Below are 241,402 nucleotides of genomic sequence, written 5' to 3'. Positions count from 1 at the left end.
TTTTGTAATTGCCTGTTTATGTATCTATCATCCCCACCAGTCTATAAGCTCTTTGAAAGCAGGAACAGTGTCTTCACAACACTTCTCAACAGTGAGCACAGAGCCTAGCACAAGTCAGACACATAAGATAAATTATTAGCTGGCTGGTTGAATGAATACATGGATGAGTAATGATATGAAAGAAAGAAAGGGATAATCTATCTCAGGGAGAAGTTTAGTGTCAGGCAGAGGGGTCAAGGTCAGCACCAGAGGCTGGGTTATGGCCCTGGAGATAAATGTCAGTGTCACACAAATGGGTGTTAGCATCACATAGATGGGAGGGGCCAGTATCCTGGCTGCAGTTCAGAGTTTGACAAAGGCAGGACCGGAGAGGAGGAGACTGTGGAAACACTGTGAGCTTCAATGTCTCTTGGATTAGATACTTTCTTCCCTGAAGAGGGAGAGCAAAACACTTAATTCCAGATCTATGCTCTACAGTGTCAGAGACCAAGTCACCTGATCTCTCTTCTTGGACCTCTGACAGCCGGCACCATCCCCTACTCTGACTGATGCCACCTCTTCTGGTACTGAATCCTGCCACTGAAAGAGTTCAGATGATAAATCTGCCAAATCTAGAATCCTTTCTTGCTTTTTCTTGCTTAGTCCTTTCCCCTCCCTCCTCTCCATCCTTTCCAGAGACCCTAAGTTGAACCTCATCCTTTGAAAAGGCATTTGACATCATTATGAAGTTTATCCTCTTCTGGGCTCTCTTGAACCTGCCTGGTAAGTGTCTGCACATTTTTATCTTTACTCGCCAAAGAGAAATCCTGGGGGAATCTTGAAAGATGGATAAAGACAGAGGCAACATTTCAGACTACAAGTGTAGGATTGATTCTCTATCTCTTACCACTGCCACCATCCCCATGGGTTTCCTCCTGTGACATTGCCTGCCTGCCTCACCCCTAGTTAATTGCTTGTATGCTTTTTGAGGAGGCGTGGACATTGAAACCCCAATACCAGACCCACTCCTAAGGAAGACTGTGACCTAACTCTGGGCCTGTCTAGAACAGGACTGATGTTGGCATGAGAGAATGAGAAGTGGAAGCCAGGGTTGAAAGCAGGGGCCCAACTAATTGACACAGCGGAGCGTTCAAGGGTTTTGGTCTTGTTCGAAGATGATTCCAGTTACTCAGGCAAAAACTTTGGAGATATTCATAAACCTTCTTTCTCTCATACCCCATATTCAATCTGTTTGTAAAATTATGTTGGCTGTGTCTTCTAAACATATCCCAAATCCAATCACATCTCGCCACCTCCACTGCTCACTATGGTCCAAGTCGCCATCTCTTGGCCTAGATGATCAGATTATTCCCCAACAGGCCTCTCTGCTTTATACTCCCACACTCAAGTTCTACACTCTCCATAAAGAAATTGTCATCACTCCTTTACACGAAACCCTGAAGTGGTCCACATTTCACTCAGAAGACGAATCCACATCCTTACACCACTCCACAAAACCTACATCACTTCTTAGGCCTCCCTCCTCTCTGACTCTTTTCCCCTCACTGACCCTGCCAGCCCCGCTGGCCTCTGTGATGTTCCTTAAACAGGCCTTAGGACGCTTGCTCTAGCTGTTTCCTCTGCCTGGAATCCCGTTCCCCAGATATCTGGTTATCTAACTCCTCCATCCTCATTTTACTGTTCATCTCTCACATCGCCCATGAAGTCCACTCTGATTGCTGATATAACACACATGCACACACTCACACAGGCGCACTCGCACACTCCTGGTATGACCTTTCCCTCTTTCTCTGTTCTACCTTTTTTTCCATAGTACTAATCACCATATAACATACTGTATCATTTACTTACGTATTGTGTTTATTTTTATTGAATGTCTCCACTCATTAGAATGCACAAGAGTCGGGATATTTCTCTGTTTTGTTTACTATGTTTACTAAGTACCTAAAACAGAGCCTGGCATATACCAGGAACTCAATGTTTACTTGTTGAATGAATGAATTATTTCCTCCCTCCTTAGGCTCTGTTAGCATTTGGTCTGTTCTTTTAATGGAATTTACAGCATTCTGCCTTGCATTGTTGTTGGGAGAAAGGGATAAGACTGGTCAAAGCATTTTACAAATGGTAAAAATAATAAGTGCTCCATGAGTTGACTGAATATATGACCACTGAATTGTGGAAGGTATTTAAGAAAGCTTGTATTTTAATTTGAAGAATATTATTGATAAAAGGGAAAACCCCTTTTGTCCTTTGAAATAGATATGTTGCTATCATTTTCTTCATGTTTTAGAACAAACTAAGCCAGATTACAAATTCAGTTTACAAATAAAGATACTAGAGAGAAGGGTAGGGGAACTTGAGCCAGGTAAGCAATTTTCCTTTGTTTTTTTCTAATGATTGCTAAAAGAATCTGAATTTCCTCTCTACATTTCTCTTTCCAGTTGCTTTGGCCTTTGATCCAGATTACACAGATTTCATCACTCCCCACTACTTAGTCTACTTGAAATCCGATTACTTGCCCTGTGTTGGAGTCTTGATCCACCCACTTTGGGTGATCACAGCTGCACACTGCAACCTACCGTGAGTAATAAGCCCCCAACACTATTCTATGTTTTGGGTTCTCAGGTTGGGCACAGACCCAGACCCCTGCCTCAGACCACTGCCCAATTAAATGGGATTAAGGAAGCCTTCTGAGGATGCTCAGTAGTAGAGACAGAGGTCTGTGGGGAGGATCTAATGAAGGCCCATGAGGATGGATAAGCCATCTCTGTTAAGTCATCTCATGAGCATCCATGTCGTTCCAGGAGGCTTCAGGTGATATTGGGGGTTACAAACCCATCAAACCACAAGGAAAAAAATACACAAGTGATTGGCTACAAGAAGATGATTTATCATCCATACTTCTCAGTCACTTCTATTGAACACAACCTCATGTTAATAAAGCTGAAAACAAATATTCAACTCAATGACTATGTGAATTTGGTCAGCCTGCCCACTGAACCTATCTCTGCAAAAACCATGTGCACTGTCTCCACCTGGGCCTACAACATATGTGACTACTGTGAGTGACTTCAAGATAATATTCTTCTTCTCTTAGAATTGGACATGCTTCTATCCCTTCTCTGCTCTTGGTTTCTGCAATTCTTCCCAATGAGGCTTTCTTCTCACCTCTTTATTCATCTTTTTCATCTCTTTTCCCTTTCCCTGTACGTCACTGAAGGAGTCCTTCACGCTTTTGTTCCTGCTGTATCTTTCTATCACCTTTGCTTTCATATACGATAGAACTGGTGTTAGTGGAAAGAACATTTGTATTCTAGCCCTAATTTGCTATGTGACAACAGGCCACTTTACCTTTTCTCAGTTTTCTTAACTCTAGAATGTGGCACAAATGATATCAGATGTTTTCAAACTATTCCAGGCAATAAAGAAACTTAAAGTCTTACAATATCATAAAATAATGTGTTAAAGATAAGATAAATACACAATACCTTGTTAGATCAGGCAGACCTTCCTTATGCAAGATTGTTGTACAGATAAATAATAAATAACTATTATCATTAAATAATAATAATAATGATAATATCCTGAACATTCACTCATTTCTTCAGAAAATTGAAATTATTATTATTTTTATTGGTGGAAGTCTATGTATAATTTGAAACTACTGAACTACATGTTCTACCTAAGCTTTCTTCTGTTACATGTTTCAGATTCCATGAAAAAACTTTGAACAAATTAAGACAATTTTCTCTTTTCTAAGTTTTATGCCTGTCTGCCCACTATCCCATTCCAAAATGTTCATGCAAACTCTAATCAACTGTCTGTAGCTATTAATCAAGATACTAGTGAGTACTGGAGAAGCGGAGGAGGTTGATGAACTATAAGATACATAAAACTATGATATAGTCCCTTAGGAAGAGTTATCAATACAATTTTACTCATGAGTAAGTTTATTTGAGTATATTTAATATATGTCATGCACTAGACCAGTATATTTAATATATATCATATGATTTAATACACATCATATACAAACATATGATGTAATTTATACATCATATATAGACATTGAGTATATTTAATATACATCATACATTAGACATAGTATGGAAAGGAGATTCATTTTAAACAAGCCTGTCCCATTACATTCATCCATCCACTTCTACTTTTTTTTTTATAGAAACCAAGAGGCAGCTATACACTTATCCTAACAATGCTGCCATTACTTAAACCTTTTTAAACTGCTCTTTGGTAAATACGTTCAGACCTTAGGATATATTTTCTTGAATATGTCAAAAAGTGAAATTGTTTTTTTCCCCAGCTTTACTGAGGTATGATTGACAAATAAACATTGTATATATTCAAGGTGTATAACGTCATGTTTTGATATATGTATAAATTGTGAAATGATACCCCAATCAAGCTAATTATTGATCACCTCACATATTTACCTTTTGTGCATGTGTGATGAGAAGATTTACAATCTACTGTCTTAGAAAATTTCAAGGAAACAATACAATATTATTAACTATAGTCACCATGCTTTACATTAAATCTCCAGAATTTATTCATCTTATAACTGAAAGTTTGTACCCTTTAATCAACATACCCCCATATCCCCCACCCTTCAGCCCCTGGTAATTACCATTCTACTCTCTGTTTCTACGAGTCAGGCTTTTTTAGATTCCACACTTAAGTGAGATCATACAGTGTTTGTCTTTCTGTGTCTGGCTTATTTTGCTTAGCCATAATATCCCTTAGACATGTAGAAATTCTTAGTCCTTTAGGGGTCAAATGTCCCTCTAGTGAGCAAGTATGTTTGATTCATCAGGGTTATGCCACTTGAGTCAAAAAGAGATGTGACTTACAAAAAAATGCAGTTTATTTTGATCTGGTTCATGAAGTAAAGTAAACATTTCCTAAAAAGGTATTCCTAAAAGAAATATTGAACCGTACAATTATTGCTAGACTGGAAAATAAAGCAAAGAATGTCAAACGTTTCCTTTTCAAGAATTAATATAATATTTTCAAATAAAGACATTCAAATGAACACACTCCCCCTACGAAAACAAAATCCCAAAATAAAATACTTTTTCCCAAAGATGAATCCTTGGCAAGAACACTTAAGATATGTATAGATACTGCTTTGTTCTCATTTTTCCTGTTTTGTTGCAGATTGGAAAAACTTTGTTATGAGTCTACACAGTTCATAGTATTTGTGAACCACTGATATAAAGGAAATAACTTGAATTAGGAATCAAGAGACCCAGTTTTAAATCGTACTTTGATGGGTTTAAGAAAATCACTTTTTGAGTGGGTTTTTTTTTGAGCAGATACTGGATTTTTTTTGATCTGACAAATTAAAAACTAGGCTTAGAGCTCTAAATTCCATCAAACTCTGAAAATAGGAGAGATGTTGTTTAAGGGTACAAACTTGCAACTAGTAGATAAATAAGTCCTGGATCTAATGCACGGTATCATGAATATAAGCAACAATATTGTATTATAATCAAACTCACTAAGAGACTAGATCTTAATGATTCCCACCACAAAAAAAGAAATGATAATTATGTGACACGATAGAGGTGCTAACTATTGCTACAATGGCAATCATATTACAATATACAAATGTATCAAATCAACATGCTGCACACTTTAAATGTACACATGTTACATGTCAAATATAGTTAAAAAAATTTAAAAAGAAGTCAGTGATGAATTTAAAATGTGGGACAAATAAACATTAAAACTCAAAAAAAAATTAAATTAAATAAAAATTCCGTCTCAAAGGACACTCCTTAAACGTTTAAATTTCCAGAAAATTTTAAAGTAATTTGTTTCTTTTCATTGCAGAGATGTCTCACATTTATATGTAACTTCCAAGAATTTAATCTTTTTTTATAAGGAGATAAACACTTGTATCATGATAAATTGTTAATTTGATAATTTCCTGTTGTCCTAGCTGCCACAGTTCTGATTTCTCTCAGCGTTTGATCTCGTTTCCTTTCTGCCAGGTTAAGAAGAAATATGTCGAAAAAGAGAGAAAGGAAAAAACAAAGGTTTGGTATCTAATAACTCTTAAGGAAGTTCTATTTCTCTCTTTCCTATAGCCAATGACCCCAACTCACTGCAGAATGTGAACATCTCTGTAATCTCCAATAGTCAATGCCGCAGCGCCTACAAAACTTACAACATCAAAGAAGGGATGCTGTGCGTTGGCATTGTGCCAGGAAGGAGGCAGCCCTGCAAGGTGAGGTACCCTCAAAGCCTTAATTTTCCCATTTTCTTCCTTGTATCTTTTGCTAAAGAGATAACCTGGTTTCCTTTTTCCTGGCAGGAAGTCACAGCTGCCCCAGCAGTCTGCAATGGGATACTTCAAGGAATTCTGACTTTCGCAGATGGATGTGTTTTGAGAGCTGATGTTGGCATCTATACCAAAATCTTTAACTACATGCCCTGGATTGAAAATACAATCCAAAACAACTGAGCTCCTATGCCTGGAATTCTGGACCATGTGACATAGCCTGTCCCCACGTCCAGTCTAAGAATTAAATCTAAACAGACTCCTTGAGTTGCATCGTGCATACCTGTCTCACCTCTGCCCAACAGAGTGGGTGACTTGTACATACCTGTACTGTGACTACACATGACCACTCTTCTTTCCCTATCGATGAAGATGGCAAACTCAATACCACTTAGGCAGTTGAAGCTTATGAAGTGAGGATTGTGTTCTCTCTAATAAATTAATCATTAATATATTGAAAAAAAGGCCACCCAATAGCCATTTTGGGTGACAAAAACCCTACTATTTGCACTGAATTAAACCACATGTGCTTTTGGTGAATTACATATGCCAATTGGATAAAGGAAGTCTGTCAAGAAGTGAGCTCAACAGACGTATAGTTGAGGGGAAAAGGTTTAAGGAGGGAGAGAGTGGGAGATATTACACTTGGTTTCTCCTGCCTAAGCAACTCTCAACACCAGGCATAGATTCTGGTCATTTTGTAAGATTTTGTAAGATTCTGGGTAGGGACTTAAGCCATGAGACGTGAATACAAAAGTTAACTGGGGCTCATGACATAGCAGATAAACAAGGAGTCCAGGACAGACTTTCCCAGTACATGTTTGCCCTTTCTGTTATGCCAGCTGCCCCGGGAACTCCATTCTCTCCCAGTTGTCACTCTTGCATTTTTCTTCCTCCCTTCTCTTTTCACCTCACCTCTGCAGCTGCAGTTCCCACCTGAGAGTTTTAACTAATAGTTTTCCATGGGGAGTTGCCTTTGGCCAGTTGACTGAGGATCAAAAGCATAAAAACAAACATGCGTTTTAGAAAGTTCTGCCTGTAGTTGCTACAAGTAGACTACTGAAGTCTTACAGTCCAGCGAGGGGAGAAGAAAGCTCCTCTCAGGAAGCAAAAGTTCTAGCAGTAAATCATGTGCTCTCTAGGGTTCCAGAACCTCTAAATCTATAAAGCCTAGCTCGTACTGTTGAAAAGCAACATTTTAGATGTAGGTTATTAAGTGTAATTGTAAGAGCTTCACCTTCATGTATGTTATTAACTGAAATTTAGGTATGGGAAAAATAGACGGTTTTTGCAGGAGAAGATCTCACCCTCTGGAAACGTTTCCCGGCTTGAAATGGTGCTAAGATTTCAGTAGGTCATACTGATACCTTATAGGCCGTTTGATTCTAGGTGATGAAGCATATGTTAAGGTCACTGAATTCCATGGGTATCAGTCTACTGTCCCATCATCATCACTGTCAGGTGACTTCCTTGGTTGGAAAATACATTCTTTTCTTGTGGAATACAGAAGGCATTCAGTTAATTCAAGGATGGTGGAGCCAGGAGTGATGATGGCAAGGGAAAGAAAATCCAAATCTAGAATGTCATTTTCAGTGAGGACAAATAGCTACCCCCTCATGATGGAAGGGGGCCACCTACCACCAGTGGCTGGTGGGATACCTGGGGTACAGTTATATCACTACCATATCAGCACTGAGATTGGCCACTGACATTGGCAAACTGGGTCTTCAGTAGTGATGGTAGCCAGGTGAGAATTGCAAGAAGTCCCTGCATATGCCCCATTTGGCCCCACTGTTCACTTTGTTTATAAAGCCATTTAAAAAACACTTGGAAGAATGAAGGACTTCAGAACAGACCAGCTTGTCCATTCGACTATTAAAGTCTTCTGAATTTAGAGCCTTCTGGTGAGAATTCTCATGGGATGCAATATTCTCCTGCTTCAAGCTGACCCTGAAAAAACCCTACTACATAATTCTTCCTCAAACATCTTATCCCCTTCCCCCCATCTTGCTCCTTCTGAGTGCCTATCAGGGCAGACCACTAGCTACTCCCAAGAAATTCATATAGATCTTGACCTCAGGAAAGAAAACAGATAGATGTTGATTGAAATTTTATGTCTTGAGAAAAATCCTATTCTCTTCGTCCTTTCAGGACATCTGTCTGAAAGTTTTTAATATCACAGTAATACATATGCAATTGGTACCAATACATCAAACAGAGCCATTCATAAATGAGGTGAAGTCTTTTCACCCTTAGCAAACTGTTCTTGGAGAAATCTCTTTGAGATCATAGTTGGGCTGAGAAAAGATTGCTTAGGGCAATTGCTTATGTAACTTATTTGGACCTTCAGGGTCTAATTTACCTCTATTTCATTTATGTTTCTAGTTGAAGACAGAATGCTGCTGAGTATAGTCAAGTTAATGACAAAAAGATTCAGCCCCACCTAGAGCAAGTTTCATGGTCAACTGGGGATCTGGAGTCAGACATTTAGTCCCCACCAGACCCTAGTAACAAACCAGAAGCTATTTCCCAAAAAGGAAAAAGGAGCATGACTTTGCTACCATGTTTAGGGATCTCTCTTGATTTTCTGGTTAGCCTTTGACATAAGCATTTAGTACACTAAAGATACTTTTAGCACCATTGGATCTATGGAGTTTTAACGCAAGAAACAGAGCAAATTAATTGCACTTCAACCTGTACTGGCTGGATAGTCTTTTCTGACTTAGTCTCACTCTAAACTAGCAACTTTCTAGATCACTCATTAAATGGTTCAGAGCATGATATCCTAATGAGATGTATGTTGCTTATAAAATTTAGAGGCCTTCAGCTATCATTCTTTTTTTTTTTAATTCAGCTGTCATTCTTAATAGTACGGAGCACAAGGTACAACAATGAGTTCATTTCAGTGGAGGAACTCAACGTACACCCGCAAGTTTCACTGCAGAAGCAAGTGATTATTTTTACTTGTTATATCACCTATTCATTACCACATATCTGTCTTTCTAGGACATCCAGGATACTTGCTACTTCCTGTTATCTAGTCCTATCAACAAATCATCAATATAGCAGACCAGTAAGATACCCTTTGAGATTGTCAAGTTCCCTAGACTATATTGAGATGCAGAACTAGAGCAATGACAATTGCCTGAACATGAGGTAAAAATATCCTGCTGTATCTGCCAAATGAAAGCTAATTAATTCTGAACTTCTCAAAGATAATGTACAAAAATGCACTTGCTAGATGAATAGTTGCATACTAAGTGTGAAGGATTGTATTTATTTGCTCTTAGAGGGAGGCTACATATAGAATAGCAACTATAATTGATGTTACCACCTGATTATGAAATAATCAAACTATCATTTCCCACCACTCTTCGACTTGGCTAAGTTGAAGAACTGAATGGGATTATAATAGAAATGGTGACTCACATATTTCAAGTCTGTATTGGTAGTACTGATCTCTGCAATGTGCTAATGTTTTAGATTTACTAAAGGGAAGTTCCATCAACTTTCTCTTAGCCCTTTCTACAACAAAAGCCCTCACCTCACCGGCCAGGATAGATTGTAATAGTTGTAGAGATTCTACCAATTGTAGAAAAAAGTGTCCTCCCTAGTGCACATAGAAAATAGGGAAATAAATTCTAGAGGATTTCAGAGCCGCATTGAATTACTCTAGGGAAGACTTAGGTAAAAAGTCTATTATTCCCTCAATTTTCATAAGCCCCACTCGATCAGAGGAGAGTAAATCTTCCCCACCACCACCAATACCACCACAAGTTAGTACTAATTCAGATCCGGGATCTCTCAAAAAACTTAGCTATGTTCTTGTCCCTAGAGCACAAGTCGCCAAGTAAATAGACTCAGATCACCTTTGCATAGGCTAGAGAGAAGACTTTCAGTGTCAGAACAGAGTCCCTTCTCTAGGGTACACAGGCTCTCCTCCATTCAAGGGGCATTGAATTAGTTAATGTAACTAACTGAGGTTTGTGACCTAGGGAGCAGGCCATATTACTTTAGCATGCTGACTCACGTCAGCCCGCTATTACCAAACCTGCCAGGTGTTTTTTGGTCTGTTTTATGGTTATATAAATCAAACAAAAACTTAAAATTCCTGTCAATTTCATTCTTGGGGATCCCATTTTTATGGAGAACCCTCGAGAAAATTCTGTTAATGGCCCAAAAACATCACCATATAACATTATTTGTTTGTTTCCACTTTAAGAGTAAGAGAAGTAGATGAAATTAATAACTTGACATTTGTCTATTTTCCTTAAACAAGTTACACCAAAATCTAAGAAGCCCTTTAGCAGGAGATAAACTCCACTGAAGGAGGAGAAAATATGACACTTGTAAAGTTCTTCTTAAAGGTCTCTTTGCTCATTTGCATTTTATGTTTTTAGCAGAAAATATGACAGAATCTACCACTCAGTATCCTGAATGGTAGGAAAAGTCTTTCTAATTTTAAGTTGCAGCATTGGGAATCACGCTGTTGCCACATAGCTAAGCCATATTCTCTATCAGCTCTATAAAAAACCTTGCTAGAAATTTCCCTCTCCATCTGCCTTATTCCTTTATCTCTCTCAATTTGCTCAGAATTTATATGGAGAAAATAGAGATGCCATTCATTAGCCTCCTCAAATTCTAACAATATGTTAGAATTTTAAGAGCAAGTTGTTCCATTGAGTAAGGGGATACTCCCTTAACCACCACTCTCAAGGCTGAATAGCCAAAAACTAAATGTGAATGGATAGGCCTGGATCTTACAAAAACAAGATGAAGATGAGATTAGAGCTTATTCTTGTGCATGGAAGTGAACATCAGGTACCGCAAAGATGAGACTTGCCAAACTTGGAAATTGCAACTCTTCTTTTGTGTATTCACTTCAATGACAGGGAGATTTGAGAGACCACAAAATGACTTTTGTTCAGTAGGAAATCAGGGTGGAAAAAACCTCTGGTTTGAAGTCATCGGCTGTATCAATTGGAATAGAATCAAATTGCCCACTGGAAGCTGAAGATGGGGCTTAGAGAAGACGGACCATGGGTTGACACTGGCAGGGAATCCCAAAGCCATTGCTTCCAGGCCCTTTGAAAACTCATGCAGTACTAGGCACCTTGATTATCTTATTTTGAGGTTTCTGGCAGCTACTCTGACCAAAACCAAACCAATATTCTATAGAGACAAATGCCTTTTCATTGTCTTTCTTTCCTAGTCTACGATTTTGTTTTGTTTTGTTTTCAAGAGCTTATTAAGTGTTGGTAAATCACATGTAGGATTTGCTTCAACTATAAAATATGTATCCAAACTTGCTTTTGTCTGGCTCTCTGTTGCCCCAAACCCATACCTTGATCCATTCAGATGGCACATCTATAACCTCTAGAGCCCCATCTACAATAGCAGCCCAAGACGTGGTCCAATGCTATCCTTAGTTGAGAGGATTTTAAAGACCCTCCTTACTCTAGTGACTCGTCACCAAGCCAGACTTGCTGTTACACTTTTCTATCTAATGGCCCACTCCTAATAACTAGGCTTCTTTTCTATTCCTGCAAGGAAGTCCCCTTTTTTATCGCAGTTCCACTAAAGCTATCTTTGTCTTGACAACCTTGTCTGATTCCTCAGCTCCTATAAGCCTAGGACTCTGTCTTACTCTTCCCAGATGTTGCTGGAAACTCATAGGAGGCCAGCTTCTTGCTGTCAGAACTTCCCACTGCTCATTGCCTGCTGCTCCTCTACTGGCCACCTGGCCTGAACAGCCTGCCTGACCGCCCTTCTACCCTCACCTCAATATGCTTTGGTGTCTGGCTTCTATTAGCTTAACTGACTCCCTCCTGTTATTGCCATCCCCCCACTCTTTGACTCCTACCGTCTGGCCCTCCACTGTGAGCTTATCTAATTAGATTCCCAAAAGAATGATCTCAGGCTTAGCATAGTTGAAAGAGCGTGGATTTGGGATCCCATTTGGTTTTTAATCCCAACTTCAATAGCTACTAGCTGTATGTCCTTGGGCAAGTAATTAAACTCCTCTCATCTTAGTTTATCTCTAAAATGGGACCAATACTACTTTTCTAGATTGTTGGGAATAAATAAGGTAACTGATGTAAAGCATGCAGCATAACACTTAGCACATAGCAGTCACTCAATCAACGACAATTCCACTTAAGTCTTTGCCAAGGGATGACTGGGAATCTGTCACAATTTCTTTATATCTGTGTTTATCTTTCTTCCATGAGAATGGAAACTATTTTCATGTCCACACTCAAAAATAGATAAATAAATCAGAAGTTAGAGAACCAAAGAAGATTCTGATAGAATTTACCTGAATATGTTCCCTTTCCTCAGGTTTCAGGCACCTATGTCTTTCCCAGCCTGTATGGAAAAAGCCCTCAGGAGTAAAATATAGAAAAGATGTTTTACAATGTTATTGTATTTATTTGGGTAGGCATCTAAAAATATAACTGCAAGACAAATACATTTTAACATCATTTAGATAGGCAATTGCTAGATAGGGTTGATTTGCTTTTGAAGTATTTCCCTGATTTCAGAAATCATAAACACTCATTGTACATAATTAAGAAAACGCACAAAAGTAAAAAATAACTTTAAATTCACTCATAATCCTAACTAATTGTATTAAGTTATTTTTCAAAGTTTTCTAATATTCTATACTTTCTCCTCAGCTTAGCTAACTGTTAATCCATGTCAGGATTCATTGTCTCCTAAACCTAGTTTATGCAGTCTATCCCAGTTCATCTTTAAGAAGCCCCTACCAGGGTGCTATGGATGTGTGCCTAAGCTCAAGGGACTTGCATGGATTCTGAAACCCTAGTAATTAGTAACCCATTACCAACTCCCCTCTCCCCAAGCCCACCTGTATCTGAACCCCTGCCTTCACGTGAGACCCACTCTTGCCCTCTAGCTCAGGGGCCCTAACATGATGGCATATGGGCCATAAATACAGGCTGTGTTTCTACTCGGAGCTCAGGAATCTCAATTACAACAAAGATGTTCATCCTCCTTTTACTGCCTCTCAGAACAGGGAGTGAAATTTTGAGTTCATGATTTCTGCTCTCTGAGGACCTTCTAAATGAAAGAATAAGGAAGGAAAGAAGAGAGGTAAAATTTAGAGGAAGTAAAAAGGAAATATGTCTCATATTTATTGAAAGTTACACCACGTCTAGTGAAACACTGAAAACCAAGTAGGTCTTCTATACATTAATTGATTAATTGAGAGGATGCCTGAGACAAAGGAGAATAGAAGCTATCTTAACTGGCTATATTCACCTGCCAGTCCTAGAATTCCACAATCTTTTTTCTTTTAAGATTTCAGTACTTTTTTTTTTTTCGAGGAAGATTGGTCTTTTGCTAACATCTGTCGCCAATCTCCTCTTGTTCTTTTTTCTCCCCAAAGCCCCAGTACATAGTTGTATATCATAATTGTAGAGTTGGGACACCGCCTCAGCATGGCTTGATAAGCGGTGAGTAGGTCCGTGCCCAGGATCCGAACCAGCTAACCCTGGGCAGCCGAAGCGAAACTCACAAACTTAATCACTGGGCCAGCCCCTCCACAATCTTAAGACCACTTCAAACTATGGAGATAACTATGGAGCAGAATCTGATTTACACAATCAGAAAATATATTACTCTTCCCCTCAAATGATTAGATTTAATTAGTATAATTCTGTCTATTCCCATCTGGTCCTGTTGAATCCAAGGATAAGTGTGCAGGGTCCCTTCCTCCCTCTTTGCAGGACACTCACCTGACCTGCTGTCATGTAATGTGTGGACTTCCGTGTGCTCTCTGACCACATCTGCCAAACAGCCTCTCCTGATAGCATCACCAGCAACGTGATATGCTATGTGCTGGCTTTCTGGAAGGGGGTAAAGACGCCTGCCAGGTAACACCTCCCTCATCCAGTAGTAGTGTATTCATTATGCAAAGAAACAGCATAATGAGGTGTTGAGAGTCCTAGATTTAAAATCAGAATTCCTGTATTTGAGATCTGGTTCTACCACTACTGTTACCTATATGACATCAGGAGGCCATCCAAGCTCTTGAGCATCCATTTCTGTATTTAAACAAACAAACAAGCAAAAATTGGTGGTGCTTACCTAATAGGGCACTTGAAAGTATTCGATGAGAAAATAAAACTAAATATATTTTGTAAAGACATGGACACATCACACGTATCCGTCTGAAGACAGGAGGCTCACATCACATAAATCGGCACTTCCTATCTCAATGATGATAGATAACATAATCCATTCAATCAAAAAGCATTGTTTGAACCCATACCATCTGCCAGTCGAGGAGGGCTAGTTTAATCACCATGGAATCAGTGATGTAGGCAATGGTATTAAGGCATAGTTCATGGTCCAAATGAGCAGAGTTGCATCTGGGAAGTCTCCAGGGAGCTCGCAGGGACTGAGGTGGAAGGGAACCCATCAGAGCAATGGTGCCTTCCATCACTCCAGCCAGATGCTTGGCTGTAGTTATTTCAAGAGCTGCCAACAGAGGGCCTCAGCTTTCCTTTAAGAGCAGGTGGTCCAGGGCCTCTCTGCCCTGCCATCTCCTCTCTATGTATTTAGCAGGCTCTGGGTGGCCTCTAACCAAGGACCTCCCACTGATGGTGTTCTCAAACAAAGGTACCCTTCCTGGAGGAATGAGAGAACACAGGTATCCAAATGTCCCCAGGGCTCTGGGCCAAGCTGTAGACCTCCTCCCCACCACTGTTCTTGTCCTCTACAGCTGTGCAAGTGTTCACCACAACACCTGTGTGGGGGCTGAGAGAAGATCAACATCTGTGACTGATGTCATGCCCCTCCCCCACCAGTCTGTACAGATCATGGAGAACTGTGGGCAGATGGCACCCCCTGATGGAAAAAACTCACTCTTCACAGGCAGTGAGGAAGGATCGCATGCCAGCAGCTCTGTGCCACAACCACCCACACCACTATTAGAGACTGAGGTGCCTTCTCATTTACTCACTCCCACCTTGCACCACAATGACCTGCTCATTTGATCTACACACTCTGGGATAGAGAAGCTCCGAGCTAGAAGCAGAGCAGCTTAGCAACAGTCACCTTGTTTGTCTCCCATCTCTGCAGGGGTCTCAGGATCTGGGCGTCTCTCCCATAATGCACTTCCCTGCTGGTTCCCGCCATTTGCCTGGGATCTGAGCCTCCTTGTTCTGCCCTCACTCCACATACAGCCTAACTCAGGTTGCAGATGCAGTTCCTAGCCATGGCTTTTTAAGTCAATATTTGCTAAACCCTCCACCATGTATTCCAGACCCCGGTCCTTTCTAGGCCAGGCCTTCTCTGAGGATCTTACTTTTAAAAAGATCAACTTGAGATTTGGTTGTGAGAAGTTTAGGTGGTGGTGAGTACTGAGAATGGGGATCTAATTGGAAAAGTGCGTGTTTTGTTCAGGAGTGAGAGTGGGGGCCACACAATGAGATATTCATTCTACCACTTTTCTGAGCTTCCAGCATGTCTCCAGGTTTCTTCTCAGCACCCCTCTGGGGATTGATACTGGTATTAAAATGCAATATGCCTTTTACACGTGCACATTGTGTAGAAAATAGCTAACACCGATTAAGTGCTTGCAGTGTTACCTCTGTGTTATCCTAAAGACTTCACCTGAATTGTATTGTTTAATCCTCACAGCAAGCCTCTGATCTGGGTAGAGTTAGTATCTGTACTTTACAGACACACAAACTAAGTTTCAGGAAGATTAATTCTTCCCCAAGGCTCACAGCACCTGAGCCCTCCAGAGCCTGTGGTTAAGCCATTGTGCTATTCAGGCGGTGTTCTCTGAAGGGCGATGGGAAAGCAGCAGAGAGAGTCTCCTTGTCATAAGCAGGGAAGAAGGGAGGCTCTGGGGTGGGGAGGAAGTAGGCTTGGGAGGGCTGTCAGGGCAGAGGAGGAGATTGGGTCTGTGGCTGGGAACAAGGTATGGTTTTTAGTCAGTTGTCCAAGGAGGGTTTCTCACTGTGTCTTCACTACAGGTGCAGTACAGGGTTCTTCCCTGGGTCACATTGGCCACGTGCAGCCTCAGCTCGGTGTTATCCACCCGTGTGACCCGGTAATCCACTCCAGGACGGGATACAACCTCCTCATCCCTAGAATTCCTCAGAGTGGCCAGAACCTGTAGTTGTCCCTGGAGATCCTGTTCATACCAGCTCATCCAGGGATACTGGGAATCTCTCAGGAGGCAGCTCAGGGTTTCAGCCTGTCCGCGAGGTACCAGGACCCACCTGGGCCTTTGCTCCACCAAGCTTGCAGTGGCATCTGAAATACACAAGCAGGCCAGGCTAAAAGTGCTGAGGATAGTGGTCACCCCCAGAAATAACTAGCTGCAGCCAAATCCTGAAGAGGAGGTGCCATGAGTAATGCAGATAGGAGACCACTGGGAACAGAAGGGATACTTTCTCAGGGCGAGGGGCTATGCCTAGGAGGATCTTGGCAAAGCTGGGATCAAGGAGCAAAACTTTCTGTGCCTACTGGTGCCCCAGTGACCCAGTCCCTCCTTCCCTCCCTCAACCCACCAGGTGGCTTTCTCTGCCTGGCATCTGACCTGTACTCACAGCAGCCACGAGCACCCAGCCCCACAGAACAGGAAACGGTACCATCCCCTGGCCCCACAGGCCCTCTCCAGGAGGACAGTGAGACAGGGGGCCAAGGGACAGGGCCAGCCAGGCAGGAGAACAAGATCCTGGCCTGTAAGGCAGCAGTTAGTGGCTGACACTCTCTTGGCCTGAAACCCAAAAGGAGTGGCTTTTCCAGGAAACTCAATATCTTGTCTCATCTTCTCATTGAAGCTCAAACCTCAAACTGCAGAACACTTTCCTGTTTCCTGCGTGCCAACACTCACTCACACATATGTATATGCACTCCCCATGTTCACTGAGTACCTTAATGAAGGTACTTGGCCCTGCACCCTCTCCACTGTGTCCCAGAGAGTCCAAGAACAGTGGTTCTGAATCTCAAATCTTAGCAAGGGATTAAAATATCTCAATGCAACCAAGAGATTCTTGTAGATTGAATGAAGACACCTTCCCATAGGTACAGAGGCTTCTGCAAGGCTACACTGGGCAGTGGACAACGGACGCTCATCTCCACTTACCTATGCTTTCCTCTGTAAGGGCAAATACAAATTAAACATAAGAGGCTTAATTCTCCCTGTTGAAAATAAGGGAAGAGACTTTCCTCCTCTCCATTTTCTTAGAGCATTTACTTAAGAAAACCTGTAATTATAAGTTCTTTTGCTGTCTCTTTGAAATGTACGTATAACTTTTTAAAAGCTAAATAACCTCTCGCCAGCCTTCAGCCCCGGGAGGGTCTTTCTCAAGGACCTGCAACAATCTCTTTGAAATATAAATATCAAGGAAGATGTTTAACTTAATTTAGAGAAGATGCCTCACCCCGAGTTGTAAAACGATTTCGTCATAAAGATATGACGAGTTTATTTTTCCTTTGGATAAAGCCAATTAGCAAACACAGATGGAAACTCCAATGGACTTTATGATGAACTATGGATTAACAAAAGGTGATGTCAAGTCCTCTCATTTGAGGACCAGTGATGGCTTATCTTGAGAACACATGTGGGATGGGTTGTATCTGCTGGCTTGTATAAAAGGCCAAGATTTCCTTCTGTCTTTGCCATCTCTTAACCAAATGCTTGTGATTTTATCACATTCTGATTTAATGCTTATTCAATAATAAAACTGTTCTCTTTCTCATCTACCTTTGTGGAGAGATTTTCTGTGGTGGGAAGAGATTCTGTTTTCAGTTATATTTTCCCACAACTCATAGTGCTGCCACTACCTAGCAGTGTGAACTTGGGCCTCAGTTTCTTCATCTGTGAGATGGAGATAATAATGAAAGCTATTCCATAGGAGTAAATGGATTAATACATGAAAATTTCTTAGACTAGAGCTTGGCACAGCCTAAGTACTTACTAAGAGTTGACTTCTATTGTTGGCAATGGTAAATTTCAAATTCAATTAAAATATGATGGAATTAATAGTAGCTTTTATCTTTCTTTAATCACCTCTCACTTAGCAATCAACTGAGATTAAAATCACAAGTTCTCGTAACTTTTTTACATTAGGAGGCCTCATTTTTCAGAAAGTTTGGAAACCAATGATCTGGGAAATTCGATCTAAAAGGCCCTGTATCTACCATCTCTGCAACCTCAGAATTTTACAGACAAAAATATGAAGACACAGAGTTCAGCACTCAAACTTTACTCTATCAAGACCTGGGAGGGCACTACATTCCAGTGGGTGTTCCGAGGGTGGTGTCTGCCCCGTCACAAACAATGGATAAATGAGAGGGGGGTTGGAGCAGGGCAAGACCGCAGACCCCTCTCCCTGGAGAGTCCACACCACATGGCGGGGCACAACAGGCACCTGGCATCTGGGGGTTGGCACCGCCCAGATTCACTTTGTTTTTTAATCTGCTGCAGTTTTAATACTTACAACAATGTGGTTCACATGACTCTGGCAAACAATGACAGTTTTGGATGCCATTTGGTGACAGCATAATATAACTCACTTGGCTTGCTAAAACTTTGAAATCGTGTGGTTCTTGATTTAAAAAAAGAAATACACATATGCCTTCCAGGTGTGTGGTGATGGATTATAATTAGTATTTGGTTGGTGAACATGACATAATCTATGCAGAAATAGAAGTATAATGATGTACACCTGAAATTTATACAATGTTAGAAACTAATGTTACCACAATAAAAATAAAATAAAATAAGTAAATTTAAAAAGAAGAATATACATTCAATTCATATTTTTAAGAGTTCTGAAATGTAATTTATACATGCTTTTGAATGTCTGACTACCGAATGTTTGTTCTTAACTATCATTGCTGTTTAATGTAGCTCCAAGACAAAATTTTACACAAAATAGATAGTTGCTACTTTACAAAAAAAAAATACAGATTTTCATTATGTACAATTTGTATATAGAGTGACTTCATTAATATTTTCTAAATCACACTCTTCCAAATTTTCGTAATCGAATTGTGCACAAAATGGCAGTTGCACCGTGTTCTAAGTAGCACGTGCTGATTCACTTTGGCCTTTTGCCACTTGATCCCCCCCAACCTCGTCACTCCAGAGAGGGAGAGAGATGAAGCTCTGGGAAGCATTGTTCAGATCACACATCTTCAATATCAGAAAAATGTACAGGCCAGGATAGCCGTGTCCTCATCCCAGCGAGCCATGTGCGTTTAATTCTGGGTTGTGCTGTGGACACAGACACTCTGGGGATGAGACCGTGAAAGGAAAACAGGCTGGGAGAGGGGAGAAAACTGTGGCTGGGGAAAAAGGGAGAAAAGGGAGAGAAGAAGGAGCCAGGCGGGGCCAAGGTCAGAGCTTCCCTGAGCTGCAGTGCTGGCTCCCAGCTCTTTCTCATGCCCCTGCCTCTCCCTGAGGCCATTGCTCTGGCTGGTGACAGATTGCAGGATAAAGGATCCTGGGCCCATCTCAGTTTACAGGGCTGGCTGTCCTGTCTCCCTGCCACCCCTCCCTTAGCCTTAATCCCAAATGCGATTAGCATCAGAGTGTCGCTGACACTCCTGTTATCTCCTCCCTGGATTCCTGCTCCTCAAGATCAGTGCCTCCCCAGGCTCCTCCTCCTCTAGTGTTGGCCCAGCTCCCGCCCTGGGCCAAGGTAAGCCTCTTCCTTCCAGATGGCTGCCTAGCTGCCTATCTTCTCTGCCATGCCCAGAGTTGGGCATTATGGTTGCCCCCTTAGGAAATGTGTTTTCTCCCCCTACCCCGGCACCCCGATTACTACTCAGGTGCTCACAGCAGCTGCAAACAACCTCAACTGGGTCCTTACCAGCTTTAATGAACTCAGTAGGTAAAAAGAAGAATATGCACACCCTGAATGGAGGCATAAACAGACGCTCCAGCTTTTGAGCATCTATCCACCCCCATTTGAGTTGTATTCCTGCGTGGAGATGTGTGGTCCAGTTTCTGTGCTGGATGAGGCCCTCAGGCACATGTCTTTGTTAATTTTTCAGAGCGTCTCCATTGTCTAATGGAGGAAGGACACCGGGGGTTAAATGAGATGATTTCCAGCTCCGAATCAGCTGTACCAGTCCCTGGTCCGAAAGAAATCTGGAGTTAAGGTGAGACTTTGGGCCTCTCCCTATCAGCAAATGACATCAACTCTGTCCACCAGGATAAGCCATGGTGGAAATGCATGGCAGGGGGCTGGGTGCCTTGTGGGTGTTGGTGACCTAAGGAAACAATGGACAGAGCACTGGCCTGGGGCCAGGCCACTGTGTGCTTATGTTCGCTCTTCCATCCACTGGACGGGTCATCAGGCACTACTCATGTTACCCCTTGGTGTTTTGTTTCCTTGCCTAAAAACTAAGTAGATTGGAATTTTTGGAAAATTAAGTAGATCTGAAGTTTCTTTTTACTCTGGTGTTCTAATATTCTAACATTCCTCTGTGCTCTGATCGTTTGCATAGTACCGAAGTGCTTGCTAGTGGGGAAGTTGGGCCAGGCCTCCAGTGGAGAGTCACTAAATGTGACTTCTCTGAAAGGTCATTTGTGGGAGGAAGGGTAAAGCGCAAAACATCCCAAAGATAAATTCACGTTTGTTCCCTGCTTTCTCCGTCTTCTCCCCCTCGCCTCCTCCTCCTCCTTGCTCCTCCCGGGAATGTGCAGAAACTCAAAGCTGCCCCAGACTTGCCCATCTGGAAAGCTGATTATGGCTCCTTCCCCTCTACATGCCCTTCCAGAGATTAGTAGCAGAGACTCCTCCAGGCGATGGCAATCATAGCCTTCTCCTCACCCCCCTCCCAACAACTTCTCTCCTTCCTACACTGGAAAGGCATGTTCACATGCAGTCCCACCCACCCCCTGCTAGGGCCTCAGTTCTATATGTAGACAAAACAGAAAATGTCCGTTAAAACTGGGATGGGAGATGGGTGCCAGAGGGCAGAGTGCTTAGTAAGGACATCCATGGATACAGAGATTGAGGGGCAGGAAAGGAGAGAGGGGAGAGAGAGAGAGAGAGAGAGAAAGAGAGAGAGGGAAGGAGAGGCAGGAGAAATTCAACCTCCTTGATTTTGTGGGGTACCCATTGGCAGGACACTGGGGACTGAGGTGGAAGAGTCTGCATGATTTACTCCCAAAAATTTCTTGCCAAGTCCCTGCTCCAGGGCAAGAGCAATCTGCGCTGTACCCACTCTGGACACCTCACACCTCCAGAGTTATGTAAGTGGCACCAGTCCGAACCCAGAGGATAATCATATCAGAAGAGCCCCAGACTGTCCCTCCCCCATGGCACAGTGCCTGGCACAGGTAGAGGCAAATATAAGTCCAAGTTCTTGAGGGTTCATCTGCAGGAGAGATGCTCCAGATGCCAGGAGCCATGGCCTGTGCCCTTCTCTTCAGGCTTCTCCTACTTATGGCCTTGGGAGCCCCCTCCCAAGGCAACGGCCTCAGCCCCACATCTCACCTTCGTTATTCCAGGTTCCTGGATCCTTCCAATATCATTTTCCTGCGCTGGGACTTTGACCTTGAGGCTGAGATCATCATTTTTGAGCTCCAGGTCCGGACGGCTGGCTGGGTAGGCTTGGGTGTCACAAATCGCTACACCAACGTGGGGAGCGATCTGGTTGTTGGAGGAGTCCTGCCTGACGGCAATGTCTATTTCTCGGTAAGTCTGGAGGTGACTCCCTTCCAAGCCTGAGGGTCTCTTGCTGGGTTGAGGATGGCTCTGAGTCCAGGAAGGATCCACATTTTCCAAGCATATCCAGGCACAGGCCCAGAACACCAGCTGACAGCTGATCTCTCCCTACAGAAATGGTCCATTGGAGAGGTGCAATCTAGATCTTCCAGACTGCATGTCCCTGAAGTCCTAAGAGAATGGAGCCATTGCACTGAGAGAGAGAGAGAGAGAGAGAGAGTCCTGGACCACATACTTGCTAATAGCCCACTAAATGCAGGTCACTGGGGGAGAGTCAAAGCTGTCTGGGACATAGTCCTGATCCTCAATTTCCTTTAAGTTCAATCAGGTGGACCACAGCATAAAACAGCCTAATAACAACAGTAGCAGTTGCAATAATAATAGCTTAAGTTGTCATATACTTTTGATTAACCAGGCATTGTTCCAAATTCTTTGCATGTTAAACTTCACAGCATCACTATAAGTTGGATGATTGTTACCCCCGTTTTGTAGATGAAGAAGCAGCTCACCTGTCTCCCATTCTCACTCATTCTGAACTGCATTTATATAAGGAAGTGTCAATGTGAAGAGCCACAGGAGAGGATGAATAGCATAGAGTGTTCAGAGAATAAGTGAACTTTCAAGGGCTAGGGATTCAGGAATATTAGGATTTATGGAGATGAGATTTGAAACGAGAGATGTCCAGCAAAGTCAGGTGGTGAAACTCCATCAGACACTGTCCATCCCTCTTCCCCGTGAATCCACCATTGATGCCATGCTCTGCCCTAGGAGCACACTACGTAATAAAGAAGACCCAGGTTCTGCTAATTTAGTACCTTGAGGGAGCTAAAGGGACCCCAAGTGCTTCAAAGTTGTGACCACTTGGGGCTCCTGGTTCTTACTCCTTGACCTTTACTGGACCCCAGGACCGGCACCTGGTAGATGAAGACACACTGGAGGAGGACGGGAGCCAGGATGCTGAGCTGCGGGGGCTAACAGAAGATGCTGTCTACACAACAATGCGCTTCTCCAGGCCCTTCCGCTCCTGCGACCCTCATGACCAAGACATTACGGTAAAATAGGGAGGGGAGAAGTGCATTTGATCACAAGCAGCTTCTACTTCTGGGGATGTGTAATCACTCCCAATCTGCAATGTCCATGCTCTCAGGAAGGCAACTACAGTTCTGTGGGCTTCTTTCTCTCTCAGCCTTCACAGTACTGCCTCAATTGAGCCCCTTCTTGAAATCCACAAGTCCTCAACAGAGCGACTTCCCACTGATTCAGTGCCCACTCCACCCTCCTCAGGGTTCCCCTTTTGGAGAACCTTGTCTGATTTCACATAACCTTTGTTCAGTGTCATTTACTCAATGTGGACACAGGCATAGAGAAAGAATGCGAGGGGAAGTGACTTCTCAACCTTTCCATCAAGTTAGCCTCCGTGGCAGAATTAGAACCCGACTAGTTCTGACCTCCAGTCTGAAGCTCCTTCCATTGCACTGTGTAGACGTGAGCAAGTGGCTTGTGTCAGTCCTTGGCTGTGGGTATGTGCAAAGTGCTGCTCATGGCAGCAGCACCTCAATGCCTATGACACCCCTAGAGTGACACCATGAGAGTGCTGGCTGCCTACGGCCTAGATGACACTCTGAAGCTGGATCGGGAGCGTACTTTTGTCAAGTCCATCTTCCTGCTACAAATAGTCCACCCTGATGATCTTGATGTCCCTGAAGACACCATCATCCATGATTTGGAGATCACTAATGTAAGACCCCTCTGCCCCACCCAGCTGCCTCCAGCCCCCTTCCCACCTTCCCGCTCAATCCAGACCCTACTCTTGCACCCAACATTCAGTACATTCCTTGAATTGAAGTTACTCTGACTTCCCTCAGTCCTCTGAGGACTGCCAAACCAGCCCTAATGGGGATACCTTTCCCTGGCCTGTCCCTTCAACTGCTTCTCTGGGAGCCTCACTCCCACCCCAGCTCAGCCACTGTGTGTCCTTCTCCAGTTCCTCATTCCAGAGGATGATACCACATATGCCTGCACCTTCCTCCCTCTCCCCATCGTTAGCAAGAAACATCACATCTACAAGGTACAGTGAACCAGACAGCGGGACATTGCTAAGGCAATTCAATGGAGCAGTAGGCATGGTTGACTCTGACGGGATGGGGTTCAGAAAATTGCCATCAAGAAGCAGGAAGGAAGTAGCTGGGAGAACAATGGGGACCAGGCCAGGTTTGGTGGACGTGATAGTCTTGTGATTTCCTGAGCCCAGAACTATAGCTCCCAGCACTGTTTTATTTGAGCCCCACAGTGCAGGAGATATTTTGATGAGGGTCATTAATTAACAAGTGTTTGCAAAGAACAAAGTGTAAGCCCTACCCTGGCCTCAGAATTGTGCTCTCTTAGCCCAGGAGGAGGTATAGGCTGGGAGGAAAATGACAAAGGGCTGTCAGGTCCGTGAAGTCTGGGTGGAGGGAACTCAATTTTGTCACCTGATTTCACACTTGAGTGATTTCAATTTTGATCAAACAAATAAAAGTATGATCTTACAATTTGTGGCAAATGTGTGGGAGCCATTTTTTTTCTTTAGAGAGAGAATCCAACAAGGCATAGTTACATGCTCAGGTATAGTGAACTGATGGGGTTATTAAGGGAAAGTCAGAAGTCTTGGGATGTTCCCGGCTAGATTTAGTGTGCTGTGCTCTCAGAGAAAGGGTTTACTAGGGTGGGGGCTGAGAGAGGAGTCAGATACAATGGGGGGAAATGATAGGTCAGGAAGAAAAACAGAGGAAAAGGGGAAGAGAGAGAAGTGGGAAATGGGTGTAGTTTTATTTGAGGAAAAGGAATGGGGGAATAGGACCTGACATAGAAGATCTTGATGATGCTCCACCCTCCGTTCCTGCCCAGTTTGAGCCCAAGATGGTCCAGCACAATGAGACGATGGTGCATCACATCCTGGTGTATGCCTGTGGCAATGCCAGTGCACTCCCCACCGGCATCAGCGACTGCTATGGGGCTGACCCTGCCTTCTCCCTCTGCTCGCAGGTCATCATGGGCTGGGCTGTCGGGGGCACAGTGAGTCCTGGGATGAGGGAAATAGGTGGCTAAGGGGGTGCATGTTGTTGGGCAACCAGGATTGTGGACTGACGGAACACTGGGAGACAGGGGAGGTCTGGGCTAAGGACCAGAAAACAAGCGCAGTCCCTAGGTCCCTGCCCCTTATTCCCAGCCATTTTTGCTGCCAAAGCTCCCTCCATCCAACAGAGTTACCAGTTTCCAGATGACGTGGGCATCTCTCTTGGGACGCCCTTGGACCCCCAGTGGATCCGACTAGAGATTCATTACAGCAATTTTCATAACCTTCCTGGTGAGCATCTAGAGCATTTGGGAAAGAACAGGTGATGAGGCTGGCTGATTCCTTTAGGAGCTGGGAAGGTGTTGCAGGATGCATGCTGACCCCTTTTGCTCACTTCGCTGGGCCTCTTTCTCCTCACGTTGTGACCTGCTCTCCTGCCTCCTGTGATTATTCCTTCCTGCACCAGGTGTGTATGATTCCTCAGGGATTCGAGTGTACTACACTGCAGAGCTGCGCAAATACGACATGGGAGTCCTCCAGCTGGGCTTCTTCACTTTCCCCATCCACTTCATACCCCCGGGTGCTGAATCCTTCATGTCCTATGGGCTGTGTAAGACTGAGAAGTTTGAAGAGGTGATGCTGGGAGGCACACCCTCCCTAAGTTCCTTGCTCCCCATCACAGATCTGGTCTGATCACCAACACGCACAGGCTGAGCCCCAGACTTGGAGAATGACTACCGCCTGCTGCTCAGGAAAATCGCTAACCTGGATGTGCAAGGGAGGGAAGGAGTCAGGGTATTGGGGGCAAGGAGAGTGGGGCAGGGAAAGGGGCCAGGAGGGACCAGTAAGAACTACAGGCGTTTGAGTCAGTCATAAAGGAAAGTGTCAGATATTGAGGGAGGAAAATCAAGGAGCAGGGCAAGAGGAGAGTTCTTAACAAACCAGATGCGTCTCCTCCCTGTCACAGATGAATAGGGCCCCAGTGCCTGACATACAGGTGTATGGCTACCTGCTCCACACGCACTTGGCTGGCCGGGCTCTGCAGGCCGTGCAATACAGGTAAGGGAAGATGTGGATTTGCAGCTTTCCCTTCTGCACGTGGGAATAAATTTTAGGAATAGTTATTTATTCTGCAGCATAAGGTTGTGCTTGGTTGGTAGAAAGGAGGAGCTAGAATTATGCTCATCATAGAGGTGACTGGAACAAGACTGTGGAAGGAGGAGTTTTTTTGTTTTGTGGGCAATCTGTGCCCACAGAATGACCCCACATACTGCTTCTTTGTTGATAGCCCCTCCCCACTTCATCCTCTTCTTATTCCTGTCTTCTCCCCTTCTATCCCTCTAGAAATGGAACACAACTCCGAACAATCTGTAAAGATGACTCCTACGACTTCAATCTACAGGAGACTCGAGATTTACCTCATCGAGTGGAGATTAAGCCAGTGAGAGCCTGGGGGAGGCACGGTTGGGGTTGGGGGAAAGGCAGGACCAGGACTCATTATTGTTGGCCAAGAGAGTTTTCAGACTGTACCAGTCCCTCTGTGTCTTACTTTCAGCTTTCGTGTCTCATTCTGAATAGGGAGATGAGTTGCTGGTTGAGTGTCACTACCAGACGCTGGACCGCGACTCCTTGACTTTTGTAAGTACCTCTCTCCCCACCATGGTCAGTGATAATAGCCTTAGAATAAAGCGCCATCCCTGGCCTTGACTATCAGGTGACTCCGATTATTCTAGCTGAAGCCCTTTCCTTGGTGTTACCATTCACCTGGGGCTTTTCCTGTTCTCATATCTCCACGTTTATAAGATGGGTACAAGAATTCCCCACTTTCTCTGCCAATGATCCACTAAGACCATGGAAAGATAGCGTGTTACAGTGACTAAGAGCGTGGACTCTGGGCCTCATCACCTGGGTTGAATGTCAACATAATCATTACCAGCTTTCTAACCTTAGACAAGTTATTCAACTTCTTTGTGTCACAGTTTCTTAATTCTTAAAGGAATCAATATTACTATCTATCTCATAAGATTGTTGTGAGCGTTGATTAACACATGTAAAACATCCGGATCATTGCCTGACTTGTAATAAATGCTCAATTAGAGTTAGCTATTGTTATTATGGTCACAAGGAACCCCACCCATTATGTTTATTAGGAATGTTTCAGTGCTTGTAAGATTCAAAAGGGGTTGCGTGCTATTGAGGAAGAAAATACAGCCACACATAAATGATTATAATACAAGGTAGAAAGTGATATATACCACAAGGGAAGAATGGGGATAATATGCTAGAGGAATTCACAGGTAAAAATCATAAGGTCCCACTACAGTGACCTGAGCATGCGACATATTTGCTTGGGTCTTGCTTTACACAAGTAGGGTTGGGGAATTCCAGAGAACCTCTAAAGGGAGTGGCTTTTTCAGGAAACTCAATATCTTGTTTCTTCTTCTCAAACCAGGGCAGTGGCAGTGGAAATATAGAGGACAGGGCAGATATGTGGGCTATTTCTTTGAAAATAATATCAATAATTGTCCATCAATTAGAAATAGAGGAGGAGAAAGGAAGAGGTGTGATAAGGATTAGCAAATAACCATCAGTGAGCTGACTCTAGGTTAAGGGAAAAGGAAGGCAGCATCATTGATAGAAGGACCACCTAAACTATTTTCTGGCTACCTTATTTCCCTCTCTCTGAATGTCTTTGTATCTTTGTCTCTCCATCTCTGTCTCTTCTTCTCCAGGGGGGTCCCAGCACCATTAATGAGATGTGCCTCATCTTCCTCTTCTACTATCCCCGAAACAACATCTCCAGCTGCATGGGGTTCCCTGACATCATCTACGTGGCCCAGGAGCTGGGGGAGGAGGCATCAGAGTGAGTCATCCTGGAAGATAAGACCCTCAAGCATGACCTCTAGAAGTTAGATCACTTATGTACAAATTCTTTGTCTGCCTTTTTCTTGCACACTACCTGATTCAGTTAAAGACTGCGTTTACTTTCAAGTAGTGACCCTTAATTATTTGGGGCTAAGGGTCCTGTCTGAGATTCTGATGAAAGCGTGGAAACTACTTTCCAAGAAAAATGCACAACTGTGCAGACACACTTCATTTCACACACAATTTCAGGGCATTTTCAGGTTGCCTGAAGTCACTCTATCAACTTTCTTGGACTTCATGGCCCCCAGATTAAGAACCACTTCTTTAAAGAGTGGACGACTCTGACTTAAAGAGTCAGAAGATTCTCTTTTTCACTTTAAAAAATTCTCACCTCTGAGTTCTGATGATATTTCTCCTCTTGCCAAACTCACAATTGTCTCATTGAGTTGTAAGACATTCCTATGGTTTGTGTCAACATGGAAATGATGCTAACCAAAGTCAGGGTATTTTACACATGTTTTGTCAAAGCTTTAAGTCAACCCTAAATTATTGTCTGTTCCCCCCACCTACGGCAGTTCCTTGGAGGCCATGATGGCCATGAACAATGTTGAGTGGACCCCAGAGAGCATTAAGAAGGCTGAGAAAGCCTGCAAGGAAGCCCAGCAGACAGTGATAATAAAGACCATTGACGTGAGTGTTCCAGGAGACACCACCCTCTCAGGGTTAGGGAGGGAGGGGTGTGCGATGATGTTGGCCAAAGACAGGAACAGAAGAATGAGGGGAGTGAATGACAATGGCAGGAACACTGGGTCTGGGAAAGAAGGGCTGGGGAAGCAGAAAGATGGGCTGATGCTGCTCTGGGCTGTAGGGGTGACTGGAGTCTCCCAGTTATCCTGGGAGGCTGCAAGGACTGGGGCTAACCAAGTAAGGTCAGAGGAGAGGAAAGGAGGTGAGGATGCTCCCACGTTCACCCCTTGTCTTCCTTCTCCTGCAGGAGATAGTGGAAAACACAACAGGCTGGATTTCGGAAATCATCCGTGCTCCTCGGGGGCCCTGCTTGGAGTCCTCGGGAGGCAAAGTGGAGCCCCAGGACAAAATCCCTGAAGGCTTCAGGGCTGCACCAATGGCCGTCTCAGGTTCTAACACTGCTACCTGGAGGCGCCTCCCCCTGGCTGCCCTCCTGTTTGGGCAGGGAGTCCTGTCTTTGCTCCTTACCGCTCTGCAGGCTGGAGTCTGATACTGTCTCCTCATGTCACATACCCAGGCCCCTCTCTGCTCAGGCATCCCCTTATCATCAAACACAGAAACTCCCCTCTGCTTTGGACCCCAAAAATTCCCCACCTTGCCTCTTCCCATGACCCAGGCCATGACACTGCAGGTCTAGGCATTTTATATGTTCCATAAAGGTTCTTCTATGATGAGCTATGCAAGTCATCCTTTAAAGCTTTAGAAGCACTGATGGGACCACATATTTTCTGACAAAATCTGGATTCAAGGCAGAGTGTGAGACTTCTTACTCTCTGAGAAGTCTGTTGCTCCAGCTCACTTAAGGATGCTACATTGGGAGCATCTTGAATGCATCTTGAATGCAAAGAGCAAGCCCTGCAAACCCTCCTTGGCCCATGTTGACCTTGGAGGGGCCTTCTGTTTTTCTTTCCTTCTGACATTTTTGCCCAACCCTCCCTGTGAGACAGAGGCAGCAAGCTGCATGTGTGATTTGTGGTTAACGGAGGGGCTCTGTTTATAAAGGACAAAGTTCAAGACATCATATTAAATAGAACTCGACTCGCTTCTTGTTGCCATCTCTTTCTTTTGGTTCAGGAGAGGCAGCTGGGAGGTCTCTTGAATGGCTCAGTGTGAGGTATCCAGAGGGCATTGAGGAACTGATTGCCCAAAATGCAACATCTAATACAGCCCTCGCTCTCCTCACTTGTGCCTCTATACTGTCAGATGATCTTTATCTATCTCACCAAGTGTCACATTCTCAACACTCAGGTCACCAGGTGTTGAGAACCTAATTGGCGAGACAGGCTGAACTGGGATCTGAGAACAGGTCAAGGGCAAAGTGGAGAGAGACAGTCCTTAGCCCCGGAGCCCAGGGCATGTCAAGGAGGTCCACGTGGACAGAGCAGGGACTAGGTGCAAATGGTTTGTGAAGTCAAGCTGCAGTTTGCAACCACAGTTGACAGAAAAGTCCAATGGTGGTGGCTGCTCTGAGAGCTTCTGAAGGCATTCTGTCTTCTAAGCTTGAGAAGCTCTGCACTACCTTGTCCTTTGAGATGTAAAGTCAGCACGCTAGTCTATGAGTTGCCTTTCTCAATGTTCATGTCCTCAGGAAGGGACCCCTCCTCTGGCTATCCCAAGATGTTTAGAGGGATCTTAGTTCCCTGGAAACCGGGGATCTGGCCTCAGCAAACTCCTTGCCACTGCTTGAGGGGCCAATTGGTTTAACACCATAGCCCTCTTTCTGGCAGAGCAACACCCCTCCTCTGGAATTGGTGAGATGCATGGGAGGTAATGAGCCCACTACTTTTACTGTCATTCTCCTTGAAGAATTCGAGACACTCCATTCTGAGATTCTACAGAACGCTCAGTGTTCACATTCAGCTCCTACAGTCTCAGTGCTAGATCTTTTCAGCGTTTGTGGTCACTTCTGGGCCTTACAATGTGTGAGCAGAGGGACTTGCTGTCCTTAAATCAAAGCTCATGTTTACAAAAAAAACTAGGCTTACCTGAAGCCAGAGGATTGACTGTGTTCACTGTTGGGTGTCTCTGTTGTCACCATTCAGGGAAGTGGAGGCTTTCCTTTTACGTAATAATCCTAAAATGTGATTGACGCCATTTGGCAGCTGCTTGAGGTGCCCAAATTACTCTCTATAGCATGAGGAAATACAGGTAAAGACGAGATCTAGACAGACAATTAAAACAACCAGAACAGACAAGTTCTCTCTATTTGCCCAATTAACCAACAAATCTGACATTTCTATTTCAATCTATATTACTCAAGGCCCCCCAAGCAAATTCTTCCAACCCCAGTCTTTCAAGTTAATAACAACAACAAAAAAAACACTTTCTAGCTGGTTTTAGATGCCAACCCTTGGTTTGTGCTGCAGCCTTAGTCTCAGGCCTGCCCTGACAGGTTCCAGCCAGCTAGGCAACTTCCCCAAGGTTCTGCAACCAGAATCTTCCAATGGCTCCCTTTGCCCAGCTCATGGCCCTGTGCCACTCCCAGGCACTGCTGCTCTCTCCTTTGTCCTCCTTCAATTTCTTGTTCTTATTTAGCCTTCCTTCTTTCATTTTATTTTCTCTCCATCTGCTGACCTCAGCGTTTAGTGATCATGCACATATTCACTGAACACCATCTACATGCTAAATATTAGGTCAGAATAGAAGCTACAAAAAAGAACAGGAAATGGGACCATCCCCTACCCACCCCCACCCCACACACACACACACCCTTGTGGAGCTCTGGTCAAGCTTCTATAAGCCCCTGGGGGGCCATTTTCTCCTTGGGCTCTGACCCTGTCCCAGTGCCACCTATCATTTTCTCCTGACTGCCTCGAGAGAGGAACCATATTTATATCAACCTATAGAGAATGACATGTGTCTATAGTTAAAAGGGATGCGTTTATACTATACACATATTGGACAGGGAGCTCAGACAAACACTGCTGGGGAAATGTTTTAAAACATTCCTGCATGGGGTAAAAGCCTTAATTAGATGACCCCAAGGTTTTTTCTAATTTATGTGCTTTGTGATTGCAGTTTCCTGATGGCCTAATGATACACTGTAAGGGGAAGGTACTGAGAGTTGAGGTGGAAAGGGATGACCCCAACTTCCACCTAGAACATTCTGTCACTTGGGCCTCTCTGTCATCCCTCATCTCTCAGGAGTCTTTAAGGTCAGGTCAGCTCTGAGTGACCTGAGACTATAACCTCTTTTCCACCTCATTTCCTCTACTCAAAAACTCCATATTAAATGTGGAGGGTAAATAAAGGGTTTATTCCCTCATTACTTTTTTCTGTGGTTCTGTGAGGACAAGAGGAACCACAGGCTAATGTTTACAATGAGTCTAGTCTGTCCTGTGGAATAAGAATATTTTGATACATTTCAAATTTATAGAAAAATTGCAAGAATTCCCACACACCGTTTACCTAGCCTTATCCATTGTGCATATTTTGCCCCATTTCTCTCTCTCTTTCTCTCCTTCCTTCCCTTTCCTTCTCCTCTGTTTTCTTCTCCTTCTCTTTCTCCTTCTTCTTCTTCCTTCTTCTTCCTCTTCTTTCTTCTTTCTTTTTTTTTCCTCCTTTCTCTCTGCCTCTCTCTCTCCCTCTCACTCTCTCTCCTTCATGAAGCTGATAACTCTGCAAACTCTGTTTGCTAGAATTCTCATCAAAGTCTAAATTCCTGCTACTAAGTAATCAGTTGAAACTGAGCGGGAAAGCTTCCCAACCCCACTGCTCCGCTGACATAGTGGCTCTTAACCTTGACTGCGTATTAGAATCACCAGGATGATGGGCGCAGAGCCCAGGCATTAGTAAATTACTAAAGTGTCCAGGTGTTTCCAATATGCATCAAAGATTGAGGACCACTGAACTAGAAGTTCAATTGCTCTTGACTAGTCTATTTCCTGGACAGGCAGGAGTCACATTCTGACTTCACACATTTAAGCCACGGCACAGGCACTGACCAATCAGAGTGGACACCAGTGAAGAAGGGACCTGGAAGTCCCTTGATTTCCAGGAGTTAGAATTTTAGTTGCTGAATTGTGAGGATATGTGGGGATCTCAGAGAAGGGGCCCCTTTTGGGGGGCTCAAGGAATTGGCTATTTACCAAGCTTTACTCAAAAGAGAAATAGCAAATAAAAAAGAGCCTTTAAAATGCCAAGTGATGAATGTAGAAAGAATGCGAAGTTAGAAAATCACCCTTTGACAAAGTCATAGTAATAATTGATTCAGGCAAAAATCATCAATGGATAACAAAAGAAATAGGAGAGGAATCAGATAGTTCATAGTCTCAAAGTGTCTCCTCACAATACGTTTATTAATTACTCTGAGAAAAAAATGGTAACTTTACTGTGGAGAAACCTGGCAGACACCACCTCAACCAAAGTTAACATCACCAATAATGGACAAATAGCCAGTATGTGCCTCCTGTTATGATACAACAAGAAGAACACAGTATCAATTCTGTGTTATTCCAGCCAAAAATGTATAGCCTCAATGAAATATTAGATAAACCCAAAACCAGGGATATTCTACAAATAGCTGGCTTGTAATCCTCAAAATGTCAAAATCAAGAAAGAAAAAGAGGGACTGAGGAATAGTTCTGGAGTAGGGGAGTCTAAAAGACTAACCAAAATCCAATTAAACAATTAAATGCAACATGCAACATGTGCTCCTGGGCCAAATTCTTTTTTGTTGCTGTTGTCATTATTGTTCTTTTGTTTTTTCTATAAAGAACATTATTGAGATGATTGGTAAAATTTGACCGATGTCTGTGCATTAGACGGTGGTATCGTATAAACATCAATTTCCTGATTTGGCTGGTTATATTGTAGTTATATAGGAATACATTCTTGTGTTTTAGGAAATACACACCAAACCATTTTGTGATATTGAGATATCTTCTTTACAAACTCTCAAATTACATGTGTGTGTGAGAGAGAGAGAGAGAAAGGAAAGAGAGAGAAGGTGAATATCATGAATAATGTATAATTTATAGATAATATTTGGGAAGTCTAGGTAAAGAGTATGCTGGAGCTCTCTATACTATTCTTACAACTTTTCTCCAAGCTTATTTCGAAATAAAAATGTTAATTTTAAAAAGAAACCAGCACAAGATCTATACAGACAGTATAAAAAATGGAGTAAATATTTTTTTAAAGGCACATAAAGAGTAACCTAGGAAAAAAAAAAAAACAATTTAGATAAGTGTTAGCTTTTCCAAGCAAGAGTTTTTGACCACTCTCAGCAGAGAACTTCCAGTCTGCAAGCTACAGTATACCCTTGGCTTCATTTTAGCTATCAGGCATAACAAGTGAGTAATAACAAGTATTTCTTAGAGCTACAAATCACTAGAATTATATAATTATTTAAATAGCTACAAGACAGCAACATTTAAATAAAGGTAAACAAGCCTTTTTTAAAAACTACATGTCATGAGAGGGATGTTTGAGAAACGGAGCTTTAATCTCCATGATTACTAGGAAAATAGCAGCCGCCATCAAAAAGCTGAAAGGTATCAGAGAGATGGTTTAAGATGTGAAACTAAAGCACATGAGTAGATAGACCCCTGAGGAGCCAAAATTTATCTCTGTACCAGGAAAAATGTTTTAAAAATTAATACTGCCCAACAATTCAGTAGGCAACCTTTTGAGGAAGTATTTAACCATATGCTGATAAGCACTGGAAAGATATGGGTTAGAGGCAACTGTTTTATGAGGTGGAAATTTTAAACTACATAGTCCCTAAAGTCTGTTGCAATTTGGGTGTGTTTTTATCTGGGCATCTATTTAAATAATTCAATAAAAGACTAAATTTTTCTCAAGCTGGAATTAGAAATATATATCTTTATAAAGGTCATAAGAATTGTTATAATCATAAATTATACTTGCCAGGAAGAAAAATACAATCTCCAGTCTAATTTGAAATTAGAATACCTTGTATTACTCTTGTAATTATCATGTGATAAAACTTTTAGCCTTGGGCAAAAGCGGTTTCCCAAAGATCTTGAAACATCTTGTGCCCAAATGAGTCAGCCCCTGCCTGGGTTGAGATAAACTTTTCTGAGGTTTTTCCATCACCCTGTGCCATCAAAATGCCTCCAGCCATGGGGGATTGCTGCTTGCTCCTCCCAGGACAGTAGCAACTCCATCTCACTTCACACCCCATTCACTATGACGTGATTGTAAAATGTGTATGGCTTATTTCAATAAATATTTCAACATTTTTATCCTATTTGGACAAAACTTAAATAAATAGAAGTATAATCATGTGCAGATAAGTTGAGGAACAACGATCATCCCGTCCACACCTCAGTGCGGAGACTGGACAGAAGTCACCTTTGGGAGAACATCGTGAAACTCAACGTCTCACTGTTAGAGCAGGAGATAAGCCAAGGCCTCTCCAAGCTATAGTGCTCACATTTATTCAGTGAATCACCATCAAATAACAGTGCTCTCTGAAGAATGTGATGAAACACTATTGTGTTTAATTTCAGCATACAAACCAAAGAAAATTTTACTGGCAGAAAATATGATGTTTGTCACATAAAATAATTTTCATGAACTCACACACACACACTGTCCATACGAACTCTATTGGCTATTTCAAAATTTTTTTTGTCTGCTATTTGTTCATACATTTTGTTCTCAGCTAAAGCAACATAGGAATAGCAGCGCTTATAAAAGTTTAAGAAACAACATAGAAACATAACACAAAATTGGGATAATTATATCCATTAACTTAACTATTCTGTAAAGTGAGGAAAGAGGGGCATTATTTAATTTCACAGTGAAACATTTTGTTCCTGCTCAGGAAAATAAGAAAAACTTTTCCCCAGAAGCACAGCTTGAGACACGCTAGAGACACCTCTGGAGCACAGTTTTCTTTACAAAACTTCAGTTTGAAAAAAGAGACTCAGAGTAGCCTTATTATAAAGTACCAGCAGCAAGGGGAAACTGCTCTATTACCAGGAAACCCAAGGAGAAGAAGAAGGAAAAAGTTTAAATAGACATAAGAACACTCGTGGAATTATATAATAATAATAATAATAATAAACCTTTGTATAGCATTTAGCAGACTGAAAATGAACTTTCGTGTACATTGCAGTTCCAATGGTTACCCCACCTTATAGATGAGGAAACTGAGGCAACGAAAGGAAAGGAGCGTCCACCTGAATCGATAGTCCCTGCGCCATCTGGTCGCAGGTGGTGCTCTTAGACCTGGTCCCACAGAGTTTCCTTCTGTATTCGCGTCTGATGTAAGCACCAAAGCCAGCTAAGCTCAAGACGGTGGAGAAAGCTGATATTTGCTTTGACATCTTCCCTCCCCAAGTTGTCTGAACCTGGTTCCAGTACCACATCTTGTGCATAGACTCTCAAGTTTCAATTCTCAAGTTTTTCCAAATGTCTTCAGTAAGTCCAGGTTTTCTTTTTTTCTGTTTTGTTGTTGTTGTTCTTTTTTTCAAGAGCACTTACCTTTTTAAAACTCGGTACTTTCGATTATGGTTTATTTGTACATACAAAGGGATTGAATTTCAGTTACTACAGAACTATGAGTCTTGGAACAAATTCATCCTCAGTTTTCCAACTCCCATGCGCTTTAAGCTAAGCCTTTGGCCAACTAATCTGCCCTGGTGTGGTGGGCTGGCAGCAGGATCCCATGTGCCTTGGGACACAGAGCACTTTGTCCCATATCAGGGTTAGTGATGCCAACAAGACAGGGGCACTGGGGATCCCTCAGTAAAGACACCAATAAGGGAGTCTGTGACCAGGTCCACTGGTACAGTTTAGAATTAGGAGTTTTGTTTAGTTTTGAGTTTGAAGGTCAAGGTTAAGATATAAGGTCTATCAACTTTGTTAAGAGAACTGTAGCTTGTGGGCAGATTCCAAAAGGCAACTGAAACTAACTGATGAATCTGGCCCCCTCATGTGGAACACCATAAAGCCATCCAGACAATAATACAGCTGTGGTGGTGGGTCAGAAGACTGTGCAAATGTGTTCACAGTAGGTGATAGACTTTCGTGTGGAGTTAAGAACCTTAAGCCACAGATGCTGGAGTTCCTACATGCTGCGGTAGTTCACAGTACAGTTGTCGCTCAGTATCCAGGGGGGGGTTGGTTCCAAAACCCTGCATGAATACCAAAATCCACCAATGCTCAAGTCCCTTCTGTGAAATGGCATAGTATTTGCATATCTTCCCGTATACTTTAAATCATCTCTAGATTTCATATAATACCTAAAACAATGTAAATGATATGTAAATAATTGCTATATTGTACTGTTTAGGGAATAACGACAGGAAAAAAAAATCTATACTTGTTCAGTGCAAGCACAACCATTGTAGGCCTTTCGATCCACGATTGGTAACAGATTCTGAAAGCTGACTGTATAGTATTTCACCAGGACGTGAGAGTGGAACTAGGACGTTGTTGCCTTAGGAAAATGATCCTCAAACTTTTTGGTCTCAGGACCCCTTTACATTCAAATTTAGCGAAGACTTTGTGTTTTGTTTAGGTGGGTTATATCTATTAATATTTACTTCATTAAAAATTAAAATTGAGTCTTTGTAAAATATTTATTTTTTAACTCATGAAAAATAATATATCAGCTACATGTTAACATAAATAATACACTTTTATGGAAAAACAATTCTATTTTCCAGAGCAAAAAGAAATTAGTGAAAAGAATGACATTATTTTATGTTTTGTAAGTCTGTTTAATGTCTGGCTTAATAGAAGATAGCTAGATTCTTGTATCTGACTCTACAGTCATCTATTGTGACATCACACAGCACAGACTCTCTGGAAAATGCCACTCTAGACTAATGAGAGTGAAAAAAGCAAATAACAACACAGTAGTAGTATGAAAACAGAATTGACCTTATGGACCCCAGAGAGAGTTTTGGGGCCTCCCATGGGTCCCCAAACTACATTTTGAGAATACTATCCTAGGGTTAATCCTTGAGTAGCACCCAATTGGCTATATTTGGTTATGACCACGAGTCTATTCATGGAGGTCTGGGTGACCTAAGAAAGTAATAGATCAAGGATAAATGTTGAATTTGAATATGAAAGACCAAGAACATACTGAGAGTCCTAGCACACTAAAGGAGAATGTGGACAGTAATACAATAAGGGAAGATCTGGGAGAGAAAAGAAAAAGCAAATAAAATTATGAACTCTGATCCCAGAGTAAAGACTGTCTTTCCTATGCCATATCTTTACACACTCATCTCCACCTGGGTGATTTCTGGTCTATAGAAGATTTAGAGCATTGTAAGTGAATCCAGGCATTATTGGTAACAGCCAGGGCCTAAGATTATCTCATAAGTAAGATTAATTGTAATTTCCTGGAAGTACTTTGAATGTCTATAAACAGAAGTACTTATCAAATCTATAGTAAGAGTGTCAGTACCTATGGAAGTAATGGTTGCAAAGTTTGGGAAGTTATGTTTTTAACATCTATAATCATATTTTTATCTTCTATAATAGTAAAAGTAACATAAAATATTCCTAATTTAATTATTTCAGTTCCTGGAGTCAAAGTATATACAAGATCTACAGCGGTAGCATTTTCCATATCTATAGCTAGAGCTAGATCTCTTTAGAAGCAATAATACTTTCAGTATGTGTAATAGCAAATTACTATATTGGTAGCCACAGTATTTGGAAAAGTCTATAGGAAAATAAAGTGTGCTTTTTAGCATTACTAGTTAAATAGTCTACTATGATATTAATAACTGTTGCTATAGTGGTCCTTTGAGTGCCAGGTATCACCAGCGCTCTCAGTTACAATATTATGTCCTGTAACTCAAGAACAAGTTGAGTTATTTTAATAACTACATCTAAAGCAATAGTATTTACAGAGCCTAATGTGGTATTATTTGAGATGACAAAATCATCTTTGAAGTCTGTAGCAAGGATATATAAAATATCTACACTTTAATTGATGGAGCTTCAGGGCTTAGAATTATAAATAAAAAAAATATATTCCACAGCTTCTTTTATCACACCTATAAAGTTAGTAATGGATGCATCTTTAGACATGTCTGTAATGTTTACAGTGCTTTGAGTAGCCATTTCTATAAAAGCTGGTGCTAATATTTGTGAAAACTTGCATAGCTAAAATCATTATCTGTTCATTGATTTTCTATATCTGTAATAGCTGTTTTAAAGAGATATTTATAGTAGTTATCCTGCCTTGAGTACTAATCATGGGACTAGAGTAGCATTTATGGCATTTGCAATATAAGCAGATGCAGTAGCAGAAACATCTATTGTTGTTCTATCAGGAGTGGTAGTATTTACAGCATATATGGTAATATTTGTAATATCTGTGGTTGCATTAGTTACAACAATAGGTAAATTACTAGCTGCAGAATTTGTTGTTACCAGATAGTCAGATGCTGTATCTAGAAGAGCAGTCATTGATGTGTCAGAGGCTGTGGTATTTGGAATAGAAACATATGTAGCGTTACCTGAAACTTTGTTGAAGTTATCTGCATCAGTAATATTTACCTCATTCCTTGTACTGTTTATAGTGTTGGTGGAAGAAACAGGAGTGGTACGTGGAATGTAAGTGTTTGTAAGGACTGTGTCAGCAGTAGTCATTGAGTTTGTAGTTTTTGTGCTGAAAATATTTCTAATGATGGTGGTAGTATATGCTGTAATGGCATTTCCAGTTGCTCTTGTAGTAGATTCAATATCTGTAGTGTTTATATGTGAGGAAGTGGCAAAGTCTTGAGTACTAGCAATTATGGAGTCTGGAGTAGTAGAAAAACTATTCACTATAGGAATAGTTGTGATGCTACCATCAACAGTAGTTGGGCTATCTCTAGTGGGAGTGCTTATAATGTTAGTAACACCCGTTATATTGGTAATGTTTGGATTGGTGGTGCTTGGTATAGTGGTATTTCCAGTGCCCATGGATGTGGTATTTAAAGCATGAGTAGGGATATCTGGGGGATAAGTAGTGGTAATGATTCTGGTAAGTGCCATTGAAGATGCATTTTCTGTGGTGGTGGTACCAGAGGTGCGTAGAGGAGGTAGAGATGGAATGACTTGAGTGGTAGTTTCTACAGAAGTAGCATTTGTAATCATAGTAACTGTGGTGATGCCTATAGTTGTGTTTGTATTTCCTGTAGTGGTAATATCTGAAATATCTGTAGGAACTGAATCCATAGTTATGGATGTAGTACTTGTGGTAGTAGTGTTGATGGTAGCTGGGTTAGAAAAATTTGTGGAAATTAACATTGTGTGGCTTAAAGCCTGTGTTGTAGTAGTAGGAGAACGGGGAGTAGTGAGCTGTGTGATGTCTGTGGTGGCAGTTTTAACATCTTCAGTGGGAGGGGGAAAGGAAATAACATCTTGGGGAGTAGACACTAGGGTTTCTGTAGCAGTTGTCACAGCAAAGGTAGTATCTGTGAAGTTAAGTGCACTGGCTATTGTACTGTTTGTAGTGAGGCTATTTATTGAATTTGTTATGATGGGAGAGGTCCTATCGCCCAGATTTGTAGAAGTTAATATTTCAGTATTAATAGTGTTAAGGGAGGCAGCAGTTATTTCTTCTGGAGAGAAAGTGCTTATAAAATCTGTTGTAGCAGGTTTGGTATGTGCAGTGAATTTGTCTGTGGAAGTAACTGTTGTATCTGTAGTGCTGGTAGTAGCAACTGTGGCATCTATCATTACGGTACTTTGTGTATCTGTGGTGTTGAAGAGAGTGGTGTTTGCATTAGAAGCTGTAGAAAAATTAGTGACTGTATCAGTAGTAAATGTACTATTAGTTGGAAATGTGTTCAAACTAGAAGTAGTAGAGTTAGAAGTAGAAGTAAGAGTATGGATAGGAGTGGTGGGAGGAGTTTGGAAAGAAGTGGTCACGACAGAAACAGTATTACTAGTACTATTACCACTAGACATTGTAAGGGAAGGAGAGTTTGTAATAGGAGCATCATTACTAGTGCTGGCAACATTAGTACCTGTAGGAGAAGTGGTCACCATAGCAACAGTAGTGTTCACAGCATGAGTACTTTCAGAGAAAGTAGTCATAACAGGAAAACTATTGCTAGTAATATCAGCACTAGTATTTGCAGGAAAAGGAGTTGTTGTAATTGGAATGTGATTGGAATTGTAATTAATGCTAGTAGCATCAGTATTTTTGAGGGGAAGAGTAGTGGTAATAGGAATAGTAATACCATTTGTCACTTCAATAGCACTTGTTGAGAAAGGAGTGGTTGTGATAGGAAGACTAACACTAGTGATAGCAGTAGAAGTATTTGTAGGGGAAGGCATAGTGGTATTGTAAACAGTAGTACTAGTTGTAACTTCAGTAGCACTTGTTGGAATAGGAGTGGTTGTGATAGGAAGAGTAGCACCAGTATTAGCAGTAGAAGTATTTGTAGGGGAAGGCATACTGGTATTGGGAACAGTAGTACTACTTGTAAATTCAATAGCACTTGTTGGGAAAGGGGTGGCTGTGATAGGAAGAGTAGCAGTAGTCCTAGCAGTAGTAGTACTTGTACTAGCAGAACTAGTGATAGTAACCTCAGAAGTGGTAGCCTTAGTAATAGATGCAGAAGGATGTAGAGAACTCATTGGGAAGGTACTTGTCATGGGTGTAGTAGAAACGATAGGACCACCATAAATCCAAGTAACTTCAGTTAACTTTTCCAAGCTGATATCCTTGTCAGTCAATTGAATAGTTAGTGTCTGCCAGAAAAGAAGAGAGAAAATTGGTATTTTAGAACTTAAACATCACATTTAAGTCATACCTCAAATTACAGTTTAACAAAAAATGCTGTATTCATTCTTTTCCCAGAGAGTAATAGAAGGATATGAAGTTTCCTTTTCAGGTCACACTGATTCCAGACAGATAAATGTGGAAGGCTGTGCTGTTTGCATAATCCCTGTGCTGGAAATCTCTTTCTTTCCACTTCATTTTGTCAGAACCGTAATACTCACAAGTATTTGCAGCTTTGATTAAAAACAATGTTTATAAAAATCTCTTGGCTTTGCCGCTCGATTTAAACCTTGCAGAGGGCAGGCTGGTTTCATGTTTTCACCGTCCCCACACCTAGTATAGCGCCTGGCTCATAATAGACATCTGATACACTACAAAGCTTCTCAAAAGGCGGTGTTCAGACATTTTCTGCATTAGTCTTAACTGAAAGTAATTACTGTAAAGGGTGGTTTTGAACTCAATAGTCCAGGGAAACTGCTTTGAAGTACAGAACTAGAAGAAACTATAATCTGAGTGTTCAGAGGGTCATTTTCCAAAATCCAAATACCAGCAAGGCACTCTTCTTACCTTTTAGAAAACAGGAACTATACTCACCTATTTTTACTTTTCTAAACCACCCCCTATGCGTCACAGGATCCACATTTATGATAGGTCTGGTGTTCTAAAGTGGGATACTTTTCCCTTTGTAGTTACTCTTGATACCTCATTGATAATTTGTCTTCCAATTAATTAAATAATTGGCTCTCCTACTAGAGGGTCTACTAGAGTCTGCTAATTACGTCACTCTGTTTTGTTAACCAAATGATTTTTCTCACACCACAGGTGGGACATATTCATTTTAATGATTGCCGAAGTTTACTGCCAATTTTCACCAACCTCTAAGATCTATCAATTTGACCAGGGATATGAGCAATTTCAGGAAAGAGGGGAAAAGTCTCCAACAATTTCAGGGGATCATTCCCTGTTTTAGCCTCTGCCACAGAAGTAAAGTTTTGTTATGCTAGCCTGGGAGACCAACCTTGACATATAGTACAATTTCTTTGGGAAACACATGGAAAGGATTTCATCAGATCATTGATCATTGATCCCTGGACTACACTGGGAAGACTGCTAATATGCATTTTACGATATGATTCAACAACTGTTCAAGAACATACCTATTGCACATATCTGTAACCTTTCTAATATAAGTAAATATAACAATAACAATAATAGTGGGGATAATTTTTCAGAATAATAAAACTAACTTATGAAATGATAACATTCATTTGAGACATACCTGATTGTAAGGGTCACTCTGGAAATTTGTCTCCACGAACTGCTGGTTGTCATAGGTGAAAGTGACTTGTGTCACAAACATAGAGTTTATCCCCCAGATTCGAATATATCCAACTTTCAGTGGATTCAAGTCACTCAAATACATATTGTGTATAATCTGAATTTGCAATATGTTCTATAGAGAATGTATAAAGAGAAAAAAATACATAATACATCTGTTGATAGACTGTGTTCCACATTAAAATGTTAAGAAACCTCAAATTACTGTTGTACTGGTTTGCTGTTTTTATTCTTAATTAAATACTTCATGAAGATGTAATTCCTGAGTACCTGCTACAATAAATTTGATGATGCCAAAAATATGCTTATGTATCAGTATTATGAAAGTTATTTTACCTATATTATTAGTAACTCTTACAATGATTTTTAAAAGAAAGCAGCATTATCTCTGTTTTATAGGTGAGGAAACTGAGGCTCTGGGAGATGAAGTGAGTAGTTCAAGACCATGTAACCATGGTAGACGTGGTTGGAATCATGATGGGCCTATGTGAATGGTACTGTATGAGTTAACACAGCATGAAGAAAGAATTATGGCAAACAGTACCTAAACTAAGGACAGTTTGAAATAAATATAGGAATTATCTAAATCATGAACTGTTTAAATATCAATATAAGAGTTAAAATAATGTGAGATAAGTCATGAGGCAGTACATGATTAAGGCCCAAATGAAAATCATAGTGAATGTTTGTTATGAGTGTTAATAGAAAGGAAAAATCACTATTGGGATAGGGTAGTCAAGAAAGGACTTAAGAAGGACATGGAACTTCAGAAGGCCTGGAAGGATGGATAGCATTTATAAAATGAAATGAATGGGAAAGAGAACGGGAGGCAGGGACGCACTGAACAAAGCCACGCTCGTTGAATGCAAGGGCTACTGCTGCTGGTGCTGAGAAAACGGAAAGGAGACTGGTTAAGTGTGAAAAGTAAGACGATGAAGATTTTATACAATAAATCAAGGAGATACTTGCAGTAGAATGAAGCTATAAACTCCTCGACTCTGGTGGCAAAAGTAGAAAGAAAAAGAAATATGTTCAACTGGCATTGTGGAGAATTAACAAATCTTTAGTGACTGATTGGGAAAATAGAATCAAGGGAAAATGAAGAAAAAGGAACAGAACTTGAAGTAAATGTGCTGGAGCTACTTCTTATTGATTTGGGAGAACCTGTTGTTAAATTGCCTAGAACTTTGCAAGCTAGTTGGTAGCTTGAAATTGGCTAAAATGATGAGACTCCTTACACCACAGAAATTAGCATGTGCTACAAATCAGCCCCCACACCCCCATAACCCCATGCCAGCCAGCACAGCATTGATAATAATTACCCCAGGGAAACTTGGAAACTTTCTTTCATTTCAAGCTACTGATCCCTAGGAAAAATTCCATCCAATATCACATAGAAATAAGAATCCATTTATCACTACTTTGGAATAACAGAAGAATGGAATTTTAGAGTTAGAAGCTATTTAAGGGAAATCTAATGTTTTATAATAAAGAAACAGATAAAACGGGGAAGTGTCTTCCCTAGGTTGAATAACTAGTTAGCAGTAGAAATAAAACTAAAATCCAAGACTTCTAGATCAACAGCTTCAATAAAAAACAAAATTTTGAGAGAAAAAAAATGTAGTCTTAAACTCAACTTTTCTTAAATTAATAACAGAGAATTTACACATTTAATTAGTATACAAAGTCTTGCTTTTAGTTTCAAAAAGTCAAATGCAGGATGGAGACAGCATGATCTGATAATCATGTCTATGAAAATAATTTGAGGGATTTAGTTGATCATGAGATTTATATGTGCCAAACATCTGATACATGTGTTTAAAAAAATTAACCCCATGTGTGACAATAACAGTAAGAAAATATAGTCTAGCTACAAAGAGGTAATAGGCAACGAACTAAATAAGTGTTACTGCTACATGCCATTGACGTTTTGAGGTTGTCTGCTTTACAATAGAAGTCCATGCTGTCCTACAGAAGTGTAATGCAAACCATTATATGTAATTTTAAATTTTCTCAAAGCCACATTTTTAAAAACAGGAGAAGTTGACTTGAAAATATATTTTATTTAACCCAATATATCCAAATTATTATTTTAACATGTATTCAATGCAAAAATATTGTTGAGATATTTTATAATCTTTCAAATATTTTAAATTAGGCTAGTCACATATCAAGTTCTCAATAGCCACATGTGGCTAGTGGCTATCATACTGGATAGCACAGCTCTAAAATATTCTCTCAACCCTGGGCATCATGTTTTAAGAGAAATCTAGACTAATTATAGTCCAAATGGAGCAATCAGATCTGGAAACCAATATTACCACAAAGCAGAGAACGTGTAAAGTTAACCTGGAGATGTATAATTCCAAGAAGAAAAGACAGAGGGGATATTTAACAAACATCTTCAAAGACTTGAAGCACTGTTTTGTAGAAAACACACAATAGATTTGTGCTATACTATTCCTTAGTTCAAATCAATAGGTAAAAATTATAGAAAAGCAAATTCCACGTTTGACACAGAATGATTCTCCTACTCTAATTAGAATTATATATGTTATCCATGGAATTATTTAACATGTCTGGTAGATTGATTGTATCATTGTCTCCAATTATTCACTCTCCCTATCCATACCCTTTTCCATGAAGTTTTGCAATGCCCTCCCTCTCTGAATGGGACATTCCATCTCACCTTTGTCTCTGGGCTTGGCCATGTGACTTTGCCTTGCTCATGGGATATTAGTCAACTTGATGCACAAATGGAGATTTTAAAAGTGCTCAGGCATTTCCACCTCTATTTTTGCCTTCTTCCACAATCATGATAAAGTCATGCCCAGACCTGCCCATAAGGCCATCTTAGATCACCCAAGAGCCAGCTGACCTCCCAGATATGTGAGTGAGTACACCCAGGATCATCCAAGCAGCCTAACAGTCCCATGACTGATTGCAGATGTATGTGAGCCAGCCAAGATCAGCCAAGTCCAGCCCAGATCATCTGAACACCGTAGACTCATGAGCTAAATAAGTATTTATTGTTACATGCTGCTGAAGTTTTGAGGTTATTTGTTATGCACCATTGTTGTGCAATAGATAGCTGAACTAGCATTTATCCCTCAAAATTTCATCAGCCAGAAAATGCTATCTCATCCCTGGAAAACATGTTATACATTTAAGGACTCATTTTTTCCCCCCAGCATTATATGAATAACAAGTTTCTTTTTATAGAGTGATGGTATACTGGATAATTGCCAAAATAAGGACTATTTCTTCGTTATTTTCATGTCAACAGACCTGATTTATAAACATAAGAGCAGGAAGGTCCTCCTATTAAGATGTGGGGTATTATATTTACACAGTTAACAGATGATGTTTAATCTGTAGCCAACTGGGAAAGGATTTATAAAACTCATTAAAATAGTCTTACCTGAGCTGCTGTAAAGTTTGCCAAGAAATAGTTTCCATTTTCATAGGTATCTGCAAGCAAGAAAAAAAAAATAAGCAACTACTCATTGCTTCAACTGTAGCAGATAATCTTTCATACAGTCAGAAAATATTTCAGTGGGATCACAATTACCGATCAGGATAATCATGAAGTCTGAGGTGCATTAAAGATAGTAGCTGAGGGAATATTTTGCCCCAGGTTGTGTGCATATGGAAGAAGGTGCTTTGAGGTGAGGGTCATGAGGTTGCAAAAACAAGAGAATCTGGGTTGAATTAAGAGTAGATACCATAGGTGAAGAAATATGGAGGCTACTGATTGGTTTTTTCTGTGCCAAAACAGCAAGCACGTAGCCATGAGAGTTCACGTGGCTGTGATGATGAAGACTCAAAACAGAAGAGAGCGGCTAGGAATTCAGGCTCTCAAGTCAGACCGACATGGATTCAAATTTCTGCTCTTGTACTTAGTAGTTGTGCAAACTCAGGCAAGTTACTGAACATTTTATCATCTATAAAACAGAGACAACAATAGTACCCAGCTCATGGCAATAAGATACTTAAAATGTTGCTTGTATAGAATACGTGCTCAAAATTTGTTATTCATTACCATCAACAAAGTCATCATCATCTTCATCTTCATTATTCTTCTTTCCTTACTCTTGGCTCATCCTTTCACAGTGCTCTAGATTCCAGGCCCTCCTGTCTCTACACGACTTACTTCATCAATTCTTCCCCATACCCTTTCTGCTCCTCTAGGCTCCAATTATGCTCAGAGCACTCCATTCCGACAAATCCTTTACTTGATTATCTCTATATCAAGCTACCATCATATCTCCTTTTTAGTGCCGTATGTCTCAAAAAAGGTGGCCTTTGCTTGTTATGCCTGTGTACTCAATTCATAATTCAATCCTACCTTTCCTACACTTCAGTTCCTGTGTTTCCTTTTTTTGCTGAATCTGATCCTTTCAAAGTCACCAGCAACATAGTAAATTACGTCTAAATGTCTCTTCATGAGGTTCAGTAATTTTAGACCTTTGTGCCCACACATCTCCTCCCTGAAATACTCCTTGGTTGATGTCTACTTAACTCATTCTCTTCGTGTGGCTTTTATAACTCCTATTAAAAGTCAGTTTCATTTCATGTTCTATTCTTGGCCCTTGTCAACATTCCATCTCTTACCAAAATTCCAACACATCCTCTCTTAATGCTCTTCTTTGTTTTCTAAATTACCTCCACTCTTATGGAAACAAACAACTATAAAATCCATGTTTTCAAATTTAGCCTTGGCTAGAAAACGTAACCTAAGCAAACACTATAGCCTCTTTTAGCAGTTTTAATAAAGAATCCTTAAAGAATGGAATTCTGTTAATATAGATGATTTAAGATTATCCTTGAACTAGCTATTAAATCTCGTTATATAAGTAAGGAAAAGGTTAACAAATAGTCACAAACATGTTAACAGAAAATTTAAATTAAATCTATACTTACACTGTACCTTGGTATTTTAAATTTGAATTTCTAAGTCTGTTTGGTGAAAAAGGGCAAAGAGCTTCTCTATGAAAGTTAAAAGTGTAAAATGTTTAAAATTTTTAGAGACTATTGATTTTTAAGCTTTGAACTAAAATATATTTATTGTAAGAACCTAAAATTTTATAGAAAATTGTTTTTTCCCTTAAATTTTTGAAATATATTGCTCATAGGGGGCCAATTTTACACACTAACTGTGGTGTTATTTACCCACTATGATAATAATCATCTAGCCCTAGCTAGGTCATGTTGTGTAAAAGGACTCTAGATTCTCTTGAAATATTGGTTCTGAACCAGCAGTGATTTTGCAGGGTGAAATATTTTGCCATATGTAGAGACACATTTTATTGTTATATCTTGGGATTGAGAGGAGTGCTTTTGGCATCTAGTGAGTAGAGGGCAGGGGTGCTGCTAAACATCTTATAATCAACAGCCCACCCACCACCACCAATAAAGTATTGTCTAGCCTAAAATGTCAATACTATCAAGATTGAGAAAACCTGCTTTAGAAAAAGTATTTTCTTGAAAAAAAAGAAGAAAGTTAGAGGACTCTTGCTTTCTGATTTCAAAACTTACTTCAAAGCAACTGTAATCAAGACAGTGTAGTACTGGCATAAAAATGAATATATAAATATATATTAAATATATGCATATCTCATGATGGCCACCAACTCCTTTGGCTGTAATCTCTTCCTCATCGAACAATTTAATATATTACTATTACATATGTATATACATAATGTGAAGGTTTATTTATGTGTCCACAATTCTATTATACACACACTTTCACATTTAAAGTTAATTGATTTTCAATAAGGATGCCAAAACAATTAAATGCTGAAAGAAGAGTCTTTTCATAAATTGTGCTGAGACAACTAGATATCCACATGCAAAAGGATATAGTTGGACCCCTACCTCACACCAAATGCAAAAATGAACACAAAATAGATCAAAGACCTAAATGTAAGAGCTTAAACTATGAAACTCTTAGAAGAAAACAAGGGTAAATCTTTGCGACCTTAGATTTGGCAATGGTTTTTTAGTATAACACAAAAAGCACAAGCAATGAAAGAAAAAAGATAAATTTGACTTCATCAAAATGAAAAACTTTTGTGCTTCAAATAGACTCTATTAATAATATGAAAAGGCAACGCACTGAATGGAAGAAAATATTTGCAAATCTATATCTGATAAGGGACTTGTATCTAGAATATATAAAAAAACACTTACAATTCAATAATAAAAAGACAACCTAATTTAAAAATTGACCCAGGATATAAATAGACATTTCTCTAAAGAAGATATATAAATGGCCAGTAAGTACATGAAAAGATGCTCAATGTCATTAGTTATCAGAGAAATGCAAATCAATTGAAACCACAGTGAGATTTTACTTCATACCCACTAGGATGACTACCCTAAAAAAGACAGATAATAACAAGCTTTGACAAGGATGTGGAGAAACCGGACCCCTCATATACTGCCGGTAGAATGTACAATGGTGTGGCCTCTTTGTAAAAGAATTTGGAAGTCCTCCAAAACGTTAAATACAGAGTTACCGTATAACCCAGAAATTCCACTCTTAGGTATATACCCAAGAGAATTGAAAAAATACGTTTATACAAAAACTTGTACACAGATATTCATAGCAGCATTGTTCATAATAGTGAAAAACTAGAAACAACCCAAACATCCATCAACTGATGAATAGATATATAAAAGTGGTATATCCATACAATGGAATATTATTCAGCCATATAAAAGGAATGAAGTACAGATACATGCTATGACATGGTTGAACTTCAAAAACATTATGCTAAATAAAAGAAGCCAGTCATAAAAGCCACATTTATTCCATTTATATGACTCCACATGATTCTATTTATATGTGTCCAGCATACACAGATGTATAGTGACAGAAAGTAGATTAGTAGATGCCTAGGGTTACATTTCCCAGGGCTGGAGAGAATGAGGGAGGAGGAAGCAATTGAAGGGTGATATCTAAAAGGTATAGGACTTATTTTCGGGGTGAAGAAATGGTTCTAAAATTTACTGTGTAGTGGTTGCACAACACAGTGAATAAACTAAAACCATTGAATTGTACACTTTAAATGGATGCATTCATGGTTTGTGAATTATATCTCAACAAAGTTGTTACAAAAAAAAAGTTAAAGTCAAGCCCAAGAACTAAAAAAAGGCATTTCCTTTTTTGTAAAAATGTATTTTTCAAAAAAAATTTCTAACTGATTAATCTTTAAATCCATTGTATGATTTCTATTTGTCATAATACTCCCAGGTTTACCACTTTGCTCCTCATCAGTCTTTCAATCATCACATCCATATTTCCAAACTCTGTACTGTCCATCTCCACCAGGAGATTCCACAGGCATCCCAAACCCAAAGTGTGCAAAACTAATTTCATTATCTCTCATCATTCTATAGACTGGCTTTATCACCCATGTTCCATACCAGGATAATGGAATTACTTCCTGCCTAATCATGCAACTATACACTTGGCATGATCTGACAATGCAAACAGTCTGCAGTCACCTTAGCAAACGTGTCACTGTAGCAATACAGTGTTACATGTCTCATCATGGCTACCAACTCCTTTGGCTGTAATTTCTTGCTCACTGAACAAACTCTTGATTAAAATGTCATGTTTCACATGGACTTAATTTAAGGAGAAATATGTATGTCCCAATAGATGGCAACATTCTAGCCCATTAATAAATACAGTTCTTAAATTTAAAAATTGGCATTGTGGCATATTATGCTCTTATAAGGTTCAAGTCCTGCCACTCCCTTAAAACCTGATTTGAGTGGCTGGTTAATCTCCTTTCTCTGACTTCTGGACTTTTCGTTGTCATATTAACTACACTAATTTAAATGTAAAATATCTAATCTTAAAAGCTTATAATGGAGTTTTATTTATCTTGCATATTAATGATATGTTTTATTCAGCATCCATGTGTGTATCCATCTCTATACATTAAATCATTTTATCTGCATGAAAATAATCTACATGATAAGTAGTATCTTGTAGATGTTAAAGACGAGAAAATGCAGGCAAAGAGATGTAAAGCAACTTTCCAAAAGATGTACAACTAGTAAATGACTGAAATGGTATTTGAATCCAGATCTATTGAGTTCCAACATGTCACATGCCTCTCCATGGAGTTGACTTATTAGCTTCATTTTTATTTAAGTTCAAAGACTGATTTGAACTTTGAAAATAGAAGTAATCTAATTCCTTCATATCCCTCCCTTTGGCCAGCTTCTACCTATAAACGAGCAACCAAATCATTTGAAAAGTATCTCTCGTATACTATATTTAATGAATATAGGGTTATAATGTATTATCCATACGCTGAGAAAAGAAATTTAAGGTACCATATGAAATATCATCAAAAACTTAGAAATACTTAGGATACATTTAACAAAATATGTGCAAGACCCAAGCACTGAAAATTACAAAATATTGCTAAGAGTAATTAAAGAAGACCTAGGTAATTGAAGATGATGATAAATAGATACAGATAGATAAATGTCCTAAAATTGATCTACAGAATCAATACAATTCCCATCAAAATTCTAGCAAGTTTTTTTGTTAAATAATGACAAGCTGATTTTAAAAATCTATATGAAATTCAAAGGAGTTAGAATAGCCAAAGCAATTTTGAAGCTACATCAGTCAAGATGATATGGTATTGTCATAGAGATAAACGTATAGATCAAGGAACAAAACAAATAATCCAAAAATAGATTCTCAGCCGCATATGACCTACTGATAGCTAATAAAAGTGTCAAGATAATACAACAAGAAAAAAGGTTCTGCTTTTAAGAAAGTGGTGCTGGATCAATTGGATCAATATATGGGGAAAAAATGAACTTTGACCATTACATACATACAAAATTTAATACAAAATAGGTGATGGTCCTAAGTGTAAAAGCTAAAACTGTAAAACTTCCAAAAATAGAAGAGAAAATCTCTGTAACCTTGGGTGTGATGAAGCCATGTGATGCTATGATTTATGATAAGAAATATATATTTGGTCTTCATCCTCATTTCTGGCACAGAGTTCCTAAAACCCTTGGAATTTCCTAAATGATGAGAGCAATCAAGGTGTCTTTTGTTATGTTAATGACATGGCATTTTCTTCAACGATGATGAAACATGTATTTATCATATGACCCAGCCTAGCAATTCCATTTCCAGGTTTTTACCCAAGAGAAATGAAAACATATGATCACAAAATGACTTATACTCAAATAATCATGGCAGATTTATGCATATGGTAAAAAATATGAAAATAATTAAATATTCATCAACAAGTAAATGGATAAACAAATTGTGGTATACCCACTTAACAGAATGTAATCCAGGAGTCAAAAGTAATTAACTATTTTTACATGCAACAATATAAGTGAATTAAAAAAAAATTCTGCTAGGGCCGGCCCCATGGCTTAGTGGTTAAGTGCGTGCGCTCCCCTGCTGGCAGTCCAGGTTCGGATCCCGGGCGCGCACAGATGCACTGCTTCTCCGGCCATGCTGAGGCGATGTCCCATATACCGAAACTAGAAGGATGTGCAGCTATGACATACAACTATCTACTGGGGCTTTGGGGGAAAAAATAAATAAATAAAATTACTAAAAAAAAAATTCTGCTAAATGAAAGAAGATAAACACAAAAAGAGTACACTCTATATGATTCTATTTACATAAAACCTAGAAAAGACAAATCTACTCTGTAGTGACAGAAAGCAGGTCAGTGGTTAGCAGGGCCTGGAAATGGGAGTGGAGGTGTCGAGGGGGGCAATTCACTGAAAATAAGTAAAAGTGGAACTTTTGGGGTTACGAAAGTATTTTATATCTTTTTTGTGTGTGTGAGGAAGATCAGCCCTGAGCTAACATCCATGCCAATCCTCCTCTTTTTGCTGAGGAAGACCGGCCCTGAGCTAACATCCATGCCCATCTTCCTCCACTTTTTATGTGGGACGCCACCAGAGCATGACAAGCAGTGCGTCAGTGTACGCCGGGGATCCGAACCAGGGCCGCCAGCAACGGAGTGCCGCGCACTTAACCACTATGCCACCGGGCCGGCCCCAAAAATGTTTTATATCTTGATGGTAGTGGTGGCTATACAACTGTATACATTTGTCAAAACTTATAGAACAGTATACTTAAAATGGATACATTTTATTTATGTAAATACATCTCAATCGAGTTGATTAAAAAACAATAATTTTACTTCTAGGAATCTACCTTATGGAAATAATCTGAAATAGAACAAAGGTTAATACTCAAAGATATTGTTTACAACAATAAAAACTGAAAGTATCCTATATCCTGTATAGAGAGTAATTATAGAAAGTTAGAAACATGATGGGAAAGCTTCTCAGTGGAATATGGTAATCATAATGCTTTATAAGATGTTAATAACATCTAGACACATTTCTGTCATTAAGTGCAAAAAAAAGGATTCTCAAATTAAATATGCAGTATGTTTCTCAGCAATATAAAAAATTAAGCATTCTCTTAAGTAATATGAAAGCAAAAGGCAATAGAGCAAACATACTAAAAGTGGTTATGCTTTTTTTCTAATTTTCTGTCTTTAAAATATTTTCCTTATTGAGAATATATTTACCCTCATAATAAAGAATACTAAAAGAAGGAACCCTTTAGAAATATTACTAGTGAAAAATAAGCTACAATTTCAATAACCGTGACATGTTACAAGATTAGAATGTTCTGGTCCACAGTAATAAGTATTGGAAAATGGGTGTTGCTTGGTAACAATGTGTCAGTATTTTTATAGAAATATCTGAGGAAGAGGATGTTCTTATTAAAGTAACAAACACCAATTATCTAGCAAGATTATATCCCTAGATGCGGAAAGAAAGCATATGCAGTAATATTTCATTGACATAAGTATCCTTTTGACAATATTTAATTCCCAATTTCTGAGACACCAAGAAATTTTTTAAGCTCTAATTTGTCTCCTGAGTGGGTCTACTTAGGAGGGAAAGGGTGCATGCTTAGAGATGGCTGGCCCAAATAATAGAGCCAGGTCTATGAACCACTGAGAATGAATGGTTGGCCTGATATTTGCACCCACACTCTTATCAGAGCGAGACAGTTACATAGAAATAAATCACTGCTGGCTGAATCCACAACATCAAGTTGCTGAAACTACCATGCTGGGGACCATATACTGTTCTATAACAATTACAGTGTAATATAAATGAACAGGCAAAAGTCACAAAAATTCTCCCAACATCATTGCTTTATTAATAGTAGCAGAAATAGAGATAGGTTTTCAGTTCATGCCAATTATATCCTGAACCTCTATGGGATAGTTTTTCTGAATCTGTGTGGGGACCCTGGAAAGTTCATACTCACCAATGCTTTGTCCATCATCCCAGAACATCTCACCTTCGGCTTTCCCATTGTCATCCAAAGCAACAATCAATCCCATAAAATTTTGTCGACTATGAAAAAAAAAGAGTTATTTTTCTCTAGATTGTAGGTTGTAAGAATGAAGGACAGCTTCTGTTGAAAATATTACTCATCCAGAAAAAAAAAAGGTAATGCATTAAAAATGCACATAAGGTTTTAGAACAGGTAAAATGAGACAAAATGTGAGATACTTAAAAGCTAATAGAATAAAGCATTTAAAATTGAATGAAACATTTGGTATAACTTCAACCTTCAAAAATCAAATACACATAGGGTACTTATATACATATTATAAGTAGTATAAGAAGCTCCTTCTTTAGGAAGAAGATCCAATTTAAAAAACAGCAACAACACTCTTTAGTAGTTTCCAGATTGATACACAATAAAATGCAACATACTTATCCTGGCATTCACAGCCCTCCATGACCTGATCCTAACCTGCCTGAATTTTATAATTATTTATTGTATCCCTCTCCAGTTAAACTGAATGGTTTACTATTCCCCAAATCCAACTCATTTTTCACCTTTAGTTCTTTAATTCTCCCAGAATTTCTCTTTCCCTTGTCTTCACATATTCAAATTCTATTTATTATTCAAGACTCAACTCAAAGCTGTCTTTCATATGAAACCATGCTCTACACCACAAGGCTGAAAGTTAACGTCTCTCCTTTTGAGTTGTTATTGTTCTTTTTACGTGTGTCTCTCTTGATATAGCATGTTCTTCTTAATGTAATGTTTATGTATGTGTATATACACATATAAAGAATCTCTCCTTGGATTGCCCAAAGTAGACCTGGGAATGAGCACTAAATCCTTGGGTAGCCATCACCAATCAAAGAGTTCATTAATATTCCTAATTTTCTTTTTCTGAGGCAGATTCACCCTGAGCTAAGATCCATTGCCAATCCCCCACTACTTTTTTGTATGTGGGACACCTCCACAGCATGCTGGTGCGTGGTGTAAGTCCGCACCTGGGATCCGAGCCTACAAACCCAGGGCGCCGAAGCAGAGCACGTGGAACTTTACCCACTCAGCCATGGGCTGGGTCCCCCAATTTTTTTTAGTAGTGTAAGAGGTACACGCTGCTGCCCTCAGGGAAATTTTTGCCCCGGATCTTTGACACAGACCTACAAATAGAAGATCCCCCCAAGACTGACTTCATAAACTCATCCTCCCCCAGATCCCACTCAGAAGGCACTCACAGAATCAAATCAATGAAACTGTCTGTAATTTGGTTTATTTATCCACAGAGCCCTGGTCGAGGCGGGCAGCGACCTGTAAGGCTGCCTCTTTATGGCAAAGTGGCCTTCAAATTCCACCTCTCATCCTACCTGTAATAAGTGTTCATTGCAGGCTCTTGCCAAGGCAGGATGTAGCCTCCTCTGATGTGAAGGTTGATGTGGTCAAGGGGAGCCTGCAGGGTTTTCCATTCACCTGTCGATGCATTGCCAGATTCCTTGAAGGGAGAATATAGGCAAGAAATGATGACCAAAAAATAGATGAAATGAACGCATACTTTATTACAAGTCCTTCCTTTCCAAGGAAGTGTGTCTGAAAGTCAGCAAAATATTACAAATCTGAGGAGAAAATCTTTAATTTTCAGCTTTGCTAAAAACTCTGAAAATCTAGTCTTTTCTCCGTATTCCCTAGAGAAAGTGGGGGTGGCGGAGGAGTCAACATGACATGGGTCTAAGATTTTACCTATTTATGCTTTTATGAATACTTTTATTTAAGCAAACCTTGTGTGGCCAAAAAGTTGAAAATTATTGCCTTAGAAAATATGTGCCTGGAAGTCAAGAGAAAGCTCCAGTCACCTGGCTAACCTGCATGGACCAGTCTGGTTCCTCACAAAGTATGTTGGTTCTTACCGTGCTATAGTCGTACCAACGGGCTCTGGGAAAATAAGCACGGATCTCAAAAGTGCTCTGAAACATAAAATCCACATATCATTATAAATATTCCAATAATTTAATTTTAATTTTTAAAATTCTTTCTATAGAATTAAGATAAAAATGGGAATTTTATTAATGATTTTAAGAGTTTCAGAGGTTTTATTGAGAAAGATCCTGGGAAATTCTTCTTCGAGCACACAGAAAAATAAATTTTTTAAAAAAGGTAAATTATATAAAGCCAGGTCTGCTGGTCTAGTGGGTTCGTTTCCTGGTCAGGGAACCACACCACCCATCTGTCTGTTGTTACACTGTGATGGCTGCACGTTGCTGTGATGCTGAAAGCTATGTCACTGGTATTTCAAATACCAGCAGAGTCACCCATGGTGGACAGGTTTCAGCAGAGCTTCCAGACTAAGACAGACTAGGAAGAAGGACCTGCCCACTCATTTCCAAAAACCTTGGCCATGAAAACCCTATGAATAGCAGTGGAGCATTGTCTGATAGAGCACCGGAAGATGAGAGGATGGCACAAAAAGACCAGGCTGGGTTCCATTCTGCTGCACACAGGGTCGCTAGGAGTCAGAATCAACTCGACAGCACCAAAAACAAAAATTTTATAAGGATGCAAGGCGACAAGACACTAAAATGAGCTATCAACTGAAGTTGTAAAGTTTTCATTAACGGAGACCTTGAAAAAAGAAAAAGATCCCCCTTAGATGTTCTGGAAATGTATTTGCCTGAAAATAGTGAGTTGGACAAGTCAACCTTCAAAATGCTCTTCCTGTACTTTAAGCAATTGGAGAGTTTCAGGTCTATGATGGAAAACTCACACTTTCCAGCACAGGGCTGATTAAGATGGCGGGGCCCAACATGAACTGACCGTCTATTTCCCACGTTTCGTTGTCAGCTGTAAACCTTAAAAAATAAGCAAGAAAAATCCACCCTGTTATGACTGTTGCAGAGGGTTATTCACAAGACATGCAGAGACCTGCCGCTTGGGAAACAGGCTCTACTCACTCATGGAGAAGGGGTCGGACAACAGTGCTGCCCTCAACATGAGCTTTATGCATCAGAGAATAGAGGTAAGGCAGCAGGGTGTATCTGGTCTGGAGGACTTTTCTTGAGATCATCTCAAAGGTTGAATTCCAGGCCACAGGATCTTGTCTCTAAATGGATAAAAGAGCATATGACAGATTGCTCCTCTTTATTTCTCCTAGTGGTATCAGAAAAGGACCAGCAGGCACATATCCTGTATGTAGGTTACACATCTCTTCTACCTTCATTTCTAGCCTACTCTCTCCCCCACCCCTGCCATCTTACTAAACTAGAGCTTCTTCCTTCCACCTCTTTATCGTAGATTCATAAGTCCCTACACAAGTCTAGCCTTGGCCCTGCACCTGTGTGGAGAGATGGGTTTCTATGCAGCACTGACATATCTTGGATGGATTTGAGTTAAATACAAATTCACTATTCTTAAAAGCAAAGGGAGTTCCTTTTATCTTAGCCCCATAGGAAGCCATAAACACTTCTCTCCTCATAGGCACTAATCCCCCAAGAGATGAGAAAAAGTATATTCTTTAAAATTGTTGGTAATTCTAGGATTTTGAACTCTGTGTTTTCCAAGAAAGGGAGGTTCTGGTGATTTCTATGATTTTTCTCAAGAAATAAATATGATTATTTTGAGGATTAAAAGGAAGTTGTGATGTGAGGACACAAACACTGCAACATAAACAGCCACTCACCCTTGTCCCAAATGTGTTGTGGTTCCTGGAAAATGGATAAAAGGCCCCCAGTTGCATCCAGCGAACACACATCTCATATTCAGCATCTCCAAAGAACCCGCAAATATCTGCTCCTGTCTGAGAAGATGTAAAATCAGAGCATGAGGTGAGACTTCTGTGGGTTGCAGACACACTGAAATCTGACCGGGTTATTTGTAATGGCCCCAATATGACTTACATAAGATATCCCAAAGAGACTGAACTCCATCATGCCTGCAATGAGAAGATACAGCTGTGTTGGACAAAGCAGCCCTCTGGGAGGGTCAAACCTACCCCATTAAGCCCTGAGCCACTCATGATGAAAATATCAAAAAATGGGTGTGGATTTAAACTCACACCCATGGAGAACTCAGCTCCTGTTGATTTCACCAACCACATGGATGATGATTAGACATAACCAATGCAGCTAAAAAGCACACACTCCAGTCCCCTCCCCACCAGTAGAGGCCTCTGGGAATAATCCCACACACCAATGATAGACTTCTTCAGCTGGTCCCACTCGGCCGTGTTGTCTCCCAGCCAGTGTCCTCCCCAGCGGCCAGAAGAGGGGAAAGTAGAGCGGGTGATGATGATCCCTCGCTGTCCTGTCACCTCCTGCACAGCTCTGGTTGGAGGGGAACAAGGAGGTGAACTGAAGGTGAATTTGAGAGTGGACAGCCATGGAACTTCATCACAGACAGTAGCTTCAGCCTGGAGCATGAGGTGGCAGTGGTGCTCCATTTTGAGCCAGAGAGCTTCTTCCCTGAAAGCATCTGCTATTTAGAAGTGATGCTAAGGGCCCCAATGATCGTCACAGCAGGACAACTGGAGATATAGCATCACCTAAAGTGTGGATTTCCTTTATTTTAAAAAAGTCTAATTAACTAGCTGTCTATACAGAGATAGGAGGAGGGGGTGGGTTGAGGTGTAGGACAGATATTTATGAAACAATTACTCAATCCCAGGAATTATACTGATCACTTTCATGTGTACTGTCTCACAACCTCGCGTGGAAGGTTTCCTTGGCCTCCTTTAGGAAACTGACTCTCAAAGAAGTTAGATAATTTGTTAAAGCCCATTTAAAGAGCAAGAAGGCAGACCTGGGATTCAAATAAAAGCATATGTGACTACAGATTTTTGATAATATTCACTCTACAGTGCTCCTGCTCGAAAAAGCAGGATAAGTTTTGCACACAGGGGCAAATATATATAAAAGATGTTTGAATAACTCTCCACGGAAGGTGATTCTTCTGCACTCAGCCTCAGGCAGAAAATAAAAACAATTGTGTTAAAGAAAAATCAATGGAGCAAAAGAGAAAGTCTGTTAACAGATGTTAGTATATAATGCAATCCAAATATTTGCTAAGGAAAGCATCACAAATCAATAGACACAGATGAATTATTCAATAAATGATGTCAGAAAAAGAAGATAGCTACTGTAATGGAAACTAACTTATTTAGGTCACTTCCAATATTTCACATCAAAATAAATCCGAAAATGGATGGAGATGTGTGTGTGCGCACGCGCGCGCGCACACACACACACACACACACACACACGCGTGCTAGTCTGAGTGACAGATAATGAAGGCCTGATATAAGGCAGGGATGTGAAGAGTAAGGGTGCATGTAAGTGAAGCAAAGAACTTTGTCACTGACCATTTCAGAACTCTAGAAATTCACCAGCCATAGAGAAAATGAAAACTGTCTATCCAAGAAAAACTACTAATCCTAGCAAGATAGTGAAGTCTCTGGGACCTCAACTTGGGGCTAGTCTCAGCCCACCACATTCCTAGCTCATTGGCACCAAAAGCCAGCAGCCTTGCAGCAGACTGAGAGGTTTGACTTCTTCTGGAGATCTGTTAAAATCATCATTCCCAGAGAGCAATAAATATTTTTTTCTAACTTCCAGTCCCCTGAAAAACCTCTATTTCCAGGGTGTTGTGGCCATTTGATTGGACTCAGAGTTAACTCAAGAGGGAGAAAAAGATCCCCCCAGGGAATTACCGAAACCATAACAATTTTCTGGCAACATCACAGGTGCTCAGGCTGTGGTCGCCGTTGAGGCAAACAAAAGCATAGCTGGGAATTTAAAAGTAAATCCTGGAGAATTAGAACCATAGAGAACTTTGTAGGCTCCTACATATTGCTGGAGACTTACAGACTGCACATGCATGCACAAGACTCTTGCATGCCCAGGAAAGAACTATGAAAGGAGAAGGTTCCCATGATTCACTTCTGGCTGAACTTGAGGTCCTGAGCAAGCAGGAAGTGAAAGGGAGGGCTGTCTTACAAGCTGCCTAAAGTTTGAAGGTGTGCCTTCTCTTACTGATCCCCTTGGTAATGGGAAAAAGACATAGAGGCAAGGCGTTTACTGTGCCCTGGATGGTCTAATGTTCCCCTCAGTTTGACTAAACTTTAGGCTAGCTTCTTCTTGACTCTAGGACCCTGACCTCCCATTTCTTAGAGCATTTACTTTAGAAACATTTTAACTATAAATTCTTTCTCTGCCCCCTTGAGATATAAATCTTTTTAAAAGCCTCTTGCCATTTATACCCAGAAATGTCTTTGTCATGGACCTGGTAGCCATCCTTTGAAATGTAATCAGCAAGGAAGACAATGCTCTTGTCTGAAGCGTCTGTAGGAGGCTAGGAGCCTAACTTCAGCAGGGCCTCTGCTCCAAGTTGTAACACTACCTCCCATCACAAAGATATGAAAGTTTACTTTTTCTTTGACTGAGGCCAATTAGCAAACACACTTGAGGCCTATGAACACCCCACTCCAGCTCTCAAAATCTCTCCAGACCTTTCTTTCAATGGAGTTGACTTCAAATTGAGTTCTGGTCTCTCTCTCTTATTGCAATAGCCTTGAATAAAGTCTTTCTTGTCTGGCTAACTTGTGTCCAGCGTAAATTTTGCCTCAACAACGGAAATATTCTGACCAACCATTGGCTGACCACTGAAATGGACTGATCCAGGAGTATCCTCAAGGAAGTCAGGCTTAAAAATGAAAAAAGAATTACAAAGGGGCAGGGGTATCAAAGAACTCAATGGCCACACACTGCAAGAGAACGTAGAATCTACAGAATGAAACAGAAAAGTTGCTAAACAAATAAAACAACCACAAGTAAAACAACAAAAACAGCAACAATAAAAACCCAGCAACAACAACAAACCCTACAGGGGGTGGGGGAGGGATTTTATGCCAAAGTCGTTACAATTTATTATCTGAAATGCCCAGTTTCCAACAAAAAATTGTCATGCAAAGAAATAGGAAAGTATGCCATATGCACAGGAAAAAACACATCCAACAGAAAATGTTGCTGAGAGGACTTAGTAGACAAGGACTTTAAATTAACTACTATAAATATGTTCAAAGAACTAAAGGAAAGCATATCTAAATAATTAATGGAAGGTATGACAATGATGTCTTACTAAATAGAGAATATCAATAAAGAGACAGAACTTAAAAAAAGAATCAAATAGAAATTCTGGAGTTGCAAAATACAATAACTAAAATTAAAAATTCACTAGAGGGACCAGGCTCAAAATCAGACTTGAGCTAGCAGATGAAAGAGTCAGCAAATTTGAAGATAGGTCAATAGATATGATCCAGTCTGAACAGCAGAAAGGAAAAATAATGAAGAAAAGTGATCAGAACCTCAGAGATCTGTAGGACACCATCAAATGTGCCAATATACATGTAAGTAGAATCTCAAAAGGAGAAAAGAAAGGGAAAGGGGCATAAAAATGTTTGAAAAATTAATTACTAAAAACTTATACACTGACAACTATAAAACATTGCTGAAAGAAATTAAAGGAGATCCAAAGAAATGGAAGGACATCCCATGTTCATGGATCAAAAGACTTAACATTGTTAAAATGGCAATACTCCCCAAACTGCTCTACAGATTTAATGCAATCTCTACCAAAATCCCTGTTACGTTGTTGCAGAAATTGACAAGATGATCCTAAAATTCTTATCAAATTCAAGGGACCCAGAATAGCCAAAACAATCTTGAAAAAGAAGAACACAAAATACCACATATTGTATGATGTCATTTATATAAAATGTCCAGATTAGGCAATCCATATAGACAGAAAGTAAATGAGCAGTTGCTGGGGCTCAGGAGGTGGGGACAGGGGTAAGGAATGATTGCCAATGGGTATAAGGTTGTCTTTTGGGGCAATGAAAATGTTCTATAATTTGTAGTGATTGCTGTACAACTCTATGAATATAGTAAACACAACCTAACTGCTCACTTTATTTTTTTATTGAAGTATATTTGATATATAACATTGTGTAAATTTACACAAGGTGTTCAACATGTTAATATACAACGTTTATATATTGTACTACGAGTGCCATTGTAGGAATAATTAGCACCTGCTTGCTTCAAACAGGGGAATTTAGCAACCAACTTGATTAATACACTCACAGGGGTTGTTGCTGCTTGGGCAACCATGCCTGATATTTTGACATTCATCCACTTAGCTTGCATCGTGTAGATACAAGCACAATACATATATGACAAGACAAAAGCAACAATGTGGAAAATGGTCCTTGCCACCGGGGACAAAAACACACTCACTCGTATGTGGGTCTGGTCTGCGACCACCCGTACAGGCTGTGCACGTCGTAGTGCCGCACTACAGAGCCATCTGGCAGGACCTGCTCACTCTCCATGCACAGGGTCTTGTTGCTCAGACCGCTGTCCCTGGACTCCAGATCTGAGAGGAAATGCTGAGTTATTTCTCGAACAACGTGATTTGCACATTCACTAGAATTGCCCCTCATCTTGGCATTTCTCTATTTCAATCAACAACCTTCTTACCAGTAACAGCTCCAATTGCAAGAATTTTTTTTGTTTACAAAATCAATGTCCTGTGACTTTATATCTAGTGGAGAGTAAGGACAGGGTATGGAGCTGAGAAAGGCACCCTTCTTTTTGCACCCGCTCTAACATTTATAGAGAGCTATCATAGCCCATCTGTGAACATAACTCCATTGTTGTCATGACTGTTTCTTCCACTAGATGGTAATGTTCTCAAGGGAATCGTTCATGTTTCACTCAACTTTGTGTTAATGTTGCTAAATTTTTCTGATTTGTCAGCACTTGCCTGATACACAAATATTAAATTAAGGGAGGAAGGAGAGGAAGGAAGGAAGGGAGGAAGGGAGGAAGGGAGGAAGGAAGGGATTTAGTGAGCAATAAGAAGGATAGCAGTGACCTAGACACAAAGAAACTTGGATTCCACCTTCATCCCACAAATTACTGGTATAGTGCTTTTAAGAAGGTGAGAGAGTTTCTGTAAAGTTTCTGTAAAATGAGAGAGTTAAACTATCTGAGATGCCTTTGAACCCAAGGTCCTATGATTCTCTATTTCTGTTTGCATCACAGGACAACCAGGGAGTGTCCATGAAGTGTCTGTGACCGTGGGCAGTAAGAGTGCAGGGACTAGATTTTCATTCTCTAATCAAAAGAGCATGTGTGTGTGGTGTGTGTGTGGTGTGTAGGGGGTTATTTAAAATTTTAGCAATTAGCTCATAGTTATCAGTGTAATCAGATGCACCATGCGTTCCTTGTTTTGTTTTTTCATACCATATCATGTAGTTATTTCTATGCTTGATTAGTAATTTATTTATTTGCACTATTCAAGGTCATTCTATCTGGGACTTTATGTCATATTTAAGAGTATTTTCTCTCTCCAAAATTAGGCTTCACTTTGACAATACAAGGAAAACCTTCAGAGTTTTTGAGCAGGGAAGTAATTTGATGAAATAATCATTTTACATACATGGCATATACGGTGGATTATTAAGAGTTTCATCTCTGCAGCCCCAGACAGATCCATCCACAAAGTTTGATGGTTCATTCATATCCTGCAATGAGTTAGCAAAAAAGATTCCGTGATGTCAGAGGCAGTATGGCCCTTGCTATGGAGGACACTGACCTCACGGAGATGCGTGTATCTTATGGAAGCCCTCGCATCAGCTGGTCGCTTCATTGTTTAATCTCAGGCATCGACTTGAATGGACTCTAAGAATTCATGTTCATTTAAGGAGACTGTTCAAGTCCTAGTTTACTTGGCATTTTTAAACTCATGAGGATTGTTTCGTTTGGCAAAAATATTGAGATTATGCTAGCCTCATGGACTAAGGAAATGTCCTCTTGATTCATCTCCCCCATACGAGAAGCTTATCTTGTTTTTTTGTTTTTTTGGTTCTTTTTGTGAGGAAGATTAACCCTGAGCTAACATCTGTCGCCAATCCTCCTCTTTTTGCTAAGGAAGATTGGCCCTGAGCTAACATCCGTGCCCATCTTCCTCTACTTTATATGTGGGACACCTGCCACAGCATGGCTTGATGAGCGATGCACAGGTCTGCACCTGGGATCTGAACCTGCAAACCCTGGGCCGCCAAAGCAGAGCCCTCAAACCTAACCACTACACCACCAGGCTGGCCCTTCATCTTCTATGCGTGGATTACTCACTTTTTTCTGTGGCCAATGCTTACTGTTATCTTTCCCTACTCTTTCTTAGTCCCATAGCTTAGACTAATTCTGACGTCAGCATAGACCAAGCACAAGGAGGAGCGTCTCACTTTCTGCAGTAGATGCAGTCCTGAAAAGTTGTAGGTAACTCAGAAACAAATCTGGAAATCAAATAATACTTTCAGGGATTTATTACTTAAATGCAAAAAATAGCGATTCCTGAGGTAAATATTCACTGCCTATTTTACCAATGGTGTTAAAATTTTGTATATCGGACTGTCTTAAATAGGACATAGAAAGCCAAAGGTAAGCATTTTGGGAACTACTGACTATTTGCCTCCAGTGGAACAAATGTCCCAAAGGTATCAGGATCTCTATTCCTCAGAGCGACCCACGTCTCTTCATGGCTTGAGTGAATCGGTGCCCTTCCACACGTCTGCTCTGTGCCCATCTATCCTCAGGGTGTGAGTGGCCAGGGAAGCCCCAAGGCTGCCAGTGGGCTTAGACGTTCGTCTCTGGGTGGATCACAGGCTTCTTTCAGCCTGGCCCAGACCCGAGAAGCTCTGCAGAGCTGGCTATGAATATGCTCAGGATTTCAGGCCACTGGACAGTAGGGAAAGGAATTAGGACACTGATGTGCTTCTCATCCCCAGAAAAACACAAATAAAAGAGCCTTAGGACACATGTCCCAGAGACATCTCAGGAAGCCCTGCTCTTAAGCCCAACTGACACAAGTAACAAACATCTGAACAGGCCTTTGAAGCCATTCTCTCTGAGGACTTTGTACCAGCACTACACTGAACATCTATTTTCTCTCATATTCATGACTTGCCCACCCCCAGTTCTGCCCTGTATCACAGGATGGACTCTCAGGCTCCCTTAGCTTTGGCTCCTGGGTAGGTTTGGCCAATGGGAGGCACTGGCAAGAGATTAGAGGGTGGGAGATAAGAGAAGCCAAGGTATTTGTCCCTCTTTCTCTGACAGCATCTCCAGTGGTGGCACCTTTTCCATGGCCTCCAACTTCCACCAGACAATATGCCCCTGGGTAGACCTGCAATTATCTCTGCTTCTCCTGGTGGTCCCAGCATCTCAATTCTGTAACAACATCTCTCTCTTTCATTCCTCCAGCCCCAGCTCCCTGCATTGCTAGTCTCCGAATGGTCTCCCCATGTTCTGACTGCTAACATTTCAAACCCACTAAGAGTGCACTTACAATCCACAGTCCATCAAACTTCAAGCTCTTCTCTGGTTCTCGAGGGTTTGTATAGAGCTCTTCTATTTCCTTCTTCCACCATATGGCTGTGTTATTACACAAGAAGTCAGGAAAAGCAACGTAGGCTCTGTACAGCTGTAAGATTAACACATACTCTCATGTTGGGTGTCAGCCTGCCCAGGAAGGGGAGTCTGGGGATCAGGAAGGGGAGATGAGCAGGTACTTGTGCAAGGCACTGCCCCACTCAGTGTGTGACCTAACCTCAGGTCTGCTGCTGCTCTGTGCAAAGTTTACTGAGGACACAAGAAACCAGGGTAGGTTGATTTTGTTCTTTATTTTCCTGGAAGGTTGGATAGTCTTAAGTCCCTTTTAAACATGGGATTTGTTTTATGACTGGGTGTTTAATCATACGAACTGGAAAATTAACTGTCAATGTCTAAACAATCAAACTTTAGAGATACAAATGCTTTTCCTACACTGGCCAAATGAAGGAGACCAGTCATCCAGGGAAAAGCCATTGTAGACTAGTCACCCAGGAACGGGATGCCAGATGCCCAGGCTGATGTGGCATCAACTGCTGAGATCAAGGACATTACTTTTTTTTTTATTTTAAGACACTTTCAAAGTGCTAGGATTTTATGATTCTTTTTTTTTTTTCCCCCTGGGAAAGATTCGCCTGAGCTAACATCTGTTGCCAATCTTCCTCTTTTTTTTGTTTCCCTCCCCAAAGCCCCAGTACATAGTGTATATTCCTATTGTAAGTCCTTCCAGTTCCTCTATGTGAGCTGCCACCACAGCATGGCTACTGACAGATGCACAGTGTGGTTCTGCAACTGGGAACTGACCTCAGGCCACCAACGCAGTGAGAGAGCTAAAATTTAACCACTAGGCCATCAGGGCTGGCTCAGGACATTACCTCTATTAACTGGCTTACATTTTCTTTTATATGCAGACAATTCATTAAAGCCCAGTCTGTTTGTAACCTCCCCAGTGAAAATATTCTACACTTTGTTTCATTATTTTTCAAGCAACAGTATATTCAAACAAAACACAACACATTAAAGGCACACATGTGAAGATATGTCATTCGTTATTTCCTTCTACACATTTCCTGTTTAGTTGTATGTTGAGTTTTCCATTTGAGGATCTTTTTCTGCCAAGAAATTACCAGTTGACAAGCACTCTCAACTTACAGCTACTTAACCAAACATCAGGATAAAACTCATAAGAAGCCAGAAGTTTAGGGCAATGTAGACAAAAATGTGTGTGTAACTATACCTCAACCTGAGTTTCATCGTCAAGGGATCCATCCACAATCACATTGGGCAGATCTGGCCAAACCTAGAGAAAAAGAAAAAAAATTAAAACCTTTAAAAGGTATTGCATACAGACCATGAGATGTTTCACATGTTAGACTCTAATGACATGCATCTCCGTAAAATTCATGGGGATCTTTGCCACTAATTAAATTGTAAAGTCTGAATATATGAAATTCTGTTAGGTGAAAATAGGATGGGGTCTCTTTACTCATTCTATAAATTTTCAAAATTTCATTTTTGAACATAATGATTAACTAAATCGGTTTTAAACATATCCTCTGAACAACCACCTTTCAAATAATTACTCAGCTCTCTGAGACACCTATCACAGACCTATAACAAAATTCCCTTTATAAATAGCAAATGTGAAGTGTGACTCTAAAGAAATAAGATTGATTTCCACCCACAATCCATAAACTTAGCCTCCATACTTTAAGCAGCATCATGATATATTGGGGACCCCAAGTATATGAAGCATTAAAAAATCCATAATGTCAACCAACTTCATCAATAATTAGGAGGACATTAACTATACACTGTACACTGATTAATTCATTCATTCAGCAAACACTTATTGAGCACTTACTGTATGCTGGACACTCTTTTACAATCTATATCTACTGAGATTTAAGTAAGAAATAGTCCTTGTTTTCTAAGAGTTCACAGATGGAACAGAAATGCTCAGTTGTATGTTATACTCTCTGAATATGTAGGACAATATAGAAAAGGGAGAAATAGGGAGAGATAAACTAGTCATTGAATGCTTCATAAGAGGGAATATTTGAGTTGGTCTTGAAGTGCAGATATTATTTGGGTAAGCTGAGAAGGCAACATTCAAAGGCACAGTGAGCATAGCTGTACCCAGAGCAATAGGAAGCAGCATAGTATAATTAGAGATCAGAGTTTGAATCTTGGCTCAGAGCTACTGTCATCTGGAGTCAGGAAGTTCACTTAATATCCTGTTCCTATAAAATAAACAATGAGGATGAAGGCACAAGAAGGAATTAAAGAGGATAAGAGAAGAAGGATAATGTATAGTATTTAATGATTTATTTAGATATGGAGGCTGAGTCAGCATCATAGGTCCAAGATGAGTACAAGTTTTGAGTGTGAGTGACTGGGAGACATACATTTCAGAGCCATTCTCAAAGGGATGCTTTATGTTTGTTAAATCCAGCTGATATACATAAGGCGTGGGGCATCAGAATATTTCCAAACAATAAAACAAAGCTCACTGATATTTTAGAGGATTAGATATGTAAATTCGGTCTTAATGTTTATTGAGCTAATCAGTATCAGAACAATTTCTACTCATCCATAATTTATAAATTACCCAATATAAATATATTATTTATATATTTTGCCAAGATTTATTAAGAGCCTATTTTAATCAAGACATTGTGATGCTCATTATTTATAGACATCTTCTCCAAAGCCATACCTTTCCCCAGACAATATCACTGGTGTCAGGCCATTTGATGAATACGTTGTTTTCCAGCCCTCTGGTGAATGTGAGATACTGGGTCTCATTGCCAGAAATGGCTGGGTCCTGCAATGAGAGGGTTCAAAACTCAAACACGAGAAAAACGTATCCAAGAAAATTCCTCTCCAAAGTTTTAACAATTCACAGTGCAGAAAGAAATAGTGAACCTCAATACCAAGCAAAAACAAAAACAAAAAAGCACAACTCATGGATAATTTGTTGTATGTCTACTGGGTAAATGAGAAGTAAAAGAATATATTGATGTTTCTCTATAAAATTCTTGAGGAAAAAAGCATGCTAACGTATGAAAACAATTCCAGGAGACAAACCAGGTTAATAAGACATTACCCTCAAGTGGACAAAACCAATTTATTGTGTTTCCACCGGGTAATAGCAATATTCTTTAAGAACATGAAACTTCTTTCTTCTGTTCTGTGGCCCAATTTGTCTGCCTAAAGTGGCCTTCCCGTTCACCCCATCCCATACCTGCCCCAATTACTCTCTATAATAGTACCCTATCTCACAATGGTCATATAAATCATCACTATCTGAAATTATCTTTTTATAATGTTTGTTTATTTGCTGTTTTCCTCCAATAGAATAAAATCCCTATAAGAAACAGAACATAAAACAGTCAGCAAATAATGTTTTAATTTTTGAAAGCTATGAGGGAGGACCATTTCCGGGTAACTACTTCTGTGTTTAACAGGATATAGGTTCCAATGTAAAATAATTAAATTGGTATCCTGGATCTTAACACAGTCATTTGTGAGTTTAATTAACAAGAAATAAGTCCCCTAAGCCTCACCTTTGCTGAGTAATGGTAACGATAATAGTAACTTAAAGAGGTTTTTGAACCCCCCAAGGTAAAGATGAGACTAAGATAGAGCTATACCCTCTGAGGCATAGCCAGAAATACTGAGACTTTTTTTTTCTATATTCAATGTTTCAGCCCACTGTTCTTCTAACTCTACCAAGAGAACAGTAATAATAAATTATATCCCAGTGACACTCAGTTATGAAAAATAAACATTGCAGCGTATCAATTTTTAAAAGCCATTTTTTCATTTGTTTTTCCCTCCACTGTTTGTTTGCATTTTCATACTTTTTCCCAAGATTATAGATTCACAGAAAGCTGCAAAAAAGGTTCAGGGAGGTCTCCTACACTCTTGATACAGTTTCCCTCAATGGTACTATTTTTGAACCATGAACATAGAAACAGAAAACGGGATCTAATCTTTCTAAGTACCTACCAGAATGAGAATAAATCTCATGCCATCACTCTTCATCTGCTCAATCAGGAGACCAAGGTTTTGAAAGCTAGGGCTGAGGGTGAAGTCCAGCTTCCGGTCCATGTAATCGATGTCTACATGCTGGACATCCTACAGGGAGGAACATGCAAGATGCTTGGGATCAGGCAGCAGGTACTCCTCAGGGCACACAAGCTGTTCTGTAGGCTCCAGGTCCTGTGCTTACTGACCCCAACCCGGTCCCTCATAATTTCTTGTCTCAGTACTCCCCTAGACTGACTTTTCAATTCTCTAATTAAAATTGCTTTCTGATCCCTGCATCCAGCTCACCTGTCCCCACTCCTTCTGCTTCTGTTCCCCCAAGTGGAATTCTCTCCCCTTTCTTTCCTTCAATTCATGTCTTTTCCACTCTTCTATCTCAAATTCGGTGCACTTATCAAAGTGCTAGGTGAATGTTCAAGGGTAAAAGCAGGACTTCCCCCCGAGAAACAGAAAAGATTGTGTATCTGTTTCTTTTTAGTCCTCCAGTAAACCTGACTGAATTTATTCACATTTAGAACTACATTATTTTATAGCTTTCTAGAATGTATATATTTCCACCATCTCCATTTGACTGGATGGTCCTCAAGATGAGAACCTTATCTTCCCTTTTCTCTGCACATGAAAGTCATTCAATCAATGTTGAATGATGGCCAAAGTGGTTAATATTCGGTTGAAAAAAGAGATGCTTCGTTTTAGTCGGAAGGTGATAATCATGTATATTGCCGTAAGACTCTAGGAAAAACTTGTTTACAGGAGCAGAGACCTGTGCATAAGCCAAAGCTTAGAAAAGAATGAACCAACATATTATTAACACTGATTGTCTTGGTGAAGTATATTTATGGACTTTTTCATCTTTTAACTTTCCAATCTTTTCTAATTTATGTTTAATAAGTATCCAGTATAGTAGTATATAAAAAGAAAAAAATTAAGCCTGGATGAATGTTTCAAATTATCTTTGATAAGAACATCATAACATTTTATTTTATTCTCATCTTCCAATCATTAATTACCCTCCAAAATCTCAGGAGGTGATTTGAAAGCAGAGAAAAAGAATGTGTGATGAGAAACTGATCATTATAAGAGGACAAAGAACACACTATTTGTGGAATTCTGCTTGTTGACTGCAACTGACTGCACTTCTATGGACTTATCTAGGAGATAGGTTGTCAATGTAGGATATGCTTGTGTTTAAGAGAAAACAAAGGCTTGATTTTAACTGATTTTTTTCATATTGTCACTTTATATTCATCCTCTCCAAAAATAGTCACAATATGATTCTCCTAAAATTGACATAATCTTGACATGATTCTTACTTAGAAGTCTCCATAGTCATGGTTTAAACCCAGCCATGGCTACTGTAGGATATTCCTGGCAAGAGGCAGTGAGTAACAATATCCTCCAGTCACACGGCTAACTGCTGAAGGATTTATGCAACTTTCAATTTTGAACCCTTGATTTAAAAGGGTGGCATGAAATAAATTTAAAAAGCAATGTTTCCACACAGGACTAGTTCCACAGCTACTGTTTCTTTATACTGAAGTAGTCATCCATAATTTCTATGAAGATATTTCAATCTATAATTAGCCACAAATTCCCATAACTAATTAAACCTCAGGCTGAGTGAGGGTGTCATACATAGGGAATCTGGGCTGCCATCATTGCATCATACAAGTCGGAGATTTCAGTATCATTCTGGTATCCATAGCGACTCAGCTGGAATCCCAAGGCCCAGTAGGGAGTCATTGCTGGCCGACCGATCAACTAGAAAAAAAAAAAAAAGTGGATCCAAGTAGACTTCTCAGGAAATAAAAGATGGGCGGCTTATACTTGAAGAAACTTGAGCACTTCTACTGAGTACTGTCTGATCTCAGAGGCCTTACTCAAGAAAAATAAGAAAGTCAAAGAAAAGTGGAACAACAATGGGGACGTAGATTGATAGAAAATCTCCCTATATTCTAGAGCTTTCCACCCTAGGAACCCTGAGAACTCAGTTGTTATTACTGATTAGAGATTCTTATAAAGGCTATTTAGCAAATAATAAGAGACATATGGGATATCAATATGCCTTGATAGCCCCTTTACACTAAAACCTGACTTTCAGAAAAGACAGCAATAATGTAGGCAGGACACCCAAGAGCCTTAAGAAAAATAATTGTCTTTTCCCAGTGCTAAGAACATGGTAATACCCAATAAACATTTGGTAGTTTATCAATGGATAGAATGACTTCCGACCTCAGTGTATTGCTGAGTTACAAGCTCGGGGGTTGGTCCCAAAACCATATAAAAGTCCAAAATCCCTCCTGTGGTGCGATATGTCAGGGCAGGAGTAGGCTGGAATGTCACATCTGTTAAAAAAAAAAAAAGACGAGGAGGACCATCCTTGGAACTATAAATCACCCTATCCGGGAATCTGCCCTAAAGTTTGCTGTTTTCACTCTTTCTTTAATGCCCACCTCCTCTAGAAAGTCTTCTCTCATGCAGTGGAATCAGAGATGAATTTGCAGGTACTCCAAACATAATCTTAATGTCAACATCTTAAATCTTTCTGTGAAAGGGAGTTAAATTGTCACAGTAAAATACGGTCATACAAGACTAGGGACCATGTTTAGTCAAAATTTTACCCCTAATACCTGGCCTAGAGCTCTTAAGAAATCTTAAATGAATGAATGGAAGGTCAGTTTATTTGTCCCATTTCCTTTGCCCTTGAACTTCTTTACTTCTATTGATATTCCAGATCCTAATAAAGTGGTCACAGCTATTTATGGTGGTATATGGGGAATGTGCCTCTGTCTTACCCATGGCATTGCTGTTTAGCAGGAGCACTCCATGGGCACTGCCGTCCTCCTCCAGTGCCATATAGTAGGGGTGGATGCCATAGGAATTCTTCTTGTACTAGGAGAGTCATGGGGGAGAGCAGGTGGGTAATCAAAAAGAGAAAATCCAAGAAATTGTCTCCACCTCATAACCCAGACAGCAAACTCCTACTCGACGCTGAAGATTCAGTACAATGTCATGTCTTTTGTAAAGCCTTCCTTAACCCTCCCTTCCATCCCAAGTAAAGAGCTAAGTGCCCTCCCTGCTCCATACCCTCTTTGTTTATCATTACGTAATTCTACTATAGTACTGTTTACACTGTTACCATTATTTCTGCATCTCTCTCTCTCTTACTAGCCTATAAGCTTCTGGAGAACAAAGACAATGTTTTATTAAATTAGACAGTGTCTTATTCTATGTGTGTCTGACACATAGAATATATTAAATAAAAGTTTATGAAATAAATAAAATCCATAGTCCACAGGAAATATATATATATATATGTTTGCATAACATTTGGCTTATTTCACCTGAGAGCACAATTTATCAATATAAGGTGAAGCTTATTAGTAGGGTACTGTACATGGGCATATGGAGTGAAATAAATTCATGTAGAGAGAAAGTGATTGATAATCTTATTCTTCTGCCCTTACCGCTGGTGGCTCATCTCGAGCAAACATTCCCCACGTGTGCCAGCTCATGTTTCTTTTGAAAGCTGTGTGCTCAGTTTCCCCAAAGCCGTAGATGTACTCAGAGGGGAGGCGGGTAGAAATGGAAAGGAACATGTCGTTGAAGGTGAAGCCAGGGAGCTGAGAATCCCAGCTGCAGCACAAAGGCACAAACCAGACCAAACAAGAGATACATTAGGATGCCTAGTTGCTTCAGAAGCCTCTTGAATGACTGCACATCTGGCTCCAGGTTCAGATACTGTGAGATGACCCAGGTCGCAACAACAGCCGTGACTCACTACCATGGTTCTGTGTTTGCATTTCTATTCTGTAGTATGGAAGACTGAGACTCCTTTTCTGGGTCATGAGCTCCTGGAGGGCAAGGACCATGTCTCATTCATCTCTTTATTCTAGTGCTCATTGCCTGGCATATCAGCACGAATAAATGTCTGAATAAATGAATAAGGTCTAACCAAATTTTCTGGCAGAAAAGTGTGAAACTCTTATAACAACTTTTCTGGATTGGCCAAAGAACTTCTCATCAAAGAGGGCAATAGACAGAAAATCAGACACACAGTCAAAGAGAGCTGAAGGCTGTCCACATGTGCACACACAGGTGACAGTTTCTACTAGTATGGGGCACGTAAGCCACAGGCAAAATCCAGACCTTTACTTCATTCCATTCAGCAGCAGGACAAGGGATAAGAAATGACAGCTCCTTTCACGCTTAACATTGTGAAAAGGCTTTAAGTCTATGGTGTCAACAGAAGCACAGACCGCAAGAAGTCATTTTGCTCTTGTTAGTAAACTTTGCCCCTCTCTCCTGACTCTTCTGTCATTGTTTTTAATGAAGTGTATATAGAACTGATTTTTATCTTAGGTTATCTGTTGTACTTATTAAATAGAGTTTATTGTTCCACCTAACAAGAACAATAAGTATAACATGTATTTTTCTTTCTCTGAAATCAAACACTTAGTTTTTTTAAACCTCTGATTGATTAATTTTTCTTGTTGAGTTAATGACTAATAGAAAACGAAATCCCCATTAAAGTAGGGAAATAGATATACTGTCTGTTGAACAAACACACACACACATATTTACCTAGAGTCTCTAAGATTAATATTTCACTCGCATTAATTAGAACCACTGTAACTAGATCTAGAACCACTCTAATTAGAACCAAACAAATAGTGCTTACATCACAGTGTTGGAGCTTTTTCGTCTAATCTGGATCCCGAAAGGATTGCTCTGAATCCTGACATCGTACAGGCAGTTTTCAGGGGAGCCAACTGGAGAGGGAGGGGTGTTCAGAGGCACTGGGACCTCATACCTTTTATTAGTGGGATCATAGATCTGACAAGGAGAGAGAAGGAAACTTTCTGATGGAATCTCAGACCTAAAACCCCCCATGCCAGCTCATATAATTCAGTTTCCATGTTTTCTGGCCAGTTTGAATCACATCAGGAGGCATCAAATACCCGAAAGCAAATAACTGTGAGGTCTACCCACCCACGGTGCCTGATACAGATCCCGAACTCCAAAAATGCCTCAGTAATACCCAGTCAAAGCCAGGGAGGGAACTTCCTCTAAAGAATTTGTGATTTAAGAGTATAGAATCTTGTGGATAGAATGTGTGGGTGTGTTTATGAGTGGGTGGTATGTGAACATGTATGTGCATGTAACTGTGTAAGATTATGCGTGAGCACGTGCATGTGTGTTGGAAATTAGAGAACTGAGTTTTCATATGGACTCTGAGGTCTACTTCCTGGTTGAGCTTCCAGATGTCGCACAGCTTTGCCATTCCTAAGATTGCTCTGTGGTACCGACCACTTGTTCCTACTGACCTAACAGGACTGATGTGTGGGGAAGAGCGAGAGAAGTGATCTGTGCCATGCAAGATCAGGGAGTATTACACTATGAGCAATCTTCCTCTTCTTCGTAATATTATTAGCCCACATATTACGATTAGGACAAGTTTTGTCTAAAGCCTCACTTCTCAAAATAGTGTTTCTCAGACCAAAAGCAGCAGTATTACCTGGGAGCTTGTTAGAAATGCAGAATCTCAGGCCCCACCCCAGACCTTCTGAATCTGAGTCTTCGTTTTTACAAGATCCATATGGTGATTCATCCAACACTAAATTGTGAAAAGCAATGTCTAGCTCTGAGCTGTCCAAGGCAGTATCCACTAGCCACATGTGGCCATTAAGTACTTCAAATGTACTAGCCTGAACTGAGACTCACTATAAGTGCAAAATACACCCCAGATTTTTTTTTGTGTGTGAGGAAGATAGGCCCTGAGCTAACATCTATTGCCAATCCTCCTCCTTTTTTTTTTTCCCCAAAGCCCCAGTAGATAGTTGTATGTTATAGTTGCACATCCTGCTAGTTGCTGTATGTGGGACACCGCCACAGCATGGCCGGACAAGCAGTGCGTCCGTGCGCGTCCGGGATTCCAACCCAGACTCCCAGTAGCGGAGCACGCACACTTAACCGCTAAGCCACGGGGCCGGCCCCTACACTCCAGATTTTGAAGACTTAGCATGATTAAAAGATTCTAAAGTATCTCAAAAATTGTTTTTGGATTACAGGGTGAAATGATATTATTTTAGCACATTGGTTAAATAAAACGGTAATAAAATGTTAAATAAAATTAAAATTAATTTTGCTTGATTTTTTCAAATACATTTTTTAAAATATGGCTATTAGAAAACATGTAGTTCACATTGTATTTCTATTAGAACAGAGCAGTAGGTATCAAAGTGTGGCCCCTTACCTTGCAGCATCAGCATCATCTGGAAACTTGTTAGCAATGCAAAGTCTTGGGCTGAAAACCCTGGGGGTGAGGTCCAGGAATCTGAGTTTTAACAAGATCTGCAGGTGATTCTGATGCATGCTCCAGTTTGAGAACCACGGCTAGAGAAATAACTCTAATGTTGGAAGTGAGTTAATGCCACTCATATGAGATTACCACAGAGCAGACACATTTTTCTCAGGGCTAATGGATGATTCTTTGAGGATGTTTATGACTTAAGAGAACTCATCATTATAGGAAATTCACAATCCTGATGGATCTAAGGTGGCATCCTGGCTCTAATATTTCCTAACTTTCTGACTTCTACATCTCTGGACCTCAGCACTCTCATCTGCAAAATGGATGTTTCGATGACTTCCATCTGCGCGGAGCTGTAAATTAGGAACTCCGTGTTGAGGACCAGAATCTGCAACACGGGATTACCTTGAACTGCAGCATGTTTTCTGTGTGGTAGATGACACTCAGTTGGAGGAAGCTGATCTTTGCAGAGAGAGATTCAGAGGCGGCAGCTGCTGCTGCTGCGGGTTGGGATGGCACACCCCGTGATGATGGTGGTGGTGGTGCCGCTGCTCGTGCTGACTCAGGGGCTGTCAGGAGGGCAAGGTCTGTGGTGATGCCCGTGGGCAGGTACTGAATATTGCTAGCAGCATAATTAGGGATAGTGTCATAGTAACAGGTGGGCACGCCAGGAACAGTTGTGTGCTGGAAGAAGAGGAGGAATTCAGTCAGCCTCTGACACCACATTCTGAGGCTCTAACTACTGATGTTGGTTAACACAGACTAAGTCTCTGATGCCGTGCCCATTATTATAGGTTAAATTATATGTTCCCCAAAAAGGGTGCTAAGTCCTAACGCCTCATACCTATGAATGTGACCTTATTTGAAAACAAAGATTTTGCAAATGATCAAGTTAAATGAGGTCATTAGGGTGGGCCTAATCCAGTATGACTGGTGTCCTTACTAAAAGGGGAAATTTGGACACAGAGACAGATATGCACCTGGGAGAATGCTAAGTGAAAATGGAGGCAGAGATCAGGGTGATATTTCTGCAAACCAAGAAACACCAAAGATTGCCAGAAAACCACCAGAAGCTATGAGAGAGAAATGGAACAGATTCTCCCTCACAGCCCTCAGAAGGAACCAACCCTGTTGACATGCTGATCTCAGACTTCTAGCTCCCAGAATTCTGAGATAATAAATTTATGTTGTTTTAAGTCACCCAATCTGTGGTACTTTGCTCTGGCAGCCCTGGCAAATGAATATATTCATTTAAAACACACACACACATTGGCCTCCTGTAATGGATGAGTGGTGAACGGCCAGCAGGAAGCCTCAACTGGAGACGGGGACCCTGAGGCAGGGCTCTGCTCCCAGGGTGCTTATTGCCCCCATTGTAATCTGGAGGAAGTCACTTATTTTCTCTGGCTTTCTTTCTCTCTATTTTTCAAGTGGATAGAAACCGCTGTATCTTACCTTCCTGCTTGGACTCTCCAACAGATGAAAAAAAAAAAATTAGAGTACTCAATGCACAATGCATACCCAATGCATTATTGCTACGCTAAAGAAAAAATGGGAGTTTAAATGCTGTGGTTGGAGGAAAGAGAGAGCCAGAGTGACAATGAGTTTCTTCTGAATCAGGATATCTGAGGAAAACACTGATCACCTATCACACGGAGTTGACAAAATAAAATTCCTCCGTTGGCACAGTATCATTTTTTTCCTGAAGAATGATTACTCTCTGAAGAATTGTCGATGGATTCAACCCATCAACACTTGGAAAGTGTTTCCTAGGTGCCTAATTACTCACAGGACAGTTTTTACAACTTCCTGCTCACTGTGGTAATCTGCTTCCAATTGTTACCTCCCAAAGGCACCCCCGCTGACTGCAGCTCTCCTCGGAGGCAGTGGGATCCTCAGGGTAGCAGTTGAACTTCTCCAGGTCACTGACTGGAAGATTCCACTCGATGGAGAATTCTTGTCCTAGTACCAGTCCCTCGAGATCAGTGATGTTCACCACCTGAAAGAAAAAGGAGGCCCTGGTGACAAACGAGGTGAAGTAGAGGCACCTGGATAACGTTCTTTCCTGATAGTCTGGAAGTCAGGACTAGGGAAGCTAGACCTTCGTCCAATACTACCTTGCCATGGGTTATTTGGAATATTATTTTTTCTCCTCTGGGGCTTTTGACTTTCCTGTCAGGAAAATGAACTTGGCTTATTCCTGACCTTTCTCACCTCAAGGAGTGACTGTGGAATATTGAATGGGAAGGGCTTTGATCATGGTAAGGAGTAGAGATCACAGGCAGGGCTGTCATTTTCAGATTATTGTCCTCTAAGTGGGATGCTCACGCATTTTAATAATGGTGGCAGTAATATCAATAGCATAATCCTATGCTGTGAATAGTATGGCTATCTCCATTTTACGAGATAGAAAACTGAGGTTCAGAGAGGTTTAATGCTTTGCCCATGATCTCTCAGCTAGGGGATGGTAAAGCCAGGACTGGAACCTCATTCATTCTGCCTAACTCTGGAAATCAAGCTTTTATTCTTTGCTATATGAGTTGTCAAAATGGAATGGGCTGCTGCTCTAAGAAATAGTGAATTTCCCAGCGCTTGAAATAGTCAACTAACAAATGGAATCTTTCATCAGAGATTATCACCTAAGGAAATCAATCCAATAAGACTAAAACCAGATTATCCCTTGTGTTTTATCCAACTCTCATGTTCTGTAATGGTATAAAAATAGTTTAAAACACTAAGGCAAAATATCAACTGTGTCTCAAAGAGAGTCTTTAACTTAAATGAAAGGACAATTGTGTAAATACTCTCCAGAATTAGGCCAATGTATTGAATAATATTTTCACTATATCACATCTGGGATCAGCATGTCTAGTTTTAAACTTGCCCAGAAAAGAACTTCCTTCTTTCAAGGTCCCAACTCCCACTGTCTTCTTTGGAGTTCCAACGCAAACAAAACCCAGGGGTCCACATTGAGCACGCACATGTTTCTCCCTCTTCATCACCCCTGTGAAATGGTAGATTTCCCGCAATCCAGTTGTCTTTGTGACTGCCCAAAGTCAAAAGATCAAGGGAGAGCTGGCTGTCAGAATCTCAGGCCAGGGCTTTCAGCAAGGGCCCTGCAGGATGGAACAATCTCCCACCTTTGTTGAAGCACTGTAGACAACGTTTGAAATGGAGGTGGCAGCATTATTAAATAAGACAGTAAAATTAGTAGGTTCCTTGTCCATTCCCAAGATTGTGATATCTGTAAACATGAGGTTGTCAGGGTCCGTATAATTATTATTTGTAATTTTTGCCTGTAGACGGTTCTGGAAAAAAAGAAAGTCAATTCAGAGACCTGGTACATCACACTCTAATTGTGCCCAAATTCCACTTAACATCTTTCTCTCTGAGATCTAAGGCACGTCCTTTATCTCTGGGGTTCTAAATGCTGTCAGGTGACCATCCCTAGGGTATTTTTTAACTCACACTCTTAACAGTCCTAAATATTTTAGTAATAATTCCTGCTCTCTTTGGTTCACTGGTTATTTATTGATTCTATCACTCAGAAAATATGTTCCTGACATCATGGCATTGTTAAGAGGACAAGATGGGTACTCAAAAAGAAAGCAAAAGGACACAAGCACAGAGGCCCATTGGCACACCAAGGTATGGACATACACAAACACACAAAATCGTGCCCAAATAATTTTTTCTTTTTATTTCAATGATAATGATGACAAGAGCTAAAATTTATGAATGCTTACTATGTGCCAGGCACAAAGTATTTTACATGTATTATCTCATTCGATTCTCACAGCAAACTATGAAGTTGAAGCTATAATAATCCCCATTCTTCAGATGAGGAGTCTGAGGTTTAGAGAAATTAAACAACTTATTCAGGGAACCACAGTTCAAAAGTGACAAAATTGAGCTATGACAAAGAAGGTGGAACTGAAGACTGAAGAGAAAAAGGACACTTTGATGTTTAAAAAGACTAGATGTCCCATAAACATGCCCAACTAATTTTTTGCAAAGGTGCCGAAGCGATGGAATAGAGAAAGAGTAGCCTTTTCAACAAATGGCGCTGGAGCAATTGGACATACTTAGGCAAAAAGTTGAAGCTCAACCTAAATCTCACATCTTATATAAAAATTAACTCAAAATAGATTATAGACTTAAATGTAAAAGGCAAACTATAAAAGTTTCAGGAGAAAATATTCAAGATCTAGGGCTAGAAAGAGTTCTTATACCAGACACCCAAAAACATCATCCAAAAAAGAAAAAAAGGTAAATTAGATCCATCAAAATTAAAAATTTCTGGGCTAGCCCTGTGGTCTAGTGGTTAAGTTTGGCAGGCTATGCTTCGGTGGCCTGGGTTCGGTTCCCGGGAGCAGACCTACACTACTTGTTGGTGGCCATGCTGTGGCAGCAACCCACATGCAAAATAGAGGAAGACTGGCACAGAAATTAGCTCAGGGCAAATCTTCTTTAGCAAAAAAAATTAAAAACTTTTGCCCTGTGAAAGACTGTTAAGAGGATAAAAAGAGACACTTACAGACCAAAAGGAAATAGTTACAAACCGTATATCTAACAAAAGACTGGTTTCTCGAATATCTAAAGAACTCTCAAAACTGAGCAGAAAAACAAGTCAAAAAATCCAATTAGAAAAATGGGCAAAAGAACTGGATAGACATTCCACCCCAGAGAATAAGAGAATACACAGATGGCAGATAAGCACATGCAAAGAAGGTCAACATCATTACACATCAAAGAAATACAAATTATAACCACAATGAGATATCACTACACCCTTAACAGAATGTCTCAAATAAAAAAATAGTGACAACGTCAAATGCTGGTTATGATGCAGAGAAACTGGGTAACTCACATGAATGTTCATAGCAGCTTCATTTATAATAGCCCAAGACTGGAATAGCCTAAATGTTCTTCATTAAGTGAATGGTTAAATAAAATGTGGACATCTATATCTTGGAATGCTACTCAGTAATAAAAAGGAACATTAGTTTTTACACAATAACTTGAATGAATTTTGAGGGAATTATGCTGAGTGCAAAAAGCCAGTCCCCAAGGAGACACGCTACATGGTTCCATTTACATAACATTCTTAAAAGGACACAATTATGGAAATGGACAACAGATTAGTGGTTGCCGGGGGCTAAGGCAGGGGTCAGGGGAGGAAGCAAGAAGGTGCGGCTATAAAAGGGCAGCACGGGGGATGGTTGTGGTGATGGAAATGTTCTATATCTTGGTAGTATCAATGTCAATATCCACATTGTAAAATTGAGCTATAGTTTTATAAGATTTTGCACCAGGGGAAACTGAGTAAAGAGTATAAGGAAATTCTCTGTATTATTTATTACAACTGCATGGGGCTTCGTAATTATCTCAAAATAAAAAGTATAATTTAAAAAGCAATATGAATTTCAAATAAAGGAGAGAAATCCCCACAAAAGAAATCTCTGCCCATGCACAACCAGACTTCCAAGAAAACCAAATTAGACTTTTCCCATCCTCTACAAGCCTCTGCCTTTCTTCCTCTTATTCCCCTTGGGAAATAGAGATAAGGCAAGTGATGTTCTGTATCTTCCAATCTCTCAAAACTGCCACTCAATACCTGTGCCCTAGGCCAAGTTTTAGGTGCTGGAAAGGAAGGCCATTATGGAAGAACCTCAAAAAGGCACCATACTACTCATCACCCCCACACACCACACCCCACATGCCACACACACCTGCGTCCCCTCAAATGAGGACGCATCTTAGAAGCCAGGACTCATTACATAAAACTTAAAGGCGGTAATTTTCTTTCCAGAAAAAAACAAATTCTTCACTGATCTCATACTGATTTTTTATATGCTTATGTATCTAACACAGATTAAAAACTTCCATTTTAACTTTAATTCTTTCTGAGACCATCATAGTCAGGCACTGTCCCGATTCCATATGACTGAGCATCTATAGAAAACAAGAAACTCGAAATGCAATCACAGAAAAGAACGTACACTGTGTGTTGCTCAAAAACAGTACTTACAGAGGTGACAGAAAAGTCATAGAGAATATAATTCTTTTTAGTTACAGCATCTAAAAGAGAAAGATAGAGGAGCGCCCATTACTATAGGAAGCAGAGGAGCCGTGCAGTCATGCCTTCTCTTCCTTTGGAATGCCTCTGCCACCTAAATTTGCTCTCCCAAGTTCTAACCCCCATTTTTGTCAAACCTCCACAGAAGTTTCCTGGACCACTTCAACCCACAGTAACTGCTTCCTCCTCTGAATTCCCATGGCACTTTGTGGTACCATTTTGCGGGCATCTGAAACATTTTGACTTGCATTTGTAGTTATCCACATGCACACTGCATCTATCTTGCTGGACCAGGAGTTCCTCAAAGGCAATGTCTATGTCTCATTCACCTTTATATCCCCTGCATACAGTGCAATAATAAATAGCCAATAAATATTAATAAATGCTAACTCTAGGCAGGGCAGGATTTTTATATAATTACAGATCACAAGCTGACGTGAGGTACTTATATGCAAATCTTACAGTGGAAAAACCCACTACACAAATCTGATACCTCTCCCTCAATAGTAATCAAAGCAGTATTTCACAAATCTAGTAATAAAATGTATTGTTTGGTATGAATAATGATACCCAGAGAAGAGAATAATTAAACTAAATCCAATAACGTCTGTTGCTGTGATACAGTCAATAACATGAAGTTGCTCATTTGAAGTCTATTTTAATGCATTGTGCTTGGCTAACCAAACTTTAAGAATAAACTGATTCTAAGCCTCAGTAATAATATGGTTAGTGCCATATCGGGCAACATGTAATGACTAATTTTTACAGAATATCGCAGGGATGGTACCATAAGGAAGCCTACCTTTAGATACCCCATCATCCCAGTACAGTTCCCCCGTTGCTTCTCTCTTATAGTCCAAGGCAATAATGAGTCCCAGGGAATTCTTCCGACTGTAAAAGAGCAATTCTCAGTTTCAGAGAATGGGGAAGAGATAGAACTATGTTAAACCGGCCCCTTGCATGCCCCAGGGACAGATCATCTCAGAGTCTATCCAAGAAACTGTGTAGATATTGACCTTGCATGGAACCATGGAAGCTGGGTGCGGGACGACAGCAGAGGTTAGTAGTGAATGAGCATAGAGGAATAGTCAAGGAAGCAGTTCCTGTTGAAAAGAGGGTTTGTGATAACACTAATAATTAGCCCTGGTACTATGTACCAGGCATTCTTCTCAGGGCTCTATATACATTAAATCACTTATATTATTTCCTTTTACCCTCATAATAACTCTAAAAAGTCGAACTACCATCATCCCCAGTTTACAAATGATTAGCAGAAAGACAGATTGTAAATTGCCCATGGTACACATCTGGTAACACATCAAGTTTAGGGCTTCAACCTAAACTTTCTGGCTCTTGACCTTGAAGCTATGTTGACTTTCACGTGATAATCCTTATCTCCAATTTAACTTGAATTCTCTCATGCCTAAGGGAATCTACTTAAGGACAACTTTTGGCCATAAGGAAATTCTCAGGAGTGATTAGTTTGACTATTTTTATAATCTGATTCAATTCAAAGTGCAAGACTATGGAAATGGAAATGAATTCACTTACCCCCAGCTGAATGAGGGCTAAAATGCCAATTTAGGGCTGACCTTGAAAGGAGGGGAGGAAGATTACTGACTGGAGATGTTTTCCCTTTGCTTATCTACTTTTAGTCCCTATTTGCCTCTCCCATAATGCCCTGCCCTTTAGAGGACCAAAGCAGTCAAACCTTGAAGAGTGAGGAGCTTACCTGGTCTCTGTGGTTGTGTTTGGCTGCTGGGTAGGAAATATGTAGCCCCCTCGAAGGTGAAGTCCTATCTTTTCATCTGGGAGGAGCATCTCCACCAATTGTTTCCTCCATTGGATGGCTACTCCCTAACCAACAAAGGAAAACAGATCAGATAATAGGCTGTTCGGGATGGGAGGGATCTCGGAGATCATCTAGTTCACTTGCCTCATTTTAAAGACAAGAGAAATAGAGCCCTCCAGAAGTGAAGCGACTTGCCCAAGGCATATAGGTAGTAGACAGCAGGACCGAGACCCCAACCCGCCCTATTTCTTTATCTTACACCGTTCTGTGATTCCACAGCTGGACTTTAGTTCTCTAAGTTATCACAGCCTAAGGCTAATTACTAGTCCGACAGCTGCATAGCAGCCAGGTTGATATAATGAAAATTCCCATAACCCTACCCCAGTTATTCAAATTATTTCATTGTACATTTGTAAAGGCCTTCCTCACAGAAAAGCACCCGCAATCAACTAAATGTAAAACCTTGTACTATCATCCTACCCCAAGCTCCCAACGCTGCTGCCTTAGAATTGCCCTCTGCTAGAGGCAGGTCTCTGAGCCAAGCGGGGCTGCCTCACTTACTGTCTCATAGTCATACCAGATGGCATCAGGTATGTATGCCTGCACTTGGGTCACACCCTAGGGAAATAACAAAAATGAGCAATATTAGCATATCCCTTTACAGTTTACAAAACACCTAATGTGTGGTTGCATGAGCTTGTCTGAACACTCCTGAGAGATAGTTGGGATCATCCCATTCTGCAAGTAAAATACAAATACAATACTCAGAAAGGCTGGGAAGTTTACCCAAGCAGAGCTGTACCTAGAAATTACTTGTTTTGCTTCAAGGCTCCTGAACTTCCTAAGAGAAGCAGAGAAAAGTCATTCACTGAGTTACTCATGTAATCTGACAGGTGCGAGGAGATCCGGCCAGCCAGGACCTCAGGAGAGCCGTCCAGGAGGACCACTTGCTGGTTAGCAGGACTTGCCATGAGATGGTGTAGCTAAAACACCAGCTCCAAGTCCCTTTGACATGAGTACATTTGCCATCTTTCATGTTTACACACTGATCAGCATAATCCTGATTTCTCCCCCACACTTCTCCATTCACCCCTGCTCCAAATCACACTTAGGTAGAGTATGTGTGGTCCTTCATACATGACCTCCAGAGAAACACCCTCCCCTTGCCCAGCATTCCTCTCTCCCTCCCTGTTCTCCTCCCCACCTCTTCTCTTTTCCCAACCCAACCCCAAGAGCACATACCCTCTGGTCAAAGGGAAACACAGACAGATGGCCAGCCCAAACTCACCAAGACATTTAAAGCCACTGTCAATGCCATGGCCATATGCCTAAGGACACAGGATTTAAGGTAATTTTGCAAAATGGAAATTGGTTTGCTTGGTGGGGCAGTGGGACCAAGAATTACTATTTTTCTAATTTCCAAACTTTCATGACCTCTTTCTCATTTGTATTCATATTTATATTTAAATGCAGCCAAAGACACTCAGGATCCAGCTTATTCAGCCACAGAGCCATGAGGTCAAGTGTGATATTCCACCCCATTGTTCAGATTATAAACCCACTTCGTATAAAACAGGCGTGATGAGAAGTCCAGGCCCCCATAAGAACTGCTCGTACACCTCCCATGTAGCTGGGTCCTGGTAAAACCTGGAAAACAGAGACGGCAGGTAAAGCCTCCAATATAGGACAACAGCACCTTATGTGGCAACAAGGTCCTAACTAACCTTGTTAGTACTAACAAGGTAAATGAAATTACAATCTGAAAGGGAGTCTTTGAGGGTCAGGAAACTCACTCATGGACGAGGGGCCTTGCTACAGTCTCCCCCATGGTATGAGCGCGGTAGAAAAGACTGTACAGATAAGGCAGGAGGGTGTAGCGGATGTTCAGATAATGTCTGGAGGAATTCAACAGCTGAGAGTTTTCACCAAAGGCAGCAGGATCCTGGTCCTAGAAGGAAATCACTAAATATTTCCATCATATTTTTAAAGTTTCTTTATGATAAGAAGCTTTCTCAGATGAAAGTAGCCATGTTCTGCAACTTGAAGATGTCAAAGCATTTCCAGAACTGAAAGGATCTTGGTCTTGCTCCTTCATTTTATAGATGAGAAAGCAATATCAAATTACAGATTACCTGACTTTCCCAATGCAAAATTGCAAGCAAGTGGCAGAGTTTAAATTTGGCATGTCTTCTGACGCCCAGTCTATGGCAGCCTCAGGGTGATAAAGAAGCCCACAGAGGTTACTATGGAGATAAAGGGGCTATAGTGGGCCTTGCTCCCTCCAGAGCTGCTCCAATTTGTTTTATATAGAGAGGTTTCTCATAATACTTCATTTGGAAAATAGTCATAATAATAAGTCGTACTACTACTAAAAAAGAATTTGAAACCCATTGCCTTAAGCCACATTGCCTACCACCATGATCTGCAATCCATCATTTCCTTTCCATGCACTTTTATGGATTCATAATTTTAAAATTTATGTCTAGTTTTGTCTTCAATGTTTTCACCATCAAAATTTGTTTTATTTTCTCTACCTCAAAGACAGTGACCTCTAGTTGTTCTTCAATATACAATGTGCAAAGAAATCATGAAAACAATTTTTAGCAGATTTTATCCAAGAGCAAAGAAAAAAACCCTTTTCAAGGGAAATCTAATTTTCTTAGGACTCAGAAACAAAAATTTTCCGTCAACGATGGGCACTCATTTTGTTCATTTTCCTTGTAATTTGAAAGATGTCTAAGATACACATGCCATATTTAGACTTGTATTACTGGACTGAATTTTAGAGAAAATTATCTGAATTTATTCCTTTCTTTTGTTCCCTAAGATGCCCATTCCCCTCCTCCAAATAGAACTACTCCAAGAGACCACTCCATGCACTCAACGTAGGGCTCATGAAAACCCTGAGGCCAAATACCAAAGAAAATAACACTCCACAGCCTCCATCACTCTGGTCTCCAACTGAGAAAGTCTAGAGTTACACTATCCACTATGGTGGCCACGCTTCACAGGGGGCTATTAAACACTTGAGACGTGGTTAGGAAGACTGAGGAACTGAATTTTTCATTTTATTTGATTTTAGTTAATTTAATTATAAACCTAAAAACTGAATCAATGTAAAACATTTTTTCCCTTAAACATAACTTTACTGTTTTGGTAGGATTACATTTCACTTCAACCGCTGAAAATCTAGTATCCAAATTAAAATATACTGTGAGTGTAAAATGCACACTGAATTTTGAAGACTTAGTAGAAAGAGAAGAACATAAAATATCTCATTAATAATATTTTGTGTTAAACACAGGTTGAAATGATAATGTCATGGATATTCTGAGTTACATAAAATATATTAAATAATCGCTCTTCTTTCTTTTCACTTTTTAAATTCATTTAAGCTTACATGTGTGGCTCTCATTCTCATTCTGTTGACGGCACTGGTTGAGAGGAAAGGAAAACAAGCACTGTATCCTAGCAGCCTGAGCGATGTGAATGCTGTCATCTGTAGAAGCCCTTCCAGGCCATCTCTTCTGGAAGAGCACCCGCCCTACCTCCTCCCAGCCACCTGCTTAAAGGTTCAGAAATAGTGCATCTCTCTTTAGATCACAAATGGCTAGGAGAGCACAGGAAAAAAAATACTTTGAAGATTTGGCTGTGAATCTTTCCCAAGTTAGAGACATGTCATTGGTCAAAGTCAAGAGCTGGAGCTAAAATGATCATCAGTAAGTTACTTTAATGAGCCTATTAGGAGCTAAACCACTTGATTTGAAACATTTACTTGCAGATAACTTCATCAAAAAAAAGGCATCCTATGCTATGTACTCCTGCCATGACCAAATATCCCCTTAAGAGGGACTTGGAACCCACTTCTATATACTTGTCCATTAAAAATGTGATTTTGCATAAAAGAGGATAAAGGCAGGATGAGTCATGAGAAGCAGTGGGGTGTTCTCCTAAACCATTCATAGAATGCTAGAATGTTGTAACAAGGGGAAAAAATGTTCAGATCGCTGACATACACCTCCCTAAATCCTTCCTCCTTGCTCTCCCATATCTAGGAGTGGTTTCCCTTGTATTAATTGAAGCAAAATACCAGTGGACTCCAATTGTCCCATTTAATAAAAGGTGAAAACAGAAGTGATAGAAGCACCATAGACACTTTAACAATCCTTCTCCACTTTGTTGGTGAGTTTCCAACAATAACACCATTCAATAATATACTTACTCCTTCCCACAAACCCTCACCCCAACACCCTGCATTTTAGGCCTATCACCCAAGATTTATCTATTCTGCTCCTGCACTTAGGGCCAACCTGTGGGATTTTCTTCAACCCCTCTTTGAGACTAAGTATATTAGGTAAGCCAAAAAGTTTCCATCACGTCTCTTGGGGACCTTACCCTGAACCCAGGCCCATTATGATTCCTTGATAGTGGATAAAATGCTCCAAGCTGCATCCACCTTCTGCAGAGTTCTTCTGTGACATCTTCTCTATAACCACAGATGTTGGCACCTACCTGGAGAACCAGCACACATATAAGCACAGTGGTCAGTGAGAGAGGAGAAAGCACTGACTGTGTACCTATATGATAAGGGAAAAGAGAATCTCTTATTCCCATTATCCCATGCTTAAAGAGGTCCCAGGCTTTCAGGGCAAGCCCCTAGTCAAATAGAAGAAGGAAGCAAGTGTGCATCATGCGTCAACTGATGAGAGGAAAAGTGATTGTTGTATCAAGGGCTCTTCCTCAATATTCAGTTCCCAATTTTATACCTCGCTATTCACTGATGTTCTGTTGAGGGAATTTTTCTGTGATACTAATACATTTTACTCATTGTATCTCCTTCCTAACTTCAGAGATTCCATAGATGACAATCCAATGATAAGATTTTACCATCCTATCTTCAGAAGGCAGCTCATGTTACACATAAAAATTGGTTTTTCCAATACCCGTCACAGTGAGACATATGCTCCTTGGTTTTCCGGCACCCTCAAAGTCTGGTGATAGAAAGAATGTCAAAGGACAAAGGGTAAAAGTTCCTTGGTTGAGAGTGAAACTCACCAGGGGGATGCCAAACAGGTTAAACTCAAGGATACTAGGGATGGACCATCGGAGATCATCCCATGTGGCCGCATTGTCCCCCAACCAATGAGCAACAAATTTGCCAGATCCAGCAAAAGTAGACCTGGATAAGATGAAGTTCCTTTTATTGGGGAAGACATTCTCCATGGCCCTGAAAAGGAATACAGTCAATTGAATGCGAAGTGAGCTGTGAATGTCTAGGACTCACTATACCAAGGGCAGCAATGGGCTTTCCAACCAAACTCAGAAAAAACATGAAGATATCATGAATCAGGGGAGCAAATTAGTTCAGTATTTTTTTTAAACTGTTTTTTTGTGTGTGTGTGTGAGGAAAATCAGCCCTGAGCTAACATCTGCCAATCCTCCTCTTTTTGCTGAGGAAGACTGGCCCTGGGCTAACATCCATGCCCATCTTCCTCCACTTTATGTGGGACGCTGCCACAGTATGGCCTGACAAGCGGTGCATAGGTGCGCGCCCGGGATCTGAACCGGTGAACCCCGGGCCGCCACAGCAGAGCACGCGCACTTAACCCCTTGCGCCACCCGGCAGGCCCCAATATTTTTTTTTTTCTTTTTTTTTTTTGTGTGTGAGGAAGATCAGCCCTGAGCTAACATCCATGCTGAATCCTCCTCTTTTTGCTGAGGAAGACCAGCTCTGAGGTTTAACATTTTTAAGAGCGTCTTTCTCACTTCCGGATAAAGTTTCAGACCTCACATAAGAGAGTACAAACCTCTACAGTCCAGTCCCCCAAGGAATTTCTCTAGGCCCCTGTCCTCTTGATTATGTTTTCTCCATCTTATTGGATCTGGTTGTGCTCTGGCCCTTTGGGTGGACAATACATTGGAATCATGCTTGGGGTTCTTGGCCCCATCTTCTTGTCTACACAAAGCTTTTCCAGTGTCCCTTGGTTCCATGCCTTGCTGTCTATTCATTATCTCATTTAGCACAACATTAACTCAGGTTGGAGCCCTGTGCCTGCTGCCTGCCTAAGAAGAGACTTTGTACACCAGCTGGGCTCCAGGCACCTGGGTTCCTCTGAGGCTTCAGAATTTATTAGCAGCAATTCCCAATGTTAGGAAATCTTATTCTATGCAAAATAATATTAATTGAAATGAGTAAGTCTCAAAAGATGACATATGATACTTTTTATAAAGTTAAAAACAACTAAAATATTATTTTCATTGTATTATACATAAAATATTACATATCAAATGAAACTATATAGAAAGGAAAGCAAAGGAATTAAAAACACAGAATTCAGAATGATAACTACTTCAGGAACAGGGGGACATGGGGTGGGATAACATATAGTTAGATGTAGGCTATTTCTAGCTTTCATTCTGAGCATTCTTTTCCATAAGCACTTTACTGAAATGCCTCTTCCTCCCTTCTCTTTCCATGCTGAACAGTTCACGTCTTCCTTTAGTGTTGCAACACTGAACAATAAAACAACTACAGGTTGGTAATACCTGAGCCACAATTGCTGCTAGCTCTTTGCAGGCAAGCTCTCCTGTCTTTCCTTTCAATACATGGTCTGAGGCATGTGTATCACCAGGCACCAGGCAATTCCTCACACATACTATCACAACCACCACTGCTTCCCCACTTCATAGGCCTAAGGATGTATGGGGAGTCTATAAATGCAGAATGACTTATAATGGCAAAAGGGAGAAAATTCTGAAATAGAAGACTGGTTTAAGGAAATGAATTGCTCCATTCTCACAATATAATGACCAAAAAATGGGGATAGGTTGGAGGAGAGGACTCACTCTGCAACTTCTATCTTCATTTCTCCTTTGATATAGACTAGTGAATACCTTGCCTTTATTATCACTGGCTAGAGGTTTTATCGCAGTCTGCAATCACCAGTCACGAAAGAAACACATTCAGGTTATACAGAGTGAAACTGAAACAGGGATCAAGCTATCTGGGGTTACAGTTTATCCAGAGTCAGGCCATTTTGGTAACATAGATTAGATAACAGTCTGTTTTTTTTTCCAGCTTAGTGGTAAAATCTTATTCAGAGATCCTTAAGTTTCCCCATCTCTCAGGTTCGTCCTATCTATGGTCAGGTCCTGATCTCTGAGAGGATCTAGTCTCCTGCTTTCAGCCTAGAGGGAGGTGAATTTAATTCTCTGAGTAGACCAGTAACCACTGACCCCAAACTATACTTCCAGCTAAGGTTGAAACAAACATTCATTGGATCTATGACTTAAGTTCCCCTGATGCCCAAATCCCATTGCATGAAAATCTTATCTGGTTTTTTTAACCAATGCTGCCTCATGCCCAAAGGCCAAGTTCCAGCTATCTCCACTGTTCTCTGGGAACATAGGCCATTCTGTCTGACCCAGGGAGGTTAGAAGGGCACCTACTTTCTCAGTCGCAGTTACCTTTTAACTATTAACCATAGCTATTAGAATATATTAACTAACCCCATCTTGGTTTTATAGTGCCTTTATCACATGGAGACACTAGCAGTAAAGCAATTTAAAACTCTCTTTCCCTCCCCCTGCCTTTCCATACTCCTTCATTCTCATCCTGGTCATTTATCCACTCTCCCTCCCACCTTCCATTCTTAGCTTGAAGAATCTATGAGTCTAAATAGATCAGAACAGTAAGGAACCTGAAACATCTACCCACTTCTCTTATTTCAAAGATGAGGAAACTGACTCTTATTCATCTTGTTTATTTCCTAGGAAAGTAGAGTGAGAAAGAAGTCAGAAAAGGGAAGATAAAATCATAAATATATATACATCCTTCTTCTTGAAGCTTTTCTTTTATTGAAATAAAAACTTTGGCACTTACTGGACAAGGACTCTCTCTCACCTGGACAATCCAGCACAATACAAAGTCGTGAGAGCAAAATGGTGCTGGAGAACAAAGTTGGCACAGTCTCTGCCTCTGATTCACCAGGTCCTCTGTGGGCCCACCCTGCCCTTCTCTTTCTCAGGCCAGACATTTATTCAACAAACACGTCTTTAGTAAACACTAAAGCTATTCCTCAGGCTAAGGATACAGGGGTGACTTTACCCTCAAGGAACTTACAGTCCAGCAAGAAAAAAAAAATTACTATTTAGAAATTACAACACAAAATGCCTACATATTAAGAATATTGCAATATGAAGAAAGGTAGCACAAAAAAGAGGGGGAAATAATCTTTTCCTAGAACTGTCAGGAAGTTTTCCAGAATCAACATCTGAGGTGAGGTTTTAAAGATAAGTTTATGTTTGCAACATGGACGGGGCAGGGAAGGCCACTTAATGCAGGCAGAACAGCACATGCAAAGACATGGAAGAATGAATGGTATTTTGATTTGGGAACAACGAGCAGTTATGCATTACCAGAGCATAAAATATGAAGAGCGGCAAAGATAAAAGAAAAATACTAAGAAAGGGTTAGGTTACGAAGTACCTTGTAGGTTTTGCTAAGGTGATTGGATTTTATTATATATAAAATACCAAGCAATAAATAATTTTACACTGGAGAGAAATGAGCAGACTTGTGATTCAGAAAGATCACTTTGACAACAATGTAAAGCAGTGCTTTTTAAAATTTAACATACATTCAGTACACCTGGAGATCTTGTTAAAATGCAGATTCTGATCCCCAAGATCTGAGGTGAGGCCCAAGATGCCGCATTTTTGATATGTTTCTGAGTGAAGCTAATGTTGTGGGTCTTTGGACCACACTTTGGGTAGCAAGGGTACAGGATAGATTAGTGGGAGATAAAGCTAAACTCAGGGAGACTAGTCGTGGGACTAGCATAATATTTTAAGTCAGCAATGATGATGACCTTAATTAAGAACTGTCAGTGAAGAAAAAAAAGGAAATGGTTATAGAAATGTTTAAAATCAAAAGGATCAAAGACTGACTGCGTGTGAGGGTGTGATAAAAAGAAAGAACTCAAGGATGATACCAAGTTTCTCACTTGGGAGTCTGGGAGATAGGGATGGGGTTGCTACCAACCAAGATAGGGAATTTAACAGTTCCAAAGATGATTAGCCAGGGTGTGGAGACTGGGCAGAAACACATAACAGAGCAAGGTGAGTGAAATTGGATATGCTATAAAATATCAAGACCTAAGCTAGATTTTAAAATCGTTAAAACAATGACAGAGAATAAATTCCCTATGTGTTGGCATAGAATGAAAAGAGAAGGAGCCTGAGGGTTGACCCCCTATGGCGTATCACTAGCGAGAGAGTAGATGAAAAAGATTTAGATACAGAGGTTGAGAAGCGACAATTGGGCAGAGCAGGACAGAGTGGTATCTCGAGAACTAAAAGGGCCGAGTTTCAAAGGAGTGGGCGATGATGTCAAGTAGAGAAGTCAGGTAAGAGTAGGACTGAGAAACGTCCCATAAGCACATCAAAGTCTCCCTGCCCCTGATCACCACCATGGAGTTGTAGAAAAACCAAAACAAAAGTAAATACACAGAGAAAGACTAAAACATTCTTTCCTAATCCACTGGAAGATCCCCAACAACTCTCTGAATACTTTAGTTTCCCCATCTGTCTTGCAAATCTAAAACTAAAATCTTCTTAAGCTTAGCCCCAAATTTCTTGCTCTCTTAGGTTTAATGATTGTATTTTGCCACCTTCCAAGGAAGGAATTTGGCAAGGGGAGTTTGCAGAGAGCTATCCCTCAATTTATGAAGTCATCAGCAAAAATCCACGTGACAAGTTATGAAAAAGATTGAATGCTTTGCAGGAGGCATATGTCCCTTCGTCAGATTTTCATAATGAGTGGTGGTGATGGTGGTGTGTGTGTGTCTTAGGGCAGGGGGGAGAACCGAAAGGGAAACTGGGGCAGGCAGTGGGGAGGGAAGCCAGGAAGGTGTGGTGTAGCATTGCCAGATAAATACAGGACACTCGGGGAAAATTGAATTTCATATAAAAAATGGATAATTTTTAGTATAAGTGTGTCCAGTGCAAATTTAACTGGGTATCCTGTATTTTTATTTGCTAAATCAGGCAACCCTAGCATGATGACCATAATACGTTCAGTAATAGGATCCAAGTAAGGTCTGACTTCCAACTGGGGGCTCTAAATACCTTACACATTATTGCCTATTAGCATCCTTGAAATAATGAAGTCCCTAGTCACAAGCCAATAAAAAATAATTCTGCACAGAAACCAAAAGGTTATATGAGAAGGCCTCTTAAATAGCTTGTAAGATCTGAGTTTCTAGATCCCTATAACCACAGAAAATATTTGAAAAATATACTTATGGAAAACAAGAGAAGCCGCCCACCTCCCATCTCCCCAAATCTAGAATTAGGAGGAAAACCAAGTGCTTACGAGGCTGTAGCTCTTGCCATGGAGTAGCCATACAAGCTATGGACATCATAGTGAAGGCCCCAGTAAAACTCCACATCCATGCAGAGGGTTCCTTCAAAAAGCAAGCGGTCCAGAACTCCTGCAGGGAAATAACCCATCAGTGGGGCACTTTCCTATCAACCAACTCTAAGAAAATAACCACCCATCATTCGCTTCCTGGTTATTGTACCTTCCCTACCAGTCTCTACCTGACAAAATCCTTTCCAGATTTTAAATTCTATCCTAAACGCTACTTCCTACCTGGGACCTACACTAAGCATCTCACTGAGATAGATCATTAAAATTAATTTGCATTCCCTTGAGCTCAGGAAGAATGGGGCTGAGTGAAGGCAACTGAGAAACAAGCTCAGAGCAATGAGAAGTTGATCTGAGATGAAATATAAATAAAGCACACACATTTACCTACGTATATTTAATTAAGAGGAATTGAGTATATAAGGAAAAGATATGAGGGCAGTGAAAGGGGAACACTTTCACTCTTATATTACAGTCATTCACACCCCAGTCACACTTTTAAAAAAAATGAGATATGATATTTGGATGGTTTCATGAATAAGAACTCAGATCCTGCTTCTAGAAATCACTATAGTTACCTTATTTTTCCTTTCTCATGCCTGAAATGCTCAACATATTTTCCACCTTGGCCTGCAAGCTCCTTCTTTACCTTCTTCTCCTTGTAAAGCAACAACTGGGGGCTATATCTGCCCTCCTTCATGAAGTCTTGCCTGTACATAGGACCTCAGTATGAGGCACAATTCCAGAGAGTGGTGAAACCAGGAAACACTGAGGTTGGGCTGGTGGGAAAAACCAGCCCAACAGAATCAGGGTCTGGTGTCAGAAATTAGGTTGAATTATAAAACATAAAGAAAATTATATTTCTGGCACAGCTCAGTTTGTGGCATGAGATTCACAGCCACTTCAATTATAAGAAAAGACACTAACATTTTCCCTGGGTCAAAGGTAATTTATCTAAATCTTTATCACGCTAACGTGTACTGTCCAGTCCTGTAAAGGTGAGAAGCAGACCAGCTATGAGGCACAGCAACTAGTCATAAGCAGGTAGACATAATTCTGGGAGGTAGGGAGCAGGATGCTTGCCAGAAGCGGGCAGAAGGTGATTGGATTGCAGTTTTCTGTCGGGAAGAAAAAAAAAAACAAACTTGGTTTTGGCTAAGAAGAAGATTAAGAGATTAAAAGGGAAACATGATAAATTGATCCATAGTGAAAAAAATTAGGAGAATATAGACTGAGCAGAGAAGAGTGAAGAATAAACAGGGGAAGCAAATAGCAGATTTTGCAAGAAGTTAAATGGCTTGAAGTCAAGATTCCTCCTAAAAACATTCCCTGCTCCTTCAATGACCAAAAGGGGCTAAAGAAACAGCTAAACCTTGGTCCAAGGGTGCAAGTGAAGTGGACAAACCAAAATAAACTGGCCAGCTGAGACTGGCCGGATGCTCACCAAACCTGTGTTCTCTTCCTGGGAGTATAAGATTATATTCCACATTTTCACATGAAGTTAAGCTGAGACAATGTGATTAGATTCTGGCCAAAGGAATGTGAGCAAATCGAATACACCCCACTTCCAGACCTGTTCGGAAAACTCCCTCTATCCTCTCTCTCCTGTGCTTAGGAAACTGGAAACAAGACTCTGCAGTGGGAGAACCAGGCAATGGAAGTAACTAGATCCCTGAGTCACTGTTTGGTTGAGAGCCATACATCCCACACTAGAGTACTATATGCACAAAAAAATAAACTTTTATTATGTTAATTTACTGAGATTTTGGGGCTCATTTCTTTCCACAGTATAATCTATTCTATACTGTTGCTCGCGCGTGAGCACGCACGCACACACACACACACACACACATTCTTTCAAGATCAGGAATTGGAGAATTGACTTTGTGTAGAAATGAGGCTTAAAAACAGAAAGGACCTAAAAGGAACCATTGATGCTTTAAACTGTTGCCAATGAGCTAAAAAAAAAAAAAAAAGTTAACGTTATAGATTTATTTCAATGGAAGGTAGTTTGTATCTTAAAGTATACCTATATTCTCATAAAGTTTAAAACTCAACCACTTGTAGGAGGGATTTGGAAGTAGTGAACAGGACGGAAGAATGCAGAAGTCTACAGAGGTGGCACAGTCACAGGAGGCACACTTTCACCACATGCTTGCTCTTGGATTATGGCAGCAAAAGGTATCAGAGACCAAACAATGCAGCAAGGTCTCCAGTAGAGGAGTGGTCAGGGTGTTTGATGGGGAGACGTCCCTTCAACTGTGAAGTGAAATTGTTCTTGGACACATTGAGTACTACTGAGGTTGTTTTAGACACGTCCATTGCCTATATCATTAGTAAACAGGAGAAAACTTACGAGGAGTGAAAGGAGGAAGGTTCAAGTTGTTTGATTCACACCCCTGATCAGAACTTTGGAGAAAACTAGATACTTCATCCATTTCCTTCAAAGACACAAAATACACAAAATGGAAAACGTCGCTGACCTATAGTTAGTTGTTGAGGAATGTTTACTGAGCAAGAAGCCCGATATCTGGGGTCTCTTATTAACTGATTTTGGGATCTTGAGTAATCTTCGTAAATGTTCTTGACCTCTGTTTCATCTTTTGGATTAGATTGTGTCTAAGGTGGCTTCCAACTCCAAAATGATATGGGGCACATTTTACCTTTTATACATTGATTTCAATCAGTTAACTAAGAAATACCATTCCAGAGGCTGAGTCTTACCTATGTAAATATTGTGATTTTTATTGTTGCTGTTATTATTTCAGTATTGTTTTAAAGAATCTAAGACAGGGTAATATTTCTATTTTATAATTTCCCTGTCCTTGATTCCACTCAGTGCAGGCCAAGAAGAAGGTATAATTGAGATCAAATCTACTTCTTCCAAATGGATTAAACATAGGTGATGCCTAATCCTGCTAACAAACAGAGAGAATCTTTCAAATTTCAAAGAAATATCACCACCTAAAAAATAATAGAGGCTTAGTAAATTAATCTCTAATGATTAACTTTAAATTTTAATGAATCAGTGCAAGAAATAGTAGCAATTATAGCTTTTAATAAAACAGTATTTTTAAGTTGAAAGACAGTCAATGGAGGAAAAAGCTGAGGCCATGAGAAAGTAAAGAACTTACTCAATAAGAACTAACCAGTTGGTGGTAGATCCAGAATTAAAATCCAGAGTTTTGAGGGGTCTAATTTACTCCATATAAGCTCAGCATTAGGTAAAAAGGTTTTAAATACCACGATGTCAAGCAAATCATTTTATTACAGATCAGGGTCAAAGTTCATCTCAAAACTTGGAATATCTCTTTCCAAAAGAAGTTTGATCCTGGAATAACAACTTACAATCCACACTCCATCAAACTCCAGAGTTTCATGAAATTCATTGAACTGCTCTATCCACCACTGAGTACAAGCTGGATTACTATAATCGGGAAAGACTGTCCATCCGGGATATCCCTGGAGAACAAAGGAGAAGGCTGTGAATTCGTTTGATGGTTCACTTATGCATTTATTGCTGGCTACTATTTCTTCGACTAGAAGCCTCATGCATCTCATCATTTTTGAATCGAAATTTGTGACCCTACCCCAAAAATTAAGTAGTAAAATAGATGCAAGGAATCAAAGGAAGAAAAAAGAAAAGGAAAACAACTGATTAAATAGATAAGAAACCATCAAATGTCTTTTTTCTATTAAAAAAAGATGGTAGTAAAATTCCATTATGTCAGGCCAATTGGGGGAAGAACTATTTAATATACTGGGAAGTCTAACAAGATAATATTTTAGAAGAGAATGATTGAATTCATTTAATGTGTTGTTAACCAAACGTCATCTAAAACCTGCTTTGAATCATGACGTTTATAAATAATACATTGGTTTTTTGCATATAAATAACCATTTTTAAATGGTTAAATAAATTTTGTGTATATTACTCAGGTCAAATATTTCTTATCCTATCTCCTCTTCCTATCTATTCTTATCGAAAAGTAGCTTTTAAAGTTTTCCGAAAATAGCACAAAGATATAGCCATAGCCGAATTATTGAAAATTTTGACTTGATAGGTATAAGCTTTTGTGCATACATTCTTGCTAATTTTCCTAACAAATTTATATGTTGTCATTTAGGGACAAATTTAAGCTCAAGTAATATAATGAATATATATATATTTAAAAATGCAGAGACTTCTTAAAACTCAAGATGGGAGCTTGAAATTCCCACTTTAAGGGGATTGAACTCTTGGTCCTTTGGTTTAGGTGATGGCGTACCAAAGAATAATTAAAGGTAATTTGGGACCTCAGGAAACAGGCAATGTGGCAAAGGAGTCACCTACAGCAACATTCTACCTAGAATAAGCCCAGCAAACTTCATTGTAACCAAATACCTTTACAATAAACCCTCACCTGCCTCCACTACTACTACATCTGCCAACATCTTAAATCAAATCACTTATGTTATTTTTTGGTCAATGAAGGGAACCATTTAATTAAATTCTTGTAATTATATGCAAATTCCTAATTCTATGCCACTCAAATATGAGTACTATGGAAATGAGTCACAGGTCTAGATAACCTACTTTTTAGATAACCAAAATAATTTTTATGTGACCATGGCCTCTAATTTTGTACTTATATATGAATATCAGTCTATCTGATATTTTAGTAGTTCACTTCAAACAAAACAGTAAAAGCAAAGAATTGGTTTGTAGAAAGAAGGAAACTTCTCAACTGTTTCATGAAAAGTTAGACTCAATGAAAAAGAAAGTAAATAGAATTAAGTATCGTAAATAAAGTCAATGACAGGAATTAAGTGAGCAGTTAGGTAAGGGGACATTGATAACACTGAAAAGACAGTTTTACAGAGTAAACTGCCCAAGAACAACAAGAATTGCAGCCACAGGAACTTTCAGATTAAGTACTGGTTTCAGTAAATCTCACATAATCCAATCATGTAGGGCTGACTCTATGCATAACTAGAATAGAAGGTTGACTTGGTGATTTGATTGAAAATACTCTAAAACGCTCAGCTGCCCTAAAAATAGGTTTCTGAGCAGCCTACTCCAATGCCTGAAATTGCTACCCTAGAATAAAGACTAGGCTTTATCTATAAGTCTCATGTAAATTAAACATATATTAGCTGAGATAGGTTTAAAAGTAGCCTATGAGCATCTTGTTGTATTATCATAGTTGAATTTATTGTCTTGAGAAAGAGAAAGAAATTGGGAGGCATTAGGACTTTAAGAATAAATGAATTTTCTTCTATGAACATATTGCTTCTCAATTATGCATAGTATTAAAGGGATGGGGCCAGCATTTTAGAGACTAGATCTTAATTATTCCCATCACAAAAAAAGAAATGATAATTATGTGACATGATAGAGGTGCTACCTATTGCTACAATGGCAATCATATTGCAACATACAAATATATCAAATCAACATGTTGCACACCTTAAATTTACACAACGTTATATGTCAAATATATTTCAATTAAGAAATAAATCCTTCAGAATTTTAATCTTTCTGCTATTACATCTACTGGTTTGAAAATAATAATAAAAGAAACCTCTAAAGCCATGAAAACAGTAATGATACTATAATTTGCCTTCCACTCATCTTCATACCAGAAGTATAAACTTCCCAAAATGTAATTTACTCTGATTTTCTTGAGAAATTACCTGCCCAACGACAGCGCCATTGTTCCCCAAGATCCATACTCTCTTTTTTCTTCCATTCACATAGGGCTGGTAGTCAGAGTCATTTGAGATGCCAGGATTCTAATAAATAAATACGATAATAAATACGAATTTTGTAAATGTCTTTTGCACTTTGAAAGGAAAAACTAGACAAGAGAATTAAGTGTTTGAACATACCATAATAATTACATATTTCATTCCATAGCTATGTAACTCCTCGGTAAAATTTGAGAGACCAGGGAAAGCCTCTTCATCAACAGTGAAATCTTTATTTCCATCCATGTAGTCTATGTCAGAATACTGGACATCCTGAAAGATAGTGCTGGTCAGTTAGAACCCAGGAAATATCACCATGCTGATGGTAAGTATTATACCTCTAGTTCTTAATCATTAAAGCTGAAGCTATGTTTCTTAATCATCCTGGAACTTCCAGGACTTGGCTATCTCCTAGGAGTAAATAAGCCCTTTCTGAAAGATGCAGTGCTCTTAGGATGCAGTTTTATCTCTTCATCCTGACAGTTGCATGTCACAAGGTATCGGGAGGAGCTTGAGGATAGGGACTGTGTCTTGTTCATCCCTGTTAACTTCAGAGCTTGGACACTTGATATAAAACATATGCTCTTTAAATATTTGTTTGAATGAGTATATTAATAATGTTATAATCATGAACTAACTTGGACTCTAAACTTCAAGCTAGAATATATCATAAGAGAAGAAAACGGTCTTCTTGCCCTATAAAACTGCTGGAGTAATAATTAACAAAGATAAATGAGAAAGGGATAGAGCTTTAGTTAACCAAACTCTCATACATACATTATTTTTGTGTTTGCACACCAACCTGTGAGGAGCAGGTGTTGTTCTTAGTGAGAAGATTGAAACGTGAAGGGGTTGTGACAAATCCCTAGGTCATGTGCATGGGCGAGTGGGCCTTGACTGGGGCTTTGGTGATAGGCCCTTTGACTCCAGATGCTCTTTTTTTCCCAACATGCCACATAGCTCAAAGATAAATGAAAATATTCTACGTAAGTGTTCCCTATGTAGCCATGCATTAGAAGACTCTAGCTTACAGACCTGAAGGATAATGCGACTTGCGGCCTGTTGCCAATGCAACATCATCTGTTCTAACACTGGGCAGTCATTTAAGACCCACATGTCCTCCACAGCCACATGGCGAGAAAGATCCCATCAATGGAAGAAAAGCTCATTTGTTGCTGAATCAGCAACACCTCAAAAAAGCCCTTCCCATCAGAGGCATGGGGATAGACTGAAACCAAAGCCACATGCAGTCAAAAGAGCTACTTTTGAAACCTGGTCCAGCTACTTAGCTAGCTGCAGTGACTTTAGAAAAGTTATTAACTGTGCAGTGTCTCCATTTCCTCACTTACAAAATACCAATAAGTGTGAGTTAACCATGAATGTAAAAGCACTTTGTAAAACAATAAAGGTATGGCAAGATTTGGCCTGATTCCTCCTAGAATTGGATGTCTGCAGACGGCAAATAAGGGAGAAGTAAAATGAAACACGTAATTGATTCCCCTTGACACCAAAACAACACAGTGGGCATGTTTTCTCACAGGAAGAGTTCACCTCCCTGCCTGCCCTCATTGCTACTCTAAGAGGGGATTGAAAAATCCTGAGATCAAGCCAAAGTCATTTCCATCTGCACAATCTTCCTTCCAATGCTCACCAAATATGTGCTTGTACCTCAGTTCCAAAGATCTAGCCCAAAATACACAGTTTTTATAACTTCATTAACCACAAGTTATGCATCTCTGGAAGGACTTATCAAACATTGTACAGTTAATAATTATCTTTTAATTTACTAGTGGATATTGAACATCATAAATACTTTGTAACCATAGAACTTTCAAAATTAGTCCGCTAGTTCTGGAAGGAGTATACAAGGTCACTACGAGAAACTCGCTTCCTGTAAGTCATAATTATAATCATCAGCCCTCATTAACCATGTCATCCCAGGTGCTGCTTTCTTTTATAAAATAACAGCTAACTTGGACAGCATTCATCCTCTGTGCTACATGCTTTAAATGCATAATATAAGGCATTCCTCACTACCAGCCCACCAGACTTAGTTTTACTTCTCATTTTATAAAGGAGGAAACTAAGACACAGAGATATTAATTAAGTAGCCCAACATTGATAGAGCTAGGAAGAAGTAAAGCTAAAATTCAAAACCATATCTATCTGATCATAAACTGTGCTCTTTCCCTCATGAGATAGGTAATTTAGCATGTAAATTTCTGACAGTAGGTATATCTATCTATCTATCCATCCACCTATCAATATATCTTTATTTTTTCCTAATAAATTGAATTAAATGCAAAAAATAAAAGATAGGAAATGGTGCCTTATGCGTGATAAGAGAAGTTCCAGCTTACATATGGGATCCCAGCTGCACGATTTCGATCTACAACCTCTTCCAATCCCTCGATGCCGCCATAATTCCTGCGACTAAGCTGGAACCCAAGACTCCAGTAGGATGGCAAGAATGGTCGTCCAACAAGCTGAAAAAATAAAGAAGTGTCTAAGAATTTGAAATAAACATTGTTTGTAGCACTATGTCTGACACAGAAAACACTGTCTCCGTTTCATTTTCCATAAAGTCCCCAGATCTAAAAATGTCAGAGCCAGGAGTAATCTCCTAGGGTAATTTGCAAAATTCTACAACTCACATCTTTCTTTACTAAGTACCTAAATGTATTATAGACAACTGCAACATCAGAAGAGAATGATTTGCAGAAGATTCGTGAATAATGTCATTTGAGGGGGAAAGAAGTAACATTCCTTCACTCAATAAATATTTTCTGAGTGTTTATGTTGTGGCAAGGACTGATGTGGCCACTTGGGATATAGTGGCATAAAGCAAACAGAAGTTTTTGCTCTTATAGAGCATAAAGGCAATAAATAAAGGTCTAATATAACCTCAGATAGTGGTATGTGTTAAGGATAAAGGAATAAGGACCAATAAGATTAAGAGTGGGATGGGTGAAAAAATACTGGACTGTGTTTAAAACCCAAGTCTACAATTGCTCAAGCCAACATTCTGAGAAGATTACCCAGACAGAGCCCTGTCTCACATTGTTCCCTAAGAGCGCCTGCTCTCCAATATGTGAGTCCCCTCAGCACGGTGCCTTCTCTCATGCCTCTGAATCCCCATACAGTTTATTTGCACATCATTAATGACATTTATTATATGGCATTTCCTAATACAATTATTTCAGGCTGTGTCATATTTCTCCTGATTGATTATAAATCCACTGGCATCTAGGATTATAGTTCATATGCCTTTATGTTCATCTTGAATGAATCACTTCATCTTTCTGTACCTGAGTTTTTTCATCTGTAAAGTAGGAAGTTTAGGCTAAATGATGTCTTAAGGTCCTTCCTGTCCTACAGTTTGAATCAAAAATAAACAGCACAATTCCTTTTACATGGTTTCTTTTCACTAAATTTCTACTTATTGAATAAACAAATAAACTTTGCTGATTTGTGGCCTTGGATCTTTGGAATGAGTGATCACACATGGATGGACTATGAGTACCAGCAGGTAACTGACTTATTTTTGCATTTCTCAAGCCTTGCACAGTGCCTCTTTAGCATGCAGAAGGCACCCAATAAATGTGCATCAAAATAAACATACATGAATAAATATGAATGAAAGACCCTCAACCCCAACATTTATAATCCATAGTTTACCCATAAGTTTTATTTTTCTCTTGTTAATTTATAATGAGTGTATGAGATAATAACAATAAATAATGACTACCTAAACGCAAAGCCATACCTCCAGGTATTCCTGAACCACTTGTTCTGGAGTGTCTCCCAGGAACACATAAAAGTCAAGAATGCCCCCGATGGTGCGGTAAGTGATTGCAGGAGCGGGCTGAAGGGTGACCTCTGAAAGGATTAAACCTAGAGTTAGAATTTTATAGCTGAAATATACTCTTCTGAGGTATCCAAAACAGTCTCAGGCTCATTTGAAAGAGATGAAAATCACACATGTCCTTTTTTCAGATAATTGCTGAAGTTAATCAAAATATTAAATGAGCAAAACACCAATGAAGAATTGATTTTTTTAAGAGCAAGAAAAAATTCTACTTTAATCTGGCCATATAAAAATACAAACATCTGGGATTTGCAAGTGATTTAACCTAAAGTAAAAGTTTTTAAAACCTTAATAGATGGGTTTAATGACAACAAAGAATAAAAATAAACTCTTAGTAGAGCATCATTAGTCCAGAAGCTGGAGAAGGAAGATTCTAGAGGGATGGGAAGGGATGGGCTATGACCAACAGTCTACAAAACACAGCTTGTTGTCTAAAGATGGACAGCATGGTTTACATGTTGAAATCTACAGCTATCTTTGAAACGTGTCTATCAATTGATTCTATCTACAGAATATTCTGGGAAACATTACATCAAAAGAGAACGCTGAAGCAGTTTACAATGAAAATAGCTTTCAGTATGAACTGGATTTGTAGACAGGTTAACCTATTTTCGGGTTCCAGTTTCTACAGAAACATTCTAGGTCCAATATGCCTTCTGTTAAACAGTGATCTCACCATGAAAGTCATTTTTATAGAAGCAGCGTCCCAAAACTTATTCCTGAAAAGATAAAAAGATGCTTCCTACCCATAGCATTACTGTTCAACAGAAAAACCCCGAAAGAGGAGCCACTGGTGTCTTCAAGGCACAAGAAGAATGTATGAGCTCCATATAGATTAATCATGCCCTGCCAAAAAAATGAAAAGAAATAATTGCAGTTTATGTTGAACATGTTTTTATTCACCCTAAAACAAAATCAAAAACCATACACAACACGTACTTGGTCAACACTTGACATAGTTTAGTATTGTACCAAAAAGGTATTGAAATGGTAACATCAACTGGTAAATGGATCAACAAAATATGGTACATCCATACAACGGAATACTATTAGTAGTAATAAGAAATGGGATATTGAAACACGCTTTAACATGACTAAACCTCATAAATGTTATGCTAAGTGAAAGAAATAGGCACAAAAAAGATATATATATATATATATTGCATGATTACATTTATATGAAATTTCCAGTAAAGCTCCCTGAGTGACGTCGCAAACTTAGACCCTAGCGTAGGGCAAAAGTACTGATAATGGTAAACTCCAGGAAAGGAGCAAAAAGAGATATGTTACTTTGCAGCATGATATAAATTAGAGAAGACAAGCAGGCCTATGCAAAATAAGCTAGATTTAAAATTATAGCCAGGAAGACTCATGGCATCAACACTTGGATAGAATACAGACTAAATTAAAAATATTGAAAAGAAAGAAGAAAGTGGAGGTAGGGAGAGAAAGAAAAGAAAGAAAGGAAAAGAAAAGAAAAGAAAAAACTTGAATCTAATCTGTAACTATATAACTCAAGAATTTCAGCTGTGGAAAGCTAAGCTTAGTATGATGCTTAGCATTCCACGTTTGCCAGGGTCCTTGACGAAGGATTTTAGAGATTGTGCTGGCCATTGTTCTTTGTTTTGTTTGGTTCAATAAGTGTGCTCCCTTCACTGCATCAGATACTGATGGGTGAGCCAGTTAATGTGCTACTTGCTTTGTTCTTCTCCTGTGGAATATGAATGCAAAATTTCAGTTCCTTTGCAACATACATCAACCTGCAACTCTTGTACAGATCTAAGAAACATCATCAGCACGAGGGAGGCTTCAGGACATGCTCTACAAAGCCATGCTACGTGTTGTCCATGGACTGGTACCTCCCCCAAACTTTTTGCTTTAAGTTAGCAACAAGGTAAGTACAAAAATCAAGAGAAAGAGTTTAGAAACTCTTTTATAGTAATTTAAAAGAGTAATTTTATGCCTGTTCAATCTAAAATTCAGACTTGTATTTTGTATGTCTTTGAGTATTTTTATTTCATTTTCTCAGTAATATATTTTAATTATATTTTACAAAATTACTGCCCATGCTGGACTGAAAGAAAGAGAAAGGAGGTGGGGGTGTGAGAGAGAGAGATAAGGAGAGAGAGAAAGAAAGAAACAAGCAAAGAGAAAGAAAGAAAAAGAAACTAATCTTTTACTACAGATAAACTCTTCTCCCACTTTAACATGCAGGTGATTCATTTGTGGATCTTGTTAAAATGCAGACTCTGATTCAGTAGGCCTGGGCCACAGCCTGAAATTCTGCATTTCTAACAACCTCCCAGGTGATGCCAACTCTGCTCTTTCTGGAAGGTACTTCAATTAGCAGAGACCTAGAACAATATTGAAGCTGCGAAAAGAGGCATTTTTTTATCTACAAAGTTCTACTGAGAAAGGCTCCTGGTGAAGCTCTCCCCTAGATAACTACTCAGTTATTAAAGACAGATATAGTTATTTTGCAGAAGTATTTTATAATATATATTAGGCTAAAATATAGTCATTAAATTATAAATTTAAATTTCTTTTAACAGGGAGATGTTTTTAAAGATCAATATATTACTAATTGTAAGTTTATAAACCTCAAGAACAAGTACATATTCTCCAACTCAAACAGATCTACATTGGGCAAAATAATATATAGATATAACTCTGTACGTTACTTTCTGGAAAGGAGGGAAGATATTCCTCACTGTGAGCAATACGCAGGAGGAAAGGCGCCTCACCTCAGTGGGGGTGGCGTCCCGGGTGAAGATGGGCCAGGTCTTCCAGGTCATGTTGTGGCGGTACTGCTGGTGCACGTGTTCCCCGAGCCCATACACGTTGGCGCTGGGCAGTCGGAGAGACAGCTGCAGGTACTGCTGGGCGAACTGGAGGGGCCCGATGCTAGTGTCCAACCTGGGCATGGAGGAAGAGCGAGAGTCATCCAACAGCTCCCTCTGCCAGGAAACTGCTCCTTTCCCTGTACACTTTGAGAAGAGTCGCTTCAGGTGTTATCATCCACTTTCATGCTACCTTTGAAGGCCTTCCTAGGGTGTCCCTGGTTCTTTATTTCTAGAGGAGCATAGCACTGGAGATGTGATACCAGAAACTTGCGTTGGATGACTGGGAGAAGAGAGTAATGCAGCTTTGCATTTGCTGTGCATCTACTTCATGCCAAGCACTACTCTGGGTACTTTATAAATGTCATCTCAGTACATGTAGCAACAGTGGATATTTTGATTCCCTTCCTATGGGCAAGGTCTCTGAGGCTGATGAGGCGAGGTACTGTGCCCAATATGACAGAGCTACCTGGTGATTTGCTGGTGCCAGGATCTGAATACAGGTTTTACTGACATTAATCCCTTTATTTTCTCCAGTACAATTTATGGTTTAAGCTCCAGTGGTTGTTAGGTGCTTGATAATAGATTTCTCAGGAAACAATAATTTGGAATGACAAACAGTGAAGTTGAGTTCTGTGTGAATGATAATTCAAAATAACAAAATTCTCTATTTCGTAATATCCATGAACAATAAGTGTATTTATATAACTTAGCAAACTAGCACATGACATTTTAGTATTCTTTGCTCTGCAATCACGACAGATTAATGTTGTTAATGATTTACAGTAATAGCTTTGACATTTTTCTGAGGTTCAAACATTTTCCCAAGTCATACTTATCTCATTGCCCACCCACAGTAAGTCAGAATAAATGTCATTGGCACTGTATATTCAGAAATACAAATAGTACTGAAAAGCTCACAAGACTCTTCCATTGCTCATCCTCATTATTTTGATGCTGAAGGGTTTATCAATGACCTCTATGCGATAGCTCAAATTGGAGGTGCCAGCAGTCCCATTAAACAGCTTAATATTTTCATGCGGGACTTCATAGCGTATGTTATTGAAATCAGTGATCTGTCAGAAGAAAAACAGAAGGAACAACTCCAGATAAGACACTTTCTTGTAGAGCAACAAACGGTTTTCACTCTCAAACAGCCCCCAATGAGAATATTTTCTATGTCTTGACCCTGTGTTTCCTGATTTGTGAGAAGAAATCATCCAATCATGTATTCCCCATCAAATAAAAATTAGCCTTCCCATCCCATTAGAAGATTCCTGCAGAGAGGAACAGCGGCATCTCTGCCTCCACATCTCTATGCAGTGCATACAGGAGAATGATCCGAACCCAGTGTAGGGGCACTGATTTCTTCAGAGATATATTCAATGATAACTACGAAACCAACCTTAAAATGAAAACGATTGGATGTCTGATATTCAGCTGTGAAGAGGGTGTCGTCAACATCATATCCAAACAGAGATGGGGATGACAACCTTTTCAACTGGGCAGTAAATCCTAGGGGTGGGTGGAGGAGAAAGAGAGAGAGAAAAAAGCTTACAGCCTTTATTTTGCAGTTAACTTATCTGAGCCATAAAGAATTGTTCCCTGGGGCAACATTAGGCCAGTGCTCACCTGTGGTTGTATTTTTGTAGCCATTGTTGACTTCATAGCCCCAGTTCCTGGGGAAGAAGCATGAAGGGACATCAGTATCTGGCCCAGGATTCCAACAGCATTTATGTTGCCACTTGCAGACAGCCTGTAACAATGGCAGAGTTAGCATTATAGGAAATGAAGGAAGGAAAGTATTATTTGTCTATTTATCTATAAACAATTTTATCCCAAGAAGAATTTAAGATAGGTCATAAGTACATTCAATCATTTATTTATTCTTCTTTTATTTATACATTTGTCCAGCCATCCAATATGCATTTATTACTTACCAGACAAGTAACTAATAATACAGATAAATAAGACACAGTTCTTGCCTTCAGCAAACTTATAGTCTAGTAGCAAATACAGACAATTACAGTATGATGAAATGAGTTCTCCAATAGAGTGTGCCCAGGGGCAAAGGGAACACACATCCCCAGCCTAGAAGGCTGCAAGTGGGGTAGGGAGGGCTTCCAGGTATGTGAAAGGTAAGCCCAGTCCTAAAGCACCAGGAGGGGTTAGACAGGTGAACAGCAGAGCAGTATTTCAAGCTGAGAAAGCAGCAAGCACGATAGACTCAGAAAAATCACAAGTTCCTTGTGCCAAGAACACTGAGTAAAAGAAATGAGGCTGGAGGCACACAATAGCCACACTATGAGTGAGCTGGATGCCAGACCAAGCAGTTGTGACTTTCTCATAAGGAAGAGTCGTGGAAATGGCTACCAATACAGCATGAAGAAATGCATTTCTAAAAAGTAAGGAAAGTAAAGCAAAGGAAAATAGATAAAATTAAGATAGAACTAAGACAGACAGTGACATAAAAAAATTCACAGTGTCCACAAGGTTTTTAAAATAAACCACAGGTGTTTTCTCAGAGTGGTTTGATTATAGATTTACAAAATTATTTTTATTTGTTGAGATGTGTTTTCTAAAGGTCCTACAATTTTCAGATTAACTGATATAAAAAAATTATTTTGTTATAACGAATAAAATAGGTGGCAAATTGAATCAAAATGTTGAAATAAACACAGGCTTCCACCTTTCTACCCAACTAAATTTACATGAAGTGACAGAAGCGTCACTAAGGAAAAAATTACAAATCCATGATAAAACAGCTAAATATAATGCAATAGGGCAGACCAGAAATGTTATGAAATTCCTGAAACATAGAAAATTGACTTTATCAAGCACTAGGGAAAAATATGTTCATAGTGTAAGACACAAGAGGAGGGAAAAAATTGCTCCAAGCCAAGTCAGTGCTGAGCAGTGGAAGAGAACCTGGGGCATAGTTTTGGATGATTAATTGGGAAGCTTTAGTATAAACATTAAGCTGCCCAATCTGACATTCCTTACAGCTGTCGGTAAGCTCTTGCTAACCGGTAGGCATCCCAAAGTATACGTTCATGGACTAAGGGGGTGAGGAGAGATGCTGGGGGCCAGAAGGCATGCAATGCACCAGCTGATAAACCACCCACTACCCCCAAACAGTCCCCATATTCTCTCCATCAGTCCTTCCCTCCCCTCCTAAATGCTCAGTGTGAACCAAGGTAAATAGGACCAGCAGTCATAGATAATTACAATCAAGAACCACCAAACATTTGAGAGAAACCAACACCATGATAGAAATGAATCAAACTTAATAAACGGAAGAAAGGAATTAGAGGAAAAAATTAATAGGAAAAATACTACAAGCCTTCAAAATAAATATAATTATTATCTTTAGAGAGAGGTACACAGATGTTGCTTCCATTTAAAAAACAATGGGAAAGTTAAGGTATTGAACAACAATATTTAAAACTCCTTAATATTTGGACCAAATAACAAAAAGGAAACAGTGAAAGAGAAAAGTGTCAAGACAAAAAAAATTGCTTTTAAATCAAGTTTAGGATTATCCCAGAACATGATGCACAAAGATAAAGCAAGGGAAAGTATGAGAGGAAGAGTAAGTAAAGTGACCAATGGACTCAGACAACAACACTCAAGTAGAAGATTCCAAAAGGAGTGAAAGAGAACATGGGTGAGGGAAGGGGAGATCAAGAAAGAGAGAAAGTGATGTTATCTATAATGAAAAACTCAATGTACAACCCAAAAAACTACAAAAGGACAAAATAAACCCACAAAAACTACATGAAAATTTAGGAAGAGTAAAAGAAACAATTAATGAAAGAGAAAAGAAGCAAATATCTACAGTCATCAACTCAAAATGTGAAATGAGTGCCTACTGTGTTCCATGTATTCACCTAAGTCCACATTGACATAGTGCTGTCAGCAAGTGAGGCAGACACCACCAGTAATTAAACAGACCTTGTTTCCACTACTGATTTGAAATGCCATTTTTATTTTAAACTAAATTTAAGTGCACGTCTGAGAATATGAACACGTGTTTTGGGACTTCCCATTAAATTCCAATGGCGTGTGTATCAATTGCTGCTATGATTCCACGCTGATAATTACTATAGTGGGAGGATATGTTTTGTTATTAGTTTGGCAGATCATGAAATCTAAAGGAGACTCTTTGAAAAGATCAAAGAAATATGAATACCTTATAAGTCCTATTTTGACAGAAAAGGAGGGAGACAAACAAGATTAGAAACAAAAATGGAGAATGACAACAGATATATAGGATTTTTTGACATAAATAAGAATTATGAGAAAACTATACAAATATTTGCCAATGAATGTGAAACTGTAATTTGAATCTTTAAATAGTAAAATATTAAATAATCAAAATTAGATAAGAAGAGAGAGAAAACCTGAAATGACCAGTGGCCATGGGAAATTATAAGAAGTAGTCAAAGACTTTTCCCTAAAAAAATTATACCTTTCCCAGATGATTTGGAGAATAGAATATTCTCATTTCATATATATATATTTTTCAGAACATAGAAAAAATGGAAAGTTTTCTGATTCATTTTATTAAACTGGAATAATTCTGGCAAAAAACTGGACAAGGAAAGTCCAGAAAACAACCAAACAAAAATATATAAGCCAATTTCACTTAAAAAAAATAGATGTGTGGGGCCGGCCTAGTGGCATAGTAGCTAAGTTCACGCGCTCCACTTCGGTGGCCCGGGGTCCATGGGTTCAGATCCTGGGCGTGGACCTATGCATGGCTCATCAAGACATGCTGTGACAGGTGTCCCACATAAAGTAGAGTAAGATGGGCATGGATGTTAGCCCAGCACCCATCTTCCTCAGCAAAAGGGGGAGGATTGGCAATGGATGTTAGCTCAGGGCTAATCTTCCTCACCAAGAAAAAAAATAGATGTGTAAAATTTTAGTAAAATGTTAGCAATTTAAATTCATTAGTGTATTAAAAGAATTAATGCATAATAGCCAAGTAAGGGTTATCAAGCAAAAGGTAAAATAGTTCAAAATTAAGAAATCTTTTAATATAATTCACAACATTGACAAAAGAAAATCTTATGATCATCTCAACATCAACAAAGTATTTTTAAAATGTAATAATGTGGTAAATTTAAATGCCTTCAATTTAAAAATCAAGATATAAAATAATAAATAGTATAATCAAATTTGCATTAAAACAAAGCAAAAAATATATAAATATGTGCAATATATACAAATATATACAAAAGAATAGAAAGATTAAGAGAAGGATACGCATAAAGCTATTGACTTGACTCTGGGAAGCGGATTTGGAAATAGAGAGGAAGCATTATGAATAGGGACTTTCCCACTTTATTCTGTACATAACTATAATGTCTGAATCACTCTTATTAAACGAATGTACTCAGTATAGATTTTGTTACTAAAAAGAAATAACACATCACAAAACTACCCATTTGGAAAAGGTACTATAGTACTGAGAAATATTTTAGATGTTAACATCTGATGTAATTGCTCTGAAAAACCACAATATGGATATAACTTAAATCAATGTTTCATGCCTATTATAAACAAAGCAATCACATTATAACAATAAAATCTTCTTAAATGCACTCATTAGTTCTCAAAATATATAGTTAATATTCCCGCCTCATCCTCTTCGGATGACAGAAAAGTCTGGAGGGGATGAGTGGAGAAAGAGTTGGGGGTTCTAGGTAACCTCTGGATGACTGATTTTCCTAAATCTGAAGCAAACATTAAGTACCTCTGCTACCTCTGAAACTGAGGTCTGTAAAGTCCAAAAGGTCAGTTTCATTGTCATAAATTGTTCCAAAGTCTATAGACCTCTATAAAAAGCGGTAGGACAAGAAATCCAGTACATTCAGATAAACACAATATTTTTGCATGCAGTTTGCCCTAACATTCCCATTGCAGTTTTAAGTCATTACCAGCATCCAAGACATCAAAGGTTAAACCTTTGAGACATATATATCTCCTTCTTCTTTTCCGTTTCCACTGTCACCACAATAACATAGACCCTCATAAACTCATGCCTGGATTATAGCAGTTGACTCATAAGTCTACTTATCTCTATTCTTTCCTTAACATCAAATTTTTCTAAAGAATATTTTCCAGTTATCTTCCAAATAGATTTTTATGTCATTTCCCACTCAGAAATTATTAACTAATAGAACTTGAGAATTGAAAATTGACTTGGAAATTATCTAATCCAACTTCCGTTTGATGCAAGGACTTTTTCAGCAAAGTCTCTGATAGATGCTTAAATTCTGTGAATATTGTGTAGCCAACTTTTCAGCAGAGTCTCTGATAGATGCTTAAATTCTGTGAATAATGTGTAGCCAACTTCTTCCAAAATCAGAAATTCCACTTTCATAATTCTTACTGCAAAGTTATGTTTTATGTTTAAATTCAGTCTCCAGAAAGTTCCTACTACATAGTAAGAACTACTACTATAGTTGCATATTGCCTTTTAGAGAAAATATACCAAACTATATTTAAAAATTAGAAAGAAAAAGGATTCTGAGTGTTACAAGACAGGGAAAAAAAAGAAAGCATATTGGAAAAAAATTTTAATGGTTCATGTTAGCAGGTAACATTATTGCATAAGAAAAATCCAAAAGAGTTTATAGACAAACTGGGAGAATTAATTAGCAAATATCAGAAGATTTCTGGTCACAAGATCAATATTTAAAAAAAAAATTTTAAATGTATATGCCAATAGCAGTCAAATTAAAATTTAAAAATAATACTTAAGTAAAATCAAACATCAAATAGAAAAAATTTGGAAAATATTTTCAAGATCTCTATACCTAAAACTTCAAAAATAAAAATCTCAAAAAATAGGGGGATATATCATGTTCTTGCATTAGAATATTCACTCTTGTAAAGATGATATCTCCAAAAATTAATCTGTAAATTTTATGTGATCACAACCAAATTTCCTGTAGGTTTTGTGAGGAAACTGATAGGCTGATTCTAAAATTTATTCAGAAATCTAAAGGATCAGAACAGGTTAGGCAATCTTGAAGAAAAATAGGAATGATTTGGAGGACTTACATAACCACATATCAAGACCTATTGTAAAGCTGTAGTAATTAAGGCAGTGTGATATTGGCAAAAGTACAGACATACTAACAATGGAACAAAATAGAGATTCCAGCAACAGACCCACACAGATAAAGATGTATGATTTACAGTAAAGGTGTCATTACAATGCAGAGGTAAAAAGATGGTTATTTCAGTTAGTGGTGATGGGTCTATTAGAAATTCAAGAAAAAAATGTTTGGACTCCTGCCTGATACCATACACAGAAACCAATCCTAGATTCATTAAAGATCTAAATTTGAAAGATAAAACAACAATGCTTTTAGAAGAAAATATAGGAATATATTTTTCTAGCCTTGGAGTAGGCAAGAATTTTTAAATAGAATACAAAATGCACCACTAAAAATTGATAAAGTGGATTTTATTAAAATTAAGAACCATTTTTCATCAAAAGTCACGATTAAGAGAGTTATAAGTCAAACCACCGAAAAAGAAGATACTTAAAATTTATATATGTAACAAGAGATTTGTATCCAGAATATATAATCAATTGCTACAAAGCTATAAAATATCAACAGCCCAACAGAAAAAACTGGGCAAAAAAAACTTTGAAAAGACACTTCACAAATATGATTATCCATCTAACCAATAAGTATATGAAAAGGTGTTTAACTTTATTTGTCATGAGGGACATACAAATTAAAACCACAAAATAGTTATATTTAAAAAGGAGAAAACACCAAGAGTAGGTTAGGGTGTAGAACAACTGAACTCTTGTATACTGCTAGGGGGAGTGTAATTGGTACAAATACTTTGAAAAACTATTTTGCAATACCGGCTAAAGACAAACATTTACATATTCTTTGATTTGGAAATTCCATTCTTATGTATCATTATTTTCCTAGGATATAATTATATACTTAATAACTCAAGGAAAAGAACTATAAAAACCATTTTAGAAACAATAGGAAATTTAAGTTGAATAATTAATATAATATATATAAATATAATAAATATAAAATATTCACTAGCAATAAAAGAAGCATTGTGTAAAAAAAGCACTCGCTAGAAAATGTAATAGATTATATCTACAATAGAAACTACGTATACGAAATATCTAGAAAAAAACTTCATAATGCACATGTAATAAAATGTATGTTAAGAGAAACATAAAACTCAGTTGGGAAATATACATATACAAAAAAAGAGCTGAGGGGCCAGCCCAGTGGCATAGTGGTTAAGTTCGCATGCTCCACTTCAGCGGCCTGCAGTTTGCAGGTTCAAGATCCCAGGTGTGGACCTACACACCACTCATCAAGCCATGCTATGGCAGTGTCTCGTATACAAAATAGAGGAAGATGGGCACAGATGTTAGCTCAGGGACAATCCTCCTCAAGCAAAAAGAGGAAGATTTGCAACAGATGTTAGCTCAGGACTAATCTTCCTCACCAAAAAAAAAATAATAATAATAAAAAAATTTTTTTAAAGAGTTGAAATGAGGAGACATTCTATGTTTTTAAAATGGAAGATTCAAAATTATTGAACTGTCAGTATTGCCTAAATTCAACCTAAAATTTAATGCAGTCCTAATTAATATCCCAAAATGTTATTAAGGGATATAGAATATAGAACGTGGCATAAAATAATAAAATCTAAATATATACAACCTTTAAGATAAAGTCGTAAGTCACAACTAAGCAGGGTTCAAATAGTTGATATTGTCATGGAAGCTACTCAAGGAGAAAGTCTATGTTCTTTAGCCAATCTTCATTGGGATCTCTTGCCAGTAACATGATTCCAGAAGGCCTTGTTATAACAAGTCACTTGAGCTCTACAAGTGGGTCAGTCATCACTATGTGCTAAATGGTTTCTATCCTCAAGGAAAAGCCCACATTTAACCTTTCCATGGCTATCCTTGGAATCAGACTCATGACACATTTAGCAGCACTGGGACCTCTCCCTGCACTCTGGACTTTGGACCCCATGAGCCAACACTCTTGTTAGTTCCTCCTCCTCTTCCCTTTACCCTCCCCTGCTTCCCTCACTTCCTTGGTGTTGCTGTTTATTTCAATAAGCCATGGAAGAAATAACTCCAAACAAATCGGAGGCCCATAATCCACTCCACCACTACACTCTTCCCACTTCACACACTCATTTATTTTAAATAAAACCCAGCAGGCCAACAGCAGGGAGCCCATTTCTCTGACCTCTGTCACCACCTGGCCAGGCGCGCAGTCTATCCTTTCTGATTCAGGGATCTCCGGGCACTCTGGAGTAAATGAAGTATCTGCGTAGGAATTAAAGGACAAAGTTGAAAATCTGTAGTGTAATCACTGTTCCAGGAAAGAAGAAGGCAAAGGTAGAGACTTCCAGCCAATCTCCAGTCAATCATCACCAATAGTTGGCATCTACATTTGCATCTGACGTTTAACACTTCTCCAAGTGTTAAACACATTTGCTTTTTGTTTGGTTGGCTTTTATTGAGATATACTTCATATACCATAAAATTCACCCTTGTAAACTGTACAATCCAATCGTTTTTCGTATTTTACGAATTTACACAACTAATCACCACTATCAAATTCCAGAACGTTTTCATCACACCAAAAAGAAATCACACACCCGTTGGTGGTCACTTCCCATTCCCCTCTTCTCCCAGTCCCTGGTAAACACTAATCTACTTTCTGTCTCTATGGATTTGCCTATTCTAAACGTTTCACATAACAGAAATCATAAAATATGCGACCTTTGGTGTCTGGTTTCTTTCACTTGGCATAATGGTTTCAAGGTTCATCCGCATTGCAGCTTGTAACAGTACTTCATTCCTCTTTATGGCTGAATCATATTCCATTGTATGGATATAACACTTTTTTAAATCTATTCATCAGTTGATGTACATTCGAGTTGTTTCCATTTTGTGACTATTATACAGAATTCTGCTATGAACGTTCACATACAAGTTTTTGTGTGAACATGTTTTAATTCTCTTGGTTATATACCTAGAAGTGGAATTGCTAACTAATATGGTTAACTCCTATCTTCAACTTTTTGAGGAACAGCCAAACTCTTTTTCAAAGTGGCTGTACCATTTTACATTCCCACTAGCAATGTATGAGGGTTCCAGTTTCTCCACCTCCTTGACAACACTTGTGATTGTCTGTATTTTATTATAGACATTTTAGTGTATGTGAAGGGTATTTCATTTTGATTGTCATCTCCCAAATCACTGATGGTATTAAATGTCTTTTCATGGCTTATTGGCTATTTGTACCTCTTCAATGAAGAAATGTCCGTTCAAACCCTTTGCTCATTTTAAAAATTGGATTCTTTTTCTTTTTCTTTTTGAATTGTAAGATTTCATTGTGTATTCTGGATACTAGACCATTATCAGATGTGTTATTTGCAAATATGTTCTTCCACTCAGTGGGCTGTCTTTTGACTTCATTAATAGTGTCCTTTGAAGCACAAAATTTTTCTTTTTTTTTTTTTTGTGAGGAGCACCAGCCCTGAGCTAACGTCTGATGCCAATCCTCCTCTTTTTTGCTGAGGAAGACTGGCCCTGGGCTAACATCCTTGCCCATCTTCCTCCACCCTACATGGGATGCCACCACAGCTTGGCCTAGCAAGCGGTGCGTCGGTGCGTGCCTGGGATCCGAACCTGAGAACCCCGGGCAGCGGCAGCGGAGTGCAAGCACCTAACTGCTTGCGCCACTGGGCTGGCCCCCAAAGTTTTTCAATTTTGAAGTCCAATTTGCCTATTTTTCCTTTGGTTGCTACCTTTTGAGTGTCATATGCAAGAAATTGTTGTTTAATCTAAGGTCACAAATATTTATGCCTATGTTTTCTTCTTAGAGTTTTACAGTTTTGGCTCTTATATTTCGATCATTTATCTATTTTGAGTTAATTTTCATATACGATGTCAAGTAGGGATCCAGCATCATTCTTTTACATGCAGATATCCAGCTGTCCCACACATTTGTTTTTGTTTGTTTGTTTATTTCTTGCTCTTTTTCTACTCGCTTTCAACAAACTATGAGGTAAACTGGAAAGATATTATTGTCCCCATTTGAAATAAAGACCATCACTCAACATTGACTATTCTTACTTTAGCTTTTATCACCTTTGTGACACCACGTCCCCCCAATATAACAACATCAGAAGTAGGATCTGGTTCAGGGGGCTCCATGAGCCACCCAAAACCCAGAATTCTCTCTGAAGCTTGAGGCAACAGTTACTGTGTGTATAATAGGTGCCCTTCTCTGTCTTTGTTTCTATCCAAAAAATACCTCAAAATATCTCCACTATCTTTATGTCTCTATACTTATTTGTGTATACATAAATGAAATTTTGTTTTAAAATTTGATTAAAGACTCAAGCATAAGACTCCTGAAACTGTGAAACTTCTACAAGAAAATATAGGGGAAATGCTTCAAGAGATTGGTCTTGGCAATGATTTCATAGATGTGACACCAAAAGCACAGGTAACAAAAGTCAAAATAAACACGTGGGACTACATCAAACTAAAAAGCTTCTGCACACCGAAGCTAACAATCAATACAATGAAAATGCAACCTAAGGATTTGGAGAAAATATTTGCAAATCGTATACCTGAAAAGGGACTAATTTCTAAAATATATAAGGAACTCCTACAACTCAATAGCAAAAACAAACAAAAAACAAATAACCTGATTAAAAAATAAATACACATTTTTCTAAAGAAGACATACAAATGGCCAAAACAGGTATAAGAAAAGATGCTCAATATCGCTAATTATCAGGGAAATGCACATCAAAACTACAATGAGATATCACCTCACATCTGTTAGGACGGCTGTTATAAAGGAAACAAAAGAGAACAAGTATTGGTGAGTATGTGGAAAAGTTGGATTTGTTGTATACTAGGGGTGGGAATGATACAAATTGGTGCAGCCACTATGGAAAACAGTATGGAAGTTCCTCAAAAAATTAAAAATAAAACTACTCTATGATCCAGCAATCCCACTTCTGGGTATTTATCCGAAAGAATAGAAATCAAGATCTCAAAGAGATATTAGCATTCCCATGTTCATTGCAACACTATTCACAATAGCTAAGATGTGAAAACAACCCAAGTATCCCTTGACAGATGAATGGATAACGAAAATGTGGTATATACATATGATGGAATATTATGCAGCCTTAAAAAGAAGAAAATTTGGTCATTTGCAACAACATGAATGAACGTTGAGGACATTATGCTAAGGGAAATAAGCCAGTCACGGACAAATACTGCATGATTCCACTTATATGAGGTATCTAATACAGTCAATCTCATAGAAGCAGAGAATAGAATGATGATTGCCAGGGGCTGGGGGGAGGGGGAACTGGTGTGTTGCTAATGAACACATATAAAATTTCAATTATGCAAGATGAATAAATTCTATATATCTGACATACAACATTGTGCCTATAGATAACAACACTGTGTGGTACACTCAAAAATCTGTTAAGAGGGTGGGTCCTGTGTTAAGTGTTCCTAGTACAATAAAAAATTTAAATAAAAAAATTCCTTTCCAATTCATGGAAACACATCTTCAAAAAACATCTCGAGAAAAGTCCCATATGTTAAACAGTTAAAAATGAAACTACTCTGCATTAACTAGAGTATGTTTTAGGATGAATGCAGGTGTGAAGATCTAGTTTTATGCTAATAAAAGAAACTACGTATTCATATACACTGGATAGTAATCTCATGCGACTTATTACCCAAAAAAGGCTTTATAGGGAAAAAGTAGTAATAGACTAAACACAGCTTATACCACTGGTTTTCAAATCATCTTTCAAAGTGATAATTGTTTCTAGAAAGTGCCTTAATGTTTGCTGTGGAGAGTGGTGAAAAGAGATTGAGTAGGTAGGGCTCTGATGTCAGTATGATTTCTTTTCACCACGTGCTTAACCTACAAAGCATTTATAGACTTATAAAATGAGCTTTATCAAGCAGAATAAACCTCAAATTCGTTCTAATTAAGAATAGATTTTTGTATTAAACATATTATTTAGAGTATAATGTGTGCATGGAGGAGAAGGCATTCTGTTTGATGCTTCTATGAGAGAGAAAAGTTTCAAAGTTATCTATGAAGAAATCATAGATATTTCAATCAGAATACCGGCTGGAGGCTAACTGTAGTTGACATATTTAGGCCAAGGCAATCAGCCCTCAACTCCCTGTAACCTAATTTCCTTTTCCATAACGTAATGGGATTGGGCACTGTTACCTCAACTGTTCTTTCTCCTTGAAGGCTCTATTACTTTCATGACTCTGAATTGAAGGATAGGCATCTAGTGAGCCTAATTTTGCATCTTGTTAAAATTGCATCAAATGGCACCTAGAAGACTTTGAATATCATGAGCATTCAAGGTTTAGTTGCAGAAAAAGAACACATCTTTTGGAGATGGCCTTAAATTAGTTATAGATGTGCATTTTGAATAACGCAATGTGGTGGGATGTTGAAGTTTGAAGGAATAAAATGATCTCTTTGGCGTCTAGAGGGGACTTCCTTTACCAATCCTTCCATCCCAGCAGCCACAAGCATCTCCCTTACCTGAAGGATTCTGCAAGATGAGAATCAGCAAGAAGATATCGAAGGCTGATATTATTGTGATGAAGATGATCAGAATGACTTCCAAAACAGTACACCTACTCGCCATCTAGATGGACACAGATAATGGGATTAAAGCAAACCACAAAGCCCCATTAATCCAAAAGGATAGGCATCATGATTAGCATGTAAACCCCTTTTCAAGATGACTTGATTATCAGCGTTCCTCTTCACATAATGCAGAGAATATTAGTTTCTTCTCATCACAGTGTCTCCAATTAACCCTAAACTGTGCATCCAACACCTCTAGGGCTCTTGCCTTTTTTTGTCTGCAGAGGGGTTGATATTGTCCAAGAAAAAATATATCAGACATAAAGAATCAGAGGGAGAGAGAGAGGAGTGGAATGGAGTACAGGAGAAAGAAAGATAGGGGGTTGAGATGGCTGACAAAGCCCTTTTAGATGACACTTTGATCTTCACACCCACTGTGGGGTGGAGCGGAGGTTATACAGAGGGAGGGAAAAAGTAGCAAAACCTGAATCCAAGTCTTCTATTCCAGTACCCATGCCATTATGCCGAGGTGCTTGACTGTTTAGAGGTCACTAATCTTTTTAAGAATCTGGTAACAAAAGTGAACCTAATCCTGATCTCCAACATAACGCTTGTTTGTATGTTCACAGCACACAAACCCATGTCAATCTGATGGCTCACAGTAGCCCCAAAGATCATGCATAGACCCAAGTTTTAAAACATATGGTCTATTATAGGTCGTACTGAACTGGGAGTCAAAGAACTTCAATTCTTGTCCTGGTTTTCATAATAACAAATGGGCATTTGGACATGCATTTCTTCATCTACGAAATGAGGTCAGATTCTGGATATATTCTCACTCTTGTTATAGTAAATCTAACATTATATATATATGCCTCGTGATTTCATGACAGCCCTCAAATTCAGTGACTCTCATCATCACTCCATTCCCATCATCCCCATATGTTGGCTATACCCTGAAATTTATCACCCTCCAGAATTGTTCCATTTCTGAGCTCTTAACCTCAACTTCCTGTCTACTGGTCAGAAGTTTATGTCCATGTCCTTTTACTCTCTCATTGAATTTTTTCCTTATTCATCGACAACTTTGAGGCTTCTGCTCTCTTTCATTTCCTTTTAATCTCTTAGCCCCTCCTGATTTTTATCCCAAACTGACATAAGCCTCACTGTCTATTTTTGCTCTCATCTTCCTTGCTCCCTCATCTGCTAACTGAATCTATATGATGAAACTATAAGTCCAAACATCTGCCTTCTGAGCTTATGTACTTGGCCCAATGTAGATGCCACTGGGTTCATAATCTCCCAAATACACTGGGGCTGCAGACTGACTGACAAGCCTGCCAGCTTCTCTCATTTTGACAGCAGAAATTTCAAACACTGATCCTTATTTTCAAGCCCCAACCTCTGTCACCTACGCTCTTACTCTCAGCCAATATCATCTCCCATGTCACAGACAAAATAACTATTTTGAAGAAAATATTTCATCTCCCTGCTTCTCAACCCAAGCTTTTCTATAAAAGTTATCCATGTCTAGGTAAATTCTTATCTTTTCCCTTCTCTTCTCAATGGAAGAGTTTTCCCTCCTCTTGTCTAAGCATAATCCTTGGATCTATTCTCTAAATCTCACAGGCTTTGAATTTCTCAAAAATCTATATTCACCAATTGTCTTTCTAAAATTCTGAATTCATGAAAATTCAGATTTTCATGGTGAAAAACCCATTTCACCAATTATCCTTCTTCTTTCTTGCATTATCAACCTCTTCCTCTGAACTTGCTCTTTCCCTCATAAATAGATCCCAAGTCACCCTGAACTCTGTTGATAACTCTGTGTTCTTCTCTAGGTACCATTATAACTTTCTTTTTCCTATCATGGGTAACTTTCCAAAAAGATAATTCCACACCGTCTGCATTACCTTCCTCATTTATTACTGGCATAGTTTCTGTTTCTTGCATTCCACTGAAACTGCTCTTGCCAAGGTCACCAGTGACTTAGCTGCTGAATACAATGGACACTGTCTTAATCATCTAGCACTATCAACTACTTCCTCCTTTTTGAAATTCTCCACATTTGGATTCTTTGATATCATTCAATATTGGTTTTCCACCTACTTTTCAGGATCCTCTTCAATGTTCTTTGTAGTTCCCTATTTCATTAAATATTGATATTCCTTATATTTTCATTATAGGTCCATTACTCACTCTCCTTGAGCAAGCTCATATGACTTCATATAACATCTGAGGACAATCCAACCTGTATTTCTAGCCCAGAAATTTAGATTCATTATATTCAACTGCTTATTAGATGTTTCACTTAGACGTCTCATAGACTTAACCAAATTCAACATGTTTAAACATGAAATCATCTCTCCCCACAACCTAAACCCAACTTCTGCCAATTCTACCAGATTGGCTGCTCCTCAAATAATTAATACCTTGAGGAACAGAATCACAATTTCTTTTAAAACTGAGGTATCTTCTTTGACTCCTCTCTTTCTGTTAGTTCTCACAGCCAGTTACCAGTTCAGTCAGACTACTTTCCCAGCATGTTGCAAATCTGTTCCTTCCTCTCCGTCCCTTCTGGAAATGCTTTAGTCAGGCCATCATTTCTGGCCTGAACTGTGGCCACAGCTTCCCCAATGGCTCCCTGATCCTGCTCGTTCTGCTCCTGAAGTCCATTAGACACACTGCAGCTGGACTGATCTTCCTACAGCATAAACAGGATCATTTCATTCTCCTACAGTCAAGTCTTCAATAGTACTCCAAATAAAATATAAATTCTTTAGCATTGTAATCAAAGATCTTCATGACACCGCCTATGCCCAGCTGCCCAGTCTTTTCTCTCCCCTGTGTTCCAGCCACACCAAACCAACATTTATACAGTAAAAATCTATTAATTGATGTGGACAAAGAATTTTCTCTCTCTCTCTCTCCTTTTTTCTTCTCCTATCTTTTAGCTTTCCATTTCCCTGCATCCCTGCTCTTCTCAACCCAGCCCAATGCCGCAACCATTTCTACAAGTATTTTCATATGTGTGTAGCTTCACCTTTTAATTGAGGTAGCCTTTAGGTTAATGTTTAATAAGCCAAGAAAAGAAGCACCTTAATGGTGAAATGGGGGTGAGGAGCCAGATCTACAGACAATTTGCCAAGAGGTAGTTTAGGATTGGAGTTTGGGATTGAAGTTGAAGTTTATTAACTATTCTTTCCTATTACCCTAGATCTATCAGGTGTCCCTCCACTGATTTAAATTATTCAAGGGTTTACTCTAATCCCCAAAAGGTACATGTCATATTATTATGTTCCCATAAAATTTCTACATCAAAGTTTATCAAGTAGGCATCACGATCCCATTTTATAAATGAATGTTAAGGAATTTTGTCTAACCATGGTTAGTGGTGGAACTGAGGCAAAAACTGAGATGCCCTGCTTCTTAAACTAGTACTTGAGTACTCTCACTCTCTCCACAATGTCTCCTACACTGCGGAGCTCCAAGGTCTAGAGGCTAAATCTCCAGTGGTGCAATTTCAGGCAGTGAAAGAAGTCTGAGGGACCCACCCCGTATGCTCGCAACCCGTGACTTAGTTTCTTACACATACAGCCCGTGACTCACTACCACAGCAAATACATTGTCCATTAATTAGCCTCCTTCTCCCCGTGTTGTTTCTCTCCATGGGGAGACTTTTCTTTTCAGCATCTACGAACCAGAAGCATGCACCTCTTCCACAGCTCCTTAATCCTCCATGGGGAGCAGGTTCAGCACCTGTGGCTCAAAAGTTCAGGACACTCTGGGGAAAACCCCAGGCATTTTCCTGCCTATCCAGGCAGAGGGTAGGAGTGGGGATTCCTAAAGGTAGAAATTTATCCCCACTTAGAAACCCTCCTTGCCGAAAGTCACTTTTCTGTATCAAACAAAATTTAGAATAATTAAATCTAGGTTATTAATATACACCTCAATTATTGTATAACCATTTCCCTCTCTGCTGGAAGAGATGTTTTCACCTTCCTTCCAATCCATGCCACTTTCTGCTAGCTACTGGAAGGATACCATCTGTTTATTCTTTTCTTGGTTTCTCTCAGTGAAAGAGGATCATCTCAGAAAAGACTCACCCCATCTGTCCCCCAAACACTCTCTCTCTCTCTCTCTCTCTCACACACACACACACACACACACACACGCATCTCTGCTCTCCAGTCAGCTCATGACTCCATGCACTATCTCATCCCAACTCCTCATCATCTATGGAAAAGGAAGAAAATATCAGGTCCAGAAGAAAAGTAGGTGTTGCCCAGATCACTTAGAAGAGAAAAAGAGACAGGATATTTCACAAGAAGAGAGGGACACTGCTTGTTCCAAGCACCATCTGCATCGGAAAAGTACGCACCTCATAGCCGTATCTTTTTATTTGCTGTGTGAGTCCCTTGGTGGTTCTTGAGGAACACTGATCAAAGGTGACTGGGCTGATGTAGACAGCTTCTGCCAGGATCAATTTATTACCCTGTAATGCTGACTGCAATTGGAGGAGAAGAGTGCATTTTCCAACAGACCATAAAAGGGCCCTTGCTTTGCTGTGATATGGAGAAAGCTCCATTTGTTAAGAAAAGAGGAAGGCGGGTTTATTCTAATAGTTATGCCTCCTCTGTGTTCCTGTTCATATCCAATTACTTTACTTGTCACATTATATTATACTTGCTTGTCTGTCCATGTAGCTTAAAGAGCTCAAGAGCCAGGGTCTTACCCATCTTGTTTACTGTCGTATCTCCTGTGCTTAGCACTCTGCCCAACACCCATAGATATTTCTTAGTATAGAGCTATTTGTTGAATAAGTGAAAAAATGAATAGCTCTTGTTTCATCACATTGTTCCTTTCCCCATTTTTGTCTCCCAAAGTTCTCATGGTATAACTCAGATTTTCATTAATTTAAATAAGATTTCCCACCAATTATTTTAAATAAAAGAAACACCATTAAAATAGAAATTATATCATCTCAAAGTGGGAAGACACCTCTACTGGATATTTGTCATGCTCTTTGACTGCTCAGCACCTTTAAAAAACTCTTCCAATACTTAAGAAACTTCCCTCCTTGAGAATTCTGCCTCCCCAAGGAAGAGCCTAGAAATTCTCTTTCACAGTCTCTTTCAGTCGAGGTAGAGGCAAGTGGTCTGTGCTTGGCCAATGAGATGTGCCTGTGATCCAGAAGAAAGTGGAGAGAAGAAGGAGGTGCCATGTGGAATCTAGGATGGTGGAGAGACATCGGTTCAGAGGTGGCAGGGACAGGGGACCTAGTGGCGTCCCATGTTCAGCATTGGGGCTGCAAGTTGCCAGACATGTGCTAAGGGCAGTGGCAGTAGAATCTCCCACACGGTAATTGGGCTGTTGTCTCTAGCCACATAGCCTGCCAACTTGATGCTCTAGTCTTCCTGGAGTTTCGATGAGTCACTAATATCTTTTAAAATATTCTTTTCTTCTTAAGCTAGCTTAAGTGTTTTTTTATTGAAATATAATTTGCATATGATGACATTCACCCTTTCAAAGTGTTCAATTCAGTGGCTTTTAGTTGTGCAACCATCATCACTATCTAATTCCAGAACATTTTCATCATCCCAGAAAGAAGCCATATTAGGTCATTAATCATTAGATCATTAATCATTAATTATTAAGCCATGACTCACTAGTGGTCATTTCTCATTCCCCCTCTTCCATCCCTGCAACCACTAATCTATTTTCTGTCTTTATGGATTTGCTTATTCTGAACATTTTGTGTAAACAGAATTATACAATATGACAATGTGTGCCCATTTGTGTCTGGCTTTTTTCACTTGACATGTTTTCAAGGTTCATCCATGTTGTTGCAGTTATCAGGCACCTGCAGGTATCAGTACTTTATTCAATATTATGGTTTTATTCTTTACTCTTGTTTATGGCTGGCTCATATTCATTACATTGATATATCACATTTTGCTCATCCATTCATCAGTTGGTGTACCTGTGGGTTGTTTCCACTTTTAGGCTATTATGAGCAATGTTGCTATGAACATCCATGTGCAAGGTTTGGTGTGGACATCTATTTTCAATTGGGAATATACCCAGGAATGGAATTTCTTGATCACATGCTAACTCTATCTTTAACTTTTTGAAGAACTGCAGAACTGTTTTCCAAAGTGGTAGCAACATTTACATTTACATGAGGGTATATAGTATATGAGGATATATAGTATACACAGGATAATGCATATTCTACATATAGCAATGTATATGGATATGCCATCTTTTGATGTCATCTAAGATCCATAAGTAATATAGTACCCACAGTAGTCCATGTTTGCTTCAAATGCTCAGTGTATGGCAAGTACGCATGCACACACACACACACACACACACACACACACACACACACACAGAAACTTGGTTTCTGCCCTTATGAACTTCTGGAATGACATCCAACTTATCTTTTGCTCTAGTACAAGAGAATCTTTGTTAGAGGGAAAATGTACCTGGATCTCATTTCAAATTGGGACGATATCTTGGCAGAAGATCAAGAAAGCAGATTTCTGTTACACAAAATCTTTCTATTCTTTGTGGGATACTTTGCTCCTAACTCTCCGCATCCCGTGCTCATTTGTGACATCATTCACAATGCAATGCTAACCGACAATCCCAGCTATAACCTTCCTACAGTGCAGAAAATAGCTAACTATGCCATCCCCTCTTGCTAACTAGCAATTGGAAGACATTGGTCACATGTTTGTGTGGGCTAATGAAAAAGTAACAGAGACATTTTAAAAGAGACAAGCATGTGACCCAGTGTCTTCCAGTAGTTTATTAGAAGGCATGGTGAAGTTAGCTATTGGCAGAACTCAAAAAGTAATCAAAGTAAGTAAACGGTTGGATTCATTAGGTCAGAAACCAACAATATATATGACCCTTAACTTGCAGAGCACCACCCTCCAAGGCCAGATGCAAAACTCTCAATGATGTTGCTTCAATGACAAGAAGGGAATGTTGGTGACACCTGGACCATATCTGCCAAGGCCAACATGACCTTGTCTTTGTAGGCACCTATGATAATTAATGTTATGACAAGGATGCTTTTAATAAGAAAAGAGATGAATTTCTTCCTCTTTAAGTGAAAGGATTTGGGATTGTTATTTTTTATTTTGGCACACCTATGAAGAAATAAAGTGGATTATATGATCTGGAGAAGACAGAATATGTCAAAAGGACACCAGCCTTTTCTCTAATAGCTGGACAGGAGTTATAAATGTAGGTCCATGTTGCAGGGGCTGCTCTGGTATAGCCACAAATGGATATGGCTCCAGAGTAGTGGTTCTCAAAGCGTGCTGGGGACCAACCTCTGGGACGTCCTTGAGACCTTTTCAGGAGGTTTGTGAAGTAAAATTATTTTCATAAAAACATTAAGAAGGTATTTACCTTTCTAAGTCTCTTTCTCTCATGAGTGTACAGTGGAGTTTTCCAGAGGCTACATAACAGGAAGTATGACAAAAGATTGAATGTAGAAGCAGATATGAGGATTCAGGTTTTCTTCTATTAAGCCAGATTTTAAAGAGATTTGCAAAAAATGTAAAATAATGTAACTCTTCTGACTAACTTTTTTCTTTTGGAAATTATAGCTATTTTAAGTTTTAATGTGATAAATATCCATGAATATAACCCCATAAACAAAAACTCTTGGTATCCTAAGTAATTTTCAAGAGTGTAAAGAGGTCCTGGGACCAAAACACTTGAAGATTGCTGATCTAATGCATTGATTTTTAAACTTTTTACATATATATAATATATGTAGTGTATATGAGGATGTATATATATATACGTGTGTGTGTGTGTGTATATATATATATAAATCCTTTATTCAAATAGAATTCCAGTATGTAAATAAGTGAATGACTGAAGCCAGGGTGTGGTGCTCCAAACCCTGCCAATCCACTTTCTCCCCACTCCTAGAGAACAACAAAGAGTTCTGGGGCTCTGCACACCTCCGTAGTTTGGAAATCACAGCTTTAGTCTGCGAAATCCAGCATTTTGCAAATGAGGAAACATGATCCCAGAGAGACAATGTGACTTGACAAAATCTCCTGACCCTAAAGATTGCTTCTGAGTTTTTCTCACTCAAACAAAAGCTGCATAAAATGCCCTGACCAATAGACCTAACACCTGTGATGGGGCGAGGCAGGATGCAACCATATACTTAGAGATGGACAGCTCTGCTCCAGAAAGAGAAACTAAGAGAGCCACAGACCCAACTCCTCCACTGAACCATTTTCCCAGAGCTGCTAAGAATCTTTTTAATTCTAAACTAACAGTCTTCATGTCCATATGGAACTGGCTGCTTAAAAGCAAAAAGGAGGAACGAATTCAAGAGACAGGTGACAGACTGAGGCTTGGGAAGTTCTGCAACTCTCACAGCTACATAGGGTCTGAATTGCTAAACTGAAGTCTGGGAAGCAGACATGCCTTCACCTAGGAGTTCTTGAACTGGGGTCCTCAGACCTCCAAGGGGTATAACGTGGGGAATCTGTGAACATAGATGGGAAAAATCATCATTTTTCACTCACTTCTAACTGAAATTTAGCATTTCTTTGAATTATGAATGTAGATAACAGAGCACAGTTGTTTTAGCAATACACATGAGTTTTTAAAAAATAGAATCAGATATTTTCATATCACATTATGAAATTGCAATAGACATCTCAAAATGTTGTTTATCAATATCATCACATTGAAATTATGACATTATCAGTCCCACTGATAGATATTGTTATTTAATATGATAACTAAAAACCACCTCATGTATTACTCTATTACATTTTTTAATATTTGGATAAGTGTATTTTCATATATAATAGAAAATTCCTTTTAAATAGTATGCCCTGTACTTTATGCATTTAAGAACATCATTTTTGGGGGGCGGGGTTCCCTAAGTCCACCAGGCTGTCTCTGGGGTCCATGACACTACAAACACTGCAAACTCCTTCATGCCTCACTCAGGGCCTTGGCGATCAGGATTCTCTAATAACAAAAGCCTCTCCTTGAGCATTTTGTGGCAGCCAGAGCCAATTTCCACCAGTATGTCTTTGATGATAAAATATTTCTCAAATATATAAATAATGCTTGCCTTCTGGTAGCCTTCCTGGGTTGATTAGAGGAAAGCTGACAAGCTTTCTATCTCTTTGATCAAGGGATTCCACGATTACTTTTCCATGTTTCACTAGTTGCATAGTTAGCTCAGGCCCTCATCCAAAAGCCCCTTATTTTGACAGTTAGAACATTAACCCAATTTAACAATGTTGTTTGTCTAGCCTTACGTGGCTGACACATGAGTACACAAGCAGAGTCTGGTTTCCTGGTATTAAAAAAAAGAAAAAGACATGCGGAAGTAAACACATGCATTTCTAACACACTCATTTTCAAGTAATACTAAAAGTAAATATCCTTGTTTAACATTAATATATAATTTCTTTATCCACAATTTTAACCATCAGTGTTTTGTTTTATTTATTTATTTATTTATTTATGAGGAAGATCAGCCCTGAGCTAACATCCATGCCAATCCTCCTCTTTTTGCTGAGGAAGACTGGCCCTGGGCTAACATCCATGCTGATCTTCCTGCACTTCATATGGGACACTGCCACAGCATAGCCTGACAAGCGCTGCGTGGGTGCGCGCCCGAGATCCGAACCCAGGCCGCCAGCAGTGGAGCATGTGCACTTAACCACTACGCCAGGGGGCCGGCCCCACCATCCAGTGTTTTAAACAACAGTGCTGCAAATTCTATTTTTGCCAGATGGCATTTTACCTAATGAAGCAACTGCTATGATGATTAAAACATCAACAATCTAAGTACACACTTCCACAAACCTAACCCGCCAAAGGTGTAAGGAAAGGGCGGACAGTTATAAACCTGATCATTCCATTGGTGGTTTAGACTGCAGGGACTCTGATGCCAAAGAGAACAAGACCAGCTTACAAAGGTTTGCTGAACAAAAAGCAGCCTTCATCCCAAAGGGAGAGCCAAAATATCACAAGATTCAAAATCACTGATAAATTTGCTTGTTTTATTTTTCTCTGGCTTATAAATTTCATGCATTTGTGTGAACAGTGGTTATGTACATTAGGTAGAGTAGAGAAATAAAACTGACAGATTTCAAAACACACCACTGCAAAAAGAAGTTATATTTTTATATTCAAACTCCTTCCTTCAGTTTTACCTGCTTAAATCTCATCCTCCCCCCATTCCCATACGCTAAGCATTTCTGCAACCCCTCCTCTTACTTTCAAGTGAGTTGGCTCTTCCTTTCTCCTCCCCATGAGGCTACTACTCCTGATATTTTCACGTTGTCTCTTACTTGTCATTATCACTTTTATCCTCATCGTCCATTTCCTCTCATCTTGTCTGTGTTTGCCTTTCCTTCCCCTTACATCATGCTCTCAGCATATTGTTCACCTTTCCCTACAACCAACGAGCTGATATTCTTTCTGGATACTTGCTTGAGGGGCTGGTTAGCTCCAGAGCTTGGAACTGTCCTAGCAAGCTTTTTCTTGTGTATTTACCAACAGTGGGGCCCAATCCCTGATTACACTCACATGCACATGCACACACACTTCATCATGGACCTGGTGCATTTTCAGCAAATGTTGTATGATGAGTCATCAGTACCATGCTAATCACACAGAGACGTTAAGGTAACCCATAGATTTTCCACACCTCCCTGCTGCCTATCTCATAGGGCTAAGACACAGAAAAAACATATAACAAAATTAATGAAATATTTTAACTATACTGGACTTGAACCAATTAGCAACACACAGTAATTTTATGAGCATGAAGTAAAAGTAGTTTCAAAGCCATTGATAGTTAGGATCTTGCTCTAAAATTTCACAGAGTGCTGCTCCATGTCAGCGAAATGAAATTATGTAGGCTGATGTTTCTGCTGGTCACATCGACGTTTAACACCTGTTGGGAACCAAAGGAAAAGTATTGGGCATTTGGTGACTGAAATTTCCTGCACTCAAACAATCAGACACTCTGATACTTTCACAATTCATTGCCTTGCTGTCAGACTGCCCTCAAGTATTCAGGTGAGAAAGGTGTTTCTTAATTCGTTAGAATACAAAGACAACAGGGCCCTAAATAATGCAATATGCAACCACTGCAGAGAGACAATTGCACAGACAAGTTGGAGAAAATGTCCTCATTTCCAGCCCCCAGAGCCCTCCTTTTATTTCCTCCTTCTGTTCCCTCAGAGCGCCTTGATGACTGCCCAGTAAGAGTTCAATAACTCAGCTTTCTTCTGGGCAAATACTTTCCATGAAGTTTCACCGCGTGTGCAGTAGTTAGCTTGTGTGTCAGTCCATAGATTGGTCAGCAACAAAATTGGGCGAAGTCCTTTACAAGCTCTTGATAAAGTTGGGGAAGTTGGTTGACAAGAAAACCACAAAAATGAGGAAACAAAAAATACAAAACTGAAGGAAAACTTTTGTCTTAGGCCTTATAATAAGGAAGGATTATGAAAGAAAAATAGTTCAGGGAAAAGCAAGTAAGCCCACAAGGAACGATCCCATTTACCACGAGGATAAGTGTTGGAACCACTACCCTGCATTAATCCCAAGACGCAGATTTTTCACATACTTAATATGCATGAAATCAAGATGTGTCTTGCAATCCTCAGCCTTAGAACTACTGTGAACTAAGCGACACTCATAACAATTGTTATTGTCTGTGTATGCGTGAAGTTCATTGCTATTACTGGTATTATGAACGGATGGACTGCAAACCACTTACAGACTATTTTAGAAAAGAACATGAATACTGGCTGTTAGTAAGATTAAGAAAGTGCTAGGATGAAAACTTGTCTAAAGCATATTACTGGCTTTTGAGAAAATCCCATAGACAATAATGAATGAATTTCTGTGAAATGAAGTATCACCACCACCTCTGACAGTACAGAGGAAATACCTTAACCAATTCATGCCACATACTTTTCTTTTAAATAATAATAAATAAAATAATAAAAGATTTAAACAAAAAATATTTTGAAATATTTACATAAAAATTTAAATGATAAAAAATATGGGATACAAATTGGTTCAGGTATTTCTAATGTTTCTTCACATTCAGAGTTTACTTTTTCTAAATTATTTTGATGCAGATTTTTTCAATGTATCTCCACCCAACATTTCCTCTGTATTATCACTAACATAATTAAATGATAAAAATCTATGTCTAAAGAAATTTTGCAAAGCTTTCTATATGTTTAAAATTGAAATTTTAAATGATAGGAAAGCATTGTATCATACTTTTGTAATCCTTTTCTCTTTCTTAGTGGCACATAAAATAATGAAGCAACTTTTAACTGATAGTGTTTTATATTTGATGACATATGCTAGTTCAAGCTGTTTGGGAAGTAGATCTCTGATGCAGAAGTGAAGGAGTAAGGACAAAGTTTTATATGGGTTTGCAGACAAGAAGATATACATGGGAAGTGAGGATCCAGACCCCCAATTCCAAATGATGATAAACCATGAATCTTCCCTTCATCTCCATGCTGTCGACTGGTGACCCACTGAACACAGAGGGATTCCTGGAGGGCTTTGCAGCAGAGGGAGCCATTTGGAAGGGAAGCAGGCAGGAATTGCACTGGGTATCTCAGGGTTGGGAAATACCGTTCGGACTTTTTACTGGTCACAAACCTGTGTTGTAGGGTTGTAGGTGAAGGCGGGTGTTATAACTGTGCTGCTCAGAGAGATGCTGACACTGGAAATGGGGACACTGTCCACTCCCCAGATCTCAATGTAGCCCAGTTTCAAAGGGTCTGTATCGGTGATGTATTGGTTGAAAATTACATGACTCTGCATCGTATTCTGTCAATTGGAGATAAAAGAAAATAGAGGAAAAAAATAGCAAAATTCATTCAGATTTTCCCCAACCTCATTTTAGGCACAAATGTAGATCATGAAGTAAGACAACTTCAGAGTCACCATCTTGTGTCCACGGAAAGTAGAGACCATGATTTCAGCACTGTATCTCCTATTGCCAACTATTACTAACTTTGCATTGGCTAAGCATCTGCAAGGTCTCTAGAATCACTCTGAACTCTGAGACAAAGAGTCTCAGCTATCAGGAACCTTATATTCCACACGTGGAGAAGTCACAAAATGTGCAGACCATTCCAAGGCAACACAGGATCAAGGGCTAATAACATAGAAACAGTGTCCATTTGTGCCTTGATGAACTGGTTTAAGTTACGAATGAAATATGAATGAATTTAATCACAGAAAACTTCCTGGGAGCATACTAAAGCTCTATCTGAAGTCTAGAGGAAGGGAAGGATGCAAATTAGCAAGATGAGCAGTGAGGGAATTCTAGGTCGTACTTTATGCCCTCCTGATACCCAGCAACCTACTAAGCCAGTAGAACTCTATTCTCCCTTCATAGTATCAGTCCCACTCACCTGGCTGGCAGAAAAGTTGGCAAGGTAATAGAGTCCTTTTCCATAGGTATCTGCAAACAAACAACAAGGTAAGCGTGATCTGGAGCTATGCTCTAGAATTCTAATTGCTTACTTGTCTTGGTTGAGAAAGTAGGGATGATTTTTGTTTTTTATTTTATTTTTCTTCTTGAGTTCCATTTTTGTGAGATTAGTCAGACTCTGCCCCCAACCCTGGTTTACACAAAATGTTTGAAATGAGTGTGTACAGATGCATCTGTTTGACAGAGTCACTTCATATAACGTAGTTTCCTAACACCACTCCTGGTCCACTTGTCTTCCTTGTGGTCTGTCACTCCCAATGTCTTCCTAGTCACCTCAAATTTCCAGACTCCTTCTGCTAGAGGCACACATATGTTCACATACATGCGTGTACACCCACATCACAAACACCAAGACGGGTGTTTTGGTCGGTTTATCTTGAGAAGTATTAGGCCATTTTTCAAATGCGATCTCCAGAGAACAAAGAAAACCAAAGAAAAGACATCCTTGTCCTTTATCCTTAATTTCTGCCACAAGTCCTAGGAGAATAGGAAGCTCAGAGTATCTAGTAAAGGTGACTAACCAGAGCATTGTTACAGGTGTTTCCACTCTATACCCTACCCTTGTGGCTTTCTCGCTCTTCACTGTATGCTAGCCTCTTTCTAATTTACTTACTATTCAATCAGAAGGCATTGGCTAGCATCTAGAGCTGTACTGTCCCAGATAGTAGCCACTAGCAAATGTAGCTATTTAAATTTAAATTAATTACAATTAAATAAAATTAAAAATTCAGTTCCTCAGATGCACTTGTCACATTTCAAGTGCTTAATAGCCGCATACGCCCTAATGGCTACCATATTGGACAACGTAGATATAGAACATTTCCATCATTGCAGAAAGTTCTTTGAACACAACTAGCCTAGAAATAGCTAATGGTACTTGAGCCATCCTCCTGAGAGTTTACCAATTCTGTAAACTCCTAATGGAAAATTCTCCCAAATAAATGGCATGGCTGATAGAGGCATTGCTTCTCTTACGGGGACAATAAACCATGTAATTTGGGAATGTGCCCTTGAACATAAACCATATGAAAGTACGCCTTGGTTGGCTACAAAGAAACTTTCCCTATGGCCTCTATACTGCTGTCTTCCACAGTGGATTGGGATAGTTGGATAATGGTGAGAGATTCAGAGTTAAGCTTCTTTTATGTGAGGCATAAGGATCACGTACAATATGTATTATACACTTAAAGGTAACAAATGGCTATATTTAAAAAATGCAAAATTGTTTTTACATGGAAAAGAAAAAAGCAGCCAATATCCAGGAACCACGTCAATGGTATTGACATGAATCCAAGGCAACCTTACTCACCAATGCTTTCTCCGTCATCCCAGAAGAGACAACCTTCAGCAGTCCCCTCGTCATCCAAGGCAACCTTGAAGCCTATGAACTTCTGACGGCTGCAGTGCGGAAGGAGAGAGGCATTAGCTAAACATCAAGCCACAACAACAAGCCAAGAGTTTTCAAAAAAACATAAAGGAAGTGCTTCATGGTATAAAGACTGGCTACTAGGATTCAAGAGACTTGTGATCTAGTTCTAGTTCTGTCTCCATTAGCTATATGTCTTCATGTCAGGAATGAATGAATGAGTGAATCAAGGAGGAATTTTCCTCTAAGGTTCTACAAGCCTACCAGAACTCTACATGCTCTACAAGAACCTAGGAGCAAACTCATTGAATTCCTTCCTTTCCCCACAGTGAGGAAAATCCTGATGCTATGATCCTTCTTCTTTCATGACCTGATTTCCTAAACACATGTACAGTGAGTTTTGTTGCAAATGTCCTAAGTTCTTCAGTTTTTAACTGAATTTTGAGAATCAAATGAGTAGGGCTCTAAAAATTTTCGTTTGACATCAGACAGACATGGATTTTAGTCCCTGCTCAACTACTTACTAACTGTGTGCCTCTGAGCCAATCACATAGCCTCATGAAGCTTCTCTTTGCTCATCTGCGAAATGGGGATGATAGCGGTACTTACGTCATAGGGTTTGTTTTTTCCTTTTGTTAAGAAAAATGATAATTTCTGAATAGAAATCTCCATATTAGTACAGTTCTAGGCACAGAGCAAGCATTCACTTGATGTTAGCTAATATTAATTATTATATAGACTTAGGTCTAGAATTTTTAAATCTTATTTATGAGGAATTTAAGCCTCAGGCATCAGTTGCAACATGGCTTACACATTTTTCCAGCAATAGTTTTCTTAGCAAAGAGTCAATTAAGAGCCAGATATTCTTCTAAAATTAGCATGAATCATGGTTGCTCCTGTTTGACTTTCACTTCAAATGTTACTGATTAGACCCATCATCTCACCCGTTTAGATGTAAAATAATTGTTAATAATTGCTCAAAGAGTCTGAAAAAGGTTGAAACACAAACAAGCAAAGAAACAAACAAAAATGTTTAGTAAAATTGCTTTTGGGCCTGAGGGTGCTGCTTACAAATTGGTGGGCTTCACCAGGATCTGGGCTAACTGGCATGTAAGGGAGAAACCTGTTCCCATCGTTCACCTTAAGTAGGTGTTCTGTGCAGGCTCTTGCCAGGGCAGGATGTAGCCCCCACGGACATGAAGATTAATGTGGTCAAGAGGGGCTGGCAAGGACTTCCACTCTCCGCTTGCTTTAATGTCCTCACCCTGTGGGCCAGAAGAAGGTAAGAGATGATGAGGAGGAGAACACACCTCTCTGAACAAGGCGCTTACCAGACATCTTGCCCACTCTTCTAAACTTGCTGCCTGTTCATGATGCTTCAGCACACACCTGTTATTACACTTTTCCACATTCACCCAGCTGCTGTGTGGAATCTTGCATTGCTGCTATGACATCATGTCAGGATCCCCTGTCTTTGCGGGTTTTTATAGTACATACTATATGAGATCCTAGCACAGATCTCACCCTACCCTCACTCCACATCCCATCTCTGTGTCAGAGAGCACTGCCTGAGGAATCCTTTTTTCCATTTCTTATTGGCTCCTGACACACTCCCCACAATGGCATTTTTAGACCTTCTCTTTCACTTTGTCTCCATCTCCCTTCACTGACCCCCATTCCCACCAACTTAACTAATACCTTTGATTCCTGCTGGACAGAAATGATTAAGTGAGCTGACTTACTTTACAAATTCTTATCTTTAACTCACTACACCTTCCTTTATGTTTAACATCTTTATCTTGCCTCGTGTATGACAAGAAGTGCTCTCTCACCCCAAGCCATAAACCTCAATGTTTAAGAAACCATCCTCCCACATTTTCTCAACCTAGAGCAGGGCTTCTCAACTTCAGCACTATGGACATTTGGGACCAGATAATTCTTTCCTGTGGGGCTGCCCTGTGCTTTTTGGATATTTACTAGTGTCTATCCACTAGATGCCAGTAGCATCTCCCCTACCCCCTACCACATTGTGACGACAAAAAATGTCTCCAGACTTTGCCAGATGTCCCCTGCTAGGCAAAATCCCCTCATTTGAGAATCGCTACTTGAGAGGTAAGGAACAAAGCTACCATAACTCTCCTTCACTTTTGTTCCCTGGTGTTCATCTCATACAAATTCAACCAGTATACAACTGTAGGGATAGGTGGTAGAAGAAAGCACAGTGACTGGTACGCCTTCCCTGAGGTGGACTCTGCTTCACAGGCCTGCCTCAGGACTCCAAAGTCTACAGGACTTGATAAAAATTCCCAGCCCCATATCTCTGGATTTCTTCAGTTTTCTCACTGATATCTGGAGAAAATTAGACTATGTTATCTCTAATGACATTTCACTTCGATATCTTATGCATACTGGACATTTTCCTCCATTGATTACCCTACTTTCAAGTGAAACTTGATATATTTAAAACTGTCGAAGTTATCTTCCTATCAAATGCTTTATTTCTCTCAATATTTCCATTCTATTACACACTATGGCTAAATATGATATGATTTTAATCTTCTCATGATTTCATTTTCAATACCATGTAAGTTACAAGCTTGTTTATTTTCCTTTAAATAGTTTCTGCCCAGGCTAGCCTAACAGATTCCTGGTAAAATATCCATAAAGATATGATGATAAGACAAAATCTAAAATCAGCACTATTAAAATAAGAAAAGACAACCTAACATGCCTTTGTACAGGGGAATTTTCAGCAGCTACACAGGCATTGATTATGATTGAGAAGCACTGTTTTAAAAACCCAACATATGTTCTACACTGTAAACAACAAAGTGACCACAAGTAAAGTAGATAAAAACTTTGACGCACACACATCGTCTGCTCTTAATCTTCATAAAAATAGGTAATCAATAAGACATGTTAGAATACTTCCATGCCTCCTCCCTCCCAAATAAAGTCTACAAACTACAGTGCCCAATATGACAGAAAGGAGAGGGGAATGGACAGAAAAACCTTCCTAGCATGCTCAATCACAAAGGCATAACCGAGACAGGCAAAGAGCTCCACAGAGAACTGTAAACTGCTGATTTTGCAGCTCATTTAGAGAACCTGAGAGAGCAGATGACGATCCAGCCTCAGTCCAGCAGATCCATTCTAGTTAAATGAAGCAAATCAACCTCAAGGCACCTGCCACTTCATAAAACAAGTAGGAACTAAAGGCCGAGCAGTAAGTACTATAAATACGAAATCATTAAAAATGTTCAGTACTGACAGAATAAACAATTCGTAGATTAAGAAATCAAAAGTAGAAAAGAAAAGAGAAATATTTCCGACAAATTCTAGCATATATAATAACAGTACATGATAATGGAAGTTTAGCAAAGCAAAAATATTGGGAAATTTGACAATTTGGGGGGAAAAAGCTATATCCTTACATTTGACTATTCACCAAACGCATCCCAGTGACTTAAAACATTAATTCGATGATATAAAAGTTAAAATCTCTACATAAAACTATAAACAATTAAAAATAAAAAGTGGAAGAATATTTCCAACAAATATGGCAAAGTGTTATTAATTTAAAAATGTAAATATCCTTTAAAAATCAGTATGAACAGTTTAAGTAACTTAATAGGAAACTAGCAAGAGAATAGAAAGGTCGCAGAAGTATAAATGGCCTGTCAAAGATAATCGCAAATCAAATCAGTGATGAACATTAGGAACCACACTGCCTTTAAGAATGATAAAAAGACAAACACAAAAATCAAAAACACCAAAACCCAATAGTCAAAGCTGACAAAGATTTAGGGAGATGACCATTCCCGTCAAGTGCTGATGGGAATGTAAATTGTTTCTGAAGTTTTGCCAACTTATATTAAAGATTCTTGTTATATATAGTTATGTATATTAAAGCATCTTCTCTGGCTGGAAATTCAGATAACTACTGGTGATGGGTAGGAGTGGAGCACACGCTGGATATGCTCTCTTGAATAGACGAGATGGAAATTTAGGCTAACAATATTCTGTTGAATGGAAGAGATGGAAATTAGAACAACTCCAGAAACAGGAATTATATGAATTATACATAAACTCCTGCCTCACGTAGGCATATAACAACGCATGGGACAACAAAGAAACTCATTTCAGAAATAGGATCTGCTTGAATCATCTGCTCCAAGCGGAGAACCTAAGTCTCCATTATTGTTTACCAAGTCCAAGCCCTTTCCATGCTTTTGCTAACGTCTGTAAAACATCTTTCCTCTTCATCTTTTAGAATATTAAGTATCTTTACCTGGCACTTCTGTAAGCTGTCAGCGGGACTGGGTGCTGATAAGACCTTATTGGAAAGCAATTTGCCAATATCCATTAAAATTTTAAATTCTTTATCCCAGCAATTTCAACTGTGTTGGGGCCCAGGACAGGCCACCCCACAAGGGCATATTGATTATTTTGAATTAAAGTTACTTGAGAAGCAAAAAGAGCGTTCTGCCCCTCCTGTCTCTGTTCCCCCTAAAAGCAGGAAATAAATCTTCCATGTGAAAGGTGCTCTCCCAGCATCCTTATCACCAGAGCTAGGGAATTCAGGGCCAAGAAGCCTGTTGAAATAAACCTTGCTAATTTACTGCCTCAAGTCTAAACTCTGCTTAAATTCCTCACTAATTACATACCTCAAATCTAAGTCTCTTTGTCCTGTCATTCCTCACAAATTTATTCTTTCTTTCTGTAAAAGATATCTATACTGCCTGCTTTGTTTACTCTCCGAGCATCTTTTCTCTGTGATTTCCAATACATATGTATTAAACTGGCTTTTTCTCCTGTTAACCCGGTCTTGTGTCAATTTTATTATTAGTCCAGCCATAAGAACACAAGAAGGGAAGAAAGGGGATTTTCCTCACCCTGGAAACTGACAAAAACTTATACCAATATATATGTACAATGATATTTCCTGTAGCATGGTAATATTACTTATAAAAAGAAAACAGACACATCTAAATCCTAAACATCTACCCACAGAGGTGGTTTGCTAAATGATTCTGTAAAATAGAATATAATGCTGCTGCTAAAAAGAATGAGGCAGAGCTTCAAGTGCTGATATGCAAAAATCTTCAAGATATATTATTAGGTGAATTAATCAAGGGGTCTGATAGCATGTACAGTAAGATACTATTTATGCAAATAAAAAAGAATACACATATGCTAATCTATGCATATGCATTTATGTATTTATCAGCAAAGCTATATAACAGATTGTTAATGAGGGTTAGCTTTAGAAGAGGGACCAAGGATCGGGAGATAGGGAGTATTGTGAATTTTACTTTCCATTTTCCAATGTTTGCCCTTCTCCAATGTTTGAATTTTTACCAGTGGAGGTATTTTCACTTTCCTAATGTATTTTTGGCATCCTATATATCTTTGAGGATACTTTTCCAATCCCATATTACTCCTGATGTCTTCCATCCTTTAACCATTATACCTGTATCTCTTCTCCCTCTAAATTTCTATACTATGTTTTAATACTCCACAGTGTTCTATATATTGAATAATTAATTTATTCCTTTTCACATGACCAGATGGTGGAATAGATCTTATACTGTTTGCATATCCTCTAGAACAGGGGTGACAAACTTCATTTGTAAAGGGCCAGATAGGAAATATTTTAGGCTTTGTGGGCCAGAAAACCTCTGATGAAACTATTCAATTCTTCCGCTGTATTGTGAGCACAGTTACTGTTGACAATAAGGAAACAAATGTGTATGGCTGTGTTCCAATAAAACTTTATTTATAAATACAGGTGCCAGTCAGTTTTGGCTATGGGCTGTAGTTTGCCAACCTTTGCTCTAGAACAAAGAATAGGTACCAAAAATGTGTGAAGATTAATTAAGGAGACACTTCTCCGTTAATCCCAGCCATGGAATTTTTGTTCTAATTAAACATCAAAATTTTATTTTTTTCTAAACAGCTTGCTCCATCCACTTTTGGCTTCCTACATGATTTCTTTTATCTTTCCTTCCTCAACCAAAGCTACCTTCTATCTAAAAGCCACGTATAAAATCAGGAATTTCAGGAAACTTTTCTTTTCTTTGTTAGTGCTCACACTTCACTTTCTTTCATATGATGTAAATAATTATGTACATATGTTTTAGTGTTTATGACATGCAAATATTAGCTCCGGATTGGATGGCAAACTCCACAGGGAAACTTCTCCAATATCCCAACACCCAGAACTCAGTAAGATGGTTTGCACCTGGGTAAGGCTGGGACTAGAGTGAGATATATGAGGTGCCTAGGGTGCAACATTTATGAAGGCACTCACTCTCAGGGTCATGCAAATGCAGGGCCAGCCTTAAAAAGAAGAGCCTTCTTACACTGCGTGTACTAGGCGCCTTGTTTGCTTCACCCTAGTCCTGGCCCTACAACAAGTAGCCTCAATGCATTCAGAATGACTGACTGTTAGTGAATGGGACAGTCAACATGCAAACTCAGGACAAAGGCAAGGCTCACTTAAAGGAAGTTGGCTGCTCCTTCCAGGAAAGCCCTGGTTGGGAAGCACGTAGCAGAGTCTTAATCTTCTGATACCAAGAGGACAAGCCCAGCTCAGCAAAAAAAAAAAGGGAATGTCGGAGGCAGACTCAGGGCTCCACGAGATAGAGAAGAGAGGAAACAAAATCTCCATTGTCCTTGCACGGTTTTCACCTCATCCCACCCAACACCCCTCGGCTGAGAGGGGCCAGAGAGTGCTCTGTCTCTTGCCTTCCTGCTGTAGTTCTTCTGCTGTTTTTCCAGTCCTCTGCTTTATTCTCCTCAGAAAAGTCAGAAGAGGAGTCCTGGTTAGAGCGAGAGGAAACACCCCCTTTGATTCTTCCTCTAGAACCAAACTCTAACTCGTCTGTGTCCTTGCAAGAGAACTCTGCCTTGAAGCTTCTTTGGAAGATCTTGTTTTCCCAGCTGAGTCTCTGGGGCTAAGACTAGCCCAGCAAAGTCAGATGACAGAGAATGAAGTGTTCATTCCACACGTCTAAATGCACTTGCATTGCTCCAGCTCACAAGGGTTGGGCCTTATACCTCTGTGTGCATTTCACACAATGCTTAAGACTTTGCTTACCTTAAGAAATTACTTTTAACAATTCTTCTTTGAGCATCTATGTTATAGAAGGAGGTATCTAATAAAAAAGACAGAGAGGAAAAGACCTCTAATATTTATGAACTTACGGTCTAGTAGGGAGCATATAAACAAAAACTATAGTTTACAGTGTAATTTCAAGTGTTTACTGGTGTCTGTTGTAATACAGCAGCGTGAATAGTAGTGGTATCAAGAAAGACAAAAACTAACACATAAAGAACACTCACGAGAAGCCAGGCACCAAGTGAGGTGCTGTTACGTGTTATCTCACAACAATTCTGTGAGGGAAGTGGTCTCCCCCAGTTGCAGGTGAGAAAACTGATGCTGCAAGATTAAAATGACTTGTCCAAGGTCACACATCAAGTGAGCTACAGAGGCAGAATTTGACCCAAGGTCTGTCAGATTCTAAAGCATGTGCACACTACCATTTTCCCAGGTTATGTAAACAATCAGAAAAACTTACCGTGTAGTAATCATACCAGCGGGCTCTAGGGAAATATGCAGTGACATTTCTGGCATTCTGAAATTAAACACAAACAAGGAATGGGCAGTGGGCTCTGTTATCTTGGGCAGAGCAATCAATTCGCTTAGTAAAGGATCAAAACAATAGTGATGGCCTTGAACCCACATGTCTCATTGCTCTAGAGGTCAGAAATGTTGGGGAAGCCTTCCTTCCCTTCCCCTTCTCAAACAGGGGAGATTTACCTACTCAAAAATGGTGGCTTTCATAAAACCCGTTGGGATCCAGGGCTTTGGGGGAAAAAAATACCATTTGCTTATAGACTTACCAATACCCTCTCTAAAAAAAAAACAATCTGAGGTTGGGCTGGGGCAGAAGAAAATTGTGTAGGTTTATGGTGCCAATACTTCAGAAATTATGATCAGTGCAATAAGTTTTGGGGAGTAAGCAATTAATTGATATTCTAATCAGAAGCCTCATCTTCAACAGAGGAAGTAAAGAAAAGGCTGCCTGAGGACCTCTTATGGAAGGAAGGGAAGGGCTAGCCAGCAGCAACAAGATTTTACACATTGCTACAAACAATCTTTCTGAAAGGTTCTGCTTTAATGGTGATAGAGGATTGTAATGAATTCTTTACAATATTGCTCCCACCTGACCCACACTGCTTATTTCAGTTAATGGAGAAATGATTCTATCTTCACATATATCTAAGGTGTTTTCCTTCTTTATTGGCCAATGAATCAGAATTTGTTATGCTGATTTTAAAGGCAAGGGAGCTGAATACCAGAACATCTAGGTGATGGACTTCAGCTCGGAGGGAGAGGAGGAGACAGAGGTAGGATAAGAAACCACCTCTCAGGACCCTCACCAGACCAGGTCTCTTCTCCTCACCCTGTCCACCAGTGTCATAGCTAGGATCCTCTATGCATCAGAGGCTTCCATACTCACAGGCTCCAAGACAGGGCTGATAAGGAAGGCTGGGCCCAGCAGGAACTGACCGTCTATATCCCAGGTCTCCTGGTCTGACACAAACCTGGAAAGGGAAACCAGAGGTAGCACAATGAGGACCCCAGGACAAGTTCAGACGCAAGTCAGAAATCTAGTTGCATTCCATGCTATCCTTTACTCTTTCCCTAGGTCTATCTTAATCAGGTACATACTCACTTTCTACAACTCATGTTCTTCAAACCCCAGAAATGGTTGGATTTAGACATGTTCTTACCTATAAATAGTTCCATGATTTTTAACAATGATTTTTAACACATTTGAAACAGAAGAATGGCCTTCATCCCTCAAATATCCCCCTGGAATGTGTTCTCTTGTGACCTGGGCTGCTAAAAAAGATAGGTAGGTCTTCACATGCCCAAATTAGAAATTGTTCTGTGGTGTACTGTATCATTTTGAAAAATTTTTTAAATTCAATAGCCTTTTATCAAAGACCTAGGGTATGACTGACATTGCACTAAAAGGAGTGAAAACATGGTCTGTGCCCAGAGAGCTTATGGCAAAGGCAATCATGACTTTAATTTAATTCGGAAGAATTGTTTTCTTCAACTGCCACCATATAGAATGAAATTATCCCTTAGTCATTGGGATTCTGGCTAGACACTCACTCATGCAGAAGAGGTCGCACAACAGTGCTGCCCTCCGTGTGGGCCAAGTGCATCAAGGTGTAGAGATATGGCAACAGAGTGTATCTGGTCTGCAGGACATTTTTGGAGATATTCACAAAGGTGTCATCCCAGGACACAGGGTCTTGCCTCTAAAGGAAAAAATAAGAATGTTCAGAGCTCACCCTAAGGGACATGGGGGACTTAACAAGGTCACTGAACATTCATTCCAAATGAAGATCACACATAGCTAAACCAAAGATGATTATTGGTGAGACTCAGAATATTTTTAACAGACAGAACGAGGTCACTGAAGCTCTCCCAGGGCAGCTAAGAAAATTTCCCTGTAAGATGTTATTTTGGGGATATATTTGGTACAATACTGCCCAAACAAAAAGAATAATCTAAAGACACTGAGGAATATGATTCATTGAAACATGAGGATCTTTTCATGTACCTGTTGGTTACTTGTATATCTTCTCTGAAAAAATGACTATGCAGTTCCTCTGCCCATTTTTTAATCAGATTGTTTGTTTTTTTGCCATTGAGTTGTATGAGTGCCTTATATATTTTGGATATTAACGCCTTATCAGATATATGGCTTGTAAATATTTTCTCCCATTCTTTGGTTGCCTTTTCATTTTGTTGATTGTTTCTTTTGCTGTGCAGAAGCTTTTAGTTTGACATAGTCCCACTTGTTTATTTTTCTTTTGTTGCTTGTTGTTTATGCTTTTGGTGTCATATCCAAAAAATCATTGCCAAGAATAATGGCAAGGAGATTTTTCCCTATGTTTTCTTCTAGGAGTTTTACATTTTCAGGTCTTAAATTTAAGCCTTTAATCCATTTTGAGTTAATTTTTGTGAGTGGTGTAAGACGAGTTCAATTTCATTCTTCTGCATGTGATTATCCAGTTTTCCCAACATCATTTATTAAAGAGACTGTATTTTCTCCGTTGAGTATTCTTGTCTCCCTTGTCAAATATTAGTTGACAGTATATACAAAGGTGTATTTCTGGGCTCTCAATTCTGTTCCATGGTCTATGTGTCTATTTTTATGCCAGTACAATACTGTTTTGATTACTACAGCTTTGTAATATAGTTTGAAATCAGGAAGTGTGATGCCTCTAGCTTTGTTTTTCTTTCTCAGTATTGCTTTGGCTATCCATCGTCTTTTGTGGTTCCATGCAAATTTTAGGATTGTTTTTTCTATTTCTGTGAAAAATTCCATTAGAATTTTGATAGGAATGGCATTGACTTTATAGATGGTTTTGAGTAGTATGGACATTTTAACAATATTAATTCTTTTGATTCATGAACATGGGATATCTTTCCATTTGTGTCTGTTTCAATTTCTTTCATCAGTGTCTTATAGTTTTCAGTGTACTGATCTTTCACCTCCTTGGTAAATTTATTCCTAAATATTTTGTTGCTTTTTGATGCTATTGTGACTAGAATTGTTTTCTTTATTTCTTTTTCAGATATTCCATTGTTAGTGTAAAGACATGCAACTGATTTCTGTATGTTGATTTTATATTCTGCAATGTTACTTAATTCATTGCTTAGTTCTAACAGTTTTTTGGTGACATCTTTAGGATTTTCTATATATAAGATCATATAAACTGGAAACAGATAATTTTACTTCTTCCTTTCTGATTTGAATGCTTTTTTTTTTCTTTTTCTTGCCTGATTACTCTGGCTAGGACTTCCAGTATTATGTTGGACTTCCAGTATTATGTTGAATAGGAGTAGTGAGAGTGGGAACCTTTGTCTTGTTCCTGATCTTAGAGGAAAAGCTTTCTACCTGTCACCACTGAATATGATATTAGCTGTGGACTTGTCATATACAGCCTTTATTATGTTGAGGTACATTCCTTCTATATCTAATTTCTTGAGAATTTTTATCATGAAATGATGTTGCATTTGTCCAATCTTTTTTCTGTGCCTATTGAGATGATCATATGATTTTTATCTTTCATCTAACACCACATGTTACTGTGGTGTGTCACTTTTATTGATTTGCATATGTTGAACCATCCTTGTATCCCAAGGTTAAATCTCACTTGATCATGGTGTATGATTCTTTCAATGTGCTGTTGAATTTGGTGTGCTACTATTTTGTTGAGAATCTTTGGATCTATATTCATCAGAGATATTGGCCTGTAGTTTCCTTTTCTTATAGTGTTCTTATCTGGCTTTAGTATCAGGGTAAAGCTGCTCTTGTAAAATGAGTTTTCTCCTCTTTGATTTTTTGGAAGAATTTGAGAAGGATTGGCTTTAACGTTTGATAGACTTCACCAGGGAAACCATTTGGTCCTGGGCTTTTCTTTGTTGGGAGATTTTTGATTACTGATTCAATCTCCTTACTCATTATTGGTCTGTTAAGATTTTATATTTCTTCATGATTCAGTTTTGGTAGGTTGCATGTTTCTAGGAATTTGTCCGTTTTTTTCTAGGTTGTCCAATTTGTTGGCATATAATTGTTCATAGTCTCTTATAATCCTTTGTATTTCTGTCATATCAGTTATAATGTTTCCTTTTTAATTTATAATTTTATTTATTTGAGCCTTCTCTCTATTTGTTTTAGGAAGTCTAGCTAAAGGTTTGTCAACTTTTTAATCTTTTCAAAGAACCAGCTCTTAGTTTTGTTGATCTTTTCTATTGTTTTTCTGGTCTCTATTTCATTTATTTATGCTTTGATCTTTGTTATTTCCTTTCTTCTGCTAACTTTGGGCTTAGTTTGTTCTTCTTTTGCTAGTTCGTTGAGGTGTAAAATTAGATTGTTTGTTCGAAATCTTTCTTTTTTCTTAATGTAGGTATTTATCACTATAAACTTCCCTCTTAGAACTGCTTTTGCTTCATCTCATAAGTTTTGGTGTGTTGTGTTTCCATTTTCATTTGTTTTTAGACTTTTTTTTATTTCTTCTTTGACCCATTGGTTGTTTAATTCTCACATATTTTTGAATTTTCCAGTTTTCCTCCTATTATTGATTTCTAGTTTCCAGAGAAGACATACAAATTGCCAACAGGTACATGAAAAGATGCTCAACATCATTAATCATCAGGGAAATATAAATAAAAACCACAGTGAGATATAACATCGCAACTATTATAATGGCTACTATCAAAAATACAACAGATAGTGTTGGTGAAGATGTAGAGAAAAGGGAACCCTTGTGCACTGTTGGTGGGAATGTAAATTGATACAGTCACTATGGAAAACAGTGTGGAGGTTCCTCAAAAAATTAAAAATGGAATACCATATGATCCAGCAGTCCCACTTCTGGGTATGTATCCTGAAGGAAATGAAATAAATATCTCAAAGAGGTATCTGCGCTCCCATGTTCATTGCAGCATTACTCACAATAACCAATACGTGGAAACAACCTAAATGTTCATTCATGGGTGAATGGATGAAGAAGATGTGGTGGATAGATGCATACATACATACATACATACATACATACATACATACATAAAATGGGATATAATGCAACCATGAGAAAGAAGGAAATCTCGCCATTTGCAACAACATGGACGGACCTTGACAGCATTGTGCTAACTGAAATAAGTCACACAAAGAAAGATAAATATTGTATCATCTTACTTATATGTGGAATCTAAAAAAGTTGAACTCATAGAAACAGAATGGTGATTATCTGGGGCTGGGAGGTGGGGGAAATGAGATATCAGTCAAAGGGTACAAACTTCTTGTTATAAACTGAATATGTTCTGGTGATCTAATGTGCTGCATGGTGACTGTTCTTAACAATATTATATTATATACTTGAAATCGCTAAGAGAGTAGATATTAAACATTCTCACCACAAAAAAGAAATGGTAATTTTGTGAGGTGATGGAAGTGTTAACTGACCTTACTGTGGTAAACTTTTCACAATACATAAGTATATCAAATTTAGAAAAATGATGGCTTAATGGTTTTGAAGATGTCTCTGGGGAATAGGGACTGCATTAATTATAGTTTAAAATTGAAGGCTGTGTTCCTGGTGACACAAAACTTTTGAGCTATGAGCAAATGTCCTACCCTGGTCCCAACAGTGTTGTGGTTCCTCGCGAAGGGGTAAAAGGCACCCAGTTGCATCCAGCGAACACACATCTCATATTCAGCATCTTCAAAGAACCCACAGATATCTGCTCCTGTCTGAAACAAGATGGAACAAAACAAGCCTGTTGATGATTTCTGAAAGATATCACCATCTGCTTGATTGGAAGTGATCCAAAGGACACTTACATAGGATATGCCAAAGAGGCTAAACTCCATCATGCCTGCAATGAGAACCACAGCTGTGTCAGACGAGGCACTCGTGACCTGCCTCCTCCTCCCTCCTCAAAGAATCCTTTACTATCAAGGATCCCAACTCCCCACCCCAGTGGCAGAGGCCCCTAGGAATAAGCCCACACACCAATGATAGACTTCTTCATCTGGTCCCATGCAGCCGTGTTGTCTCCCAGCCAGTGTCCTCCCCAGCGGCCAGAAGAGGGGAAAGTAGAGCGGGTGATGACGATCCCTCGCTGTCCTGTCACCTCCTGCACAGCTCTGGTTGGAGGGGAGCAAGGAGGTGATTGAGGGCAGAGCAGGGGAGGAAAGGCCACTGAGCTTCTCCTCCCAGAGCTCCTGAGCCTAGGGCACAGTGACAAAAATGTTTCCCACATTACTAGAGGGAATATGGAAATCTGAGTCACAATGATGTCCCCACTGACTGACTCTGGATGATAGAGACAATAATGACAGTTGTGTCTTTACATAATGTTTTATGATTTACAAAAAAACTTCACCATGTAATAAACTCAGTAGATCACCTAAAAGTAATTCATAATCACTAAATCTTACTATTTGTTTACTCAGTACTTAGTTTTATATATTTGGGGAGGAAGAAGGTGAATTCCTTTATAAGGCTTTCCTTAGGATAATTCTTATGATTCATTGACTGAGCACACAAAATGGGACAGTGCTAATTCAATAGAATGCCAGTTGGCTATCCAACAAGAATGACCAAAAAAGAAAAAAAATCCCAGTGGAGATGGGTCACTTTTGAAATAAAGGAAAGAGATGTCCAGTCCTCTGTGCTCTCTTTGTTTCTTACAACTATAGTTATTATAGCATCAGCCACACTGTGTAATCATTGCTGGTGTCTCCACGTGTGTCTCCTCCACCAAGACTATTAGTTTCTCGTTGGGAGGACCATACCTTATTTAAATCTATTCTCCTAACTGTAATTACAGGGCCCGGCTCTACAATTATGAATGTTTGTTTAATAAATAAGAATTATTACATAATTATAATTAAAATCTTATTAACCCTTGGAAAGGGGAACGAAAGGAAAAGCAAGGCAGCTTCATCAGTCACTGGCTGTCACTGCAGGTGATATGGATTGGATATGGGAGATGGTGACTCACTCATACGTGGGTCTGGTCTGGGACCACCCGTACAGGCTGTGCACATCGTAGTGCCTCACCACGGAGCCGTCTGGCAGGATCTGCTCACTCTCCATGCACAGGGTCTTGCTGCTCAGACCACTGTCCCTGGCCTCCAGATCTGAGGAGAAAGATCTAGTGATGTAAAAGCCACCTCTGATCCTGATCCAAGAATGTGCTCCAGGAGAAAGCAGGGGCATGGGGAAGACCACACAGTTGTCAGACACTCACTATATGACAGGCTTCCATCTAGGCTTTTAGCGTGTAAATTATTTCATGTAATTCTTATCATAATTCTATGAAGAAGACATCATTATCCTCTTTTTAGAGTTTAAAAAATTGAGATCTGGAAACATCAAGTAATCTGCCGAAGGTCACACAATTCACAGAGAGTATAATCTCTGAAGCCAAGATGTGCAAACGTGTATAACCCCAAAGTCCATCGACTCCATGATCAGGGGAAGTTGCTACTTTCTGCCCCCCTGGTGGCACAACAAATTCCTGTGGAAGAATTAACATAAACCTGAAGAAGTAAGAAACTCAGGTGTAGAATACTTTGGAGACATTACCACTAAGTGTTTTCTGAACAAATTCGAGAAATTCATCCAACAGGGCCAGAAACTTGCACACACCCAACTGGGTAAAGTGCTTGAAGCATACTTGCCTTTGGCCCCCCAAAAACCACAGCACCAGTATGTGCCCTGAGCAGTCAGGATAAACCCCTGGCTGCTGGGATCTTGCGGGGGTCAGTCTTTGTAGCCACAGCTCAGCCAGCAGAGAGGGCCAAGGATCCTTACATGGCATATAGGGAGGGTGGTTCAGGGTGGCATTCCTGCAGCCTGAAGGAACTGCCCCATTCACAAAGCTTGCCGGTTCATTCATATCCTAGAAACGTCAGATACAGAGATGTCTTACTTTTTAAAACAATTACATCCTGTCAACTCAGAGACAAGGAAGTAGTGAATAAATCACTCACCATCCAGTAATCCCAAGATAGCAGCCCAGAGAGACTCATCAAATCCAGTTGAGAACTGATTAGAAAGATCGTTTAAGCCCTACAGAATGACTGCCTAAAGGATTTTTAAAAAATTCCCTCTCAGAGTGTGAGGCCAGGCTCAGATCCAAGGAATTCCTGGCAATCACCTTGGAGTTTTACAGCAGGGACTTCGGGCAGGTACAGGGTATGAGGAGCATCCAGGATGCTCCACTCCTGACTTGAGGAATTGCAGCCTGACATGTCCAAAGTCTTTCTTAGATGATTATCATCCTCCTTGATTAAAGGTCAGTGATACACATGCTTTGACACACAAAGAGAGAAACGCACCCATCCACATGTACACAGACACAAACACACACACGTACAATCCACATGCCATCAAACTTCAAGCTCTTCTCTGGATCTCGTGGATTGGTGTATAGTTCTTCCATCTCCCTCTTCCACCATCTGACGGTTGAATTACGGAAAAAGTCTGGGAAGGCCACATAAGCTCGGTATAGCTGTAAAAATTAGATATAAATTATTCGTCCCAAATAACTATATTAGACAGCAAACAGGCATTTCCTGAGAGCTTAACTCATGCAAAGCAACACACTACATATGATAGATAATCCAAACAGAGCTTACATAATGTTTTCAGCTTTTTTGAAATACAATGAGTGCAAAGAAGAGAAATTAGCACAAATTAGACACCTTCTTAGCATGTGGAAAGCCTCCATGGACTTTTCCTCTTTGTATCAACATGAATGGTAGCAATCAACACCCTGAACTCACTACCTCATGTGTTAGATGCCCAACCCTCAACTTATGTCCTGCAATTTCCTAAGCACTCCTCAAAGACAAAGCACGAGCCAGGGAGAGACTGCAGCTTGAAAGGGGCAGACATCAGATGCATCGTCAACAGGTTGGAAAGAAACATCCAGGTAATCTTCTCCTATCTCATTCCTATTGGGGAAAGGGGGTGAGAGGTAAGATTGCATTTTATTATATGAGACTATCTAACTAGTATGCATCTGTGTTTTCCATAGTTTCAGAATCACCTGAAAACTACTGACGTGTGTCAAGTCAATTGGGAGGATTAAAGAGGAAGTTTCAATTTCCCCTTCTCTTTATCTTCCTCAAATAATGAAAGACGTGTCTTTATTTTAACCAGGAAAGTGGATCCAATGCATAACTTCTAAACTGTAGTGTAAGCTTTATGATACCGAGGACCTTGTGTTATATTCTTCTGATTGATCTTCATATTCCCCACAGCGCTTAGTTAAGGACCTGACATAAAATAAACGCTCAGTGTATAATGGTGAATTCACACCACTTAGTGGCAGCAAATATTCATAAATTTCTATGTAGCCCATGCTGCTTGTTTTGGAACTTTACAGTCCTTTGTATGTTTCAGTAAATAGGTTCCTCTATGTTTATCAGTGCATTTTAAGAGTTAAAGAGCTAAATAATGCTGGTAGCAAGGGTGGAGGGGAAACAACAGGTAGAGGAATTGGTCCCGGGAACCCCGAGTTCTTATACACAATAGACAAAAGGAAAGTAGGAACCCATATGTCTAGATAAAGGGCAAAAAAGGATCACAAAGAAGAAAACAAGAAATGGATCAGAACACAGGGATCCCGCTCACAGAGAAGAGAGATGGTAGTGAGCCACATCACTGAGAATCTCATGAAAAGAAGGCATACCAAGGATGCCTTTTTGTTAGAAAATAGAGGTAGAAACATGGAACCAGAAGAAGAGAACCTTTCAACAGAAACAGAGTGCTCCAGCTCAGGCAGGGTTAGAAACACGGGGGAGGGGAGGGGAAAGAAGGATTAGAATAAACAGAGTCAATACCAGCCATGTCTGAGTCATAATTGAATCTCATATGGGATACAAGTGAGACATTTGACCAATTTCGATCCATTAACCTCACTAAAAGGTGCTCTGATGACCTTTACCCATGAAATGAAAAGTGTTCTGCCACTTTCCAAGGTACTGGCTCACTTCACTCCTGTCTATATTCGACTCTTGCCTTGTTGCTTCTGCCCTCACTTTCCCTTGTCCCCAACTCGTGATGTACCTACCTGTGTGTCTGGCCCCAGGATCACTTATCACAATCCATTATGTGCTACCAAAATGCAATTCCTAGACCCCGTCCTAGCCTTACTGAATTGAATCCCTGTGCTTCAGACCCAGAAATCTCCTTTTCATAGGCTTCCTGCGGTTTGTTTGTTTTATACTACCCTCAGCCAGGCTGGTCCTAGACATCAGTAGCCTCATCCCCACCAACCTCATCAAGTGGGTATTATTAAAACAAATAGTCATAATTATTCTGTCTACTGAGAATCTCCTATGTGCTACCTAATAGACACCATGACCCCCTAATGAAACGTTTCTTATCACAGGCACAATTGGCATTTGGGGCAGGAGAATTCTTGGTGGAAATCTCTGCAATTAGAACTATGGGCATCCCGCTGGTCACTGCCCACTAAATGCCAATTGGTGCTCCCCTTGTGATAACCAAAACTGCCCCTCAGATTTCTAAATGCCCTCAAGGTGGCAGTATTGCCTAATGGCTGATGAATTGTGGGGCTCATATAGTGGTAGCCAACCTCTTGACTGCCAAAGCAGCCCCTTTCCCAGCATAATGATTTAAAAGTCATGGCACTGCCATAAAAACAGACACATAGACCAATGGAACAGAACAGAAAGCCCAGAAATAAACCCACACCTATGTAGTCAGTTATTCTTTGACAAAGGTGCCAAGAACACACAATGGGGAAAGGACAGTCTCTTCAATAAATGGTGCTGGGAAAAATGGACAGCCACATGCAAAACAATGAAACTGGACCCCTATCTTACACCACACATAAAAATTAATTCAAAATGAATTAAAGACTTAAATGTAAGACCTGAAACCATTAAAATCCCAGAAGAAAACATAGGTAAAAAGCTCCTTCACATTGGTGTTGGCAAGGATTTTTTGGACTTGACACCAAAAGCACAAGCAACAAAAGCAAAAATAAACAAGTGGGACTACACCACACTAAAAACCTTCTGCACAGCAAAGGAAACAATCAGCAAAATGCAAAGGCAACCTGTGGAATGGGAGAAAATATTTGCCAATTGTATATCTAATAAGAAGTTAAAATCCAAAATATATAAGGAACTTACACAACTCAACAGCAAAATAAAAAATAAACTTACTAACAAATGGACAAGCGGGTCCGGCCCCACGGCCTCTGGGTTAAGTTCAGTGCAATTTGCTTTGGTGGCCTGGGTTCAGTTTGCGGGCACGGACCTAGACAGCTCATTGGCAGCCATGCTGTGGCGGTGACCCACATACAAAATAGAGGAAGATTGGCACAGATGTTAGCTTGGAGTGAATCTGCCTCAGCAAAAAAAACACAAAAGGACAAGGACCTGAATAGACATTTTTCCAACAAAGACATACAAATGGCCAACAAGCACATGAAAAGGTGGTCACCATGACTAATCATCAGGGACATGCAAATCAAAACCACAGTGAGATATCACCTCACATCTGCTGGAATGTCCGTTCTCAAGAAGACAAGAGATAACAAGTGTTAGCAAGGAGGTGGAGAAAAGGCAACCCTTGTGCACTGTTGGTGGGAATATAAATTGGTGCAGCCACTATGGAAAACAGTTTGGAGGTTCCTCAAAAAATTTAAAATAGAACTACCTTATGAGTCCGCAATCCCACTTCGGGGTGTATATCCAAAGGAAATGAAATTAGTATCTCAAAGATATATCTGCACTCCCATGTTCACTGCAGCATTATTCACCATAGCCAAGATGTGGAAACAATTGAAGTGTCCATCAAAAGATGAATGGAGAAAAAAGATGTGGTATACAAATATATACAATGGAATATTATGCAGCCATGAGAAAGAAGGAAATCTTGCCATTTGCTATAACATGGATAAAGCTAGAGGACATTATGCTAAGTGAAATAAGTCAGACAAAGAAAGACAAATACCGTATGATCTTATTTATATGTGGAATCTAAAAAAAAATGTTACACTCATAGAAACAGACAGTAGAATGGTGGTTACCAGGGGCTAGGGGATGGGGGAAATCGGAAGATGCTGGCCAAAGAGTGCAAGCCTTCATTTGTAAGATGAATAAGTTCTGAGGATGTAATATACAGCATGGTGACTATAGTTAATAATACTGTATTGTATACTTAAAAGTTGCTAAGAGAGATCTTAAGCATTCTCACCATACACACTCACAAATAGTAACTATGTGAGGTAATGGATATGTTAATTAACCTAATTGTGGTAATTATTTCACGATATATATATACATACCAAATCATCACATTGTACAGTTTAAATATATACAATTTTATTTGTCAGTTGTACTTCAATTAAGCTGGGGGTAAAATACTAAAAAGGAAAATAAATAAATAAAAGTCAAGGAGCCCATGACCCTGAACATCTCTGACCTGGTAGATTCTTGCATGCATGTGGGCTGCCTGGACCACCAAACTTCAAGTGATCTTCTCTGAGAAGCAACAGAGAGAACAGGAAGCTAGATGCTCTTCCTTGAATCTTTATCTGAGATCTTTTACTAGTAAAAATCTATTCCCAGGAGAGAGCAAGTTTTAACATAAGGCTGGAAACTAGGAGGTAAAAGAAACCTAAGGAAGGATGGGAGGATTTATAAGAGGTAAGATGGAAGAGACTGTCCCTAACAAAGAGATGCACAGAGAAAAAGACTCAATCACTAAAGACAGGGGTGGGAGATTCTGTTTAAAAGGGATACTCAAGGCAACAACAACAAATATACTAATTCAGGGAAAAGATAGTATTTCTTGGAGCTATCATCCAGTGGAAATTTCATGGGTCTTTGGAATTTCGGATGTGAAATCACCACTCTGTCGCCTAAAACCATGGACAAATAATTTAAGCTCTCTGAGTCTTAGTTATGCTGAGGATAATAATACCCACCTCCCAGCTGGGAGTAAAATATTACACGTAGAGTAACTGGTACACAGACAGAAACACAGGACATGCTCCCTAAGTGTTCTTCCCTCACTATACCCACACTCATGGCATACAGATGTCCAGTATGCTGAGCATGGCTGCACCTTCCCGCCAACCCTGATTTCACCCAACATCCACAAAGAGCCCTTTACCTCCACTTGACTATCCCAGTCAAGGGATGCATTTACAACAACATCAGGAAAATCAGGCCAGACCTGTGGAGAGAAAAAGGTTCAAAACCAATGCACTAGGTAATTTCTCTTATATAGTTTTTCCTAAGAAACAATAAACCACGGTCTTAGGGGTGATAATACTTTGATTTTCTTGTAGGATTGATCTAGAGAAAAGTGGTCCCACAGTGCACATGGATTCCTTAAAAATTCCTTAACTGTTTTGACAAATATTGAGAAAATGAGAACTTCTGGTCTCAGAGCCCAAATGGAAAAGGCCAAAAAACAACTTGTACAAACACACTAACAGTTACCCACCCCCGGGCTTGGGATCAGTGGATCTCCGCCAGGATCATACCTTTCCCCAGACAATGCCTCCACCATCTGGAGCTTTGATGAAGACATCATCTTCCACACCCCGAGTGAATGCAGGATAGGGCTGTGTCTCATTGCCAGAAATGGCTGGGTCCTGAAGTCAAAGCACAGGTCAGGTGAGAAAACTAAAGCCAGAAATTGACTCAGGATGCAAAAAAGAAGAATTCTTCAAAGAGAAAGCATTAAGTTCCACCTGAACTGTAGAGCTTCTGCAAATTCTGGGAAACACACTTTTCATATTGAACCTCAACTTCTCTACTCATAACATGGAGGGAAACACAATATGAAGTTTTCTCCACCAAAACCCCCTCACTCTGCTAAGCAGACTCTACCCATTCACATAGGGACTAACCAGAATGAGGATGACCCGCATCCCGTCATCATGCATGCGAGTAATCAGAGCTGGGAGTCCAGCAAACTTGGGGCTGAGGGTGAAGTCCATCTGCCGCTCCATGTAGTCGATGTCCGAGTACTGCACGTCCTGGGGGAACACACAAGGACACTGAGCGGCTACTCGTTGTAAAAGTCCAAGTTTCAGATGAATTTCCCAGAACCTGCGATTTTCAAATTTTCAGTCATAAAATAGAAAAAAAAACTAAATTAGCAAAATATAGGATGATAATGCTATCTGGCAGGGCTGTTGTGAGGATGAATGAAAACAGCGGATGAGAAAGTGCCTTGTAAACGGCCAATATAAGGAGTGATTGTGGTTACCTCCCCCAAAAGGCTGCCCCTGGTATCAGTGGCTCATGTTCAGAGAAAATAATATAACGTAAATTAGCCAGTACTAATATAACATGGATGGTAAGTCTACCAAAAAAAAAACCCAAGGGAAAACCTGTAATTGTTGTGGAATATCCGATCCTGGGGGTTATCAAACAAGCTTATCAAATAAACTTTCTTATTAAGAATGAACTATTGCATGCTATACTTTCCATTAGTAGGAATAATTATAAACAATAGAAAAATAAATAGAATAAAATTAAGTATGTAAGTGGTTCATAGGATCAATTCTCTGACTATTGGACCCCTCTTGTCCTCAAGTGAAGGACAGGGTTCACTTCACACACATTCCCTCTGGAACCCAGTCCCAAGACCCCTACATTCAACCAGGGATTAGCTTAAAGCGAGGGAACACTTTCTGCAGCACCAGCAATGTGTTGGAACTGAGGTCTTATCTACAAACACAATGGTCTGACTGGATTTGGGTTGATTTTTTTAAATTAAACAAAACTACAGTTTGGGGAACCATTTATTCTTATGGTACCAAGGGCGTTTTTGACTAAACGTTTTGAAGTCATGTAAAAGAAATGGAAATATGATATAGTAAAAAGAGCCCCAAAGCTGGACCTATATCCTGCTTTTGCAACTCACTGTGACTCTTTAAAATGGCGACAATGACTCCCACTTGTATTGCTGGGTTGGGGTGAGCTTCAGTGTGATATTCTATGAGAAAGCACTTTCTAACTTTATAGAAACCCACATAAATCAGACAACCTAATCCAAATACAGAGACAACTGAGGTTGGCTGTGAGGTCCCAGAGCCAGGACTCCACAGATTAAGAACGTACATAGGGGATCTGGGCAGCCACCATGTCATCATACAAGCTGGCAATCTCAGTGTCATTCTCGTATCCATAGCGACACAGCTGAAACCCCAAGGACCAGTAAGGAACCATCACTGGTCGACCAATCAACTAGAAAATAGACAGAAAACATTAGTCCTTAAAAAGGAGAAACTGGATTGAAATGCACAAAGTAATAAGAATACTTTTCCAGTGCCCCAAGTTAGACAAGCAACCGATTCAAATCCAGAGACACAGAGGATGCAGAGCCACTGGGATACCTTGGAGAAAGCTCCCTGCTAGACTTGACCTTCTTCTCTAGGAATTTTGCAAAATCTTATTTTAGTCTGATTCCTAGAGGCAGTCTAGCTTGCTGGTTAAAAACACAGAATCCAGAGGCAAATGCCTGGGTTACCAATCTCTGCTGGCTATGTGACTCTGGGCAAAAGTTAAATAACCTCTTTGTGCTTCATTTTCTTCACCTGTAAATTGGGAATAACAATAGTATTTGCTTCTTAGTGTTTCTGTGAGGACTGCATGTGTTAATATACATAAAGTGCTCTGATATTCAGTAAGCACTATATCAGTGGCATACAGTAAGTTTTATATACATGTTTGTTGATGCTGCCAAAACAACTGTCAAGACTACTGTGACCACCACCACCACCAAAATAACAACACCATCACATCATCATCACCAGCTCCACCATCACAACCACCTCACCACCACCACCATCATCACCACCGTCATCCACCATCATAACCTTTACCACCACCACCACCACCACCATCACCATCATCCACCATCACAACCTCCACCACCACCACCACCATCACCACCATCACCATCATCCACCATCACAACCTCCACCACCACCACCACCATCACCATCATCCACCATCACAACCTTTACCACCACTACCACCACCATCACCACCATCACCATCATCCACCACCACAACCTCCAGCACCACTACCACAATCACTACCATCACCTACCAGCACCACCTTTCACCACTACCACCACCATTGCCACTGCCACCACCACCACTGGCACCACTACTACTTCTGATACTCTTCAATGCTTTCAGAGGCTACAAATTTAATTGTTATTGATATGTAGTTATTGCTCCTTATACTACAATAGACTTGTCTCCCAGAAAGACCAACAATTCCAGTTATCATTTGAGAGCTATATCAATGAACGTGGGTTTTGACACTCAGAATGTGCTGTATAAATACTTGGTAACCAGTTGAATTCTCTCCTACCTCAGTGTACTGCTGAGTGACAATCTCTGGAGTTGGCCCCAAGAGCACATAAAAGTCTAGAATTCCTCCTGTGGTGCGGTATGTCAAGGCAGGCATGGGCTGGAATGTCACATCTGAAAATACAGGAAAATACTAATAAAGCTCGAAAACTTCAAGGTGAGGAATTTACCCCTGAAATTCACACCTTCTTCCTCATCCTATGCTTCTCTACTGTAGAGTATTGAGAGAAAGCATTTTTACTATACCTACACAGAACTGAAGAAGTTAAGTGAAAGTCTCCAGGGTGCCACCTCTGCATTTTTTCCCTTTGGTGTTCTTTATTATCTTACATGTTTCGTCATTCTGCTCTTTTTAAAATTATCATGATAACTTTTATTTTAGAATAGTTTAAGACTTACAAGAAGATGCAAAATAGCACTGAGAGTTCCCTTGTACACTTCCCCCAGCTTCCCCAAATGATAACATCTTCCATAATCCCTGTACATTCTCAAAAACCAGGAAACTGACATTGATATAATACTGTTAACGTCAGGTATAGACCTTATTCATATTTCACCAGTTTTTACATGCATGCTTTCACCCCTACCTCCTGATTTTCCACCCCCTTTCCAGTATACCATACAAATTTTCTTCATGACCTCATACCCTCAGAGCGAGTGCTCTGACCCATAGCTTCATCAACAACTCAGATTATATGGATGGCTCCCATTGGCTGACCTCCAGGATGTCTGGGACTTGCTTGGTTCTGCTATCCCTTCTTACATGATTTTTGCCAAACAAAAGTTGAGTTAATTCTTGTTACCATGTTACTGAACTGAAATAAACAGAAAGGCTAAACAGAAAGACAAAAAGGAAAAACATCTGCAGGCAACATAATAATTTTGACTTCAGGGGCAGCTAGGTCAAATACATTCCAAAGTTCCTCAAGAATGAGTGGTTCACAAAAATAAGGAGAGACGCTGGCATCACCTTACCCATGGCATTGCTGTTTAGCAGGAGCACCCCGTGGGCATTGCCATCCTCCTCCAGTCCCATGTAGTAGGGGTGCACACCATAGGAATTCTTCTTGTACTGGGAGAGTCATGGAGAAGAAGTAGTAAGAGGTTAAAGACATGAGAAGGAAACTCAACAAAAATTGATAGCTATGTCTAGTCTTCTTTCTGTTTTTTATGAGGAAGATCAGCCCTGAGCTAACACCCATGCCCATCCTCCTCTTTTTTTTTGCTGAGGAAGACTGGCCCTGGGCTAACGTCTGTGCCCATCTTCTTCCACTTTATATGGGACACCGTGACAGCATGGCCTGACAAGCAGTGCATAAGTGCACGCCCAGGATCCGAACCTGGGCCGCCAGCAGCGAAGCGCCCGCACTTAATCGCTACGCCACGGGGCCGCCCCGTGTCTAGTCTTCTTTACGAACTAAATTAAACACATGAGAAATAAAGGAGCCCAAGAACTGGCCCTCTTGTCTAAAAGCAGAATGTGACCATCCAAGTTGAGTCGGGGAAGATGAAGCATGAAGCGTACACAGTGTGGAGAGAGGCAGACACACAGATCCCAAATGCTCTGCCCTTACCCCTGGGGGTTGGTCTCGGGAAAACATTCCCCACGTGTGCCAGTTCAAGTCTCTCTGAAAGGCTGTGTGCTCATTTTCCCCAAAACCATAGAGGTATTGGGAGGGAAGGCGAGTGGAGATACGGATGAACATGTCGTTGAAGGTGAAACCAAGGATCTGAGAGTCCCAACTGCAAAACAAAAAAGTATATTTGGAAAAGAAAGGCGCTATTCTATTGGCTTCAAGTTGCTGACTTTTCAAGGACAATTGAACTCTTGATTCCCTCCCACAACTCTTGATTAACCCTGTTAATCTCCCAAACAAAACATAAAATCTAAAATAATCGTAGATGCACTTGCTAAAAGCCCGGGAGACAGCCTTCATGCCTCTATTTTCCTCTCACTACCTCCTTTCAGTTCTCCCTCCAGAACCCCAAATCTAATGCCTTCTCGCCATCTCACCTGCTACCACTCCATACCGGCCCCGCCTTCCACTCTTGCTCCCCTACAGCTCCTTTACTACATGGTATCCAGAGTGATATTTTTTGAGAGTATCTCACATCATGTCCCTCCCCTGTTTACAATTCTTCAGTGATTTCTCATTAAAACATCTTATGAAGTCTTCAAGGTCATATCTGATCTGAAGCCCACCTAAATCCCAGCTTCATCTCCCACCATTCACTGCCTTACTTACTACATGGCTCCAACCACATTGGACTTCTTTTTCCCCTTAATATGCCAAGTTTGCTCCTGGTTCATGGCCTGTGCTCCCACTAGTCCATCTATTTAAAATGTTCTTCCTCTTCCCCTAGATCTCCACATGGGTTGCTCCTTCTCCCCATCCAGGGCCTATTTTAAATGTCACCTACTTGAAGAGACCTACTCTGACCTCAGTATCAAAGCAGTAACCTCCCACAACTCTCAATCACCCTGCTCTTTTTCCCACATAGCAGTTGTCACTATCTAAACCTACTTATTTAAATTTTAACTTAAATTATCTTTGCTATTTACTTATTATTTTTTTGTCTTGAGAAGAGAGACCTCATCTTCTATAACCACAAATACCAGAGGAAGCACTCCATAAACATTTGTTGAATGAATCCCTAGGTACATGCAACTGCACTAGTAACTACTCCCAGGGGACTAAAAATTTCTCTTAAGAACAGACTCGGAGGAAAGAACTTATTCATGAATCTGGAAATGGATAGTGTGATGCTTTGAGCCAGGAGGTCTCCAAGGACAGTGGACCTGGCAATGAATGTGCAGGTAACCATCAATTCCAAATGAGACAAGGAGCCACCTACATTACAGTGCCTGTACTCTTCCGGCGAATTTCAATCCCAAATGGATTCTTCTTAATGAGGACACCATAGAGTCGATTCTCAGAGGTGCTGGATGGAACCCCGGGTATGTTGAGAGGGACTGGGACTTCATACCGATTGTTGTTGGGATCATAAATCTAGGGCCAGAGGAAACAGATTTTAGGTAAGAATAGTACTCTTGAAATCTACACCCTTAGCCGAAACTGGATGTCTTTGACAAAGAGTCTGAATGTTATATTTCTTTGTCTACTTTAAGCTCATGATACTAGGGACTTAATTAACATATCAAAGAACAATGTCAGATTTAACATTTGATCTGAGTCTGTCATATCTCATTTTTCAGGCCTCTAGTACAATAACACAATCACTTTGACATTGGTATTGTCTTGGAAAATTAGTCTGGAATCAGTCTGGTATTTGTGACTATATCATTGCTTACTTTCTGTGTACATCTATGAGTGTATGTGAATACTTGAAAACTTTTGTGAATTAAAAAAAAAGTCCCCCCCCAAAAAACATGAACTCTATTTGATTAAAATAATCATAGATGCCCTTGCTAAAAATGGGATCTAAATTGATTCATTGAGTATCTATTATATTCCTGCTTGATACTGTACTAGACACTAGGGATAACTCAACTGAATAAGGCACACTTATTGTTTTTAAGAAATTCACGTGCTAATGGGAAGTGAAAATGAAGTACCCACAACATCTGGGTGATCTGTGATAACATAGAGCTATGGAGAAGTGTTGTGAGATTAGAAGGAAGGAAATGCCTAATACTGTTTCTGGGAGACTGAGATGGTCTCAAGGGGAATGTGCAGGCTGAGTCCTAAAAGCTTTGCAGCCATTAACCGAGCACAGTAAGGAGATCAAGTCATTCCCGGTAGAGAAATAATTAAAAAGGCACATAGCATTAAAGCAGGGTCAGAAAGAGGTAAACATTTTGGAGAGAGCTGCTATATGATCAAGAGGTAGAATAGGAAAGAGTTAAAGCTGGAAAGCCAAGCAAATTCATTTATTTCAAACCCATTAGGTGCCTACCATACACCAGTGCTATGGTGAGGATAGAAATATAAAACAGCATCATCTCTGCATTGCAAGGTATGACAAAACTAATAGTCCAGGCTGATATTAGATTGTGAAGAAACTCTTAGGCATGCCTGCTGTCTTTCATTTACTCTCTCAATAAACATCTCACTGCTAACTATCTACCAGCTCTGTGTTAGATTTTAGAAACATAATGATGAAAGGATAAATTCCTGTCTTTGAGAAACTTACAAGTAAGTAGAGAAATAGACATAAAAACAGCCCATCATTAGTCCTTAGATGTAATTAAATCATAGAAAAGAAAGAGATCTCTACACTTTCCTAGCTATTTCATAGATATCCCAAATTCAGTGTCCAAAACTGAACTCATCATCTTATTTTGCCCAAGCCCAAACCTTTTCAATGTCCCCCTTCCAGTTAAAGTCACCACCATTCATTTAGAGACACAAGGTAGAAACATGGTAATCATTCCTGACGCTTCCCTCTCCCTCGTCACCTACTTGCCATCATCACCAGATCCTATAATCCTACCTCCTCAGTCTCTCAAAGATGTCCACTGTTCTCCATCTACTTTCCTGCGCCCAGTCTAAGCTCTATCCCTCACATGGATAACCTACCTGGTAGCCTCCTAACATGTCTCTCACTTTTCACTCTTGTCCTCCAAACAATTTTCCTTACAGTAGACACAGCAATCTTTGCAAAATGCACATTAGAACAGGTCTCACTATTCCTTCAATGGTTTCTCATTGCTTTTAGGGTAATGATCTGGTATACTATAGCATGGTTAACTTAGAAAAGCAAACTTATTTTAGGGTACAGTAACTTGGACCAGAAAAAAAATAATGGAACTGAAAAGGGCCTAGTCAGTACTAGATACATATACTGTAAACACATACCTTAAACTGCAGCATGTCATCCTTATGGTAGGTCACATTCAGATGGAGGGAGTTCACCGGTATTGAGGGCAAAGCATAAGCATAAGAAGACTTTAAATAGAGGACAGCTGTGGCCCCAAGGGAGTCATACTGAATGTCACTGACAGAGTATAGATCATCGACGAAATAGCAAAAAGGGACTCCAGAAGAATTGGATGCCTGAAAAGCAAAGCCAAAGTCAGCTCAGCATGTGCTCCTAGGATTATCAAATATAAAGGGTCTATAAAAACAATTTCCAGGGAGGTAAAGCCAGATCATCCCTCATTTCCTTACATAACTCTTTGGTAGTGACATAAGTTTAAATTCCTGGTCTCCATGCAAAATATTTGTAAGAAAATGTACCACTCCTGTCTCTACCTATCCTTCACATCCAGATAAAAACTCAGGTTCCTTTGGAAGTCCTTCCTTTTTTTCTCTCTCTCTTTTTTTTTTTTTTGGAAGGAAGATTAGCCCTGAGCTAACATCTGATGCCAATCGTCCTCTTTTTGCTGAGGAGGATTGGCCCTGGGCTAACATCCGTGCCCACCTTCCTCCACTTTACATAGGACACTGCCACAGCATGACTTGACAAGCAGTGTGTCGGTGTGCGCCCGTGATCCTAACCCGTGAACCCCGGGCCACCAAAGCAGAGTACGCGCACTTAACCACTATGCCACTGGGCTGGCCCCCTGGAAGACCTTTCTTTCTATGGATTTTAAGTAGTGACATAGATACTGGTGCTGTAGGGATTTTAATGTACATTAACACTGTCAGCATGGTTACCTCCCAAACACAGCCACGGGCATTACAGTTTTCTGCGGAAGCACCATTCTCATCAGGATAACAGTCTATTTTTTCTTCATCCTTTATCTTCAGGTTCCACTCCACAGTGTATGCTTCTCCCAGGACAAGATCAAGATCTGTGATAAGGGCAACCTGTAGGGATGGGGAAGAGGACAAGAAAATTTATCATCAAAACAAAGGTCTTGCAATATCTGAAACTTCTTTTAGGAAAAGAAATAGAAATCGGATCAGACTCTCAACAATCCAAGTGACATACCACTGGAGCTTATATGAAGAGAGCTATATGGGAGGAAGAGAGAATTATCCAGTGGCAACAGGGCAAATGTCACAACTCTATCAGAATCCTGTACATAAAATTTTGAAAAAAATAAGGTCAAATAAAACCTTCTGTGATCACACCTTCTCTTTCCTTCCTTGACTCCTCTTCCTCCTCCTTATTTTGTCAAAAAGGCTCTCTTCTGCACTTCACCTTGTAGCCTAGCACACACAACACACATTGTCATCCCTAATTGAGCTTATCTTCTTGCCTTCCATTCACCAAACCAGTGTCCCTCACTGGCCTGGAACACAAGAGTGTGGCAAGAACACAGGAATAAGAATCATGTGGCTTGGGTTCTCATCTCCACTCTGCTGTGGAAACATAGACAAACTATTTCAATTCTTTGGGTCTCGGTTTCATCAATTGCAAAATTAGTGAGTTGGCAAAATCATTACATTTTCTTCCATTTCTAAACATCCCAGCCTCTTCGTTTCTCCAAGTCCAAAGCCTCAAAACTTGCAACCTTCTTCTTTAAATCTCACTCACTAATTCAATTATTTAACATTTTTTAATGTATTTTTCTTATATTTGTCTCTTCTTTAACTACCAATTTCCACAGTGGAAGTCCTCATTTGTCTAGCTATAAAATCACATTCTAAGGATTATCACTCTTCTTCCAGTCTCTTCCCAGTCTAAATTCATCTCACACTTCCCTGTACTACAAATCCCACCCCAGAGAGCAATGCTCTCACAATGGCACTGCCTTGATTCATGGATCAATATGAGACCCTTTGAAAATTAGATCAGACCTTTCTCATTTTGGCACTAAAGATTCTCCAAAGCCTAACCACAAGTATCTGTCCAATCTGATCTCCTTCCAAAAGTGAATCCTAACTTTTCTAGTTATACAATATTCACAGACTAATGTAAGGCTATTCTCAGTCCTTATATTGGCTTATTCTGATATCTTAACCTTGAATGCTTTATCTAGGCACACACCCTTTCTAGGAATACCTAAATGGTGCCCACTTGTGGAATACACTGCCAGTTGCCGGCCCTACATTAAGGTTCCCTTCTTACTCACTATGTTAGTTTAGAATATTAAAGTTCCCAATTAAGAACTAAATTTTTAATCCATGTAACACAGTTTTGGCCACTAGTAGGTAACTGCAAGTCCACTGGGAGTTGCTGGCCAAGTGTTTCTTTCTTGATTTAAGGGCCTGCCCTTCACCTTTACCTTTTCTTTCCTGTTTCCTCTTCTTTTCCTGCTTTAACAGGGCCATAGTGACTGGAATTAAGCAGCCACATCTAATCACAAGAGAAGAAAAGACCTGAACCCTTACAACTTTGAGCCACTGAACCAATGCCAGCAACTGATCTCTTTCTAAACTTTTTATTGCATGAGGAAAAAAATCCCAACTTGTTTAAACGACCATTTTGCTGAGTGTCCTGTCACTTGCAGCTGAAAAAGACTCTACCTGATGCACCATCTTTCAAAGTCTAGCTCTAGCCCTGCCTTTTCCAAGGGACTTGCTCAGCTACTCCATTAAGTTTTGAAGACAAAATTAGATCTAATATACTGTTAGCTACACCAACCTATGTGTTGGTTTGGGTAGCTTGTCCTCTTCCCAGTAGTTTCATGTACATAAATTGTGTCTCCCCACCACCCAAATTCAAACAACAAAAGAGTGCCTTTGGTCATATACAATTAATTTATTTAACAAACATTTATTGAGTTTGTTTTCGTATATGCATCCCTCCAATGGCTTGCACTTTGCTGTGCACATAATCAACCATACAATCCTTTATTTCTAACTTTATAATATATGTATCCTGAATGTGTGTTGTCAGGACAAAATGTCAAATGTCATCAATATATCATTATAGTTGAAGACAAAATATACTTATTTTCTCCAAATTTGGAAGGTATCTCACAAACCATGCTGACAGAGCAGTCCCCAATCCCAGATCATTTGGGGTCCCTGGAGTAAGGAGTATTTGGGGAAAGGACACCTCATAAAGCTATGATATCAGAGGAACTGGTTACAACATATTTAGGTCTCATTACAACTGATAAGAAATTATTTTATTATTATCATCTAACCAAATAAGCGGCCATTAGCTAGCCTTACCAAATTGTTTGACTTAAAACATTTCTTAAAAATATATCTGTTGGAGTGAGAATCTATATATTTCAATACAGCAAAAAAAAAATGCCCTTCAAAATTTTAATGGTAATCTCATCTCCTATCTTTACCTTTCTGGCATTTGCCGATGACTTTCAGATCCACTTTTCCTCTACTCTTGCTCCCCACATTCCTAACTTTGCTCTTCTTCTGTTCCAGCCAGAGAGAACAGAAGACTGAGGGGTAAATAAGGGAATAAGGATGAAAAGACCACTTTGCCTTATCCCAGTTTCTCAGCAGCTCCCTGTTCATTCTAGCTCTGGCCTCTCCTCAATTTTTTTCTCTCCTAACCTTCTGACTTCTCCACCCCAGGCCCCAGAGTGTGCTCTGGTCCTTTAGGAACACATGCAACCTTGGATTTTTACCTGTAGGTTAGAATCATAAGTGACATTAGGAGAAATTTGACTTGAGACACCGTTGTGTTTCACTGTAATGTTGTTAGGTTCCTGGGTCCCAAGGATTTTAATCTCTTTAAATACTAAATTATTGGGGTCTTTGTAGGTTGACTGCAAAATATTCACATCCAAGCGGTTCTGCAAAACAATTAAGCACAAAAGTGTACCTATAATACACAGATTCTCAAATCACTCAAATATTCCATCCTAGACCAGATACCCAAAACTTCTGTGAATGCCTCTTAGCTATCTCTACTAATGTCTGCTCAAGGAGTACAAACTTAATTTAATATTCCCCTGAGTGAAAAAGCGAGAGAGAGAAAAACACACACACATACACAGAAATTTTTAAAAACGGCATTTAAAAAGACTGACCACTTTGATTTATCCATATCACTGCCTCTTTTTAGTAAGGTGGATGATTCAATTATTGGAAGTTAAGTCATAAACTGAAATGTGCTCACCTATAGTCATAAATGCATATAATCTACAAATACAATTACACACATACACGAACACACTTGAGCTAATGGTCAGAGAAAAGCCCACACTTAAGATTCACAAAAATATGCTACTCACTTGGGTGACAGAAAACTCACATAAGAGATAAACTTGATTGGCCACAGTGTCTGAAAATGAAAGAAAGATGAGTCAGACTCTGGTCTGCCTACCACAGAAGAACAGACTTCACCATGGCTCTCCTTGAAGCTACATCTTGAGAATGACAAGATTATAGACAGACCCTCCAAGGCCAAGCCATGTTTTCCCTCTTCCTTCCTACCTTAACCTTGATATGGTTCCCTTCCAAGTGCTTCCAAGGCATATGCATCAAGTGAATCTATTTCCTAAGCTTGAGCCACAAGAGTTGTTAGGACATTGAAGACAGAAAAATGTGCTAAGAAACACGGCTAGATAGAGACACACTAGAAAGGTGTATTCTCACCACCTCACTGGCTTGGGTATGTTTTTCTTATCATCGACATTTGTTCATAAGTATTTTGGGGGGAGATATCCGCATTGAGTGGCAGGAGCAGTCTAGAAAACATCTCTTTCAGGTGCGCATTGACAAAAAAACAACAGCCTATATATGTTGCTGGCCAATGGTAGATTTAAGAGGTAGAAATGCATTTTCCTTCCATCTGTGGTCCATCTACCACTACCTCTGAATAGTGCAACCAAAACCCAAATTCTTCTCTCAAGTGATCAATGCTACTGGGCTTGGTGAGATTTCTCCCACAGCTGAATGACCAGCAGAAGTAACTCAAAGATGTTGGTTCAGAAACGGCAACATTGTCTCAACAGTGCTCACCTTTCGTTTCCCCATCATCCCAAAAAAGTTCGCCTTTTGCTTCTTTGTTCTCATCTAGAGCAATGATAAGACCAAGAGGGTTCTGTCGGCTGTGGGAGACAAAACTTATGTAAGAGACGAAGACTTGGGATTCAAAGAATTTTGCCAAATAAGCTGGGAATGATTCTATCAGATTTCACATAGGAAAAATGGGAAAGGTTACTAGCAGCAGGCAGCTCTGCTTTTCTTCAGGCACAAAGGCAAAATCAATAGGCTCTTCTTTCTCTAGATTAATCAGTAATGTCACAAGAGATAGAAATACCTCAAACATTAGCAACAATCGTCTATGTAGGAGGCAAGAGGTTAAGCACCAGAATCACTGCAACAGCTACAATAAAAACTGCTGATGCAACTATTATTTAGAATGCAGACTATTAGAAGAGAATGAAATCCTAGACAAAAATTGGTTCGGCTTCATCATTTTAGAGATGATATGTGCAGGAGAAATATTAACTGCCATTGGGGGGTTATTTTTTTCCTTGCCTAAGAACCATTTTGACTCAGAAAGCCACAAAATAAAGTAAGGTCCATCTATATAACGGCAACTTTCCTAATTTGCTTATTTATTATTAGTTTGTTTTGAGAGAAAAATAAAATCATTCTAACTACTTGCTTTATAATTTAGAATAGGAAACACAAAACACTTAAAAAGATGGTAAAATAGATGGATATATAGAAAGAGGGGGAAGAAAGAGCACTTTCATTTGGAATCTCGTCATTTCACCACTCCTCTAGACGACCTCCCAATTTCCTGCTCCTGTTGCGTCCCTCACTGACCTCACATTCCTATCATATTCTTTCACAGTTCAGCCTTTCACTATGCCCTATGCAAGTTAGATTCCTTTATCAACAAAATCACCCACTTTCATTTAACATGCATGTATTGAATAGCTTTCATTTGCTAGGAAGCCTAAGAGATATAAAGACAAATAGATCACAACTCCACTGATGACCTTAAATATTCTAAGAAAGATTAAACATATTCACCAAATAATCAAAGCAGAAAGTAAGAGTGACACAAAAGTTACAAAACTTAGAGGAGTCCAGAATGACGCTTCCAGCAGTATGGTGGACTAGGTATCCTGGAGGACACTAGACACTCTAAAGGACCCACCCACTAAAATAGTACTTGCTCCTGTATAAATTATAACACATGATTCTTGAAGGGAGCTAATGTGATCGCAAGTTGACAGAAGTCCTGGCTTGCAATCGGAGAGAAAGCAAATCATCTCTGGAGGAATGAGGCCCACATTTGGATCCTTAAGATCATCACCTTTAAAAAACAAAAAATTACTAAACACACAAGGTAATAACACAGCATGAAAGAAAGTTGGCAAAACAACTAATATTGATTTAGATTCCCCTAAGGACTTCAGATAATAGAATTTTCAGATACAAAGTATAAAATAACTATGATTGAAATACTTATTAATAAGGAGGAAAGAAAAAAATCAGCTAAACAGCAAAAAAGTATGAGAAATGACCAGAGAGTTGGAAGTGGCAGCACTCCCTCTGCTGGAAGAGTTGGGGGAGATTTCTTGCAGATGAAATCTGAGTTTAATTTGGAGTATCATTAGGAATGCACCAAGCAAAGAATGTTGGAAAGGGTAATAAGTGCTGAAGCCCAGATGTGGTAAAATACATGGGTATGTTTGGGGAATGGCAAGATTTTTGGCATGGCTGGTCTAGAAGAGTGTATTAAGGTGTGTCAGGAGACACGGCTGTTAAGTTATCCTGGAACCAGATTGCGATTGGCCTTGAAAACCCTACTAATGAAAAAGTTTGGACTTCTAGCAGGGAAGGAAAAAATCAAGATCTTCATTTTGGAAAGATAATTTTGATATCAATATGCAGAACAGAACAACAGAAACTGAACAATGAGAGACAAAGAAACCAACTAGTACTGCATGTCGAAGTATTCTCCATCAGTATCATAAAAAGTCTGAATTTGAAAAATTAAAATAGCAAGAAAGGTTCCAAAGAAAAGACAGGTTTCTAACTTGCAAAGTACTCCCAGCCTATTAAAAACAAATATGCTAATACTTTTAGAGACACTGATATAAATGCCTGCCTCTTTCGTACAGATGGAGTCTATAATTTCAGGATCAAAGAACCATAAAGGAGAAAGCAGTGGTATGAGGGAGATTTGAAGTGCACAAGAAGTAATTTTTGAGCCCCGTTTTGCATCACAAGAAAGAAATGGCTCAGTAGGAAGAAAGTAACGGGAAATTGAGATTATAGGGGAATGGAAAGTGGACCCCCACTCCCTAGAAATGAGAATGAGTGAGTCAAGAGCATAGCACGATGGATGTATGGTCTGGCCAAGGCAGGTAGGGTGATCAACAGACCCGTTTGCCTGGAATTGAGAGGTTTCCCAAGACATGAGATTTTCAGTGCTAAAATTGAAATGGTTTTGGGAAAATCAGGACCACTCTAGCAGTCAGTGTGTTTTGAGGAGAAATTTAGGGAGTTTAAGCAAGGACAGGGATTAAGGTCTTTCAAAAATCCATCTAGATGCAGCCCTAAACCCCAGTTCCTCAGATGAGGCCTAGGGCAATCCGAGGACTGAGTTTGATGACCACACACATGCACCAGTGCCCTTCCTCCCCACACTCCATGTCATGTTTCAGCATCTTCTGCATGAACAATGGATGGGAACAGAAATGACCAGATTTGCCAATCTCTCCCTTAAAGGAACTCCCAGCCAAGCTGTACCTGGCCACAGTGGTTGTGGCTGGCTGTTGTGTGGGGAAGATGTAGCCTCCTCGAAGGTGAAGTCCGATTCTGTCTCCAGGAAGTTCCATCTCCACTTTTTGCTTCCTCCATTTCACTCGGCCCCCCTGAGGCATGCAGACAAATCAAACACATTGGCAGGACAGCGCACTCACAGCTACCTCTTACCCACGTGCTGAGTTACCTACAGCTTTCTCCTTTTTCCACCATAACTGAATTACTCTATAGTCAGACAATCAAACAAGAAAAGGGAAAAAAATTAAGAACAATAAGTTTTGTCATCTGCTGGGGGTTTGGGGGAACATCCATGCCGTGATGAGGCTATTTGACATATATTATATGAACTGATAGTTCTAAACAAGTAATTTGACTCGTGACCAAGCTCAAATTGTCCATTGGCTCTTCCAATATTTGCTTGTGAGACATTCTACTTGAGTCTTTACCTTATTGCTGAATAAAGTATGTGAAGTATTTTTTTTCAGATTTCAGCATGACTGATGTCAAGTGACCTAGTCTTACTTTATCGACTCTGCTATGAAATTACAGAAAATACTACAGACACACTCCCCAGTGTATGGATAGATAGTTCCCTCTCCAGGAGGTATTTCATCTATGCAGCTGCAGCTGTGGTCTTGAAGAGCTTAAGAAAAGTCAAAGCTACTTACAGTCTCGTAATCATACCAGACAGCATCAGGCATATATGCCGTCACTTTCTCTGCACCCTGAAATTAAAACAAAACATTGTTCTTCATGGCCCAGCCTCTGAATGGGATAAAGTGGACTTGTTAGCATTCCCTAGGGCGCTTTTTAACTATATACTGAGAGTGCATAAATGGCCTTTTTTTCCTCTGTTATCCAATCATGCCTTTCTTCTAACAGGAATAATAGAGGCAATAGCTTGTCCACTCAAAGAAAAATCCCAAATGGAACCACATTAGGAATAATAATAATATTGAAACGGGTTGTGGTAAAAATTCCAGCTTTACATTGATTACCTCATTTAATCTTCCTAACAGTCCCTAGCGATAGGTACTATTATCTCACCTTCACAGCTGAGGAGCCAGCATGATAACTTGCCCCAGACCACAGCAGTACTAAGTGGCAGAGGCAACAATCACACCCTGATTGGCCTGACCTTAGAATGAGTTCTGGGGCACTGCTCCATTCTGCCTCTAAGTCACAGAGCAAGTAATGATTTGCTCTGAGAATCTGACAACAAATAGGACCATTCTTAAACCTGAGTCGCCAGTAGATGTTTCTACACTGGTTGGGAACTTGGTCAAGAGAAAAGGCTTCTAGAGAGAAAAATGTCTAAGTATCAGATATACAACTTCCCAAAACCTCAGCATACTCTCTTCAAGGTTGACTCAGCCACAGATGTTGGAAATGGTTTTGGAATAAAGAGAAGACAAATGGTTCCTAGAAGAGAGAAGAGTTTGGAAGGTAGCAGGAACAGAAGCAGAGATCACCAGTGTGTCTCTGTGGGAAGACTTGCCTCCTCCAGAACTGGAGTGATGAGGAGGCCGGGCCCCCATAAAAACTGTTGGTGCACATCCCAAGTGCTGCTGTCCTCATAGAACCTGGAGATCAGAGAGACGTTCACTAAGATTTGGGCCAATGCTTCCTGGCAGCTCTCCCCGAAGCCTGTCCAAAATATGCAGGCCCCCTACCTGGGGCAAACTTCCAGAATTATTCTGTGACACCTATTCAACCACCACCTCCCCACTGCTGCAGATGGATCTACTTTTCCCAGCCCGTGTACCCTCCCAGGGTACATGTTGCCCCAGGTGGGACAGAAGTTCCTATTCCAGTATGTATGCTAGGCAGGTTTCAAGCTGTAATTCTATTTCACACATCCCCCTTTAAAAAATAAATAAAACAAGCAATACATTTTAAAACTTGGCTGACTATCAAGAAGGAATTGGATCTGATCAGGAAAAATAGCAGATAATTTAAAATTTTACTCTTTTGTCTTTTAGCATATCTTCTTTTTAACAGGGAATTCAAGAGATCAAAAACTTACCCATAATAATGAATATATAATAGTGCAGATGTGTGCCTGAGGGGCTAAAATGTCAGACACATAGGAGAATCAACTGTATTTTGACAAGAAAATCCTCTTAAGTGTCCTTTTTCAGAGTCAAATTAGAGATACTCATTGGCTGACAATAAAAGTTCTGGAATTCTGGAAATCCTCTACAATATTCTTATTTGAATGTAAATGACAGGCTCATTCCTAAAGCCTGAATATAGTGCATTACATAAGAGACCATAGTGTTCAAGCTATCAAATGCTTTAAATTAAGACTAAAGAAACTAAGGATGAAAGAACTTAAGTGATTTGTCTAAGATATAGAGTTGGTTGGTGACAGAACAAAGAAAAGACCCTGAGTCTCATGACTTTTAGTCTGGTTCTCTCCCCAAAAGGGAACATGCTATAAAACTTAAATACGCCCCAAGAATAGTATCTATGCAGCAATAGCCTTGCAAATACCAACTGGGTATTCCAGTTATAAAACATGTACCTAAATAACTGCTTGAGTTGTTTCAAATTTCACTCATATTTGATGATACAGTCAATGATACCCAGTTGTGCTGACAAAATTCCTTTGGATTAGGTGAACTTACTCATGCAGGAGGGGCCTGGCCACTGTGTCCCCCTGGCTGTGAGCTCGGTAGAAGAGGGTGTAGAGGTAGGGCAATAGAGTATAGCGGATGGTAAGGTAGTGCCGGGAGGAATTCAACAGCAGAGAGTCAGCTCCAAAGGAGGCAGGATCCTGGGCCTGGAAGGAAACAAGAGGTTGCAGTTGTGATCCAGCTATGAAAAACAGAAGCATCTGAAGAACTCCAGACCACATTCATCACAATCAAGAGTTTCCTTCCTGAAAGACTGGGGGTCCGAGTTGCAAACTTCACCACTGAACTGTACAGTTGGGCAAAGGGAGATCATTTCACCGAGTAAGTGGCTGTTCTTCACCTTGCAACTCAGCCTCCTCATTCACTCTTTAGGAGTGCTCTCTCGGGAGACTGCCATTTAAATAATTTTGAAGTATTTCCTCCTTTGATTCTCATTACACAACGAGCAATGTAAACAAACTGTACAGAGGATTGATATAAAACCTTCACAGACTCGCCATTCTCTTGACTGCAGCAGCTGGAATAGCAGAGGCTGTGGCGGCAGGGCGTTTTAATGGAGCAACAGAGGTCCTGGTTAATTGGAAACAGTGGTGCAAATTAGCCTAAGGAAAGCACCAGGTAGGAGGTTGGCTCAACAGATTTCTTGGCAAGGATGCAGACAGATCCAGTCCTAATGTATGCCAAATTTATTTTGATCTTATCTCCTGGGAGACTTACCTTGTAGCCTTGGCCATTGTGATTCCTGGAAAATGGATAAAATGCTCCCAGCTGCATCCACCGCCTGCAGAGCTCTTCAGAGGTATCCGAGAAAAAGCCACATATGTCAGGACCCACCTGGGGACACACGGACAGCGTGTATACCTCACTGCCCTCACCGCCCTCCTTTGCTTTCTACCAGGGACCTGTCAACTGAACTTTGCTAACCTCTTACTGAGATGGCTAATAAGTGTGATCAAATTGGGTTATATCCTGTGTCCTCTCTTTACTGCTAGGTGGCTAAGTTACTTCACCCTTCTGTGTCTCAGTTCCCTCATTTTGTTAAAGTGGGCACTAATTAGCTACACAATGTTTTAGTAAATGAGATAACATAAGTAAAATACTTGACATACAACATTATTCTTTTGACCACAACACTCTCAGAATTAATTTTCCAAAGCCTAAATCTGATGATGTCATTCACCTCTTCAAAAATCCCCAGGGGTTCCTTGCTGCTTATGCTGTTAGCTCCTCAAAACCTGGTTCCAACCCACCTTTCCAGCATCACTTCCCATTCCAGTCCTACATACCAATCCTTACAGACACATCAAATTATCCCCCTTACTGTTTTTGCTCATGTTCATTTCTCAATCTTAAAATGACCTCCCGCCCCCTTACCCTGAGGAAATATACACACTATTCAAGGTTAAACTCAAGTGCCATCTTTTCCAGGAAGTTTCTCTTGACTCCCTCCCCTTACTGCCTTTGTTGTTCCTCGTAATCTTGTCAGAGTTAAGTCCCTTTCTCAGGGTCTCCCCTGACATTTAATTCCTATGGCCCCGTTGGGACTTTTAGCCTATCTTGTAATAATTATTTGCTTACATATATGTCTCCTCTTACAAAATTTTAAACTCTTTGGGGAAAGAGAAGGTGTTTCTGTTATTATATTTATGCTTTTCTCCACTCTTACCATGCATACCCAGCTCAGTATCTTGCACATAGAAGGAGCTCAGTAAATACATACAATGAATTTAACTAAAAGATGCTAAGGCCACCTCTAAGGTGCCGGCAACGTTCCATTTCCTCATCTGGGTGCTGGATACACAGAAGTGTTCGGTTTGTAAAATTCACCAACTGTATATATTTAAGGATATGTGCACTTTTTTATGTGTATGTTATACTTTAATAGAAAGAAATATTCCGATGATATTTCAAGGTTGTACTTCCTATCTTTAGAAGTCAGTACAGGAAAGAATTTGTGGTATCGGAGCCATACTGACGTAGATGAAATACATGCTCTCAAGACATTAAATCCCTGGGCCACAGAGGGTAGGAGAGGGGAGGTTTACGGTTTGAAAACTTTCTAGAATGAGGCTTTCTGGGGATTGAAGTTCCTAAGAGAGCTTAGGACGTGGACTCACCATTGGGATACCAAAAAGGTTGAACTCAAGGATGCCAGGGATGGACCATCGAAGGTCGTTCCAGGTGGCTGTGTTGTCTCCTAACCAATGAGCTGCAAACTTGCCAGATCCCGCAAAGGTAGAACGGGTTACAATGAAGCTTCTCTTATTAGGGAACACGGTATTGACCGCTCTAAAAAGGAGAGAGACTTAGGGAGTCAGTGTGTGACCTTAGCGTATCTCAGCCCAGGGGATACAGCAACAATACCAAGGATCTAAAAAGTTAATACCCCAATCTTCTCTTCCAGTTCTCTCCCAGTAAGGTAAGAGTTGCTGCTGGGAGCAGTCTGCACACTAAGTGTGTTTATGTTTCATTTTGTTTTGTTTTGTTTCGTTTTGTTTTGTAGTAAGGTGTTTTATATACATCATTAACTCCAAACTTCCAAGAATTTCTAAAGCAGACTTGAAAAGGCTACTAACTAGAGGGATACAATTTTATGGAACAAAGGTGAAATTTAAATTTATATAGATATACATATACATTAGTCTTTCATATTGTGTGACTTCAGACATATTCAAAAATGGACTTATGATGGCCTTTTGGAACTTAAATTCTTTTTAAGTAGAAATATTTTGGTCATAATTTTGTAATAAGAAAAGATTTTTTAAAATTATATATGTATGTGTGTACTTTTATAATTAAATATAAATATATATCATTATATTTTTAAAATTAGAAGTCTATACATATACTTAAAAATTTTTGCTCTGTAACTTTTCCAACAACGTTCAAAAAAACTAGTTACACCCATGATTTTGCTAATGAATGAAAGTGGTTTTGGTCTGGCTTCTTGCTGGCACATCACGGTTAAGTAGAATAAATTCTCAATACCTTTTCCTCACTACAGAATTTTAGTCCATATTCAAAGGTAGACATAGCACAGTAGAAGGATTCTGAGCCAGTATCTAAAACCCCAAAGCACATGGACATCTACAAGTTACTTAGCACTCCATACTCCAATCTATACAGTGTGGAAAAGAGGAAAATACATGGTTTTGGATTCATGCAGAAATGGGTTTTAATTTTGCTTTTACAATTTATTAGCTGTTTGACCTTGGTCAGTTACTCCTCTTTCCTTCTTCCTACCTTCCATTCATTCATTCTTTCATTTTATACATTTCATAAATATTTACTGAATTCCTTCTTCCCCATGTGCTAGGTAGCTTCTTCGTTCACTCAATAATGATAACCATACTTATCTTGCAGAGTTTTAAAAAATAATTTATGTGAGTCACCTGGCCCTCTAGCAAGATCAATTAATTTGATCATGTATTAAGACCATAACAATGGTGGTCTTACTCTGCAGTGGCAATTGCCATTGAGTAGCCATACAGATTGTGGACATCATACTGCTTGCCCCAGTGCTGCACTGCATCCATGCAGAGACTCTTGCGGAACAGGTACCCATCCAGGACCCCTGGGACAAAAGAAGGATCAGTCAATGAGAGCCTAAGACGCACATTCCCTGCTCTTTGACTATCAGAGAACTTGAAATGGTGGCTCCCTGGGCAGGCATTTACTGTGGCCATCCTGTAAATGATCATACAGATTCCTCATAATCAGAGGGCTATCCATTTAGAGTAGTTTCTCTGATATATAACTAAATTGTGCTGACCTATACACATTCTCTCACCTGGGCACTCATGTGACTAGAGGCCGGCATTTGGATCCAGGCCGGCACTTGTTAGGACAAATAGATCCAGTTAGAATCGAGGCCCAATCTGAATTCTTCGAACTAAGCTAAGTTATGTGGTCCAATAATAGAAATATTGGATGAAAGTATAAATTAATTTCTCACCTCTTCCCTTCTTTAGCCATATATTATGAAGGATGATTTCCCAGATATATTCCCAGATGATTTCATTTATCTACTCTTTTCTGTTCCCATTGACCCACTCTGGTTAAGATCCAAATTACCTTTAGATCTTAACTATTGCAACAGTTTTTAATGGTTTGTTTACTTCTGATATATATTCTAATTCATACTGCACATTAACGCCAGATTAATATTTCCAAAACCATTTGACTATCAACTTCCCTCTTACCAAAACATAAATAGCTTCCATCACCAAAAGAACAAAGTGTGAACTGTTTAGCCTCCCATCCAAGTCCCTCAACATTTGATTCTGACCCATCTGCCCCAATCTCTTATTTTCCTGCCAGACTGGAAGACCTTATAAGATGCTATAATTCTAGCAGCTTCCTTTCTTTCTTAATCAAGATACAATTAATGAGCCTCTAGCTTTCTTCAAACTCCAACAACTTCAATCACAACAAGGTGTGATTTCTAGGGGCACATCCTGAGACATAGCGTTGTTCAAACCAATCAACTCTCACTAGCACCATATTCTGACTTTCACCTTCCAAGTCATGGTTTCTGGTTTCCTTTCATCCTATGGCTCATTCTATTCTTCTTACTCCTGTCATCACCAGAATTGACCCTCATCTGAAGACCAAGCCTGATCTCTCTCTGGTAAGCCCTGATCTGTGAGGGTACACATTTGAGAGCAACATAAACTAACCACTAGCCTCTGGCTTCTGCACCATATCTTCTCTGGACCTTCCGTTAGAAAAAGCTCAGACTGCGAGTAGAAGGACTAGATTGCCCCTTTTGAATTTATGCCTCATTTAGGAAAGCATGGGTGCTTTATTTTCTTTCCTAGTTTTCTTTATGTATTAACCACATTTTCCCTTATCTAAGCATATTTATGTACCAACTCCCTTGCCAGGTTGTTCATATCTATCCTCGTGAATTTAAAATGTCAAATACGCATTGCCACTTTAACCAGACTAACCAGCAAGACTTACTGGGAGTGAAAGGGGGATAATTCAGATTGCTTGTGGAACATCCTGAAACGGAACCATCAACGAAGTTGGCGACTTCATTCATATCCTACAAGAAAAAAAGCAAAAACTATCAAGAAAAAGTAGTGCGTTTGCTTATGTTGGACTGATGGCATCTTTTTTCTTTTGAGGAATCAGAGAAATTATTCCAGATATTTCTTTTTTGTTTGTTTGTTTTTTGTTTTGTGTGTGTGTGTGTGTGTGTGTGTGTGAGGAAGATTAGCCCTGAGCTAACATCTATCGCCAATCCTCCTCTTTTTGCTGAGGAAGATTGGCCCTGGGCTAACGTCCGTGCCCATCTTCCTCTACTTTATATGTGGGATGCCGCCACAGCATGGCTTGATAAGTGGTGTGTGGGTCTGTGCCCAGGATCCGAACCTGTGAACCCCGGGCTGCGGAAGCAGAGCGCACAAACTTAACCACTATGCCACTGGGCCAGCCTTCAGATATTTCTTTTTTAAAGAGGTTCTTATGCACACGGAGAGAAACAGATGTTCCTGTCTTCTCTACCCATTGAAGCCTTCATGGAAAAGTTTCCTAAAATCCCTTCAAAATGATTTTTGTCTAAACTCACTGAAAATTTCCAAACATATTAGGTGAAAAAAGATTTCAATTTATATGATTCCATATATATCAATCTATACATTCTCTGTATATCCAAATATAGCTATGAATACACACACATATAAATATATATACATATATAAACATATATACATGCAGAGAGAGTGAGAAAGTGAGCCAAGAGCTGTGCAAGTGAGGGGTCTGGAGAGATGCATACCAAAATATTGATTGTGGATGTCTTTGGTTGACATCATTTTAGAGAGTTTTTACTGTCATCTTTTTAGCTCTGCATTGTTTGAATTTTCTACAGTTTTCTTATAAATAGAAAAAAGCTCAACTCTAAAGCTCCCTAAATTTTGCTGAACATCTGCTGCTTTGCATTTTTTTGATTTGATATTATAAGAGACATTTGTTTTGACTGAAGCCACAGTGTTCTCATGCACCTGGGTAACTTGGCTCTGGTCAATCTGTCCAACACATCCAAATGAAACAACCTTGAACTGGCAATTGAACAATTCATGTACTGTGCAATAAAGTAAGGAGTACATGACCTATTTTATTTCAGCTCATTCATTTGTAAAAGGAGAGTTGGACTTGGAAAAAGCAAATTTCTGAGTTTACTTCCAGCTCTAACAATCTGATTTTGATTCTAAGCTACATGTTTTGGTGAGATTATTTCAATCGTAAAACAGGTAATACTTAGAATTATTGCCATACTTGCTTTCTTCTCCTCCTCTTCCCCCTGTGCGCCATTACCCAAAGACGTAGATATACACAATCGGAATATTAGTCACCCGTATTCAGAGTATTAAGAACTCACAATCCAGATTCCATCAAACTCCACTTGGTTGTGGAAAAGCTCAAACTCCTTTACCCACCAAACAGCACACTGGGGGCTTGTGTAATCAGGAAACACAGTCGTTCCAGGCCAGACCTGTAGGAGAAAAGGAAAAACACTGATTAGAGTAAACTAAATAAACATGGAGTAAAATAAAGTACTTTGCAAAGAAATTCCTAATATGGTCACACCAACAGAGGCGCCCAGGCACAGGTCCTTTTCAGTGAGAAGCGTGGCGCACTCCAAAGACCTAGAATAAATGTCAGGAGGAGTCAAACAGTCACTTGAGGAAAAACTTACTTTAAAAAAATGGTTAGATCCTTGCTACCCTTCAACTCTGCTTCACCGTTCCCTCTCACTTTCTCTACTCCCAATTCCAGGAATAGTAAATGATGGAGAGTACTATAGAAATTTCAGCTGTTCCATTACAAGTTGTGGGTTCTCAGCATCAATCACGCTTCTCTACTCCTTTCCTATCCACTTCCTCTCAGACACTATGCAGTGGGGTCATCAGAGGTATTAGAAGTGAGCCAGCAAATAACACCTCCATGGAAAACGAGGACAAACAAAGATTTGAGAAAGAAGTGATCAAACTTGTCAAGTACTACAGAGAAATAGAGGAATGAAACGGTTCCATTGGCTTTGCCAGTTAGGAGGTGACTGGTGCCATTTGGCAGGGCAGTGTCAGTGAAGTGATGGGGGCAGGCGGAAGAAAGTAGACTTCAGTCAGTAGAAGAGTGAATGGGAAGTAAGGAAGTGGATATTCAGTATGTAAGTTACCATTTAAAGGAATTTGGCTGTGAAGGGAATGTGAAAGTTAGGATGGCTGTTAGGTATTTGGGAATGAAAGGACAAGGGAAAGTTTATCCCCAGCATATATAAGGCATCTGAACAACACACACACACACACACACACACACACACACACACACTGCCACAGCCCGTTCACCAGCCCCCAGCTTCCCCATTATAGTACCTCCCCAATGAGTGGAGTCACTCCGTCAGAAGCATTCACCCATATCTTCATATCCGAACCCCTGTCATAGGGGCTGTAGGGATGACTTGGTGAAGAGTTGTTGGAGATGGCTGGATCCTAAGAAGGGAAAATACAATGAAGGACCCAGCTTTAAGCTAAAGGCTTTGAAAGGAGATTGAGAATTGGGGGACAAAGGAGGGGGAGGTGGATGTAATGACAAGAAAGAACAAGTACCTGATTTGGGGGGAAAAGAGAGTGGACATACCACCATGACGATGAGTTTCTGTCCATTATTGTGTAACTCTTCAGCAAACTCAGGGAAGCCTCTATAAGCTACTGGATTATAAGTGAAATCCTTCCTCTCATCCATATAATCAATATCAGCATGCTGAACATCCTGAAAGAATGCACAAAGTCCACAATTTAACACCTAAGAATTTCCCTACTAAAACGAGTCCATGGAATTATCATTGTTATTATCCACAATAAACACCGACTCTGCCTGGACTCTAACAGAGCTCTTATTCGGCCGCTGGCATCTAAGTGCTTCTTTTCCAAGGGTAATCTCAAAACCAAAGGACCCACTGTTTCCCTAAGGCCTGACTCCACCCCTGCAATCAGGTTAACTGCAGCATCCTACCTGTTGACGGGCGCATCAAACAAACCAAAACAACAATTACAACAAATCGCTATGACTATCAAAAACATATATTACCTAAATCTTACCCTTCCCACAAGATAAAGAGGGGAAGGCACTGTCTCTCCATTTCTCCTGCATTTTACTACCCTACGGTTTCTTCTCTTACTTGTCTTCTACTTCAAGCCTTCTTTGGCGATTATTCTTCCTAATTTTACCTGTGTGATAGTGGAGCCCAAAGTAAAACTGACTCTTGCTCTAGAACCTACTTGTCTGCTTCCAAGGGAATAGGGTGGGAAAGAAGAAGATTATTCCGGAGACTTTTGGGCTTTTCCCCTTGTATCTCTTGTGAAACTTCATTCCTCATTACAGCCTCCCATATAATAGACACATTCAAATTTAGCCATTCAAAACATAAAAATATTTTATTACATGTATGTACTGTATCCTTTTGCTCACCTACACCAGGGAAAGAAATACCTTGAGAACCCAAATAAAAATGCGTTATGTAAAATATAATCAATACAGTAAGCATAAGAAAATTTTACTGATAACATACGTGATAAGAAAAATAGAGACAAGAACAGATTGCCTCCTGACCTCATAATTGTAGTCTATAAGTACTATTTCCTACAAAAGAGAACCAGTTCCTCAAAGAAATGGCTGGCCCAATAAGAAAAGTCTAGCATTCTGAATATCTAAAACTTTTTATTATGTATTTTTTTAAAAAACTCGGGGAGAAAGTATAAACAGTTGTTCTATTTCCCCAAGGGAATTCTTGTATTTTTGGAGGATTTTTTAAAGCCTTACTTACGTAAGGCAGCTGTGCTGCACGGTTTCTCTCCACAACTTCTTTCATGTTGTCCAGGGTCTCATAATCATAACGACTGAGATGAAATCCAAGTGCCCAGTATGAGGGTAGGGCTGGCCGTCCGATGAGCTGAAGGAAATATGTGAAATGAAAGTGAGCAAATACTCTATTTCTAATAAAACCATTTCTAAGCATTGGCTTACAGGCACAAAACATACTCCATTTTCCAATACACTATTTCATTAATGTTAGAATGTCAGTCTATTTTCCCAGCCCTTTTATAAATCATTGAGAGTAGGGTCAATTTGTAATAGCAGATTTATAATAGCTACTTGTAAAAGCAGATTTTTATGAGTCACACTTGAATACTAAATTTATTTTTCTTTGTGCTATTTAGGATTTTTCTCTGTTATAATCATGATACAATAAGTTTACCTCCAGATACTCTTGAACAACTTGTTCTGGAGTGTTTCCCAAGAACACATAGAAGTCGAGAATGCCCCCAATGGTGCGGTAAGTGACTGCTGGGGCAGGCTGGAGGGCAACCTCTAGAAAGATTAAAAATGAATAAAATAAAAATTAGAATTTATTCTAGAGTAATAATAGCAGAGTTTTAGACCAGAGGATCACCAAGCATCTGAACATTAATCAAGCAATCCTAATGCCTCAGGTTTTATATACAGAGGGACAAACTCTGATGATCAAAGTTTACCCTCACAGCACATGAGAGCCAAAGCATTTGTTGTGTGTGTGACAGATTTCTATAATTGGTGACTGGAGTGTCTTAACTCCCTTGAGGACTCAAGCTCTCATGAAAAAGCAACCAGGTTCATGAAGGGGTCCAGAATAATGCACTGTGGCATAAAAATTATTTTAAACTGAAAACATTCACGTTTCTAAAATCCCTTATCTAACCAAAAGTACAGCCTCCCAAAAGAACTCAATTGTCTGTTACTTCAGTGAATGGAAGTGATCCCTATTCTATGAGGCATGTAGTGAAGTGTTTAAGAACAGTTGTAATAAAGACGTTTCTAAGAATGCTACTTGCAAGCTGTGTTGAGAACTGTGTTATTTCAATGAATAGAAGTGGTACCCATTCTGTAATGCATGTAGTGAAGTGTTTAAGAACACTTGTAATAAAGATATTTCTAAGAAAAAAAAAAGAATTCAATTGTTATAAATCCCCTCTCCTGTAGTAACTCTAATCTTCTCTGAGATAATAAATTGGCACCACATCAAACCTACATTGTCACAACACCATCATATCCCCCATCTATTCTCCTAAGGGTTCATTTATCTTTGCCATTTGTTTTCCCATAAGTGCCCTTTATCCCTCCTACCTCCTCTAAGAAGTCATTTGTTTTATCCTAAGTGCCTTTCTCCCCCTCCCATTTACCTATTAAGATGGTATGTAAGCCCCAATTCTAACCACCCCTTTGAGTTACTCTTCACTGAGCACTCCTGTGTGTATACATGTTGCACATGTCAATAAACTCTGTTTTTTCTCTTGCTAATCTGTTTTTTATCAGTTTAATTCACAGGACCCTGAGAACAAAACCTAAGAGGGTAGAGCAAAAATTTTTCCTCTCTGATATTCGCAACTAAAGAACATGTTCCCACCCCACACTCCATGGTTATTGCAAGAATATAACCCAACTAGACACACTGGGGTACACACTGAGGTACACGCCTCAGTGAATCTCATATCAAGCAAGAGCCAGACTAAAAAATTGTCAGAGATTATACTATAAATTCAAAATCCATCTAAGCCCTAATCACCATTCTCAGAGGTGAAGTCTCCCTACAGCCTTGGTTTGCAATTAGGGAGATCTAATGAAACGTACTCTTTGGTCATAGGAACAACTCTCTCAGAGTATCTAGGATCCTGTGACCTTTCTTTTAAGCCTGACTCGACTTGTTTTCTGGTCTTTCAACTACCTGAAACTGTATGATCCTCGCATTATCTTAGTCTATTTTTAGACTATTAGGTATCTTAGAATCATCTTAGATCACCAAGAGTGATCCTCAAACGATCTGTGGTGAAAGATCAGATCTTTACTTTTTTATTTTCACATTCACTGTAAACTGATACTTCCATAAAATAAAATGAAAGTAAATTACTAGAAAAAGGTTCATGCATGCACTTGGATGCTATGGCAATGCTTGGTCTCAACTTCTATAGTCCTGCTACTGTAGACCTGAAACAGTTTGTGAACCATCTGTGGGCCACTCTTCAGCAGCACTGACCTAGTCCAGTGATTGTCAGTTGAGGAGAGGGTGGGATCAATACCCTATGCTCACCATCAACTCTGGGAGATTCTGATACATCTCCTCTTCCCCTGTGGTGATTGATTCATTGCTACTGGGATCTGTTGTTACTGGTGAAAGCAGAAAAAAGTTGAGAATCATTGATCTACTCTAAAACCTTCAAAGAAGGTGAAGCTAGCTACTTTCTGGAATCCTAGGATATTACACTCTTTGGTCTTAAGCTATCTGATCTTACTCTGCACGACCCTTGCCACTCCACTTTACCTCACTACCTTTGGAGTGTCTGAATGCAACAATGCTCAGTTGTAGTTCCCTGGTTAGGCTCAGCTACTGTCATCATTAGGCCCAGAGCAATTGACTGTTTCCTACCAGAGTTTATATCAACCCCTCTACTAGATAAAAGTCTAAGCAAGGAGAAGAACAAATTGGTAGGAACTGCCTCTGAGTAGATTATAGGAAAGGGTTAGCTGTCTTAACTTTACATTAGAAAATATTCCAACAGAGGCAACCAGATTCAGGAAAATCGTAAGCTAGGCGAGAAACCCCTACTCATGGCTACCATGGGTCAACAGGTAATGAAGCAAATGAAGTAGGGATGGAACAATCACAGACTATGCAAGGCCCTAAGCTATGGTTCAACCATTCTTAAACGGCTCCATTCCTTTTACCACAGTGCTGTTAAGAAAGGGACTGACAATCACTCTTATGCATTTTTTTCATGAACATTCCTTCAGTCTTTTACCCATGGCATTGCTGTTCATCAGAAACACTCCAAAGGACAATCCACTAGCATCTTCAAGACACAGGAAGAATGTCTGTGAACCATACAAGTTAGTTCCATCCTGCAGAAAGAGAATTAAATTTACCATCTAATAATCTAAACCCCACACAGCTAGAAATGAATTAGGAAGTCAGTATTAAACATGTGAGTAATTGACAGGGAACTCATGGTCAAAGAAGACACAAATAAATTTTAAAAATGCAAGGTCTATATTTGGTTGATGTTAATCAAGTGAATTAGTGTTCTCTTACTGAATGAGCCAGTTATGACCATTTATCTAATAGGAATGTGAGAGCTTATGGTATCTGTTAGGATGTGGGAGAAGAAGAATTTTGAAACTCTAGTTCAAAAAAGCTCTTCTCTCAAAAAGGCTTGTCTTAACCTTGTCTCCAAGCGGCTTGACATAACCCCATCTGCAAAAGCTCCATCAAGCCTAATATGAATCAGGCACCTTTCTAATGTGCAACTAGATAGCGCTCTATTCGAGATATCTAATCTTCTAGTGTTTAGAACAGTCAATTTTAGAGCTTGAGCTGGCCTGCTAAGACTTTAGAACAGTAATTCTCAACCTGGGCTGCATTCCAGCCTAATTAAAACAGAATCCCTGGGGACGGAAGCAGGCATTGATATTTTGTTAAATTTCCCAAGGTGATTCCCATGTGTTTTCATGTTTGAGAATCACTGCTCTAGAACAGCATTTCTCAAAATTTGGTCTGTCTGTGAATTACATAGGAATTTTAATTAAATGTGGATTCTAATTCAGTAGATGGAAGAGGGAGCTGAGAGCCCACATTTCTCACACGGTGGTGCCCATTTGAATAGCAAGGATCTGAGGCTCCTTATTTAAACAACCTTCACCAGCCATTCCCAGATGAGCTGCTTTGACTTAACACCTTTTCTGATAGGCATATGGTACAATAAGGAGGATGGGCTTTAAGTTAGACAGGCCACGGATTAGATCTTATCTCTGTCCCTTACGAACTTTCTTTTTTCACATTGGGCTATTTATTTGGCTTTTCTGAGTCTCAGTTTCCTCATCTGTTAAACGGAGTAAATTATACTTTTTTTTTCAGAGTTCTTTTGGTCAATAAAGATAATTTATAAAAATAGTAACTTATAAATTATTCCTTTGATCTCCTTTCATCCAGCCACTAGATCTGCCTAATCAGGAAAGTTGCTGAACAAGACATTTATGTAGTATTGCTGAGCTTAGAAAATAACTCTGCTTTGGGTTTTAGCAATCAAAACAAACAAAATAAAGCAGAACAATAACAACAAAACTCTACTCTTTCGCTGCCCCAAACATTCTTCACACAAAGAATAATGAAAACAGTATTTTAGTTGATATTTTATTCTATTTTGCTGACCAATCTGGTAAGTTGGTGATTTATAAAGGTGAACCTAAAATATGACGATCATAACCAACATATTGTGCAGAGTTGACGTTAGTAATGTTTTCTCCACAACGAGTTAGTTCAGAAGTAAAATAAAATGAAAAATAGTTGGCATTTATTGAGCACTTTCTATGTGGCAGATACCCTTCTAGAGACTCTATGTATATTAATTCAATTGATTCCCATCACAACCCTATGAAGTAAGGACATTACTCCCATTTTATAGATGAGGAACTGAAGACACAGAGAGGTAACTGGCCCAGAACCACATAACTGGTGAGTAGCAGTGCAGGATTCAGACTCAGATAGCCTCACCCTAGAATCTCTTACTCTTGACCATTATACTGTACTGCTGGCAGTGATCTTCAGAAATGAGGCTATGATATTCAGTGGAGAGAGACCCATCTTGAAAGCTTACTCCATTGGGGGTTGTGTCCCTGGCAAATATGGGCCACGTCTTCCAGTTCATATCATGCCGGTACTGCTGGTGCACATGTTCTCCCAGACCATATACGTTAGCGCTCGGCAGTCGGATGGAGAGCTGCAGGAACTGATCAGCAAATAAGAGGGGCCCGATGCTTGAGTCAAACCTAGACACAGGCGGGAAACAAGGACAGGTGGGCAAGTGAGGTGGAGAGAATACAGCTGTTTAGCAAAACATTCTTTATATTTCAATGTTTAATTGAAATATTTAAGTGGCCCCATTTGCCCTCCTGTGACATTTTTCCATGGGCACCAAGAGATCAGGACTTCTTGAGGGCAGGTAGCACGTGGCACACCCTACCAACATGACCAAAATACTATTCTTACATTATAGTAGATGTTCCATAAATAGTTAATGGTGGATAGGTAGTTAGATGGATGGAGGAAAGAAAGGAAAAAATGATCAAGCAGAGGGAAAAAAAAGAAAAAGATGTGATTCAGTGTCTGGCCTATAATAAATGCTTAGTAATAACACACACACACACACAAAGGGTGGAAGGCAGAAAAAAGTATACATCTGTAGGTAGAGAGTCTGGTCACCAACGGTGGGCTCCCAACCTTCAGGAAACTGTTGAAATACACTCTTCCTCAGGCTTGAAAACCTTCCTCCCCCATAACCTTCCTACTCTGATCCTCAGACAGATTTTCAAAACTTACAGAACACGATCATTGCTTCTTCTGATCACTTTGATGCTGAATGGCTGTCTGGAGACCTCAACTTCGTAGGTCAAGGGAGAAGCAGCATTCCCTTTGAAGGGTTGCACGTGTTCATGGGGCACTTCGTATCGGTCCTGGTTTTGGTCAGTTAACTGTCCAGAGACAGAAGAGAAAGAAAGCTAAAATGAAAACTTCTCTGTTTTTCCAAAATAGAAGCATCCTTAACAACACCAGTGATTCCCAGTATCAGTGCTCATGGTACTGGAACTCAGGCACTGATCCAGACGGCTTTATGTCTGAGGTGGATGTTCACATTATATTACCACATTAAAAGGTTTAACATTTGGGCGTACATTAGTCTTTAGGTAGAAATACACACTGTAAGTCTGCAGAGATGGACTATCCCTAGAATTTTCGAAGCTGTGATAATTCTTTTTCTTTTCCCTCCTTATTACATTTCACATGGTATCAATGGCAAATAAGTGACAGCCAAAGCTCACCAGTCAACTCATAATATATATTTAGGAAGTTATCACACTGAAGAAAGGCAATAGATGCCTTCAACATACAGGTGCTAAGTAAGAATAATGACAGTGGAGAAAAATACCTCCATTAGTAAAATTTTCTATTTTGTAGTAACTGCCATCATCAGGTAGAGAACAAAAACCTCTCAAAAAGATCTTTAAAGAATAAACAAACTACAACCTTAAAGTGGAAACGATTAGATGTCTGGTATTCCGCTGTGAGGAGGACGTTGTCGACATCATTTCCAAACAGGGATAGAGAAGGCAACCTTTTCAACTGCGCTGTGAATCCTAGTATGGAGAGGGAAAAAGGTATACATAGCTGGCTGTGTACATTTGCAAACAATAGCCACATAAAAATTAAGCTTTATGTGTCGAAGGGGCTGGTGAAAAGACTTTAATTCCCCCAAAGAAGGGAAGAGAGAGATATACACCTCATCCTACACATATACCACTGGACCAGATTCTGAAGCTAGGCATTGATTGTCATTACCTTCTCCAAAAACCATGCCTCTCTTCTGCAAAATCTGATTGAAAACGTCCCCCAAAAGGCCAAACTCTCATTCCGCCAGCCCATCAGACATTCTTTGTTAATCACATACCCTTTACACTCTCAGCCCTCGATGTGTATATATACACACTATTCCTTCTCTGTTATTTTCATGTTACATCAAGGTGACTATATACATTGATGCCATCTCCCTAGTTACATGAAAAGCCAGGTGAGAGTAGAGACCTTATTAGAAAAGCCCACCAGGCCAAGAGTCTCTGGCGGGGGAGCATGCCTCTTCCCTTATGATAATCCCCCAGAACGTTTATTATTATGCCCTGCATTTGAGAGTGGGAGAAAGCAAAGGGGATGTTTAGCCCATGAACACTGCATTGACTAGCTAACTTTTGTAAAATGTTTATAAAATTGGAATTGTTTCCATATCATTAAAATCACATTATATTAGAGTTATAAGTAGTCTCAGAGATTACTGAGTTTAATCACTCTCCTTAAAAATTAGAAACTCAGGGACCAAAGAGGTCATGATGTTGTGATGAAAAGGATCATCCCACACTTCCAGCAGACACCTTGACTGCAGTCTTCTGAATCACTTTGAGCCAAAAGCACCCAGCTATACCAAGGCCAAGGTACCTTTATGTACCTTTGCATAAGGTTACAAAGGTACATAAAGGTAGGGCCAGGAACAGAACATGTCTCTGAAATCGCAAGATAGTGATTTTTCTCCTTGATGATAAAATAGATTCTAGTCCTTCCTTAAGAGCAAGGCCCACCTTCTGTCACATGCAGTAGCGTGACCATGCACAGCAATACTCTGCATGCCACTACTGCTCACCTCTGGAGCAAACAGAGCCAGCCTCCAGGGGGTCTGGAGCTCCTGCCTCACAGTCTGGCTTACCTGCATTTGTGTTTACAAAGTTGCCCTCCATTTGATAACCATGACTCTGAGTATAGTAGCACCAGGGCACACTTATGGTTCCCTGAGGTTTCCAACAGCAGCCACGCTGGTCACATGTGGCCTGAAATAAGACATTAGTCAAAGTAACTCCATTTGTTTTTAAAACACTATCATTTATAAATGTAATTTGAGCTTGCGGCATCATGAACCTCATTTTACAAATAAGGGAACTGATATTTAGAGAAATTGAACAGAGCTTGCACTCAAAATTAATTTTTCTGGCTAATGTCCTTCCTTGTTATTGTTATTGTATAACAATATAGGGATCGCAACACACTCCATATCTGTCATCACAATAAAATTGATAAATTTATTTAAATATTCTAAAATACAATATAGTTATATCACCAGTAACCTAAAATTACAAATGGAACTTCATTATACTGGTTTTGGCTTTAAAAAAAAAAGACTTTGCAATCAACTTTATTCAGAAGCTTTGAAATCAAATCAATTTTGCTTTGACTTTTAAATGTGTATATTATATATATGTGTGTGTTACATATATGTGTCATATCTACATGCATATATATAGAGACTATATATATAGAGAGAGAGTCTCTCATCTCCTCCAAAGGCAGAAAGTAATTGTTCCTTGAAACTCAAATAGATTCTAGTTCTTATTTAAGAAAGGTGCCTGCCTTATACCACAATTAATGATTGAATCTGGTGGAGACTAAAATGAATACAATCCCTTTCTCATATTAACTAATTCGAGAGAAGCAACCAGGTTAAATACAAAAAAGTACAAAGACACCTCTCCACTTGAGTGTGAGCTAGTCCTAGTGACTTATAACTAATAGGATATGGCAAAAATAATGGGACATTGCTTCTGAGATTAGATTACAGAAAGATCGTGTCTCCTGTCTTGCTTGCTCTCTTTCACTTGCTCTGTTGGAGCCTCACTCTGGGAGAAGTGAGAGCAAGACCTGCGTGACAAGGAAGTGAGGGAGGTTTCTGGCCAATAACTACCAAGGAACTGAGGCTGTCAGTCCAACAATCCTGGAGGAACTGAATTCTGCCAACAATCACATGAATGAGCTTGAAAAAAGGATCATCCCACACTTCCAGCAGACACCTTGACTGCAGTCTTCTGAATGACTTTGAGCCAAAAGCACCCAGCTATACCAAGGCCAGATTTCTGACCACAGAAACTGTGAGAAAATGATGTTTGTGGTGTCGAGCCATCAAGTTTTGGGATAATTTGTTATGCAACAACAGATAACTAATATATCCTGCTACGTTATTTACAGATGGAGAAACTGAGGCCCACAGAGGTAAGGTTCACAGAGGTGAAGTAACCTGTCAAAGCTTACTTAGTAGCTTTCGAGAAGACAAGGACCAAAACTTAGTTCTCTTGCTATTCATTTCCCTTCTTCTATACTCTGGGTTGAATATCTACTAAGCACATTTTCAGGAGGATGTAGCAATGCCTTGCAAATGATAAGACAAAAAAAATTTGCTTACATATACGAACAATTAGATTTAACCAAATGCTAATTTTTATGCTAATAGCCAATATTAAGGATGGAAAAACTATGTCCATCTGTGGTTTATACTGCCATGGGATCAGGTTTCACTGTGTACTCAACTTCAATCAGCAGTTTTGTTTTTTCCTTTCAAAACCCACTCAGCTGAAACTTCAGTATAACAGGAAAAGAGAAAGGTGCTGAAAAGGGTGTTGCCCAGAATGGTTTTGTATGCTCCCAAAAGCTTAATAATTTCTTCACTGAACTGGAAAGGGCAAAGATCAAAGAGTGGCCAAAGCAGCAAGAAAAGTGAACAGTCTCTGTTGGCAACTTGAAAACACCAGCTCCCGTAGCGGAGCGAAGCAATTACAAGGAGAAGTGGAAAGAGAAGCATACAAACAAGAGAGTAAAAAGCATGTGAGACCTAGGAAAACAGTTGCAGATAAAAGCTATAAAAAATGACAACATGAATAGGATTGAAGGCACACAAAAAGAATCAGACCCAAGACACAAAATGCCTGTTTAAGTCGGACATGAGAATTAAAATTTAAGAGAAACTATCAAAATAATATAGAATGTATAACTGCCAATACATATTGAGGGAAAAACTAAGGGGAAAAATCCTAAATGTAAAAAAAATAAGGAAAGAAGACCTGAATATGGGGATGGGGGCAGAGTAGGGAGCAGTACATAAAATACAGAACAAATGGAAAACACAAAATGAGACAGAAGAAAAATTGTCATGTCGGTTATCACATGGTTTAAATACTTAATTTAGAAGACAAAGATAGTCAGATTACATTTAAAGAAATAAATTCAGCTAAAGTTGCTTATGGGAGGCACGCCCAAAATTTAAGCTCACAAAAGCACTGAGAGTAAAAGAGGAAAAGAGACACGTGAGAAGAATGCGGACCAAGGCCAGTATCATGATGGTAACATCGGACAAGTGGACTCGCAGTAAGAATTCATTATTAGGGAGACAGAGTCACTACACGATGATAGAAGGTTCAGCTCACCAAGAAGATACATCTCAAACTTGATATGTACCTAATAATAAAGACTTAAAATATTTCCAGAAAAATTTTAAAGAATCACAATGTCAAACTGAAAAAGTACATAATGGAATATTTTTAAAGAGCTCCCTCAGTAATTGATAGATAAAGAAGACCAAAAAGTAAAGATATTTACATAATAGATATATATAGGCTCCTGCACCAACACAAAGAGAAGGACTAAACTGAACTCAGAGAGGGAAACCAAATCCTAAAGACACTGTTTAAGACCTAATCAGCCTCTGCTCCACCCAAGGCCTATTCTTCTCCAACCCCAATGATTCTTAACACTAAAAAGAGAAAGAGAGGAAAATAAACAAAGATGGAAGTATTTTATACCAAAATTAGACATGGAAGAAAAACAACTAGAGCCCAGTCTTATCCATGAACATAAGTGCAAAAGCCTAAAAGAAAAAGGAAGTTCGGCTTCAAGAGAAATCAGCAACATATTAAATAACGACCAGGTAGTGCTTCTTCCAGAAATAACAGATCCTTCAATATTAGAAAATCCACTGTGTAATTCATCATAACAACTTGATAAAGGAAGTACACTGTATAATCATTTAAATTCATCAGCTATTCATGATAAAATTCTTAGCAAATTGGCAATAAAAAGTAACTTTCTTAGTTGAATAATGGGTTTCCTCCAAAAACCTGCAATAAGCATCTCACTAAATGGCAAAGTGTTAGAAACATTCTCTTTAAAATCAGAAAAAAGCCTAGGTGACCCATGTTTATGACTTTTTTTTTTTTCTTAATTTAGTGTGTGCGTGTGTGAGGAAGATCAGCACTGAGCTAACACCCATGCCAATCTTCCTCTTTTTTTTTTGCTGAGGAAGACTGGCGTGAGCTAACATCCATGCCCATCTTCCTCCACTTTATATGGGACGCCGCCACAGCATGGCTTGACAAGGGATGTGTCGGTGCGCACCCGGGATCTGAATACAGGCCACCAGCAGCGGAGAAAACACAATTAACCGCTACGCCACGGGGCAGGCCCCTATGACTTTTTATAATTAAAAATATATTGGAGGTCCTAATAATACAATAGGACAAGAAAAGAAAGGAAATTTATAAGATTGAAAAGGATGAAGCCAAATTATCATTATTTCCAGACATAATATTTTCCAGGTAGAAACCCAAGAAAATTTATAGAAATAAAACTAAAATAAGTTAATTATTATTAGATCCTTTATTTTCTTCTTAAAGTTGTAACTTTTTCCGAAAGCAAGGGGCAAAAGGTTAGAGTTGCCACTAGGAGATGGGGGAGGCTATAGGAGGAGTAGATTTGGGTATGTAAATGTGGGAGATGGAGGGTTCAATTTTGACATGCTGGTTTTGAGCTATCTATTAGACATCCAAGTGGAGATCCTGAATTGGCAGTTGCATAGATAAACGTGGAATTCAGGAAAGTGATTTAGGCTGGAGGCATTAACTGTGATATGTAAGCACATAGGAGTTGCCATTTATAAACATGATACTGGATGAAATCATCAAGAGATTGAGTGTAGACAAAAAAGAGATTTTACAACATTTAGAGGTCATATAGAAGCAGAGGAATAATGAAAGAGGTCAAAAGGTACAAATTTCCAGTTATAAAATAAATAAGTCATGAGGATGTAATGTACAGCATGGTGACTATAGTTAATAATACTGTATTGCATACTTGAAAGTTGCTAAAGTTCTTATGACAAGGAAAAAAAATTTTAACTATGTATGGGGACAGATGTTAACTAGACTTAACTGTGGTGATTATTTTGCAATACACAACAAATATTGAATCGTTACATTGTATACCTGAAACTAATATAATGCTATATGTCAATTATATCTCAATTTAAAAAAAAAGAAGAGGAAGAGAAGGAATCAGTAAAGCAGACTGAGAAAAGAAGTGGCTGTTAGTTTGGCCATAAATGAAGGGTATGTGGTGTCCTGTGAAGACGGGTGTTCACCCAGAACTGGCCCTTGGATATAACTCTGGCATTATCAGCAGCTACAATTGCAGACAATTTGAGCTGAGCATTTCTTCTCCTCTTCAGGTTTAAGCTACCCACGCTTTAGCTCTTTTTGGATCATCCATCTTGCCTCAAGGTATAGTGTTTATAAATTATCAGCTTCTGTGGAGAGGAGAATATCTGAGCTTATTAAACAGGCAGTTAGTAACACGTGGGGAATTGCCTTAGCAGTTCAGGAAAAATCTAGGGGGAGAAGAGAAAAACATGTTCAAAGCTGAATGTTGGGGGCTAAAAGTCATATTAAATTGATTATTAAAATCCATTTTATACCCCATGCTGGTGAAAACTTGTTTATTAGAACTAAACTTCCGTATTATAGTAAAATACGTTATATAAAATAATATTCCTTTAGAGCATTCAAAATGCTCTCAGTGCCTTCTTGTCTCCTATTGATAGGCTAGTAGTAATAATTTTTTAAAAGGTGTAACTTTTTCCTTTTCACCTTTAGGCCTTCAACCTTCCTGGAATTGTTTTTGAGATATGATGTAATATAGGAGTATATAAGTTTGACTTCATCATTAAAATATAAAACTTCTGTTCATCAAGACAGCATAAAATATGTGAACGCAGCCTCATAACAGTAGAAAATATTTGCAACATCTATGATAAAAATAAGAATTAGAATCCAGAATAACACAAACAAGAAACTTGTACAAATCAAAAAAGATAAAGATAAGCATCTCAATATAAAATTGGGCAAAAGATAGAGGAAATTCACAGAAAAAAAATAACTGAAGGATATTCCCTCTCACTGGTCTTCAGGAAAATTAGCACTAAACCACAATGGCATACTATTATATAATGTTCAAAATGGCAAAATTCCAAAAGGCTGTCGATTTCAAGTGTTGCTGAGGATTCAGAGAATGATATTGAGATAGTAAATTTGCACAACTACTTTGGAGATCAGTTGGCAATATCCAGCAAACTTGAAGATGTGTATCCAAATTCATATAGGTACAAGTAAAAACATGTACAAGAATATTTAGAATAGCATTGTTGAAATTGGAAGATATTGGGAATAAACCTAAATTTCTATTAACCGGAGAAAGAAAGATTTTGATATACCATTTTATAGTGAGAATAAATGAACTGGAGATTCATATCAAAATAGACAAATCTCACAATGTTAAGTGAAAAAAACTGCAAAAAGTGTATTTTGTTTATAGGTTATATATATATATTATTTATAAGTAAATATGTAGGTAGTAAAGGTATAAAGAAATGCATGATAAATACTACCAACTTGAGAAATGTGGTTATCTCTAAAGAGAACAGAGATACAGCAGGGGTATATGGGGGACTTCATTTCTGCTGATAATGTTTTACTTCTTAAGATGGAGAGTGGTGATATACTCTTATACATCTTAAATATTTATTAATAATTCTTTCAAAGAAGCTAAGTGCCGTGTACAAAGAAAATCAAAACCCAAGTGAGAATAACAAAGAACTGCACATTTTTCTCAATTTCCCTCTCTTTTTTTTTTTGACTCCCAAATTCATCATTATTTTCAGAGCTTCCATATATAGGATTGTCAAGAAGACTATAATAATGCCTAATAAATATGAAAAGAGTCCGAAAACACTCCATACTTTCATCAAAATCCCTTCTAACATGGTAACCTAAAGAACTGCTGAAAAATGTACCAGCTTTGCCCTTTGTGTCAGCTCTATCTCACTCTAGAACTCTCAAACTGTGGTCCCTATCAGAATTGCCTGGAAAACTAGGCAGATGTGCACAAGCCCAGGCCCTGTCCTACTGCACTGCAGCTAGAAGTCAGGCAGGCTTTATCAGCCCCCCAGGCAATTCTGAATTCTGAAACAGACCAGTGTTCCAGAACCACTGCTCTAGAACAATGATCGTCAATCTTGGCTGTACATTTAAATCACCTGACAAATAATTTAAAAATAACTATGCCTGGGATCCACTCCAGAAAAATCAAATAAGAATCTCTGGAGCGGAGCCTGGGCATGGGTATCTTTTAAAAGCTCTCCACGTGATTCTAACGTGTAGCCAACACTCAGAACCACTGCTCTGTGCTCAATGTCGTGAGACGTGCAATTCACGCTCATTGAAGGAGGGCAGAAAAGAGAAGCAAACAGGAAGCAGTAAGATGAAAATGGATAATCCGTGACTCACTACTGTTATAGAAAAAAAGAAAAGGAAGACCCCAAGCCTTTGCTGTGCTGATCAGAGTACTGGGTAGAAAGCAGGACTGGAGGAATCTAAAGGCATCTGTCACAGACTCTCTCTCCCAACACAGTGTTAAGCATGTATGTCTTTCAGTTTTAAAAAGACTTTCTCAAATATTTTAATATAAAAAAGAGAAATTGCTGCCATATACACCAAAAAGCACATGTCAAAGGAGAAATCAGGTGTCATCCAGAAACTTCCTAAGAAGTAGGAAGTTTCAACTCCACAATGTGAGTTGAAAATAATTTACTGATAAGATTACACAAGGTTTGGAATGTGTGCATCATTAGGTCATTAGGAAGCAGCAGATCTAAGATTTAAAAACAAAATCAGGACCTCAGCAACCGTAGCATTTAAAAAAGAAAGAAGGCAAAATTGCAAGGGCAAATGCAAGCAGGTGAGGAGGAAGGATGCCAGGGCCAGTGAGAGCAGGCCTGAGTGAGTCAGCAGCATCAGCCATCACCTGCGACTGGGGATACTGGGGACGGGCTCCCTTCCAATCTGCACCGGCCTCGCTCGTTCAGCCCTACCAAGCACCCTATCCCCGGTGCTGGCTCTTCTAACTCTGTGCAGCCCCACCCTGTTCTGTTCTGTATTGTCCACTGGCTCTATACAGCCTTTACACTTACTAATGGCTACTCTGGGCAAAATAAGTATTTCTATGCAGCTGTTTACAATGGCTGCAAGTTCTCTGACACATCTCCCATCAGGAGGTGGGGTCTTCACCCTTCCCCCTCCATCTCTGGCAGCCCAGAGCTACCATGTAAGAAGTCCAGGTATCCTGCTGGAGAGACCACCAAGAGACTCTGAGACCACATGAAAGGCAGAGGGGACAGGTCAGGTCAGCCTTATATCCACCTTCATTGAGGTGCACGGCAGGTGAGGGAAGACATCTTGGACCCTGCAAATCAGATCAGCCACCAACTGTATGCAAATGAGTAATCCTAGTCAATGCCACATGGAACAAGAGACCACCCAGCCCAACCCTGCCCAAATCTCTGACCCATAAAATCATGAGATATAATAAAATGATTGTTATTTTAAGCCACTAAGTTTGGGGTAGTTCATTTTGCAGGAGTAGATAAATGGAGAGGTTGTGCCCTAAGAAAACAGGGCGCTTGAGCAATTTTTGTTAGGCTGGTGTCTTAGTCCAACATGGAGTGAGCTTGGAGTAAGTAAGAAGAAGCAGGGCTCACAGCTGCCAAGCTCTTCTCAGAATAGCTTTATCATTGACCTGCAGGGACTATTAAAAGCATTGGAAACATAAATACATTTTTAAAGTATCCAGTTTCTATATTTTTTCTGCCCTCTGTTGATATAGGTAGTAAACACTTTATTTTCTAAAATGCCGGAAGAACTTGATGACTTGATGTTGTAAACAAAAAGGTAGAACCAGAAAGTCTTGATACAAGGACAATGAGGAGAATGAGGAAAAGTATCCTATTTTCAAATAGTGGCAGGAATTTTAGAAGCTGAAAGACACTTGATGATAAAAGACTTCCAAATCACTTTCTATTCATTAAAACATTACCTAGCTATTTTTATGTTCAGCAAGTTTGGACAAACGAATGAATGAATAAAATTAATCTCAACTCAGCGAAATGCCTTAATTATAGACTATTTTATGATATATGCATTCTGAGTCAGGTTTTGAAAGTGAACTTGGCCACCTCCTTCCATCCCAAAGTGAAGTCTGACAGCAAAGACTTTCCAATGAACATGCCACCTTCGCAGTTCCCATGATCCAGACCTTCTAGTTCCCCAATTCATACTACAGTGAATGTGCAGAGCACGTTTGCCAGGACGTTGGAGGTCACCATTTTAAAATCTTGGTAACCACAGAGTTTAGTAGAGTTCCTGGCACATGTTCAGTAGTCATTTGTTCAGTGAATACATTTATCTGAGCACACTATCTCATTTCACTGATAAGGGTTTGACAGTCTGCAAGAAAATGTGACTTATTGATCAAGTCACAGAGGTTTTCAGACACAAAGCCAGAACTAGAACCTAATACCCTGGCTCCCCTAACATGCTGCTGCCCAATGGCCACACTATCAGTTCAAGGCATAAAACATAACCTTAAGTCTCTATCCAGGATTTTACAGCTCACTACTCTTCCAGTGCCATATAATGGCTCTTAACTAATGCTGTGTGAACATAGAGTAATTTTGAGGGTGGAGACTCTTAAAATCTTGGCAAAATGCAATGTACTTGCTGATATATCATAAAACTTGATCCACCAAACGCTTATTGATAAGAAACTAGAATTTGGAAAAGGACATCATAAGCCAATAAGTAAATTACAAAGTGAGTTTTTTATCATATATGACAAATTTTCTGAATAAGAAATATGATAACCTCTCAAATATCATTATAAGGATTACCGTTAGCATTATTGGTTTCCATTGAAAACATGTAATTGTAAACTATTCTCAGCTTGACCACTCTGCGATAGTTACTTACGGCATGCAGGTTTATTTTAAGCATGTAAACCTGTTCTCCCGTGTTTATACCGTACGTTCTAATCCCGAAAATCAAAGAGCTTAAAATTATTATCTACCGTCTTGTTCCTGAGCTGGATATCAGGGATTTACGCTAAAAATTTCTGCTCCCTGCCATCAACGGGATCTTCCAACTCTGAGTTCTGGAATTGTGGATAAAAGCCTTCATCAAGAAAGTGGAAGTGGATAGCTCTTTCAGAATGGATAGGTTTTGGATAAGTGTAGGGACTTGTCTCTAAAATCTGCATGGGAGGATGGTCTAAGCGTAGCTCCAGAGGCACAAAGAAAGTTAAATATTTGGTCTTAGATGACAGAATGAAGTGTTTGAACTTTACCCAATGTACAGTAATGAATGCTGTCAGCCATCAAGTTAGGTAGAAATACAATGAAAGTAGGATTTTCACAAGAGCAGTTTCAGTCATGCATATAATGGAATAGATAGGAGAAGAAATGGAATTTAGAAGAGACGTTAGAAGGCTCCTGGAGTAACCCAAGCATAAGATAATGATGGTCTAGTGTGACGGCAGTGAGAATGGAGATAAAGTTCTTATTCTGGAAAATATTGTTAAGGAAAATGTTTTAAAATACATGAAACACTGGCCAAAAGGATTGAAGGGAAGAGCCAAGCAAAAGTTCTGCTGTTTCTGCTTGAGAGACTAGAAGCATAAGAGAACTAACAGAAACCTGAGAGCTGAGAAGAGAAAGTAGATTTGGTGAGGAGGTCGTGAGTTCAGCTGACGTGACAGTGAACACCCAGGTGAAGATGCCTTGCAACCAGCTGCAAGCCCGGAACTAATAATCAGGACTAGAGATTTAGATGACTGATACATGATTTTTTCTGAGACCCGTGAAAGGAACTCCTGGAGCTCATTCTCTCCAAAAAAGTCTCCCAAGAATACTCAGGGTGGTTTGACAGATCTCTTTATCCCGTCCTGGACACATGATTTCCTCCCATTATTGGGAGTAAGAAACAATGGGATTCACAACCAAGAATCATCTGAAGGGAAATTTATACTGTTAGTTCTTTATAAGTAATCCTGGGAGAAAGAAGATAGGTGTGCTAAACAGCATAGCAATAGCCTCAATACTAGAACATTATTCCTAGTCTGGTGTTATGTTCATAATTTCTTCCCATTCTCCTCCTCCACATAGCCATATACCTCCCTTTAACATGTACGTTATAGAAAGACATCATTATCCATAGATTCAGCCTCTCAACAACAGTCTAGATCAGCATATAGCACCCAGGATACTTAAAACATTCAACAAAATACCTAAGATATACCTTCTATGGAAAAAAAAATGATTATTAAAAGGGCTTCCAGAGTATTTCTCTCTGGCTGAGCCAAAGAAGAGCAGGCCAACAAATGAATCCAAGGTCATAGATTAATTCAGTTGGTTATAACATGTAGAGAAAGGCAAAGGTCATTTACTGAACTACAATCTTGATATCACAGTATTTATTAAAAGATCTTATAATGAAACAGCAAAGAAACATTACTGAGGCAGTAATGACATCTGAAGTTCACCAACAGCCAATAACAAGATGGGGTGTTGTAGGAGAGCGTACAGACTTAGGATGTATTAGTCTTCTACATGAGCTTCTGAGCAACTAGTTTCCTGGCACACTATGGCAGGAGCCAGTAAATGGGTGTGAATCAACTTTCTGCAAACCTAGTGTGCCAAATACCCTGTTTAAGTACAACACATCTAGACCACAACTTCTCGTTCCTACTGACAGAGCAGCACATTAATGGTCCTCCATCATCAAGCTCCAATCTACCTTACAGTTTTAAACATTATCTTCTCTCTGGCACTCACCCTATATCTTGGCCATATGGGACCATTCAATTTGTCATGTATGTGCCCCACAATTTCCTCTTCTGTCACTTTGTTTACGTTATCTCTTCTATCTTGAATTCACTTTGTATTCCTCCCATCTCTGTCAAAATCTTACTTATCTTTAATTCCAGACTGTCACCTTCTCTTTGATAATAATCTCTTCTATTTTGTGATCCCCTTAGTATTTCTTTTATATCTTATAAATTTTTGTTTTATGTTCCAGTTATTTATTTACTTATCTCCGCTACTAGAATCTATGACAAGAAAAATATTTAGTTTAATTGAACCTATCACCCAAAATGCTAAACTTTGTGACATTTGGCCCCATACTGAGGTGCTTCCTTTTTCTTTCCCCCTATCTTCTTCTCTCTGTATTTTTAAGTTTTTTATTCTCTCTTTTCTTTGTTTCCCATTATGTGATTCCTTTCAGCCTTAAGTGGCCACTCCTAGCTACTGTGTTTCACATAAAAACCAACCTCCTCTACGTGACTTCCAAGGTCTTGCAAAATTTGAATCCACCTTTTCTCATCAGCCTCATTTCTTCCTACTCCAAGCAGGCAAGTGTCTTCACTAATCCAGGAGAAGGTTATGTTCATTTCAGTCAGGGTAAGATGCTAGATAAACGGGATTGAATACTACAACAGTCTTGGTAAGGTAAATTGGTCTAACTGGGATTCCTTCCTACCTTAGTGGGCTTGCCATCCAGGCTGCTGCCCTTCTGTGCCATAACACCTGGTCAGGCCACTGCTTTGTCCTTTCCTTGGGATTCCTGATCCTTAACTATTTACCAGTTGGACCTCTCTCTTGCCTTCAACACAGCCTCTGGACTTCCTGACTAGTTTTGTTCCAATACTCTGCTCCAAAATGCAGTTCCTAGACGTTTATTCTTCTCCAAGGTATTTATCTGGCTCTGGTTCCCTTCTGTGCCTTAACTTTCAGCTTCCCCACAACCCTAGTCCATCATATCCTATGGTTGACCTCTCATCTGTCCTCTCTTTGCTGCCTTAGTTCTCTCTGACTCGGCATCTACGCCATTTCAGTCAATACCAAAGGGTCAAGTTGTAACAATTCCCACTTTCCACAGTTCCCATCTCTGTAACTTTGTCCATGCTATGGGCTGAATGTGTCCCCAGAAAAGATATGTTGAAGTGTTATTCCTGAGTACCTCAGAATGTGATCTTATTTGGGAATAGAATTGTTGCAGATATAATTAGTTAAGATGAGATCATACTGGAGTAGAGTGGGCCCTTAATCCAATATGTCCTTATAAAAATGGCAAATTTGGATACACACATATACAGGGAGAATGCCATGTGAAGATGGAGGCAGAAATTGGAGTGATGCAGCTATAAGTCAAGGAATGCCAAGGATTGGTGGTGGTCACCAGAAGCTAAGAGAGAGGCATGGAACAGATTCTTCCTCAGAGCCCTCAAAAGGAACCAACCCCGCCAACACTCTGATTTTGGTCTTCTGGCTTCCAGAAGTATGAGGGAAAAATAGAAAAAAAAATGCCTTTTGGTATTAGGACCTTTAGACAAACCAAAATAGTAACTCTCAAGAACATCACAGATTATTCCAGCCTATTAACAATAGGATGGCTACAGAGATAAACGTGCAAGTGCTCCATGCCCAAGCATCACGTGCAACAAGCGTCCTTTCTATGTCTGATACAAATCTGCTGTTCATGTCAGTGGACTTCACTCAGAAGACTGCAATTTGTTTTCATTCATTCTCAATGTGAAAAGGGATGGTTATGGTGTGTGCAATGTATTTATAATCATAATATTCAGCAGGACTTCAGCTGACAATCAAGATACACTGCTCTAAAGTAAATACTCAGATGCTTGCACTATCTTTAATCTGGTATTTATTATCTTCTTTCTTCCAAAACATGGCTCTTGAGACTTTGTCCTTATTTTAAATACTGTTTTATGCATGTAGATGACTTTTTTATTGAAGATCCTAGATAACCTTTTGGAATTGTGAAAGGAGAAAGAGAGATAGACAGAGAGAAGGCAAGAAACAGAGGCAGTAACAGAGTCAGAGAGAACTAGTGACTAAGCAGCGTTGCCAGATAAAAGACAAATACATTTTTAGTATAAGTAAGTCCCAAGTCTTGCGTGGAATATACTTATGCTAAGAACTTATTCATTGTTTATCTGAAATTGAAATTTAACTGGGCAACCTGTACTTCTATTTGCTGAATCTGTCAATTCAAGGGAATTTTCTAGCTCTTCCTCTCACAAAGCTGCACTGTCATACAAGCATGGATACAGGATTACTTTTCCTGGGCCACCAATAGGTGCAAGGCAAACAGCTCTCTGGGAAATACAAATAGAACAACAAAAAAAAACCTATCCAATGGCATAAACTCGTAAATGAAAACAAGATCCATAACTCAAACCTTTGTTGGTGGCTGGTCAGGGATGCAGTTTATCCGTTCTGATTCATCTACCACTGGGCACTCAGAAGAAGCAGGGGTGGTGCTTGTCCCAGGGTCTGCAGTAACTGTCCTCCCATGACCTGGGGTAGCTGTCGCCCCAGGACCTGGGGTAACTGTCGTCCCAGGATCTAGAATTATCCCAAAAGCAAACAGAAAATGACTATCAGACAGATTTAATGTCACAGGCATTCAATATCCGCATAGTTCTCAACATTTCCAATTATATGGACTCCATGACTGATTGGGCTTCACTCGGATGGCCTTGAAGTGTAAGCATTCACTTTATAAAGGCTCATTTTGTTCTTGCTGACTGTATGTATCTTTCTGTCTACCTGAATCATCTGCTTCTACCCCCAAGGCTCTCCCATATGAGATAGTGCATACAAGGGTAAGGAGTTCGACTCCACCATTAGATTGGCAGCTCACCAAGGTGGGGACCAAATCTACCTTCTCTAGTCCAGGGGTCATCAAACTTTGGCCTGTGGGCCAGATCAAGTCACAGTCTGATTTTTAAATGAAGTATTGCTGGAACACAGCCACATCCAGTTTTTCATGTATTGTCTATAGCAGCTTTCGCACTGTAATGGCAGAATTAAGTAGGTAGGACAGAGACTGTACGGCCCACAAAATCTAAAGTATTAAGTATCTGGCCCTTTACAGAAAAGTCTGCAGACTCTGCTTTGGTCATTTACTTCCTCCCCCAGCAGCTGGTTCACAATGTTTACGCACAGAACATGCGCAGAATATGTTGTTATCTTGAATGTTACCACCCTAATCATAATAACCTCAATTCTGCTTGTTCAGTCAACAGGCAATCCCTCAACAAGGAACACTTCTAAGTGATGGCAAGTGTAAAGTCTCATATGACAAAATATAAAAAGAGAGCCCACCAACCTAGAAATTGGCAGTTAGAAACTATCCCAGGACTTTGATTCAGATTTAAAAATCAGTAAAATAAAAAAGGCAGGTTTATTGCATTCTGAAAGAAAGAAGTAAGATCTCTTTAAGGCACTCTACAAGAAGTTGATAACAACATTAAGACAAAACGATGAGGCTTTTAATTATTTTCTTTTCATTAGGGTTTCCAGTTCAAAGGTGGATTAAAGGAACTCTATATTTGTGCCAGTCTCTGCATAAGGATTTTAGTTCCATCTTCAGGATCATAGACTTTTATGAGTTGAACGACCTTTGAGATTATTTAATGTAACTTCCCACAGAAGGAGAAAGCACATGCCTGGGAATGAGGTAGAGGGGCAAAGGTTTTCCTCTAGCCACATACCGCTCTTCGTCGCCTGCTTCACCTAGGGAGCTGCTCCTAGATGAACCCCAGATAAGAAATCACAGATAACTCAGCACAACACAGCCCTATTTTAGAACAAAACACTTCAATAAACTTTTATTAAAGTAACTCTGGTAGTTGTCACTCAAAGAACTGAACTTTGGCCTAAAACACTTTAATTTATTATATACTTATTTGACTGCCTTTCATGTAAGGGTATTGTTAATTATTATTGTTAACAGAATTAGGATTATTCAATGAAATTCAGCAAATATATTCCAGTGTCAATTGCGGAATACTGCACTATACTAACTGGGAAATGAAAGTGTCAGAATTTCAGACTACAGTGAGTACCTATGGAGCCGCCACAGTTTTAGTTAGGTGCTCCCCAACACACATACAACCCACACACACACGTGCGTGCACACACACACTCACACCAATGAACATGAAAGCATCACCTTCCTGCCATTTATGTGGTTTTTGCTCTGATGAGACAACATAGGGAGAGAGAACACCAGAGTTCCTCGTTACCTTTTGATTCCAAGCAATCTCTAGCCGAAAGCACAAATACAGGAATAGTGATGATAAACACCACAAGCAGAAGTACACTGAGCATAAGCTCCAAAGTAGTGAAATTTTTCCACTTCTTTCCTGCCATCTGTAAAAAAAGAGAGAAAAAAAATTAGAATTGAGTTTTATTTACTATATAGCTAGTAAATTTTTCAATGAAAAAGCTCGAATATATACTTAAGTAGAATGAATCACATAACAAACCCCCCATATAGCCATCATTAGAAGACATATAAAATCTAGCAGATTCTCTCTTTTTTTTTAATGTTAACAGCCATTGGTGAGCATTTCTTAGATCTATTATTCCATTAGGAGTGGTGACATAGTGATACTATAATTCTATCATTCTTTATTCATTTAGTGGATGAAACATTCCTATAGAGAGAAATTTCCCCTTATCTGTTATGTGGCTCACAAAGGTGCAGTTCATATAGGAAAGATAAGATAAATGACAGCTATTAAATCAGGGACCACTGGGATTGTCAGTGTTCCCAGGACTCTGTGCAGGCTTCCTTAGTCTCTGACCAGGAAGGCACAGACCACATTTAAGGTTTTTTCCTGGCACTGAGTTAACCACCATGCACATACTCAAATGAGGATTATGCCTCACATGCAGTCCTTTCTGGAAATCTTCCTCAGTGCACCTGTTTTAGGACTTTGTCCTTTGCTAGGGACAATTCTGATACTGACTGAGTTGTGACACTATCCTCCATCGGTAGCAGGTAACACAAATTCCCCATCACTTGCTCCACATCCTTCCCCTGGTTGCCCCAGATATCACTGCATTTAGCACCTCCTTCCTCTGACTCCACTTCTGTCATTCTTTAGAAAGCTCGTCCTTTGCAGTCAACATTCTGTATTCTCTCTCAAACATTAAACAAAATATATCCGTTAGTCACTTGTGCCTAATTCCAACAGCATTTTTTATAGATAACGTTTACTGTCTTTGAAAGGGAAAGTTTGACGTTTCATGCCTTTGGCTTAGCTAAGTTCTGAGAATGCCTGGGATACCCTGTCTGTTAACCTAGGATAGCAACATCCTATGCTGATTGCATTTTATATGCACAACAACACTGAGATATAAGAATGGCCAGGCTAATTTTTCCATTGGACAGATGAAAGGACTGAGGTGTTGTGTGCTTTAATGACACGCGCCCAAAGCTCAGGACAAGTCAATGGGAAAATTAGGGGTCCTGACTTCCACTTTAGGGATTCTCCTCATGACCTCACTTTCTGTTAGGTAAGGGCACACTCTGTCTTTCATGTTTTCTGTGAGAATTTATCTCTATGGACACAATATAGCACTTCTCCAAAAGCATGAGAAACTACGTAGACCCCTACTATAATGCAGAAATCTGCCACTCAATAGGGAGTGAAGCCTACAGCAAGTCAAAATCAATTCAAAAGCCAGAATGGAGGGAGAAATTTCTCATAAAGCTATATAAAATCTTATACAGAAGAAGTAAAATAAATTCATTGTCAAGTTGGGTCATGTGATGGAATGATTTCTAAAATGAGTTTCGTGATCTAACTAGCTTCTTGTATCTCCTTAAGTTATAGGAGATTGTGCATTAGAGTATCTAGAATCAGACACAAGAAAAGTGTAAAGTAAAAGGAGAGAGGAGACAGCAGAAGGAGCAGAATTATCTACATGAATGGGGCCACTGGTTTTGAGGCCTCACAAGCTTGTAATGGCTTCCATTGCTTATGAGACTAAACGGCGTCATCTACAATCTAACTCTTAAGAATCGTTGTAGCTAAGTTTTTGGGCTTCTATGTGCCATGTATTTCCCAGACATTATCAGTCATCCTTATAAACCTGAAATGCAAGTATTATTCATCTCCATTTTACAAGGTAGGAAACAGAGGTCAGAAATGTGTAAAACTTGTCAGCAACCCCAGAGAAATGATGGAGCTGAAATTTGCTCCTAGTCTATGCTTCAAAGACACTTATTTTCATGACTACATCAAAGCACACACCCTCCTCCAGCCCCATCTTCTCCACTTATCAGAATGTGTTCCTCCAGTTCGAACAATATCTCCTCCAGGGCTTAAAATTAATAGCCCTCCCTTGCTCTCTTGCTCCCAAGCACTCTATCTTATCTATATTTATAACTCTGAGGAGAATCTGTCTTTCCCTACTAACTTTTAAGCTACCAGAGGCCAAGGAGTGAGAGTATCTTACCCCTCCCTGAGTTATCCTTCTCAGCCTGAGAGCCTGCAGTACTGATTCCCTCCACTCTATGGGCAGCTGAGTGGGGTCAGGCAGAGAATCCAGGGCCAGTCTTCTGCTGAGAGTTGTCTCCTCTGGAAATCCAGATCTCTTCCATTTAGCCTAGAGATGCCAATGTGATTTTCTTTGTGCTCTATGATGTGAAAAATGTTGGGAAGAGCACAATGCTTCCCTGGATGCCACCTGGCAGGTGCTATACATGAGTATTTGTTGATTTGGGAGCAAGACTGAGTAGAACATAAACACAAGATCTTTTGTGTCATATGTGCACTGCAGTGTCCTCATTCCTCTTTCCCAAAAGATAAGGGGAGGATGAAATGGGAAATAGCGTGCCTTCATCCCAGGAACCTCACCAGTAACCATAGGAGTACAAGTGAAAAAGGAAGAAAAAAGAAAATTTGGATTTAAAAAATAACATAAATTAGACATCATTTTTTTATTTTATTTATTTTAGAAGAGGATTGACTTCAAAGGTTTTTTTTTCCCCCTGAGCTAACATCTGTGCCAATCTTCCTCTATTTTATATGTGGGTTGCCACCACAGCATGGTTGATGAGTGGTGTAGGTCTGCGCCCGGGAACCCACGAACCCGAGCAGCCAAAGCAGAGTGCATCAAAGTTAACCGCTAGACCATGGGGCCGGCCCCCAAGGTTTCTTTAAAGCAGTAATTTTCAAAATATGACGGAAAGGTACATCAATATCTCTGGAGAGGCTTTTTCAGAACATATAGCCACCTCCTTCTCCATATGACCTTGGCAAATATTGCTCATAAGTGTAATAGCCTTTATATGAGTTGTAACATAAAAAGAAATAGTTGAAAACCATCTTTTTATAAATAGAATATACACTAGTAAATGCACTTCCTGGAAAACAATACTCTTCACAGCCCCTTTACAAGCCCAACCACAGCTGAACACTGGCCCACATCCCTCTCCGGCTCTCTGTACTCTCCACTCCTAGCTCAGGGCCTGGTGGTCTCTCTGGGCAGGACTGCCCCCAATTCCACTACAGACCTCCTCACCCAAGCTAATTATGAGCTGACGTCACCTCTGCTCTGATATACCCAACACAGTGGACCTGTCTGCTTTTCTTCTTCCATATTGTTACAGAGTCATTTTATTTGGTACATCTTTACTAGAATGTCAGTGGAAGTTTGGAAAGGAAAAAGGGTAAAATCCTGTGATCAGTCTGCCAACTTGAACCCTTCTATATAGGTTTTAAAAGTTCCCCAGATGACTTTGATATTCACTGCTGTTTGAATTCACTTTGGGAATTTTGAGTTCATTAGTGGATTTAACAATACTGTACAACATTATCCTATGGGGGGGGCAGGTATAAATTGATGACAGTGAAATGAGGGACAAAAATGATGTAGGAGATGGTAATAAGGAAAAATAAAATAGCATATTTGGAGAAAGTGGTGGGGGATGGGTGGCCCTTGTGAAAGTTTTCAACCCATCAAAACACCCCTCCCAACACCTCCAGTATATCAAGCACCTTTTCTAATCCCAGCTCATTTATAACCAAGGATGTTTTCCTAAGGCTTTTTCCCTGAACATATGTCAACTTCCTTAGGTTTACAATGCTCTTTTTCTCCCTCAAATTGTGAGCTCCCAGGCTATGAGAATTAGGCTTGCTTCTTCATCTTCAATGTCCTAAGTACCTACTAGCAGAATCTGCATAATCAATACTTATTGACCAATAAGTATTGACCAATAAGTAACATTTTAATTCCTGATTGAATATTTACAAAATACCCAAATTCTTCCTAACTATCGTAGACCATAAAGATATTTTAGAGGATAAAATGATGGCACTTGCCTTAAGTGAGCTTCAAGTCCAATACTGTTATTTCTTTCTATATAATAAAAGCCATGTATGGTAGAAAGAGTATTCTTTCTTGAGAATCGGAAGACCTGAATTTTATTCCTCATTCTGAAAACAACAAGCCAGATGACCTTGGGAAATTTATTTATGTCTTCCGATTCTCAGTTTCCTCATTTACAAATTAAAGAAGTTGAACCAGAACATCTATAAAATTCATACCCGCTTTTAATATGTCATTTTTGAGTGAGTCACGCAAATTGCTTGCTTCTTTACTCCTCTCTTTCACAAAAGATGCCTGTGCTAAATATTTCATTAGTTTTCTCATTCTCTGTCGTGTCCCCAAGTTCTCCTGCTAAGAACAAGAGCAAGCTAAATAGAGCACAAGAAGACTTAAACTGGATTTCCAGTCCTAACATTTTTTGCTGTGGTAGCCAAATAAATTTACTTCACATTCTTGAGTCTGAATTTTCTAACCTGTAAAGATGGAACTAATAATGTCTATTGTTATTATTACCTATTGTCACCTTCTTCCTGTGAGACTCAAATAAAAACACTTTAAATAATAAAAGATAACACATCATTACGTTATCGTTTACCATAGAGAAGATAGTTTGTGGTTTGTGGGTCCTGGGTAAGAAACAGCACGTTCCTAAGAAATCCTTCAATCTCACTTTTCATGAGTGTGGCTGCACCTCACTCAGTGTTGTGAAGTGGCAGATGCACATTCCTGGCCACTGCCCTTATGAATGTGTTCTGATACAACCTCTTATCCGCTAAGTGCTCTATGGCCCCTGTGCCAGGTGACTCACTTGTTATCTGAGACACAGAGTGTAGAAAACGGCAAAGAAACAGGAGAAGTCCTGAGCAGCAGACTTGCCCATTTAAGGCCCACTTTCTCCACCAACCCACCCACTGCTCCACTCCCAGGCTGCCTTGTGAATCACACTACCTTTACTCAAAAAGCACATCCCCTCACTTCTTCCCTCAGGCCTTAATTCAAAACTCCCCAGCTTGGGAATCTTAAATCCTCAGCTCATCCTTAATGTTTGATATCTCTTTGCAGCCTCATTCTCCATCCAATCAATGTGCACTCACACAACCTCCACATTCTCCTTCAGGCTGCTTCAGACAGAAGCAGCCTTCCTCAGTCCTTTGTCCAAGCGTGAATTGCCAACAGGATTTCCTTCTCATACATTGATGAGAAATTGCTGTTTGTCAACGTAATGCCTTCTTACTATGCAAAAGGAAATGGGGCTGTACCTTTCTCTACAAGGATTGCCTTGTTTTTTCTAAAATAAATTACCTAACTCCAATCTTTCTTACCTGTCCTGTCCCCAGTACCTCACATTCCCGAAGGCTTTATAAAATATACCATAATATTAATCCTGCATATAAAATCCTATATAATTAATAACATTTCATGCCTGGTATAATTAAATTAACTAATGAAGTAAGGAGTGGACTCCTGTTCACTGGCAAGGAGAGGAGTTATCAGAATGCCCATTGAAGTGATCACGTCTCCTTTTCTTTGGTGGTTGCTAACAGTTGTGAGATGGGAGATTTTTCTTTATACCGATATTTATAATTTTTCCAAATGTTTATTAACACACTATGTTAGACACTAAGAAGAAAAAGGCACCCACACATTGCTAGTCAAACCATAAACACCATGTGCTGAATGAAGATTTGGCAAAAACTATTAAAGTTACTTACACCCATAATCTGGAATTCCATTTACAGAAATTTAGCCCATCAATACATTTGCATATGTGGGAAGCAATGTACGTCCAGATAAAGGTTTTTCATTGTATAATGACATATAACAGCAAAAGATTGAGAATAATGTAGATAACCACACAGAGAGAACTGAGTAAAATGTGAAATAAAATAAAATTCAATATTATTCAAAATCGTGATAGGGTGATTTTAAAAAAATAAAAAGGTCCAAAAATTCTTTGCTACTCCTCTCTTCAAGAGGTGGGAGCAAGCCTCCATTCTTCACCCCTTGAGAGTAGTCTGGTCTTAGTGATTCATTTCTCACAAAAGGAATGTGGCAGAGGCGATGGTGTGCGACTCTCAAGATGAAGGTGTTAAAGCTTCTTTCTTCCTTGTTCTGTTGGATCACTTCCTTCCTCTTTTTCTTGGATCATTCCTGAAGAAGCCAGCTGCCGTGTCATAATGACATTCAAGCAGGCCTATGAAAAGGACCAACAGCCACCAAGGAACTGAGGCCTTTTGCCAACAGCCATGTGAGTGAGGCATCTCAGAAGTGGACCCTCCAACCCAAGTCAAGCCTTCACGTGACTGCAGTTCCAGGCAACATCTTGGCTGCAATCTCATGAGAGACCCTGAAACAGAACCACTCAGCTAAGCTGTTCCCACATTCCTAACCCATAGAAAATGTGAGATAATAAATGTTTATTGTTTCAAGCTGTTAAGTTTTAGGGTAATTTGTTACACAGCAACAGGTAATTAATACGCATGGTTAAATATGACTTTTAAATAAAATATCATTTGCATTTTTTTAAATCAGTTTGCCTCTTATCAAAAGTCCTTTAGCATCATATATTCAAATATGGCTACCTGCTCTATAGAATAATACTAATTACTTTCTAGCTATAGAAGAGAAACATTTCCCTAAACCTTAAGAAAAAAAAACCCTCATTGGCATCATCTGATTGACTTTACTCACTGAATTACAAGGATCTTGATAGCGAAACCTACAATCTCAATTAGGAATGGAATTTAGGAAAATGCAAGATCAAGAAAAATGGCAGAAGGCAAACAGAATAGGAAATAATTTAAATAGCTTTAACAAGAAAAAATGTTTAAAAAAACTGCTACTTGGCAGTCTGTCATCAGTCCTCGAATATTCTATTTCATAAGACAAACATAAACTGCAATTTTAATGGTAATGATAAGTATAGCTAATAATGATTCAGTAAATGTGCTAAAAGGTTTACATAATTTGTCACATGCAATCCTTATAACAACCCCAAGTTAGTTACTGCCACTAGCCCCACTTTGAGGAAATTAAGCTTCAGCAAGGTCAAATAACCTGCCTGATGTCACACAGCTGGTAAGGAGCAAAGCCACAATTTGAACATCTGCCCTTTGGACTTCACAGCCAGAATTTCAACCACTACTCTATATTCTATGCTATAATGCCCCATATTGTACACCACCTTAGGCTTTTTGTGAGATTGGGGTCTTATCAAATAGTATCTGGGTCATTAACCAAGTACTTAGAATGTGCATAGCACTAGGTGAAGTGCTTATATGCCTAATTTCATTTCGTCCTCACAACCTCCCTACAAGTAGAGACTGCAATTATCCCCATTTTACAAATAAGCTCACTGAGCCTGACAGAGGCTAGGTTGCCCAAGGTCCAGACCTCAGAGCCAGGCTTCAAACCAGGCAATCTGAATCCAAAGCCACCTTCCACAACATGATGCAAAAACAGAAAACTTATAAATTCATGAACAATCAAGGTTTCTAAATTGAGAGGAGGTAGGATATACAAAAGACGCCTGGGTCCTTCCAAAGACAACCATTGGGTTAGAAGGCTTATGGAAATAAAAGGAAACAATTCTACAACATCTCAATTTCCATAGCAGCTGGGGGGTTTTAGAGTGGTTTTGTAAGCATCACTTACAATTAATTCACTTCTAGTTTATGACTCATGTTTTAAATTCTCCATGAGACCAAGGAGAAGGGGCTGCTGATGCACTGTATTCTCAGGTTTATTCATCATCGAGTTATCAATGCCGTGTCTCTGGAGGAACGGGAATCTGACTGCACATCCGATTATTCACTCATTAATTATTTACGAAACTCCTACAATGTGCCAAGCATGCTTTCAGGAGTTGGCTACGCCAACAGCAAACAAAACAGACAAAAATTCTTGCCCTCATGGGACTTATGTTCCTGTGGGTAGAAAAAAGAGAAGATAAACAAAACAAGTAAATATACAGCAGCTTAGACTGTGATAAGAGCTATGGAGAAAAATAAAGTGGACAGGAGGGAGATGAAGAATGTGGAGGTGAGGGGTGGCAATTTTAATTAGGCTGGTCAGGGAAAATCTCACTGAAAAGGTGAAAATTATTACTATATATAAATTGTACAGATCCCAACAGTAATTTATTCCTCAGTAATTTATAACCTGAATTAAAATGGTTATATGAGTAACTGCCAAAGCTTATTTTCCTGGGGCTGTTATAATTATTTAGTAAAGTATTAGCTAAACCAGGCGGGGGCCCAAATTATTTAAATGGCTATCTAAATTAATTTGGAAAACCTAGATAATCAAACTTTCATCTTTTCTGAATTATAGCCAGTGTCTGATTTGCGTATGACTATCTAAGCCATTCTTTTAAAAATCCTTTGATAACACAGGCAGGCGATGGAGTGGGAAAGAAAGAGAGAGTCAGTTTTACGGAGACTGAGAACAACTTGCAAAGAGCACCCCAGTGAGTCACAGCTATTCCTCAAATGTCCTGGGCAAAATTTGCTGGGTTGGTCCATTGTCGCCCAGCTACTTAGAGAATGTGAAGACAAAAAGTAGCTAATGGCCTTTTTTTTCCAAATCTAGTCATATCCAAAATGTAGAGATCTAACAGCCAGCTCTTACCCTACTCAGCTGTGTGACCTTGGAAAACCCGCTTAACCTCTCTGGGCTTCAATTTCCCCACCTGAACCACAAAGAGATCATCTCTAGAAGACATGTGACCTACTGTGACTGTAGCACCAGAGTATGAAAGGCTTATCTTTCTTATCACATTCCACAGCTACCTGCTGAATCAATTTTAAATGGGAAATTTCTTCTTCTAAGTCCTTCTACTCCCTAGTATTCCATGCTTACAGGGCAGTTTGTAAAGTAACTTTATTAGCTCATCAAAACTCATTTGTAAGTGGGCCGGCCCCGTGGCTTGGTGGTTAAGTGCGCGCGCTCCGATGCTGGTGGCCCGGGTTCGGATCCCGGGCGCACACCGAGGCACCACTTCTCCGTCCATCCTGAGGCCGAGTCCCACATACAGCAGCTAGAAGGATGGGCAGCTATGACATACAACTATCTACTGGGGCTTTGGGGGGAAAAAATAAATAAATAAAATCTTTAAAAAAATTAAAAAAAAAACTCATTTGTAAGAGAATGTTTGACAATAAAAAATCATTGGCCTCTTGTGTTAGCATTGAAATAGTGATGAGCTATCTTAAAACTAGGGTAAGGGGTAGAATGTCCTTGAACTTCATTTGGTCCCTGGTAGCACTTTGGCCCTACTCAGCACAACAAACCAAAGCCCAGCTCCCTCTCCATGCCACCCTGCCCGCCACATACACATTCACTACTCCACCCGTGACACCAGGGCCATAGACAGTTTGGAGAGCAGGAGGTCCCTTTAGCACATGAAAGCCACTGTTCAGACATATATCAGGAACCCGCTGGTCGCCTTTTCTAGAGAGATCCATGGGATTGATCCTGGCCTCCCTCTTTCCCCACAGTAACTCTTCCTTCCCACCTCAGTGGCCAGTCAGAAAAGAAATGCCCACATGTGTCTGACTGGACTCTAGCAACCAGTGAGCACCCAACCCTTTTTGATTAGATTTTACCAGAGAAGGGCCAGCGACAGTCCTTCACCTTTCCCCCAACCCTCGGCATTTCCATTCTATTTCGCACATGATACCCAGTCCAGATACTGTGTCTTTCCCTTCATAACCTCCTTCCAGACTCCACATGAAGTTTCTCACACTGCTCACTGCACACCAACACGTGTACACATCCCAATACTTCACACACACCCTTAGGCTCTTCCCTAGAATAATTCTTTATTTGTTCAATAAAGGCACCAGTGCACGGAGAGAGTCATCGATTTCTCAATTTCCCGACTATGATGGATTCTCTAATTACCACTTCTCAGTCACAACTCCACATCCTTTTAGAAAGAACGTCCCCGAAAGCTCCAATCCAGCTCTAAATTCTAGCTCCTTTCCCTCACTTCCCCCACCTCATTTCCCGAATCAGAAAGAATTTCTACTGGCAACCTCACCCAGAATATTAAGTCATTCATCACACCACACAGAGAGACACAGACACACAAGTTTAACAACAGTAGGGCTTGTAGATTCAGCGTTGGTCCAGAAGAACACACACACACACACACACACACACACACACACCAAGAAGAAAGATAAATGAGTAGAATTTTGTTTTATATGTGTGTTTGTGTAATTTTGTGGTTTGTTGTTGATTTTTGGTGTGGTTAACAAATTAAAAAGGGTATTTTGGCTCAAAGAGATCAGCACAAGTCCACGCACACTTGCACACACACACATCTACGTACAGCCGTTAAGTGAGTGCACAGTTTACAAACACACCTCCTCACCTCAGCAGCTGCTCCAGCTCTCTCTGAAGGATGGCCCGACAATAAAAGCAGAGGAGCACAGTCCACAGAGAGCAGCCACAGGCCTGGTAACTGGTTACTGTGTCAATGTTAATTGATTTAAAATGCAAATGACTGCCTAGCTTTCATTCTCAGGATCAGATTTGCTAGTTAATTAGTAATCACTGTCTTCCTTTGAGGAGAACATCCCTAAGAGCCTGGAGCAAGAAGCGACCAGCCTGACCACTTCTAATGCCTCCAGGGGCTGAATGTTCATTCAGCAGTGAGGACACTCAAAGTGCCTGTAAAAGAACAGACCAACTCCAAGTATGGATGATAAAGTGCAAGAAATAAACAACCCCGTATCCCAGAAGAGCCCCTCTCTCCCAGTGACCTCTAATCTCTCAGGAACCGGGTGGCTTTTGGTGGCACAATCTGCTGATTTGCGCTTGAAGGAAATAGTTTTGAAAATGTTTTCAAAATAGTTTTCTTCCCTCTAGAAGAGGTGTCAAGCTTTTCTGTGCTATGAAGGCCCTTTGGCAGTTTGGGGCCTCCTATTGGGCTCTCTTAGAATTACATTCTTAAATGCGTGAGATAAAATATTTAAGGATACAAAGAAAGCCAATTCCATTGAATTATAGCTATTAGAATATTTTTTAATTGCAATACAGTAATGCACGTGCTTCTTTAATGATGTGTTAACTAAAAAAACTAGTGGCAGCTACTGCAATCTCAATATAGTGTAAGTAGTACTTTGAGATTATCTCCAAAATATGAGATAACAGTAGCTGTGACCTCTCTTAGAACTACTGTGGTCTGTGGCTTAACTTTAAAATAATTAAAAGATATTTAATTATTAGCATAATTAAAAGACATGCTAAATTTCAGCTAGATTTTAGCAAAGAAAAAATACATAAATATTCTCCCCTTCCAAGTTCACCTACTCTCTGATTCTCATCCATGAACCCCAGGTCAGAACTCTGATCTACTGCTAGGCAGACTCTGTCTAAAGCAGGGCAGTGTCCTCTCCTAGGCACCGCTCCAAATGATCCCAGTGATCCATGAACCTGATGTTGCCCGTCCCCAAGGAAATAAGTACCAAAATTGAGGATTGGTGTTTAGAAGCTTTTATTGCAACTCGACAGAGAAATTTTATGTCCGTTGACCATAATAATTAAAAAATGGAGCTTGTATTTGTGTATATCTGGTTTTGGTTTATTTTATTTTGTTTTTGGTGAGGAAGATTCTCCCTAAGCTAACATCTGTGCCCATCTTCCTCTATTTTGTATCTGGGACGCCACCACAGCATGGCTTGATGAGCGGTGTATAGGTCTGCACCCAGGATCTGAACCTGCGAACCATAGGCTGCCAAAGAGGAGTATGTGAATTTAACCACTACGCCACCGGGCGGGACCGTGTATATATCTGGTTTTTAATTTCATTTTTCTAGTAATTTATTTTTATTCTAACTTTACAAAAGTCACAGTCTGTGACATATCAGAAATTAAAAAAAAAAAAAAAAAAAAAAAACCTGCTCTTTGCCACAGAGAGTTTAAAAAGCCCTACTCAACTGTTGCTACTTCCAGACATTTGCTTTTAAAGACCAGTGAAAATTCAGGAAAAATTTGGGCCAAGGGGCAACTGTGTATGTCACCTGGTAAATCAAAACAAAAGTCACCATCTATTATCACTGTCATTTCATAGCGGATATAGACTATTAAAATGGAGTCAACTTGGACGCCAGCCCGGTGGCGCAAGTGGCTAAGTGTGCACGTTCCGCTGTGGTGACCCAGGGTTTGCTGGTTCAGATCCCGGGCACGCACAGACGCACAGCTTGTTAAGCCACACTGTGGAGGCGTCCCATATAACGTGGAGGAAGATGGGCACGGATGTTAGCCCAGGGCCAGTCTCCCTCAGCAAAAAAGAGGAGGATTGGCATCGGATGTTAGCTCAGGCCTGGTCTTCCTCACACACAAAAAAAATAAATAAATAAAATAAAATGGAACCAACTTATCTTTTTGAAAAGTTCACTTCCTTGTCCTTATTTTTCTCATTTCACTGACCACCAGTGAAATAGCACAGAAACCAACAAAGTCTGCAGACCAGATATTGGGAACCACTGATCAATTGTGTTTCCTTGGCATCATGTCAAAGAATTTGGAGCTAAAAGAGGAAGGAAAGTAAAACTGATGTGCACAGAGGTCTGTGGGCACCGAGGCTTTTAGCCTACATTATCTCACTGGTATTCACCGTGGCCCAGCAGCAGCTGGGGTCTGAACTGCCATCCGAATGCTCATCCATTCAGCATCAGGGCCATGTGGACTGTTTGGTATTACCCCTAAAGAACTTTAAAGATCACCAAATATAGTCCGCTCATTTTACGGCTGAGGAAGCTGGGACCCAGGAGTTTTTGTGAGGTTTGCATGGGTGTAGTGACTAAAAGGCCCAGATCTGAAGTCGGGCTGACTTGAGTGCAAACTCCAGGTCTGCTTGCCAGCTGGCGAAGCATAGTCAAGTTAAGCTCTGTTTCCTTAGCTTACATGGAGACAAAAATGGTACCTATCCAATCGAATTATAATCGATTAAACAACATAATACAAGTAAAAGACTTGGTGTTACACAATAGCTACTCAATAAGTGTCAGTTACAACTATGATTACGACGCATCTGCCACAGCTGAGACTGAAGCCCAAGGCGCCTTCAACTGAGCCAATACTCCCTTCTCCCCTAAATCAGGATTCTGAACTGAGTAGGCACTCATTAATATTTAGAAAATAAAAATGACCAAGCACCCACTTTGTGCAAAGCCCTGTACTACATACTGACATCTATGATGTTGCCTGACTGTGGTGGTTTAAAAATTTAACTCCTGGATTAAAAAAGGAGACCATTCAGGTGAGACCAAGGTACAAGGACTGTGGGGCCCAGCGTGGTTTGCTTTCCCGGTGACACAGCCTTACCTGGGCCTGTGAATGTCAGGAAAACACATCTATTTGGGAGCCTGGGAGGCCATGCAAATGTGAGAAGCAGTATCATGATGACAAGAGCTCCTCCTCCCCATTCCCCAGACACCACTCTTCCCCAGACCTGCGTGACCCATTGTTGGATCAGGCGTTAGCTCCTGGGCCGCCTCCTTGCTTCTAACCCCCAAAACACAACAATAACCGCTTGCTAAACACAAGTCAGTTCAACTTATAGTTACTATATGTGTACTATAAACAAGGCACTGTCAGAATAGCAATAACAGCAACATTTTTGGAAAGCTCACTATCCCCTGTGCATTATGTTAAATGATTCACATGCATAATTTCACTCCCTCCTCTTAACAACACTATGAGGTAGATATTGTTATTATCCCAGATCTGCAGATGAGACATCTGAGGTGCAAAGAGCAACTTGCCCAAGGTTATGTAATTAATAAGAGGTGAAACCAGAACGTAAAGCCAGGCAGTCTGGTCAAGCCTATGTTTGAACAAAAATATGAGTGACACCCCAAAACCTCACAGCCAAGAGAATGTAAGAAGTCAAATGGCTATGATATGAAAGAGAAGACAGCACCTACAAATGCTACTGGAAACAGAAGACACACAAGTGGCAGGCACAGGAAAGAAATCAAAGGTGTAGATAGATGGAAGTGGGAGAGAAAGAGAGAAGGAGAGACATTTGGGGCAGGGATCAGCATAAGCAAGGCACAGAGGTAAGAAGGAACAGGACTGATCTGGAAACTGCAGCAAAAAGATACAGACAGGGAAGACAGCCGTGGGAAAGTCAGGGATGCTGTTGGTAAAGCACGCTGGAGGCTCATCGTGTTAGCAGAAGCCTTCCGCCAGCAACAGGGACCCACTACAGGTAAGAAACTGCCCAGAGGTGTCATAAACACGAAATGGATTTCTGAGCTCTCTGCCTAGTACTCAAAATGCTGGATTATCTGTCATTTTGAGTCTTCACTCCGAATATTACTTCTCCCCACACCTCTAAACAGAACTAGTACATATCCTTGGGGAACTCTGGAAGCTGTACGAGCTGCCTGTCCATCGATAACACAAAAGAGATCCTGAGATCCTCCGGAGGCACTCCTTAAAGACCGAGGAACAACAAATCACATTGTCAAGGTGAGTGAGAACCCCTGTCTCCCCCTGTGCCAACCTTCCCTAAACAAAACTTATTCAGGTTTCTGTTCTAAAACCTAAAATAGTCATTGTCTATTCTTCAGGACAAACTCAAACTCTTCTTTCTCTCTCTACGGCCTTCTTTATCATTCTTGACTCTACTATTCCAATGTTTGTTCACTATTCACCAATCAACTTGGCTCATTGCTGCTTCTGCATATTTGCTTAAGGGGGGCCCTCCACCAGAAATGTCTTCTCTCTCTGTTTTCCTATGCAAACCCCTCTCCTATTGCAAAGCCAAACTCACTTTGTCATGAAATTTCTCCAAATACTCAATTCATGTTGATGTTTCCCCTTTCCTGAACTACTGGAGTAACCGTACATTCAAGAATATATTTCTATTTCATAGGTATAGATATCCCAAAGTGCTCAGAGGTGTGCTGGCCACTCATCAAGTCGCTGCTGGCCAGTTCCCTCAAACTCTCTATCAAAGCCAGACCCACTTGAGGAGCCTATTCTGACCACTGAGCTGAGAGGGGACAGCTGAGCACCAGCGTGTGTTCTCCATCCTCCTAGCATTGAACATGAGTTAACAGATTCTCCCTTCCCAAAATAAAATCCTTATAGAAATAAGATACTCATCTGTCCAGATTTTACCAACAATAGACTCTGGGTGGGTTAGATGACTGAAAGTACCCTTAAGAGCCTATTTATCTGAAACAGCTGAATATAACATTTATATCAAGATAAGTCATTTCTTGGAGAGTGTTTCCGTGTTAAATCTTCAGATGGTGGTTTAATGGTCCCCCGTAAGGTGTCATAGAAAGAGCATGGGGTTTGGAATCAAACTAGCCTGGGCTTGAATATCATATTCTCTACTTACTTGCTACAGACCTTGGGCAGTCATTTAAATTTTTTGAAGCTCAGCTGCCTTCTCTGTAAATTAGGAGTGATAATATGTATGGCATCATATTATTTTGAGCTGAAGTTGAAATAATAAGTACCTGACATCCAATGTCAGCTTCCCAATCCCTCCTCGACTTGTCTTTCCTGAAAATAAAGTCAAATAAAATATAGCAAGCAGTATCATTAGCTTAAATTCCATTAAGAATTCCTCCTCCAGTTCATCAACGCCCAGGAACAGCCTCACTAGATTGGGCTGGAGGAGGCAGTCTCTTCCATCCATAGACCACTGACGGACAAGGAGAGAGCAGCCGTGCCTCCCACACTGAACTGATTCCACAGGCCGTTGGAGGAAAGCCAGGCCTAGCTCATCACTTTGTTCTACATGACTCTTTAACACCCTCTCTTCCTCTCCCTCCCACTCTCCCTCTCCCCCCTCTTTCTCTCTCTCACAGACATGAACACACACACTACATCACAGCACACTGCTCACACTCACACACCTTCTACACCCCTTTCTATCACAAGTCATCTCTCACAGTCTCCATAGCCTGTAAACTTTAAATTGTACCTCTTTCTTTTTATTGCAGCTGAGTTGATTTTCCTTCCTTTGCCCCAAATATAAGCTCTTCACATCAGAGGCTACCTGGAAAGGGAGAAATGGAGTTGTTTGGGGTAGGAGTAATTTCTCCACCTAGAAATGTTCAGAGGAAGGTGAGAGTAGAAGTGACTTATACTGAGCGTTACAGCATTTCCTGCCCTTGTGAAATATCTATTATTTCACAGTTTTACACTGCCTTCCACCCTTTCCTACCTCTTATCCCCACACTCAGGAACACGTGCACACACAGGTGTGAGTTCAAGGACAGAGTTTTAGGAATAATACATTACCTGATATTCACATTAGTAATAAAACTTTGCATTTGTGTAACACCTTGCAGTTTTCAGAGCAGTATAATCTATAATCACAACTACCCTATGAGATAGGGCAGGTATTTTTAATCCCCATGTATAAATGTGGAAGCAGAAACTAAGGAAAATGACTTGCTAAAGGTCACTCAAATAACAGCAGAGTTGAACTTGCACTAATTTAATTGCAATCTAGTAATCCAATGTTCGTAAAGTCTAAAGTCAGTAAATCCAGAAAATTGCTTTTGCAGACTAAATATTTGTTTATTGATTGAAAGTTTTCAGAGTTCACGCTCCACCATGTCTCTCAGAGTGGAAACTCTCAGATCCTATCAGTTATCAAATTCTACTATCCTAGCCTCACAAATGGATACTTCTCCTTAAGCCCAAATCTTATACTAGAGATTCCTATCATTGTCTCCATGGCTCCCCTCCCCCACACCCAGAGAGCCCCTGCCGACTTCTGTAAGGGAACCCAACATCACCCTAACCCACTGGCCACAGCTGATTGGACCAGCACTGGATAGTTGACCAAACCTGGTCCGGTTGGATTCTCCCTCCCAGAAATTAGGCTTTGAGACAGAAAGTCTGAATCATATTGCACTGGGCACTAGGTCTTTGAGATCAAGTCATGTTACTGAGAGGCATAAATTAAAGAGTTTTACCGAAAATACTTGTTTGTCCAAAAGAGAATGGAATAGACATGTAGAAAGTAGAAGAAACCCGAAAATACTTGTTTGTCCAAAAGAGAATGGAATAGACATGTAGAAAGTAGAAGAAATGAGACCATTCAAACCCAAAGAAGGAAAATCAGAGAGCCTAGCTGCCAGTATTTTTCCTATTTCTGTGAAGGACAACAGGCAACTGAATTTCATGTGATTCTCCTGTTTCACCAACAAAATACTACCTCCAGTATTACTACCACCACCACCCCTACCACTAACCACCACCACGACTATCACCACCACCACCACCGCCACCGCCACCGCCACCGCCGTCACCGTCACCGTCACCACCACCACCACCATCACCATCACCGCCACCGCCACCGTCACCGTCACCATCACCACCACCACCATCACCGTCACCGTCACCACCACCACCACCATCATCACCATCATGATCATCATCATCATCTTCATCATCATCTTCTTCATCTTCATCAGCATCATCATCTTCATCATACTTTCTTTCAGACAGTTTCTGTGAGTCTCTCCACCTGGCAACCAAATAGTCCCTGCCGGCCCTGCTCTGACAGGTTCTCATTGTCTCCCTTTATCCAGTGTAAATATCTTCACCAAAAATCTCTAACCACTCCTGTGGAACCTACAGGCAACACATATTATCCTCCTATTATCTGTGTTTTGCTGGCTTTTACAACCACTTGCAATTGTAGGACCTTCAAATCCCCACAAAGTCTGTCTGAATCATTTGGCATCCCCATGGAATTGTACTTTTCAGATCAGGACACACGTAACTTAGGGGTACTTACGTCTCTACTGAGATGTACATAATACATATTCTTGGAAGTTTAATTTTAATCAAAGATCATTGGAGAAGAATAAGTAACTTGAATCAATACTTTGAATTATGAGAAACGTAGCAGTATAGTATGCAAAGTTACATGACTTACATGATTTTTTCAACATAAAACACTAATTTTACAGAAATTTTCCCCTGTGATGAGCCCCTGGTAAGTATCTTCCCCCGGGACCCCCATCCCAGGGGAAAAAATTGTGAAAAGAGTGCCATAGGAAATGTCTTAAAGGCGCTGGCAATGTCTTATAGCCATGCACAGGCTCTATCCATCATTGCCCTCTGCTCTGGCTCTGGCTCTGCCTCTCTCCCTACATACTTCCCTCTCCAATCTGCTATCTGGGAATCAGCATGTCCACACTATCTCCCTGGCCTCTGCTAGATAGAAGACCCCCAAAGTGTCAGTGCTGCACAATGTCCTCTTACTTTTTTATGTTAGAGAGAAACAGAGCAAGGCTGATTATCATCCAATGTCTTACAGGTTTATCAGCTTTCACTTAAAACCTCCTCTTGCTTAATTCATATTAGTGGACAAAATGAAGCCTAAGAAGGGGTCCAGAGCTCCCTCTAAAGGAATTCCTACCCACAGGTCCCTGCTGAGGAAAATGATCTTATGTATGTCCCTAATCACAAGATTCCATGTTGGTACCAAAGCTGACTGGACCAGGGGTGGTCATCTAACCAAGACAGCCAATCCTTAAATTGGCTGGCATCTTAGGAAGCAGCTTGCTATGTGACCACTAGACAACTTAGATTCTCTTTCTGAATGTAAGACACAGAGAGAACTGGTAGCAGGATCACTTAGCAACAGGAGCAAAATTTAAAGATAGAGAAACAGAAATAAGAGCTGTGTGAGACAATCTGCAACCTCGTCTCCCACACCAGTACCACTCTGCCCACATCCTTTTGACAATCATGAGTGGACAAAATATACTTTAAAATGCAGGAAGCTGAGACATCCTTCCTGCTGTTTCATCTCTTGCACTTCCTGTTTTCTGCCTCTTCGTGACAAGCAAACCTGGACAGAGAACAGGCTGACCTTCTCTCTGTTCCACTTACATGCTTTGATGGGCAAACAGATTCAGGGCCCTTCTTGTGGGCAAGTTATCAGATAGTAATTGCACTCAGTTTCCAATAATAGTGGCCCAAGCATTGTGACTTAAAGACGTACAGAAATTACCTTTCTCCCATAATGAGAAGCCTGGAGCAGAGTAGTTGGTGTGGTTTCAAGTACTCAAAACTTTCAGGGCAAGGGCTTTGAGATTCTCTTGGCTTCTCCCTCCTAGTTGGAGCTCCAACCACAACATCCAAGTTCAGGCACAGAAAGAAGAAAACACAAGGGCTTTCTAGGAAATCTCACCCAATAACTTCTTGTGTCTCATTGGCCACTCCTACCTGAAAGAAAAATGGGTAATGCAGTTTATTTTTAATTAGGAATATTGACATAGCCAACGACACAGGGTTTCTGTTGGTAACGTAAAGGACAGAATTGATATTGTGTAGACAACGAGCTATATCTACCATGAACAGAATGGCAAGTTGGATGTGTGGACTCCGCCTAGATCTACTGCACTCTCCAGCACAACTTGTGCCAGAGCTCTGCCTTGGGAGACTACAGGTGCTGGTCTAGCTTTCAATAAAGTAATACACACCCTACACCGATTTCACTGCTGTTCTTCTCGTGTAATACAAGTGATTAGCAGAGCTGGATTTGGGATTCCTGAGACTCTTGGCTATGTGCCATCTAAAAGCATCAATATCCCTCTTCAATTTCCAACAGTCTGAATCTTGTTTACAGTGGAGCATTCAAGTGAATGGCAATTAACTCCTATTGCTAAGAAGACAACGTGGATTCTGAATAGAGTTCCAGTACCCAATCCATGTTCCAGACTCTGTGAGGTGTGGCTATTGTTGGGATCCTAGGAAATCCTTTACTCCCTTATATCCCAGGGGTTCTCAAATGTTATATCCCTTATATCCCAGGGGTTCTCAAATGTTAGTGTGCATCAGAATCACTTGAATGGCTTGTTAAAACACAGGTTGCTGGGCTCCACCTTCAGAGATTTTGATTCCATGTTTCTAAGTGAGACTCAAGAATTTGCATTTCTAACAAGTTCTCTGCTGATGCCAATCTCCCTGGTCTGGTGTAGCTTATAATAAACTTGCATTACTAGAGATCATGAATCTTTACTCCTTGCAGCCAAAAGAGTCTACTTAATATAACTTTTGGATTCAGAGAGAGGCTCATAGGACTAGATCAAGGACAAGGCCTCATGACAAACACCATGTGCCTCAGAACTTTGCCTACACCCTGGTGGCTACAGTTTTGTTACTGCGTCGGGTTTTACTACCTAATTCTTTCTCCTTTTAGGATGAGTGCTCCCCTGAACGGCTACATGGTGGGTTGTGAGACACTTTCAGCCTTTAATCTTCAGTGTAGACAACATATTTGAATTCCAGGAGTGAATTCACCTAGATTTAAGTGGGGACTACATACTTCATTCGTAAGAACACAAAGTTGATCACATCAGTACCCTGGGCTTAAAGTGAATAGCCAAATAAATGAACAAAAATCCAGTTATGTGTCATATACCATGGGAAGCAAAGAATGTATAGTACGTAATCCCTGCTTTTGAATAACTCAGTAATTGAGGACACACACATGTGAACAAATACATATTTTAATAAATATGGTAAGTGCTACAATAGTGATATGAACAGTGAGATGGAGGCAAAGGAGATGTAGGAGGCCTATAGGATGGGAGGAAAGGAAGGCCTCATCCCAGACCTGCCTGAAGAAATTCTGAGGAATTTCCTTTTATACTTATATTTGTACATTTCTCATAGCTATGTTAACCTGCTGAGTAGATAGACATGTTCTTTCAATGATCTTAAATGAACCTACAGAGATTTTCCCCATTCCGTTTCCTGACCAGAATAGTGGTTTTCTGAAATATAAACCCACCTAGACTCAACTTTTCTATCTTTCCTGGAAATGGGACAAACTATCACCCCCCTCCTTCCACCATCCTGAGGTAGTTCACAAGGGCTCAAGTGCCTCCCCAAAATAAACCTGTTCAAACAGGGCTGAAGTTGGAAAGAATGTTACCAAGCATCTCACCAGAGCAAGAGCATCCCCTCCACGCTGCACTCCAGATTGGTAGTTAGACTTAGAAGAAAGAGCACCACAGGTGGACTGAGAACATCTGGGATTAGAATCTCAGCTCCTCACTTAGTCATGTGGTTACCTTAGCCAGGATATTTAACTATTTAACCTTCCTGAAACTCCACTTTGTCATCAGTAAAATGAAAGTATCATTGCATTCTTCACAGGGCATCTGTGAGATTAAAACATATTCAGCCTACCATAACATAATAAGTAGAGTCTACAATTTCAGTTCTGTAAAATATGGGGCCACATTATTGCAAGAATAAACGGCTGGGATGAGCCTGCAGTGTGCAGGAATTGCAGGTTTTACAAAGCGGTCTGGCGCCACCTGGTGGGAGCTGTTAAATAATGATAGGAGGATTCTGGAACCCAGGCTGGTTTGAACTTCCGGGAAAATGGCAGTCATTACAAGACTCTTCCAGTTCCTTGGGGCCCATTTGTTTGTCCGATTATATAGGGGATGTTGGAGACACGAGACTCATTCTCAGCCTCTACGCTTCCTGAGAGCAGGTTACCTGTTCTTTCCCATTGATCTCAGACAACCCTCCATATCTGCTTACCCACAGGATGAGAACTGAAGCCAGTCCCTCTATAGGAATGGGGGCAGGTGGAGGACGAGAAGAAGCCAGTCACGGATCTCTTTATATTCCAATGCACACACAAATGAAAGAAACCGTTTTGGTCAGGAGCCTAGCTTGTGCTGGCTCCTCCAGTCTCACTTCCTGCTACAAGCCAGCCACACTGGCCTCCTCTCAGCCATCAAAGCAAAGAGCTCCTTCTCCCCTTATCATCTCCCTGGGTGCCCTTTCCTCTGTTTGAAGGGCTCTGCATCATCGCCACTGCCCGACTTCAGGATGACACCACCCCAATCGTCTGTTTCCTATCTGTTGTCTGTCCCATTAACATTAAATCATTTCTTTCAGTTGACTGCTATCTGAAGTCCTTTAGCTGTGTTTTCCCCTCTAAAGTAAAATGGTCTCTTTCCCTAATGAATAGGATCTTTCATATATAAACTGCCATTTCCTCACAGTCCCTGTCTTATTCTCTCAAAGACTCGCTGGGACTTCCCTACCCCCTCTCAGCCTCCACCCCTTTGCTTTGCGTCTTCATAGATAGGTAGGTGAGGGGAAGTAGGGGGTGCAGCGTGGGGAGTGGAGATTGAGGAATCTCAGCTCAATGATGTTCAAACCTGAAGCTTACTCTGTTCTCAAAAATGTACAGAATTTCTTGACCTTGAACCCAATCTACCTATAGCAAATTTGACCCATTACCAGTTCAGTGCTTTGTGTAACCCAAGCAAGTAAGTAAAGTTTCTGCCACCACCCTGTTTATAATCTTAATTTCAGGGCTTTCTTTCTCAAGGGCCTGCCCCTCCCCAGTTCTCAGGACCAGGTCTCTTCTTCTTCCACCTCACACAGGAACGGAGGGGGAGACAGGAGTTACTATAAGTGGACGTTGCCTGATTGTCTATCCATAAGCACTCGTCTACTAGCTCTGATGCTGACATCGTCACCAGGTTCTGGTGTCATTGGCCACTGCCACAGCTGGTCCTGTGAGGGCAGAGAATGTGTCTCTCATCTCTGCTTTAGGCTAATACTGGTGGTCTTGTCTGATGAAGTGGTTTCATAGGAAGTGGTGCTAATGTTTTTCTTAGATAACACTTGATTGTACCCTAACCTCCTCGTCTCAAAGGACTGACAACTCTTGCTATGGTCACTGCATCTTCTTTCAGCCCCCACCTACAGTGCGCATCCCACCCCATTTTCCAGCTTCACAGAGCAACTACCAAAACAACCCAACACCACTTCTGACCTCCAGGATCATCTCACTGTGTCCCAGAACAGTGAGTCTGCTTCATTCCCTAACTCCTAGGGGATCAAGATACCAGTGTCCCTGTCCTCTCCTTCTAGTCTCTTGACAGTGCAGTCTTTTTGCTCATTCAAGCTGGTGCAAGGCACTTCAGTAAGACTCTTGCCTTCAGAACCTCCACTTCTCTTCTAACATACCTTCAGGCATCTCTCCGTTTCCTCCCAAGGAGGCTACTAGAGGGATAGCAATGCTCTACTCTCTTAATTCTTAGGCTAACTGAATCCTCTCCACAAAAACAAAACAAAAAACTCTTCTCTCTCAATGACTCCCTAATTTGTCTGTGTGCAATTTTCTGAGAATAAAGACAGTTGTTTGCCAAACTTTGTAGTGGATTGAGAGGCCTGCCTTTCAAAATTTTGTAAACTTTTTCACATCAGTGCCTTGTCACTAATGTGATCCTTACAGCTAAGGTGGTGTAATGAGGTGGTGAAGGGACTGAGGGAAAGATGTCAATCAGGTTTTAAATCTATCTATCATGATTATACATACAGTAGTTTGTCTCTAATCTTTTTATAGATTGTGGTCCCAAAATACTATTTATACCAAGTTTATCATTTTAAACAAACTACAACTTATTTATCAAAATGCAAGTCTTCTGACAATCACGTTCCCATGTCTGTAGAATGGCTGCAACTAACCTTATTTATTGCATCCTGATATTTGTTAATTTCTGTTAGATTATTGTTCTAAATAGATTCTGTTAGATTATTGTCTTTAAATTTTAGAGTAACTATCACTTCTGTTCTGTTAGATTATTGTCTTTAAATTTTAGACTATCACTTCCTTCTAAGATGGCTCCACCTTTTGTGTAATACATAGTTTCTTACTCATCCTTAAGGTCTCAACCTCAACATTACTTCTTCTAAGAAGGCTTCTCTGGACAACTCCCCCCATTTTTTTAGTTTTTTTGAGATATAATTGACAAATAAAACTGTAAGATACTTAAGGTGTACATCATGATGATTTGATATACTTAAGACATTGTGAAAGGATTCCTCCAATTTAGTTAATTAACATATCCATCTATATATATATATATATATTATATATATAGTATATGTATAGCTAAGAGAGTAGAACTTAAATATATATATACATTTAAGTTCTACTCTCTTAGCAAATTTCAATTATGCAGTACCACATTATCAACTGTAGTCACCATGTTATAGATTAGATCATCAGACCTTATCCATCTTATAGCTGAAAGTTTGTACCCTTTTACCAACCTCTCCCTATTTTTCCCACCCCCAGCCCCTGGCAACCACTTTTCTACTCTTTGTTTTTATGAATTTGACTTTTTTCCCCCCGGTTTCTGCATATGCATGACACCATGCAGTACTCGTCTTTCTCTGTCTGTCTTATTTCACTTAGAATAATGCCTTCAGGGTCCATCAATGTTGTCACAAATGGCAGGATTTCCTTCTTTTTCATGGCTGAATAATATTCCATCATATATACCACATCTTCTTTTTCCATTCATCCATTGACAGACACTCAGGTTGTTTCCATATCTTGGCTATTGTGAATAATGCTGCAATGAACATGAGAGTGCAGATATTTCCTCAATATCTTGTTTTCATTTCCTTTGGATGTACACCCAGAAGTGGAAGTTCTGGATCATACTGTAGTTCTGTTTTTAATTTTTTGAGGAACCTCTGTTTTTTATAGTAGCTGCATCAATTTGCATTCCCAGCAAGAGTGCACAAGTGTTCCCTTTTCTCCACATCCTTGCCAACATTGGTTATCTCTTGTCTTTTTGATGATAGCCATTCTAGCAGGTGTGAGGTGATGTCTCTGGACACCCGCTTCTATGTCTCACCCTGAGGTATGCACTACGCCTCTGTGCTCTTTCAGTTCTTCATACACCTTTTTGTTTACCATTGTGTCTTCAGTGCCATCACAACCTCTCAAATACGTTTTGTTCTTAATAAATGTCATTTAAAAATATATACAGCTATCCAGTCATTGAAACATTTAAGCAAAGCATCCTAAGGAATGAGGTTTGAAATTACTAGTGATAGTGTTTTTGTGTCAAGCTACCCAATAGCAATTAAAAAAAATCAGTCCAAATAATTCAATTCCAATATACAAAAATAAGTGGCAGCAAAATTCAAACACAAATTTATATATTTTACACAATTTTTAACATCTGTTTATTTTCAAAATTCAAGTAACTGCAATTTTTTTATCAGACCTGATGAGGTAAAGTTTTTGTTCCTGCCACTGCTCTTATCTGCAATTAATTAAGCCACTCTTAGCTTCGTAAATGAACCAGTTTTCAAAAACAGCCAGTTGCTAAAGACTATCCACACAGGAGATTGTTTCTATAATCCCAAATACTGTGTGTGTATAAGTTAAATGGAGGGAGGATACCCATGACAGCTGTGTTATTCATCTCTGAAAGAGCTCTTGATTATTGAAAGATTATCGTGGGATTTGATACTCCCAGAAATCAACATAAATCAATAATTTTACTGATTCTTGACATTAAAGGTTATAATCTTGATATAAGCAATCATAACTCTGTGGTTATATATCTCTACTTGTGCAATGGAGCGAGCGGTTTCCATCTGGACTCTTCAGGAAAGCAAACACCTTTCCTAAACACCTTTGGTACAATACCGCCATCTGGTGTGGTGAAGAGAAGGGGAAAATTAGCTTCAGTTGAAAGTACAGAACTCTGTCTCTGTTTGACCTTCTAAAAAAATGAAGGACCCAAATGAGGTGGTCACAGATATAGTGAACTAAATACAACTTCAATGCTGTGTGATTACATACAATGCAGGACTATCTGAACATCTGCACACGAAGAGTTCAGAATAAAACAGGGGCAAACATTTTTAGTAATCACTGATTTATGTCACATTACTTATAAATAAAAGCAAGGAGCTTTAGTCAAAAGAAATCATGAAAAAACAAAGTCTACAGAAACAAAGGGGAAAGCACAGAAAACTCTCAGACTAAGGAAAAATTTAAAGGAATATGCAAGTAAGAGGACAGGGTGAAGGATGTCAAGGACAAACACATTATAACAATGGTAATAGTAACTAACATTATTTTTTCCTCAATGAACATAGTACATTTATTTATTTAGGTCTTCTTCAATATCTACTAATAAGCTTGTATCATTTTCTCAACAATTTCTTGTACATTTTCTGTTGTTCCTCAATGTCATATCTTTTTTGCTTTAGTATAGATTAAAACTTTGGGGTTTTTTGTTTTTCTTAATAAAAACTGCATATATTTAACATGTACAACATGATACTTTGATATACACATACATAGTGAAAAGATTATGACAATCAAGCTAATTAACATATCCATCTCCTCACATTTACCTTTGCGTGTGTGTGTGTGTGTGTATGTGTGTGTGGTGAAAGCCCCTGAGATCTACTCTCATAGCATATTTTCAGTATTCAATACAGTATTATTAATGATAGTATCATGCTGCACAGTAGATCTCTAGAACTTATTCATCCTATGTAACTACAACGTTGTATGCTTTGACCAGCATCTCCCCATTTCCCCCACCTCCCCACCCCTGGTAACCACCATCCTACTCTCTGCTTCTATGAATTCAATTTTTTTTTAGATTCCATATATAAGTGAGATAATGCAGTATTTTTCTTGCCGTGTCTGGCTTATTTCACTTAACATAATGTCCTCTAGGTTTATCCATCTTGTTGCAAGCGGCAGGATCTCCTTTTTTCAAGGTTGACTAATGTTCCATTGTATGTATATACCACAATTTCTTTATACATTGATCCATCAATGGACACTTAGGTTTACTTAGGTTTTTTCCATATCTCAGCTATTGTGAATGGATAATGCTACAATAAACATGGCAGCACAGATATCTCTTCAAGGTACTGGCTTCATTTCCTTTGGATACATACCCAGAAGAGTGACTGCTAGATCATATGGTAATTCTATAACTAAAATTTATTGATTGGAAGTCATGTGCCAAGCACAGTTCCAAGCATATTACATGTATCAATTCGGGTAATCTTCCCAACTCTCTGAGGTAGGTGTTATTTTGATCATCATCTACATTTCATATGAGATGAATAAACAGTCAATCATTTGCCAAGGTCACACGAGAGGAAGTGGCAGAGCCAGGCCTTAACCCAAGGGAGCCTGGTTCCAGATCCCACACTCTCAACACAGAGCACCCGTCCTCTAGGGTGCTTTACGGAGCTGTGAGCACACTCAGAGGGAGTAGACTGCCCAGAGTCAGAGAGCGAAGAGTTAGCAAAAAGGGCCAATGATGCATGAGGCTGAGCAAGCAGAAGAAAAGAGGTGGAGGTGGGAAAGCTCCACCCCTTAGAGGAAATGTTACCGTACAACAGACAGCAAGTCAACCATCCAGCTTCTCCTTTCCTTTTATATTCATTCGTTTCACAAAATAAATGAGTGAGTGAATGAGGCCTGAAGGACAATAATAAAAGAATTGGAAAATTTAAAGCATTTGTAAGAGCGAAAAGCAGCACCAGATTAGGCAGAAATGTCATAAAACAACAGCCAGTCTCTAAATGATCAGTTCTCCAATCTCCATTGCGTAACTAGCCTGAATTTTTACAGAACTTGCCAGAGTGAACATGAAATCAGTCCATATTTCTTTAGAAGTCAAGGAGAATAGAGATGCTGGAAAGCCAGAGCTCACCAAATATTTGGAAATGTTTAAAAGGGGAGAAAGGTAGACCTCAGAAATTACAGCCAAGTATGTTAGACTATAACATCTAGGAATGTTAAAAATGTCCTAGATACAACCCATGGGGATGTCATAGACTACTAAATGCTTCATTTGTGAAAATTTCATTCATTGAAAAAATATTTACTGAATATACGCTACATGCCATCATGAAACTTCATGGGGGGGGGTGGATATAGGCAATAAATACTTGAATATATGCAGGAATATACAACAGGTTAAGTATGATAGTGATTGCCCAAGATGTAGGTAAGGGATGTCATTCATCAGATGGTCAGGGAAGGTCTCTGTAATAAGGTGACTTTTGAGAAGAAATTTTGAGACATTGGTGAATGTAGGCAGTGGTCCTGAAGAGGAAGGGGGACTGGTGAGTTCATGGACCAGGAAAGAGGCCCATGTGGCTGGAGTGAATGAGGGAGGAAGCAGGTTCAACAGAGGACACCTAGAAGGCACAGAGGCCCTGATTATGTAGGCAGGGCTATAGGCCCTGTAAGCTGTAAGGACTTAGCTTTTATGGTGAGGGAGATGGGAGGCCCTGAAAGGTTTGAAAAGAGCAATGACATGATCTTAGTTATATTTTAACAAGATCACTAATGTTGCTTTGTGGAAAATGGGGAATGGGGTGGGGGTGAGTGAGCAGTTAAAAGCCTTCTGCAATAATCCAGGCCAGATATCCCCCCGTCCTCTCCCATCATGGCAAGATGCTGGTCTTGTTCATGTTCACGCTCCTCTTTCCAAGCACAGTGGTTGGCATAATAACAATGGTTGAATGCAATCTTTAGAAATGGCAGTCATACCACCATACACTGATGCCAGGGGAGGAACCATGCACTTGTCCACATTAAAAACAGTCTGTGATAAGAGTCATGACTCAGAGGTGGTAGAAGGCATGCAAATGGAAAGAGGCATGATTTCAAACCTTAGTTCATCAAGAATATATGCTTTGCCTGCTGCCAGTTTCCTTGAAACACATAAGCAAATTCTATTCTCTTCTCCACCCATGCAGGACCAGGTGGGCATGCAAAAGTGGGCTTGGGAAATTGAGACCCTATCTTGTTTGCATCCTTGACGCTGTGCTGTGGCCCTCTGAGGAGGCTGTTGTACAGAAACACCTGGGTTTATTAAAAGCTTCTGCATCACCCAGAAGATAGAACCATCATTCTTCTACTCTTACAATAAGTCCTTGTGTGTATCAAAGAGATATTCTAAAGCAACAACATCCCTCTAAGTTTGTTGTCAAACTTTTTATGTATTCACTTTGGAATAGATCATGGGCAAGAGCTGGATGCCTTGTGAAGGAAAGGTCCTGGCTCAGAATGTTCACTTACCCTTCTCTGCTGGGTGGTATGTGAGTCTTAGATTAGTCAAGTAAGAAGAGACATCATGTTGACTCTGCCTTCCATCATAACTGTGCCTTGTGAAGTCAAGAATGTATTTCTATTCCTTTCAGTTCTGGAGTTTGCAGCAGGAATCCTGGCCAATGCCTTCATTTTCTTGGTTAATTTTTGGGACGTGGTGAAGAGGCAGCCACTGAGCAACTGTGATCTTATCCTACTGTGTCTGAGCGTCAGCCGGCTTTTCCTGCATGGGCTGCTGTTTCTGGATGCCATCCAGCTTAGCCACTTCCAGCGGATGAAAGACCCACTGAGCCTCAGCTACCAAACCACCATCATGCTCTGGATGATCACAAATCAAGCTGGCCTCTGGTTCGCCACCTGCCTCAGTCTCCTCTACTGCTCCAAGATTGTCCGTTTCTCTCACACCTTCCTGCTCTGCTTGGGAAGGTGGATCTCCAGGAAGATCCCCAACATGCTCCTGGGTGCTGTTCTTTTCTCCTGTGTCTGTACTGCCATCTGTTTGTGGGACTTTTCAAGTAGATCTCGCTTCACGGTCACAACTATGCTATTCATGAATAACAATACAGAACTCAATTTGCAAATTACAAAACTCAATTTCTTTCATTCCTTCCTCTTTTGCAGCCTGGGGTCCATCCCTCCTTTCTTATTATTTCTGGTTTCTTCTGGGGTGCTAATTGTCTCCCTGGGGAGGCACATGAGGACAATGAGGGCCAAAACCAGAGAGTCTTGCGTTCCCAGCCTGGAGGCTCATATCAAAGCACTCAAATATCTCGTCTCCTTTCTCTGCCTCTATGTGGTGTCATTCTGTGCTGCCCTCATCTCAGTGCCTTTACTGATGCTGTGGCACAACAAGATTGGAGTAATGGTCTGTGTGGGGATAATGGCAGCTTGTCCCTCAGGACATGCAGCCATTCTGATCTCAAGCAATACCAAGCTGAGGAGAGCTGTGGAGGCCATTCTGCTCTGGGCTCGGAGCAGCCTAAAGGTAAGGGCAGTTTACAAGGCAGATCCCAGGACATCAGGTCTATGTTGAGAGTGGATATGAAATGGGCCCTTCCTGAATATGCCTCTGATTGTTCATAAAGCCTTCAGGAACCTCTTCCAATTTCTTCTGTAACTCATAACTGAGAGTATCTCCACTTTACATCAATGGACTCACCCATAGTAGAATAAGATAATTAAAGCTCTGTACATGGCCTAGCCAAGTGGAATGGCATTGGTTCCCTAGGTTTGCTTCGAGAAAATCAGCAAAATAGAGAATTGAGGTACTTAGTGTAAATACTTTGTTTACAATAGCTTATTAGTGCTTGGTGTGAGCCCAACCATGAAAAATCATCTCTTATGAAATACTATCTAAATCCCAAGATAACATGGTTAACTTTTCATATGACTTCCAGATCTAGTTCTTAAAGCAGATGCTAGCATAATATTTGAAAATATTCACGACTATGGCAATTACATAATCGTCTTCAAACTCCACAATTTTCATGGGAACACAAGGTATGAAAAGACGAACTTGGAAGAACAATTATGTCATCACTTTAGCTTCAAGAGCTACTACATAAAAATTCTACAGGAATCAGAGGGTACGGTTCATTTTGTCTGAAGATACGCTGATTCAGAAATGTACAGTCAAACCTGCACTGCAGTGGAGAAAGAGGGAGGTAGATATTTGCTCAGTAGGTGTCCTGGATATCAGTGCCTTGTGTGTGACTTGTGGCTCTGCTCCGTTTGCCCTGGAAGACAGTGCTTTGCCTGGTACCAAGCACTGGTCAGTCTAATTGGGGAACTTGCCGAAACAGCCTAGCTAAAAGGTATGTTTGTAGAGATTCAGCATTCTCTGCCTTCACAGGAACCTAGCCAGGAAGGCTTTCCTCAGATCAGATCCTAAAAGACTCAAGAGAGAAAAAGATGCACCAGACATAGACCTTGATGGGCTTCAAAGTCATAGCAGGTCACCCACAGAGGCTCCTAGTTCTGCTAGCTGTGGGCGCTGCTAAAGCTCTGCTTCCTCCTCTCAGGCACCTGGCCTAGATAATTCCTGTTCCTCCTCTCAGTGTCCCACATTTTGGTCACCTCCAATGGCTACAAAATTTGCAACTTCATCTGGTTCCCCTTCCTTGGTGGACACCAAAGTTGTCCCAGATTTCCCTCAAAGACAGTGGTTTCCACTCTTGACTGCACATTAAAATTGCCTGGGGAGCTTTGAAAAATCTCAATGCCCAGGCCACATACTAGGCCGATTAAATATGGAGGTGGAACCCAGGCATCATTTTTGTTAAAGCTTCCTGGGTGATTCCAGGGGGCAGCCAACGTTGAGAACCACTGTTCTAGATGTCCTTTTCCTCGAGCTGGATGATGATGACCTTTTAATTCCACTCTCCCCGAGAGTACTTGGAATAATACGATCATAAAAAGGAAGAGTTAGAGGATGTTCTTTCTCATTTTGCTTTCTCTCTTTTTGTGAAAGTTCTCTCTGGACAGGTCTCCATTACATCTTATTGCTCTCCATGGCTTTATTTTTAACATTATATTTTTGTACAATTTCAAATTTATAGAAAAGTTGCAAGAATCCACATATACTGTTTACCCACATTTACCCATTATTTACATTTTGTCCCATTTCTCTCTCCTGTCTGCCTCCACCATACTAATACCTCCAGTTCCAAACCGGTAATATACAGTTCACTTTGGTCTTCCTTTTTACATATTTGTAACTCCCTTCTCTAAAGATGAGAACTATCCTCCATGTATGCTCAATGTATTTCCTCATTTGCTTATGCCTAGAATACAGAGAAAGTGGTTTCAGAATTGTTGTCTTATAACACTGCAAAAAGCAAAACGACTAACTAGAGTTCAATACTTGTTTGCAGTATTTTTTCATTTTTAGATAAAATTGACATAGAGCAAAATGCACAGATGTTAAATGCATAACTTGGTGAGGTTTGATAATATATATATGAATGTAACTAACACACCAAATAAGATACACAATACTTCCATCAGCACAGAAAGTCCCAGGATTCCTTTTCCAATCAATCCCCACCAACTATGGGCAACCACTATAATAATTTCTTCCCATAGATTAGTTTTGCCTGCTTTTGTACAGAATCGTATAGTGAATACTCTTTTGTTTCTGCTAGTTTTGCTCAACATAATGTTTTTAAGATTCATGCTTAATAGTTTGTGACTCACACCTTGTTTATCCACTCACCATTGAGGAACATTTGCATGTTTGCAGTTTGGGACTATTATGAATAAAGTTTTTATGAACATTCTTGAATCCATCTTTTTTGTGGCCACAGTTTTCATTTCTTTTAGATAAATACCTAGGAGAAATTGCTAAAGAGTTTTCCAAAGTGATTCTAGCATTTTATGCTCCCATCAACAACATAGGACAGTTGTTCCACATTCTCACTAACATTTGGTATTGTCAGTCTTTTGAAATTCAGACCATTCTAGCAGGGGTGAATGGTAACTCACCGTAGTTTTAATTTGCATTTCCCTGATAACTAAAGATATGAAGCACCTTTTCATGTGTTTCTTGGCCATTTGCATACCTTCTATTATAAAGTAACTATTGAATTTGTTTGTCCTTTTTTTAAATTGAGCTGTCTTTTTATTATTTATTTGTAGGAGTTTATTGATTTGTAGCGTGTGTGTGTGTGTATGTGTGTGTGTACCTATACTGGATATAAGCCCTCTGTCTGATATATGTATTGTGAATATTTTAACCCAGACTATGGTTTGCCTTTGCATGTTCATTTGGTGTCGTTTGACGAGCAGAGATTTTGAATTTTGATAAAATCCAATTTATCATATTTTTTCCTGTAATCTTTAGTGCTTTTTGTATCCTCTCTAAGAGATATTTGCCTGCCTCCAAAATGCAAAAATAGTCTATTATGATGTCCTCTAGAACTTCAATAGTTTTCACTTATACATTTAGGACTATAATAATCTTGAATTGATTTTTGTATCTTACGTTAAGTAGGGTTGAACTTTATTTTTCCCGTCTGTCTATCCAGGTATTCCAGTACCATTTGTTGAAGACTTCCCTTTCCTCATTGAATTGAATTGACATCTTTGTTGAAAATCATATGAATATATATTCATTGATTTCTTTCTTGTCTCTATATTGAGTTCCATTGATCTATATGTCTATCCTTTCACCAAAATCTCACATTCTTGGTTACTGTAGATTAATAGTAAATTTGAAACCAGATATTGTGAGTCTTTCAAATTTACTTTTCTTTTCCAAAATTGTTGTGGCTAATCTGAATCCACAAATTTTGGAATGATTTATTTATTTCTTAAAAAAAAAAAAAAAGCCTGTTGGAATTCTGATTGTGTTGAATCTAGACACCAATTTGGGGACAACTGATTTCTTAAAAACACTGAATCTGACAATCTACAAATATGATATATCTCTTTATTTAAGTCTTTAATTTCTCTCAGCAATGTTTTATAGCTTTTGATGTGGAGGTGTTGCATGTCTTTTGATAAAATTATCAGTAAGTATTTAATATTTTATGATGTTACTAGATATGGAATTTTTTAAATTTCATTTTTAATTATTTTCTGTTAGCATATAAAAATCTAATTGATTTTTGTCCATGAACCATGTATCTTGTGACTTTCCTAAACTAATTTATTAGTTTTAATAGTTGTTTGTAGATTCTTTGAAATTTTATACTTAAACAATCATGTCATCAGCAAATAAAAACAATTTTACTTCTTCCTTCCTAATCTTTATGCCTTTTATTTCGTTTATTTGACTTATGTCACTTGCTGGGATCTTCAGTTCAATATTGATTAGAAGTAATTCGAGTACACATCCTTGTCTCATACCTGATCTTAGGGGAAAACATTCACTATTTCATCATTAAGTATAATGCTAGCTGTAGATCTCTTGTAGATCTCCTTTGTCAGATTAAGTAAGGCTATTTTTATTCCTAGTGTGCTGAGAATTTTCACCATCAATGGGCATTGAATTTTATTAAAAGCCTTTTCTGTGTTTATTGAGCTAATTGTATGGTTTCTCCCCTCTATTTTGTTAACATAGGAATTTACATTGAATAATTTTTGAATATTAAATCAATTTGCATTCCTGGGATAAACCCCGACTTGATCATAATGTCTTATTATTTTTATATGTTGCTCTATTTGACTTGCTAATGTATCATTTAGAATTTTTGCATCTACATTCATGAGGAATACTAACCTCTATTTTTCTTTTTTTAAAAAAATATCTTCGTCATGTTTGGTGTCAGGGTTTTTCTGGCCTTATAGCACAAATTGGGAAATGCTTCCTCCCTCTTAATTTTCTTTAAAACTTTGTGTGAAATTAATATTTTTCCTTCTCTAAATATTTGATGGCATTAATCAGAGAAATCATTTAGGCCTGAAATTTTCTATTCAGGAAGGTTTTTTTTAATTCTCATAATTGTAATTTTTTAATAGAAACATTACTATTAAGATTTCTATTTCTTCTTGTGTCTATTTTGGTAAATTGTACTTTTCAAAGAATTTGTCTATTTTATCTAAGTTTTTTAATTTATTGCCATAAATTTGATCATAATATCCCTTTATTATCATTCTAATGTCTGTAGTTTTGTTCTGCTATACCCTCTTTCATTCCCAAATTTGATAACTTTTTTTCCTTTTGGTGAGGAAGACTGGCCTTGAGCTAACACCTGTTGCCAATCTTCCTCTTTTTGCTGAGGAAAATTAGCCCTGAGCTAACATCTGTGCCCATCTTCCTCTACTTTATATGTGGGACGCCTGCCACAACAGGGTTTGATAAGCCATGCATCGGTCTGCACCCGGGATCTGAACCTGCAAACCCCAGGCCACCGAAGTGGAGCGTGGGAACTTAACCACTATGCCACTGGGCCAGCCCCCTAATTTTGATAACTTTTGTTGTCTCTTTTTAATTCACCACTCTAGCTATAGATTTATCAATTTATTGATATTTCCAAGAAACCAGTTTTTGGTTTCATTTGATTTTTTTCTACTTCTCTTATTTTCTTCTATTTATTTCCTGTTATTTATTATTCCTTCCTTCTACTTTATCAGGTTTAATGTCTCGTCCTGATTTAGCTTCTTAAAGTAGAGAATTAGATTATAGATTTTAAATCTTTTTTCTGTTTTAATATAAACATTTAAAGCTTT

General features: G+C 39.6%; 4 protein-coding genes and 1 gene segment (V, D, J or C); 3 read left to right on the top strand and 2 right to left on the bottom strand.

Moving 5' to 3' along the window:
• The first annotated feature begins 722 nt into the window (after positions 1-722).
• On the top strand, positions 723-6,487 carry LOC131422359 (serine protease 58-like). Its single transcript, XM_058569525.1, has 5 exons — positions 723-762; positions 2,442-2,580; positions 2,805-3,061; positions 6,111-6,250; positions 6,338-6,487. The coding sequence occupies exons 1-5, from the start codon at positions 723-725 to the stop codon at positions 6,485-6,487; spliced, it is 726 nt and encodes a 241-aa protein (XP_058425508.1).
• A 9,778-nt stretch (positions 6,488-16,265) lies between these two features.
• LOC131400162 (T-cell receptor beta chain V region E1-like) lies at positions 16,266-17,060 on the bottom strand. The segment is given in 2 exon segments: positions 16,266-16,594; positions 16,881-17,060. Coding segments are annotated over 2 exon segments (384 nt in total).
• A 4,651-nt stretch (positions 17,061-21,711) lies between these two features.
• Positions 21,712-29,695, top strand: LOC131422352 (putative DBH-like monooxygenase protein 2). Its single transcript, XM_058569516.1, has 13 exons — positions 21,712-21,999; positions 22,935-23,081; positions 23,606-23,767; positions 24,014-24,097; positions 24,916-25,083; positions 25,273-25,375; positions 25,551-25,717; positions 26,052-26,143; positions 26,429-26,525; positions 26,663-26,722; positions 27,817-27,947; positions 28,525-28,639; positions 28,944-29,695. Exons 1-13 carry the CDS (start codon positions 21,712-21,714, stop codon positions 29,184-29,186), a joined length of 1,857 nt encoding a protein of 618 aa, XP_058425499.1. The 3' UTR covers positions 29,187-29,695.
• A 7,562-nt stretch (positions 29,696-37,257) lies between these two features.
• Positions 37,258-222,403, bottom strand: MGAM (maltase-glucoamylase). 4 transcript variants are annotated; one of them, XM_058531697.1, is made up of 72 exons: positions 222,251-222,403; positions 221,781-221,826; positions 206,193-206,319; positions 204,341-204,507; positions 190,810-190,930; positions 189,585-189,694; positions 188,880-189,031; positions 188,158-188,329; positions 186,307-186,406; positions 183,732-183,844; positions 183,300-183,425; positions 182,114-182,245; positions 181,849-181,965; positions 180,855-180,968; positions 179,435-179,519; positions 177,926-178,043; positions 176,587-176,758; positions 175,187-175,303; positions 174,461-174,615; positions 173,329-173,413; positions 172,499-172,555; positions 171,816-171,940; positions 169,062-169,150; positions 168,332-168,381; positions 167,723-167,890; positions 164,892-165,044; positions 164,091-164,288; positions 162,127-162,281; positions 160,845-161,013; positions 160,246-160,342; positions 159,272-159,384; positions 158,008-158,133; positions 156,789-156,917; positions 156,420-156,530; positions 156,044-156,106; positions 151,263-151,397; positions 150,698-150,785; positions 149,883-150,021; positions 148,889-149,022; positions 148,717-148,751; positions 148,510-148,626; positions 144,471-144,619; positions 143,806-143,890; positions 142,861-142,917; positions 136,418-136,542; positions 82,818-82,906; positions 81,968-82,017; positions 79,077-79,244; positions 77,780-77,935; positions 76,342-76,620; positions 74,305-74,459; positions 73,091-73,259; positions 72,419-72,515; positions 71,856-71,968; positions 71,259-71,384; positions 69,585-69,713; positions 68,290-68,397; positions 66,808-66,870; positions 65,530-65,664; positions 63,622-63,706; positions 62,415-62,553; positions 58,315-58,448; positions 58,023-58,057; positions 57,806-57,922; positions 57,081-57,229; positions 56,894-56,978; positions 56,040-56,096; positions 55,503-55,627; positions 54,115-54,203; positions 46,171-46,220; positions 42,691-42,864; positions 37,258-41,380 (listed from the first exon to the last, which is right to left on the bottom strand). In XM_058531697.1, exons 3-72 carry the CDS (start codon positions 206,317-206,319, stop codon positions 38,888-38,890), a joined length of 10,719 nt encoding a protein of 3,572 aa, XP_058387680.1. In that variant the 5' UTR covers positions 221,781-221,826; positions 222,251-222,403; the 3' UTR covers positions 37,258-38,887. The 4 variants fall into 4 exon arrangements, with proteins under 4 accessions (XP_058387680.1, XP_058387661.1, XP_058387654.1 ...); XM_058531678.1 differs by lacking the exons at positions 136,418-136,542; positions 142,861-142,917; positions 143,806-143,890; ... (40 more) ...; positions 221,781-221,826; positions 222,251-222,403 and adding exons at positions 83,748-83,872; positions 84,369-84,425; positions 85,370-85,454; ... (15 more) ...; positions 115,944-116,023; positions 120,318-120,423 and having other exon boundaries at positions 37,258-39,194; positions 39,894-39,990; positions 40,288-41,380; XM_058531688.1 differs by lacking the exons at positions 37,258-41,380; positions 42,691-42,864; positions 46,171-46,220; ... (22 more) ...; positions 81,968-82,017; positions 82,818-82,906 and adding exons at positions 130,415-131,334; positions 133,071-133,241; positions 133,832-133,881; positions 135,221-135,309 and having other exon boundaries at positions 222,251-222,394.
• Positions 222,404-235,256: 12,853 nt separating this feature from the next.
• TAS2R38 (taste 2 receptor member 38) lies at positions 235,257-236,264 on the top strand. The gene has a single exon (XM_058569502.1). It carries the CDS (start codon positions 235,257-235,259, stop codon positions 236,262-236,264), a length of 1,008 nt encoding a protein of 335 aa, XP_058425485.1.
• Positions 236,265-241,402: the final 5,138 nt, after the last annotated feature.

The sequence above is a fragment of the Diceros bicornis genome, chromosome 3 (assembly GCF_020826845.1).
Source record: "Diceros bicornis minor isolate mBicDic1 chromosome 3, mDicBic1.mat.cur, whole genome shotgun sequence".
NCBI classification, from domain to species: Eukaryota; Metazoa; Chordata; class Mammalia; order Perissodactyla; family Rhinocerotidae; genus Diceros; species Diceros bicornis.
The sequence above is the reverse complement of the archived record's forward strand: the minus strand, read 5'-3'. Positions and strand labels throughout refer to the sequence as shown.

What these genes read in the sequence shown, in the direction of transcription:
- TAS2R38 (XM_058569502.1), top strand. Translation starts at nt 235,257, where the DNA reads ATGTTGACTCTGCCTTCCATCATAACTGTGCCTTGTGAAGTCAAGAAT.
- LOC131422352 (XM_058569516.1), top strand. Translation starts at nt 21,712, where the DNA reads ATGGCCTGTGCCCTTCTCTTCAGGCTTCTCCTACTTATGGCCTTGGGA. An exon ending in ATGATTTGGAGATCACTAAT is followed by an intron (nt 23,768 to 24,013) that starts GTAAGACCCCTC and finishes GTCCTTCTCCAG; the next exon opens with TTCCTCATTCCAGAGGATGA. An exon ending in CTGCAGGCCGTGCAATACAG is followed by an intron (nt 26,144 to 26,428) that starts GTAAGGGAAGAT and finishes CTATCCCTCTAG; the next exon opens with AAATGGAACACAACTCCGAA.
- MGAM (XM_058531697.1), bottom strand. Translation starts at nt 206,319, where the DNA reads ATGGCAGGAAAGAAGTGGAAAAATTTCACTACTTTGGAGCTTATGCTC. An exon ending in ATGGCAATTGCCACTGCAGA is followed by an intron (nt 176,759 to 177,925) that starts GTAAGACCACCA and finishes TCTCCTTTTTAG; the next exon opens with AGCGGTCAATACCGTGTTCC. An exon ending in CAGACCAGACCCACATACGA is followed by an intron (nt 58,449 to 62,414) that starts GTGAGTGTGTTT and finishes CCCTCCAACCAG; the next exon opens with AGCTGTGCAGGAGGTGACAG.
- LOC131422359 (XM_058569525.1), top strand. Translation starts at nt 723, where the DNA reads ATGAAGTTTATCCTCTTCTGGGCTCTCTTGAACCTGCCTG. An exon ending in GGCTCTCTTGAACCTGCCTG is followed by an intron (nt 763 to 2,441) that starts GTAAGTGTCTGC and finishes TTCTCTTTCCAG; the next exon opens with TTGCTTTGGCCTTTGATCCA. An exon ending in GCTGCACACTGCAACCTACC is followed by an intron (nt 2,581 to 2,804) that starts GTGAGTAATAAG and finishes ATGTCGTTCCAG; the next exon opens with GAGGCTTCAGGTGATATTGG.